The following is a 210,000-nucleotide window of genomic DNA, read 5'->3' as shown; positions in this document are numbered from 1 at the left end:
GCGATCATGTTTTTTACTTATTCAATTTCTTAGACAATAAAAAATGTAACAGTTGACCAAAAAAAGTTATTTATTTTTTGAATCTGAAAACAGCTCTGTTTTATAATTTACTGCATTCTGCAAATGACCGTCCCATAGCATCAGATCAGATTTTTTTGTGAAGGTTGTGTGTTTATATGTATGACGTGTTTGTGTTTCTGAATGCGACGCGTTTGTGTGTGCATGCGTATGCGTAAACGTGTGTAAGTGTGGGTGAGTAGGAGAGACAGAGGGAGTGAGAGAGATTGTGTTAAGATAAAAAAATAGACGAACATAGAGCAAGAAAGAGAATTCTGGAAAAAGAAATGGTTCATTGTATGAACATCATGTTAAAATATCTGTTAACCTATGTTAAAATAAATGTTAAAAAACAAGATTTCCACAGCTCATACCACACACCACTGTAATGTCAACTACGTTACAGAAACATTTGAAATTTTTATTTCTTATCTAACGTCAATTGCTCGTAACGATACTATTGAGTTTTTTAAATAAGCATTTTCCTTGCTTTCCTGTTCATTGAAAAAAATTGTAGTAAATAATTCTGAGCATTTGTTTTCTTGGCATTCTCCGACATTCTCTTTTCAGACATTTTCCGAACCAGAGCACGAGCAGTGGGAGTATATGCGGTCGAAGCTGTCGATTTCTCTGAGCATGAGCCTATAATAGACTTCCTTCAATCGTTCTTGCTCTTTTTTTATTCAAAAAACCATAAAACCAACAAGAAAAACGTTTACATCTTAGTTTTTTTAATGCATTTTTGCTGCAGAAAATGATTGATGAATCCCAGAAGGAAATAGGATACTTCTTTCCAAATTTCAGAAAATGCTATTCCAGTAAACAAAATCTTGGATAAACATGAAAGCAGATTTTTTCGCAAATTGAAATAAGTGTTGCATAGTGGTTCTTTAATCAGCAACATAATTTCCTGAGTCCAATTGTTGGCAAAAATTTACTGATAACCAAACGGAACAATTCAAGTCTTTTGTGTTTTTTTATGTAACAACGCTAGCTCGCGTAAATTTGGTCTCAGAGGGAGTAATTGCAGAAAATTATTTCTTTTGTTAAAAGTTGGGGAATCACTTTTCGTACTTACTTCTTTTCTTAGACTATCAAAAATTCAACAAGAGAACGAAACAAAAGTTATACTATTTATCATTTATATGCATTCTGCAACTGATCGTCTCCCGTAGCTTCAGACCAAACCTATATTAAAAATCTTTGCGGAGATTTTTTGAATTTAGGTTGAATAAGGTTATGTTTATCAAACTGCGGTTTTTGTAAAATCATTTATTATTTTTTGGAGGCTAGTAAGAGGGAAAGGTGGTAAAACCTAAATTTTCTTTGTTTAACTTGGAGTTCAAACTTTTTCCGAAAAATAAAATTGATTGGCACGAGACAATTTCGATTGAACCAATATTTTTTCACTGTTTTTTCTTATTGCTATTGATCTTTTGATAAAGTTCTTATAGAAATGGAAGTAGTCACATTTGATTCGGCCAAATTTTGAAACATTTGAAGCTTTATCACAACAAAATTTGTTTACTGTTCATAAGATTTGAGTTTAATGGCTGCAGAGGTATTGAATTTATTTGCTGAGCACTTAGTTTATTCCGGCAAGTTCAGCAACAAAAATAAAAAAAATATGTATATAAACATATAACAATTTTGATTAATTTTGCTTGAATTTATAAACATTTGAAATGAAAATCCATCATAGTTTACTAACAGGTTAACATAAATCTTAGTCCTGTTTATTAACTTGGTGTCAGTTACAAACTCAAAGTTCAAAACTATTTAACAGTTAACGCATGCCGGATGTCTTTTTCTTTATTTATATGTCTCTCGGCTATCTCATCTTCTTCGACAAAAATGACTAATTTTTTGACCAAATTAATTTTTTTGAACGTACAATAACTCAACACTCAGCAACGAAGACAACCAGCAAGATCGCAATGTGTATATAATTTTTTTTATTAAACGTTCGCTGTTTTATAAAAAAGTAATTGTTCTTGCATATTAATAGTAGTTGTGAAAAACTAATTTGATATATGGTTATTTTTGAATTTTGTGGCTCGATTTTTGATCTGATAATAAAATTACTCTTTCCGTTCATACCGACGCTGAAATATGTACAAATATTTTTAAGATGGTAAGTGTTAGGCAGAAACGGCTGTGCGCATCTATATAACATTGAATAAAATGGATCAATTTGAAAATAAAAAGAAAACTAAGAAAGTATTTTTAGATTTCTCTTTCAGCAGACAAATATTAAATTGGAATTCAATCACACTTAATTGGATAAAGATATAATAAGTTTGTTAAATAAGATTTGATTTTCGAAGCATGCAGAATATTTTAACTTACAGCACGAACTTTTTTAAAACTGGTAAGAATTATTGCAATCTGCTTGGTCTCTATTAAAGTCTTGGTTTATCTTGATCTACAATTTGAATCTTTGCTGATTGCTTCCTATTGCCAATCTTGATTTTTACTCCGACCTTTGATATTTCTTCCTCTCTACCTCAGGCTTTTAACACTCGTTTTTTAATTTCCTCGCGTTAATGAACTGAGCTCAAGTCCCCTCTTGTTGGATGACATTGCTTAAGAAAAGACTCCACTCCCATTGGGCGAGTTCAATAAAAATTCGGGCGTGTTTCTAATTCATCAAGAGATTGATTCAACTCAACACAAGCGTTTAGGAAAAACTATTTCCACGTTGCGGCCCACACAATCGGGATGCTAATCATCAGGCAAGATCAACTAAATGCTGCGCTCTACTACGGAGCTCGCGACAACAGCATAGTAGCTGATCCTCGTATAATGACAACAGAAAGTGACCAAACTGCCCTGTCGAAGGCAATGAAATGTCCCACTGACTGATAATTTTTCCTATCAGCTAACAAAGACATGCGCAGTAAGGCCTTCTTCAGAATCCTCGACAGACCACTCAAAATCTTGGATTGCCAGAGGGAGGAACAAAATTGTTTGTTTAGCACAGTTACTATCCTACGGAGCATATTTTTGATCTTCAGCAGCCTCAATTGCATAGCCAGACTTCTCTTAAGCTTGAGAAATAATGTGCAGTTGCAGAGAAGAAGTTACGGTTATGTCTAGAGGAGCAGATTGGCCAGATTTCCAAGAAAGCAGATAGACGTCTCCTTGGCGTGAATTATTTTCCGCAATGAGATTGCGTTTTTAATTCCTTGAGACAAAATATCTGCAGAACAGGTGGAAGCTATACAATCGCGAATTCTATCGTGCCTTGAAATCGCAACTACCTTCCCATGACAGGCAACTGCATGGTCACCAATTGTGTCCACTGTACCTGACCTGAAATGAGGACATTTTCTTTCTTGATCATAAACTGCGATCCCGAGCCTGTACTTGACACTGACTTGAAATTCCTTAGCCGAAAGGAGTAGACCTATCGAGGGAATTGAAGGCGCAGCAAGCCACGCGGGGATTGGAGTCTTGCCTTTTCCCTGGTTGACGTTATATTTCCTATTAGGACAGCAACTTTATCTTTATCAAGTGCTTCTTGGATCTTCTTTTGCTTGTTCAAAAGTAGATTGAACGGTTCCAGACTCTGGTGTAACTCTTTAAAAGTGTAACTCTTCTTTCTGAGCGACATCTATTTTTTTGTTGGTCAGCTCGTCTGAGGTTATAATTGAGCCCGCAAACGCATTTTTGTATTGCTCTTGTGACTGTCTGACGCCTAGTCACAGCAAATTATAGGTAAGGAAGACTGTTTCCATGGGTCATCACCAATAATTGAGCCAACAATTGGATCGAACACTTTTTATTGACCGTCATCAAAAAATATTAAAAATGCGAGCATCTCGCTTGATGGAGTGTAAGTTCGTAAAAAGTATACTAGTTCCTAAACAAAAACGAAGGATACCTAATGCACACTGAGGATTGTTGAGGTGATGTAAATTGTCCAGCATAGATAAAAAGTTTTGAACTCTCCTCTTCAAACAAGAAGCGGGAAACTCGTTGGAACCCACTGCAGCACCCAGAACATCAAAACCGTTTCCCAAATTCTTTTCTACTATCTGATCAACGGAGGGTAAATCTTTTATTGAACACAGCTCATATTTGTGCTTTCTCAAGATTAGACCTCTCTCAGGGCCTTCTTTCGCTAGACTGTCAAGCATTTTTTTGATCTGCTCTTCAGGTCCAGCAATAAACCCATCTTTTAAGTACCAAGTGTGCTATAACAAACTCGGAACTGAAGTCTTGATCTTCTGTGTGATTGGCCAAAACATCACGTAGAACAATAACGGTCCCAGCGAATGATCCTGCTGAACACCAGGTTCACTTTGAATGATTGCATTGTTATAGAAGAGTGATGTGTGCCGGGAGTAGCAAAAATTAGTGCAGGTGGCATATCCAGGAATAATTTATTAAGTTAATATTATTAAGTGTGAACACTTGACTGAGTTAAAAGCGTTTTGGAAATCAATCTGAAGCACGACTTCGTCCGTCTGAGCACTAACTATGTTATTTTATGTAATTTTTGACGAATGAATGATTGCCGCAGCGCCTCCGCTAAGGCAGACTCCCGATTGCAAACTACGAAACAGTTCGATTGCTTCTCATATGGCTTCACTTGACAAACATTTTGCTATGAGGCGTTGCAACACTTTGCCAACTACTATCAGAAGCACCCCACATTTCTTTTTGAATAAAGCCGTGAGTGAAGCGCAGCAGAGTGCTTTGGAAAAAATAGTCAGGAAATAGTCCCCTGCTACCAAAGTTTAGAAACTTTGTTATCATTTTCAGAGCAAACTCAGACCGATCAGTTGCAGTGCAGTCTACTGCGTGCCGAAGATGTTCTGGAAACATCTTAGATGGTAAGGCTGCAGTGTGCCTGCTGAATGTCTTCATAAACAACATTTTCACTGAATTGGAACTCATTGGATGCAGTGTCGTCAGGTATACTGACACCGGGTAACTTTTCTTTCGGTTGTAACTTTCCAGTGCTTTTAACGTAGCTTTTTTATTGGGTGCGAGATCTTCAGAAGGTAAAACTTTAGAAGCTCGGCCAAATTGGCCTTGTGAGCACAAAGTTTTTGCTCTGCCGATATTTATTCAATGCTGCTAGTTCTCTGTCCTTTTGACTGTTTCATGGGCTTCTGACCAAAAGATTCCATTTTCACCGGCGTTCCAACGGTCAAATCGTTCTGCAAGACATTGGTCTTGATAGCGCCTTTGCTTTTTGCCTCATCGGTTACAAGCACGTAGAACGCATTTGGAAAATGCAAAAAAGTTTTTGCCAATTTGTCTCTTTGTCTGGAGCATCAACACATTCAAGTAGAATACCTGATAGCAATTGAGATCATCTTGCTCTGAATTTGACAAGAACAAAGCAACAGATTGGCACGTAGGTACTCAATATTCTCAACACCTCGGGTAATTTGTTACTTTCTAACTTTATTGAGAGATCAACACGTTCAAAATACGAGTTATTTAACTGACTTTTTTCAATGGAATCACAGGAGACTAATACATTTTCTATTTTATTTGAGAGGTCTGTGTTAATTTTCCGATGGCTGCCCAAATGCTCGTTGTATTTTAGTTACGCCCAAACTGATTTGGAATTGAACTAAGCGTCGTGCTCTGACCCTCAACCAAGATATCTTATTTTGGTGTACTGATAGCAGTTTTCTAGTTCTTGAACTCTGTCGAGATTATCTGCGGTATCCGGCAGAGAAAGAATTGTACCTGGAGCTACGTGAAAAATTCTTTAGCACATACATTTTGCAATTCCTGAGTCGAAGTCGTATGCATGTTGTTGCTGGTTTCAGGATTTTGTGGTTCGCTTTGTGTGCCTACAATCTCTAATTGTGTTGCACCACTCTCGTCGAAAATTGCATTTTTAAGTTGTATTTCATTTTGAAAAAGTCTCAGGTTGGAGGAACTAATTTTTGAAAACTACCCCAACGAACAAAGACTGTTGTATGCTGTAGGACGATTGTCTTTTTAGGCAAACCGCCCCAGCAAACTTGGAGGACAGACGGGGCTGGAGGGGGTATTAGCAAAAATCTCACTGGATATTAGGCACTTGGTCTAGTCTCACAAACAGAATGCAAAAACAGGAAGCTTCTGTAAATTTCTCGAGTTTGTTTGTTGAATTCGCTTAGCAGTTGCTAGATTGTACGCAAACTGTGAAAAATCAAAAAAACAACGTGCATTTTTCAAGTGTTTTCAGACTCTGTTAATGTGAGACTTTTACTTTGCAAAAAATAACCTCTAATTCTAAATTTTCCCTCTCGATAAAGATAAATTGAAAATTGTTCAAAAATTTTGTGCTGGTATTATTCGAACAGAAAATTTTCATTGTTAAAAAAGACTTTGAACGAAGACAACGCAATGTATGCTCAAACAAATTTTACAAAACATTGATTCAAATTTCAGGTAATTGGTTTTCGATTTCTTTTGCACGCAGAAGTAGATTTTTCTATTGTCCGATTTTTATCTATGCTGAGAAGCTTCAGATTTACAAGGGAAAGTTTCCAAGTTGTGTAATCCGTTCTTCAGTGATTAATCAAGCATTTTTTGATTTACCTACTTATTATGTCGACATAACTTTATAGCATTTTTATTGATGTAGTGCAGTTAATATTTTATGCTCCTTCATAATTGTGGCCGCCGATTATTCTTCTAGCTTTATATTGTGGCATGTTTTAGCGAAAAGCATTAGATGCAGGTGCAAGTTTGAATAATAGGTTATGAAGACATAAGTGCCTTTCTGTGCATGGTGTTTGTTTGATGTCGCATTATGTCGCAAGGTTGGTCTATCGTGACTGGAAAGACTCTTTGTTTGTTTGTTTTTTGTTTGTGCTTTCGCGTATTCTAATTTTATGGACTGAGATCATAATGTCGACAGTGTTTCAAAAATTTGATTTCTGCTTCAAACAAATTTACTTTAAGTAGTGATTGAATCTTTATTCTGTTAATAAAATATTATATAAAATCTTTATTCTTCTTCAGCTTATTATATCGTATTTATGGTCTTGGTAATTGTTGGACCAATTTTTAATCTGATAAATAACCATTTTTTTCGAATAGAATTCAAATTCGAAGTCGAAGCTCAGTAAATATGGGATGTAAGGTTTACTGCGGTCGATTGGAAAAACTGGCTTATTTTGGATCCGTTGCAACCATGCTTATTTTAATCGGTACTTTAATGATTGCAACTTACTGCAGTTCGAATGATAATAATTTCTGCACAATCTCCAATCTTTTGTCAAAGGAAGATGAAAACGAGCTTGATGATTCTATCGGTGATAAAAATTCAGTTGATCTTAATATTTTGTTTGTATTCGGAGGCGCATCAGTTATATTGGGATTAATTCTTCTATTGATTTATCTTTGCATCGTACATAGAAATGACAGCTCCGAAATTCAACTTCAAGAAGTTAATGTTTGATTAAATCAGCCAACAAACTTCCCTTTCCATAGAAGCCCAGCTGGCCAAACACTTTCCTTTTACCAATCCTAAAGAAGCAATTTGTTCGCGAAGGGTCATGACAACAACGTTTCGTTCTGGGATGAAGGTTCATCACAACAACATTTTGTTCTGGAGATACTTGCAGGAAAACAAATGATACCATTAAGTTTTGAACTATGTGGTGGTATGTGGCCACCTCAAAACAAAACATATGAAGCATAATATTCCCGGTACGAGTTTTAAGTATTGATCAGTACTTCTCCAGTGAAATACACGTGTTGGGTCGGCTAATCAGCACTGATCACGTCTTATTTCAATTCTTATTTCAAGACGGGCCAAGTCTAAAAAGTGACATGATCAGAGCTGTGATACAGTACTGATTCTATATTTGCAATAAGACTTTCAGTGCTGATTAAGACTTGACGTTCAGTCCGGGTTAATATTCAAAGCCATTAAACTGTTGCGACACCTCATTTTACGCATTGCGTATTTTACGAATTCCACATTCTGCTGTTTATTACGTGAGCCAACGTGCAATTTGGGTAAATTTACTAGACTTTGTCACTCTTATTCAAGATACTTTCTAAACGAGTCTGGACATTTGTAACAGTCAGCAAATTTTTGGAAATGTCCGTCACAATTATCCATGATATGCCTGTTTTTGTGGACAACAGTGACAAAATTTCATTTCTTTTTTCCAAGCCGCATGTGAAACTTGCCTAAAACGTCACTGCTGTCCATTGTTTCTAACTGCGTTAAATAACAACATGTCAATTAGAGAGAAATGGAAAGAAACCAAATTCACGATTACAGAAGGGCTAATTGTGGATCAAGAAGACGTTTGCAGTTTCGTTATTTTCCATAGGTTCATAGGCTAACTGAAAGTTCAAGGTCGTGGACAACTGTTACGTTCATTAATACAAAAGATTAATAAATTCATGCTTTTCCATCACCCTTGTAAACAACTAATGTACATGTTAGTGATAAACAATGATGTTATACGAGAATTTGTGGTGGTACGAAAATTATCACTAATAACCACACAATGAATAGCCAAAACAGCCCAAAAACGTACAAATTCCATGTTTGCTGTGTCATGTGGATTGATCTTAGCAACCTTTTTCGAAAACATTTTTCAATACAAATTACCTAATAATGGCAAATCACCCAATGTGTTCAACAATTTTTTCTGGAAATAAGGATATCATAAGAATCACACCTAAGCTTGATAATTTATATCGTATTTATCACTCGAATGCCTCAGTGGTCCTAGGGACACAATGTAAAACTATCGGAACTAAGAATAAGAAACCAGAAGAGGATGTATTATGCGTAAGATGAAACATACTTGTAAAACAACTAACAGTTATTTTGGAATCGGATCATTGAATGCATAGAAAATGAATTTGAATAAATTTCCTTTTATGAGATTTATTGTCTCAAATGTCATGATTGCCCCAAAGCCTTATATATTGTTAGAATTAGATGGTTTACAAATTTTTCTGCATATGAACAGTGATCAATACCACATGTACCTGACGTTCATAGAGAATCAGTACTGAACCAGAGAATATTCGGAGAAATTTGGTTTTCAGTACTGATTCAGAATGAATTCAGAATTAATTCTGAACTTCTTCGATTCAGACGAAAATTCAGAATCAACTTTCCCTGAAACTTTCCGATATAGTACAGAAAAGTTAGAGTTATAGACTGTATGCTTTATTGAAATCAATTCTCATCTAAATCACTATCGTATTGCAATCCGGGTAACCTGATAATGCTAATTTGAATGGTAGTTTAGCCTAGATTTTATTTTTAGTAACGTAGTCTGTATTGTGCAGTTTTAATGTCTCAATTAGTTTTAAAATGGTGCTTCATAAAATTTTTACTGTCTATGTTTCACATTAAAATAATTATAGCGTAGTTAAATACATTTTAGTCTGATTGACGTTTTTCCAGCGAAGGAAGTTTAAATTAAACAATGGTCTAGTGCGATTATCTGCGCACAATATTTTTCTATAGTGCAAAATAGTTTGGGAATAAAATATCATAGCACGTTTATCATGCAAGAATACAAGAAGTTGCAAGACAGGCAGTATTCTTACAAGATGTCATCATACAAGATTTTAACAAGTCCCATCCGTTTGACCCAGCTCTAATTTGTTCATTATATTTATCATCCCATCTCTTACTGTCCAAAGAGGGCTAAAATTAGTTGTGCAATTTATATAACATGAATTTTGACAGTTGATAATCAACAAAATCTTTTACGAAAGGTCTTTTGGCTGTTTTTATATTCAATTCAAATTTGTAGGCTTTTTCAAAGATTGCCATCAATTTTTATTACAAAAAACTACGCTTTTCTTTAAACTTCCTAGGTTTTTAGAACGTTCAAATTTGTGCTGAGAAAAGTTATAATTCAAACAAACCTTCCATAGAAAGAATTTCTCAAAAGTTAGCTTCACGCGTTTTTTAAAGACAGTCGACCAAATAAAGAAAAATAAAATAATGAAAAACGCATTCAAAACAACGCGCCCCTTAAAGGAATGCTTAAATCGCGGATCAAAATATTTCAATTACTTTTGTTTTTCGAATCCGAAGCAGATTGCTATTTAGAATTAAATTTTTGGACAGCGTCAAATTGAAGATATATCCTTGTGAAACCGTCTACTAATGCCGAAAAAAAATTGCATCCAAAGAAAGTGGCTGACGTTTTCAGGTGCCGACTTCCGTTTAATGCGGAAAGCGCCTAAATTTTGTGAAAGTGGTTTCCACAAAGCAATCAAAAGACTTAAAATGAATAATAAGATCAAATAATGTGATAAGTACTTACGTTCGGCTGTAATGGCATTTGACAAAACTTTGATCTTTTTAATCCTTTCGCAGCTCACTTTACGACTTATTGTTTTAGATTACTAAGATGCGGGATTATTTTGCAATTAATCTGCCGCACAATTCTCTGAGGAACGCGCTTCCGTCAAACATATTTTGCGGTGAAAAGCAGTTTTCACTATTCAACTTCTTGTTTCAAAGTGAAAAACACTGTCTGGATTTTCCATATAGGGTACTGCTTTTTCGTCCGCGAAGTTCGAAAGTATGTTTTACACGCACAATGTCTCAACATAGGAAAAGTGAAATCTGGTCATAAAAATGAGTAAATTTGCTCAAAAGTTTGGTACCGATAGACACCTGTAATGTGGGCAAATTGATACAAAATATGAAATTTATTGCTCCAACATGCTAATATACTATTATCTTAAAGACCTTATATAAGGAAATTAAAAATTTTGGGAGATTAAACACTTTGTGATATATAATGAACCCAAAAACATTAAAAGTTTGCTATTAAAAGCAATGAAGTACTTTGATGGTACTCTCTCAATCCCATTTCAAAATATAACAGTTACAATTGTTCTTTAACACTACTGATATGCAATTATTGAAAAGAAGTTCGAAGTCTACAGATACACCGGCAACCAATTGCGAAGAAGTGCGAGTCTGTTATTAACAAGTGCTCTACTTCATTTGACCCTAAATATTATTGATGTTTACTAATTGTTTGTACTTTGGTTTAGAAAATGGATGCCGAAATCACATAAAACATCAAGGTTTTTATGAAAAATGCGATAAGTTGCGACGAGCAAGTGCCAAAATTATCCTTTTAATTTTTTTACTCCGATCTGTACAAGTCGTTCTTTTACGTTCCCACTTATTTTTTGTGTCATATTGAAAAGAGCAAATTGCTCCCCAATTTTGAAAAAAATATTGTTTCCATCGAATCCGTTTTTAAGGTATCTGAAAAGAGTTGAAAAATGTAAGACTAAAGGTAAAAACTTTTTAAAGGCAAAGGAACAAAAAACGCGAAATTGAATTGTATAGTGTTTGAATGAGTTCAGTGGAGGGGATTTGTGTTAGAAAAAGACATATCGATAAAATTCATCCCAATGCTCAAAAAAAGGGCTACCGTTACAACAGCCCTAATAGATTGCCACAAACACTAACAAGAAATGTTAAGACTATCTGGAGAAAATTTCAATTGTTCGAATTTTCAATCACGCAATATGGCGTGAATCTCATTTGAACCTTAGAAAATGCAATTGCATGACTGATGAGCAGAACAAACCATTATCATTGCTCGAAGCTGGGAACGGAAGCTGTTTTCTACAGGAACGCATTGAAAGCAGGCGATGATAGCTCGCAAGATTCATAGAATTCTACCGTTATTCTTCGTTAATCTTAAACTGGCGATTGCCTAGATCAACATTACCTCGCCAATACTACAAATTCAGCAGAGTCCGCGTTTGCGAGCACGAGTGACATCCCATCTCTTTATTTGTCACCCCATCTCGCGTGGGATAAAAATGGTTAAATTGTGGACAACAGTGGCAAGAAAAATTAAAGACAATTGTTACAAAAATCCGTCATTGATCTCAAGCAATCACGTTTTTATGTTACAAATGTCCGCAATTTGTGATCAGGTGTATCGTCATTAGGGCATTTTGGCTTTTAATTTATACTCAAAACTTTGACGGATTAATATTATAATTACCTCTCACTTCAATTTGATAAGAAGTACGAATTATATCTCACTTTTCTCGTTTAATCATTTTCAGAAGCCTTGAGGGATTAAACAAAGAAATATCTCTCACTTTAAGGTTAACCACTTAAAGTTAAGTTTTGGAACCTTAATTTATGTTCAAAACTTTGATGGAATAAAATTATAATTACCCATCACTGCATTTTGATAAGAAGAACCGATTATACCAAACCTTTTCTCCTTTAATCACTTTTAGAAGCCTTACTCGGAAAGTGTTTACCTTATCGCGGATGTTACTGAAATTTTCGGACAATAGTGGCATAAATCTGTCCATCTTTCTACCGTATTATCTAATTCCGCAATCACGGACAACTGTGTCGAATTCTTTCTATTTTGATCAAAATTGAACTAGTTTCCCTTACTGTCATTGTTGTCCGTGAAAACCTATAAAGCCTATGATAATGGTTTTTAATATAGGCTTTCAAGGGCAATAATGACAGTAAGGGAAACTAGTTCAAATTTGCTTAAAATAGAAAGAAACCGTCACAGATGTCCGTGATTGCGGAATTTGTTAATACGGGAGAATTATCAAAATCCGCAATTAGCAAATAATAAAGCCCATATAAAACCTATAAAGCCTATAAAGCCTATAAAGCTCATTGATGTCCCTGAAAGCCTGTAAAGCCCATAATTAAAAGTTCCTTGCCTGAAATGATTCTGAACAGTTTAAAATTGCATTCTTAGTTTTTTCTGAGCAGTTAAAAAATTAGCCTGTCGATTTTCTGAACAGAAGATTTGCACTGGGGAAACACGATTTTGACGATCAAAGTGTATTGATTCGCTACAAACATGAAAAACGCAATGAATCTTTGAGGTAAGATAAAAACTGTTACTCTGATGCAGAGACGGAGAAAGAGAAAGAAATCGAGACAGCATAGGGCAGTGTTTACTTTTATTAGGCCAAGGTACACCATCTATCTTGTCTAATGGATGCCAATCACTGATTTAGGTTTGATAGAGGAAGTGTGAAAAAATACCAACCACTTATGATCCGACCCGACATTTGTGGGCGGGGGGGGGCATATACTCAACTGGGTTTTATTGTTCAGCCATTTCTCTTCGATCGATAAATTCATTGTAGTAAGTTTTGAGTGGTGTGATTAGAAGCGTGTTAAGCGTCATATATCAATCTAAAAAGAAGTTTCCGAATTTGGGTTTTCCCCAGTAGTTTAAATATTGTGAACACTGGCCTCACTTCCGCTTCTGTGTAATTATTTTCGTAACTTTTGATCAAACTATTATCAGTTTGGTAAAAAGGATGATATAATTGTAAACAAAAGCGATATTGGTTTTAGAATAATACACAAAAGAGATTTGTTGAGTTGTTTGAACCGACACTTTTGGCTAAATTGTTGGCCAATTTTAAAAAAACAGTTCATTAAGTTTTTAATTTTTCAAGAAATTTGGCGCGAAATATGTTTATTTAACCACCTTTGTCCCATTTTACGTGTAGCACACAGAGAAAAACTGCTAAGTTTTTAACAAAGTTTCAAGGAAAGTCTTTAAAAAACAACATTTTGCGTGCCATTAGATAAAAAAAGTAACAGTGATATATAAAAAATATTTGATATGCAATCAATTCGAACAGTTGTAATACCCCAGCAGAGCAATGGGAAGACCAGTTTTGATTTCATTGTGGACCTTTACAATCAAAATGATTCCGATTGAATTGGGACGTCGTCTTTTTAAAGTTTCAATTAGAAAATTGTTTAATCCCAATTACAGATAATACTGATATCATTAGATGGTCAAATAAAAATGGATATCAGATATGTATGAACAGGGCTCAAGAACAAAAATTATGTTTTCAGAGTAAAACTCATGGTTTTTATGTCTCCAACATTGTGTTAATATGGCTCCTAAGTTATTACTAAAATCTTGAGTTTTGCTAGCATTTGTTTTCTTTTTTGGTCTTTTAAATTACTTCCCTAATCTAATTGGCTGTCTGATATTAAAAGAGTGAAACTATCTAATGTTTTCAGTTGACATCAAATGGCTCTTCTGTCTTTGAATATATTACTTCAAAAAGTGTGATTGGACTTTTGATCACAACCACGCTTTAACTTTAATTCCCACAAACTGCAGCTTGTTCAAAACAGATCCAGTTGAACAGTTAAAAAGAAGATTCACATGAATAGCTTAAGGTTTATTGTCATAAAGATTTTCTGTGTTTTCTTTTTTAATTTTTGATTTTCTGCCTGTAAATTACGTTCTTTTCGTAGTTTTATCACATATTTTGGTTAATGACAAGCCTCACTGGTCTTCGCAGTTAAAAAGAGCTTATTGAGTTCCTCCAGTTCGAAGTTGAACTTTTCATGACATTGGATTTATTTGTTTTCAATAATAATAATAAAAGTAGATTTGTTTTTTCCTCTTTTTGTAAACTTGTAGCTTGAAGTGAACTGCGATCTCTATTTGTTTTGAATTCAACCGATGTTTGTATGACTTTGGCATCGGGCTTTTAGACAAAATTGTCAGTTTTTTGTACCGATAAAAATTCGTGGTTCTTCTTGTTGTCTTTTTTTGTGCCCCATTAAAAACCTGCCTTTATGATGTTCAGATGAGGCCCAAGTGAACATATACAATCTTTTCCTTTGATAGCTTTAAATGGCTTCATAACTTTTATTTGTTGCTATGTTGTTGTCCTATGAATTAAAGGTCACTAAAGACAGGTGATCTTGCATTCTCAAGCCCTTACATGTGAAACCATTTAGCAATTTTTATTTGAAAGCTGTTGGTTTTAATGACTTTGAAAGTCAATTGGTTTCACAACATTCAAGTTCCCATCTTGTTTTAAACTAAAGTCAAAATTAATTCGTTTAAAATAGGTTTTATCTGATACCTTTTGATTTTGAAAACCTTTTTTCTTTTGAAATTAAATTGAATTTCGTCCTTAACTACATAACTAGTCTTTTTTTTGCTTTTTTTTGTCTTTTTCTTGCTAAATAAAAATTGCACCTTTAATTTCACCTTCATTTTGTGAATTTTTACCGTTTCGACACCGAAATCTGGTGACGCTCCCCTCTTTTCAATAGTTTCAACGTTGAAGACGTCGTCATTACCTAAATTGTTAAAATTGGCAAAGTTCTTACACTACTTTTCTCTTTAAAAAAATCTAAGATTTAAACTTAAATCAAAGACTAATTTGAATTCAAAAAGGCAAAGCATAACTGTTTAAATTATGCACTTGGCCTCTTATGCTTAAATTAAAAATTTATGCTCGGTTAGTCAAGTTTAGATTTTTTGTACCAGTAGTTTAAGAAAAATAATTTTGTGCTATATTACACGCACGAAACGCCACAGTATTGGCTTAACTCCTACGCATTGAAAGCTGAAAAATACACACAATAACAACATGCGTGTCTATGTATGCTTGTAGATGCAAAAATATCACACAGAGCGTAAGTGGTATAATTTACTGCGTTAGAATTTGAGAACACGCCACATTTGAGCAAATTTGTATATAATACAACCATCACAACCATCAGTTCAAAAGCGTCAGCAAATTTAGCAATTTTTTGCCAAAAGAGGTTTAACCAAAACCAGCAAAAATGAATATCGGACACGATAACGATAATGGAAACAACGATGATAGAAGCTCAGATTCAGGTAACAGCTCGCCTGGTGGAACCCAGTTTGACCTTGAAGATAATGACGGGGAAACGATTTCGTCATCCACTAATTCTCAAAATGAAGGTCATTTCGCAGACGGTTTGTGGGGAACCGTCGAGGTTGATGATGGGCAACACTTGGACACCGAGCAGGTGGTTGGCATTACCTCTCCAATTCTAGTTACCAGAATGAGCCAACATCAGTCTTTTTCAGGTAAGTTTATAAAAATTAAAAAATCAAGTTTTGATCTACATATCTAAAACCCAATTACGTCAGGAGAGGTGCACTTGTGGGAAAAAATAAGCTGTCGTAGAGGAAGCGCTGAAAAAAGCATCAATTTACCGAAAATTTAATTTTCAAATTTCTTTTAAAAAAACTGACGAAACGATATAGAAATCAAATTTTCTCAAGAACCATCACAAAAGATAGTTAGCAATTTGTCTTCTTAATCCGCAATTAGTAATGCGATTGCCTTTTATGAAATTATTTACAAATTAGACTTTCTTTGATTTATGTCTAACTAACACGAGTTTATTCCTCTGAGTATAAATGAACATCAAAACTATAATATTACATAACATCAGAAAGCTTCAAGTTATCATTGGACTACACAGAAAATTGCAAAACTCTCAGAGAGGGCAATTACCGGACCCAACAGGATCACTGGACATTGCCCTGTCAAGAGATGTAAAAATGCAAAAAAAAAAACAAATAAATTGCAAAGAATCATAAGTTAAAAGCCAAAATTCTCAACAAAGTTAAAGGAATTTTCAACTTTTGACCAAATTTTTAACCACTTTAGTAAACTCCGGCCACAGCACGTTAAAGCGTTGTGTAATGGTTTTTTCAATTATTAAAAAATTCAAAATGTGAACATGGGAAATTGATTAAGAGAAAACAGTTTTTGTTAACTGAATATCTGATAAAATGAAGTTATCCCTAATTTTCGCTAATTTTGTGCACCCAATTGACATTCGAAAAACCAGAGAGCTCATCAAAACTCGGTGGTAGAACATTGCTTTCCATTAAAAAGATTAAATAGCTTGGTACCTCTAAATCTCACTGAATTCTGTTCATATTTCATTTACATCTTGGTATCTTTAACAAGCATTCCATTGACTTTATTGTCAAATGGGTTGATCGCGATCCACAGGAGAACAAATCGTTGAGATATGCGTCAGTATGCATTTTATTCTCTGATTTTGTCACAAGTTTTAACAATTCATATACATGCAATTCGTGAGCAGTTAAGATTTTTTGTTTCTCAAAAAGATAGGCGACATTTTCTCTGTGCTTCAGGAACGAAATTAATCTAAGAATTAAATTTCCAACAAATCTAAGGGTTCAAGGGTGCTGTAATTAACACATCCATGTACCAAAATGCCGTCTTGAAAAATTGGTTTAATATTTGATGAATAGTATTGCAATAAAACTCTTTTTGAAATATAATGCCTTAACTTTGACACAACTCCGCTTTGAACAAACAATGTCTTTTTTACCTCGTCAATGTGCGTTTTGCACTTTTTTTAATCTATATGTACTCCAAGATATTTGCAGCTATCTAATTCGGGTAAATTAACAGAAATTAATTTACAATCACAAAGCCTATTGGTATTAGAGACACCGTTACCTATTTTAATACTCATTTGACAACTTTTCTTAGCGTTTAGTGACAGCCTGTTTGCATTGAGCCTTTTTTCCGTATTGACTAAGTGTTTTTCTATTCAATGAAAATCAATATTTCCTGCTATGAGGTTTGCATCGTCTGCAAAGAGAAGAATTTTGCAGAATTGGCATACGTCTGGAAGGTCATTTATGTAAATCAAGAAGAACAGTGGGCCATGAACTGAGCCTTGTGGAGCTCCACAGTTTAATTTCTTCCAATAGGAGTTACAATGATTGACCGAAACACACACGTCTTCGTGATGAAAGTATTTAATCCAATTAAGGCAGACGCCTCTTATGCCATGTAATTCAAGTTTTTTTAAACAGGATTTCGTGATCAATCGTATCAAAGGCTTTTTTAAGTCAACAAAAAAGGTGGCAACTTCCAGACTGCTGTTTTCATGAATGGTTTCGGTCAACTTTGCAATGGCATTAATTGTGCTATGTTTTTTTTGAAAACCAAACTGATTATGGTTGAATAAAACGAATGTTTGTAGTATGTATAAAGTATGTATAAATTCGATTATACATGATACGTTCAAAAATCTTACTCCATACAAGGAGCAGTGAAATTGGTCTGTAGTTGTTTACGTCGTATTTTGCTCCCGCATTATGCAGTGGCTTAATTTTTGCTCGTTTTAATACACTTGAAATATAATGCCTTAACTTTGAAACAACTCCGCTTTGAACAAACAATTTCGTTTTTTAATACACTTGGGAATTTGAAAGAGGTGTTTATAAGATAAACAAGATGCTTGCATATGAGGGATTTTGTTTCCTTAATCAAAATAGTACTGATGTCATCAATTCTTGAAGATGATATCTCTTTAAGGTCCTCAATGAATTTAATGATTTTGTCATAATTAGTTTGATAAAGCCACATTTTCTGTGAGCAATTAACCTGGGGTCTGATAAATACCTCTTTTGGATTTGCATCTTTGAGATTTGGCCCTATATTTACGAAAAAAGTGTTCAGCTCATTTGCAATTGCTAAGTGATCTTCAACTCTTTTAGCATTTTTCGATATTGAATGAATGTTAGTTTTCTTAGAAGTAACGCCCTTGAGCTCATTTATAAGTTTGTAAAATTGCTTTGAGTCTCCGATACATTTTAAGATTTTTGTTCATAGTAATGTTTTTTTGCTTTGATTGTGTTTGTTTTAATTTGCCGCGGTTCTTTTTGTCCTTTTTTCCACAACTTGTGCAAATGAATGCTCTTGCAAATCGAATTATTCAATGTTTTATCAAACCAAATTGACTTTCCAGTCCTATCTCCATTTGGAATTGGATAAGGAGCAACTATTTCAAGTAATTGATTAAATGCAAATTCAAACTTCTCAAAAGCAATGTCAACATTGTCTATTTCTTGGTATTTCATTGTGGCTAGTTACTCGGAGAGAGTTTCAAAAAAAGAGCCAATTTATTTGAGGATTTTAAAAAACTGGTATCACAAAACGAGTTTGCGAGAAATTGATTCCATTCTTTGTTTCAATTTGCAGCATTGTGGGAAGATGATCACATTGACTTTGATTCTCCAATACAAAAGCTTTTTGAATCTTTAAGTTTTTCACGAAAAAATGATCCAAACAAGTCTCAGTATTTTGGCTGATGCGGGTTGGTTTAGGAAAACTTAGTTCAGAACCAATTGATCTTCATGTTGATAGATATGACCACATCAATCGATTACTATCCAGTACGCTTATATTGAAGTCTCCACAGACAATTGTTCTGTCATAACGGTCGCTAAGGTTTTCTAATGTATTATCTAGTTCAAAGATAAACTTTCGCTTGTTTACTCTTGGAGGGTTATACACTACTAACGAAGCGATCTAAAATTCTCCAATTCTTTTTCGATGAGCTAAAAAGCTGTCATCAAATTCACAATTCAGCTCTTCAATCAAGCTTACTTCGTCTCTTATTTGGATCATAATACCACCAACGCTGCCAACCCCTTGATTTTGAAAAGCAAGTATTATAGTTAGTTACATTGAATAAAATTGGATCACCTACCTTTGTTAGCCAAGATTCCGTTAAACAGATTATGGAAGGCGGAGACTCAAATCAAAAGATCAGTGCCTCTAATTCTTCATAATATTTTTAATGGATCTAGTGTTTAAATGTAAAATTTTACAGGAATTTGATGCAGATATATTTTTGGTAGGTTTGATTAGACCATTGGCTGACGTTTTAGCTGACATAGTCTTCGCTGTCCTCTTCAGTCCGAAACGGCTGCTCATTAATGATAACCAGAAAAGTCTCTTTGGCATTAGGTGAATCACTTATGAGACCCATAACAAAGTCCAGCAACTCGTTTTTATTTGCTCTCCTACATTTAGGCTCCTCCAGAATATTTCTGTACTCATTTTATTCAACGGATTTGCGCACACGTTTGAGAGAAGGCATCTTAGTTGACACTGGGGTTCCAGGCGTGAAATTTGGTGGTTTTGATAACTTGGTAACAGGCGTGTTGAAATTATTTGCTTTTATTTGCATTTATTAGCATTGAATTCCTATCTATACGGCTTGCTTGTCTTTGATTTGAGTGGGCATTCATTGACAATTTGTTCAATACTTGATCCATTTTCTTGGCAATCGGCTGTAACCCAGCAATATCTTTGGTCGATTGAAGTTCAAGATAACGAGTCATCCCTTCGGACTGGATTTGAACAAGTGGTGCCGAGTTCTTAGTGATCGATCACTTTCAATTGTTTGGCTTCGGCGTCCTCTTTCAATGCCAGATCGTTTTTGCTGAACTATTCGTGGATATACACAGGTTTTCCATTATTTGGATTTTGGCAATTTCTGAGCAAACACTTCATGGTCCAGATTCTCTCCTTTTGCCAAAAATACAAGAATTTTGAGATTATTGGGGCTGGATTGAACGGCGATCTTCTACCCAGTGGATGGCAAGCTTTAATGTCACTCGGTTCAAAGTTCACATTCAGAACGTTCTGGATTAGGCAATTAAAATCTGATAGATATGCACCATTTGTATTAAATGGAAGAGTTCGAAATAAAAAACAATCTTTGGATTGATATCTCTCAAGTTGATGCACTTTAACTTTCATTTGCGTCACCTCTGATTCTAATTGCGCAATTCGTGCATTTTTTGCGGCATTTTCTGTAATTAAAATTTTCAAATTATCTTTAGATGTTTCGTCAAGACACTCACTCTCATGCAATTTTTCCATCAGATCTCCCACATCTCGCTGGCTGATCTCTAAAACTATTTAATAAGTTTATCACAACAATTAGACTGTGAAATTGTCGAGTAAATTTAGTAGAGCAACCCTGCCAACCGGGTCATAGCGTGCGTTAAAGATCGGACAATGAAAAATGCACAGGGGTGGGTTGATACACGGATGAGCACCCAGACCAACGTCTTTTTAAAGCCTGGTCCATAATACAGAATTTCAGTGCGATCAAAAAGCGAGTCTTTTGGTTTGCATTAGGATAATTCAAGATGTAGAGGGTGAATAACAATAAGATCTTGGAAAGTAATACAAAAGTAGATACCTGTGCGAATATGTACAGCACAGAATGTTCCTTTGAAACAAACACTAGCAATTTTTAAATGCCAGAAATCTGCAGTGCCGATTCTTCTGTATGCAGTGCTTCATTTAAATGCTACATGCATGCAAAGTGTGTGTGTGTGTGTGTGTGTGTCCAAAACTTTCAGTGCTCTGAGAGGACAACATTTTCCTATTCTTAGTAAATAATTTGAAGCATTTGCTTCAGAGCAGGTCTCAAAATATCTCTCAATGACGTACTCAGCGTTAAAACACATAAGTGTAACTTGCACGCACAGGAAAGCAAAGTGACTAAAAATATTTTTCGAAAAATATCAAATTATCAAAGAGAAAACCGTTGATCTCCGTTGAAAAACCGGTGAAAATTTGTCTCACTTGCATGTCCAACCGAAAAAAAACGAAACTATTTTTCAATAAGCTGCGCTCCGTCTTCAATTTAAAATATCCCATAATAGTAAAGCAAATGAAACCAACCAAGGCAAGATATAAAAATACGATAGATTTATTCCGTATCTTCTCGAGAAGTTGTGAAAAGCAATAACATGTAAGACGACTTTTTTCCAGTTTTTTTTTGCCCAGCAAAAGTTTCTGCTTGTTCCTATATCGGATACTTCACGATATAGGTAAATTATCAACAATTTTGGTAAAATGTTTTTAAAACAACTGAATAAATGTTTTTTCACGGCTCTGTTAAAAAAAACCACAGGAACAAAAAAAGAAGGAAAGAATAGGCTGATGGGGAATAAATAAAGAGAATAGTTAATTCAAAGATCTAGGGTTATTCTTTTTTCAAGGAATTGAATGCTGCATTGTTAGATCTTTAACAGTAAAATTGCATTTCGTAATTGAGATGCTAAGAATCGTTTAAAGAAATTACCAGTGCCGGAGAAGAGGATTTTTTGTTTTTTTTAAAAGAAATCAGTGTACAGATATACTTTTGAACCTGAATCAACTCAGTGTTTTTGAAATACAAATCAGTTATAATTCCAATTAAGGCTAGATTTGTTTTTGTTAAGTTTAACATGATAATTTAGTGAATTACAAATTTGGATACAAACGTTTTTCCTTTGACACAAATGAAATTAACTGAGTTGATAAAAATAATGATATTTTTTTCTTCTTTTCTTCTATTAACTTTATTTCCAAAAATTCCTTTCAAATCAAAAGCATCAAAATTTAAAATTATTGAGTTAAAAATTTGAGTTAAAAATAATGTGCAGATTTTGTCGAATTATATTCCCTTAAAATTTAAGATAGTTTTTTTATAAAGCTGAGCTGCCTTCAATAGAAGACAATTCAAATTAATCTGCACCCTGAAAAATGCAAATGGTTTTTCTTGTCAATTTTTTAAGAGGTTAAATAATTTAGATGTTTACAAGATTTTTAAAAAATTTTCCTGATTGAGCCCTAGACTAATGAATTGGAAGTACCATCACGATACTAAAAGTTTCTTACATGTTGCCGCACTTGAAAAACGCTCTACTCCACTGTTTATTAGTCCATTTTAACGGACGCTTAGAATGGAATTTTGAAACCTGATTTGCTTTTTTCTCACTTTTTCAATATTTTCTTTTTCAATCATTTTCACAGTTAATCCATATAAACTCTGTTTTTCAATTGTTTTCTTTGTGGTTAGATGTTCTTACTGCTGGTTGATTTATGATGCGTTCAAGCTCAGAAACTGTAAAAAAACGTTAATTCTTTCTCAGATCAAAACTTTGCTGTTGTGGTTTCTCCCCCTAAGTTAGCGTGCTCGATATATTGCCAAGGTTCATCTTTTTTAATTCTCAAACATGTAAGTTCAAATAACCCCAAGGTTAATGTTAGATGTTGTTAATATATTATAAATCAAACATACTACATCTTTCCTTTGGATAGCTAAATATAACATTAAAAAAAACTAAGGTTCAGTTTCTAGTTTTCGTGAATTAGTTTATAAAAATAAACTTTTAAAGTTTTCAATTTTTTTGTCCATAGGAACTCGTTCGTGTCTTTTTTTGCATGTCTTCCTTTAATTCTTTTTTAAGTTTTTTCTTTGATTTTTGCTTTCTTAGAGCTCCTGGAAGTTTATTTGGTACTTGTGCTTGTACTGTATTTTACTTTTCACAAGCTTCAGTTTATAAAAGTTTAAGCTATTTACAAATAGCTTAAAGTTGCAAGACTTGCGAGAAGGCTGTTAGCTTGCAACACTGGGCTTGCAAGGGTCTTTAAAAATATTTTTAGTTTTCAGGAAAAACAAATATCAGCACAGCTACAACAGGTTTTATCGTTGCCCATATAGAACTGTGTCCGATAGACAAAAACAAGCAACTGTTCTGAAGATGTTTGAAAAGGCAAACTGAGGAGATTCATCGACATGTATCATGAACGAAATAAATAATATAAAAAGAGAAATTGATTGATAAACTAACAAATCAGCTACTAATCAGCAAAAAAATAAAGAGAATAGTTAATTCAAAGACCTAGAGTTATTCTTTTTTCAAGGAATTGAATGCTGCATTGTTAGATTTTTAACAGTAAAATTGAATTTCGGATTTGAGATGCTAAGAATCGTTTAAAGAAATTACCAGTGCCGGAGAGTCAGTGTGTTAAAGAAACGCAGTGTGTTTCAAATACACATCAGTTATAATTCCAATTAAGATAGATGTGTTTTTGTTAAGTTTAACGTGATAATTTAGTGAATTACAAACTTGGATACAAATGTTTTTCCTTGACACAGATTAAATTAACTGAGTTGATAAAAATAATGATTTTCTTCTATTAACTTTTTTTCCAAGAAATTCCTTTCAAATCAAAAGCATCAAAAATTAACGTTATTTGAGCACGTTTTCTTAGCTCTAGATGAATTAGTTAAAAATTTCTTCTGAGTCAGAAAATCTATGAGATATAGACCATAATTGAACGGCAATTCATTTAACCAAATTCTTTTCTATTTTTTTTGTATGAACACAATAAACTGATGTATTGTAGCCTGTCATTTTCGGCAGTTTCTTTTGTAGTTGCTAGTTCTACACGCTTTTATTTGTACAAACTGTTAAAATTGCAAAAGCAGCTTTAAGTTGGTTGGTTCAGTCATGCTTAAAGAAAAAAAGTGTTAAGGAGATCCGAAAATCGGTCTCCATATCATATGTTTCACTCAACGAAAAATGGAGTAAGGCCGTTTTTTGTCAAAAAATGGAGTTTTTTGGGAAAACAATAAGCAGCTCATCGTACTTGTGGAAAAAGTATGATAATGTGCAGATTTTGTCGAATTATATTCCCTTAAAATTTAAGATGTTTACAAGATTTTTAAAAAATTTTCCTGATTGAGCCCTAGACTAATGAAATGGAAGTAACATCACGATACTAAAAGTTTCTTAAAAGTTGCCGCACTTGAAAAACGTTCTACTCCACTGTTTATTAGTCCATTTTAACGGATGCTTAGAATGGAATTTTCAAAACTGATTTGCTTTTTTCTCACTTCTTCAATATTTTCTTTTTCAATCATTTTCACAGTTAATCCATATAAACTCTGTTTTTCAATTGTTTTTTTTTGTGGTTAGATGTTCTCACTGCTGGTTGATTTATGATGCGTTCAAGCTCAGAAACTGTAAAAAAACGTTAATTCTTTCTCAGATCAAAACTTTGCTGTTGTGGTTTCTCCCCCTAAGTTAGCGTGCTCGATATATTGTCTACCTAATTAGACTAATTAGATTCAACAATCGTTCATTGCAGTTTCCGAGATTCCGGAGAGAAGATATAGAAATACAATATTTGACACCTATAATGGAATTTTTGATATTAAAAAACTATTAGGAAAATTTTATCTAGTCAGGTCCCACTGTTCAGCACTAGAGAGGCTGCTGGAACTAGTTTGTTGACCATTGTTTTGTGAAAAAACCTTTGTAGTTACATGTTCATTAAAAAAAATTTCGAGATAATTGCAGACAAATTGAGCAATGCAAAGAAACACATTTATCATCCAAAATCATCAAGCCAAGGTTCATTTTTTAATTCTCAAACATGTAAATTCGAATAACCCCAAGGTTAAAGTTACATGTTGTTAATATATTATAAATCAAATATACTACATTTTTCCTTTGAATAACTAAATATAAAATTAAAAAAAACTAAGGTTCAGTCTCTAGTTTTCGTGAATTAATTTATAAAAATAAACTTTTATAGCTTTCAATTTTTTGTCCATAGGAACTCGTTCGTGTCTTTTTTTGCATCTCTTCCTTTAATTCTTTTTTAAATTTTTTCTTTGATTTTTTTTTCTTAGAGCTCTTGGAAGTTTATTTGGTACTTGTGCTTGTACTGTATTTTACTTTTCACAAGCTTCAGTATATAAAACCTTAAGCTATTTACAAATTGCCTAAACTTTTTGTTTAAGATGAAGGTTCGTTTCCCGGAAGTTCATGGTCTCCAAATGCCCTAACACCTCTCAATAATCAATCACCAATCCAATTTGATAACCCACAACCAGAAAGTAACAGCAATCAACGTCCCACAGCATCTGGTTCAACTTTTCAGCTTGGCTCTCAGACCAAAGTCAAAAACAACAACGACGTTAACAAGAAACAGATTACAGCTGAAACTTTATCAAGTTTGACAGAGGTTTCGGAAAAGTCTTCGAAAAGGCCTGCGAAAGGTAATAGACTGGAAGCTTCAGTATCGTTCAGCGAATCCACAGTAAACCTAATTGAGAGCCAAAATTCGCTACAATCAGACGAAAAATCAACATCGACTTCTCTGCAAGCAAATGACCTAAAATCAGGTCCGAAATATTATATTCGACTGGATGTCAAAAACCCAAAAATATTTCCCCAAACCAACAAAACCGACCAAAATAACGATTCAGATTTATTTCCTGCAAATGTCTTTGCTTTTCTCGTGTCCTGTGTAACTTTAATTTTTGGGTCAGTTCTTTTGTCGTATTCCTACAAAAGCCGAAATTATCAAAAGGTCGATGGGTCCGGTAATTTTGAACCTCAACTTTTATCGCCAGAAAATTCTTCTGAAATTACTGACGAAATTAATCACCTGTTAAAAGATGATCAAAAAGTTATAATCATTAGTGGAACTGTTTTGATATTGCTTTCCTTTGCAATGTTTGCTGTGTTTGTTTGGAAATGCGTTTGGAAACGACTAAACGAAAGGAAAACCCAACATTTACAATGATGGATTGTAATATGGAAACAAATGCAAACAAATGAAATGTTCTCTTCAAATGATGACTCTGCAATGATGACTGGGCATAAGAAAACGCTGATTAGTTTAGTTATCAGAAATGTACTAATAAAATTTTGTTGCTGTTGTAGTTTGTGACCGTAGTCTATCTCAGACCTTTCTTGCAAGACCTTGCGAGAAGACTACTGGCTTACAACACTGTTGCAACAGTCCTTAAAAATAACCTTATTTTTCAGGAAAACAAATATCAGCACAGCTATGACAGGTTCTTTCGTTGCCAATATAGACTTGTGTCAAAGAGACAAAAACGCGCAATCATTCAGAACATATTTGAATGAACACAAAATGAGTAGATTCTCCGGCAGATATCATGACAGAAATAAATGATATAAAAAGAATAAATTATTGATAAACTAACAACTTAGCTACTAAGGTTGAAAATAATAAAAAGTGTTTTTCTATAATTTTAGTCAATCAAAATAACAGTCATTATTGATATAATTGTCCGTTTTTTCGAACATCTATTTCTCCCATCCTTTCAAAGATATATATGGTATAGGAGTAGAGTTGACAAATTGAATCAGGAAGATTCAAGTTACTGAGCCAATAATTGGTATTTTTTTAGTCCCAAATGTCGGAGTTTCCGAGGCGAAAAATGAACAAACCAAACGAAAAGCTAATTTTTATAATATACAATATAATGTTGAGCTCTCATGGTACAGAGGAGAATGTTTCCATACAAGGCTTGGGAACAAAATGAAATTGAACAGGGGATATTGATCTTGGCTGTTTAAATTCAGATGTTTTCTTTAATTGTAAAGACAATAAAAGGTGCTTTCTATTGAGAGAATGGAAGTTAATATGTGTAATCAGCACGGAAGCTAATTCATTGCTTCGAATGTGAAGGCTGATAAAAAGATACTAGATTTTTTCTGCACATAGGAAATCAGCTTTCTAACTTGATGTTGAGACTCAAACTTGTACTTGTCTTGTCCAGACAGTGATATTATCTCTCCTCATTTAATACATAAAAGCTATATGATTCAAAAGCATATTGTATTTTGAGAAATTCTTTACTGGAATACAGCAAGTTTGTACACCATAAAAACAAGTAATTTACAAACTTAACACGCCATTTCAATAATCGTTGTGAAATGAGCTTCCGTTTGTATGCAGAAATTTTCGATTACATCTTATTTTTAATGAATGCTTCCAGCTTTGTTTCAAATTGATTTTTGTCACACAATTTGACAAGTTTGGCTTTTTTCAGAATCGCGTTTTCACTTTACCTGTAATCCAATAGTTGTGATATTTTTGTGTCAAATTTTGCACAGTTAGCAACTTATCGACCAATTCAGTCACAGTTGATTCAAAAATCCTCAATCCGTTTGGGCGTTTTTGATTAATTACTTCATCCAAAAGATTTAGATCAATAAAAATTAATTGAGCGATGATATCTAAATCGTTGACTGTCACATCTGTTTCACAATTTAGCGAATTTGTTTTGCTAGTTTTTTAAAGTTTTATATCTCATTCATTAGTTGGTAGACCAATCGTTTAATAGATATCTAAAAACCCATTCAAATCAATTTTTTTGGAGCAAAGAACAGCACTTCGAACAATTTGTGCTGTATTTAAAGATTGTTTGTTGATCCCTGAGTTTCAGCGTTTTGTCATATGTTGTTTCCAAATCGACAACCAAGGGTTTCAGTTTTACGTCCCACTCTATCTTTCTGGATTGCGAGGAAAAAAGTTGCAAAAAAGTACGCTGTCTTTTTTGAAATTTTTGAAACTTGCTTAAGGTTCTGTCAATTGATTACCAGATTTTCTGCTCAGGAATGTGGAAGGTTAATCAGAAATGTGATTTGTCAAAAGATTCGGGTTTACCAAAGTTTTCAGTTTTTTTCTCCTTTAATTTCTCAATTTTGAGCTCAGATTTCTCTGCATTCATTTCTGTTCAGATTTATTTTTTGAATTTCTTCTGCTTATTTTTGTTTGTCTTCATTATTATGACTAGTCAAAGTCCTCAGCTATAAACCAAAATCATCCAGTAACGCATTTTTGAGCAAACTCCAGACTAATTAATCAAAAACCAAGAAAAACAGATAAGTTTTTTTGCATAAATCTCGATATCACTTTTGTCTTTATTGTTGCCGCATTTATTGAGTTGCTTGAAAGTTTTTGATGTTTCGCTAGTATCGGTTAACAGTCGTAATGAAAAACTCTATCAACATTGAAGCTCAGAAATTCAGTCATCCTGCCAACTTTATTTCCTATTCTTTATTCAAAACTTTTGTTCTGTTTATTTATTAGTCGTTCTTCTATAATCTCAAAAATACGCTTTTAAGTCCAAAACTCATGAATAACAATTAATCGCTGCATAGTTTTGTTTCGGAAACGAAGAGTTATCCCGAGGAGACAAAATGGTCTATCTTAGAAGTGACGTTTTCCTTGCAGAAAAATGTGTTTGCATGATGTTCATGATGAGATTTTATGATGGGATTGCATGATGAGATTCTATTTGTATAAATTCGTGCTCCTGATGGATGCTGTTATAAACTTTGTGTAAAATTGACGACAATGATTTTGGTTCCATCAGTTTGACGCGTAACTGATGTGACAATAAAAAAAGTTTCTTGTGTTGTTTTCGAGTTTTTTCATCAGGAGATGAACAGTTGAGAAGTTTGTTTTTTTTTGGGGTGAGTTGAGTTTTGTTTATGAGTTGGTTTTTTTTTTGGGGGGGGGGGGGGGGGAAGGAGAACATCAGAAATATTGTACGTCTAGATATTTAAAACGCATGCTGGTTTTTCCCTGTCTCTGGAACAAGAGGATAAAAATAGCTCTCTGCAGCAGTCAAAACGCAGCCCGTAAAAATTATCAGAAAAAATTGCTAAATGTGATCTGTTCTTTTGCAAAAGGATTGGTAGCCAATTGTTTCCTTTTTATAGATTATTTCAACTTCTTTTTTGGTTTGATGAATATGCTTCAATTGCATGTAGTCGATTAAGAAGAATTTTAAGAATAAATTTTAAGAATTTTTCTGTGTGTTTATCTCAATTTCTCATCTCTTAGCACAAATGCAAACCACCATATTTTATGAATCATTCGTATTCATACACACTATTTTTTTAGCTTGTCTATGGTTGGTTTTTGAAGAAGAGAATTAACTCATAGACCTCTATTTCTTAAAAAATCAATTGAAAATAATATTTGACAAAAATGAGTCCGTTCACCTCTGTTTAGAAGTCCAGTTTTACTCTTTCCAAAACTCCTTTATATAAGCGGTTGTGCTAGTTGATTTTCTGACTTTTTGGCCGCCATTTCGATCGGGAAGTTCACTAAAATCCAAAATTGCAACATTAGAATCATTCTGGTAAATTTGGACTCAGTTCGCCAGTGTTCTCTCTTGAAAATAGGACCGACGATTTACAAATTTTGTCTGTTGATTCTCACGCAACCTTTTATCTGGAATCGAGTAGGTAGGTTTTATTTTAGTTCAGTTGGTTTCCCGAAGGCTCTTCTCTACATGGTCAGTGTAATCTTTTTTGAAAATAAATTTTGAATTATTATGTAAAATTGATTTTTGCTACTCCAGAGCGATGAGGCATTAAAGATTTCTTTATGTCTGCCGACAAATCCTCGTGTTTCAACAATAATTATTTCTTGCTTGATGATAACTTTATAGGAGTTGAATTGTATCAGAAACGTTGCAAACGAGAGTTTTTGAGGCCAGAACCAACATCTATCATAGGGGGTTGAAATATTACCTAAACCAAAATCTAGTAAACTTTATAAACATATTGATATGATCTTGTTTGAAGAGGGTCTCGGTTTTTCATTGATAAACAGTTTTTCGTACAAATTTGCCATTGTCGGTACAAAAAACACGATGAGAAGTTGTGGACTTCTTATGATAAGAAATCTTCTGGCTTCAAGTGCTTAGTTAATAAACTATCCGGGGAGGCGTAAGTATTTGTGAAACTTATCTTTTTTCTAAATTGATGAGAAAACTTGCAGAGTAAATCTAGAACAAAAAGTAGGAGTTACAGTATTAAAAGAATTTTACAAGTTCCCCGGATGATTGGAAAATGCTCATGCAATTTCAATCTCTCTATTTTATTTGGCGTCTAGATCGCGAACTGGCTAACTGGTTGACTGGATGGGCGGCTGACCTCCTGGATAGTGAGCTAGCTGGCTGATTAGACATCCACTTGTCTGGAGGTTGGTGGCAGAGCAAATCAGGTCTGAATCAGTCTGGAGACATTCTGTTTTTTAGAATGGCGAGTAGTCTGATCATGTCACAATTTACACTGACCAGTCTTGTTTTTTTGAGTAAAATTTATTTCATGAAAAATAAACTGTTCAGCTTAACTCCAGCCAACGGGGTTTGCTTTACATTCGAACTTCTTCCGCATGGTTACTTGTAAATTTTAATTTGCGTAACAAGTCGTAGCTCAATGGGCTTTGTGGTAATTGCTTAAAGACCAGCTTATGTATAAGTAGTCTGTATCGCTTTGAAGATTTGAAGAAAAAGATTAATTTATTTAATTTGCTTTTGTAGTTTCAAACTCCCGGACCGAACTAAAAGTCAATATCACTACAAGGCAAGTCTAAATACAAGTTGTTTTTCGTTTTTCAGTACAGGGCAGGTCTAATCACAAGTCAATTTTTGTTTTTCAGTACTGCGTAAGTTTAAATACAAGCGTTACAAGCCTGGAAAGATTTGGCCAAGACTTGGCTAACAATTGCCAGTTGATTCCCGAGTCAAAAACAACTTTTCAAAAACATTCAATTGAAAATTTTGGATTTCGAGGTTAATTTTCACCCATTTCCCCACATTCCTGAAGGTTGATATCAATCAGAAGTGTAGAACCGCGGAAGATCAAAATGCGTCATTTCAGGTACTTTTGGGCCGCTTGCACACATTTCAGCTAGTTTTTGCCCCAATTAGACAAAAATGGACAAAAATGGACAGAGTCGACTTATTTTAGCGTTTTCTGAAACTATTTTTTGGACAATTTTTTAAATCCTTTTTGTGTTTTCCGGACCTATTTTGACTTTCCAAGACCTAAATTTAGCCTTGCCAAGTCTTTGCCAAGATCTTGATTTAGACCCGCCAAGTCTTGGCCCCGGCTTGGATTTAAACTGCCAAGTGTAAAAAGTGACTTGACCATAGCTCTGAATGAGCAATGAAATAAAACTTGTAATTAGACTTGCCCAGTACTGAAATTGACTTGGCGTTAAGTCTGGGCTTGTAGGGAATTGACCTTGGCTTTGGGAAAATAATATCATAAAAAGATGGCGAAAAGATACTATTATTTTGAATCGTAATGAACAGTCGCTTGCTTTTTTTACTATAACAATTTTTCTGTTTGAGTTACCTAGTTGATCAACTAGTTCGGGGGCCTAGTATACTCAGTTTATGAAATGGTTCCTCATAAATAACTTGATCAGCATGGGATGCCTTAATTTGAAGCTGGACAATAGATTTAACTGAAGAAAAAAATCGTTTTGCAGATTGCTTATATGATTTCATGCTTTTTTTGCCTTTCTGTCTAGATGGCTGACTGGATTCCCATGGTTGTCAGGCTAACTAAGTGGTTATGTGCATGACTGTCTGGCCAGCTGGATAACTTTCTGAAGGGCTGGCAGGCCTGATGGGTGCTTTGTTGGCTAATGAGCTCTCTTTTTTGACCTTGCGGAAATAGAGCCAAAAAAGTTAATATTGGCCAAAAAAGTTTATACTAACGTTTGCAATTTTAAACTCAAAATTCTCTTAATCCATTTAAAGCGTTGAATTTTGCTCAGATCAACGCTAAATAGCGCAAAAAAGCAACAACGTAATATTGAAAATTCTAATTCTAAATTTTTTAAGCCTCTAGACCGCTCTGTGCAAGACTCGAACGACTGAAATCCCTGCTTTGCCATCGAAACAACGTTAATATGTCATTGCATAGCGTTGGAATTTTCTTGAATACTGTGAATTGTAGCAAAATCAGTATCCACTTTAGCCGAAAATCTTCCCCCTCCAACCCTCTACCTTCCCCAAAATAAGTCACCACCCTAACCACGCCCGGTCCCTTATTAACTCATTTTTTAGCGCCATCCTTTCTCAAAAATGGTTAACAGTAATGGGACGACAGATTAAGCAAAAGTTCTGTGTAAGACAAGTGCTAACGTAAACGTTACAAAATATAAGATCTATGCTAGAAAAAACGCTAATTTTTGTAAGATCAAGTGAGATAAACGCACCATTGTGCAAGATCGAAGCATATCTCTCCATCTCTCTGTTTCCTCTCTTTTTTTCGCTCTTCCTCACTCTCTCTTTTCATTTTTTTCTCTCTCACTCTCGCTCTCTCTCTCTCTCTTCTTTCTCTCGCTCTCTCTCTCTCTCTCTCTCTCTCTCTCTCTCGCTCTCTCTCGCTCTTCTTTCTCTCTCTCTCTCTCTCTCCTCTCTCTCTCTCTCTCTCCCTCTCTCTCTCTCTCGCGCTCTCTCTCTCTCTCTTTCCTCTCTCTCTCTCTCCCTCTCTCTCTCTCTCTCTCTCTCTCTCTCTCTCTCTCTCTCTCTCTCTCTCTCTCTCTCTCTCTCTCTCTCTCTTCTCTCTCTCTCTCTCTTTCTCTCTCTCTCTCTCTATCTCTCTCTCTCTGTTCTACTAGATTTTTTCCGATTGTGCCCCCAGTAGTTTGCTCCCCCATTCTAGTAACAGAGCGCGTGCAATTACATAGTAAATCATTATGAAAAATATGCGTCGGGGGTGCACATAACATGCACTCACTAAGCTGGGGCGGGCACAAACTGAAAACATTCTTCTTCATCTTTAAATTATGATGCTACACGCAACAGTTATGATGTAGCACACTTTGTGTGACTGGAAAAAAATAGGAAATCGTGCACCCAACCACCAAACAAAAAAAAATATTTGACTTTTCCTGCTTTTATTGTTTGTTGTCTGTTTGTTAGTTTTAGATTTGGGACAAGCATTATATCCTTTTATATTTTTAAAAAGCCTTTTACAGATCCGACAAACAGCTGCAGATCCGAGAGTTTTTCTACCTCACTTTTTGTCTCAAGATAACTCTTCTGATAATGATGCTGAGGAAGTTCTCCAAATTAACTGGAAGTATTTTGCATTGACAAAGTTGAGATAATTGAATTGAAAATACGTATATTTGTCACAAAGAGTACAACAATACTATATTATGTTTTTTGTTGGTACTGTTGCTGTATGACGTAGCTGAGTTTGGTTGGCAATTTAATCAAGATTACGGTTCAAAGGTTATCAAGATTTTACATGGTTGAAAGTAATACTTGTAATCAGACCAACCTTTAAATTAATATCTTCATTTCATAAATTTAAGGTATGCTTGGTTGGGGAAATCATGGTTGAAATCATTTCTAAGTTCAGTCGATTCTCAGAAAGTTTTCTTGCGATCAGCCTTGTGAATAATACTTGTAATTATACCAGGAAGGACAAATTTCATTCAGAGGAAGTGATATTTCTTCCAATTTATTGTTAAACGGGTTTTTGGCATGGGACGTGATTGATACGGTAAAGGGTTCAAGAATCACACCGTTTTTCTGGCGGTGTGGTGGGATCGCAAGACTTCTTTCCAAATACATCCAGTTATTGGTTTCAGATATTTATTCATTTTAATAGCTTTAACATTGAGTTTTCAGTACTGCATATAGACTTAAGAACTTATGAAACAACATTGGATCGATATTCGTTGAATTACGAAACATAGAATCAATGAGATTCCGGAAAACAAGACAGTCATGGTTAATGGCTCATTAATTTAGTCTCCATTCATCATTTCTATCACTGTATAGTAACTGCATATACTTACTATAATTCTTAAAATCTTCAACAAACTTTTAAAATTGGAAATAAGGTCAATAGTAAACATGAAATCTGCCTAAACTATATTTTTATATTGTTTAGTAAGAAACTGTATTTCACTGATCTTCTGACATTGCTGTCTTTTTTTCATGACATTCACTGTGTCAGATGTGAAACCTTTCCAGCAGAATACTCGATTGTAAAATTTGAGTATCCTTAACTCTTTTCCGTCGTATAGTTCAATTGAATTTGCAGAACTAAAACAAAAAACCTGTCAAAATTCTAATTGTATAACCTCTGTTTCCTCTAAATAACATGATTAGAAACTTTAGTTAATGCTGCCGCATTATTTGAAATGTCATTTTTCTCTAGGTTACATCTAATTAGATGGCTGAGAGACTTTGCATACGTGAAATCAAGAGCGCCAAAATGGTTAAGACAGAAAAAGTGAGAAGATAAAATGCTGGAAATTAGTTGACAAAGAAATGAATTGAAGATTTTAATTAGTAAAATGGCGTAATTAAAAAAAGTTAGACTATTACTTGTGAGAAAAAGAGTGAGACCCACGTTTTGTAATTTACCAACCTTTCTCGAGACGTTCTGGACACAACAATTAGCATATTGATGACATTTCAAAATTACGAGCGTCTACCGGTATCGAAAAAATCAACTTCCAAAGAACGTCGCTGGCGCTTACAGGTGCCCCCTTCCGTTCAGTGCAGATAGTGATTTGCGGAAAATATTGCTAGAGTGATTTCCACAAAACAATTAAGAAATTTGAAAAAAATATGATCAAAGAAATGTGAAAACTTGTTACGTTCGGCTGCAAAGGCAATTCACATGTTCTCAATCCATTTTGAACGGAAGCGATTTAAAGTCAAAATTTATAAGCGTCGCAAAAATTTATAGCAAAAATTTGCCACAGAAAGTGAAATTCGTACTAGATTTTGCATTCTAGCATACATTTTTATACCAACTGGGGAAGTGTTTTCCACTTTTTACGTTATCAATCTTGGTAAACTTGTGAACTCCTCGATAAAAACTACAGATTCAACACGTTCTTAAATCGAAATTTTACCCTCTAAACGAAATACATTTCTTTAGACAACATACAGCAAAAACGAAAACATAATAGGAAAAAAATTGGGAGATATAATTGTAAGAATGAAATAAAGAAATTTAATACTGAAATAAAATTTAACTGCATAAATTCAACTGATAAAACAACATAATTCTGAAAGTTACTTTAGTTCCATGAGGCATCTTCGACAAAAGGGTTGACTGAATACTAAAATTCGAAGGTTTCACTTGCTACTTTAAAGAAAAAAATTGTTTTGGTGGAAATTAGAACACATCAAAAGACTGAACTAAAAATTCTGAAAGCTATTGTGTTTAGAATAGCGATTGAGATTAAGGATTAAATGAAGAATTTTCCTTATTTTTAATAGTCGTCATATAAACTTGTGATTTCAGATGTTAGTTGCAGAATTATCACACAATAATGGCTATTTATTCTTAATTACAGTTTATGTTTAGATGGGTTTCTAAACGGGGGGCAGATATGACTAAAACAGTTTCATCAACTTCAAAATCTAAAAATAGGGATTACGGTGCAATTATTATTATAAGCTTTCATGCTTTGTGGATTGTGCCTCCCTTGTTTGGTTAATTTTTGGTGCTACTTTGTGAAATCTGGTAGTATATTGGGTGTATTTTGGGCCTATTCACCTATAAATGAATGCTGCTTCTTTTAAACGAATTTTTGGTTTGCAGTCCGTAAAAGTGCGAACTGCGGCCCTAAATGAGTGAAATCTAACAACCCCAAGTTTGGCAGTTTGCGCTTCCGTCAAACATATTTTCCAACTTCCAGTTTTTAAGTGAAAAACGCTGACCGGATTTTCCGTAAAGGGCACCGCCTTTTGTCCACGAAATGCGAAATTACGGTTCACACATGCAATGCATTAACATAGAAAAAGTGGAGTCTGCTTAAAAACGAGTACTAGCAAAATTTCGTAACGGTAGACGCTCGAAATGAAAACATTTTTAGCCACTGTTTTCGGTAATAAAGCACAAGCAATAACAAACAAGAATCCACGTAAATATCAGTCCTGGGCAAGTCATAATCCAAGTCTTACACGTATTGCAAGTCTTAAAAAAGACTTGGATAACACAGTTTTTGCAATGTGCCACGTTTTGGAGTTTAATTCCCCCGGGTGTTTAGTAATAGCACCACAGCTGTCCCCAAGATAAACTAGCACCACGTGGGGTCAAAGAGGTCACATAAACAAACTGTGCCCCGAATTTTCAGCCGAATCTATCTCGATAAAGAAAAGAGTGCTATAACCAGGTTGCCCATGATCTCCCTGGGTCCAGCTGGACGAAAACTGTTTGATGGTTACCTCTTTTTTGAACCAAATGTTCAGGCACGATATAACACCCGGAACCAGGACCAGAACGAATCTAGACAAAATAGTCGAAACTCCCTTATTGCTGACCTCAATTAGACTTGTACCAGAACCTTCGTTTTGTTTTGTAAGTGGCATTGTGTTAATGATTCTTGAGGCTCACGCCTACGAGAAAGAAGGATATCCTTATGAAAGCAGTCCAATTAAGCAACGCTCTCTTGCTTGCGATTCATCAACCACATATCAGAAGAAGACCTTCTATTGCTTGTCTAGTTTAATGAACTAATTAGGGAGTTTTTGATGATTCTGAATGTTTCCGGACCTATTTGCGACGTTTTAGACTTACAATTCTAAATTCTTGGCAAAGATTTGGATGCTGGTCCTGCAAGTTTTTAACTTGACTAAAGAAAGTTTTTCGCTTTTATGTACTTTTCAATTATATGAGGAATTATTTGACTTTTTATAATTTTATTCGTTTGTTTTTGTGGGGCTAAATGTTTAATGAGGGGGGGAATTATATACTCAAATGGGTTTTTTTTGTTCAGTCAATTTTGACCGATCGATACATTAATCGTAGAGAATTGTGAGTGGTATCATTAAATTGCCCGTCCAGAGTGGAGTATGGAATTTTGATCTTTGAACTAATAAATTATCTAGGTCTATACCCTTCGAAACAATTGAGTGTTTGTAATGAACAAACAGCAACAGCAGGGCTAGTCTTGGACTAATCTTGGACTGTTACAATCCAAAAATAAATCTGATGTAATCAGTCGGTCTTTTTTAAAAAATAATCGATCCTTTCGTATATTAATTAAAATTCAAATCAAAACTCACTGTTGATAGGTCTAATCGCCTTCCTAAGCAGTTCCAAATAAATATTTCTAGTTACTTTACTTCAATGATTAAGGTCATTTTGACTTTTAAAAATGTTTGATTTTGAAATAAACAATGGCTCATTGAAATTTGCCACAGTTTTTCTCTTCTTTTGGTCAACTTGTAGCCTAGTGTCAGCAATGAAACAATGCTTATTCTTTTTTTTTACTAAAGTAAAATTTAATTGTTTTGATTGGATTGTTTACGCTTTAAGTTATGGTTTTCTGGCTTTAATACTACTAGATTTCAGAAAATTTTTCTGATTTTTATACATTGGCCCATTTTTCACGTTTTCATGTTTTTCTTTTCTCGTTTCGTCACATTATCATGCTAATGACAGTTCACATAATGCATTAGTGGCGTGCAGGACAAGGCACAATTTAACATATAAAATTTTTTAAAGGGATAGATTGTGATTTTAACGGCTTGGCTTGGACAAACCATACTCGAAGAATTTTTTTCAATTTATAATATTTGTCTTTAACTGTTGGTTTTTTAGTCATATGAAATTTCCTTGATGATGACCGATCTGACTAATTTTTCATGGAGGAATAAATGGGTTGATATTATGATTTGAGTACATAGCTGATGGCTTTCATGACCTTGAAAACAATTGTTTTCAAAAGTTGAAAAATTCTTTTACTTCGCATTCTTGTTCTTTTTTTGTCTATTTGTTGCCTAGTCTCGTTATTTACAGCTCACATATGACATTATTGTTGTCGATAGATGGCGCACGTGTAGAAAATCCATCGAAGAATTCCTTGTCAATTTACTGGCTGCGACACGGTTTTTTTGCAAAAAAAAGGAAACTAATTTTTAATTTTTGTCTATATTTGACGTTCTTTTTTTAGACGTAATACTTGTTCTGAAAACAATCCATGTCTCAAACGCTTCCTTTCGACGAATAAACGAACTTAGTTAATTAATTCATTTTGTAGCTAATGGCTTCCATGACTTTTCGAAAAGAACAAGAGTTTTACCTAATTTCGCCCCTTTTTCTCTTTTTTTTTGGCTCTTTTTTAACTATTCTCATTCATGACTGGTTGCACATCTCATCATTGGCGTTCAAGTAAAGTTCAATTGAACATATTTTGTGGGGAAAAATTTGGCTTCAAGGCTTCAACAGCATTTTCTCGCAAATTTTATTGGAATTTTTGTGTGTTGTCTCTATTTGTTGTTCTGTTTGTAACCACATAAAAAATTGAATAATGACAAGTATTAAAGCCCTTTTATAGAGTTGTATATGATCATCAACATGTTGGAAGTAATCATTTGCAATCTAATGGTTTTCCTTACTTGAAATTAATTGTTTTTAAAGATATAAGCAAATTTTTGAAATTTGCTATTTTTGTTTTTTTTGGCCTATTTGATACCGAGCCTCATTATGGTGTGGTCCTATTTTTTAAGTGAATTACAAGTTATTTTGTTCAGTTTCAATTTTATCTGACGCTATTTTGACCTTGTTAATTTTTTTTAAATGGACATAAAGTTTTGGATGCAATTAATGTTTGTTGTTATTGTTGTTTGAAGTTGTTGTTCGTCTTAACTAGCGTTTTTATTAATGGCTGTTATCATCAATCTATTGCGTCAGTTTTCACTTCACTGATTTATTTGAACTAGAGGCGATTTTTTTGTTCATAAACAATTTTTTTTTGAAAAACACTTGATTTTTTGGCGGTTTTCTATCTGTTCCTCATTTGGTAGACATTTATGCCAAAATGTTCATGAGCGGGGTCGGAACTTCATGTGCCAACGTACATTACTGATCCTCCCTGTTTGACTTTAAGTTGCTTTCTTGTTATTTTTTGTGATTTTTTGCGATTGCAAAATTTCTCAGTGTTTACATTTTCATTGCCTGTTACTGATTTCCGCGAGTTTTTTGTATTATGCATTCAGTCTGAAGACGCTTAGTATCAGTATTTATTTAAAGTTTTTCTGATTGTTTTCTCTTATCGCAATTGACCCGCACTTCTTATGTTTTCCACCAGCGAACCCTCGACCCGGATTGCGTCATTCACACGCCAGTACAATCAATAAAATTGGACGCAAAAGTGATTACAGATGAGCTGACCTTTTCGGGTATCTTTACCAATGATCACTGTCATCATCGTCGAAGTAAACGATATCATTAACAACTTCATTGTAAGAGTAATCAAGCAGCAGGTCGTAGTAGTCATTGTAGTCCAAATTGTGTATTGGATCCAAAGTTGTGACGACAGTGTCACCGGTTGAGCTTTGAGGAACACCATTGTTCGAGGCATCATGGTGGTCAGCATTGTCTTCTTTGCTGTTAGCACCTAAATTTTGTTTACAGATATATTTTTTGGAGGGTTGCAATAGAGTATTCTTATTTGGGTCGATAAAATCAGAAGGCAGATGATGACTTCCAAATTAATATGTGAGTTTTCATCGGGTAAGATCTTACATAGTTCTCTTAGAAAATACCTGTAAAGTGATACACCTTTTAAATAAAATTGAGCAGACTATATTCAGATAACAAATGATTAAACTTTGTTTTATTTGATCTTGCTTATCAAAATTTTGCTTTATCAGATCTTACACGAGGAAAATTAGCAAGCTGGTTACCAGATCTTACTGTAAAAAAAACTTCGGAACCAAAGTGGCTAAGACCGTGCAATTGAAAACAAATGAAAGTGATGTTGTTGTTTTAGCCCCACGTAGAGTTTTACATTAACTATTGCGATCGAAGTCGGTCAAACAGATTTTGCTAAATAGATGACCTATTATAATTACACATTTACTAATTTTTGGAGCCCTTCATTACCGTTTCTATTCTGAGAAACTAGACCTCTCTCTTTTTCTTTGAAAAAGTTCTCTAATTTGTCTCCAATTTTCTTCTTATCTTTTCGGCATGGACATTTGTCTTTGAGAAACTTTTTTCCTGGTTTCGTGTCTATTGTTTCGCCGTTCTGTTTTTCAGAGTTATGGTCTGCCACGTGCTCGTATTCAGTATTATCGTTTGCTGGATAATCTTCATAGTTGTTTTGGTCCACTGCATGTTTGTTATCTATGTCACCTTTTGTCTGGCTATGTGCTTCTTCATCTATGTAATAATATAGCAATGGATACTCCTCACCCTGGTTGCCGTATTCCTCGAATTTGACGTCGGAGGTCTCGTAGTCTTCTTTCCAATCATCAAGGTACTCATCTTCAGGGATTTCATCTGATGGATACTCTTCCTCGATGTCTGAATTTTCCTCTCCTGGACCGTTTAACAGATCATTGATCATATTCTCCCCCTGTTCTTTAACCAATTCTCCTCCCTTTTCTTTGGCCTGGTCGAGCAAACCATTCAACCCTCCATTTTCTTCCTCTTGTTCCCCACTTTCAGCACCCTCTCCATTATCACTGTTTGCTTCCTCTGTCACTTTTTTGTGTTCTTGATCATTTGGTGACTTACTGCTGTGTGGTTCATTTACTGGACGTCTCGTAGTCCGACCTAGAAGAACATATCCCATGTTGGCATTGCGTATGAAATCATACATGAAAAGAACCAATTCAGACCACATTTTCCTATGAAAACTCCAAACAGACTGGAACCACCTCCGATCGGAATTTCTGGGAGTTCAAAGTTCGGGCGCCTTCATGAGTTTGTTCGAAATTCTGACAAAGATTACGACCCTAATTTTTTTTTGCATACGAAATTTATGTTTCTGCCATATTTTGCTTTGTTCGAATCTTCTCTATCAGTATATTGACAGCTGTCTTAAAGTTTTAGCAGCAATGTTTTCATAGGCTGTACACTGTAAACTAATTTCTTACGACAAATCAAACTGTTATTTTTGTGGTTTTAAACAGTAGATAGAGCCTCCATTTGTTTTCATTTTTGGCCCATTAGGCGCTTCATTTCAACGCATGCGTTGGTAAAAAACAACGAGAGAAGAGTCTCTGAACCTGAAAAATTGCAACAATTGTTTGGTATAAGAGATCCCTGAAACGCTTTAGGTCGAACTTTTTAACTGTGAAAAGTCTTTGGTCGTCATAAGAAAAGTTTTAGGTCGAGAGTAATTTTTGATCACGTTAAAATTTAAGATCGCGTCAAAATTTCAGATAAAAAACAAACGAGAATATTGTTGTAAATTTTCGATTATAGTTAGGTTATATGTATTTTTGAACATCACGATTAATTCTTTACAGTTTTGAACCCGAAAAAAAAACTATTTTTTAAATTATTTGGCCAAAAATTTAGAAGAAAATCAAATGACATACTTTATTTTGTTTCTCAATTTTTTTTATCCGTCTCTCTGTTTTCTGCTGATTAAAAACTATTGTAGGAACCAATGTTTCTCCGTATCTGATAGATTTTTAGAAACATCGAAGGCTTCAGGCAATTTAGAGCTCTCAAAATGGCAAAAATCAACTTTGAAGACGTAAAACTGAAAACAAAATGTCTATAATAAAAACTTTTAGAGTTGATTTTGCAAACAGATTGTTTATTTCATCAGAATTAACTATTTTAGTTTTTTCAAAATAACGTAAACATCAAATCAACCAATTTCAGAAAAATTTAGAAAAAAAATACTCTTCTCTGTTTTTTAAATCTGCTCTTCGAACTGAAACTATTGAATCTTGGGGCATTTCTGTAAAACAGAAAAATAATTCTTTTATGTGTGAAACTCTTCATTTAAAACAACCAAGAATTTTTGAAAAATGAATTTTTTTTGATTTTAAGTTCAAATAAAATTTCTAAAAGTACTCCTTTAAAAACCTCTGAAGGGCCCAGAAATGGAATTTACTGACAACCAATTTATGACGACCTCTAACAACTGCCTTTAACGTTTTCTTTTATGTTCAAAAGTAGAGGCAGAGTGCAAAGACATTCAGAAATCGTAAATTGGAAAAATTTCCGGTTTTTTGCTGCAAATTGTTGGTATAAATTTGTTCACAACCAAAATTTGCGTTTATTAAGTCTAGATGCAAATCCATTTGCAAGAATTGAGAAATCGAATTGGGCCATTATGCTCATGAAATCTCAATAATGACAAGATATTGGATAAATTAAGAAAAAAAAATCAAATTTTAGTGCCATTTTTGCAATTACCAGTACAATTGCCTCTAGAAGTCCACACTTAGTTTCCTAGATAAAACAACAACACATAAATGAACGGCGCAAACATTGGTTGATAACCCATTCGGGCTTTTGTGTGGTGTGTTTGAGAGCATGTACGTGCGTGCCGTTGTGTGGGTGAATGTATGCGAATGCGTGTATAATTTATCTATGTGGTATTTGTGTAAGAGAGAGAAAAGAAAGTTAGTCTGAGGGAGTTAGTTCCTTTAAATGTTGGAAACATGTAATACATTCAGAAATCATAAAAAAGCAATTGAAAAAATACTTCTTATTTGTTACAAATTGCGGCTTAAATTGTATCTGACACCAAAGTTACATTTTTAAACTCTTTAAATCTCACTGGTAACACTTCGGTGCAATTAATAAACTATTTGTTTCCTTATTTTCAAGAAACGTCGAAAAAGGAACAATTTTCGGAAAAACTTAGAGAGACTGTTTTCGAAGTTTTGTGTCAAAATTACTATTACTGGTAGAACTGCCTCAAAAAATAATCTCCGAGTTATTTAGAGAAAAAACATAAAAGACCTAAACGAACGGTGACAAACCTTGATTAAAGATCAGTTGCGAAAGAGAAAATAAAAAAAATGTGATGAGATTTTTATCAGTGTGCTATGAATGTTTATGTTATGTTATGTGTGTTATGTGTGGTATGTGTGTGAATGTGTTTGTAAGTTTTGTCTGTGCCTGTGTCTTTCAAATTGCACAACACTTATCTTTCTAGGATATGTTAGAGTGTTTTCGTTTTTGTCAGACGGAAAACGAAGTCATATTTTTTGGTTCAAAGACTAAAGTAACTTTCTCCAATGCTCATAGTTTGCATTCGGATACTTCCAACTGTTTCTCTAACAGAAATTAGTTGTTAATTTTGGTAAAGTTGGTACATTCTGTGCTACTCACAGACTTGCCATTTTCTTAACTTTAACAATAGGCCAGCCCCTCGACAAGGGACTTGAGCAGGCAAAATTTTTTGAAGAATATCCGGAAGTCAGAGCACTGATAGGTTAAGCGTGTTCAAACACTCTCAAAAATAGTGAAAGCAGTCAAAGCGATTGTTTTTTGTTAATTGGTTGCACAGAAACCGATTAAGCATTCTGGGTGTAACGCAGCCAGCTGCGTGAACAGTCTAATGTAAGAAGTTCTCAGTTACTTTATAAGAGTCACGTACCTATGCTGAGAGTATTCGAGCGTTCTTTTTACCATTTGGAAAATACCATACGGAACATACCATTTGGAGATGGAGTAGACACCAGCTTGTTGTTTTTGCTCGTAACCTTACGATTGTCATCAGATTTGGCAGTAGTTGGTTTAGGACATACTAAAACATAACCAAAAGGAAACAGTTCATTCGGTATATTTGTTGTTAGTCAAAGAAGTCTATGTTGATTCTCAATCTATGTAAATTGTGTAATGCTTCCCACTTTTTCAACTTCTCATCTATTGACAGATTTTAGAGCTTTCTAGTAATTGCTCTTGTTTAAAATTTACATCAATTAAAAATTATTTCTGTTCTGTTACTAGTATATTACGCCTGTTTCGTTGGATAGTTTTGTACTGAAGACAATCAATATCAGTTAGTTGTATAAGAGGAATTTGTCCAACGTTAGTTTGTCGCTTTTTTCTTTATTCCACAAAAAATACATTGAGAACCGGATATAACCGTTTCGTTCTATTGTAGTTGTTCAAAATTAAAGTAATATAAACAATTTAAAATCATAGCAAACAAGGCGGCTCGGTAATGTGCGTACGCACATAAGGTTCCGACCCCGCTCATCCACATTCTTGAGTTAATTGGCTACCAAATGATGAAGAGTTAGAAAACCTTCAACAACATACATATCATTAAATTAACAACCAATGGAATACAATAATGCCACCCTAGAGGGCCGATGAACATTGTTGTTAATAGGACAACTAGAAAGGACAATAATAAATATCAAACAACAAACACTATTTACGACCAAAAATCGGTGGCTATAAAAAATAAAATCATGACAAAATCAAACTCGCATCAGATAAAACTCACACAAAACAATTTGAAATATACTTCATTAGAAAAGATAGGAGACCTGTCCTCAATGTGACTGTTTAATTAGTCAATCAAAAAGAGCAACGAGGTGCGAAGTTCAAAAATACGTTTCCATTTTTGAAAACAATTATTTTACCATTATTAAGGTTATTAGATATCAACTGAAATTACTAAAATGTTCGTTTATACCTCGATAGGAAGCATATAAGACATGTCATTATCCAATGTTTAATTGCGCGAAATTACAAAGCCAATGGAAACTATGATTAATGTTATAAAATAGAAAGGAACCAAAAATCCTATGAAATATACAAATATAAAAAAATCTCAAATATTTTATGAAATCCCGTAGTAGCAGTAGTAACAAAGACGAGAAACAAGCGTTTAAAGCTAAAACCTTCATGGATTTCAAAATACTGTTCACTGGAAACGTGTTTACAGAGACTGAGCTACAAATCAACCGAAAAACGTTTTAAAAAAATGAAGCTCATAAACCCAAATATATTTTTGAAAACAAATATTTTCAAAAACTATAACAGATTTAAAATTTCAACAGACAGCGTTGAATAGGATTGTGATACTCTGGATGCCAAATTAGCCTGTAAATAATGAGACTAAGTCACGACCCTACAAAATAACAAATAAATAAAAAAGCCAAAACTTCAAACAATTCCACGAGATCACACTATTTGAGGCACTTTATTTATAAGATCATACCTGCAAGAACCGTAAGTTGTCACTTTTTTTTCATGTTAACTTCAATGAGCTTTCCTTATAAAATGACAACAAGAAGATGAAAACAAAAAGAACGCCAAAAATTTAACAGTTTAGAAATCTCGAAAACTTTTTGTGAAATCAATGGTCGGAGTCATATGTCACAACGTATAACCAAGTGCAAAAATATGTATGAATCAACAAAAATAATTGCGGTTTTTTTAGTGAGATTGAGTTACATGGTTACAAAAAATAAAGCGAAAATTAAACAGTTCAAACAAATGTTTTTCTTAATTCATTTTTAATGTCATTAAAACAAACAGCTATAAACTAGAATCTTTAAATAGGTCGAATTATACGTCCTGGGGAAGCAATTAAGACCTATCGTTATCAGGTATGTGGCATACAACAACAAAAAAAGACAAATATTGGCAAAAACAAAAAAGCCATTGAAATTTTGCGAGATAACTGTGTCTCAGCCCAAAAAGCGTAAACTATATAACTAAAACAATTACCATTTCCATATACGCTTTGTTCCCAACGTTGTGCGTTTGCCAATCTTAAGGTAATTTGGCAAGGCAACAAAGCATCAAAAAATATGCCTTTATACTCAGAATTGAAAAAAACTTGAAAACGCGTTATATAAAAAGAGACCCATAATTGAACATAAAACCATTACCAACATTAATTTATGACCAACAAGAAATCGGTTTCTGCTTTTTTTTTTACTGAGTCTGCAACCGAAGAAAAGTGAATTACGATAAAAAATAGTGGCAATGTTCAAAAATTAACCTATATTTTCTTAAAACAATTAAATTCAAACTTAAAACAGACATTAGATAACAACTGAATGATTTGTCTAGGTTCATTTATAACTCCTAAAAGATAATTGGATCTTTGAATGGGGACGCTAAGCTGTTGGACTACAAAAATATAACAAATGAAAGCATAATTCAAGAAAAAAATTAAAAATTTTTTTACGAAAACAATTGGTCAAAACCACTAAAACCAGGAGCTTATTCTGAAACCGTAATATAATCTCGTTGCTCCTTGTTTTTTTTTAAAATAGTATCTTTAATTCATTGAGCCCTGATCTGAATTTCTTGTAAAAAAGGTTTACATAAAAACCTCTTCATATCGGAAATATTTTGAAAAAAAGTCGCGCCCCATTAAATTCTAGAAAAACTTTTCTTGTTAGGATCCATGACGAGATAAAGATCAGCCCAGATGTTAATGCGCAACCTAACAAAACACTCATTTGTTCAAAGGGTTGCGAAACAGATCATTTTTTCAACAACATTTTTCAGGTTGTCAAAAATAAAATTGCATTTTGTGTAATTATCGAGTTTTAATTTGCAAAAAACTGGCGAAATAATAATTCCAGAAGACTCTCAAAGCCAGCGGGTACAGAACTAGTTCGTTTGTTAGCTTATAAAGAACACGGCAGCAGTTTTAAGGTATCTACTCCCAGCAAACTTGAAGTGATTGTGCTAAAAAAGCAAATTTGTTCACGGAAAAACGAAAAAAAAAGTCGAATTTTGACAAATTTAGCAAAAATTCTAGCCAAAAAATTCGGATCGAAGAATTCAGCAACCCTTCTCTATCTTTAGGGAAAAACACTACAGTAAAAAATATTTGAATAGAATTTTGCAAAATTGACGAAAATTTTGTCAAAATTACCGAAAATGGAATAAAAACAGCTGAATTACGTCACATATTCACAAAACTTTAAACCTCGATAACTCCCTTTAAAAACAAAAAATGAAAAAATCTTTTTAATTCCATATTCTACGCTGGACGGGCATTTTAGTGATACCACTCAAAACTCTCTACGATGATTATATCGATCGGCCAAATTTGACTGAACCAAAAAAAACCCATTTGAGTATATAGTTCCTCCCCCACTAAAGTGGGTCGGAACAAAAAAGAATTTTAGGTTTTTAATGGCAATTGACTTCGTATAAAATCGAGTTGCTTTAAGTATTGTTCTATTTGGCGCCGTTTTCCATTTAGCGCAAAAAAATTGTTTTTTTTTCCCACAATCTTTGCAATGCAAGATGTTCAGCTTGGAAGTTCCTCAAAAATGGGCATAAGTGTGAAAATTACCAGTTTGCAAGTAAAATAATTATCAATTTACAGTTTCCTTGAGTAAGTTTTATTTTCTAAATTTTCCACCTTATTTAACTCAGACACAGAAAAAAATTTGTAGTGCAATAAACCATATTGGGAGAAATTATCTTTTTTCAAGATTTCGGGGAATAAATTTTAGTTTTGAATGACACTACCAGAAAATGTTCATAAAAAATTTCTTCGGTAAAATTTTGTTTCTCCCTGGAAAAATTATCTGCGTCACAAGATTCTGCCGGAATCAGTGAAAGTGTGAGACGTTGCAAGATGAACCCTTTGTAAAATATGTTGCAAGAAGAAACATTTTATGAAAAAATTAGTCAGGCAAGATAAGCATTTCTCTGACAAAACTTTCAAGATTTGTTGCGCGAATTAAATCACATTTTTAATGCAAAATAGGCTAGTTTTTCTCTTACTACAATAATATTACAAATAGTTTCTCCGACCACACGGTTGTTGAACAATGCAATAGACAAAAATTTGCATATCCACAATTGCTAAAAGTGGTCAGATTTTGTTATAAACATTTTCTAGTAGTGTTATTACAAACGTTATTATAAACATTTTCTGGTAGTGTCTGGCAAAACAAAATTAAATTTCCTCCCCCAAAATTATGGAAAAGAACTTTTTTCTCCCAATAAGCTCTATCGCACTATAAATTATATATTTCAGCGTCCACGATAAGTAAATTGGCAAATTTGGAAAATAACTTAATAAAGGAAACTGCCAATTGATAATAAGTTTTCTTGCACACTTAGGCAAACGAACCATATTTTTTGAGGAACTTCCAAGATAGATGAACCTCTTGCCTTGCAAAGATTGGGGAAAAAACCATTTTCTTGTGCTAAATTGAAAACGGCGCCAAATAAAACAGCACTTGAGGGAACTGTTTTAAAATATTTCAATTGCCATTACCAACAGAGAATTCTCTCTTTAAAAAAAATTAAATTGTTTATATTACTTCTGGTTTTTCATCAATTTCACTTGAACAAAACGGTTAGATCCTGTTCTCATAGTTTTTTAAACCTTTTTGTGGAATCAACAAACTAGCTTTGGATGAATTGCTCTCAAACAGCCAACTGAGGTTGATTGTCTTCAGAACGAAAACTATCCAACGATATAGGCGTAATAGAATAACAAAAACAATAAAACCTCAAGTTGTCGCAGTCTCTCCACGGCAAAATCGACATAATTGTCTAACCTTTTTTGCCGTTTCTCACCACGCACTTTTGACCAGCTGTAGTTGATTTCCCCCGAACAGGCCTCGATGGGGTTGTAGGGTAAATCTTCTTATTGGGTTTTGAGGGAACTCCCTTGGGGTTCTGAGGTCGCTGTTTCTGGTTGGGAGTTTTGTTAGCGTTGGTTCCACTTGTGGGTTTCTAAAAAAGTGATTTTAACATTTTCGCTTGATAGTGAACAAATTCCAAAAGCACAGAGAGGATCAAAAGTAGAATTTTATTGAAACTCAATTAAAAGTGTTCAAAAATATAAACAAGCCAGAAAATGAGTGAATGAACAAAGAGCTTGCGCAATTATTTTACTCTAATGCGAGTGATTGTCATTTCATATTTTAGAGTACAAATGTTCACTAGATGTGATCATTTTTCGTCTCGTATGTTCCCAAAATACACAACTTATGTTCTTTGAACAGTTACGTCAGTGTTTGTTTAGAATTTGCACATAACAAAAAAGAAATATTGTTTAAAATTGGTGTTTTGAGTCAGTCAATAAGCAGTTGGGTTAAAATATTGCTCACTTCAAGAAGAACTGCTGCAAATGGATTGAAATCCAAAAATTTTCAAACCCATTCCGCTGTTCATTTTTTCTTCAAATCCATTTTTTGTGATTCTACCAATCGTCAAAATGTACGTATTGAGGTCCAACAAGGAGGCTCGTTAATGAGCGTTTTGCACATGATGTTCCGACCCGCGCTCATCTACCTTTTTGACTTAATTGTCAACAAAATGAAGAGATAATCAAAAAAAGATGTTCGAGTGTAAACTACTAATTGAACTACATAATGACCTTCCTTATTAAAGCACTCACGAGATCTACCATTAATAAGACTACGAGAAAAACAAACCAAACAACAAAACAACCAAAAACAAAATATTTTTACGGCAAAAATTCAATGTCTAAATTTAAAAGCACCTAGTAACAATGTCAAATTACAATCAGACAAAAAACTAACTATAATATACTTCTTTTAAATTACAAAGCAGATCAGACAAGTCGACAAAAGAAGAAATAATGCTGCAAAACTTAAAAATAAATCATCAGTTTTTAAAACAAATAACTTCAATCGTCTTAAATACCAGAAGATTATAGCAGAAAAATTCTAGATAACATTACTAAAACGTAATAAGGAAAGAAATAAGACCTGACTTTGGTTAAACTAAGTCATAGAAAATGACTAATGGTACAGAATAATAAAAAAAATACAAATAATTTGCGAAAACACAAAATTTTTAAGTAATTAAAATCATTAGCTATTATCTGAATTTTATGCTTTCATATTTCATTGTTTTCCTATTCCCATTCAATGCAAACTATTCGCTTGGCGCTTGGACTTCATTTGTAGATCATTGGGATATGTTATTATGCAATTTTGCCAGTAGAAGACAAAAAGAAACACAAATGTTGACCACTCACAAAATTTTTATGAAGAGACAAACTGTCTAACAAAGAAGACAAAAGTTACGGAATAATAGTTAAAGTTTGAATTACAGGGAAACGGATAAGACCTCTCAATGATGAGAATAACTTAAAAATTTACAGATAGAACAGCAAAAAATGAATTTTTTTTTAAAATTGAAAACATCTCTCAGAAACTTTAAGACATTTAGCTATATACTGACTGCGTTGAATAAGTTATTTATAGCCTCAATTAAAAGCTTATAAGAACTCTTATCTTTTGGAAACATTTATATGACTACATAAAGAATGAAAAACTGAGAGAGTAATTGAGAGAGTAATTGAGAGAGAGAAAAGTATCGAAGCAATTAAAAAATCAATTGTTCATTAATTTTTTTTAAAAGCTCAACTAATCTTTAACAATGATGACACTGCTTTATGTAACAAATTGACTTAGGAAAACAACCAGTATATTAAAAACCACGAAATTTTTTAGATTACCCGAAGTTTCAAAGCAATTAACTTCAGTAGCTTTGAACGGAATTCAATAAATACGCTAAATTCTGCCTCGATGGGAAAGCTATGATATAAGCTATTCCTAAGTCATCAATAAATCATCACAGCAAATGTTTTTACTATGAAAACGACAACAATAAAAGGCAAGAACAGAAAATTCATTAGAAAATTGCGAGAAGAAAGTGTCGAAGCCACTAAAACAATCAGCTTTTCTCTGAATTTTTGTCTTTGATCAATTGATCTCCTTCTCTAAACCCATGGAAACTGTCAATAATCGGATAGCATGATAAGATTGCAGTATGAACTATAAAAATGAAAAAAAAACAAAAGAAATTATGAAAACTTATTCGTGGCTTTGAAATCATAACCATAGAAGTTAGAAAATAAAATCTGTAGCCAAAAATAAATTTTGGTTGCACTAGAAAAAAATAGCCCTGTCATTTTTGAGACTAACTGACAAAAACAAAAAAAAAGTTCAAGATCCGTAAATATTAGAAAGAACTTTCAAAAAAATGGTTTTTGAAGTCTATACAGCCATTGGCTGTCCACTCAAAGCACTAGATAGGTCCAATTGATGCTAATAAGGGAACTTTTCTTTCGAATTTAGTTAGTGAGACTGTCATAGGATTGCAACAAATTTTAAAATCTCAAACAGAAGATAAATTCATTCAAAACCTACAAAAACGCATAGTAAAAAAGCAGAACGATTCCTTCAAAACAAATTATTTGTTCATTGGGCATCATTTAACTGTAAATTAGGTTTGTTTTTAACAGAAACTTGATATGAAACGCGAATAGTTTCTAAGTGACTCGAAATAAAACGAAAAGGTGAAAGGTTTTTAAAATCACGTGTCAATTAATATTTAATTTTTTAAAAAAGTGGTCTTCCCTATGAGACCACAACTGGTTTTTTATTGCCTTTATTTTATTAGGAACACAAAATTGTATGACTTTGAAACGCAAAGCTTAATTTTTCAATTATATTTCAAAAGAAAAAGTCTTCATTTGAACGAAAATTCCCCTAAAAGGAAACAAAATCATGCCAAATGTCACGTGCTCACACAAAAAACTAAACCTCGATAACTCCTCGGAAAAAAAATCAAATAGTCTTTTTAGTGTCGCAGCTTTCTAACCATACCACTGAGATTTCTCTACGATGGATAGATCAATCGGCCAAAAGTAACTGAACAAAAACACCAGTTGTATATATAGTCCCCTCCACAAGTGGGGTCGGAACATTAATGTTTTACGATATTGGCTGTTATTTTTTGTTTTTGAGCGAATAGCGAGATGAGACTATGCAAAATAGCTGAAACACACCCCTGTTAAAATGTCGACAACGCCGTTCAATAAAAACTTCCGAAAATTTAATTAATCGTTAGCCATCGACGCTTACAAGCTTGCAGTCAATTGAACTGAAATGAGAACTTAACCTCCGTATGTTGAATATTGAAAAAAATGAATTTTGAATTAAAACTCGAAGTAAAACGAATAAAAGTTAAAATTAGAACAAAAAACTCATGCAGATTTTCGAATCTGTATTTTTATTCTTTGCTTTAAAAATGATGCCATTTAAAAATTTATCTCATGACAATGTTTACTTTGATTTGTTGCATTGTCTTATTAATTTCCTTTTAGTTTTGGGACTGAAATGTATGAAGCACAAAAAGTGAGAGAATATTTCACGGACTGCTGCAGCTCAATTCACAAAATTTTAGTTTTGTTCAAAAATCGATAGTAATTCTACATCTCCGCAAGGAGGCTCGTTAATGTGCGTTCGCACATGATGTTCCGACCTGCACTCATCTACATTTTTGACAGAACTGTCTTTTGACTAACATGTTTGACAAAGAGAGAGTCAAAAAGAGATGTTTGAGCTTTAAGCAATCGTTTCACAAGCAAACGTATATTTGAATTAAAAAATGCCATACCTCATTACAACGAGATCGGCCATTAAAATGATTAAGGGAAAAAACAACAACGAAAGCGAAAAAAAAATTTCACAGCAAAAACGCATATCTAATTTTAATTTTTCAAATTACAATCAGACAAAACCCTAACTACACAAATTTACTTTTTCCTAACTACACAGCAGATAAGATTTTTTTTCTAATGAGACCAGGTAACAAGTCGACGAAAAGAAGGAATAAGGAGGCGAATATCAAAAACCAATCAAAATCTTTAAAGAATACATTTTAAAAAGTTTTAAAAATCATTAGCTTTTAAAGAAATTATATTTGATAAATTCACTAAAAGTCATAATGAAACCAATCGGACCTGTCTTTGGTTAGATTAAGCCATAGGAACGGACTAAATATGCAGAAAAACTAAGAAAAATTACGAACAATAGATTACAAACATTGCGCAAACACAAATTACTGAAGCCATTAAATTCATCAGCTATCATCTTAATATGTATTTTAATTTCAGTTTCTATTTATAATAGTTCAGATAGAGTTTTACTGAATGAATAAAAAAGTTAAATTGGGCATTATTTGAAAATATTTGGGATCTGTTATTAAGCGGCTGTGTTTACGCGAAATACACCACTCAAATAACTTTTTATGAAAACCGATAGTGTCTCACAAACAAAACCTTAGTTACTTCTTTTTTATCAAATATCATTTTAATTTTTAAAATACAGGGAATTGTATGGGACCATTCAATGATGAGATTAAAATACAAGTTGGCAAAAAGAACAACAAAAACTGAAAAAATTGAGAAATCCTTAGAAATCGTAAAAATGTCTAATATCATAAATTATAAAACTATTCGCCATATACTGATTTTTTGGATAAAATCATTCATTCTATCCTGAATAACAAGCTTAATGGACCGGTCGGCAATATTACGGCTACCTAAAGAATAAAAGAAACGGGTAAAAAAAGGCAAAACAAAAAAAATGAGCAAGAAAAGTGACGAAAACATTAAAAATAACCTTTTCAGTAAAAAAACTTTCTACTTTCAATTATTTTAGCGTTGGGATTCTGCTGTTAAACATTTTGACTCCAATTAATCAACAAACATGAATAAATACGTTAAAACCAAAAAATTTTTGAGAAAACCATAGCATCAACTCCATTAATTTCAGTAGCTGTAAAATGAAGCTTATAATTACGCTAAGTTATGACTCAATGTGTTGGGAAGGATGTTTTTTGTTCATAACATCAGTAAGACAGTGTAATAAGTCATTAACTACGAAAACAAAAACAAATACAGGCAAAATTAAAAAAAATTATGTTACAAAGTGCGAGAAGAAAATGCCGAAGACAATGAAACCATAAGCTATTGTCTGAATGGTGTATGTATGATCCATTGAACTTCTTCTCTAAGCCAATGCAATTATCAACAATGAAAAATATGCTAAGAATCCAAAAGGAACCACAATCATGAAAAAATAACCAAAAACAAATATAATATTATTAATACTCGTGCATCGAAGTCATAACACCAATTTTCGGCTTGAAAAAAGCGGGGGGTTCAGTCATTACTAAGTTGACTTACAATTCACCAAAACAACTTTAAGGTCGATTAATGTTAAGAAAAGCGTTCTCGAAAAATCATTTTTAAAGTCTTAGCAGCCATGAGGTTCAATAGCTTTCAAAGGAAGTCATTGAATACGCAGTTATGCCTTGATTGGAGGATAAGGAAAGTTTTTATTCACAGGTAACCAATAGGACATCAAGATAAGTCCTATGACTATGGAAACAACAACAAATAAAAACCAAAAACTGTGTAGAAAAGTGAGAGAAAAAATTGTCGAAGCCATTTAAAGCATAAGCATTTCTCTGAAAACTTTATCCATGATCAATTGAACTTCTTCTTTATGCGCATTTGAAATACCGATATCAGGATAATGTGATAAGATTTCAAGAGGAACCAATACGAAAATATCAATAATTTTTATTATTTTTATTAAAACAATTTAAATCTTGTGGCACTGAAGTCATATAACAAATAGTTAGAAGATAAATACGATAACCAGTTTAATTTTTTAATTTTTGTTGCAGTAGAAAAAAACGGGTCGATGTCATTACTGAGACTGACTAACAATTCACAAAATTAGGTTTATGATCAAATAATGTTAAAAAATTTCTCGAAAAATCATTTCTCAAGTTTTAACAGCAATCAGCTGTCCCCTCAAAACTCTAAATAGGTTCTCTTAATGCTCAATGCAAAACCTATTGCACTTTTAGTCAACAAGACTATCCCACAGAATTCCAAAAATATAGAAAAACCTAAAAAAGTGAAAATTTTTTTCCAAACTACGAAAACTCAGATTCGAAGCCAAAGAAAAGACAAGAGCGATTTTTTGAAAACTAATTTTTTGTTCATTGGGCGTCATTAGACTGTAAATCAAATTTGCATTTACGGAACCTTAATAGGAAATGTGACTCGTCTCTAGGGGACTTAAGAAAACAAAGAAATATGAAAAATTTTCTAAGGAAAAAGAGCTCTCAAATAGAATTCGAATTTTTTTATATAGTGAACTTCCTTATGAGACCAGAACTAGTGTTTTTATCGCCTTTCGTCTGTTAGGATTTAAATATTGTTTCATTTTGTGACATGAAAAGTAATTTTAATTTAATATTCTTTATGAAAAAGGTCCTAATTTAAAGAAAAATTACACTGAAACTGAACAGAGCATACCAAATATCCTGTGTTTAGACAAAAATTCAATCCTGGATATTTCCTCGAAAAAAACAAAATTAGTAAAAAAAACTTTTTAGTTTTTAATTCTTTACTGAACGAGATTTTTAATTATACCACTCACATTTCTCTGCGATGAATATATCAATCGAAAAAATGTTGTCTGAACAAAAAAGAGTCATTTGAGTATATTTTTCTTCCCCCCACAAGTGGGGTCGGAACAAAAAGGGAGATTGCCGGACGGATGTCTTGAATTTTAAATTGAATTTAAAAAAGCAAAGAGTAAAGACAGATAAATTGAACACGTCTTACACAGAGGATTCAAGAAATCTATGGGTTAGATTTGTTGTGTAATTTTTGTGACATTTGCACGAAAAAGCAAGTTCTAAACGAAATTAGCTCTCTTATCACCCGTTATAATTAGATGTTTAAGATGAAAAGTTAATCACCTGTGAACCTCAAGCTTAGAGCACTTTCGATGCACAGTTTATAAGCAATATATTTTTCCTCAATTGAAAAACGATTTTAAACGTCAAATTATTTTTTAACTGAGTGCTTGTCAATTTTGAGCGAGAAAAGCTGACAATTTTCTGCACAATTGTCCCAAAAGCTGACATCAAAGAGAGTAACAAATGACGTCACACATACAAATTCATTTTTAAATCTGTAAAAGTCACAAAAAAGAAAGAAATCATATAAACTATATGTCACATTAAGACAAGTCACAAAAAACAAATTCAAAAAAATTTACTACTAAAAAATTTGCTATTAAAAAAACTGGGCCTATAGGTGACTTCAGATGAACTCGGAGAAAAAAATTGGTTAAGGGCTCAAAATAGCCATTAAAAACAAAAGTTATACTGCTTCACATGAATACCCGGACCTTGCTCACAGTGAGTTTCAGCGCTGTACCATCGACTTTCAATTGTAACCAGTACTGTACCAGACAGATAGCAGCATAAATACTTTTGCCAGTCTGCCCAGAGTCAATTAAGAAACATCCCAGTCTGCTGTTCTTCTTCACAGTCTCATTTACATTCTTGGTCAACACTGCACAGAATGTTTCACATTTTTCTCATCATCGGACTGTACATACAAAGAACATAGCATAGAAAATTTAGAATAACTGACATCATGCTTAAAACTTTTAATATGGCGATAACCCCAGCTTAGTGGTCAGATAACCTAGGGCCCCCAATCATGGTAATTATTTCATTTAGTTCGATCTAATTATTTCAGGCGTTCACTCCCCCCCCCCACAGCCGGGTTCGATCATGAAGTGCATGTCGGAAGTTATTCTCTGGATGTCGACACAAGTCTATCAATCTCTGCGACCTTCCGTTCACGTTGATTGACCTACATGAACATTATTCACACCAGCCATCCTGCTGGATATTGATGTCGGGAGAAGAGTTTAGAGTTCGGAGACGGAGGTCGGAGGAGCCGCAATTCAAGGAGCCGCAATTCAAGTAGCCGCAATTCAAGGAGCCGCAATTCAAATGGCCGCAATTCAAATTAATTAGATGCATTCGACAAACTCAAAAACTATAACTCAAAATCCTAGTTATAATCATATATTTATAATCATAGTTTCAGAGCCTATTAATTGAATTCTTACGCAGAACAAGTTCTGCAACTTGATATAAATTCATATATATTGAAAACGCATATATTTTTAATTACGATCAAAACAGATAGCGAGCGAGAGAAAGAGAGAGAGAGAGAGAGAGAGAGAGAGATAGACGCGAGATAATTGGCTCCTGAGCAAATAGAAGCGCAAAAGCGCGGGTAATTATTTACGCTATGCGCATATCAAAACCAGGCGGCATTTTAATATGCCAATAACCCGGGCAGAATTTGTTTATGCCCAGACCGCAAACCGAATTAACAAAATTCATGTTCAGACAAAAATCAGTTGATGACTCATCTTGTCTTACTAAAATCATACTAAACAGTGAAATCTCGGACCTGAACATTGTAATAACCCCTCTTAAAATCATTATGATTTATTTTCTGGTCCAGTACTGAATCTCTCTGACGATGCGCTCCGGGTAAAGAACCATTTAAAAACTATGATGGGATCAGTATTATTCTGGCCATTCCTTGGCGGCTAAAAATACAAACGTTTTTGAAATCAGACACGATTTTAAATAGAATAATGATCCTATTCTCAGTGCAGTCTCTTCCAACTGTCTCTATTTAGACTTAAGATGACCGTTCTCTCAAAAGAAAACAAATATATTGTTTTTTTTTCGAAGTTGCTCAAGATTTTCTCTTTTACCAAATCGAACAAAATTTTTTTTTGGGCGATCGTTCAAACAAAGTGTAATGAACAAACTATTGCTTCAGATAGAGCCAATTGAAATTTGCGCTAAGAAAAAACTGAAGATATTTGAAAGTTTTCCTCATATAAACCGTAGTCATTGCTCGATTGTTCTTAGATGCCGTTATAAATCCGAGATACGCTAAGCAACTGCCCCCAGAGAACTACTTCAAGTACCGTTCTGAAAACATGGCTGTACTTTTAGGATTAGGGAAATGAATATTTTGTGTTTATGAGTCAAAACTGCTTGTTGTTTGATTTGGTTTTGATAGCTTTCGATTTTTTTCAGCTAAATCGGTGTTCAATTTAGAATTGTAGTCAATTTAATCAGTTTTTTACCTTAAAAAAATTCAGAGACTGATGATCGATTTTTCCGATGATTTTTTCATTCAGTTTTCTCTAAAACTGGCGCCAATTTCAATGCTACTGCAAAAGTTTTCATTAAAACGTTTAAAATTCCAAGAGTTACCAAAAGTTGCCAATTTAAAGTAAATTTACATCGAAAAGTGAAAAACAAGTAGGTAAAATAATCCGAAAAACAATTTTGAAAACTTTAAATGCCTCTTTCAAAAATTTTAATTTTTTTTGTGACTCAGGTGATTGATGATAAATTGTTCTTGTGGCGCCAACAAATATTCCCCTTAGGGGGATAGCTTTAACAGGGTGGGTAATTTCTAAGTCTAATGCAGAGACTGAATTTTTGCTTCCAGGTGAAGTAATGCCATCTGTAATAGCGCTTTTAGAATGTTTAAATAAATGTGTAATTTTATTCAACTGTTTGAACCACTACAACCGCATAAACGATAAGTTAGATTGAAGCTTGTTCACTAAGTCTTTTGAGCACCACCCCACAATCTTCCGCCCGTCCGAAAAGTTTATTGGGCATAGTGTGTATAGTCCGCACTATCTAGTGTAAATTCTTGATAATGCAAATCAATTTTCCACTGGAGGAAAGAAAAAATTTCCGAATCATGGATTATCAATACCGAATGCACCACGTGTATCTATGTACCTGGACATAACTTACCTTAGGATGAGAGCTAGGCGGTTTGCCACTCGAGGGGTACGAGTTTCTACTTGATGAGCCTTCAACTGGGCCGGACGGCCTTTCGTTACTGGCCGTAGATTTTGTATTCTTCGGACCCTGAGACGGCGTATGACTCCGTGACGGAGAAGAATTCGTTTTCGAAGAGGCAGTTTTCTTGGTCGAGGTAGATTTTGGCGATGATGAAGGTCGTTTCCCTTTTTGTTTTGAACCTCGTCGTGATATGTCATTTGATGCCATTGAGTCACCGTGGTCGTGAGAATTCTTGTCCGAAAACAGGGAGCGTGCTACAGCCACTTTGTTTGTTCCACTTCCTCCTTGTCAAAATTTTGGCTTAGGATTTGATTTTTTCTGTATAGAAATTGATTATCATAGAGATAAATTTCAAGTTTATAGGGTCAAGTTAAGGCATCTGGGGTGTAGGGGAGCAGTAGGCATTTTAAAAGAATATTATCTTACCGATGAGATCATGCCTCTAGTTTACTCGTTAAAATTTTATTTATTCTTGCGGCGGCGGAGGGGGGGGGGGGGTGAGGAATACTTTCTAAATCTCCTTAATAAGGTTTTGTTTAAAACAAGAAGTTGCGCAATACACTACATGTCGGTTGAATCTAATCTATTTTGACCCAAAACTTACGGAGTAATTAACTTTTACGAGTACGGTGCATGTGATGTTTTAATATAGTAACGTGCCACTTTAATCACACCATTTTAACCGGGCGTTTTAAAAAACACCGGAGGCATTGAAAACACTGGAAACTACCTTGATTCAGTACTGCTTTCCCATTTTCCTATGGCTAAAGGCTAGCTAATTCAACCTTGGAACTAACTGAAACTACTAATTTCGGATCTATTCTGCCCCCCCCCCCCCAATTTAGTGAGCATAAATCTTTTATGACCCCCCAGAATAGATCCAAAATTTCAAAAAAATTTTTAAAGCCAAAAGTTTGTGTTACCTGGCAGACTTTTGGGATGGACTGGGCTCACACTCCACAATGCCATAATATACAGAAGCGACTTACAATTCATTATAGTTCTAATTTTTATTTATTGTTCTAACTTATTTAATTTATTTAATTCCTTTTCAACTTCCCTTAAAAGTAACCAGAGTTTAAAAAGTAACTATTAAAAGGCGCTAGGAGCTACTTGATCAATTTCCTATTCCTAGAGCTATAAAAATTAACAACTTATTAACTTCACTAAGATACTGAACTACACAGAAGCTAGAATTCGAATGATAAATTATGACTCGCTACGGCGCTTGTGAACGAAATAACAGGCGGGATTTTTGAGTTCCTTTTAGAAATCATGCTGACCTTTTCATGATTAAAATGATGTATCTTGAAATTTGCTTGCCATGAGTAGCAATCGAGTTAGTAAATGTGATCTGTATTTCCCAAATGAGATTTCCCGCACATCACCAGCATCATTTGATTTCATGTATGTGTTAACAAACTAATGCACACTCTAAAAAAGTTCAGGTAAATTTATCTGAACCAAGTTCAGGAAACTAGAAGTTCAGGTGAAGTTCAGGTGTAAAAGCACCTGAAATACACCTGAACTGTATTTCCGATAAATTTTCACCCGAATAAGTTCAGGTGTGGTTACCTGAAAATACCTTTTTTGCAATCAGCGGTGAAACAACAAAAATTTAGCAGTAAACTAAAACACAATACAAATACAAACTTTAGTAGAAACATCAACACATTTATTAGGCAGTGTCCAGCTTTTTTTTTAATTTTGCAAAGTTACGGATAAATTTATCATCAAATTTTCCCACTCTTCAGCTTCACTGATGTTTCTAGTTCAATGAAGTATTTTTGGAACCATTAGGGGTTTCTGAAATGAACAACCATAGCGAAGTTTTAAAGTAACGGTTTAAAGAAACTTTAAAATTTTTGAAATCATAACAACAGGAAACGCAGTGGTTTTAAAGTGGATCAACTTGAATCCAATCTCTCTTCCTTATATATTAAATCAAATACTAGTTTTCCTGCATATAATAAACCTCTTGAAAACTGGATTACGCAAATATAGAACAGGTAACGATATATGGTCCTCATTTAGATTCCATTTCTTTAAAGTCTTTCAGAATCAGATTGATATTCTTTTTAATTCGAACTAATTCTATTTTCCTACATAAGCACTGCTTCAAAACCCCGGTCCTTCGAAAACTGAAATCTTTTTGTTAATTTTAGGTACATGTTTCCGAAACAGGGTTCTCTACAAATTATAGGGGACAAAACAAACATTTATGTAACTATTTCTTGCCGTTTATTAAGTTTCGCAAAGTTACGTTTAAGTTTGAAATAAAGGTTTGCCACTCTCCAGCCACTCATCAGCTCTGAAAAACACCTGAAGAAAATTCCTGAACAGTTCAGGCAAAAAACTTTTTTTTCAGGTGTTTTTACCTGAAAAATTTAGGTAAAATTTAGGTAAAAACACCTCTATAAGAATTTTTGCCTGAACTGTTCAGGCATTTTTTTCAGGTGTTTTTCAGGCATGTTCAGGTAAAAGTTCAGCCAGTGATGCCTGAATTTTTCAGGTAAATTTCAGGTAAATTTCAGGTGCTTTCAGGTGTTGTTCAGGTGAGAACAATTTGCCTGAACAATTCAGGTAAATTCAGGTAATTTTACCTGAACTTTTTTTAGTGTGCATCTTTATCCATGACTTAATAAGAATATACCGGATCTTTTCAATTTCCCATCCCCTCCCTCCCCCCCTCCGTTTTATACGAACACACCGTTACCAAGCGCGTGTCATTAATTCGTAAATTATTAGGTGAAAACAAGGTAAGTGCGGGGTTAAACCTGGGTAAAAACATGGTTTGGGGTTGTTAATAATATGGAGGGGTGGGGGGGGGGGGGGGGGGTTGCAAAAACAGATCTGGAATTGCATCCGCTTGGTTCATTGTTTAGCAATGTTTAAAGGTGTTTTAGCGTTGATACCGAAGACCTAGAATGAGTAGCCCCAGAATTTAAAAGACAGTTATTATACCAAAAATTTATCAAAATTTCTCGACGTTTTCATTTTCAAAGTATTTATTCTATTCTTTTCAATTTAGTGTGATTCTATTTATTTTAACCTGTAAAATAAAATTTTAAGTATTATGGAATTACGAATAGGTTCCTTTTTATGCGGATTTCGATAAATCAACACTGACACGTTTTAGGGCCTTTTTTGTAAAATATCAATAGCATTGAGACCAGAGAAAATCATTTAAAAAATGCGTTTGCGAAATGAAGATCAATTTATTTTGATAATCAGTTATAAAAAGCCCGCACAAAAAAGATGTTCTCGTTTATTCGAACAGACATCAAAATAATTTCGGCACCAGAATTGTTGTTATAATGTCCTGGGTGCTCTCGAACCTGTCTTTTGCTCCCAGATTGTCCCCTACATTTTGATGTTTCAATCATATGGTTTCTATATGGTCATAATATGATTTTTTAAATAGTACGATAAATATGAATTTATCCCACGTAATTTTCGAATTTGGCGAACACTATATATGATTTTTTTCCTGGAAATTATTCCCATTTGAGTTATCTTGAACATATTTGAGCTCCTGTAAAAGCATGAGTGTGACTGTTAAAATGGCTGCTCAGTTAAAGACTTATAATTGTACTGAATTTTAAAATCAAATTAGGAACATTTAAACCAGTTTCAGTATAAAATTGTCTAAAATATGTGGTTTGAAATTATTTTTTCTGGTGTCTCCAATTTTAATAATGCTATGACGTTGCTGTTCGTTCGAAAACTTTAAAATTTCTAGCTATGACAAATTGTTTTTAAATAGTTCTTGCTTATTCAGCACAAGATGAAAACAGTAAATGTCAAGATGAAGTGTAAGATTTTGCTTTCAAGTAGAGGAAAAGAGTTTGGCTGATACTAGTGGGTACAACGTAAAGAAAAAAAGCTACTAATTATATCCTTCAAAAAAATTTGTTTCAATTTATTTCAGTTTTTTCCAAAAAAAAACTACAATTAAAAAGTCATTTCAATCTTTACTAATCCTTTCATGGTATCTTGGGAAAAGAAACTGATTTTTATTTGGATTTTATTGCGAAAATTACCGCAAAAATAAGTTTAAAAATTCAAAAATTTCAAAAATTGTGACAAAATTATGAGAGGCACAGTGATTTTAATCCAACCAAATTTCAAGAGTTTCATATACAAGCATTTCAATCAAGTATCGTTGATTGTCGTTAAAAAGGTAAAAAGAGATTCAAGAAAACATTTTTTGTGGTTTTATATTTAGCTTTCAGAGGGTTGTACGACAAATGAAAGTCTTTGAAAATGAAGTCGAAACTTCCATTAATTTTTTTCCAATTATTTTGCCAATTAAGGCATTTGAAGTCACCAAACCAGTTCACTATGTCACAAGAAGTTTTTTACTATTTCAAAGACTGAAGTTATTTAAGGCACTCTTTTCATGAACGAGTTCGCCAAGGAACATTAATTCTTGCAAAATTTCCCTCAGCTATTTTTTTGAAATTTGCGCCTATAATCAATGCCACAATCAAATCCCTGGATGGTAGAAAATTTTTCATAGAAACAAAGTTGTTTTGTGATTGATAAATATGATTTGGAACCAGAAACGTAATAAGAAGCTTTCCTATTAAATTTGCGCAGTTTTATACCCGAATTATTCTTTAACCTGCAACTGAAAACTAAGGACTTTTCTCTCTTCTTTTTTTTCAGATGGGTCTTCACTGAGGGTTTTATATATGAATGCCATAACCACATGAACTCGCCAAAGTTACACTATTATGCGAAGCTCTACAGGTGCTCCAAAATACTACAATAGTGATCTTTTAACAATCAGATCATAATCGACAATCCGACAAAGAGGTTTATATGGTTTGATCTTCGTTCTGCATCTCGATTGCTATACTAATTTCCAATCGCAAGTTTCTGTAAGGACAAAAAGAACTGAAATCCATTATAAAATTTTTTTTGACAGCAAGAAACGAAGTAAAACATTAAAAATAAAACCATTTTTATTTTATTTTTTTTTGTTTTGTAAGCTTACAGCTTTCAGAAAACAAAACAATTTTCATCCAAACAAATCTGCATCTGCATGTTCTTGCGAAGCCTTTAACTTTTTTTTAGTACTGGCATGTTTTTGTTTGGCCAGAAATTGGTATTGGTCTTTAACTACAGGAAAAAATTTGACTCAAAATTTAAAAATTTCTCTCAGCATTGCACTAAAATTTGTATTATTTTTTAGTATTCACCGGTTATGCTTCACAGATATCATAATCTACTGCTCGAACGTCTGTACAAAATTAATTGCTTTCTCAGATTTCGGATAACAAATTGGTCTGAGCAAACTTTATCAACTGATAAAGATGATAATCAATGTCAAAATCAGATCTCTGATTTATTTAAAAAAATCTCATTGGATTAAAGTTGTTTTGTGATTGATGAATAGTATTTGGAACCCAAAATGTAATAGGTAGCTTTTGTTTTGATTTTTCGCAGTTTTATACCTACATTATCCTTTAACCTGCATCTGAAAAAAGGAGTCGTTTTATATTTCCGGACTGGTCTTCACTGAGGTTTTAGCATATGAATGCCATAAACATATGAAATTCGTCAAGGTTTTACTCTGATTCGGAGCTCCATAGCTGCTCCAACATTTTACAATATTGATCTTCTAATATTCAGCTTATAATCGACAATCCGACCAAGAGGTTTATCCGTCTTGATTTCCGTTCTGCAACTCGATTGCTATACTAATTTCAGATTGCATATTTCTGTAAGGACAAAAAGAACTGAAATCCATTCTAAAAATTTTTCGACAGCAAGAAAGGAAGTAAAACATTAAAGATAAAACCAATTATATTTAATTTCTTTTGTTTTGTACGCTTACAGCTTTCAGAAAACAAAACAATTTCCATCCAAACAAATTTGCATCTGTATGTTCTTGCAATGCCTTTGTGATTGAAGAAAAATAAAGCTCTGTCCATTATCAGAGCTACCTTGTCGTTTCAAACTTTTTTCAAAGTTTTCTTTGTATGCCATTTAATTTATTTGAGTGTTTAAAGATGATCTTTTGATTTAAGTGCTAGGCACATTCCGCAATGCTAAGCAGATTTTTTGGTAAAAAATGGAAATTGTTTTTTCCTGAAGTAAATTTTGTATGCTTTTATAGTATTTACCAGTTAAGCTTCAGGGTTATGATATTCTGCTGCTCGGACATCTTTGCAAAATTAGTGGTTTTCTCAGATTTCGCATAAGAAATTGGTCTGAGCAAACTTAATTAACTGACATAAATGGTAATGGAAATCACCCTCGCATACGTTAAATTAGAATACTTTAGAGATGCAATGTATCAGAGTTGAATGATTTTTTTTTTTACTTTTTATATCTGAATATTCAGATCTGGAATTCTTTTGGTGAAGTATCGTGTCAGGCCTTTCAAAGTCAACCTCTTACACGTGGACTAGGGTGTCACCTAAAAAATCAACCTTTTACTCGTGGATTAAGATGTCAGATGAGAAATATGGGATAAGTAATGAAAGCCGCAAATATTTTGTAGGAGATGAGGTTTCCTACTCGAAAAAAGGCAAAGAAACCCCCCCTCCTTGCTAAAACAGTTTTTATAGAAGGAGTTCACCACATTTCTGCAATTATTTCACTGAATTGTTAATTTTTAAAGTTGGAATTTTGTACCGCAGTTAACAGAGTTCTTCACATATAGTATATACGAATTTTTATTTTCTAAGTGTTTTCAAAAATTTATGAGCGTAGTCGCTCGTAGTCGCTGAAAATAATCGCTGAAAATAATGTCGAAGAACTTCATAGTGAAAGACCTCTGACTAAAATTACTTTGTTTATTCTGTTGGCGGTTTAAAATAGTTTAATTGTATATAAAACTAATGGCTGGTTAGCAGAATTCTGAAACTGGCGCCAATATGTCAAAATCAGATCACAATTAACCAAAATAAAATAATGGGAACCTAGATACAGTTTATAAAAACATTCCAGGTAAAATATTAAATGCCTCAATGTCTCCAAAGGAAACATTCCCATAATATTATCGATTGGCTAAGTACACTATGGTCCTAAAAATCTACTTGTAGCAAATTGGTCTGAGCAATCTTATTTAACTGACATAAATGGTAATGGAAATCACCCTCGCATACGTTAAATTGGAATACTTTAGAGATGCAATGTATCAGAGTTGAATGATTTTTTTTACTTTTTATATCTGAATATTCAGATCTGGAATTCTTTTGGTGAAGTATCCTGTCAGGCCTTTCAAAGTCAACCTCTTACACGTGGACTAGGGTGTCACCTAAAAAATCAACCTTTTACTCGTGGATTAAGATGTCAGATGAGAAATATGGGATAAGTAATGAAAGCCGCAAATATTTTGTAGGAGACGAGGTTTCCTACTCGAAAACAGGCAAAGAAACCCCACCTCCTTGCTAAAACAGTATTTATAAAAGGAGTTCTACACATTTCTGCAATTATTTCACTGAATTGTTAATTTATAAAGTTGGAATTTTGTACCGCAGTTAACAGAGTTCTTCACATATAGTATATAAGAATTTTTATTTTCTAAGTGTTTTCAAAAATTTATGAGTGTAGTCGCTCGTAGTCGCTGAAATTAATCGCTGAAAATAATGTCGAAGAACTTCATAGTGAAAGACCTCTGACTAAAATTACTTTGTTTATTCTGTTGGCGGTTTAAAATAGTTTAATTGTATATAAAACTAATGGCTGATTAGCAGAATTCTGAAACTGGCGCCAATATGTCAAAATCAGATCACAATTAACCAAAATAAAATAATGGGAACCTAGATACAGTTTATAAAAACATTCCAGGTAAAATATTAAATGCCTCAATGTCTCCAAAGGAAACACTCCCATAATATTATCGATTGGCTAAATACACTATGGTCCTAAAAATGTACTTGTAGCAAAATCTCTGCTTTTAAGTCATGATTTGTGCTCCATATGCACCAATTGCGTCAAGGCACAAAAAAGTGTGAAAATTAGAACTTTTAAAAGAGATTACCTTCTCCTTGTCTCCGCTGAAACAAAAAAGATAGTTAAACCTCATTGTTGTTCACATTTGCCAAGTTGTTACGCTACGAGATGTCGGATTTATATGGTCGAAAAAAAAACAAATCAGCTTTAAATCAACATCGATTACTCAGTAGGCAGAGAAGTTACCAAAACAAATAACAGCATTGAGGTCAAAAATCTAGCCGAAGATTGCTTCAAAATGTAAAAAAAATATCCGCAAAAAGATAGCGAACGGAGTTTGAAGAGATTCTTAAAATTCAGTGGAGTGACTCATAACGATTTCTCTCATAACGCGCTCAAATTGTGTATCAATATACTGACGAAGCCTCTTTATTTCTAGCAGAATTTTGCTGACTAAAATAGCGTGCGCTTCTAAAGCGACTGAATTGTTCGATTTTTTCTTTAGAAAATGAAAGAGATTTCTTTAAAAAACCCAAAAAATTGAGTTCTGACAAGAGGTCAATTAAGTTTTGGGTTGCAATACGACCAGATAGACGGAAAATGCTTGTTTGGTGTCCAAACAAGCTAAACGATGTCAGCTGATTGGATATTTTGAATAACAACGCAGACAGATTGCATTTTCCGAAGCCTATTTTTCGACAAGATAATGCTCCTGTGCAGATATCAATGACAATCGATAATTGTCGAGCGAAAGAGTGGGAGGTAGTGGAAACGCTGACATATAGTCCTAATCTAGATCCAATTGAAAGTTGATGAGGATTTGGCAGCAGTGATTACGGAAAGAGACAGTTTTGTTGGGAAAAAATAGAATGAAAAAATGTTAGAAGTGTGCAACAAAATTGACGCAGATATCATCAGAAACCTGATGGAAAACTATACAAACCCTCTGCTCGACGTTAAAAAAGCAAAGGGTAAGTTCACGCATTATTAGAAAACAAATTTGAACACAACAGAGTTTTACATTCGATTGACTTAAGATGGCTTTCCGACAAAGTGTTACCATCTTATGCTTATCTTTTCCCCCAGCTCGACCAGCCGCTCCGTGCAGCCAGGAAAAAAAATTTGGACTCAAAGTGTTGTAAGAATCTTGCAAGCAGAATTAAAAATTTTGCAACAACCTCACAAGTTGGATTTTAAACCTTGCAAGAATATTGCGATTTGATTCAAAACTTGCAAGATTCTTTCAAGAATCTCGCAAAAAGTATGTATTTTGAACGCAAGATTTTGAGTTTCTTAATCACCAGTGAGATCACCCTCCAACTAAGTTATGATTCTGCAGTTGGCAGTTAACTTCTGTTGAAGAAAATTTTTAAGATGATGTTTTAACTTTTACTGTTTTCACAATTTTAAATATACAAATGCAAACAGAGCCAAATAAAGTTTTGTTTAATTCAAATGTTTTGTGCTGTATAACCTAGTGCACTTTTTACAAAATATTATTCATAGATAATTAATATTGTTACCACTGTATTTAACATTTGTATTGGATAGGCCCGCCTTCTCACCGCAATATAAATCAGTATAAATCAGTGAAAATATAAATCAGTGCAAGTTCGGGTCAAAGAAATCTCCATCAATGGATCATATTTCGTAGAAATCGATCGATAGATCATACTACGATCCTCCTTACCATTTTAAGGTGTGCCTTAAAATTACAGTGAGCTTTTTATGAATCCACGGCGAAAATCACTGATTAATTCTATGATTATTATTTATATACTGTAATCCTCATGGATCCTGCAGATGACCTGCTTTAAAAGAACTGTTTCCCCTTCCTGCTGTCGTCTATATAGTCCCGTTATTACCTCAATTTGTTGTGTGTACCCCCCCCCCCCTTTGAATTTCATCCAGTGTTCTCTGCTCGAAAAGATTGACAACCTGATTGCTGCACAGCTGTCAATTTCTTTTGAATTGATTTACGTTGAGGAAAAATTGTGCTGCATATTTTTGTGTGTGCACTTTTCTGTTTTATTTAATTAAGATGCTCCGAAAACTACCTGACCTCAACGAACCCTGCGGCCAATTTATAATTTGCAAATTTTCGTAAATTTATTGCTAAAAATATATATTTTATAAATTGTTTGACATCAAATTATAATTTACAAATTTTACAATTAAATCTATACATTAGAACATTTAAAAACCAATTTATTTGTTTACAAGTACTTTTCTAGGTGAGTCTGGAAACCAACGAGACCTATGGCATTCAAGTTGTTGATCTTTCATCTGAATAATAGATGTCTGTAAAACATTAAAATAACGAATAATAAAACTTTTGTAAACAAACTCACATTTTACAAAACTTGATAGAAAACTTTTTATTTACAAATTTGCAGATTTCTGAGTCATAGAACCAATTAAAATGAAGTAATTTAGTTTTTGCTGTTGGTATTCGCTAATTATTTACAAAGTTAAATTCCAAATTTCTGCAAATAATAATTTTTTTAAGACTAGGGTGACAAAAGCTTATGCACGGGATAAAACAGTGCCACTGAAAGTTATGTAATTTTTCGAGTTACCAGATAAGTATAGACTACATGACTGTTTGAAGACAATGAGAATTATGGTGTTTATTGAGACACGCGTTGCATGGTTCGAGATGTTGAGCCAAAATTGCAAAGTGACATGCAGATTCACGTAATCTTGCTTAAAAAAAAATCGAATTGCAGGCTTAAAAATGCCAAAAATTTGAAGTCAATTTCTGCTCATGTGCATAGGAACTTTTGGCATTTTAACTATGGCACTGAAGACTTGATATTTTAAAACTTGCACGAGCTTGCTTTAAAGTACACTAGCAGGCCCGCAAAAGCATCGCAAAAAAATCATTTAAAAGAATAGGTTTAAAATTGAGATTTTTTCGTACCAGCTCGGGTTTTTTTATTATTTTAAAGAAAGGGTTTTTAAAGAAAGGGTATTTTTTTTATTAAAGACTTAATTGGCTGAGATATCTTGCAAATTTAAGTACCGCTCAGACTTGTACAGATAACGAACTTCTACATGTTAGCAGAGCGCAACTCATAAAAAAAATTAATCTATATGTTTAAGGTGCGGTAAAACAGGCAAAGAGCGGATGAGAATTAAATCCTAATTTTTCGAAAAAATCGCATCTTTCGAGATCACATTTTATACTCCCAAATTACCTATAAATTCCAAGTCCAACACCCAAACACGAATGAACGATTCATCTCCCCATACTCAAAAGAGCTGCGGCACTTACAGCTGAAAGCCCCGAGGGGATTACATGTGCTGCAAGTGCCGACCAACTGGGAGCGCGAAAGCTGGAGATGAAAAGTCCAAACGTGTCCGAGTGAAGGACTTGGCCAATCTACCTCCATCATAACTGGAGGTGAACATTAACAATCTATTACAGTAGATGAGGTCGTCACATACGACGTAATCTTAAATTCGTGCTTAAAGAAAGTGAGAAAAGAAAGTGAGAAAAGAAAGTGAGAAGAGAAAGTGAGAAAAAGTGAGAAAAGATAGTGAGAAAAGGAAGCGGGAAAAGAAAGTGAGAAAAAAAAGTGAGAAAAGAAAGTGTGAAAAGAAAGTGAGAAGAGAAAGTGAGGAAAGTGAGAAAAGAAAGTTAGAAAAAAGGGAGGAAAAAAATGAGAAAAGGAAGTGAGAAAGAAAGTGGGAAAAGCAAGTGAGAAATGGAAGTGAGAAAAGAAAGTGAGAAAACGAGAAAAGAAAGTGAGAAAAGAAAGAGAGATGAGAAAGTGAGAAAAGAAAGTGAGAAAAGAAAGTGAGAAAAGAAAGTGAGAAAAGAAAGTGAGAAAAAAAGTGAGAAAAGAAAGTGAGAAAAGAAAGTGAGAAAAGAAAGTGAGAAAAGAAAGTGAGAAAAGAAAGTGAGAAAAGAAAGTGAGAAAAGAAAGTGAGAAAAGAAAGTGAGAAAAGAAAGAGAGATAAGAAAGTGAGATAAGAAAGTGAGATAAGAAAGTGAGATAAAAAATTGAGAAAAGAAAGTAAGAAAAGAAAGTGAGAAAAGAAAAAGAGAAAAGAAAGTGAGAAAAGAAAGTGAGAAAAGAAAGTGAGGAAAGAAAGTGAGAAAAGAAAGTGAGAAAAGAAAATGAGAAAAAAAAGTGAGAAAAGAAAGTGAGAAAAGAAAGTGAGAAAAGAAAGTGAGAAAAGAAAGTGAGAAAAGAAAGTGAGAAAAGAAAGTGAGAAAACAAAGTGAGCAAAAAAAAGTGGGAAAAAGAGAGTGAAAAAAAGTGAAAAAAAGTGAGAAAAGAAAGTGAGAAAAGAAAGTGAGAAAAGAAAGTGAGAAAAGAAAGTGAGAAAAGAAAGTGAGAAAAGAAAGTGAGAAAAGAAAGTGAGAAAAGAAAATGAGAAAAAAAGTGAGAAAAGAAAGTGAGAAAAGAAAGTGAGAAAAGAAAGTGAGAAAAGAAAGTGAGAAAAGAAAGTGAGAAAAGAAAGTGAGAAAAGAAAGTAAGATAAGAAAGTGAGAAAAGAAAGTGAGAAAAGAAAGTGAGAAAACGAGAAAAGAAAGTGAGAAAAGAAAGAGAGATAAGAAAGTGAGAAAAGAAAGTGAGAAAAGAAAGTGAGAAAAGAAAGTGAGAAAAGAAAGTGAGAAAAGAAAGTGAGAAAAGAAAGTGAGAAAAAAAGTGAGAAAAGAAAGTGAGAAAAGAAAGTGAGAAAAGAAAGTGAGAAAAGAAAGTGAGAAAAGAAAGTGAGAAAAGAAAGTGAGAAAAGAAAGTGAGAAAAGAAAGTGAGAAAAGAAAGTGAGATAAGAAAGTGAGATAAGAAAGTGAGATAAGAAAGTGAGATAAAAAAGTGAGAAAAGAAAGTAAGAAAAGAAAGTGAGAAAAGAAAAAGAGAAAAGAAAGTGAGAAAAGAAAGTGAGAAAAGAAAGTGAGGAAAGTAAGTGAGAAAAGAAAATGAGAAAAGAAAAAGAGAAAAGAAAATGAGAAAAGAACGGGAGAAAAGAAAGTGAGAAAAGAAAAAGAGAAAAGAAAGTGAGAAAAGAAAGTGAGAAAACAAAGTGAGCAAAAAAAAGTGGGAAAAAGAGAGTGAAAAAAAAGTGAAAAAAAGTGAGAAAAGAGAGTGAGAAAAGAAAGTGAGAAAAGAAAGTGAGAAAAGAAAGTGAGAAAAGAAAGTGAGAAAAGAAAGTGAGAAAAGAAAGTGAGAAAAGAAAATGAGAAAAAAAAGTGAGAAAAGAAAGTGAGAAAAGAAAGTGAGAAAAGAAAGTGAGAAAAGAAAGTGAGAAAAGAAAGTGAGAAAAGAAAGTGAGAAAAGAAAGTAAGATAAGAAAGTGAGAAAAGAAAGTGAGAAAAGAAAGTGAGAAAAGAAAGTGAGAAAAGAAAGTGAGAAAAAAAAGTGAGAAAAGAAAGTGAGAAAAGAAAGTGAGAAAAGAAAGTGAGAAAAGAAAGTGAGAAAATAAAGTGAGTTAAGAAAGTGAGATAAGAAAGTGAGATAAGAAAGTGAGATAAAAATATGAGAAAAAAAGTGAGAAAAGAAGGTGAGAAAAGAAAGTGAGAAAAGAAAGTGAGAAAAGAAAGTGAGAAAAGAAAGTGAAAAAAGAAAGTGAGGAAAGTAAGTGAGAAAAGAAAATGAGAAAAGAAAGTGAGAAAAAAGGGAGGAAAAAATGAGAAAAGAAAATGCGAAAATAAAGTGAGAAAAGAGGGAAAAGAAAGTGAGAAAAGAGAGAAAAGAAAGTGAGAAAAGAAAGTGAGAAAAGAAAGTGAGAAAAGAAAGTGAGAAAAGAAAGTAAGAAAAGAAAGTAAGAAAAGAAAGTGAGAAAAGAAAGTGAGAAAAGAAAGTGAGAAAAGAAATTGATAAAAGTGAGTGAGAAAAGAAAGTGAGAAAAGAAAGTGAGAAAAGAAAGAAAGAAAGTGAGAGAAGAAAATGAGAAAAGAAAGTGAGAAAAGTGCGAAAAAAAGTGAGAAAAGAAAGTGAGAAAAGAAAGTGAAAAAAGTGAGAAAAAAAGTGAGAAAAAAAGTGAGAAAAGAAAGTGAGAAAAGAAAGTGAGAAAAGAAAGTGAGAAAAAAAGTGAGAAAAGAAAGTGAGAAAAGAAAGTGAGAAAACAAATTGATAAAAGTGAGTGAGAAAAGAAAGTGAGAAAAGAAAGTGAGAAAAGAAAGAAAGAAAGTGAGAGAAGAAAATGAGAAAAGAAAGTGAGAAAAGTGCGAAAAAAAGTGAGAAAAAAAAGTGAGAAAAGAAAGTGAAAAAAGTGAGAAAAAAAGTGAGAAAAAAAGTGAGAAAAGAAAGTGAGAAAAGAAAGTGAGAAAAGAAAGTGAGAAAAAAAGTGAGAAAAGAAAATGAGAAAAGAAAGTGAGAAAAGAGAGATAAGAAAGTGAGATAAAAAAGTGAGGAAAAAAGTGAGAAAAGAAAGTGAGAAAAGAAATTGATAAAAGTGAGTGAGAAAAGAAAGTGAGAAAAGAAAGAAAGAAAGTGAGAGAAGAAAATGAGAAAAGAAAGTGAGAAAAATGCGAAAAAAAGTGAGAAAAGAAAGTGAGAAAAGAAAGTGAAAAAAGTGAGAAAAAAAGTGAGAAAAAAAGTGAGAAAAGAAAGTGAGAAAAGAAAGTGAGAAAAGAAAGTGAGAAAAAAAGTGAGAAAAGAAAATGAGAAAAGAAAGTGAGAAAAGAGAGATAAGAAAGTGAGATAAAAAAGTGAGAAAAAAGTGAGAAAAGAAAGTGAGAAAAGAAAGTGAGAAAAGAAAGTGAGAAAAGAAAGTGAGAAAAGAAAGTGAAAAAAGAAAGTGAAGAAAGTAAGTGAGAAAAGAAAATGAGAAAAGAAAGTGAGAAAAAAGGGAGGAAAAAATGAGAAAAGAAAATGCAAAAATAAAGTGAGAAAAGAGGGAATAGAAAGTGAGAAAAGAGAGAAAAGAAAGTGAGAAAAGAAAGTGAGAAAAGAAAGTGAGAAAAGAAAGTGAGAAAAGAAAGTAAGAAAAGAAAGTAAGAAAAGAAAGTGAGAAAAGAAAGTGAGAAAAGAAAGTGAGAAAAGAAATTGATAAAAGTGAGTGAGAAAAGAAAGTGAGAAAAGAAAGTGAGAAAAGAAAGAAAGAAAGTGAGAGAAGAAAATGAGAAAAGAAAGTGAGAAAAGTGCGAAAAAAAGTGAGAAAAGAAAGTGAGAAAAGAAAGTGAAAAAAGTGAGAAAAAAAGTGAGACAAGAAAATGAGAAAAGAAAGTGAGAAAAGAGAGAAAAGAAAGTGAGAAAAGAAAGTTAGAAAAGAAAGTGAGAAAAGAAAGTGAAAAAAGAAAGTGAGAAAAGAAAGTGATAAAAGAAAGTGAGAAAAAAAAGTGAGAAAAGAAAGTGAGAAAAAAGTGAGAAAAGAAAGTGAGAAAAAAAATGAGAAAAGAAAGTGAGAAAAAAGTGAGAAAAAAAAGTGAGAAAAAAAGTGAGAAAAGAAAGTGAGAAAAGAAAGTGAGAAAAGAAAGTGAGAAAAGAATGTGAGGAAAGTGAGAAAAGAAAGTGAGAAAAGAAAGCTAGGAAAGTAAGAAAAGAAAGTGAGAAAAGAAAGTGAGAAAAGAAAGAGAGAAAAGAAAGAGAGAAAAGAGAGAAAAGAAAGAGAGAAAAGAAAGAGAGAAAAGAAAGAGAGAAAAGAAAGAGAGAAAAGAAAGCGAGAAAAGAAAGTGAGAAAAGAAAGTGAGAAAAGAAAGTGAGAAAAGAAAGTGAGAAAAGAAATTGAGAAAAGAAATTGAGAAAAGAAAGTGAGAAAAGTAAGTGAGAAAGGTAAGTGAGAAAAGAAAATGAGAAAAGAAAGTGAGAACAGAAAGTGAGAAAAGAAAGTGAGAAAAGAAAGTGAGAAAAGAAAATGAGAAAAGAAAGTGAGAAAAGAAAGTGAAAAAAGAAAGTGAGAAAAGAAAGTGATAAAAGAAAGTGAGAAAAAAAAGTGAGAAAAGAAAGTGAGAAAAAAAAGTGAAAAAAGAAAGTGAGAAAAAAAGTGAGAAAAAAAAGTGAGAAAAAAAGTGAGAAAAGAAAGTGAGAAAAGAAATTGAGAAAAGAAAGTGAGAAAAGAAAGTGAGAAAAGAAAGTGAGAAAAGAATGTGAGGAAAGTGAGAAAAGAAAGTGAGAAAAGAAAGCTAGGAAAGTAAGAAAAGAAAGTGAGAAAGGAAAGTGAGAAAAGAAAGAGAGAAAAGAAAGAGAGAAAAGAGAGAAAAGAAAGAGAGAAAAGAAAGAGAGAAAAGAAAGAGAGAAAAGAAAGAGAGAAAAGAAAGTGAGAAAAAAAAGTGAGAAAAGAAAGTGAGAAAAGAAAGTGAGAAAAGAAAGTGAGAAAAGAAATTGAGAAAAAAAATTGAGAAAAGAAAGTGAGAAAAGTAAGTGAGAAAAGTAAATGAGAAAAGAAAATGAGAAAAGAAAGTGAGAAAAGAAAGTGAGACAAGAAAGTTAGAAAAGAAAGTGAGAAAAGAAAGTTAGAAAAGAAAGTGAGAAAAAAAGTGAGAAAAGAAAGTGAGAAAAAAAGTGAGAAAAGAAAGTGAGAAAAAAAGTGAGAAAAAAAGTGAGAAAAAAAGTGAGAAAAGAAAATGAGAAAAGAAAGTGAGAAAAGAAAGTGAGGAAAGTGAGAAAAGAAAGTGAGAAAAGAAAGTGAGGAAAGTGAGAAAAAAAGTGAGAAAAGAAGGTGAGGAAAGTAAGAAAAGAAAGTAAGAAAAGAAAGTGAGAAAATAAAGTGAGAAAAGAAAGTGAGAAAAGACAGAGAGAAAAGAAAGAGAGAAAAGGAAGTGAGAAAAGAAAGTGAGAAAAGAAAGTGAGAAAAGAAAGTGAGAAAAGAAAGTGAGAAAAGAAAGTGAGAAAAGATAGTGAGAAAAGAAAGTGAGAAAAGAAAAAGTAAGTGAGAAAAGAAAGTGGGGAAAGTGAGCAAAAGAAGGTCTTTTTGATAGTTGCTCTCAATTTATCTATTTCGGGGCACTTTCTGAAGGCCCTGCTCAACTTTTTGAGTTTCTTTCTGTCAGACTCTTGGCTTTTCGTTTTATAGACAGAATAATTTAATGCCGTCTGCAACCGCTCAACAGCAACCATAATTTGTTGCTCAAATTTTTCGATCTCAGCTTTAAAGCTTTGCTGCAGTCCTTTTATTAGTAAAGCAGTCATTTCTGAAAGTTATCTTTAACTAAAAAAAGCGAAGAACGGTTTAGCCAAGAGAAGCGAAGAAAAGTTATAGCGAAGAAAAGTCAGGAGAATAACTGAATTGCAGGATAAGAGTCTGAGAAAATGAAAAAAATCTGAGCAAAACCTCACAAACCTTTAGACCAGTTCAGACCTGCCCGCCCTAATTAATTTTGATCACCAATGGATGCTTACCAAATCGTTGGCCATCTGGGATATGCAAAAAGGAATGATAATATGTAAAAAGAACAATCAGTATTGCATTAAAGCAATTCAATGTAACGGTTAACCTCAGTTAAATGTCAACAGTTCAAGGTTTCACACGCGTGCACGCAAACACACATACATACACACACACGCGCGCGCGCGCAAACAGGTTCACACGCAAACGCACAAGGATAAAATTCAGTGGTTGTACTCCAAGCCATGGTTAACGTCAGTTAAAATTTATCAGTTGAAGGTCACAAACACACACACACAAACACAGTCACATAGACGTAAGCGGTCAAGTTAAAAGAACGTTCGAAAACAAATTGAACGTTTGAAAAGCAAGCAAACGTTCGAAAACGAATTGAACGTCCCAAAACCGAAAAGAACAAAATTGTCATTTGAATGCCTACGTGCACACACACGCACACACACACACACACACGCGCGCGTGCGCACACACATACGCATGCATGCTCACGGACACACGCACGCACACACATAAAACCAAGTCACAGAACAGGCTGCATGTTTAAGGACCGTTGAAACATGTGAAGATTGGTGCTTAAACATGGTGGTATAGGATGCATGCATTACGCTAGGCTGCATGTTTAAGGGACGCTAAAACATGTGAAGATAGGCGCTTAAACATGGTGGTATAGCATTCGAGTTAGAATTAATATATAGATTGAAACACTCACGTGCACATTTTAAAATGTCGAAAGTCTGCAGAGCTAGAAGTTAAAATGCTAGAAGTTGCTACTTAGTCAGAAGTTGAATTTCGTTGACTTTCATCATTTTAAAACGTGCGCGTTTCGCGTTTTAAGCATGGTTACATGACTCTGCAGAAGTCACTTCGAAATTCTGACTTAATATCTTGAACCGCTTTGCGGTTCTCGATAAACGCCAGAAGTTCTCAGCGATTTCAAGCAAAGTCACGTAACCATTAATTAAGGCACGCACGTTCGGAAATCCCTTTGGAAGTCTGCACTGGCAGGATTTCTTGTATACAGCGCCAGAAGTTGACTTCAATAAGATCTCGGCATTTGAAAACACTCCGTGTGCGTGTTTTTAGCAATGTCACGTGACTCTGCAGAAGTCACTCCATAATCCTGGCTCAGCTTCATCTCAAACTGCTCGTTAAATGCCAGAAGTTCTCTGTGACTTCAAAAGACTAACTTTTAACATATACAATGTATCAGTTCAAATAGTTTCTTAGATGAAATCGTAGACGAGATTAAGAATTCTGTTTTCATCAGATGTAGTTGATTCAATATCTCCAGTTGGGTTTCAGTAACTCAAGAGCATGATCACAATGAGTACCAGAAGTCCAGTGAATGAAGTGGTCGGCAAGCAGGCGCATCCAAAAGCTAAAATTATCATTTTAATTATTATGAAAAGTGCAATTTACTATGAAACAACAGGTGGAGTAAATGTATCTTTTTTTTAAATTCCACTCTTGATTTATGGTGGTTATGCAGTTATCAAGTTATGGAGAAAATCACAAATGAAGGGGAAGGGTGATGGCAAGATAGATGTCAAAAGAGGATATAAAAATTGCGAAATAGTATGTTCCAATTTTCGATCGTTTAAAAATGCTCTGCTTGGGTCGCGGAGAGAGGGTCCATGTCGATCAGACCGAAAACCGACTTTACTCACACTAGGAAAGACCATACAAATTAAAAACAGACTCTGGACCAGACCAAACGGACTGTGGTCACCCTGCGCCAGACCGAGTTAAAGATTTTTACTAGAAGTACTTTGAGAAACTATACCCGGGTTGAGGTCGTGGAAGTATGAACCAGACGATCCAGACACAAAACACCCATGACTCGACAGTCCAGACAATAATTGGAGTATAAATCGAAACTCCGGGAAACTGTGCGAAATTGTGCGAAATAGCGCGAACAATCAGAAATTGTTCGACAGTGGTTCGACAAACCAGACAGTGCGAAACTGCGCGACAGTCAGTCAATAGACCAGACACTAACAGAATTATTAACACACTTGGACACGCAGACACGCATGACACACCACACACACATAAACAATTCACCCACACACACACACACACACACACACACGCACACACACACACACACACACGTACGCACACGCGCGCACACACACACACACACGCACACACACGTACCCACACGCACACACAGACGCACACACATGCACACTTACACACACACACACACACACACACACACACACACACACACACACACACACACACACACGTACGCACACGCACACACACGTACGCACACGCGCGCACACACACACACACACAGACGCACACACAGACGCACACACATGCACACACGCACACGCGCGCTCACATATACACACAGGCACACACACAGAAACACAAACACACACAAACACAGCACACACACCATATACACACAAAAATGTAGTAGTAGTAGTAGTAGTAGTAGTAGTAGTAGTAGTAGTAGTAGTAGTAGTAGTAGTAGTAGTAGTAGTAGTAGTAGTTGTTGTAGTGTTAGTAGTAGTAGTTGTTGTTGTTAAAGTGTGAAAATTAGAACTTTTAAGAGAGATTTCCTTCTCCTTGTCTCCGCTGAAACAAAAAAGATAGTTAAACCTCATTGTTGTTCACATTTGCCAAGTTGTTACGCTACGAGATGTCGGATTTATATGGTCGAAAAAAAAAACAACTCAGATTTAAATCAACATCCATTACTCAGTAGGCAGAGAAGTTTTTAAAACAAATAACAGCATTGAGGTCAAAATCTAGACGAAGATTGCTTCAAATGTAAAAAAAATATCCGCAAAAAGATAGCGAACGGAGTTTGAAGAGATTCTTAAAATTCAGTGGAGTGACTCATAACGATTTTTCTCATAGCGCGCTCAAATTGTGTATCAATATACTGACGAAGCCTCTTTATTTCTAGCAGAACTTTGCTGACTAAAATAGCGTGCGCTTCTAAAGCTACTGAATTGTTCGATTTTTCAAAGAAAATGAAAGAGAAAAAATTGAGTTCTGACATGAGGTCAATTAGGTTTTGGGGTGCAATACGACCAGATAGACGGAAAATGCTTGTTTGGTGTCCAAACAAGCTAAACGGTGTCAGCTGATTGGATATTTGTAATAACAACGCAGACAGATTGCATTTTCCGAAGCCTATTTTTCGACAAGATAATGCTCCTGTGCAGATATCAATGACAATCGATAACTGTCGAGCGAAAGAGTGGGAGGTAGTGGAAACGCTGACATATAGTCCACATCTAAATCCAATTGAAAGTTGATGAGGATTTGGCAGCAGTGATTACGGAAAGAGACAGTTTTGTTGGGAAAAAATAGAATGAAAAAATGTTAGAAGTGTGCAACAAAATTGACGCAGATATCATCAGAAACCTGATGGAAAACAATATAAACCCTCTGCTCGACGTTAAGAAAGCAAAGGGTAAGTTCACGCATTATTAAAAAACAAATTTGAACACAACAGAGTTTTACAATCGATTGACTTAAGATGGCTTTCCGACAAAGTGTTACCATCTTATGCTTATCTTTTCCCCCAGCTCGACCAGCCGCTCCGTGCAGCCAGGAAAAAAAATTTGGACTCAAAGTGTTGTAAGAATCTTGCAAGAAGAATTAAAAATTTTGCAACAACCTCACAAGTTGGACTTTAAACCTTGCAAGAATATTGCGATTTGATTCAAAACTTGCAAGAGTCTTTCAAGAATCTTGCAAAAAGTATGTATTTTGAATGCAAGATTTTGAGTTTCTTAATAACCAGTGAGATCACCCTCCAACTAAGTTATGATTCTGCAGTTGGCAGTTAACTTCTGTTGAAGAAAATTTTTAAGATGATGTTTTAACTTTTACTGTCTTCACAATTTTAAATATACAAATGCAAACAGACCCAAATAAAGTTTTGTTTAATTCAAATGTTTTGTGCTGTATAACCTAGTGCACTTTTTACAAAATATTATTCATAGATAATTAATATTGTTAACAAGGTATTTAACAAATGCATTGGATAGGCCCGCCTTCTCACCGCAATATAAATCAGTATAAATCAGTGAAAATATAAATCAGAGCAAGTTCGGGTCAAAGAAATCTCCATCAATGGATCATATTTCGTAGAAATCGATCGATAGATCATACTACGATCCTCTTACCATCTTAAGGTGTGCCTTAAAATTCCAGTGAGCTTTTTATGAATCCACGGCGAAAATCACTGATTAATTCTATGATTATTATTTATATACTGTAATCCTCATGGATCCTGCAGATGACCTGCTTTAAAAGAACCATCGTCTGTCTCCCCTTCCTGCTGTCGTCTATATAGTCCCGTTATTACCTCCATTTGTGAGAAAACGAGAAAAGAAAGTGAGAAAAGAAAGAGAGATAAAAAAGTGAGAAAAGAAAGTGAGAAAAGAAAGTGAGAAAAGAAAGTGAGAAAAGAAAGTGAGAAATGAAAGAGAGATAAGAAAGTGAGAAAAGAAAGTGAGAAAAGAAAGTGAGAAAAGAAAGTGAGAAAATAAAGTGAGAAAAGAAAGTGAGAAAAAAAGTGAGAAAAGAAAGTGAGAAAAGAAAGTGAGAAAAGAAAGTGAGAAAAGAAAGTGAGAAAAGAAAGTGAGAAAAGAAAGTGAGAAAAGAAAGTGAGAAAAGAAAGTGAGAAAAGAAAGTGAGATAAGAAAGTGAGATAAGAAAGTGAGATAAGAAAGTGAGATAAAAAAGTGAGAAAAGAAAGTAAGAAAAGAAAGTGAGAAAAGAAAAAGAGAAAAGAAAGTGAGAAAAGAAAGTGAGAAAAGAAAGTGAGGAAAGTAAGTGAGAAAAGAAAATGAGCAAAGAAAAAGAGAAAAGAAAGTGAGAAAAGAACGGGAGAAAAGAAAGTGAGAAAAGAAAAAGAGAAAAGAAAGTGAGAAAAGAAAGTGAGAAAACAAAGTGAGCAAAAAAAGTGGGAAAAAGAGAGTGAAAAAAAAGTGAAAAAAAGTGAGAAAAGAAAGTGAGAAAAGAAAGTGAGAAAAGAAAGTGAGAAAAGAAAGTGAGAAAAGAAAGTGAGAAAAGAAAATGAGAAAAAAAGTGAGAAAAGAAAGTGAGAAAAGAAAGTGAGAAAAGAAAGTGAGAAAAGAAAGTGAGAAAAGAAAGTGAGAAAAGAAAGTGAGAAAAGAAAGTAAGATAAGAAAGTGAGAAAAGAAAGTGAGAAAAGAAAGTGAGAAAAGAAAGTGAGAAAAGGAAGTGAGAAAAGACAGTGAGAAAAAAAAGTGAGAAAAGAAAGTGAGAAAAGAAAGTGAGAAAAGAAAGTGAGAAAAGAAAGTGAGAAAAGAAAGTGAGATAAGAAAGTGAGATAAGAAAGTGAGATAAGAAAGTGAGCTAAAAAAGTGAGAAGAAAATGAGAAAAGAAAGTGAGAAAAGAAAGTGAGAAAAGAAAGTGAGAAAAGAAAGTGAGAAAAGAAAGTGAAAAAAGAAAGTGAGGAAAGTAAGTGAGAAAAGAAAATGAGAAAAGAAAGTGAGAAAAAAGGGAGGAAAAAATGAGAAAAGAAAATGCGATAATAAAGTGAGAAAAGAGGGAAAAGAAAGTGAGAAAAGAGAGAAAAGAAAGTGAGAAAAGAAAGTGAGAAAAGAAAGTGAGAAAAGAAAGTGAGAAAAGAAAGTAAGAAAAGAAAGTAAGAAAAGAAAGTGAGAAAAGAAAGTGAGAAAAGAAAGTGAGAAAAGAAATTGATAAAAGTGAGTGAGAAAAGAAAGTGAGAAAAGAAAGTGAGAAAAGAAAGAAAGAAAGTGAGAGAAGAAAATGAGAAAAGAAAGTGAGAAAAGTGCGAAAAAAAGTGAGAAAAGAAAGTGAGAAAAGAAAGTGAAAAAAGTGAGAAAAAAGTGAGAAAAAAAGTGAGAAAAGAAAGTGAGAAAAGAAAGTGAGAAAAGAAAGTGAGAAAAAAAGTGAGAAAAGAAAATGAGCAAAGAAAGTGAGAAAAGAGAGATAAGAAAGTGAGATAAAAAAGTGAGAAAAAAAGTGAGAAAAGAAAGTGAGAAAAGAAATTGATAAAAGTGAGTGAGAAAAGAAAGTGAGAAAAGAAAGTGAGAAAAGAAAGAAAGAAAGTGAGAGAAGAAAATGAGAAAAGAAAGTGAGAAAAATGCGAAAAAAAATGCGAAAAGAAAGTGAGAAAAGAAAGTGAAAAAGTGAGAAAAAAAGTGAGAAAAAAGTGAGAAAAGAAAGTGAGAAAAGAAAGTGAGAAAAGAAAGTGAGAAAAAAAGTGAGAAAAGAAAATGAGAAAAGAAAGTGAGAAAAGAGAGATAAGAAAGTGAGATAAAAAAGTGAGAAAAAAAGTGAGAAAAGAAAGTGAGAAAAGAAAGTGAGAAAAGAAAGTGAGAAAAGAAAGTGAGAAAAGAAAGTGAAAAAAGAAAGTGAGGAAAGTAAGTGAGAAAAGAAAATGAGAAAAGAAAGTGAGAAAAAAGGGAGGAAAAAATGAGAAAAGAAAATGCGAAAATAAAGTGAGAAAAGAGGGAAAAGAAAGTGAGAAAAGAGAGAAAAGAAACTGAGAAAAGAAAGTGAGAAAAGAAAGTGAGAAAAGAAAGTGAGAAAAGAAAGTAAGAAAAGAAAGTAAGAAAAGAAAGTGAGAAAAGAAAGTGAGAAAAGAAAGTGAGAAAAGAAATTGATAAAAGTGAGTGAGAAAAGAAAGTGAGAAAAGAAAGTGAGAAAAGAAAGAAAGAAAGTGAGAGAAGAAAATGAGAAAAGAAAGTGAGAAAAGTGCGAAAAAAAGTGAGAAAAGAAAGTGAGAAAAGAAAGTGAAAAAAGTGAGAAAAAAAGTGAGAAAAAAAGTGAGAAAAGAAAGTGAGAAAAGAAAGTGAGAAAAGAAAGTGAAAAAAAAAGTGAGAAAAGAAAATGAGAAAAGAAAGTGAGAAAAGAGAGAAAAGAAAGTGAGAAAAGAAAGTTAGAAAAGAAAGTGAGAAAGGAAAGTGATAAAAGAAAGTGAGAAAAAAAAGTGAGAAAAGAAAGTGAGAAAAAAGTGAGAAAAGAAAGTGAGAAAAAAAGTGAGAAAAGAAAGTGAGAAAAAAGTGAGAAAAAAAAGTGAGAAAATAAGTGAGAAAAGAAAGTGAGAAAAGAAAGTGAGAAAAAAAGTGAGAAAAGAAAATGAGAAAAGAAAGTGAGAAAAGAGAGAAAAGAAAGTGAGAAAAGAAAGTTAGAAAAGAAAGTGAGAAAGGAAAGTGATAAAAGAAAGTGAGAAAAAAAAGTGAGAAAAGAAAGTGAGAAAAAAGTGAGAAAAGAAAGTGAGAAAAAAAGTGAGAAAAGAAAGTGAGAAAAAAGTGAGAAAAAAAAGTGAGAAAAAAAGTGAGAAAAGAAAGTGAGAAAAGAAAGTGAGAAAAGAAAGTGATAAAAGAAAGTGAGAAAAAAAAGTGAGAAAAGAAAGTGAGAAAAAAGTGAGAAAAGAAAGTGAGAAAAAAAGTGAGAAAAGAAAGTGAGAAAAAAGTGAGAAAAAAAAGTGAGAAAAAAAGTGAGAAAAGAAAGTGAGAAAAGAAAGTGAGAAAAGAAAGTGAGAAAAGAAAGTGAGGAAAGTGAGAAAAGAAAGTGAGAAAAGAAAGTGAAAAAAGTGAGAAAAAAAGTGAGAAAAAAAGTGAGAAAAGAAAGTGAGAAAAGAAATTGAGAAAAGAAAGTGAGAAAAAAAGTGAGAAAAGAAAATGAGAAAAGAAAGTGAGAAAAGAGAGAAAAGAAAGTGAGAAAAGAAAGTTAGAAAAGAAAGTGAGAAAGGAAAGTGAGAAAAGAAAGTGAGAAAAGAAATTGATAAAAGTGAGTGAGAAAAGAGAGAAAAGAAAGTAAGAAAAGAAAGTAAGAAAAGAAAGTGAGAAAAGAAAGTGAGAAAAGAAAGTGAGAAAAGAAATTGATAAAAGTGAGTGAGAAAAGAAAGTGAGAAAAGAAAGTGAGAAAAGAAAGAAAGAAAGTGAGAGAAGAAAATGAGAAAAGAAAGTGAGAAAAGTGCGAAAAAAAGTGAGAAAAGAAAGTGAGAAAAGAAAGTGAAAAAAGTGAGAAAAAAAGTGAGAAAAAAAGTGAGAAAAGAAAGTGAGAAAAGAAAGTGAGAAAAGAAAGTGAGAAAAAAAGTGAGAAAAGAAAATGAGAAAAGAAAGTGAGAAAAGAGAGAAAAGAAAGTGAGAAAAGAAAGTTAGAAAAGAAAGTGAGAAAGGAAAGTGATAAAAGAAAGTGAGAAAAAAAAGTGAGAAAAGAAAGTGATAAAAGAAAGTGAGAAAAAAAAGTGAGAAAAGAAAGTGAGAAAAAAGTGAGAAAAGAAAGTGAGAAAAAAAGTGAGAAAAGAAAGTGAGAAAAAAGTGAGAAAAAAAAGTGAGAAAAAAAGTGAGAAAAGAAAGTGAGAAAAGAAAGTGAGAAAAGAAAGTGAGAAAAGAAAGTGAGGAAAGTGAGAAAAGAAAGTGAGAAAAGAAAGCTAGGAAAGTAAGAAAAGAAAGTGAGAAAAGAAAGTGAGAAAAGAAAGAGAGAAAAGAAAGAGAGAAAAGAGAGAAAAGAAAGAGAGAAAAGAAAGAGAGAAAAGAAAGAGAGAAAAGAAAGAGAGAAAAGAAAGCGAGAAAAGAAAGTGAGAAAAGAAAGTGAGAAAAGAAAGTGAGAAAAGAAATTGAGAAAAGAAATTGAGAAAAGAAAGTGAGAAAAGTAAGTGAGAAAAGTAAGTGAGAAAAGAAAATGAGAAAAGAAAGTGAGAACAGAAAGTGAGAAAAGAAAGTGAGAAAAGAAAGTGAGAAAAGAAAGTGAGAAAAGAAAGTGAGAAAAGAAATTGAGAAAAGAAAGTGAGAAAAGAAAGTGAGAAAAGTAAATGAGAAAAGAAAATGAGAAAAGAAAGTGAGAAAAGAAAGTGAGAAAAGAAAGTGAGACAAGAAAGTTAGAAAAGAAAGTGAGAAAAGAAAGTTAGAAAAGAAAGTGAGAAAAAAAGTGAGAAAAGAAAGTGAGAAAAAAAGTGAAAAAAGAAAGTGAGAAAAAAAGTGAGAAAAAAAGTGAGAAAAAAAGTGAGAAAAGAAAGTGAGAAAAGAAATTGAGAAAAGAAAGTGAAAAAAGAAAGTGAGAAAAGAAAGTGAGAAAAGAATGTGAGGAAAGTGAGAAAAGAAAGCGAGAAAAGAAAGCTAGGAAAGTAAGAAAAGAAAGTGAGAAAGGAAAGTGAGAAAAGAAAGAGAGAAAAGAAAGAGAGAAAAGAGAGAAAAGAAAGAGAGAAAAGAAAGAGAGAAAAGAAAGAGAGAAAAGAAAGAGAGAAAAGAAAGCGAGAAAAGAAAGTGAGAAAAGAAAGTGAGAAAAGAAAGTGAGAAAAGAAAGTGAGAAAAGAAATTGAGAAAAGAAATTGAGAAAAGAAAGTGAGAAAAGTAAGTGAGAAAAGTAAGTGAGAAAAGAAAATGAGAAAAGAAAGTGAGAACAGAAAGTGAGAAAAGAAAGTGAGAAAAGAAAGTGAGAAAAGAAAGTGAGAAAAGAAAGTGAGAAAAGAAATTGAGAAAAGAAAGTGAGAAAAGAAAGTGAGAAAAGTAAATGAGAAAAGAAAATGAGAAAAGAAAGTGAGAAAAGAAAGTGAGAAAAGAAAGTGAGACAAGAAAGTTAGAAAAGAAAGTGAGAAAAGAAAGTTAGAAAAGAAAGTGAGAAAAAAAGTGAGAAAAGAAAGTGAGAAAAAAAGTGAAAAAAGAAAGTGAGAAAAAAAGTGAGAAAAAAAGTGAGAAAAAAAGTGAGAAAAGAAAGTGAGAAAAGAAATTGAGAAAAGAAAGTGAAAAAAGAAAGTGAGAAAAGAAAGTGAGAAAAGAATGTGAGGAAAGTGAGAAAAGAAAGCGAGAAAAGAAAGCTAGGAAAGTAAGAAAAGAAAGTGAGAAAGGAAAGTGAGAAAAGAAAGAGAGAAAAGAAAGAGAGAAAAGAGAGAAAAGAAAGAGAGAAAAGAAAGAGAGAAAAGAAAGAGAGAAAAGAAAGAGAGAAAAGAAAGTGAGAAAAAAAAGTGAGAAAAGAAAGTGAGAAAAGAAAGTGAGAAAAGAAAGTGAGAAAAGAAATTGAGAAAAAAAATTGAGAAAAGAAAGTGAGAAAAGTAAGTGAGAAAAGTAAATGAGAAAAGAAAATGAGAAAAGAAAGTGAGAAAAGAAAGTGAGAAAAGAAAGTGAGACAAGAAAGTTAGAAAAGAAAGTGAGAAAAGAAAGTTAGAAAAGAAAGTGAGAAAAAAAGTGAGAAAAGAAAGTGAGAAAAAAAGTGAGAAAAGAAAGTGAGAAAAAAAGTGAGAAAAAAAGTGAGAAAAAAAGTGAGAAAAGAAAATGAGAAAAGAAAGTGAGAAAAGAAAGTGAGAAAAGAAAGTGAGGAAAGTGAGAAAAGAAAGTAAGAAAAGAAAGTGAGGAAAGTGAGAAAAAAAGTGAGAAAAGAAGGTGAGGAAAGTAAAAAAAGAAAGTAAGAAAAGAAAGTGAGAAAATAAAGTGAGAAAAGAAAGTGAGAAAAGACAGAGAGAAAAGAAAGAGAGAAAAGGAAGTGAGAAAAGAAAGTGAGAAAAGAAAGTGAGAAAAGAAAGTGAGAAAAGAAAGTGAGAAAAGATAGTGAGAAAAGAAAGTGAGAAAAGAAAAAGTAAGTGAGAAAAGAAAGTGGGGAAAGTGAGCAAAAGAAGGTCTTTTTGATAGTTGCTCTCAATTTATCTATTTCGGGGCACTTTCTGAAGGCCCTGCTCAACTTTTTGAGTTTCTTTCTGTCAGACTCTTGGCTTTTCGTTTTATAGACAGAATAATTTAATGCCGTCTGCAACCGCTCAACAGCAACCATAATTTGTTGCTCAAATTTTTCGATCTCAGCTTTAAAGCTTTGCTGCAGTCCTTTTATTAGTAAAGCAGTCATTTATGAAAGTCATCTTTAACGAAAAAAAGCGAAGAACGTTTTAGCCAAGAGAAGCGAAGAAAAGTTATAGCGAAGAAAAGTCAGGAGAATAACTGAATTGCAGGATAAGAGTCTGAGAAAATGAAAAAAATCTGAGCGAAACCTCACAAACCTTTAGACCAGTTCAGACCTGCCCGCCCTAATTAATTTTGATCACCAATGGATGCTTACCAAATCGTTGGCCATCTGGGATATGCAAAAAGGAATGATAATATGTAAAAAGAACAATCAGTATTGCATTAAAGCAATTCAATGTAACGGTTAACCTCAGTTAAATGTCAACAGTTCAAGGTTTCACACGCGTGCACGCAAACACACATACATACACACACACACGCGCGCGCAAACAGGTTCACACACAAACGCACAAGGATAAAATTCAGTGGTTGTACTCCAAGCCATGGTTAACGTCAGTTAAAATTTATCAGTTGAAGGTCACAAACACACACACACACAAACACAGTCACATAGACGTAAGCGGTCAAGTTAAAAGAACGTTCGAAAACAAATTGAACGTCCCAAAACCGAAAAGAACAAAATTGTCATTTGAATGCCTACGTGCACACACACGCACACACACACACACGCGCGCGTGCGCACACACATACGCATGCATGCTCACGGACACACGCACGCACACACATAAAACCAAGTCACAGAACAGGCTGCATGTTTAAGGACCGTTGAAACATGTGAAGATTGGTGCTTAAACATGGTGGTATAGGATGCATGCATTACGCTAGGCTGCATGTTTAAGGGACGCTAAAACATGTGAAGATAGGCGCTTAAACATGGTGCTATAGCATTCGAGTTAGAATTAATATATAGATTGAAACACTCACGTGCACATTTTAAAATGTCGAAAGTCTGCAGAGCTAGAAGTTAAAATGCTAGAAGTTGCTACTTAGTCAGAAGTTGAATTTCGTTGACTTTCATCATTTTAAAACGTGCGCGTTTCGCGTTTTAAGCATGGTTACATGACTCTGCAGATGTCACTTCGAAATTCTGACTTAATATCTTGAACCGCTTTGCGGTTCTCGATAAACGCCAGAAGTTCTCAGCGATTTCAAGCAAAGTCACGTAACCATTAATTAAGGCACGCACGTTCGGAAATCCCTTTGGAAGTCTGCACTGGCAGGATTTCTTGTATACAGCGCCAGAAGTTGACTTCAATAAGATCTCGGCATTTGAAAACTCTGCAGAAGTCACTCCATAATCCTGGCTCAGCTTCATCTCAAACTGCTCGTTAAATGCCAGAATTTCTCTGTGACTTCAAAAGACTAACTTTTAACATATACAATGTATCAGTTCAAATAGTTTCTTAGATGAAATCGTAGACGAGATTAAGAATTCTGTTTTCATCAGATGTAGTTGATTCAATATCTCCAGTTGGGTTTCAGTAACTCAAGAGCATGATCACAATGAGTACCAGAAGTCCAGTGAATGAAGTGGTCGGCAAGCAGGCGCATCCAAAAGCTAAAATTATCATTTTAATTATTATGAAAAGTGCAATTTACTATGAAACAACAGGTGGAGTAAATGTATCTTTTTTTTAAATTCCACTCTTGATTTATGGTGGTTATGCAGTTATCAAGTTATGGAGAAAATCACAAATGAAGGGGAAGGGTGATGGCAAGATAGATGTCAAAAGAGGATATAAAAATTGCGAAATAGTATGTTCCAATTTTCGATCGTTTAAAAATGCTCTGCTTGGGTCGCGGAGAGAGGGTCCATGTCGATCAGACCGAAAACCGACTTTACTCACACTAGGAAAGACCATACAAATTAAAAACAGACTCTGGACCAGACCAAACGGACTGTGGTCACCCTGCGCCAGACCGAGTTAAAGATTTACTAGAAGTACTTTGAGAAACTAAATTGTAAATTTTGATTTTGGGTCCAAAAGCCAACTTGAACCGTTTCCACTAATTTTAATGAGAAAACGGGTGATTCTAAGAACATCACAATTCTTGGAAATCAAATTAATGCGCTTGTATTACCATCTACCCTATATGGCTATTTGTACAAGATCAGCTGTTGCTAATTTTTATACTTTATGTCAACGATTTCAGTGAAGCTGTATCAACGAATTGTGATGTATTACAGTTTGCCGATGATACAGCAATTCTATGTCATGCAAAGAATGAAGCAAATTTGCAGCTAATAGCTGAAGATACATTAAACAAGACAGATCAATATATGAAACAAAACAGGTTAACTTTGAATGAGAAAAAAACGGAGTTAATGGTGTTCAGGATCGAAAAATTGCCGATCATTGAAACTGTCGATCAAGGGACACCGATTGGAAGCATCTGAAAAATGTAGATATTTAGGTGTAATAATTGATAGGGAACTGACATACCAAAATCAACTAAATAAGGTTATCAGTAAAATGGCTTCAGCAATCAGATCATTATATTTGGTTCGTTATCAGGTACCGCTAAAAACAAGAATAAATCTTTTTAAATCACTAGTTTTGTCTCATTTAGATTTTAGCGCAATTTTTTTTCAAAATTTACCATCTTACTCTATTGACAGAACTAACAAACAGATAAACTGGGGAATAAAAGTTTGCTTTATGAAAACCAAATACGATACTGCCAGAGATCTACTTCTGGAGACTAAAGTTCTTCCAGCAGAGCTCCAAATAACACGGGTGTCTTTAAATAGGTTTTTCAATATTCTCCAACAAACAAGAAATCGCTCTAATAAACATTTCAGATTTTTAGAAAACGTGCCTATTATTGTAAACAAACGAACCCATAACCTTTTCTTAGAACAAAAATGTAAGTCAAAATGGAGTAATGGTTCAATTGTTCGTAACTTTGTTCGAAAATGGAACACACTTCCATTTACAATTAGAAAAGAATCGTCGAAGACCAAACTTAAACAAAAAGTTACAGCGGAAATGCTTAAACGACACGAAAGAGTTCCAATAGACAGAAGGGTTGCAGGATTTAAACATATTTTTTATTAAATTATTTTACGAAAACCGAACCTTAGATTGTTATAAATTAGAAAAAAATAATGTTTGATTAATAAATTTCTAACATGTAACATTAACCAAGTGGTTAGTTTAATTTACATGTTTCCAGATTAAAAAAAATATTTTTTCGCAGATAACAAATTCTTGACCAGAGCGGGAATTCTGGTTCTTGATGAGTTCATATAGTTTGTTCTTACCCTGATCATAGTCAGCTTTTTGATATAACCTCTTCTCAGGAGTTACAAAACACAATAGTTGTTTTTTTGGCCAAAAACCGAAATATGTGGGGCAGACTGGACTCAAATAATAGCCATACAGAACTCAGTCATCTGCCAGACGGAACGGTACAACAGAAAATTCGCCCAGACTAAGAGCTTGATTGCGTGGAACTCTCTGAGATCCAAGTTCTTCTGACCCATCCCTGTCCTTGGATATTGGACCTCATGCCCGATATAGTGCAAAATAAACGCCCTATGGAGATGACGGCTATCTTGTAACACCTTGCAGCTAAAGTCAAGAATAAGATAAAAGTCTAGCTAAAGTCAAGAATAAATCTGAGTCGAGCTAAAATCGAGAATAAATCCGAGTCGAGCTGAAGTCGAGAATAAACCTAAGTCGAGCTAAAATCAAGAATAAATCTGAGTCGAGCTAAAGTCAAGAAAATATCCGAGTCGAGCTAAGTCGAGAAAAATCTGAGTTGAGCTAAAATCAAGAATAAATCTGAGTCGAGCTAACGTCGAGAATAATCCTAAGTCGAGCTAAAGTCGAGAATAAATCCAAGTCGAGCTAAGTCGAGAAAAATCTGAGTCGAGCTAAAGTCTTGAATAAATCCGAACCGAGCTAAAATCGAGAATAAATTTGAGTCGAGCTAAAGTCGAGAATATGTCTGAGCCGAGCTAAAATTGATAATAAATCTGAATTGAGCTAAATTCCAGAATAATTCTGAGTCCAGCTAAAATTGAGAACAAATCTGAGTCGAGCTAAAATGAAAAAAAAAATCTCAGTCGAGCGGAAGTCGAGAATAAATCTGAATCGAGCTAAAGTCAAGAATAATTCTGAACCGAGCTAAAATTGAGAATAAATCTGAGTCCAGCTATAATCGAGAATAAATCTCTGTCCAGCTATAATCGAGAAGAAAGCTGAGTGCAGCTAAAGTCGAGAATAAATCTGAGTCGAGCTAAAGTCAGGAATAAATCTGAACCGAGCTAAAATTGAGAATAAATCTGAGTCCAGCTAAAGTCGAGAATGAATCTGAGTCGAGCTAAAACCAAGAATAAATCTGAGTCGAGCTAAAGTCGAGAATAAATCCGAGTTGAGCTAAAATCAAGAATAAATCTGAGTCGAGCTAAAGTCGAGAAAAAACCTAAGTCAAGCTAAAGTCAAGAATAAATCTGAACCGAGCTAAAATTGAGAATAAATCTGAGTCGAGCTAAAGTCTAGAATAAATCTGAGTCGAGCTAAAATCAAGAATAAATTTGAGTCGAGCTAAAGTAGAGAATTAACCTAAGTCGAGCTAAAATCAAGAATAGATCGGAGCCGAGCTAAAATCGAGAGTAAATCTGAGTCGAGCTAAAGTCGAGAAAAAATCTGAGTCGTGCTAAAATCAGAATAAATCTGAGTCGAGCTAAAGTCGAGAATAAATCCTAGCCGAGCTAAGTCGAGAAAAATCTGAGTTGAGCTAAAATCAAGAACAAATCTTCGTCGAGCTAAAGTCGAGAATAAATCTAAGTCGAGCTAAAGTCGAGAATAAATACGAGTCAAGCTAAGTCGAGAAAATTCTGAGTTGAGCTAAAATCAAGAATAAATCTGAACAGAGCTTAAATCGTGAATATATCTGAGTCGAGCTAAAGTCGAGAAAAAAACTGAGTCCAGCTAAAATCGAGAATAAATCTGAGTTGAGCTAAAATCGAGATTAAATCTGAATCGAGCTAAATACCAGAATAATTCTGCGTCCAGCTAAAATCGAGAATAAATCAAAGTCGAGCTAAAATCAAGAAAAAATCTCAGTCGAGCGAAAATCGAGAATAACTTTGAGTCGAGCAGAAGCCGAAAATCAATATGAACTGAGTTATAATCGAGAATAAATCTGTGTCCAGCTATAATCGAGAATTAATCTGAGTCCAGCTAAAGTTGAGAATAAATCCAAGTCCAGCTAAAATCGAGAACAAATTTGAGTCGAGCTAAAGTAGAGAATTAACCTAAGTCGAGCTAAAGTCAAGAATAGATCGGAGCCGAGCTAAAATCGAGAATAAATCTGAGTCGAGCTAAAGTCGAGAAAAAATCTGAGTCGTGCTAAAATCAGAATAAATCTGAGTCGAGCTAAAGTCGAGAATAAATCCTAGCCGAGCTAAGTCGAGAAAAATCTGAGTTGAGCTAAAATCAAGAACAAATCTTCGTCGAGCTAAAGTCGAGAATAAATCTAAGTCGAGCTAAAGTCGAGAATAAATACGAGTCGAGCTAAGTCGAGAAAATTCTGAGTCGAGCTAAAATCAAGAATAAATCTGAACAGAGCTTAAATCGTGAATATATCTGAGTCGAGCTAAAGTCGAGAAAAAATCTGAGTCCAGCTAAAATCGAGAATAAATCTGAGTTGAGCTAAAGTCGAGAATAAATCTGAATCGAGCTAAATACCAGAATAATTCTGCGTCCAGCTAAAATCGAGAATAAATCAGAGTCGAGCTAAAATCAAGAAAAAATCTCAGTCGAGCGAAAATCGAGAATAACTTTGAGTCGAGCAGAAGCCGAAAATCAATATAAACTGAGTTATAATCGAGAATAAATCTGTGTCCAGCTATAATCGAGAATTAATCTGAGTCCAGCTAAAGTTGAGAATAAATCCAAGTCCAGCTAAAATCGAGAACAAATCTGAGTCAAGCTAAAGTCGAGAAAAAATTTGAGTCCAGCTAAAGTCAAGAATCAATCTGAGTCGAGCTGATGTCGAGAACAAATCTGAGTCCAGGTAAAGTCGAGAATAAATCTGAGTCGAACTTATGTTGAGAATAAATCTGAGTCGAGCTAAAGTTGACAGCAATAATTTCAGTTGAGCTAGAGCTATCAGCTCAGTAATAACTCAGATCGAGCTAAAATACGTTTGTGCGCTAAGGTCGAGCTGAAGTTTTTCAATTGAAAATTTTGAGTCCAGGTCGAGCTGAAGTCTTTCAATGGACAATTTTGAGTCGAACGTAATCTTTTATTACTTATTTTGGGTCAAGCATTGTTTTTTCGTCAGTCGAGGTCTATGCGTGGGAACTCAATGAATGATTAGATATGAAAAATTTGCTATTAGGGGTTTAGCTGCAATAGTTACAATCGTAGCAGTAATGGTCAAAATGAAATACGCGTCTCATAACTTTTTGACCTGCCTGAGGTTCTTGTAATGGTTTTCGGTACCTAATTGTAGTTTTTTCCCATAGTTTATAGGATAAAGAGGCCAGAGTTATTATTCTATGGTGTCCTGAAATTGACCTTTATGTGAACTTATTTTTGTAGTAAAAACATAAATTGGAACTAAACTTTCTTACTAAGATTTTTCTATCATAGTTTAAATTTAGTCAATTTTATTTCGATAATAAAGAACACTGTTTTTTTTATCACGTTCACGACCTTAATGTAACAATATGATATGCGCGATGTCACAAATTGATGTTCAAAAAGAATTAACTGTTTTGGTGTTTTGGTTGTTGTGTTATAAAAGGTCATATATGCCATACTTTTGATTAATAAACAGGTTCCTAAATTGAAATGGTGCAATAATGAAAGAGAAGAGAAAACAAAAATTCTCGTTGGTTCTCTGTAAAATTGCTTTCAAGATAATATGGGATTAAAACTCGTTTATATATATATATATATATATATATATATATATATATATATATATATATATATATATATATATTTAAAATTCTATACTTTTGTGTTCTCTTGGATTTCATTGTCAACTTTTCCCCTAGAATAGTAGATGAAATAATGAAAGTAAATGTATGCAAGAAAAATCATCGCCTTAGTGTTATGTTTGATTTTGATCTGCCATAAATTTTTGATCATAAAGTCCTACTATAATTAAAAAGAGACAATAGTCAAAATTGGCAGGGTTTTATTGTTTAGATTTGATGTTTTTAAGTATTTTGCTCCAGGAATTTGTCCATTAAAAGTCTCAGCTTGCGAACCTGCGTAAAAGATGATATACATAAACACTCGAGTCAAGAACATCCAACAGCAGCGGTCCCTATGGTTTTTGTAAGAAAATCCATGCATTCGAGGAACTTAAAGCTAGAAGTAAACAATAAACGTGCAAACATAATCACAAGTTGCTTCCAACTTTGAAAAATAACACGGGACCATTCTATTATCATTTAAATGACGGTATTTGTTAGTTTTTTATGATGCTCACAAATGTTTTTTCCAACCATCTTCGATATCCAAATCAATACAATCTTTGATTATCTTGTCTTCCTTTTAATGGTCTTCGTCTTTCTCATACATTCATCTGTTTTCTAGCAATCGGTTTGATTTACACTCCATGTTTCGAAAAAAGTTTCAAAACTTGTCAAACTGACCAACAACGTCAGAAGAGTGAATTTATTTTTGTAGTAGATAGATATATTGGTACTAAGCATTATTACTAGGCTTTTTTCTATCATAGTTGAAAATTAGTCACTTTTATCTCGATGATAAAGAATATTTTTGTTTTATCACCTTCACGACAAAATGTCACAATATGATATTCGTGATATCACTAATTGATCTTCAATTAGATTTAACCTTTTTTTGGTTGTTGTCGAACTAAAAAGCATCTCGAAGAAAAAAGTCGTAAAAGAAACCCGAAAATCAAAACAGTGAAGAGAAAATTTTGCATAATAATACCAACAAGTGCACCAAAGTTGCTTCAAATTCCGTTCTGGAACAAAAAAGTAAAAGAAACTCGAAAAATCATAACGGTCAAAAGAAAATTCAGTTAGTTACCGACATCACAAAAATATATGAAAGTGCTACTGGATTTGAATTTGAATAATCGCCGGAGTCTTTAAACCACTAGCTTGATTTTCTAAGCATTAAAAAGTTAATTTAATATTTTGCAGCACGTAGCCTAAATTTTGAAAAGTCTATTTGAATGATTATCAAAAGAGCTCTGATTTTGTTTCCTGCAATATACTTTAACCTTTTGTTGATAGTAATATTTTTCATGAGTTAGACTAACCGAAAAAGATGGCACGAAGAACGTTCTAACAACTGAAGCATCACTAGAATGCCAAGAATGTTTCTATACCTATTTTTCCTTAACACTTTCCTCCAATTATTCTTTGAAAACTAATCACATATAAATCCGGTACCTAGATCAACCCATGAGCAGTCCATCGAAGACAAGTGCAGCCTTTAAACAGATTAATAAAAAAAGCCCTCTGATGAGACTTCCTGGAATGAAAAGGCAAAAATGTTTGCGCGCTCCTCGTGTGTTCAAAACCGTTTATGAACTCACGCTCGGTTACTGGAATTATCGTTCATCATATTTCATCAATTCAATTGGCATGACTTTATTACACCATAGAGCCGGTATCGAATTGCTAAGCTAGAACTTGCCCTAATGTGTAACTAATATTGACACCCAATCCTAATGCATGGGCGAGAACCCCGAACATCAAATTTTAATCGCTTAGATTTTGTTGCAATTTCTAAGCTAGGGTTTGGAGAGAAAAATTTTAAACGGATTTTGCAATGCATAAAATCTCATCTTGTAAGCAGCTCCAAAGAAAATTGTTAATTTTTGTTCGCATGTATTTTTCAAGGCTTTTGTTTTTAATGCTTGAGAATTGTTTCAATTATGCATAAATTTCTTCAATTTTATATAAATATCAACCGCATTTGAGCAAAAATCAATATTTATGAATGTTGTTTCCGAAGGAGTGTTTTTTTAGTGATTTTATGGAGTAATATTTGCCGGCCTCAAAGTTAACGGTTTTGCCCTTCTGTACCGGTGATAAGTTTTTCGCGACCCTAGTCCAGTATTTCCCAATCCATAAATTAATCACAAGCGAATTTTTGTTCATACGTTTTTGCAATATGGAGCTGAACTGTAATCAGACTTTGCCCAAAACCATTTTCAGGATTTTCCTGCAATGTGGCAGCTGTCAACACGCACTAATTGCGAGCGCAAACTTTATAGTAATCTGATAAGGCGTTGCTCTAGATCCTCATACGCACAACAGAATTCAATGTAAATTTACCTGAAAAACAGCCTTAACTTATCTGAAAAGTAAAGGTAATTTTGCCTTACCTTAGCTTACTTGAAATTCAAGGGGGCGCACTGGCTTGACTTTAACCTCAACTGTTAAAATAATCAAAATAAAATTAAGGTAGAGTTTATCTTAACAGTTAAGGTAAAAGTTAAGGTACATTTAAGGTACAATGAGTTAATGTAAAATTTAAGTTACCTCAACTTTATTTACTGTGAGGGTGAACGCTTGACCCTTTAGTATGTACGCTGCTTTCTCTGTGCTTCATAAATTCCTATAATTTAAATATAAATAATTGTATTACCAGGTGGAGCATAAAATAGGACGATGGGTTCCGTTGTTCTGATCACCCCATTTCCACAGTTAGTCTCAATTCCAACAGAGAACTGAAATGTCAAATTGAATACCCGATTGGTTGGCAAGCTGTGAATATGAACTGGAAATAGTGACTGGTCAAAAGTCACTTGTGCCACAAAATGACCAGTGCGGTTGTGTGCAGTCACGGTTCCATTATCAAAGCGGTTGGCATTCGGATGCAGGTCAAGAGTGATTGAAGTGTCGCTGATGATTGTCAACTCAAAATCCTCCAATTTCAAGATCGGCTCTAAAAGTGAGAGTTGTTGAACTACTTATGACAAATTTATTCTGACCAATTACTTGGTTGACCATCATAAATATATCTTGGCAACCATATCTAAGCCATATATGGTGACCAGGAGAACTTGGCAACCATATGCCTGAGTATTCAAAATTTAAAACTCAGTCTGAAAAAGAGTGAAATAAGTGCCTCTGTCATATTTTATTGGTGAAAAGTATCTGCTGAAAATTCAAGTTCATGGTTTCTTGGCAACTAGGTATGTCTCTATTACCATTGGTGCGCACAGATCCGGGAAAATTCAATCAAATACAGCTTATTGTTTTTGAGGTTTCGTAAAACAAGGTAAGTGAAAAATCTATATTCGAAAATAAGGCATTTCTTTTAGGTCAAAAAGTTGTTGATCGTAAACCGAATCAAATCCGTAGCTTTTTAAAACAATGTCGACTGCAATATACAAAAGATTTACGAATGTTTAGCTTGCTTTTATTAATATCGTATTTTTTTAGCTTAAATTTCGTCAAATTATCTTTATGTCTTCAAAGCATCTTTCTGCATTGTTTACCCAATATGTTTAACCGTGTTTCCTTTAATTCTGTGTTTACATATTTTGTTTGACGGTTTGGTTGCACGATGTATGTTTTTTTGATGTTAACTCACAGGTAGCATTGAAATTGTACTTTATGGACCCTTTAGAGACCAGAAGTGGTCTAATCGACCTACTTGATCTCACGTACTTAGCTGATTCTACTAAGAATACAAAATGGCCAAATGATGCTGTCATGGCCACTCATCGTTTTTTCTTGGCTTTCCTGTTTGACATAGATGCTCTTCTGGATGCCATGGAAAAATTCTTGGTTGCCATAGAAAATTTCCTGGATGCCATAAAAGAGCCAAAGAGACAAAGAAGATACTGTTTGTCATGCATCCTGTTTATTTTGTACGTTTATGTCAACCCTTCCATGGAATCGCCGATACGCCAAAGAAAAACTGCATGAAAAATTGGAAAACCATGGTAAGATCATGCAACAGAAATATTGTATGGAGTTTATGGAACCATATATGGTTCTTGATATGGCTGCCAACAAAAACTATCCCTGGTTTCCTATAGGAAGTTATAACGAATCTCTAAGCCCTGATCTAGAGAAAATTGAGGTTGGTAGAAGAGTAAATCAGCGCTGAATTAGTCTAGAGACATTCCGTTTCTGGATGGCCAGTACTACGTTCATTTCAAAATTTACAATGGCTAGATTTTACTATTGTAATCACCAGTTTCAAGGGAAAAAGTACAACTTAATGCTGCTCAGTATTATCTTCGCCTCATGAATAATTGTCAGACAATGCAGGAAAATTTTAGCCTAGGCAAACTATGTGACCACAATATAGTCATAATGAAGAAAAGCAGCACATGAAGAAACTTAAACTATTCTGGAAAGATAATATTTCAGAACTGAGTTTAGAGATACTGGTTTAGCGCTGAAATGCTCTGAAGCTCAAGTCCGGGTATAAAAACTGAAAAATCTTTTAAGCTTGTTTGCTCAATTCCCAGATCGATTAAGGGTTTGCTGTTCGGACAAAAAATGTCACCAGTGGAAACACGAATTTTATTATAGAGTTTACACCCAACTCCATACTCCAATAGTATTTTCACAATCAAATTTTTCATTCAACAATTTTCTCGCAATTTTAAAGGAAATCAAATTTTAAAAGTTCTGTTCAGGCATATTTTCACGATCGCCAATTAGTATTGCGGCAAGGAGCAGGGATAAACAGTTGCTCATCAGATTTCTCTGTAGAAATTACACATAGGAATTATGTGCTTAGTCCATCTACAAAAATCTATTCAAATATAAAGGTTGTAACGCATAAAACAAGGCGCAAGCTATCGTTTGGCGCAAGCGGTCTCTGTTGTCTTTATAAGAGGTAAAGGCCACAGTGTTTTTTGTGTTTTTTTGATAGAAATCTACGGCTAAGACATTCAGTCAGTAATGTAAATAAAAACTGAAGACCAATTGTGAGGGTCAACAGAGGCTCAATCAATTTAGTTATCCAAATCACCCAATGAGAGGGTGTGCTGTTCATATGGAAAGTCTCCAAATGAGAGGGAAGATTTCCTTTGTGAATATTATATAACATGTCTCACCCGATAAACGAAGAGCACAAACAAATTCAACGCAATTAGCAAATTTTGATATGAATTGAAAACTGAAGAAGAAAAAGGAGCGGAGAAAGTTTGAAAGTTCAACTAATTTTGAGACTTGAAGTCTTTGCTATGGTGAAAAGTGATGCCTGCTGAACTAGGATTGTTCATGACTTCCATTTTAGTCTCCACAAACACTACGAATACGTGGCCTCTCCACATATTTCCACCTTTTATCTCAAGCTTTGCTATTTTAATCAAATATTCAAGGTTCAACAAAGTGCTCCTTGTTGTCCGGAGAGTAGGTTGCGTTTTGAGTTTTCTCCATTACTGGAGCTCTCTATGAAGAAATACTGGACGATAATTTTGGACGCATCATATTACTTGTATTTTGTATTTGTGCACATATTTTTGACACATTTGACGAACTCCATTCTGATCCACGGAAAGTCAAGTCAAGAATCTTGTGTATAGTTTTAGTGTTATGATTTTAATATATTTCGATGTAGAAGTTTCATTGGAGCATAAACTAAACAATTTACATTTGAATAGCAAATTGCTAAGACGCCGATTGCCTATATCTTTTGAAAAATAAAAGTATCTGCATAACAAAAAAACCTTGGATTTCCTTGAATAAAAACTGCACTTTTTTCAGACAAGATGTCAAAACTTGTTTATTTGACAAAAAATTTTTATGACAGAAATAGTTTAAAACTGTTTTCTGCTAGAATACACCAAACTAAATGAAAAAAAAATATTAGAAATTTGACAAAAGAGTCTTCTTCTATAGTTATTGTGCAGCGACAAAAAATTCTTCAGGTTAATCTGCTGTACCCTTAATTTGCTTTTCAATTCGTATCTATTTTGTTTTTACTTAAGTGTGCACAGCAATTGAAATTGTTTTGTTGAATTCTATTACTGACTTCTACTGTAATTCAGAAACTGAAGTAAGCTTTGATTAATATCACCTGCCTAATTTCTTCAAACAGTAACTGAGTACACAATATCTTTAACGAAGAATGGATTGATTAAAGTTTTAATTATCAACTATTTTATAACTGTTGTGCCCTGGCATGTTTTCTGAACAACAATTACAAAGCTGAGTTTAAATTTAAACCGTAAGACTAACAAGGCGGCTCGGTAATGTGCGATCGCACATAAGGTTCCGACCCCGCTCATCCACAATTTTGGCATAATTGTCTACCAAATGAGGAACAGATAGAAAAACACAAAAAATTCAAGTATTTTTCAAAAAAAAAAACTGGTGTATGAAGGAAAAGATAGCCTCCAAAGTAAATAACTCAGTGGAGTAAAAAATGAGGCATTAGATTGATGAGATATGCCGATATTAAAAAAGCGAGCGAAGACGAACGGCAAAATCAAACAACAACAATAAACATTAATTGCATCAAAAAAATTTATGTCCGTTTTAAAAAACAAAACTTAATAACAAAGTCAAAATAGCGTCAGAAAAACCTGAAAATAAACAAAATAACTTGTAAATCACCAGAAAAAAATGGTTGTTCAGCAGTTTATAATAAAGCTTGGTAACAATTAGACAAAAAAGAACAGAAACTTTAAAGTTAGAAAATTTGCTGAATTTTAAAAAAAAAAAACAATTAATTTCAAAGTAATGAAAACCATTAGGAATCAACTAAAATATCCCATATGGTTTACAATTACCAATGCTTGTTTACAAGGGAATGAAGATCTCTTGGTATTCAATTTTTTATGCAGTTACAAAAAGAACTACAAATAGATAACAAACCAAAAAACCATTGAATCTTGCCAGAAAATGCTTTGGAAGCCGTAAAGCCATACTTCGGCGCCTAAAATATGTTCGATTGCACCTTCGTCGAAAACCGATAATGCATTATTTGGTCGCTCATTAATGAAACTAGGTAACAACAAGACCAAAAAGAAAAAAAAAGCAGGATTATGTAATACTTGTTTTTATCGAAAAAAATTTATTTCCAAAGACATGAAAGCCACTAATTACAAAATCAAATAATTGAATAGGTTCGCTTATCCTTCCAAAGGAAGCCCTTGAGACCTGCAATTATCCAGAACATGTCTTACGTTACAAAAAGCACGTCAATTATGACAAAAATCAAAAATTAATTAACTTTTTTTTGTGAAAAACCCGTGTCAAAGCCAGTAAATTCATAACGAAGTCTTGAAAAAAATTAGATTTCGTCACACCAATCCCTTTTGACACCATCCCCTGACAAGAATAATGTCAACCTTAACCTTTAATTAACGAGACCAGGTAACAAACAGACAATAAAAGGAACAAAATTGCGAAGTTGAAAATTTTTTTTCATTTTGGAAAACAATTGTTTTCAAAGTCATGAAAGCCATTATCTATCTTCTAATATCAGAAGATCGGCTCATCTACTGTTCCAGGAAAAGCCAGTCAAACCGGGTCATTGTATAGGAAATTAAATACGACTAAAATGACAAAGTGAAAACGACAGTAAAAGACAAAATTAAAAATTTCAATTAATTTCTTCGAGAAAGTATTGTAGAAGCGGTAAAGAGCCAAAATCTATATCTTTAAGGATTTAAATATTTTGAATTGTGCGTTTTTTTAACGTGAAAAATGTGATATATGAACTGACAATAACGTGACAATTTGACAAATTAGAAAATATGAAAAATGGCAAATACCTAAAAACTAAAAAAAAATTGTGAAATCTATTAGTATCAAAGGCAGAACACCATAGCTTAAGGCGTAAAAGCGCAATAAAGACTAAAATTGGTTTCAGCAGAAAGAAGGAGCACTCTTTGGTTGCTGACACTAAGCTACAAGTTGACCAAAGTAAGAGAAAAATGGAGGCAATTTCAATAAGCCATTTTTTATTTAAAAATCAAATATTTTAAAAGTCAAAACGACCATAAGCTTTCAAGCAATCAAATGGATAAATTAATTTCGAGCTAATTAGGAAGCCAATAGGACCTAACACTAGTGAGCTTCGATTTGAAATCTTCTGTTATTTAACTAATATAAAAAAGATCGCATTTTTTAAATAAAAAAACCGACTGATGACAATCTGAAATATTTTTGGATTGTAACCACGGTCCAAGATTGGTACAGAACTAGTGCTGCTAATGTTGATTGTCCTTTAGGGACATTTAATGGTTGGAAAGTCATTGATTTAGATATTTTGTTTGTTAAAAAATCAAAAGTAAATGCTGCGTTTTTGATAATCAACAAAAAAGTTAGCAAAAAACGGCAAAGTTTTAATTACAGAGCACTCTCAACTGAAATTGAAGTGGAATTAGCCCCCTGTTCAGTCTACAAAGATTGTGTTTGTGGTGTTTGGGTGTGCAATTCCTGCAAATTCAATCAGAGTGGACTAAAGAAACTTATTTCGTGCTGTTTTTGATGAAAAAGTCTGATTTTTGTGAAATTTTTAGCCGGAATTGGTGACAAAAAAATTCAATGAAAATAGCCGACAATGTATTTTGTCTTTAAACGTAAAATCAACAACTCTTTCATGAAAAATTTTATTAAATTTTATTTAAATTGGCAAAATTTTAGTCAAAAACTGCGAAAAAAGGTGAATGAAATCAACGGAATTCACTCTATTTTCTCGAAAGTTTAAACCTCGATATCTCCCTGTCAAAAACGAAAATCAAAAAAATCTTTTTAATTCCATATTCTACGCTGGACAAGCTTTCTAATGATACCAGTCTCAACTCTCTACGATGAATATATCGATCGGCCAAGATTGACTGAACAAAAAAAACCCAGTTGAGTATATAGTTCCTTCCCCCTCAAGAGGGGTCGGAACAAAAATCAGTGGAACGATTGAAACCCTGGAAGAGTTGTTTTCTTAACTTCAAGCTCTAGAAGACTATCGAAAAGTTACAATACCTTCAATTACAGATGGATTTGAAATGAGTGTGCTGTTATTGTGCAGAGAGTAAAATTTTTTGACACAATAAGCAGATTATTATTTGCTTTTAATAAAACGTCAAAAATGTGGAATTTGGGAAATCCTACTTTTCTCGCAAAATGTCGCAATGAAAATGGATACAACTTGAAATTCAAAAATCGGTCCGCAACAAGTGATCAGCATGTATATTGGCTTGCATTTGAACACCATTTGGTGAACCGAATGTAAGTGGGACAAATAAACCTGAATCGAATTGAGTAGGTAAAATGTTTATTTTCTCAGTGGGTTATCTTTATAAACATTGGCTATCTCCGTCTATTTGTCGTAGCGTGCTCTAACATAGTAGGGTGTTAGTACATACCGTGGGGCAACTTACATCGCTGTCATTTCTGGGGAATTTGTTTTTATAGATACCTTGGGGGGACTTTAAACTTCCAAATAAGGTTTAAATTCTTGAGTTCATAGTTTGACTGATTGATTAATTGGTAGCGTCATAAGTATGATATTGATTTTGTTTTACTTTGAATTGCTTGAGTAGAAGTCAGCAATGTATATAGAAGGCGTTCAGGTCATTCAATTGTTCATTTGAAGTCATAACAAACTTTATGTAAGAAAGGCATAACTAACGTGGACCATAATGCGAACTGAGCCGCTTCTTTTATTTTCATCTGTCTTTTACGGTGTTGCTTGATATGTTACTAAGGAGTAGAACCAAAACATTACCAAAACAGTACCATAGCAGAGCTGTAGCTTAGCAGTTGATCGGTGGAGAGGTTGTGATAACAAAAACATTGTTGAGAGAGTTCAACTGACTGGATAATTTCAGAACACTGGTTTGCTTGATTGGAAATCAGAACACCAAAGAACACCGGAGAACTGCAGATAGATCAAGCAGCTTAATTGAGAGCTGGTAGATTTGAAAGAATAGTGGCTCCTTAGTTTTGAATTTGGCTACAAAGCAAAAGTTGAGAAAAAATTTGATTACGTGAATTAATTCATTATTCCAACTAGAGCTTCGTACGGCAGACAAGAGCAGCGTGGGGACAAAAAACTTCTATAGAAGTCCGAGAGCCATCAAAACACCTTACAAATTGTTAGGGTTTTGGGTGCTTGTCGGTCCCCAGCTAGTCAGCCTAAGCAAAGTACAAGATTCTACAGTGGCGCTCCTGGGTTGGCTGTCTTGAGACTTCAGGATAGTTGGAGGGGCTGGATGGTTGTCGTTGTTGCAGTTGAACAAAAGTTGACTTTGCTAGTGTAAATGCCGAGAGAGGAGAATCGACTTGTGCGACGACGATTGAAGAAGAATGAGAAACCCGTGGACAGAGTCAAGTTGGAGCTTGAAGAAGAGGAAGAGAGAGAGAGAGAGAGAGAGAGAGAGAGAGAGAGAGAGAGACATAGAGAGAGATAGATAGAGAGAGAGAGAGAGAGAGAGAGATAGAGAGAGAGAGCGAGTGTGCAGAGTAGTTTTCGATTGAGTTGGAGTTCGAGTGTGGGTATTGTTATAATTTAGCTTTTCTTGAGATTAGAAGAGAGTGTGTTTTGACTGAGCCAAGAACGTAAGTTGCGTGACATTGAGTTAGTGCAGAGAATTGAGTAGAGTATCGGCTTTCCTGTTGTTACAGTGAAGTTTGTTAAAGGGTTTTGGCCAATATCAAGAGATCTCTGAGGCAAGGTAGGAGAGTTCTAGAGTTCAAGGTAGTCTAAAGAGGGAAAGGCGGAGTGACAGCAAGTTATTTAAAACTGTCAATGTTAGTAATTGGCTTCCTTGAGAGGAAGAGGGCCAGTTCAGAGATTCGAAAATTTGAAACCGGAAGTTGTTAAGCTGGTATTAGGCAAATGACATCGTGATTTGAAGGTTTAAGAGCATAGAGTAGGGTAGAGTATAGAGAGTGTAAAGTTGAGAGAGAAAGAGAGGTTTTCCGCGCGGTTTTTGATTTCTTTTCAAACTGAAAGAACACCAGTCGAAGAGTTTAACTCTAAGGCAGAGAGCAAGGTGAAGTTTGCAAAATAGGCCAGTGGTGGTTCAGCAGCAGCAGCAGCAGCAGGACGCTAGTATAGAGTGCCAAAGCACAATAAGTCAGGTTAGAGGTACAGTAGTTACTGATGGGAGTGGAGGAACTGGGCTAAGCACAAGTGAGAAGCTAAGGGAACTTTTGAGACAGAGAAGACTGTTAGACAGACTAGAAAGAGTCAGAGCTGAGACAAATAACGAGTAAGTAGACGAAAAAAAGATACATAATTATGTAATAAAAATGGATTGGAGTGCGTTCCCGTTTGTAGAGTATTTTCCGTCGGAAGGGTTTCCGAATTGGAGGACTGGAGGTTGTACAACCTTGACGTTGTAGACGTGTTAAAAATGAGCGAAGATCAAGCTATGGCGTGAATGTTTTGAGAGGATGGGCGATGCAAGTGGTTTCAAATTTGCCTTTCAGATTCTGGATGACGGAAAATGGTGAAGAAGTAATGTCGTTAGGACAATACTTCGACGTCATTGAGAAGAGGCTAACTTTAAGTAGAGGAGAAAACAGTGTTTATACGGACAGCATCAGAAGTAGAGGAAGAAAAGTAATGGAAGAGAAAGCGAAGAGTGATATTGGTCAGGGTTTAAAACTTCTTAAGCAAAAGCTCAGTGGAACAGTTTGAGCTGAGTGAAGTTGATTCGGAATAAGTGAGAACAGGATGCAGTAACCAAGATGAATCAATGAAGAACTTCCACAACGTGGTATATTTGCTACAATTGAGTGAGGAGCAAGCAGAACAATTAGCTTTGACTATGGTGGGAGAAATAAAAAGGGTAGAGCAAGTATTTATTAAGTGTGCTCAAGAGACAAGCCTTAAGGATGTAAATCTCATGGCACCTGAGGTTCCGTCTCTAGTAGAAGGCGGTGATATTGATATGAGAGAGATAGAGTCCATTCATAGAACGTTTGCAGAATGTCTAGCCGAGGACAATCTTAGTGCTCTTAATTTGATTGAAGAGATTGGCAATGTAATTGAATAAGTTCAATGCATAGCTGAGTAATGGGGTTGCGTATCTAATAGAGATCAAGAAGAGTATTTTCGAAACAAAATAAAGTCGGAAAAGAAAGTAATGGTTCCGATGGTCTCGCGAGCGTAAGTTCTGGATCGTGGCAATGTACATACTCACAAATAAATAGGATTGGAGAAACTTGTATATATTTTGAGTAGAGTGGCAACCCGGTTGACTTAAAAGGGAAACGGACAAAACTGTGTGCAGTTAATAATCCACAAGGGCTACACCTGTTCAGGAGTTTGAAGCAGAGTTAGAAACTAGCAAACGGGCAGTTGTGGACTTTCAACACGATAGGAGCGTATCACAGAGTCCCAACAATTTGAATAAACGTGATAAGAATCACGTTTATCGAAGGTTTGTGAAATAGACTTCTGCTGGGAAACATTAGGGGTTCTTGAAATTAGTGAATCAAGCAAGTCTCAAGCTGACTGCGTTCAATACCCTGATCACTGCGCTTTAGTGGTTTCAGCGGTACAGCCAGGGAACAGTACAGGTTAATGCAGATTACAAGTGATGTCCTTAGCTAGAGTCGCTGAGTTCGAATGGGAAAACTCATCAGAGATTCCTATCGAGGGTTTATGTGTAGCAATTTTCACCAGAGCGTTTCACCGAAGTGTTAGAAGGATTTCACATTTGTTCCGTTAATGACACGATGAAAACAGGTGTTCACAATAAGGGAGTGATGGAGGCCTAGAGGTCTGTTTCTGAGGACTCTCAAGAGTGACAGAGGAGCTATAATCGTATATTGTGTCTTGAGAACGTGACAGATTTGCTACAATTGAGTGAGCAGCAAGCAGAACAATTGGTCTGAATATGTTGGGAGAAATAAACAGGGCATAGCAAGTAATTATTAAATATCGGTACGATCAAAGAACCGGTCAGGAAAAAATGTGATCCCTAGTGAATGGCTCGAAACAAATATTGCTTCTGCAGAGTTCGAAAAGGAATCATCTGAAAGTTTGCATGAAGAATCGTGTAAGGGAAAACTAAAATGTTTGTAATAGTGTTGAAAAATGCAAAGAGCTTGATGAAGAAAAAGAATTGGGTGATAAAGAGTTACAACCTCAAAATGAAGAGAAAGAAAAGGAAAGGCAGCGCCGTGAGAAGCTGACGCAGGTTGATATAGAGAGCAAGAAACAGAGAAGACTACAGTAGATGAGTAGGGAAAAATTCTTTTAAAAGTTGGAGAAAGTGGTCGCACCTGAGGGATTCGAGTACTATGTAGACCGTTCATCAGCGAACGACGATAGAGATGGCTGTCTCTTCATGAGTGATTTAGACTATGAAGGTAATGGTTCCGTTGGTCTCGCGAACGTCAGTTCTGGATCCTGGCAAAGTACAGACTTACAAATAAATAGGACTGGAGAAATTCGTAGATTTGTTTTGTGGAGTGGCAACCCGGTTGACTTAAAAGGAAAACGGCCAAAGCTGTGTGCAGTTAATAATCCACAAGGGGATACAGCAGTTCAGGAGTTTGAAGCAGAGTTAGAAATTAGTACACGGGCAAGTGTGGACTTTCGAAATGATACGAGCGTAGTCCAGAGTCCCAAACTTTGATTAGACGAGATAGCATTCAAGTTCTGTCGAAGGGTTGTGAAGTATACTTCTGCTGGGAATCAACTGGGGTTATTGAATTTAGTGAATCAAGCACGTCTAAAGCTGACTGTGTTCAACTCCCTTATAACCGCAATTCAGTAGTTTCGGTGGTGCATCCAGGGAAGAGTTCAGGTGAATGCAGATTACAATTGCTATCTTCAGCTAGAGACGCTGAGTTCGAATGGGAAGACTCATCAGAGATTCCTAACGAGGGTTTATTTTTAGTGATTTCCACCAGAGAGCGGGTTCGACTCTCCAGTTTCAGTGAGATAATAGAAGGGTTCGAGGATTTTTCAGTTAATGACACAATGAAAACAATTGTTCACAACAAGGGAGTGAGAGAGGCCTACAGGCCTGATTCGGAGTGATGTCAAGAATAACAGAGGAGCAATAATCGTACATTGGGTCTTGAGATCCAGTCGTGCTTAAGTATTTCCGAGCTGCGGTCCAGACTGGAAAAGAATTTGTCTAGGGGGGACAGTCCCCGTGCGAGAGAGTGATAATGAGCGCAATTCGGTCGCCCAATTAAAAAGATTTTCATGACTATCCCAATTTTAAGACAAAACCTGAGTGTCCTAACTTGTCATCACAACTGGAGAACACCTGAAGTTTCTTTGGTTGAGAAAATTTTGAGAGTTTTGGAGCAGTTCTTTATAAAAAGCCCAATAGGCTTGAGAGAAGAGTTTTGTTTTCAATGGTCAAATCAAGTGCAAATTGTAGGAAATCGAAGAACGGCTATGAGGAAAAGGGTTGGTTTTGGAAGTCAGTACACAGAATTCTGTAAGAAGCGAAAAGAAACTTTGACAGCGGTGTCAGAAAACGATATCTGAGAGGGAGGAAAGGCAGTATGGAGGCCGATTCAAGTCGCAGTGAACAATCAGCAGAATCATGTAATGAGGACTTTTTATCCAGGAGTTGTGGTCAGGTGTTAGCCGAAGCGAGTGAGTCGTGCAGTTCACCGAAGGACTTTGAAACTGATGAGCGAAGAAACTGGAAAGTAAGTCAAATTAGAAGTTTGAGCCGTCAGCTGATTCAGGGTACTAAGGTGACAGAGAAGATGATCGAGCAGAGAGTTGCAGAGAGGCTCCGGTTAAGATCGAGCCTTGAAGTGGATCACGGGGTAGTTTTAGCACTCAAGAAAACCCTTCTGCTAAAAATGTCCTTAGGAATAAAAAGATGTTTGAAGTTCAGTAAACGGCGAAGTGCAAGTTTTGGTGGAAGGTATACAAAAAGGTACTTGAGGAAGTTTGAAAAGTTGAATAAAACAAGTAAAAAGCGGGTTGAAATAGGCAAATATAAGGAACTCTCCAGTGCTGACGAGTCAATCGACGATAGAGATGTAGAGGAGGCGCAACCAGACTTGACAACTGTGATGACAACTGAAGAGTTGGACTTTTGGTCTAATTATGACAGTGAAGCTGGAGCTTCCTTGGACCAATCAGAAACTATTAATGGCCTGAAATCAGATAGAGTGGCGGACAGATATGCGGACCCCCCCGTTGAATACATGAGTCCCAAAAACAGAGGAATTTCAGAGAATTAATGAGGGAGATATAAGGCACAGCAACGTGTGGATGGATGCATGAGAATCCGATGACCTGTGGTTCTAAATGGGAACGGTATTTAACAGTGTAAATTAGGGCTACGGCCCTCAAAAGGAAAGTTATCCCTTTTGTTTGGGATATTCGAACGACTTTGAAAGCAGAAGCGAGGAAGTCGATGGAATTCCTATTGTGTTGTCACCACATGTTGATAGCACAAATGATGTAGTCTACCACAGAAGAGGGGGAGTCTCCGACAGAAGGCGAAATGCAATAGAAGTTGATGGGATTGAAGGGCCATGTCCACAGCAGAGTCCTGTCAGAGAGGATTCTGTTGTCCAGATTCGATGTCACGAGGGACAATGTGGCTTCAGACAATTCAGGAGAAGAGATGGAGCAGACTTAAGCTGATAAAGAGGTGGTGCTGGAGGAGGAGACCTCCAGATGTAAGGTTTCGGTCCAGTGGGGAGATGGGAGGACATCGCTTCAAGCAGCGAAGCAAGAAAGGTTTATGTGGAAGTACAGTCGGTTTCGTAATCTTCAGCACGATAGCTTCTTCTTATTTTAGTATCTAATCTCGTGTTTCAAATTAGTTTCTGCGTCTAATCATTGATCGTTAAAGTGCTAAACTTTGTCCGCGATATTGATTAATCGTGTTAAGTTTGTTTGTATGGCGAATTAATTGCTTGATATTGTTATCCAATCTGTAACTGGCAGAGGCTGCATGGAGTGTCAGTGGTTAAACAAAGAAACTTGGTTTTTGAATATTAGGCAGAGCAAGCCAGTTGCATATAGCTGACCCCGAAATAGTATTAGATAGGTGAGTTGAACCAATTTAATTGGGTTGATGGTTACTAAATTGTTTGAAGCAGAACTTTTGGTGAGATGGCCGGGGTAATTAATGAAACGATTCGATGGTTCAAGTAACCAGTTATTGTGTAAATTAGACGTAACAGAAAATAGTATTGAATTGCCTCTTCATTAGTTGTTATATCTATAGACAGACACAAGTTTTTAATTTGTGTAATGCTTCTTGTATTTTTAGCCATATTTGTTGATTTGTATTCAATTGCTGTAAATTTGATAAAAGTTCTAGAGCAATACGTTGATGTATTGTTAATGCTCATTTGTGGATATCGATGGTTCAGAAATTGGTGTACTAGGCCTAGCCTAAATGAAAAATTCTGTTTTGGTATTTTTTTGAAATAATAAAGAAAACGTAAGGTATGCATGAAGTAAAAGCTACTGATTAGGGAGGCTATCAGCAAGACAAACAGAACATTTTTAAGATTAAGGCTGGTAAAAAATTAGTTCAAATTGAAGTCTTGGTGATTATTCGGAGAATAATAGTCTAAATGCTGGGAGTGTAGAAATTGTGAAATCCTACTTTTCTTGAAAAATGTCGCAATAAGAAAGTATACAACTTGAAATTCAAAAATCGATCCGCAGTAAACTGTTAGCATTTATATTGGCTTGCATTTGAACAGTATTTGGTTAACCAAATGTTAGTGGGGCAAATCAATATGGGTCTAAAAGTTAAATAGGTAATTTAAATATTTTTTCAGGGTTTTTTTAAATAAACATTGGCTGTCTCCGTGTATTTGTCATAGCGTGTTCCAACGTAGTACTAAGTTATTGCTGCAATGGGAAACTTTTTTTGTGGCCGTTTTTGGGAATCTGTTTTATAGATACCGTGGGGGGACATTAAACTTCCAAAGAAGACTTAAATTCTTGAGTTCATGGTTTGACCGATTGATTAATTGGTAGCGTCATAAGTCTGATACTGCTATTGTTCTAGTTTGAATAGCTTGAATAGAAGTCAGTAAGTTATAAAGAAGGCCTCAGGTCATTCAATTGTTCATTTGAAGTCCAATGTGGTCCAAAATGCGAAGTGAACAAATTCTTTGGTTTTGATCACTATTTTACTTTGTTGCTTGATCAGTTACGAAAGAGTAGAACCACAACAGTACCAAATCAGTACCATAAAACAGCAGAGATGTTTTGATACCACAAAGATTGTTGAGAGAGTTGAATTGACTTCTGAGTTGATAAGTTCAGAACACCGGTTTAAACGATTGGAAATCAGAACACCAAAAAACACAGGACAACCGCAGTTAGATCAAGCTGCTTAAAGGAGAGCTGGTAGAATTGAAAGAATAGTAGCTCTTTAGTTTTTAATTTGGTCACAAAGCTATAGTTGTGAACCATCTTTTATTATAAAAAGCTGGTTGGGTTTTGAATTGTTTTTGTGATCTCTTACATTTCCTGTTCCTTCATTCGATGTTATTTGATTACTTGAATCAATTCATTATTCCAACTAGAGTTTCCTACAGCCGAAAAGAGCGGCGTGGGGACAACATAACCATACAATAGAAGTCTGAGAGTCATCAGAGTTTTGGGCGCTAGTCGGTCCCCAGCTAGTCAGTCTAAGCAAAGTACAAAATTCTACAGTGGCGCTTCTGGGTGGTATACCTCGAGACTCCTTGACAGTTGGAATAGACTGACGGTTGTGGTGGTTGTAGTTGGACGTTGGACTTTGCAATTGCGAACAGCAAGAGAGTTGAGGAGAATTGAATTTTGCGACAACGAGTGAAGAAGAAAGAACACTTGGACGGTTTCAAATTGAGCTTGACGGAGAGGCAGAGAGAGAGAGAGAGAGAGAGAGAGAGAGAGAGATATAGTGCCAGTGTGCAGAGCAGTATTCAGTTGAGTTGGAGTTCGATTGTCGGTATTGTAAACATTTAGCATTTCCTGAGATTAGAGGAGAGTGAGATTTGACTTAGTCAGGAGAGTTAGTTGAGTGAGGCTGAGTATCGGCTTTCTTAGTGAAGGTTTTTACAGGGCCTTGGCCGAGATCAAAGATTTGCGAGGTATGGTAGAGAGAAGTGAGAAATAGAGGTAGTCTAAACTAAGAGAAGCTGAGTGAGAGCAAGTTCAGTAAAACTGTTTTTGTTAGTAATTGGTTGTTCTTGAGGTAAATAGGCCAATTCAGAGTATCGAGAGCATGATACAGTAAGCTGATAAGCTGTTATTTGGCAAGTGACAGTTTTTAGTATAGAGTAGAGGAAGAGAGGGAGACAGACAGAGAGTGAGAGAAAGAGAGAGAGAGAGAGAGAGAGAGAGAGAGAGAAATAGAGATAGAGAGAGGGAGAGAGAGAGAAAGAAGGCGATAGATTTTTCACATTTTTTATGTTTTTTTCTTTTCATACATTAGGAACACGGTTCAGAGAGTTTAACTCTGAGGCAGAGAGCAAGGAGAAGTTTGCAAAGTAGTCTAGTGGTAGTTCAACAGCTGCGGAGTTTTAGTGCAGAGTGGCAAAGCAGATTAAGTCAGTTTAGAGGTACAGTAGTTACTGATAATAGAGGAACGGGGCTTAGCAGAAGTGAGAGGCCAAGGGATCTTCTGAGACAGAGAAGACTGTTAGCCAGAGTAGAAAGAGGTAGAATTGAGGGACACAACGAATAAGTAGAGGAAAAAAGAGAGACATAACTATTTGAAGTGCGTTCCCGTTTGTGGAGTATTATCCGTCGAAAGATTTTCGAATTGGGAAGACTGAAAATTGTAGCACCGTGACGTTGTAGACGTGTTAAAAATGAACGAAGATCAAGCTATGGCGCCAATGCTTTGTCTACTGAGAGGGTGGGAGTTGCAAGCAGTTTCGGATTTGCCTTTCAGATTCTGGATTTCGGAAACTGGCAAAGTGGTAATGTACTTAGGACAATACTTTGACATCATTGGGGAGAGGCTATCTATAAGCTGGCAAGAAAACTGTGACCGTATGGACAGTATTAGATGTAGGGGAAGAAGTGTAATTGAAGAAAAAGCGGAGAGTGAGAATGGTCGAGCAGAAGGCAGGATAAAAGACTCCTTAAGCGAGAACTCAGAGCTTAGTGAGCTTAGTGAAGTTGATTCCGAATTGGTGAGAACAGGATGCAGTAACCAAGATGAGGCAATGAAGAACTTCCAGGATGTGATAGATTTGCTGAAAGTGAGTGAGGCGCAAGTAGAACAATTTGGTCTGAGTATGTTGGGAGAAGTAAGCAGGGAAGAGGATGTAGGTATTAAGTATCGGAACGATCAAAAAACCGGACAAAAAATAACAGTAATACCTAGTGAATGGCTCGAGACAAATATTGCTTCTACAGAGTTCGAAAAGGAGTCATTTGAAAGTTTTGATGAAGAAGCTTGTCGAGGAAAATAAAATATTTGCAATAGAGTTGAACAATGTAAAAGGTTTGATGATTAAAAAGTATTGGCGCACAGAGAGTTATAGCCAAAAGTTGAAAAGGAAGAGGAGGAAAGGCAGCACCGTGAGACAATGACGCAGGTTGATATAGAGAGTAAGAAACAGAAGACTGCAGGAGGAGAAAAGGGAAAATTTTTTGTAGTAGTTTGAGAAAGTAGTCACACCTGAGGGATTCGAGTACTATGTAGACCGTTCATCAGCGAACGATGATGGAGATGACTCTCTCCTCATGAGTGATTTGGACTATGAGGACAGTGAGAGTGAGTAAATTGAGCTTCCTCCTGAGATCTTTGGATGTACTCAAGAGGCAAGCCTTAGGGATGTACACCTCAAGGTAGCTGAGTTTTCGTATTCAGTAGGAGGCGTTGAAAGTGATATGAGAGAGACAGAGTCCAATCATCGTATTTTTGGAGAATTTCTAGCCGAGGAAAATCTTAGAGCTAATTTGATTGAAGAGACAACCACTGAATGAGATTAGCAATTACATGCATAGCCGAGAAACGGGGTTGTGTATCCAGTAGAGATGAAGAAGAGTCCTTTCGAAACGAAAACAAGTTCAGAGTGAAAAGTAGTAGATCCGTTTGTCCCGCGAGCGTCAGTTCTGGATCCTGGCAATGTACAATCTCTCAAAAAAATAGGATTACAGAAATTTGTAGATATGTTGATTGGAGAGGCAACCCGGATGACTTAAAAAGGAAACGGCCAAAACTGTGTGCAGTTAATAATCCACAAGGGGATACAGCGGTTCAGGAGTTTGAGGCAGAGTTAGAAACTAGTACACGGGAAAGCGTGGACTTTCAAAATGGTAGGAGGGTAGTCCAGAGTAGTCCATTTGAATAGAAGAGATAGGATTCAAGTTCTGTCAAAGGGTTGTGAAGTAGACTTCTGCTGGGAAACAACAGCCGTTCTTGAATTTAGTAAATCAAGCACGTCTAAACCTGACTGTGTTCATTTCCCTTATAACCGCAATTCAGTAGTTGCGGTGGTGCATCCAGGGAAGAGTTCAGGTGAATGCAGATTACAAGTGCTATCTTCAGCTAGAGACGCTGAGTTCGATTGCGAAAACTCATCAAAGATTCCTAACGAGGGTTTATTTGTATTGATTTCCACCAGAGAGCGGGGCCGACACTCCAGTTTCACTGAGGTAATAGAAGGACTTGAGGTTTGTTCAGTTAATGACACGATGAAAGAAGTGTTCACAATAGGGGAGTGATAGAGGCCTACAGGCCTGATTTGGAGGGATGTCAAGAACTACAGAGGAGCTATAATCGTACATTTTGTCTTGAGATCCAGTCGTGCTGAAGTATTTCCGACCTGCGGTCCAAACTGGAAAAGAACTTGTCTACAGTTGAAGACGCATGGTCAGAAGATGAGGATGGAGGGGGGGACTATCCCCGTGCGGGAGAGTGATAAAGAGCGCAAATCGATCGCCCAATTAGAAAAAACATTTTCTTGGTTACCCCAATTCTTGGTTTCCCTCAAAGAGAAAACCTGAGAACAACTGGAGAACACCTGAAGTTCCTCTGGTTGAGAAAATTTTGGAGAGCTTTGGAGCAGTTTTTTATGACAAAATTTTATAGCCTTAAGAGAAATTTTTTCTTTTCAAGGGTCAAATCAAGGATCAAAATGTAGGACATCGAAGAACGGCTAGGAGGAAGAGGGTTGGTTTTGGAAGTCAATACACAAAGTTTTGTGAGAAAGAAGCGGCACGGAAACTTCAGCAGTGGTGTCAGAGGACGATATCTGAGAGGGAGGAAACTCAGAATGCAGGCCGACTCAAGTCGCAGTGAGCAATCAGCAGAATCACGTGGCGCAGATAGCAAGGAATTCGGATCCAGGAGTTATGGTCAGGTGTTAGCCGAAGCGAGTGAGTCTTGCAGTTCACCGGAGGACTTAGCAAATGATGAACGAAGAAATTGTCAATTTAGTAGGTCAATTTAGAAATTTGAGCCATCAGCTGATTCAGAGTACTAAGGTGACAGAGAAGATGATCGAGCAGAGAGTTGCATTAGGATTTCTAAATTGATGTAAAAATTCGGAGCACGACCTCGTCTTATTGTCGAGGGATGTCGATCGGAACAGAGGGGTAGAGCTCCATTCGTCGGTTGATTTACAGTACCTGTTGATCGTTATGACGCGTTTGGTAAACAGCAGTTTGCGAGGTAGTAATCAGAGGCTTTGGTTTAGATTGAGTCTTGAAGTGGATCACGGGGTAGTTTTAGCAATCAGGAAAATCGCACTGCTAAACATATGCTTAGGAATAAAAAGTTGTTTGAAGTTCAGAAAACGGCGAAGTGCGAGTTTTGTTGGAAAGTATACAAAGAGGTACTTGAGGAGATTTGAAAAGTTGAATGAAACAAGTAGAACGCGGGTTGAAATAGGCAAAGGCAAGGAACTCTCCAGTACTGACGAAACGATCGATACAGATGTAGAGGAGGCGCAACCAGGCTTGAGAACTGGTGTGTTGTGTGTGATGACAACCGACTTTCTGTTTATTCGTGACAGTGATGCTGAAGCTTCCTTGAAACAATCAGAAATCTTTAACTGTATGAAATCAGATAGAGTGGAGGACGGACATGCGGACCCCCCATTGAATACAGGAGTCAGGGGAATAGAGAAATTTCAGAGAATTAATGAAGGAGATATAAGGCACAGCATTGTGTGGATGGTTGCATGAGACTCCGATAACCTGTGGTTCCGAATGGGAGCGGCGTTTAACTGTGTAAGTAAGGCCTACGGCCCTCAAAAGGAAAGTTATCCCTTTTGTTTGGGATATTCGAACGACTTTGAAAGCAGAAGCGAGAAAGTCCATGGAATGCCTATTGTGTGATCCCCACCTGTTGATAGCACAAGTGATATAGTCCACCACAGAAGAGGGGAGTCTCAGTTGCATTATGAGTTGATGGGATTGATGGGCGATGTCCACAGCAGAAGGGAGGAGTTCTGTCAGAGAGGATTCCGTTTCTATGGTTGTCGAGACTCGATGTCACGAGGGACAATGTGGCTTCAGACTATACGGAAGGAGAGTTGAGTTGGAACGAGCTGAAGCTGATGAGGAGACGGTGCTGGAGGAGGAGACCTCCAGATGTGAGGTAGTGGTACAGTGAGATGGGAGGACATCCCTGCAAGCATCGAAGGAAGAAATGTTTATGTGGAAGTACAGTCGGTTTCGTAATCTTCAGCACCATAGCTTCTTCTTATTTTAGTATCTAATCTCGTGTTTCAAATTAGTTTCTGCGTCTAATCATTGATCGTTAAAGTGCTAAACTTTGTCCGCGATATTGATTAATCGTGTTAAGTTTGTTTGTATGGCGAATTAATTGCTTGATATTGTTATCCAATCTGTAACTGGCAGAGGCTGCATGGAGTGTCAGTGGTTAAACAAAGAAACTTGGTTTTTGAATATTAGTCAGAGCAAGCCAGTTGCATATAACAAACCCCGAAATAGTATTAGATAGGTGAGTTGAAACAATTTAATTGGGTCGATGGTTACTAAATTGTTTGAAGCAGAACTTTTGGTGAGATGGCCTGGGTAATTAATGAAACGATTCGATAGTTCAAGTAACCAGTTATTATGTAAATTAGGCGTAACAGAAAATAGTATTGAGTTACCTCTTCTTTAGTTATCTATAAACAGAGACATATTTTTAATTTGTGTAATACTTCTTGTGTAATATTTTAGCCATATTTGTTCATTTGAAGTCAATTGCTGTAAATTTGGAAAAGGCTCTAGAGCAACACTTTGATGTACTGTTAGTGCTCATTCGTATATAGCGATGGTTCACAAATTAGTGTACTTGGCCTAGCCTAAATGAAAATTTCTGTTTTGGTATTTTATTGAAATAATAAAGAAAACGTGAGGTTTGCATGAAGTAAAAGCTACTGATTAGGGAGGCTATCAGCAAGACAAACAGAACATTTTTAAGATTAAGGCTGGTAAAAAATTAGGTCAAATTGAAGTCTTGGTGATTATTCGGAGAATAATAGTCTAGAAGCGGGGGTGTAGAATTTGGGAAATCCTACTTTTCTTGCAAAATCTCGCAATAAAAATGGATATAACTTGAAATTCAATATCGATCTGCAACAATTTGTTAGCATGTATATTGGCTTGCATTTGATCAGCATTTGGTGATCCACATTTTAGTGGAACAAATCAATATCTGTTTAAAAATTGATTAGGTAATATAATTATTTTCTCAGGGTTTTTTTAAAATAATAACCTAAAATAATAAAATGGTGTTCCAACATAGTAGGTAGTTAGTGCCAACGTGGGGAAAATTTCTTTGTTGTTGCTTTTGGGAATCTGTTTTATAGATACCGTGGGAGGACATTAAACTTCCAAAGAAGACTTAAATTCTTGATTTCATGGTTTGACGGAATGATTAATTGGTAGCGTCATAAGACTGATACTGCTACTGTTCTAGTTTGAATAGCTTGAATAGTTGTGAGTCATGTATAAAGAAGGCGTTCAGGTCAATCAATTGTTCATTTGAAGTCATAACTAAACTGACGTAAGAAAGGCATAACTAATGTGGTCCAAAATGCGAAGTGAACAAATTCTTTTGTTTTGATCACTATTGTATGTTGTTGCTTGATTAGTTACTAAAAATTAGAACCACAATAGTAACAAAACAGTACCATAACACAGCTTAGGAGTTGACATGTAGAGAAGTTGTGATACCAAAAACATTGTTGAGAGAGTTGAATTGATTTGATAAGTTCAGAACACCAGTTTAAGCGATTGGAAATCAGAACACCATAAAATACAGGACAACCGCAGTTAGATCAAGTTGCTTAAATGAGAGCTGGTAGATTTGAAAGAGTAGTAGCTCTTTAGTTTTTAATTTGGTTACCAAACCAAAGTTTTGAAACATCTTTTATAATAAAACTCTGGTTGAGTTTTGAATTTTTTTTTGTGATCTCTTACATTTCCTCTTCCTTCATTCGATGTTATTTGATTACTTGAAACAATTCATTATTCCAACTAGAGTTTCCTACAGTGGCGCTCCTGGGTGGTATATCTCGAGACTTCTTGACAGTTGGAGTAGACTGACGGTTGTGGTGGTTGTAGTTGGACGTTGGACTTTTCAAGTTCGAACAACAAGAGAGTGGAGGAGAATTGAATTTTGCGACAACGAGTGAAGAAGAAAGAACACGTGGACGGACTCAAATTGAGCTTGAAGGAGAGGGAGAACGAGTGCGAGTGTGCAGAGCAGTTTTCAGTTGAGTTGGTGTTCGATTGTCGGTATTGTAAACTTTTAGCATTTTCTGAGATTAGAGGAGAGTGAGATTTGACGTAGTCAAGAGAGTTAGTTGAGTGAGGCTGAGTATCGGCTTTCTGAGCAAAGGTTGTTACAGGGCTTAGCCGAGATCAAAGATTTTTGAGGCGTTGTAGAGAAAAATGAAAAATAGAGGTAGACTAAACTAAGAGAGGCTGAGTGAGACAAAATTCAGTAAAATTGTCTTTGTTAGTAAATGGTTGTTCTTGAGGTAAGTAGGCCCGTTCAGAGTATCGAGAGCTTGATGCAGTAAGTTGGTAAGCTGTTATTTGGCAAGTGACAGTTTTCAGTATAGAGTAGAGGAAGAAAGGGAGACAGACAGAGAGAAAGAGAGAGAGAGAGAGAGAGAGAGAGAGAGAGAGGGAGAGAGAGAGAGAGAGAGAGATAGAGAAAGCGAGAGAGAGAGAGAGAGAGAGAGAGAGAGAGGGAGAGAGGGAGGGTGAGAGAGAGAGAGGGAGAAAGAAAGAGAGAACGAGAGAGAGAGAGAGAGAGAGAGAGAGAGAGAGAGAAAGAGAGAGAGAGGGTGAGAGGGAGGGTGAGAGAGAGAGGGGGGGAGAGAGAGAGAGAGAGAGAGAGAGAAGGCGATAGACTTTCCAAATGGTTTATGTTTTCGTTTCATACAGGAGGATCAAGGGTCAGAGAGTTTAACTCTGAGGCAGAGAGCAAGAAGAAGTTTGCAAAGTAGGCCAGTGTCGGTTCAACAGCAGCAGAATTTTAGTGCAGAGTGGCAAAGCAGATTACGTCAGGTTAGAGGTACAGTAGTTACTGATAATAGAGGAACGGGGCTTAGCAGAAGTAAGTGAGAGGCTAAGGGATCTTCTGAGACAGAGAAGACTGTTAGATAAAGTAGAAAGAGTTGGAGCTGAGAAACACAATGAATAAGTTGAGGAAAAAAGAGAGACATAATTATTTGGAGTGCGTTCCCGTTTGTTGAGTATTTTCCGTCGAAAGGTTTTTGAAATGGGAAGACTGGCAATTGTACAACATTGATGTTGTAGACGTGTTAAAAATGAACGAAGATCAAGCTATGGCGTCAATGTTTTGTCTGCTGAGAGGGTGGGCGTTGCAAGCGGTTCCGGATTTGCCTTTCGGATTCTGGTTGTCGGAAACTGGTGAAGTGGTAATGTCGTTAGGACAATACTTTGACATCATTGGGAAGATGCTATCTATAAGCAGGGAAGAAAACTAAGACCGTGCGGACAGTATTAGATGTAGGGGAAGAAGTGTAATTGAAGAAAAAGCGTAGAGTGAGACTGGTTGGGCAGAAGGCAGGATAAAATTCTCCTTAAGCAAAAACTCAGAAGAAAATTGTGAGCTTGATGAAGTTGGTTCGGAACTGGTGAGAATAGGATGCAGTAACCATGATGAACCGATAAAGAACTTCTAGAACGTGGTATACTTGCTACAATTGAGTGAGGAGCTAGCAGAACAGTTACGTCTGAGTATGTTGGGAGAAGAAAACAGGGAAGAGGATGTAGGTATTAAGTATCGGAACGATCAAAGAACCGGACAGAAAATAATAGTAATACCTAGTGAATGGCTCGAGACAAATATTGCTTCTACCGAGTTCGAAAAGGAGTCATTTGAAAGTTTTGATGAAGAAGCTTGTCGAGGAAAATAAAATATTTGCAATAGAGTTGAACAATGTAAAAGGTTTGATGAAGAAAAAATATTGGCGCACAGAGAGGTACAGTCACAAATTGAAAAGGAAGAGGAGAAAAGTTGGAGAAAGTAGTCACACCTGAAAGATTCGAGTACTATGTAGACCGTTCATCAGCAAACGATGATGGAGATGGCTGTTTCTTCATGATTTATTTAGACTATGAAGGTAGTGGGGATGAGGAAACTGAGCTTCCTCCTGAGATCTTTGGATGTGCTCAAGAGACAAGGCTTAAGGATGTACCTCTCATGGCACCTGAGTTTCCGTCTCTAGTTGAAGGCGGTGATGTTGATATGAGAGAGATAGAGTCCATTCATAGAACTTCTGCAGGATGTCTAGCCGAGGACAATCTTAGATGGCAATGTAATTGAAGAAGTTCTATGCATAGCTGCGAAACGGGGTTGTGTATCTAATAGAGATGAAGAATAGTATTTTCGAAACAAAAATAAAGTCAGTAAGGAAAGTAATGGTTCCGTTGGTCTCGCGAGCGTCAGTTCTGGATCCTGGCAATGTACAGACTCACAAATAAATAGGACTGGAGAAATTCGTAGATATGTTTTGTGGAGTGGCAACCCGTTTGATTTAAAAGAGAAACAGCCAAAACTGTGTGCAGTTAATAATCCACAAGGGGATACAGCATTTCAGGAGTTTGAATCAGAGTTAGAAACTAGTACACGGGCAAGTGTGGACTTTCGAAGTGATACGAGCGTAGTCCAGAGTCCCAAACTTTGATTAGACGAGATAGCATTCAAGTTCTGTCGAAGGGTTGTGAAGTAGGGGTGTTTGGAGTAGGGGTTGTAAACAACAGTGGTTATTGAATTTAGTGAATCAAGCACGTCTAAAGCTGACTGTGTTCAACTCCCTTATAACCCGCAATTCAGTAGTTTCAGTGGTGCATCCAGGGAACAGTTCCGGTGAATGCAGATTACAAGTGCCATCCTCAGCTAGAGTCGCTGAGTTCGAATGGGAAAACTCATCAGAGATTCCTATCGAGCGGTTATTTGTAGCGATTTCCACCAGAGAGCGGGGCCAGCTCTCCAATTTCACTGAGGTAAGAGAAGGATTTGGGGTTAATGACACGATGGAAACAATTGTTCATAAAAAGGGAGTGATAGAGGCCTACAAGCTTGATTCCGAGGCATGTCTAGAATTACAGAGGACCTATAATCGTACATTGGGTCTTGAGATCCAGTCGTGCTTACGTATTTTCGAGCTGCGGTCCAGATTGGAAAAAAAGTTGTCTTGAATTGAAAACGAGTGGCCAGAAGATGAGGATGGAGTGGGGACTGTCACGGTGCGGAGAATAATAATGAGCGCAAATTGGACGCCCAATTAAAAAAAGATTTTCTTGACTACCCCAATTTTAAGACAAAACCTGAGTGTCCTAACTTGTCATCACAACTGGAGAACTCCTGAAGTTCCTTTGTTTGAGATATTTTTGAGAGCTTTGGAGCAGTTCTTTATGAAAAGCCAAATAGCCTTAAGAGAAAAATTTTTACTTCAATGGTCAAATTCAGGACAAAATCTAGGACATTGAAGAACGTCTAGGAGAAACAGGGTTGGTTTTGGAAGTCAGTACACAAAATTCTGTCAGAAGCGGCACGGAAATTTCGGCAGCAGTGTCAGAAGACGATATCTGAGAGGTCTGAAAGGCAGAATGGAGGCCGACTCAAGTCGCAGTGAGCAATCAGCAGAATCATGTGTTAGCCGAAGCCAGTGAGTCTTGCAGTTCACCGGAAGACTTAGAAACTGATGAGTGAAGAAACTGGAAAGTAAGTCAAATTAGAAGTTTGAGCCATCAGCTGCTTCAGAATACTAAGGTGTCAGAGAAGATGATCAAGCCGATAGTTGCATAACGAATTCTGAATACCTGTAAGAATTCGGAACACGACCTCGTCTTATTGTCGAGGGATGACGATCGGAACAGAGGGGTGGAAATCCATTCGTTGGTTGATTTACAGTACCTGTTGATCAATACGATGCTTTTGGTACACAGCAGTTTGGGAGGTAGTAATCAGAGGCATCGGTTAAGATTGAGTCTTAAAGTGGATCACGGGGTAGTTTCAGCAATCAAGAAAATCCCTCTGCTAAAAATGTCCTTAGGAATAAAAAGAAGTTTGAAGTTTGAAGAAGTTTGAAGTTCAGTAAACGGCGAAATGAGAGTTTTGGTGGAAAGTATACAAAGAGGTACTTGAGGAAGTTTTAAAAGCTGAAGAAAACAAGTAGAAAGCGGGTTGAAATAGGCAAAGGCAAGGAACTCTCCAGTACTGACGAATTGATCGACGATACAGTTGTAGAGGAGGCGCAACCAGACTTGACGACTGGTGTGTTGTGTTTGATGACAACCGAAGAGTTGTACTTTCGGTCTACTTATGACAGTGAAGCTGGAGCTTCCTTGGAACAATCAGAAACTTTTAATGGCATGAAATCAGATTGAGTGGAGGAGAGATATGCGCACTGCCCATTGGAAACAGCAGTCGCGGGATCAGAGGAATTTCGGAGAATTAATGAAGGAGATATAAGGCACAGCAATTTGTGGATGGTTGTATGAGACTCCGTTGACCTGTCGTTCCGAATGAGAGCGGCGTTTAACTGTGTAACTCAGGGCTACGGCCCTCGAAATGAAAGCTATCCCTTTTGTTTGGGATAATCGAACGACTTTGGAAGCAGAAGCGAGGAAGTCCATGGAATGCCTATTGTGTGATCCCCACTTGTTGATAGCACAAGTGATGTAGTCTACCACAGAAGAGGGAAGTCTCAGTCAGTAGTCGAATTGCATTATGAGTTGATGGGATTGATGGGCGATGACCACTGCAGAAGGTAAGAGTTCTGTCAGAGATGCCTCTGTTTCAATGCTTGTCGAGACTCGATGTCACGAAGGACAATGTGGCATCAGACAGTTCGGAAGGCGAGATGGAGCAAGCTTAAGCTGATGAGGAGATGGTGCCGGAGGAGGAGACCTCCAGATGTGAGGTGGCGGTCCAGTGTGGAGATGGGAGGACATCCCTTCAAGCATCGAAGGAAGAAATGTCAATGAGGAAGTAAAGTCGGTTTCGTAATCTTCAGCACGATAGCTTCTTCTTATTTTAGTATCTAATCTCGTGTTTCAAATTAGTTTGTGTGTCTAATCATTGAGCGTTGAGTGCTATAGTTAGTCCGCCATATTGATTAATCGTGTTAAGTTTGTTTATATGGCAAAATAATTGCTTGATATTGTTATCCGATCTGTAAATGGCAGATGGTGCATGGAGTGCCAGTGGTTACACACAGAAACCTCGTTTGTGAATATTAGGTAGAGCAAGCTAATTGCATATAACTAACCCTGAAATGGTATTGGATAGGTGAGTTGAACCAATTTAAATGGGTTGATGGCTACTAAATTGTTTGAAGCAGAGTTTTTCGTGAGATGGCCGGGGTAATTGATGAAACGATTCGATGGTTCAACTAACCAGTTTATGAGTAGATAAGACGTAACAGAAAATAGTATTGAGTTCCCTTTTCATTAGTCGTTATATCTATAGACAGACACAAGTTCTTAATTTGTGTAATCCTTCTTGTAATTTTAGCAATTTTAGCTATATTTGTTCATTTGAATTCAATTGCTGTAAATTTGGTAAAAGCTCTAGAGCAAAACGTTGATGTACTGCTAATGCACATTTGTTGATAGCGATGGTTAACAAATAGATGTACTGGGCCTAGCTTAGATGAATAAGTCTTTTTGGTATTTTATGGAAATAGTAAAGAAAAAGTAAGGTATGCATGAAGCAAAACCCACTGATAAAGGAGGCTATCAAATAGACAAACAGAACATTTTTAAGATTAAGGCTGGTAAAAATTTAGGTCAAATTGAGTTCTCGGTGATTAATCGGGAGAATAATAGTCTAGAAGCGGGGAGTGTAGAATTTGGGAAATCTTACTTTTCTTGCAATAATGTCGCAATAAAAATAAAAACAATTCTAAATTCAAAAATTGATCCGCAACAAATTTTTAGCATGTATATTGGCTTGCATTTGAACAGCATTTGGTGAACCAAATGTTAGTGGGACAAATCAATATGGGTCTAAAATTGAGTAGGTAAAATAATAGTTTTCTCAGGGGGTTATTTTTAGGAACGTTGGCTATCTCCGTGTATTTGTCGTCGATTTTTCCAACATAGTAGGTAAGTAGCGCTAGCGTGGGGCAAATTTCTTTGTTATCGTTTGTGTGAATCTGTTTAATAGATACCGTGGGGGACTTTAAACTTCCAAAGAAGACTTAAATTCTTTAGTTCATGGCTTGACCGATTGATTAATTGGTAGCGTCATAAGTCTGATACTGCTATTGCTCAAGTTCTTATAGCTTGAATAGGTGTCAGTAAAGTATAGAGAAGGCGTTCAGGTCATTCAATTGTTCGTTTGAAGTCATTACAAAATTTATGTAAGAAAGGCAAAACTAATGCGGTCAAAAATGCGAAGTGAACAAATTCTTTTGTTTTTTATCACTATTGTACGTTGTTGCTTGATTAGTTACTAAAGAGTAGAACCACAACAATATCAAATCAGTACAAAAACAAAGCTGTAGCTTAAGCGTTGACCTGTAAAGAAGAAGTTGTGATACCAAAAACATTGTTGAGAGAGTTGAATTGACTTGATAAATTCAGAACACAGGTTTGCCCGATTGGAAATCAGAACACCCGAGAACAGCAGTTAGATCAAGCTGCTTAAATGAGTGCTTGTAGAATTGAAAGAATAGTAGCTCTTTAATTTTTAATTTGGTTACAAAGCTAAAGTTGTGAACCATCTTCATAATAAAACTAATTATTTTTGAGATCTTTTACATTTCTTGTTCGTTCATTTGATGTTATTTGATTACTTGAATTAATTCATTATTCCAAATAGAGTATCCTACAACCGACAAGAGCAGCGTGGCGACTACATAATCCTCCAATAGAAGTCTGAGAGCCATCAAAACACTCCTTTCAATTTGTTAATGTTTTGGGCGCCAGTCGGTCCCCGCCTAGTCAGCCTAAGCAAAGTACAAAGTTCTACAGAAATAAAAAAGAAGAAAAGACCGAGGTCGAGACGGATAATTATTATGAGAAGACCCAGACCGACCAATAGTCCATAAAAAGAGGGGAGGTGAACCCATAAAGGTATGAAAATGCAGTGCCTTGACCTCTGAAAACTTATAATGACCGTCATTGGGTTTTAAAAGAACGTTATACACGTATAGAAAGAGTTTTAACCGACGTTGTTAATATCCTCGATCATGTTATTTGTTTGAGATTTTCCCCATTCCTTGAGTTTATATTTTTCCAAAAAAATCAAACTCGGCTAGGGTAATATTTGCTTTGATGTTTTTGGTTAATAAACCACCATCGTACCGTGTCACCTCATTTTGATATAACTGTCATTGGCAAAAATTGCAAATCCCCGTTCGAGACATTTTCTGAAAACTATGTCAGAAAGCCGCTGAAATGCTCTGATTTTTCATGAATCGCAGTTTGTTCGTTGTCATTTTTTTCTCGCGTTGTCTGTGTCTTGAACTCGGCTCTACTGTTTGTCAGTCATCACCAAATCAAATGCATTGTTGTATAATATCTTAATAATTTGATTTCGACGCTTCTGAGAGGTTACCACGAGGTTCTTAGACGCTTCTTAGAGGTGTACCACGCTTCTTAGACGCTTCCTATAGGTGTACCACAAGGAATAGTACTTGGCACGCTTTTATTTAATTGTGTTTTAAATATATGGCAAAACGAGTTGACAAAGAAACTAAACTTTTACAATATGGTGACGATACTGTTATTTTAACTTTAGCATCCATTGACGAAAGCATGGCCAAGTTAGAACAAAAAGCTAACAAACTAATTCAACATCTTCATGAACTCCAAATGACATTAAACACCTCAAAAACTGAATTCATGATAATTGGTAAGAGCAAAAAGGAAAATCTTTAAAGAACACATCATTATAAATCCAATTCCAAAAGACGAGAAACCTAAAGAAAAATTTTTAGGGGTTCATATAGACAGAAAATTAATTTTTCAAGGGGGAAGTGAAACATATCTTACGAAAAATGGCCCAAGGAATGAAAACAATTTACGCTATTAGAAAATCTATCCCACAAAAACTATTGAGACTCGTCTTTAATGCACTGGTAATAAGCCATTTGCACTACTCAGCAGTTGTCATTCAAGCAATTGAGCAGATCCTAATAGTTTCCCCTGGAAACACAGTTAAACTGGGCGTTAAGAGAAACATATTTTAGACAAACATTTGAATCTGTTCAAGATATTAAGCGCCGTCGGAACCTACTCCCCATTATACTATTTTTACGAACAAAAAGATTACATTTTTTTGGAAATTGAAAAAGCAATTACCACCAACTGGATGTCCATTAGTCACTTGGAGTTTTCATGAGTCTAACAGGACAAAAAAATTGTTCTGGAACCTAAATTTGTTTCCAGCAAAATGCAGAATTCATTTGTATGATTGGCAATACTAGATTGGAATGAACTACTCAGTGAAACTAAAATCAAACAAGACATAAAAAATATCCGAGCTGCTTAGAATCTTCCTCTGCTCAGTTTTTAACTTGAACCCTTGTTTGTGGAATGTTACTTGTTCAGCATGGTGTGACTTTAAATGAGGAAATATGAACTAAACTTACTGTTGTTGGGTTGACGTGGGCATGCCACAAAAATGCAATTCCTTTTCTGTTGCTCTTTCAATTCACAATGCTGTTCATTTTCTGATGTAATGTTAAAGTAATCTGTAATTTGTAAATGTTAAAAGTAATTTGTAAATATTTACACTGCCGGGCTAACATCAGTTGTATACTCCTTGACATAGTTCGGAATTCTGTGTTCTTTTTTTATTTTTGAACCATTTTGTAATAAATAAGCTGAAAGGTGCTGAAATGCGCTAAAATTATGTAAAAATGCGCTATAAGATATTCAGCGCGTTTCTTACTTTATTTCAACGCATTTCAGCGTTGTTCGCTAAAAAATATTATTTCAAAAATGTTAATATTCTTGATTCTCAATGTAATCAAATTAAGTGGAAAGAATTACGGGTCAAAAAACTGCATAACAGTACGCCGAAATTCGCTTAAACTGTATAAGACAGGCGCTTATTTCGCGAGACGCACGCACTTAAACTTTGTTAAGAAGCCACCTTAATTTATGCAGGAAATGTGCTGAATATATGTAGGAAATACGTTGAAGTTTCGCTGAAATTTAAAAATTTCAGCTTATTCTCAAAATTTCAGCACAATTCAGCGCATTCAGCGCATTTCTTGATGAGCGCATTTCTTGATTTCAAAAATGAGCTGAAACGGCGCGCTGACATGTGTAGGAAGTAATTAAATTGGCCAAAAAAAATTTTGGTAGTTAAAAAGTTTATCAAAACTTGTATAAAAATAACCTGTACAAAATATTGTTGAGCTAAAATGCAACGTGTTTGGGACTCCACTATAGTTGGATTTGTTCACGGTGATCTCGTATGAAACTCCAGCTCTTAAGTTGATCACATTCACCCACGCATTCACTGTTGCGATCGAATTCTCCTGGTAGTCAAAATTGTTGCATCCGTCATTGTCATCGGATTGGCAAGAAACTACGATGTCATTCATAGTCGCCACTCCACTCGGATCCATGACACTCAAGTTGGCACTGTTTGAAGAGACTGAAATTAAAGTTACGTTCACTGATGTCGGTGAGTCATCATTGATTCCTGAAGTTGTCATCGCAGGTCCAGCTGTAGATACAGCCGGTGTTGAGGGTACAGCTGTATATGCAGCAGGTGTTGAGGGTCCAGCGGTAGATGCAGCAGGTGTTGAGGGTCCAGCTGTAGATGCAGCAGGTGTTGAGGTTCCAGCTGTAGATGCAGCAGGTGTGGAGGGTACAGCTGTAGATGCAGCAGGTGTTGAGGGTCCAGCCGTAGATGCAGCAGGTGTTGAGGGTCCAGCTGTAGATGCAGCAGGTGTTGAGGGTCCAGCTGTAGATGCAGCAGGTGCTGAGGGTCCAGCTGTAGATGCAGCAGGTGTTGAGGGTCCAGCGGTAGATGCAGCAGGTGTTGAGGGTCCAGCCGTAGATGCAGCAGGTGTTGAAGGTCCAGCTGTAGATGCAGCAGGTGTTGAGGGTCCAGCTGTAGATGCAGCAGGTGTTGAGGGTCCAGCTGTAGATGCAGCAGGTGTTGAGGGTCCAGCTGTAGATGCAGCAGGTGTTGAGGGTCCAGCTGTAGATGCAGCAGGTGTTGAGGGTCCAGCTGTAGATGCAGCAGGTGTTGAAGGTCCAGCTGTAGATGCAGCAGGTGTTGAGGGTCCAGCGGTAGATGCAGCAGGTGTTGAGGGTCCAGCTGTAGATGCAGCAGGTGTTGAAGGTCCAGCTGTAGATGCAGCAGGTGTTGAGGGTCCAGCTGTAGATGCAGCAGGTGTTGAGGGTCCAGCTGTAGATGCAGCAGTTGTTGAGGGTCCAGCTGTAGATGCAGCAGTTGTTGAGGGTCCAGCTGTAGATGCAGCAGGTGTTGAAGGTCCAGCTGTAGATTCTGTAGCAGAACCATCAAAGGATTCCAATAATTCTCCGCCGACATCTTGTAATACTTCATAAACCCAAATTCCTGTTACGTTTATATTGGAGAAGTTCACAAGGTTGCCCACAGTTGCTGCGTTCCCTGATCCTGGCAACTCAAAGGGTACTGAAATAATAAGATATTTTTGACTTTTTTGCAGAAAGTTTTGCATAGACTCTGAATCAAAATAATTCCCGGGTTGAGGAGTCACCGCTAAAAATCGCTAAAATATGTAAGACTTGCGGTGAATTTCAGTAAAAAGTGTAAGATTTGCGCTCAATGCGATGAATGCGTTAAAAATTTCTTTAAGCGGTGAAAATTTTTTTTTCACCGCATAAGCTGTGAAGGAAAATTATTCACCGCTACCAGCAGAATGCGGTGAAAAAAAATTTCACCGCTACTAGCAGAATGCGGTGAAAAAAATTTTCACCATTAAAATCGCAAATCTTAAATTAAGTTAACTTAAATTCACAGGAAATATAAGTTAAGTAAGTGACAGATGGAGCAGTGTAGTAAGAAGGTGTTGACATGGCGGAGGTGAGTGGTTCGATCCCGTGTACGGCAGTTTCTTTTTTGTAAGAAATCCGGTGAATGCGGTGAAACAAAATTTTTCACAGCAAAATTCAACTCAAATCTTACAAAATTTCACCGCTTTCATGGCATTCAACGCCAAAAGATGCGGGCGCTTTGCGGTGAAAAAAGTTTTTTTTCACCGCTATTCACCGCTAATCTTACATTTTTTTGATAAAACTTCGACCCGGGTTAGAAATTCATTTGTTAAAAGAGCCAATCCTAGAATTTAGGGGGCAATTTTTCTATTCCCTTCCGGAGTCCACGCTAAGAGTAAATCAGTACCGAATCATAGTATTTCAAGTCTGAATCGTAGTATTTCAAGTCTGAATCGTAGTATTTCAAGTCTGAATCATAGTATTTCAAGTCTGAATCATAGTATTTCAAGTCTGGATCATAGTATTTCAAGTCTGAATCATAGTATTTCAAGTCTGAATCATAGTATTTCAAGTCTGAATCATAGTATTTCAAGTCTGCATCGTAGTATTTCAAGTCTGAATCGTAGTATTTCAAGTCTGAATCATAGTATTTCAAGTCTGAATCGTAGTATTTCAAGTCTGAATCATAGTATTTCAAGTCTGAATCATAGTATTTCAAGTCTGAATCATAGTATTTCAAGTCTGAATCATAGTATTTCAAGTCTGAATCATAGTATTTCAAGTCTGAATCATAGTATTTCAAGTCTGAATCGTAGTATTTCAAATCATAGTATTTCTACAGCGTTTCTTTTTCTGGCCATAATCATGTCACTTTTTACCCTGCGCAGACAAAGAAAGAGAACAAAAAGTCGACCTCTTAATTTACTCTGAACAGTTTAAAAACAAGTCTTTGGATCCTATGATCAGACAGAGAGTACATTCTGTTATTAGGAAGGTCAGCGTAAATCACAGACTGCGAGAATTATGAACCAGTGTGGGAAAAAGCAAAAGCGGGCACCTGAACTCGCCTTCAAAAAAGGAAAGAATCCTATTTTGACGGCCTAGACTTTATTGCAAAATTCGTCAGGGATACTATGCATCGGAGGTAACATTCTTATTTTTCTCTTATCGCTAAATTTGCGTTTCTCCTGCATAACAAAACATTAGAACCCGCGCTTCCTTAAAAACCCTGGTTTACCGCCAAATATACTTAATTATAGTATAACTGAGTACAAATGTAAGACCTTTTTCAAATGAAATTATCTGCGAAATAAGTTTTTGATTGCACAAAATTAATCAACAACTCTTACCGCAAATTATCAATGAAACACACACGCACACACACACACACACACACACACATATATATATATATATATATATATATATATATATATATATATAACATCGTAGCACTATCCAAATTCAATATCAGATGATTGAAGATAAAAATTTTCAAAAATTAGGGGTGTCCATAAATTAGACAAGGAGGCTCGTTAATGTGCATTTGCACATGATGTTCCGGCCCGCGTTTATCTACATTTTTGAATTAACTGTCTTTTGACTTCCATTCTTGACAAAGAGATAATCAAAAATAGATTTTAGAAAAACCGATTAACAAACAAACTAATAGTTGAATTAAATAATGCCATGCCTCATTACAAGGAGATCTGCCATTATAAAGACTACGAAAAAAAACAGCAAAAACAAAAAAGGCAAAAACAAAACCGTCACGGCAAAAAATCAATATTTAAATTTAGAAGCACCTAGTAGCAACGTCAAAATACAATCAGACGAAACCCTGACTGCACAAAATTACTTTTTCCTGACTACACAGCAGATGGAATTTCTCCTTAATGAGTACACAGCAGATGGAATTTCTCCTTAATGAGACTTGGTAACAAGTCGACAAAAAGAAGAAATAATGAGGCGAAATTCAAAATTCAATCAACATTTTAAACCAAAAAATTTCAAAAGTCTTAAAAATCAATAGCTTTCAGCAAAATAATTCTTAATAAATTTACTAAAAAGTCATCATGAAACCAATAGGAACTGTCTTTGGTTTGATTAAGCCATAGGAAGGGACCAAAGATGCAGAAAAACTCAAAAAATTACTAACAACCAGTTACAAACATTGCGAAAACACAAAATAGCGAAGCCTTTAAAATAATTAGCTATTATCTGAATATGATGTATTTTCATTTCAATTTATAATTATACTAATTCAGCTAATTCATATAAAATAATATTTAAGTAGATAATTTTAATGGGGCCACAATTGAAAATCATTGGGAACTGTAGTTACGCGATTGTGCTAAAGGAAGAGAAAAAGAAACACAAATACACCAGTCACATAACTTATTACGAAAACGCATATTGTCCAACAAAGAAAACATCAACTGAGTCATAATATCAATAAAAGCTTATTGAAAGCAAATAATTTTATGGGACCTCTCAATGATGAGAATAAATTGCAAAATGACGAAGAGAACAAAAACAGAAAAAATTTGAAAAATTCATAAAAACCTCCAAAATATGTATTATCATAAATTTGAGATTAATCGCTATAAACTGACTGTTTTGGGTAACATCAATCGTTCAATCCCCAAGTCCACGCTTATTAGACAGGCAGCATTTTACGGCTACCTAAAGAATAAGCAAAATAAAAAAAATTGAGTGAAAAAAGTGTCGAAGACGTTAAAAGATGAACTTTTCAGTAAAAACATTTCTACATTTCTACTTTCAAGTAATTTTATAAAAGAAACATACGATTCTTTTTAAAACAAACTGACTCCAATAAATCAACAAACATGAACAAATAAATTGAAACATTTGAGAAATCCCGCAGTATAAACGCCATTAAATTCAATAGCTTTCATCGGGAGCTAATAAATACGCGAAATTATGCCTCGATGAGACAGCAAGAATAATTGTCGTTCATAAGTTATCAACAAGACAATACAATAAGTCATTGACTACGAAAACCAACAAATACAGTCAAAATCCAAAATTAAAAAGAAAAGTGTGAGAAGAATGGTCGAAGCCATTTAAAACGTGAGCTTTCTCTGAAGGCTTTATGTATGATCCAATGAACGTCTTCTCTAAGCCAATACAACAATAAATTTTAAAATAATGTGTTAGGATTCCAAAAAGAACCAAAATTACGAAAAAAATCCAAAAGTTTTTAAAAAAAAATGAAAACTCGCGCATCGAAGTCATAACAACAGTTAGATAATAAAACCGCTAACTAGATAAACTTTGGTTAAAGTCAAAAAGAATGGCGTCTAGTTATCACTGACACTGACTTACAAATCACGTTAATAGGTTTATGACCGGTTAATACTAAAAAATTTGTAGAAAAATCATTGTTAAAGCCTTAACAGCCAATAAATTCAATAGCTTTCAACGGAAGACAATAAATAAGCTTCGTTATGCCTCGATTGGAGTACAAGGATACTTTTCATTCATAGGTAATCAATAAGGCATCACAATAAGTCTTATAACTATGGAAACAACAACAAATACAGACAAAAACCAAAAATTCAGTAGAAAAGTGCGTGAAGGAAATGTCAAAGGCATTTAAACCACAAGTTTTTTTTGAAAATTTTATCCAAGATCCGTTTAACTTCCTCTCTAAGCCATTGGGAGATATCAATATCAGGATAATGTGATAAGATTTCAAGAGGAATCAATAATATGAAATTTTCCTAAAACTCTTTTTTAAAATTTTGAAATCTTGTGGCATTGAAGTCATATTACAAATAGCTGGAAGATAAAACCGCTAACCAGATTAGATTTGGTTGCAATAAAAATGACTGGGGTCCTGTCATTATGAGGTTAACTTACACTTCGCGAAAATACGTTTATGATTGGTTAATGTCAAAAAAAATTCTCGAAAAATAATTTTTAAAGTCATAACAGCCAATAGCTGTCTTCTCAAAGCTCTAGATTGGTTCACTTAATTAACATTGCGAAATCTAATACACTTTTAGTCAACGAGTTTATGCTATATGACTCCAAAAATTTAGTAAAAACTCAAAAAGGAAACCAAAATTTCATTTAGAAATTCACAAAAAAAATACGAGCGATTCCTTGAAAACTAGTTCTTTTCTTCATTGGGCTTCATTAGGCCGTAAATCAGATTTTCAATTATTGGAGCCTCTATAAAAAAAATGACTAGTGACATAGGAAAACAAAGAAACATGAAAAGTTTTTTAAAAAAAGGCTCTCAAATAGAAATCGATTTGTTCTATGGTAAACTTCCCTATGAGATCAGAACTAGTCTTTTTATCCCCTTTCGTCTATTAGGATTTCCAAATTGACTCATTTTTTGGCGTGAAGTATGATTTTGAATTAACATTTTTTATTTAAAGAAAGGTCTTAATTTGAAGAAAAAATACACTAAAAGTGAACAAAACCATGCCAAATGTCCCGTTCCAAACTTCAATCCTCGATAACTCCTCGAAAAAAAAACGAAATTCAAAAAATCTTTTTAGTTCCAAATTCTGTTGTGGACGAGCTTTTTAATTATACCACTCACATTTCTCCGCGATGAATATATCGATCGGCCAAAATTGTCTGATCAAAAAGCCATTTGAGTATATATTTCCTCCCCCCACAAGTGGGATCGGAACAAAGAGTTTGAGAAATTAGAAGAGTTTTTGATATTTGCTCACTACCCATTGTTTCAACAATCAGATAAAATAGTTTAACTTTTATTGGCCCGCTCAAATCAAGCTTTTGTGGGTTTTATTTGTTGGTTTCATTGATAGACCTGTTGAAAAATTCATTCAGTCCTGTTTTCGAAAAGGCATGTTTGCATGGTTACTTCGAACCAGTGTGTTTGCCTTTCTCCTACATTTGAAACCGAACAGCTGTTTGTGTCGGTTGCATTGGGCATTCAGGCATTTCTTTAGGTTTCAAAAATTTCGATGACTATTCAATATAATCTTAGAAGAGTAAAGCTTTCATTTTGTTCTGTTGATACCTAGGAATGTCTAATATCTCAAACTTGGCCACGTGTACAGCTCTTCCCCGGCATGTGGGTTACCTTGTGTCTGGGCAGTAAAATCTTCATTTCTGATGGGGATCAGAGTAACAATGAGCAATCTGCAGGTCAATAGTATTTTTGCTGATCAATTCTATTTTTTGTTAAAAAGACTATTTCATTGTCGTTGCCTTTTTCTTTTCACAACCATGGCATCGATTTAGCTCCAAACGAGTATTCAATCGGGATTTTTTTCAGAGCTTCCTCAGTCGAGCAGAATTTTTTACTGGGGTAAAATTTAAAGCATTTTACAGACAAAATTTGTGCTTTTTTGATTGAAAAATTAAACAATTTGTCATTGTTTCAACAAAAATTAAACAAATTGTCACGGTTTAAGATTTAAAGAGTCCATAATTGATCTCATCTATCACGACCAGTGTGTCTAATCGCCCTAACTACAGTTTTATGAAACTTTCGGATATTTTTTTGCCAAACTTGGTTTAACGGCACTTAAAAAGGTCAAACGAGTGAAACTAACTCAATCCGGGTCCAGTAGCTCCAGCTCGCATCAATTGTCCATCCTGTTCAAAGAATCCTATCTCAAAATAGTCAAACATGGCAGCACACTTTTCGGCCACTGCTGCATTATCTGCTTGAACCTGACATCCAATTGCTAGCTGGAAGGTGTTGTGATGATCTATGATCTCCGGAGGCTGGCCCACTTTGTACCACGTGAAGCAGTAGCCCCAATCAGGGGTAAAATTTTCGTCACCTGTCAGTGATCCGAGAGTTGAGAGCTGTTGGGGGCTCAGTTGACGCATCACCACATTGTTGACAAGCTCAGGGACAAAGTTCTCATCTGTGTCGTTGGGTCCAGAAAAGAGTGAAGACTTTATTTCTCCATATACGCCGTAATTATCTGTGAAAAATGAAGCATAGTTTATTTGGTTGCCTCCATCTGCAATCCATTGTTGAACGATACCTGCTTTGTCTGCTTGCGAGCCATATGAAGGTCGTATAACGTAATTATACCCAGAGATCTGTTGTAAAGGGTAACCAAAATAATGTGATAAGGAAGCTGCATAATGAGCTGCCTTGCACAGTGTAGAAGGTTTTGGATTGGAAGTATAAATATTTGCGTACAAAATGCAATCGAGATCAAACATTTCATCGTCTCTGTCGATTTCAATCAGACCCACAGCAAGCACAGGTGTTTGCGGGTTGTCGAAATCATCACCATTAACCATTGCTGGTGCAGTCTCAGGCGTTCCAGACACTCCAGGGATAATATATCCGTTTGCACACACCGTTATCTGGCTGTAAGACATGCCTCCGAATTTGAATGTAGAGTTGGTTGAACTAACAAAAATCCGACAAACGTCCTTATCGCGATCCAAAATATCGTAGCTATATTGGTAGTTGGCCATGCTGAATTTCATAGGGCCACCAACATTGATACGGACTATTGCCCGTACGAAATTCTTATTCGGGTGTATCATTGCGGCACAGACAAACAGAAGGACATAATACACACTTTCCATTGCGCTAGTGGTTTCTAAAAGACAACATGTTTGATTAAAAAATTGAACCACTTTTAAAATAGGGAAAAAGTATACTCTTTGGAGATTTCATTACGAGTCCGCACCCCAACTAAGGTCGATAGGCCAATGGTCCCTTTCTGCAACTCATTTCCCACAAAATTGTCTTAATAATTGCAAACTAGACTTGCGCTGAGATGTCACATTGTCGCCGATTCTACAGAATAACTAATTGTCCTTACCGAATGCGGCGGAAATCATTTTGTTTTCGATTCCACAACGCAAATACCAATTCGACAAGTACGGGGTCTGTATTCCATCACTATATTTTGCACACAATTAATTATACTGATTAACCAATAATTAAATCATTCGATTTTTTAAAATGCTATTGAGCATATAAATTAACCCCCAGCTCTGTTTTGCTTACGAATGTCAACTAATCCAATTGTTTCAGAATGCCTGAGCAAAATAATGACAGCGTGTGTTGCTTCTAAAAGACATGAGCTCGTTGCATAAATCTACAAAGGGGCGTAGGATATTAGGCGAAATCTCGATTAGGCTAAGCTAATTTTCGTATATCATTTTGTAGAAGTCAGGCGAAAACCAATAAAAACAAATAGAGATGGTACTTCAAAATCCAGTTGACGCTATAATGTACGCAAGTGTCCTTTAGAATTGTCTTTACATGAATCTGAGTAAATGAAGGGCTTGTAAAATGTACTGTTATTTCAAACTATTCCTTTTTTCTACACACTTAATAAAAAAATACATGGAAAAAAATAGTGGAGAACATTAAAACAATTTGTTTCTTTATTCTAAAAATTTGAGAGCTGTGGGATGCAAAATTGCTCGAAAATAAGTTTGCATAATTGGGAGATAAACTTTAACAAAAAAGTTGCAGTTTCTCAATATTTATAAAACTCTCAACCGTGTTTTTATAAGCTATAATCATGTAATGACAATCTAATACGTAAAAATTGAGTACTTCATTGCGTCAAGGGGAGTTTGAATTACCAGAGTGTTTCAATTGGGTTATCCCTAACTTCCACAAAATGTTAAGAAAAAATTTTCGCCTAATGACTCCGAAATTTACCTTTCGCGTTATCGCATCTAATACAGTGTAATGTCACGTAATCGCAATCTAGTACGCGACAATTGAGTACTTCATTGCGTCAAGTGGAGTTTGAATTACCATCGTGCTTTAGTTGGGTTATCCCTAACTTCCACAAAACGTTAAGAGAAAATTTTTGCCTTTTGACTCCGAAAATTAGCTTTCGCGTTATCTCATCCATCTAATACAGTGTAATGTCACGTAATGACAATCTAATACGTGACAATTGAGTACTTCATTTCGTCGAGTGGAGTTTGAATTACCATAGTTTTTTAATTGGGTTATCCCTAACTTCCACAAAACGTTAAGAAAAAATTTTTGCCTATTGACTCCGAAAATTAGCTTTCGCGTTATCTCATCTAATACAGTGTAATGTCACGTAATGACAATCTAATACGTGACAATTGAGTACTTCATTTCGTCAAGTGGAGTTTGAAATACCATAGTTTTTTAATTGGGTTATCCCTAACTTCCACAAAACGTTAAGAAAAAATTTTTGCCTATTGACTCCGAAAATTAGCTTTCGCGTTATCTCATCTAATACAATGTAATGTCACGTAATGACAATCTAATACATGACAATTGAGTACTTCATTTCGTCAAGTGGAGTTTGAATTACCATAGTTTTTTAATTGGATTATCCCTAACTTCCACAAAACGTTAAAAAAAATTTTTGCGTAATGACTCCGAAAAATAGCTTTCGCGTTATCTCATCTAAAACAGTGTAATGTCACGTAATGACAATCTAATACGTGACAGTTGAGTACTTCATTTCGTCAAGTGGAGTTTGAATTACCATAGTTTTTTAATTAGATTATCCCTAACTTCCGCAAAACGTTAAGAAAAAATTTTTGCGTAATGACTCCGAAAAATAGCTTTCGCGTTATCTCATCTAAAACAGTGTAATGTCACGTAATGACAATCTAATACGTGACAGTTGGGTACTTCATTTCGTCAAGTGGAGTTTGAATTACCATAGTTTTTTAATTGGGTTATCCCTAACTTCCACAAAACGTTAAGAAAAAAATTTTGTCTATTGACTCCGAAAATTAGCTTTCGCGTTATCTCATCTAATACAATGTAATGTCAAGTAATGACAATCTAATACATGACAATTGAGTACTTCATTTGGTCAAGTGGAGTTTGAATTACCATAGTTTTTTAATTGGGTTATCCCTAACTTCCACAAAACGTTAAGAAAAAATTTTTGCCTATTGACTTCGAAAATTAGCTTTTGCGTTATCTCATCTAATACAATGTAATGTCAAGTAATGACAATCTAATACATGACAATTGAGTACTTGATTTCGTCAAGTGGAGTTTGAATTACCATAGTTTTTTAATTGGGTTATCCCCTAACTTCCACAAAACGTTAAGAAAAAAATTTTGCCTATTGACTCCGAAAATTAGCTTTCGCGTTATCTCATCTAATACAATGTAATGTCACGTAATGACAATCTAATACGTGACAATTGAGTACTTCATTTCGTGCAGTGGAGTTTGAAATACCATAGTTTTTTCAATTGGGTTATCCCTAACTTCCACAAAACGTTAAGAAAAAATTTTTGCCTATTGACTCCGAAAATTAGCTTTCGCGTTATCTCATCTAATACAATGTAATGTCAAGTAATGACAATCTAATACATGACAATTGAGTACTTCATTTCGTCAAGTGGAGTTTGAATTACCATAGTTTTTTAATTGGATTATCCCTATCTTCCACAAAACGTTAAGAAAAAATTTTTGCGTAATGACTCCGAAAAATAGCTTTCGCGTTATCTCATCTAAAACAGTGTAATGTCACGTAATGACAATCTAATACATGACAATTGAGTACTTGATTTCGTCAAGTGGAGTTTGAATTACCATAGTTTTTTAATTGGGTTATCCCCTAACTTCCACAAAACGTTAAGAAAAAAATTTTGCCTATTGACTCAGAAAATTAGCTTTCGCGTTATCTCAACTAATACAATGTAATGTCACCTAATGACAATCTAATACGTGAAAATTGAGTATTTCATTTCGTCAAGTGCAGTTTGAATTACCATAGTTTTTTAATTGGGTTATCCCTAACTTCCACAAAACGTTAAGAAAAAATTTTTGCCTAATGATTCCGAAAATATCCACGCTTTCGCGTTATCTCATCATCTTTTACAAAATAAGCGCAGAAATTTTAAATACGGTTCAATGTAGTACCCTCAAGGAGCAAAAGAATGAAGAATTGAAGGAATAAAGGAATGATTGTTTTACTTCCACAAAACGTTAAGAAAAATTTTTGCCTAATGCCTCCGAAAAATAGCTTTCGCGTTATCTCATCTAAAACAGTGTAATGTCACGTAATGACAATCTAATACGTGACAGTTGAGTACTTCATTTTGTCAAGAGGAGTTTGAATTACCATAGTTTTTTAATTGGGTTATCCCTAACTTCCACAAAACGTTAAGAAAAAATTTTGCCTATTGACTCCGAAAATTAGCTTTCGCGTTATCTCATCTAACACAATGTAATGTCACGTAATGACAATCTAATACGTGACAATTGAGTACTTCATTTCGTCAAGTGGAGTTTGAATTACCATAGTTTTTTAATTGGGTTATCCCTAACTTCCACAAAACGTTAAGAAAAATTTTTTGCCTAATGACTCCGAAAATATTCAAGCTTTCGCGTTATCTCATCATCTTTTACAAAATAAGCGCAGAATTTTTTAAATACGGTTCAATGTAGTACCCTCAAGGAGCAAAGGAACGAAGAATTGAAGGAATAAAGGAATGATTGTTTTACTTCACGAGTCGAGGTTTCACCATTAATTCACCCATAATTATCTGGGATTAGGTGTTATGAGTTTTCCACTCCTATATATCCGAGAAAAGAGTGTAAGAGTGTAATTTTAGGAAATTACACTGTTTTTACACTCTTTCCTCAACTATTTTTTACACTCTTTTCAAAGAGTGTAATTTAGAGTGAATTGACATGAACTAACGGTGTAACAAACTTTTTTTTAATCTTTACACTCTTTCCCATATTATTTTTTGGGGAAAATCCACGGCCGGGGTTGATATTTCATTTCAATAAAAAATTTGATCAAAACTTCTGATTTACATGAAGAATGGCGACTAAGAGGGAACTTGATGGCCTTGACAGGAAACACACTTAACCATGCATAATCTCGTCAAGATCCTGCCATGATGTTACACGGCAAGATAATATCAGGATATGTATGATCGTGAAAGTTTCCGTATGGTTGTCAAGAAATTTGGAAAGAATTTCAAGAAAAATTAACCATGTCCTGACAATACAAATGAAGTTTTAAAAATTCAATAGCACTCGTAACCCCACTGGTAAAATGATTAGAGATTAAGAAACTACCGTTGTTAAATATCAAACATCAATAGATTTTTGACATTTTTTTGAGACGAAAAGAAAAATTTTATTTTACCGGATGCAGCAAAACCAAAACTCCACCTCAGAGCTCGGATTCTTTGTATCATGCAAGTCTTATCAACTTGTATCATGTTCCGATTCACAGGGAACAGTAAAGGTAAAACATTAGAGGTTTTTTTAAATCCATATGAAAGCTAGGTATTTTATCAGCTATCATTATGAATATAAAGACAAGGCTCTGAAAAAGAAAAACTTAATTGCGACCTATTTTTTTCCGTGGCATTTTAAAAGTACGGAAAGCTGAGGGACTACTCAGATGATAAAAACCCTGAATATAGTCATCTTCCTGATGAAGTTTTCAGATTTGACAAAGAATTCAAAGACATAGCAGGGCAATTCCTGAAAAACAATCCAAAGCATTAAAGGAAAAACAAAGCAGTCAACCTTCTGAAAAAGCAGTCAACGTCTCGCAGACTTGAGTTCAGGAAAAATGAAAATGACAAAATTCCAAAAAACTTTTGAAAAACCATAATATAATGGCAAATTTGTCTCAGCCGTGCAAGAACAATTCTCCAGCAGAAATCGGAATGCACATAAAAGAGACAGAGGAAGAAACAACAAAAATGCCTTAACAGATGACTAAAATAAAGTCAATGTCCTTAAAGTACCTAATCTATATCACTAAAATCAATCTAATAACACAGGAACAAGGGAAAAAGCTGGGAACTGGTTTCATTGGAGCCTAAAGACTGACAGAGTCGCAAAAGACAAGAAACTTTACAAACTTGAAAAAATGTCATTTTAAAGAAAAATTGCAAAAAAAAAAGAAGAAATTGACATTTTTTAGTAAAAGTTTGCCGAAATTCCTCAGTTTAATAACTTCAAAACTATATTTGTGTCACAAGAAATCTACCCATCAAACATATTCAAAACCATGAAAAGCTTCATCGGCCCCCAAGGACCAAATTATTCAAAAATAACAAAGTTTTTAAAAAAAACATGAAAAACTGGCAAATTATTAAAAACAATTGCAAAGATTTCTCAGACTCATATCTTCAAAATTAAATAGTAACCACAAAAATTTATCTAGTGTCCCCTCTTCAAGCCCATGAAAACCTTCATTGGCCTCTGTATAAAAAAAACAACAAAATTGACAATAACATTTCAGAAACAAGAAAGAAAAACAAGATTTAATAGAAGTATCGCCAAAATACCTCATATTGTAACCCATCCTCAAGATCTGACAAAGTTTTTTTGGGCCTCTAAGATAAAAAAACAAGAAAAAAGCCAAAAGATTCCGAAAAAACTTGAATAAAAATGCAACAATCACAACAAACTTTTATAATTAAATGTGGATTAGCAAAACACATACAACTAGAAAGATTGCTAAAAAGCATATCTAGCTGGCAAAAGACTATTATGAGCTTTAGCCAATGTCAATTGGATGCTCATTCAGGAAAAAACTAAAAAATATGAACAATGCATGAAAAACCGGACAATTTTTTTGTCAAAAACCCCGAAAAAGGTACTTTTTCACCTTGAAATCAGCCTATGCAAGGAACTTCAGTATATTAAAATCTTAAAAGGCTGTCAAATTCCACTGAGGAAAAAAACGTCGTTCGAAATCTGAACACTTCTAGATTAATCATGTTAAATATCGTTTTTTACCAAATTGCTGCAGATTCACTTCACCTTTCAGATGTCAACTTCTTCAAAACCAAAGTGGTAAAATTTTTAGTCTGCGCATGAAACAACACCAGCAAAACTCTTTATTGACAACCTGAGTTGAAGATATTTAAAATGACAAAGATCCAAAAAGCTTCAGGAAAACTATCATATGATTGCGAAATTGTCTTCTAATAATAACAAAAATTTCATATGTTTGTCATAAAGACCAAATCATCCTAACAAAAGTTATTCGGTTGAGATTGATAAAAGACAAAGTTCCATTAAAAATGTCGAACAAACGTTTTGACTTGCGATAACATAACGTTTTTCACTGATTCAAAGTGTACCTGGCGAAAATCGTAAATGCTCAACTATCTCAATCTTCTAATCCGTTCTAAACTCAATTTAGAGCAGAACGACACGACAACGGAATTTTGCACCAGTTTAAAATTGGGTCAAAAATTTATTTGCCTTCAAATAATTTTTCCCTCGGACCTTCACGGAAAGTTTCATATAAACTTTGCCGTCGATAGAATATATGAAAAACTCTTTTCCAGAAATATAGTTCCATGATCATTTCAATAGTTTATTCTGTTCAAACCAAGCGTGAATGACGTCGTTAGCACTAAAAAAAGTCATACAAAAGCATCCAGTACGTTCCAGCTGATGATAAATAATGATTTAATCGAATTTTTCCTCTGTAAATGAGACATTCCTTCGTGTCCATTAACTTTTAACCATTATCATGTTGCAAATACCGCAAAAAAACAATTTTCAATATTATTTTGAGACTGATAAAAAACAAAGTTCAATTAAAAAAAGTCAATCGAACGTTTTGACTTGCAATGACATAACATTTTTCATTGGTTCAAGGTGTACCTGGCAAAAATCCTAAATGCTCAAATATCTGACTATTTTAATCCGTTCTAAACTCAACTTATAGCAGAACGGCACTACCACATATGTTTGCACCAGTTTAAAAACAGAAAGTGGGGTCCAAAATTTATTTGCCTTAAAATTATTTTTCTCTCGGACCTTCACAGAAACTTTCATATAAACTTTGCCGTCGATGAAAAATATGAAAAACTCGTTTCCAGAAATATAGTACAATGATCATTTCAATAGTCTATTCTGTTCAAACCAAGCGTGAATGACGTCGTAAGCAATAAAAAAGGTCATACAAAAGCATCCAGTACGTTCCAGCTTTTGATGTATAATGATTTAATCAATTTTTTCTCTGTAATGAAGACTTTTCTGTGAGACCATTCACTCTGAACAATTATTATGTTGCATGCACCGCAAAAAACATTTTACGCGATAACATACGCGATAACATAACATTCTTTTTTCTTATTCAAGGTACACCTGGCAAAAATCGTAAATGGTCAAACATCCCAATCTTCAAATCCGTTCTAAACCCAACCTATAACAGAACGGCTCACCCCCATTACTTTGCACCAGTTTAAAAACAGAAAATGGGGTCTAAAGTTTGTCTCCCTTAAAATAATTTTTCTCTCGTGCCTTTACGGAAAGTTTGATATAAGGTTTGCCGTCAAGAACATATTTGAAATACTTGTTTCCAGAAATATAATTCCATGATCAATTCAATAGCTTATTATGTTCACACCAAGCGTTAATGACGCACTAAAAAGTCATAAAAAGCATCCAGTACGTTCCAGCTGATGATATATAATGATTTAATCGAATTTTTTCTTTGTAAATGGGATTTTTCTTCGAATCCATTCACTTTGAATCATTATCATTTTGCAAGTACCGCGGAAAAAAACAGTTTTCTTTATTATATTGAGACTGATAAAAGACAAAGTTCCATTAAAAAATGTCGATCAAACGTTTTGATTTGGGATAACATAACATTTTTCAATGATTCCAGGTGTACCTGGTGAAAGTCGTAAATGGTCAAATATCTCACCCTTCCAATCCGTTCTAAACTCAACTTATAGCAGAAGGGCACTCCCACTGAAGGTTTCACACAGTTCAATGACAAAAAATGGGGCCCAAAGTTGAGTTGCCTTAAAGTAATTTTTCTCTCGGTCATTTACGGAAAGTTTCTTTTAAACTTTGCCGTCGATAACGTATTTGAAATACTCGTTTCCACAAAAATATTTCAATGACCATTTCGATGATTTACTGTGTTCACACCAAGCGTGAATGACGTAGCAAGAACCAAAAAAAGGTCATACAAAAGCATCCAGTACGTTCCAGCTTATGATATATAATGATTTAATCGAATTTTTTCTCTGTAAATGGGACTTTTCTTCAAGTCCATTAACTTTGAATCATTATCATTCTGCAAGTACCGCCAAAAAAACAGTTTTTGTTTTTATATTGAGACTGATAAAAGACAAATTCCATTAAAAATGCCGATCAAACGTTTTGACTTGCGATAAGATAACATTTTTCACTGATTCAAGTGTACCTGGTGAAAATCATAAATGTTCAAAAATTGCACCATTCTAAACCGTTCTAAACTCAAGCTATAGCAGAACTGCACTCCCACTGAATACTTCACACAGTTTAAAGACAAAAATTGGGGTTCAAAATTGTTTTGCCTTACAATAATTCTTCTCTCGGGCCATTACGGAAAGTTTCTTATAAACTTTGCCGTCGATAACGTATTTGAAAAACTTTTTTCCTCAAATATTGATCAATGATGAATTCATTAGTATAGTTTGTTTAAAAATTACTTGAAGGACGTGGTCATCACTAAAAAGGTCTTACAAAAGCATCCAGTACGTTCCAGCTTCTGATATATAATGAATTAATCGAATTTTTTCTCTGTAAATGAGACTTTTCTTCCATTCACTTTGAATCATTTTAATCGCGCAAACACCGCAAAAAAACAATTTTCAATATTATATTGAGACTGATAAAAGACAAAGTTCTATCAAAAAATGTCGATCAAAGGTTTTGACTTGCGATAACATAACATTTTTCAATCATTCAAGTTGTACCTGGTGAAAATTGTAAATGGTCAAAAATCTGGCTCTTCTAATTCGTTCTATACTCAAACTATAACAGAACGTCACTCCAACTAAAGTTTTCACACAGTTTAAGGACAAAAATTGGGATCCAAATTTGTTTTGCCTAAAATTAATTTTTCTCTCGGGCCTTTACGGAAAGTTTCATATAAAGTTTGCCGTCAATAAAGTATTTGAAATATTCGTTTCCACAATTTTAGTTCAATGATCATTTCAAAAGTATAATCTGTTCACACTAACGTGGATGACGTGGCAGGCACTAAAAATGCCATACAAAAGCATCCAGTACCTTCCAGCTTCTGCTACATAATGATTTAGTCGAATTTAGTCGGACTTTTCTGTAAATCCATTCACTTGGATTCATTTTTATGTTAAACGTACCGCATAAAAACAATTTTCAATATTAGATTGATTCTGATAATTGACAAATTTTCAGTAGAAAATGTCGATCAAACGTTTTGTCTTTCGCTAACATAATATTTTTCAATGACTCAAAGTGTTCCTGTCGAAAGTCGTAAATGGTCAAATACCTTACCCTTCTAATCTGTTCTGAACTCAACCTATGGCAAAACGGCACTCCTACTGAAATTTGCACACAGTTTAAAGACAAAAAGGGGCAAAAATTGTTTTGCCTTAAATTAAACTTTCTCTCGGTCCTTTACGGAAAGTTTCATATAAACTTTGCCGTCGATAAAGTATTTGAGATACATTTTTCCACAAATATAGTTCCATGATCATTTCAATGGTTTATTCTCTTCACACCAAGCTTTAAAGACGTGGTCAGCACCAAAAAAGGTCATTCAAAAGCATCCAGTACATTCCAGCTTTTGTTATATAATAATTTAGTCGAATTTTTTTCTCAATAAACGAGACTTTTCTGTGAATCAATTCACTTTGAATCTTTATTATGGTGCAAGTACAGCAAAAAAAACAATTTTCAATATTATAGTGAGACTGATAAAACACAAAGTTTCATCAAAAATGTCGATCAAACGTTTTGACTTGCGATAACATAACTTTTTTCAATGATTCAAGGTGTACCTGTCGAAAGTCGTTAGTGGTCAAATATCTCACCCTTTTTATAAATTCTGAACTCAACCTATTGCGGAAAAGCGCTCCCATTCACACAATTTAGAGACAAAAAATGGGGTTCAAACTTGTTTTGCCTTAAAATTTTTTTTTTCTCGGGCCTTTACGGAAAGCTTCTTATAAACTTTGCCGTCGATAACGTATTTGAAATACTCGTTTCCACAAAAATAGTTCAATGACCATTTCGATGATTTACTTTGTTCACACCAAGCGTGAATGACGTGGTAAGAACCAAAAAAAGGTCATACAAAAGCATCCAGTACGTTCCAGCTTATGATTTATAATGATTTAACCGAAATTTTTCTCTGTAAATGACACCTTACTTCGAGTCCATTCACTTTGAATCATTATCATGTTGCAAGTACCGCAGAAAAACAGTTTTCATTATTATTTTGAGACTGATAAAAAACAAATTCCATTAAAAATGTCGATCAAACGTTTTGACTTGCGATAAGATAACATTTTTCACTGATTCAAGTGTACCTGGTGAAAATCGTAAATGTTCAAATATCTCACCGTTCTAATCCGTTCTAAACTCAGGCTATAGCAGAAGGGCACTCCCACTGAACAACTCACACAGTTTAAAGACAAAAAATGGGGTTCAAAATTGTTTTGCCTTATAATAATTCTTCTCTCGGGCCATTACGGAAAGTTTCCTTTAAACTTTGCCGTCGATAACGTATTTGAAAAACTTTTTCCACAAATATTGATCAATGATGAATGCATTAGTTAATTAGGTGTTTCTGTCGGAAGTCGTAAGTGGTCAAATATCTCACCCTTCTTATAAGTTCTGAACTCAACCTATTGCGGAAAAGCGCTCCCATTGAAATTTTCACACAGTTTAAAGACAAAAAATGGGGTTCAAACTTGTTTTGCCGTAAAATATTTTTTTCTCGGGCCTTTACGGAAAGCTTCTTATAAACTTTGCCGTCGATAACGTATTTGAAATACTCGTTTCCACAAAAATAGTTCAATGACCATTTCGATGATTTACTTTGTTCACACCAAGCGTGAATGACGTGGTAAGAACCAAAAAAAGGTCATACAAAAGCATCCAGTACATTCCAGTTTATGATATATAATGATTTAACCGAAATTTTTCTCTGTAAATGACACCTTACTTCAAGTCCATTCACTTTGAATCATTATCATGTTGCAAGTACCGCAGAAAAACAGTTTTCATTATTTTTGTGAGACTGATAAAAGACAAATTCCATTAAAAATGTCGATCAAACGTTTTGACTTGCGATAAGATAACATTTTTCACTGATTCAAGTGTACCTGATGAAAATCGTTAATGTTCAAATATCTCACCGTTCTAATCCGTTCTAAACTCAGGCTATAGCAGAAGGGCACTCCCACTGAATAACTCACACAGTTTAAAGACAAAAAATGGGGTTCAAAATTGTTTTGCCTTATAATAATTCTTCTCTCGGGCCATTACGGAAAGTTTCTTATAAACTTTGCCGTCGATAACGTATTTGAAAAACTTTTTCCACAAATATTGATCAATGATGAATTCATTAGTTAATTAGGTGTACCTGTCGAAAGTCGTAAGTGGTCAAATATCTCACCCTTCTTATAAGTTCTGAACTCAACCTATTGCGGAAAAGCGCTCCCATTGAAATTTTCACACAGTTTAAAGACAAAAAATGGGGTTCAAACTTGTTTTGCCGTAAAATATTTTTTTCTCGGGCCTTTACGGAAAGCTTCTTATAAACTTTGCCGTCGATAACGTATTTGAAATACTCGTTTCCACAAAAATAGTTCAGTGACCATTTCGTTGATTTACTTTGTTTACACCAAGCGTGAATGACGTGGTAAGAACCAAAAAAAGGTCATACAAAAGCATCCAGTACATTCCAGCTTATGATATATAATGATTTAACCGAAATTTGTCTCTGTAAATGACACCTTACTTCGAGTCCATTCACTTTGAATCATTATCATGTTGCAAGTACCGCAGAAAAACAGTTTTCATTATTTTTGTGAGACTGATAAAAGACAAATTCCATTAAAAATGTCGATCAAACGTTTTGACTTGCGATAAGATAACATTTTTCACTGATTCAAGTGTACCTGATGAAAATCGTAAATGTTCAAATATCGCACCGTTCTAAACTCAGGCTATAGCAGAAGGGCACTCCCACTGAATAACTCACACAGTTTAAAGACAAAAAATGGGGTTCAAAATTGTTTTGCCTTATAAATTCTTCTCTCGGGCCATTACGGAAAGTTTCTTATAAACTTTGCCGTCGATAACGTATTTGAAAATTTTTTCCTCAAATATTGATCAATGATGAATTCATTAGTTAATTAGGTGTACCTGAATTATTTGAACCTTACCTGAACATTTTTCCTCAAATATTGATCAAAGATGAATTCATTAGTTAATTAGGTGTACCTGTCGAAAGTCGTAAGTGGTCAAATATCTCACCCTTCTTATAAGTTCTGAACTCAACCTATTGCGGAAAAGCGCTCCCATTGAAATTTTCACACAGTTTAAAGACAAAAATTGGGGTTCAAACTTGTTTTGCAGTAAAATATTTTTTTCTCGGGCCTTTACGGAAAGCTTCTTATAAACTTTGCCGTCGATAACGTATTCGAAATACTCGTTTCCACAAAAATAGTTCAATGACCATTTCGATGATTTACTTTGTTCACACCAAGCGTGAATGATGTGGTAAGAACCAAAAAAAGGTCATACAAAAGCATCCAGTACATTCCAGTTTATGATATATAATAATTTAACCGAAATTTTTCTCTGTAAATGACACCTTTCTTCGAGTCCATTTACTTTGAATCATTATCATGTTGCAAGTACCGCAAAAAAACAGTTTTCATTATTATTTTAAGACTGATAAAAGACAAATTCCATTAAAAATGTCGATCAAACCTTTTGACTTGCGATAAGATAACAATTTTCACTGATTCAAGTGTACCTGGTGAAAATCGTAAATGTTCAAATATCCCACCGTTCTAATCCGTTCTAAACTCAGGCTATAGCAGAAGGGCACTCCCACTGAATACTTCACACAGTTTAAAGACAAAAAATGGGGTTCAAAATTGTTTTGCCTTATAATAATTCTTCTCTCGGGCCATTACGGAAAGTTTCTTATAAACTTTGCCGTCGATAACGTATTTGAAAAACTTTTCCCACAAATATTGATCAATGATGAGTTCATTAGTTAATTAGGTGTACCTGAATTATTTGAACCTTACCTGAACCTTTTTCCTCAAATACTGATCAATGATGAATTCATTAGTTAATTAGGTGTACCTGTCGAAAGTCGTAAGTGGTCAAATATCTCACCCTTCTTATCAGTTCTGAACTCAACCTATAGCGGAAAAAGCGCTCCCATTGAAATTTTCACACAGTTTAAAGACAAAAATGGGGTTCAAACTTGTTTTGCCTTAAAATATTTTTTTTCTCGGGCTTTTACGGAAAGGTTCTAATAAACTTTGCGTCGATAACGTATTTGAAATACTCGTTTCCACAAAAATAATTCAATGACCATTTCGACGATTTACTTTGTTCACACCAAGCGTGAATGACGTGGTAAGAACCAAAAAAAGGTCATACAAAAGCATCCAGTACGTTCCAGCTTATGATATAAAATGATTTAACCGAAATTTTTCTCTGTAAATGACACCTTTCTTCGAAACTATTCACTTTGAATCATTATCATGTTGCAAGTACCGCAAAAAAACAGTTTTCATTATTATATTGAGACTGATAAAAGACAAATTCCATTAAAAATTGCGTTCAAACCTTTTGACTTGCGATAAGATAACATTTTTCACTGATTCAAGTGTACCTGGTGAAAATCGTAAATGTTCAAATATCTCACCGTTCTAATCCGTTCTAAACTCAGGCTATAGCAGAAGGGCACTCCCACTGAATACTTCACACAGTTTAAAGACAAAAAAATGGGTTCAAAATTGTTTTGCCTTATAATAATTCTTCTCTCGGCCATTACGGAAAGTTTCTTATAGACTTTGCCGTCGATAACGTATTTGAAAAACATTTTCCACAAATATTGATCAATGATGAATTCATTAGTTAATTAGGTGTACCTGAATTATTTGAACCTTACCTGAACCTATTTCCTCAAATATTGATCAATGATGAATTCATTAGTTAATTAGGTGTACCTGTCGAAAGTCGTAAGTGGTCAAATATCTCACCCTTCCTATCAGTTCTGAACTCAACCTATAGCGGAAAAGCACTCCCATTGAAATTTTCACACAGTTTAAAGACAAAAAATGGGGTTCAAACTTGTTTTGACTTATAATAATTCTTCTCTCGGGCCATTACGGAAAGTTTCTTATAAACTTTGCCGTCGATAACGTATTTGAAAAACTTTTTCCACAAATATTGATCAATGATGAATTCATTAGTTAATTAGGTGTACCTGTCGAAAGTCGTAAGTGGTCAAATATCTCACCCTTCTTATAAGTTCTGAACTCAACCTATTGCGGAAAAGCGCTCCCATTGAAATTTTCACACAGTTTAAAGACAAAAAATGGGGTTCAAACTTTTTTTGCCTTAAAATATTTTTTTTCTCGGGCCTTTACGGAAAGCTTCTTATAAACTTTGCCGTCGATAACGTATTTGAAATACTCATTTCCGCAAAATTAATTCAATGACCATTTCGATGACTTACTTTGTTCACACCAAGCGTGAATGACATGGTTAGAACCAAAAAAAGGTCACACAAAAGCATCCAGTACGTTCCAGCTTATGATATATAATGATTTAACCGAAATTTTTCTCTGTAAATGACACCTTTCTTCGAGTCCACTCACTTTGAATCATTATCATGTTGCAAGTACCGCAAAAAACAGTTTTCACTATTATATTGAGACTGATAAAAGACAAATTCCATTGAAAATGTCGATCAAACGTTTTGACTTGCGATCAGATAACATTTTTCACTGATTCAAGTGTACCTGTTGAAAATCGTAAATGTTCAAATATCTCACCGTTCTAATCTGTTCTAATCTCAGGCTTTAGCAGAAGGGCACTCCCACTGAATACTTCACACAGTTTAAGGACAAAAAATGGGGTTCAAAATTGTTTTGCCTTATAATAATTATACTCTCGGGCCATTACGGAAAATTTGTTATAAACTTTGCCGTCGATAACGTGTTTGAAAAACTTTTTTCTCAAATATTGATCAATGATGAATTCATTACTTAATTAGGTGTAGCTGAATTATTTGAACCTTACCTGAACCTTTTTCCTCAAATATTGATCAATGATGAATTCATTAGTTAATTAGGTGTACCTGTCGAAAGTCGTAAGTGGTCAAATATCTCACCCTTCTTATCAGTTCTGAACTCAACCTATAGCGGAAAAGCGCTCCCATTGAAATTTTCACACAGTTTAAAGACAAAAAATGGGGTTCAAACTTGTTTTGCCTCAAAATATTTTTTTCTCGGGCCTTTACGGAAAGCTTCTTATAAACTTTGCCGTCGATAACGTATTTGAAATACTCGTTTCCACAAAAATAATTCAATGACCATTTCGATGAGTTACTTTGTTCACACCAAGCGCGAATGGCGTGATAAGAACCAAAAAAAGGTCATACAAAATCGTCTAGTAGGTTCCGTCGATAACTTTGCCGTCGATAACGTATTTGAAAAACTTTTTCCTCAAATATTGATCAATGAATAATTCATTAGTTTATTCTGTTCAGAAATTACTTGAGGGACGTGGTCAGCACTAAAAAGGTCTTACAAAAGCATCCAGTACGTTCCAGCTTATGATATATAATGGTTTAATCGAATTTTTTCTCTGTAAATGAGATTTTTCTTCGAGTCCATTCATTTTGAATCATTATCATCGTGTAAGCACCGCAAAAAAAACAATTTTCAATATTTTATTGAGACTGATAAAAGACAAAGTTCAATCAAAAAATGTCGATCAAACGTTTTGACTTGCGATAACATAAAATTTTACACTGATTCAAGGTGTGCCTGGTGAAAATTGTAAATGGTCAAAAATCTGGCTCATCTAATTCGTTACAAAATCGAACTATTACAGAACGTCACTCCAACTAAAGTTTTCACACAGTTTAAGGACAAAAAATGGTGTCCAAATTTCTTTTGCCGAAAATTAATTTTTCTCTCGGGCCTTTACGAAAAGTTTCGTATAAAATTTGCCGTCAAAAAAGTTTTTGAAATATTCGTTTCAACAAATATAGTTCAAGGATCATTTCAAAAGTTTATACTGTTCACACCAACGTGGATGACGTGGTAAGCACTAAAAATGCCATACAAAAGCATTCCAGCTTCTGCTACATAATGATTTAGTCGAATTTTTTCTCGGTAAATCGGACTTTTCTGTAAATCCATTAGCTTGGATTCATTTTTATGTTGAACGTACCGCAAAAAAAAACAATTTTCAATATTATTTTGAGACTGAGAAATGACAAAGTTTCAGTAAAAATGTCGATCAAACGTTTTGTCTTTCGATGACATAATATTTTTCAATGACTCGAGGTGTTCCTGTCGAAAGTCGTAAATGGTCAAATATCTTACCCTTCTAGTCTGTTCTGAACTCAACCTATAGCAAAACGGCACTCCTACTAAAATTTGCACACAGTTTAAAGACAAAAAAGTGGCCAAAATTGTTTTGCCTTAAATTAAATTTTCTCTCGATCCTTTACAGAAAGTTTCATATAAACTTTGCCGTCGAGAAAGTATTTGAGATACTTCTTTCCACAAATATAGTTCCATGATCATTTCAATGGTTTACTCTGTTCATACCAAGCTTGAATGACGTGGTAAGCACTAAAAAAGGTCATTAAAAAGAGTCCAGTACATTCCACCTTTTGTTATATAATAATTTAGTCGAGTTTTTTCTCAATAAACGAAACTTTTCTGTGAATCAATTCACTTTGATTCATTTTTATGTTGCAAGTATTGCAAAAAAACAATTTTCAATATTATTTTGAGACTGATAAATGACAAACTTTCAGTAAAAATGTCGATCAGACGTTTTGTCTTTCGATAACATAATATTTTTCAATGACTCAAGGTGTACCTGTCGAAAGTCGTAAATGGTCAAATATCTCACCCTTCTAATCTGTTCTGAACTCAACCTATAGCAAAACGGCACTCCTACAGAAATTTGCACACAGTTTAAAGACAAAAAAGTTGCCAAAATTGTTTTGCCTTAAATTAATTTTTCTCTCGGTCCTTTACGGAAAGTTTCATATAAAGTTTGCCGTCAATAAAGTATTTGAAATATTCGTTTCCACAAATATAGTTCAAGGATCATTTCAAAAGTTTATTCTGTTAATACCAACGTGGATGACGTGGTAAGCACTAAAAATGCCATACAAAAGCATTCCAGCTTCTGCTACATAATCATTTAGTCGAATTTTTTCTCGGTAAATCGGACTTTTCTGTAAATCCATTAACTTGGATTCATTTTTATGTTGAACGTACCTCAAAAAAAACAATTTTCAATATTATATTGAGACTGATAAATGACAAAGTTCCAGTAGAAAATGTCGATCAAACGTTTTGTCTTTCGATAACATAATATTTTTCAATGACTCAAGGTGTACCTGTCGAAAGTCGTAAATGGTCAAAAATCTTACCCTTCTAATCTGTTCTGAACTCAACGTATAGCAAAACGGCACTCCTACTAAAATTTGCACACAGTTGAAAGACAAAAAAGGGTCCAAAATTGTTTTGCCTTAAAATTAATTTTCTCTCGGGCTCCACGGAAAGTTTCATATAAACTTTGCCGTTGAGAAAGTATTTGAGATACTTCTTTCCACAAATATAGTTCCATGATCATTTCAATGGTTTACTCTGTTCACACCAAGCTTGAATGACTTGGTAAGCACTAAAAAGGTCATTCAAAAGAATCCAGTACATTCCAGCTTTTGTTATATAATAATTTAGTCGAATTTTTTCTCAATAAACGAGACTTTTCTGTGATTCAATTCACTTTGATTCATTTTTATGTTGCAAGTATCGCAAAAAAACAATTTTCGTTATTTTTTTGAGACTGATAAATGACAAAGTTTTAGTAAAAATATCGATCAAACGTTTTGTCTTTCGATAACATAATATTTTTCAATGACTCAAGGTGTAGCTGTCGAAAGTCGTAAGTGGTCAAATATCTCACCCTTCTTATCAGTTCTGAACTCAACCTATAGCGTAAGAGCGCTCCTATTGAAACTTTCACACAGTTTAGAGACACAAAATGGGGTTCAAACTTGTTTTGCCTTAAAATATTTTTTTTCCTCTGGCCATTACGGAAAGCTTCTTATAAACTTTGCCGTCGATAACGTATTTGAAATACTCGTTTCCACAAAAATAATTCAATGACCATTTCGATGATTTACTTTGTTCACACCAAAGGTGAATGACGTGGTAAGAACCAAAAAAAGGTCATACAAAAGCATCCAGTACGTTCCAGCTTATGATATAAAATGATTTAACCGAATTTTTTCTCTGTAAATGACACCTTTCTTCGAGTCCATTCTCTATGAACCATTATCATATTGTTTGTACCGCCAAAAAAAACAATTTTCAATACTATATTGAGACTGAAAAAAGACAAAGTTCCATTAAAAAATTGTCGATCAAACGTTTTGACTTGCGATAACATAACATTTTTCACTGATTCAAGGTGTACCTGGTGAAATTCGTAAATGGTCAAATATCTCACCCTTCTAATCTGTTCTGAACTCAACCTCTAGCAAAAGGGCAATCTCGCTAAAATTTTCACACAGTTTAAAGACAAAAAAAAGGGTCCAAATTTGTTTTGCCTAAAATTAATTTTTCTCTCGGGCTGTGGTACTGTTGTACCATAATCTGTAAATTTGTACTTAATTTATTTAAGTTGTCCTCGTCTTATTCGAAAGTCACTCAAAAATATATTTCAAATCAGTAAAATTTACAGCCGACTATGAAGTCAGGTTTTCAGTTTTGATCATACTTTCACATTTGTTAATTTTCATTCGCTTAACTTAATTCTTAAAATTCAGTTGTTCTCAATCTACTCAGTTTTACCGTCAGAGTATTTCTAAATAGAATCGAGTTAGAATTCCACCTCATCGTAATAGAGCTGCAATTGTAGCACTATTGCAGAATAAGAAAACAAGCGGTATTTCGACGATTAGTAAATTCATTTGATTCGCACCTCGAATACAATGTTAATAATCTATAACGTACCAGTGACTCATTGGCGTACCTCCGAAGTATGAGGTATCACATGGCGCAGTCAGCAGTCAAAGAACGTGCCCTTCTTGGAATAGCAAAAGTATGTAGAAAGCCTAAACAACATCTAAAGCCAAAGCCCAGAGTAAACAAGATTGATGATACTATCTCCGAGGCAGCGACGGTGGGTACTTCAGCATGTGTTGGAGAACAGGCCAATCATAAAACACAGTTTTTACGATGCAAACTACCTTTCTGACTATGATGACTTTGATGACAATTGTGTTGCAACAATCTCCATTAATGACAGCATTAGAGAAGTAGAGCCAGTGAATATAAACATTTGCATCGGTAATACCAGTACAAAAGCTTTAGTGGCTTCGGGAAACTATCATTAACAAAAGTCTTGCGAAAGAAGTAGTGTTGGATTGTAAAGAGAGCTTTTGGGGACAATCACCAGAGATACACGAACTCAAAACTTTCTCAAATGACTTAATCAAAACTCTCGGATTAATCAAGACTTCAGTCAAATGTAACGATTTGTCAAATCAAACAAGTCTCAAATGTTGATCAAAATCAATGTTTAATCAAGAAACAGATAGCATTTGACTTTCCAGGTCCAATCTCAGGAATTGGTAAATCGTTAATACATTCAGTTAAATCTATGTTCTATAAAGAATTTACACCTACACACCAAAAAAGACGTAGGATCCCAATTAATCTACAATCTTTAGTTAATGAAGAACTTAAAAACTCCTACCTGAAAAACACATCATTAAGTTAAATAGTTGTTCTGATAAAAAAATCATATCACCAATAGTTATCACGGTAAAAAGAGATAAAACAAATAAACTAGCCCTAGATTCAAAAACTTTAAATGAATCTATTCATAAAAATAAATATCAGATGCCAAATATAGACAACTTAATTGACACAATACAACAAAATCTAAATACAAACACATCACACGAAACAGCATACTTTTCAACACTGGATTTGAAGTACGCATACAGTCAACTTAACTTAGACCCGGAAACGGCTAGGATATGCAACTTTAATATCGTTAGTTGCGAGGGTACTGGTACATACCGCTTCATTACAGGATTTTATGAGTTAGCTGACATGCCAGCAGCATTCCAAAAAATAATGGATTATACACTAGTCGGACTAGATAATACCCATTGTTTTCTATATAATATTATAATTGTCAGCCGCGGCTCTAAAGAAGATCATCTAAAGTTAGTTTATAAGTGTCTGAAAAACTAGACAACGATAATTTGAGAATAAATTTACCTAAATGCAACTTCGCTAAAACCAAAATAGAATGGTTAGGCCATAATTTTACTCAATCTGAAATTGCACCACTTGAAACTAAAACAGCGGCAATTTCAATTTTAACAGCATCTAAAAATTTATAACAATAACGATCATTCTTAGGTTCTGTTCATTATCTCAGTAATTTCATCCCTAATCCTTCTCAATTATGTCATCCCCTGAGACCCTTGCTTAAGAAGAATACAAAATTTGTTTGGAATGATGAACTTGAAACTCATTTCCAGTCGATTAAAAATGAAGATGCAAATGCGACAGAAAAGACACATTATAAACCACGCTTGGAAACACGGATCAAATGCGATGCATCTAGAGCTGGATTAGGAGCAGCATTAGCACAGCGTTCACCAACAGGTTGGCATACAGTAGCATTCACGTCTCGTTTCCTGAATTCAAACGAGGAACGTTACAGTATCAATGAATTAGAGTTATTAGGGGTTGTGTGGTCTGTACAGTATTTTAAATATTTTTTATTCGGAAAAACATTCACAATTACTACAGATCATCGAGCACTACTTTCAATAATGAAAGAACACCGGTCTAACAAATCCTATAATAGTCGTTAAACCCTTTGAGTGGATCGACTCTCGTTTACCCTTAGATTTTAACATTGAACACATACCAGGCGCAAAAATGGGGCTGGTATATTATATTTCCCGCCAACCAAACCAACAAGCAAAAGTTACAAACAAATATTATGAGGAATTCGCGGTAGCAACAATCACCCGCATTCGTGACGCGATTGTAGCAATTTACGTAAATACCAAACCACAAAACTGCCAAATACAGCACTTTAACAGCGTCAATCACACACATTGCACACGCGCCTCAAATCCTTGCTCAACAAATCATTCCAAATTGCTTTCTGCCTTAAATCGCCATACAAACCAGTTGCCTCTTGATAATACTGCAAACGCAATACAATTCCACTTGAATAACAATTCCAACATGAGTAACCCAATGAAAAATACTCAAACCCCACCAGAGCCTGCACCCAGCAGAGTAACTTTCCAATCAACGCCGAATTCGGCAGTCAATTCAACCCGCTCCACCAATGACGGACAAACTCTCCGAGTCTTGAACTCTCAAATGAAGAAGTCTTTGAGAATAATTTAACCCAATTATCCACTAAAGGCTCCCTGGCAGCGCTGACAAGCAAGGATGCAGTTATAAAGGAGGTGAAGGACAGCATTCTTCAGTTGTATGTCCAGAGATGCAAGGAAGTAAACCCCGACCTCTACTCATATTGGAGGGAAGTGCTTGTTCGATCAGGATATGTCTGCGACGACGGACGCTTAGCTATTCCCCACCCAATACAAGACGCAGTACTTCAGTCTCTCCACTTCAAACATCCCGGAAGTTGGGTTTTGATTAACTTCGGACAATATGCATTCTGGCCTTTCATGCATAGAGAGATTCCGAATAAGGTTGCACAGTGCACGCCTTGCACTGGTATTGGTAAGAATCTAAAACCCGTCGTTCCAGTGTCAAAATGGCAACCTTTTTTAAATTGTTCCGAACCTACCGAATATTTACAGATTGATTTCGGAGGTCCGATTACAAATGAAAAAGATCAAAATATAATTTTCCTCGCATGTATTGACCGTTTTTCTAAATACCCTACAGTAGAATTTTTTGATAAAGCTAATGGACCCAATGTGATTAAACATATATTCAAATACACAGTGTTCCCCGAAACATTAGATTAGATCAAGCACGTTGTTTAATTGGATATAAAGTAAAGAATTTCTGTAACCAATATAAAACTAACAATATCACTGCTCCTGATAACGACAATAGAGCTATTGGATTAGTGGAGCGTTTGATACAAACAATTAAAAGGCGTCCAAGCGGCATGAAATTAGATAATACATTCACAATTAAAGAAGCAAAAAAGTCAATAGTATATCAATTACGCATATGTAAACAAAAGACAACAAACTTAACACATTTCCAAGCACATTTTGGAAGAAAGCCAACACACCACTAAGTAATATTAGCACAACACCAAAGTCATCGAATTTCTCATTTGGAAATATTCTCCATCACTATTTAGACGCTGATACAGTCCCAGTGGAAGACTTTCTGGACGATAATGGCTTGTTGACTGGTGACCGCAGCGACATTCTCATTAAGGAGGCTATGACAAAAACCCGAGTAGATGCAGGCAGGAGGTACAATGGAGATAAAAACAAATCCATTTCTCGATTCATCATTCTTCCTAAACTGAAGAACCCCATACCGCGAACAGAACAATCTCTCGAGCTCAAGTTAGCCCAAAAGGTTTCCAAACGATCTAAGAAGTATCTGAGAGGGCTCTGGGAGACTTTGGCTCCAGGTAGCACAGTTGTGAGGACGTCACTAACAACCACCGTTATCAAGGAAGCTGGCGTCCCTGAAGTCACAGTCCGTAATAGCGACATTGCTAAATTCGGGACCCCAGCAGAACGCAACACCAAACTTTGGCTGAGGATAAGATCGCTAAGCACTCTAGAGATTTAAAGAAGAAGTATCGGGGAGACATCAAGATTCGACACCGCCCTGCACAGACTGATGTCGATTCTGGCATCTCCTCTGCAAATAGCAAAAGTTCTAAAGCCATGTCTTCCCGAAAGCCTAAGAAACCCCAAGGAAAAATCGCTCACGTCAATCTTCGGTAACCTTCAACACCTCCAATGCCTCGTCAGTTGCTGCGTCATCAGTCACCTCCTCAACCGCTTCTCCAACAAATTCTAAGTCGTAACGGACCAGAAAAGCTCCCGATTATTTCCGTTTCGTTATGTTTCGGATTAGTTCAGTATGGTCCGTCAGCGATAAAGATTCCGTTCGGGTGCCAAAACGACACAAAACCACTAATCCAGTAATCGAGACGGTAATTCAGGAAGAAGCACTACAACCACCCGCACCTGATAGGTCGTTCGAATTGCCAGTAGTTAGTCCCCCAGCACCTCCACCAATTGGTACTTGGTATCCAGAGGAATATGATTACGAAGATAATGCAAAAGAATTAAGCATGAGCGTCTTTGACGCTGAAAACCAAATTTGAACATTGCAAAACTCATGTTTCTTTCAAAAAACAGAAGAATTTCACGCAATTATTTAATTTTTCATTTCCATTTGTTTCATGTCATGACAATATATATTGTCTCTTGTTAAGTTTAATCTATTTAATTTATTCAATAATTGAATTGTGCCACAAATGAGCAATTTTTACTGCTTTATGTTGGAGCTTATCTGTAAACTGAACTGGTTCACACTTCATTATAATGAATTCGGATACTTATTACTGTGCATTTGTTTCATTTAAATTTGGTTGGATTTGCCCCACAATTGCGCAATATTTGATGTTTCACGTCTAACGTTCAGTGCAAACATAGCAGATTTCCATTGACTTTCATTCAACTGCATAGTCTTTACGATTACTGTGACCTAAAATTGTTTGGATTGTTATTGTTCAGGGGTGTCTTATAGAATACTATTTATAGTAACCAGTACATTTGTTATTAATATTATAAATTTTTACACTTCTGCAGTCTAAAATTTGTCGAAGTCGTGGATATGTGGTGCGCTTGTACCATAATCTGTAATCTTGTACTTAATTTATTTAAGTTGTCCTTGTCTTAGTTAAAAGTCACCCTTATTTATATTTCACATCAGTAAATTTTACGGCCGACTAAAAAGTCAGGTTTTCAGTTTTGATCATACTTTCATACATTTGTTAATATTCATTCGCTTAACTTAATTCTTAAAATTCAGTTGTTCTCAATCTACTCCGTTTTACCGCCAGAATATTTCTAACTGGAATCGAGTTAGAATTCCACGTCATCGTAATAGAGCTTCATTTGTAGCACTATTGCAGAAAAAAATGCCAGCGTTATTTCGACTATCAGTAAAAACAGTGGATTCGCACCTCGAATCCGATGTTAATAATCTATAGCGTACCCGCGACTCAATTGCATACCTCCGAAGTAAGAGGAATCACACGGGCCTTTACGGAAAGTTTCACGTAAAGTTTGCCGTCGATAATGTATTTGAAATACTCGTTTCCACAAATATAGTTTAACGATCGATACTTAAAAAAGAATTTTCAGTTTTATATTGAGACTGATAAAGAAACAAAGTTCCATTTAAAAATATCCATCAAACGTTTTGACTTTCGATAATATAACATTTTTCAATGACTCAAGGTGTTTCTGTCGAAAATCGCAAATGGACAAATATCTCAATTTTCTAATCCGTTTTAAACTCAACCTATAGCAGACAGGCACTCCCGATAAAAGTTTCACACATTTAGAGACAAAAATGGCTTTCAAAATTGTTTTGCTTTAAGCTAATTTTTCTCTAGGGACTTTTTACTGAAAGTTTCTTGTAAACTTTGCCGTCGATAACGTATTTTAAATAATCTTTTACACAAACATAGTTCAATTACTGTTTCAATGATATAATCTGTTCACAGCAAGCGTAAATGACGTGGTAAGCACTAAAAAAAGTCATACAAAAGCATCCAGTACCTTCCAGCTTATGATATATTATGATTTATTCGATTTTTTTCTCCGTAAATGAGATTTTCTTCGATTCCGTTCACTTTGGATCATTATCATGTTGCAAGTACCGCCAGAAAAAAATTTTCAATATTATATTGAGACTGATAAAAGACAAAGTTCCATTAAAAAATGTCGATCAAACGTTTTGACTTGCGATAACATAACATTTTTCACTGATTCAAGTTGTACCTGTCGAAAATCGTAAATGGTCAAATATCTGACCCTTCTAATCCGTTCTGAAGTCTACCTAGAGCAGAACGGCACTCCGAATGAAGTTTTCACACAGTTTAAAGGTTAAAAATGGGGTTCAAAGTTGTTTTGCCTCAAAATAATTTATCTCTCGGGCCTTTACAGAAAGTTTCATATGAACTTTGCCGTCGATAACGTAATTGAAATACTCGTTTCCACAAATATAGTTGAATGATCATTTCAATGGTTTACTCTGCTCACACCAAGTGGGAATGACGTGGTAAAAACTAAAAAAGGTCATTTAAAAGCATCCAGTACGTTCCAGCTTATGATATTTAATGATTTAATCAATTTTTTCTCTGTAATGAAGACTTTTCTGTGAGACCATTCACTCTGAACAATTATTATGTTGCAAGTACCGCAAAAAACATTTTACGCGATAACATACGCGATAACATAACATTCTTTTTTCTTATTCAAGGTACACCTGGCAAAAATCGTAAATGGTCAAACATCCCAATCTTCAAATCCGTTCTAAACCGACTTAATCGAAATATTTCTCTGTAATTTAGACTTTTCTTCGAGTCCATTCATTTTGAATCTTTATCATGTCGCAAGTACCGCAAAAAACAATTTTCAATATTATATTGAGACTGATAAAAATAAAGTCCATCAAAAAACGTCGATCAAACGTTTTGACCTGCGATAGCATATCATTTTTCACTGATTCAAGGTGTACCTGTCGAAAATTGTAAATGGTCAAATATCTCACTCTTCTAATCTGTTTTGAAATCAACGTATAGCAGAAAAGCACAACCACTGAATTTTTGCACACAGTTTAAAGGCAAAAAATGGGGTTCAAAATTGTTTTTCCAAAAAAAGTTTTTCTCTCGCGCCTTTACGGAAAGTTTCATATAAACTTTGCCGTCGACAACGTAATTGAAATACTCGTTTCCACAAATATAGTTCAATGATCATTTCAATGGTTTACTCTGTTCACACCAAGTGGGAATGACGTGGTAAACACTAAAAAAAGGTCATTTAAAAGCATCCAGTACGTTCCAGCTTATGATATTTAATGATTTAATCAATTTTTTCTCTGTAATGAAGACTTTTCTGTGAGACCATTCATTCTGAACAATTATTAGGTTGCAAGTACCGCAAAAAACATTTTACGCGATAACATACGCCATAACATAACATTCTTTTTTCTTATTCAAGGTACACCTGGCAAAAATCGTAAATGGTCAAACATCCCAATCTTCAAATCCGTTCTAAACCGACTTAATCGAAATGTTTCTCTGTAAATTAGACTTTTCTTCGAGTCTATTCGCTTTGAATCTTTATCATGTCGCAAGTACCGCAAAAAACAATTTTCAATATTATATTGAGACTGATAAAAACAAAGTTCCATCAAAAAACGTCGATCAAACGTTTTGACCTGCGATAACATATCATTTTTCACTGATTCAAGGTGTACCTGTCGAAAATCGAAAATGGTCAAATATCTCACCCTTCTAATCTGTTTTGAAATCAACGTATAGCAGAAAAGCACAACCACTGAATTTTTGCACACAGTTTAAAGGCAAAGAATGGGGTTCAAAATTGTTTTTCCAAAAAATGTTTTTCTCTCGGGCCTTTACGGAAAGTTTCATATAAACTTTGCCGTCGATAACGTATTTGAAATACTCTTTACCACAAATATGGTTCAATGATCATTTCAATAATTTAATCTGTTCACGTCATGCGTGAATGATGTGGCAAACAATCATAAAGGTCGTGCAAAAGCATTCAGTACATTTCAGCTTATGATTAATAATGATTTAATCGAACTTTTTCTCTGCAAATGAGAGTTTTCTTCGAGTCCATTCACTTTGAAGCCTTATTATGTCGCAAGTACAGCAAAAAACAATGTTCAATTTTATATTGAGACTGATAAAAGACAAAGTTCCAGTAAAAAATGTCCATCAAACTTTTTGACTTGCGATAACTTAACATTTTTCACTGATTCAAGGTGTAACTGGCGAAAATCCCAAATGGTCGAATATCTCAGCCTCTTATCCGTTGTAAACTCATCCTATAGCAGAAGGGCAATCCCACTGCAGTTTTCACACAGTTTAAAGACAAAAAAGGGGTCCGATAATTTGTATTAAATTAAAGCTTCTCTCGTTCCTTTACGGAAAGCTTCATATAAACTTTGCCGTCGATTGCGTATTTGAAAAACTTTTTTCCGCAAAAACTGTTCACTGATCATTTCAAAATTTTTTTCTGTTCACAAAAAAACTTGAATGACGTGGTCACTAAAAAGGTCTTACAAAAGCATCCAGTACGTTCCAGTTTATGATAAATATTGATTTAATCGAATTTTTTCTCTGCAAATGAGACTTTTCTTCGAGTCAATTCACTTTGAATCCTTATTATGTTGCAAGTACAGCAAAAAAATTCGATATTTTTTTTTGAGACTGATAAAAGACAAATTTCCAGAACAAAATGTCCATCAAACGTTTTGACTTGCGATAACATAACATTTTTCACTGATTCAGTGTTTACCTGGAGAAAATCGTAAATGGTCAAATATCCCACACTTCTAATCCGTTCTAAACTCAACCTATTGCAGAACGGCACTCCCACTGAAATTTTCACGCAGTTTAAAGACAAAAAATGGGGTCCAAAACTGTTTTGCCTTAAAATAATTTTTCTCTCGTGCCTTTACGGAATGCTTCATATAAACTTTGCCGTCGATATTGTGTTTGAAATACTCGTTTTCACAAGTATAGTTCAATGATCATTTCTATGGTTTTTGGGTCACAACAACCGTGCACGACGTAGTTAACACTAAAAAGGTCATACAAAAGCGTCCAGTACGTTCCAGCTTATGATAAATAATGATTTTATCGAATTTTTTCTCTGCAAATGAGACTTTTCTGAGAATCCATTCACTTTGAATCATTATTATGTTGCAAGTACCACAAAAAACAATTTTCAATTTTGTTCTAGTACAAAATGTCGATCGAACGTTTTGACTTGCGATAACATAACATTTTCCACTGATTCAAGATGTACCTTGTGAAAATCTTAAATGGACAAATATCTCACCATTTCAAATTCAACCTATAGCAGAACGGTACTGGCACTGACATTTTAACACAGTTTAAAGACAAAAAATGGGGTCCAAAACCTTTTTGCCTTAAAAAAATTTTTCTCTCGGGTCTTTACGGAAAGTTTCATATGAACTTTGCAGTCGATAACGTATTTGGAATACTCCTTACCACAAATATAGTTCAATGATCATTTAAAGGATTTATTCGGTTCACAACAAGCGTGGATGATGTGGTAATCAGTAAAAAGGTCATACAAAAGCATCCAGTAGGTTCCAGCTTATGATATATAAAGATTTAATCGAAATTGTTCTCTGTAAAAGAGTCTTTTCTTCGAGTCCATTAACACTAAATTGTTATCATGTTGCGAGCACCGCAAAAACAACAATTTTCAATAATATTTTGAGACTGATAAAAAAACAAAGTTCCGGTAAAAATGTCGATCAAACGATTTGACTTGCGATAACATATTATTTTTCCCTGATTCAAGTTGTACCTGTCGAAAAACGTAAATGGTCAAATATCTCACCCATTAAATCCGTTCTAAACTCAACCTATAGCAGAACGGCACTGTCACTGAAGTTTTCACACTTTTAAAGACAAAAAATGGGGTCCAAAGTTTTTTGCCTTAAAATAATTTTTCTCTCGGGCCCTTACGGAAAGTGCCATATAAACTTTGCCGTCGATAACGTAATTGAAATACTTGTTTCTACAACTATAGTCCAATGATCATTTCAATAATTTATTCAGTTCAAGTCATGCGTGAATGATGTGGCAAACACTAATAAAGATCTTACAAATCATCCAGTACGTTTCAGCTCATGATTTATAATGATTTAATCGAACTTTTTCTCTGCAAATGAGATTTTTCTGTGAATCCATTCACTTTGAAACGTTATTATGTTGAAAGTGCCAAAAAAAAATTTCAATGTTCTATTGAGAATGATAAAAGACAAAGTTCCAGAACAAAATGTCGATCAAACGTTTTGAATTGCGATACCATAGCGTTTTTCACTGATTCAAGTTGTACCTGTCGAAAATCGTAAATGGTCAAATATCTCACCCATATGATCCGTTCTAAATTCAACCTATAGCAGAACGGCACTGGCACTGACCTTTTCACACAATTGAAAGATAAAAAAATGGGGTCCAAAATTTTTTTGCCTTAAAAAAATTTTTCTCTCGGGCCCTTACGGAAAGTTTCATATAAACTTTGCAGTCGATAACGTATTTGAAATACTCGTTTCCACAAATATAGTTCAATGATCATTTCAAGGGTTTATTCTGTTCACAAAAAGCGTGAATGACGTGGTAAGCCCTAAAAAAGTTTATACAAAAGCATCCAGTATGATTCAGTTTATGATACATAATGATTTAATCGAATTTTTTCTCTGCAATTGAGATTTTTCTGTGAATCCATTCACTTCGAATCAATATTATTTTGCACGTACCACTAAAAACAATTTTCAATTTTATATTGAGACTGATAAAAGAGAAAGTTCCAGTACAAATATCGATCAAACGTTTTGACTTGCGATAACATAACACTTTCCATTGATTCAAGATGTACCTGGTGAAAATCGTAAATGGTCAAATATCTCACCCTTTTAATCTATTTTAAACTCAACCTGTAACAGATCGACATTCTCATTGAGCTTTTCACACAGTTTAAAGACACAAAATTGGGTCTACAATTTTTTTGCCCTGAAATAATTTTTCTCTCGGGCCTTTACGGAAAGTTGCTTTTAAACTTTGCCGTCGATAACGTAATTGAAATAATTGTTTCTACAAATATAGTGCAATGATCAAATCAATAGTTTAATATTTTCAAAACAAGCGTGCACGTCGTGGTAAGCACTAAAAAGATTATACAAAAGCGTCCAGTACGTTCCAGCTTATGACATATAATGATTTAAACGAACTTTCTTTGCAAATTAGGTTTTCTGTGAATCCATTCACTTTGAATCATAATTATACTGCAAGTAACACAAAAAAAACTATAATTTCATTTTGAGACTGATAAAAGACAAAGTTCCAGTACAAAATGTCGATCAAACCTTTTGACTTGCGATAACATACTATTTTCCACTGATTCAAAATCTACCTGGTGAAAATCCGTTTTAAACTCAACCTATAGCAGAACGGCCCTCGCACTGACCTTTTCACACAGTTTAAAGACAAAAAATGGGGTTCACAATTTTTTTACCTTAAAATAATTTTCTCTCTGGACTTTACGGAAAGTTTCATATAAACGTTGCCTTCGATAACGTATTTGAAATACTCGCTTTCACATATATAGTTCAATGATCAATTCAATGGTTTTTTCTGGCCACAACAAGCGTGAACGACGTGGTAAGCACTAAAAATGTCATCCAAAAGCATCCAGTAAGTTCCAATTTATGCTACATAATGATTGAAGGAAATTTTTTTCTCTGTAAATGAGATTTTTCTTGTAATCCATTCACTTTGAATCATTATTATATTGCAAGTACCACAAAAAACAATCTTCAATATCATATTGAGACTGATAAAAGACAAAGTTCAAGTAAAAAATGTCGGTCAAACCTTTTGAAGGTGGATAACATAACATTTTCTACTGATTCAAAATGTAGCTGGTGAAAATCGTAAATAGTCAAGTATCTCACCCTTCTAAACCGTTCTAAACTCAACCTACAGCAGAACGGCACTCCCATTGAAGTTTTCACACATTTTAAAGACAAAAAATGGGTTCCGAAATTTATTTGCCTTAAAATAATTTTCTCTCTGGCCTTTACGGAAAGTTTCATATAAATGTTGCTTTCGATAACGTATTTGAAATACTCGTTTTCACAAATATAGTTCAATGATCATTTCAATGGTTTTTCTGGTCACAACAAGCGTGAATGACGTGGTAAGCACTAAACAAGGTCATACAAAAGCATCCAGTATGTTTCAGCATATTATATATAATGATTTAATCTATTTTTTCTCTGTAAATGAGATTTTCTTCGGGTCCATTGCATTTGAATCACTATTATATTGCAAGTACAGCAAAAACAATTTTCAATATCATATTGACACTGACTAAAGACAAAGTTTATGTTGAAAATGTTGATCAAACGTTTTGACGTGTGATAACATAACATTTTTCACACAGTTTAAAGACAAAAAATGAGCTCCAAAACTGTTTTGCCTGAAAATAACCTTTCTCTCGGGCCTTAACGGAAAGCTTCATATAAACTTTTCCGACGATAACGTATTTGAAATACTTGTTTCCACAAATATTGCTCAATGATCTTTTCAATTGTCTTCTCTGTTCACAACAAGCGTGAACGACGTGTTAAGTACTAAAAAGGTCATACAAAAGAATCCAGTACGGTCCAGCTTATGAGATATAATGATTTAATCGAGCTTTTTTTTCTGTAAAGGAGACTTTTCTGTGAATCCATTCACTTCGAATCATTATTATGCTGCTAGTACAGCAAAAAACAATTTTCAATATTATATTGAGACTGATAAAAGACAAAGTTCCAGTGAAAAAAGTCGATCAAACTTTTTGACTTGCGTTAACATAACAGTTTCCACTGATTCAAGATGTTCCTGGTGAAAATCGTAAATGGTCAAATACTTCACCCTTCTAATCCGTTCTAAACTCGAGCTACAGCTGGACGCACTCCCACTGAATATTTAGCACAGTTTAAAGACAAAAAAAGGGGTCCAAAAATTTTTGCCGTAAAATAATTTTTCTCTCAGGCCTTGTTATAGCTTAGAACTTAGCTATTTGAATTGTATTCGCGATTGGAATTCGTTGCTTATTTTAAACAGTGGAATTGCGGTTATGATTAGTATAATATAAGTAGTGTGAACAATATATGAAACATAGTAGTAGACTAGCTGAAATAGATATATGGGTGAATAATAAAAAGTCGTCATATCCTTTGTTACAGAATGGATGATATAAGTATTGAAATAGAGGGCAATCAAAATTTAGTACAAATATGAATTTTGATACCTAGTTATATATCCATAGGTATCACATTTCACTCATGATAGGAAAAATGGAAATATATTTACAATTTTTCAGTGATCAACACAAACAAGTTAGAGTGTGCAATTTAATACAAATTATTTGATTGAGTGAAAGAGTTTGATTTAGATTAACATAAACGTGACATGGAGAAGCACCGCGAATGACAAAATGAATAATTGAATTGTCTTAAATTATATGGAATTGTAGTGCAAATACACATTGTTAATTTTAAAGACGAAAGCATCAGATATGGGTACTGATAATTTGGACTGAATTAATAGGCAAATACAACAATTAAATTATGAAAATCAAGAGAGAAATGGATTCGCGGAGCGAATACCTGAATAAATTAAGTTAAGCAATCAATGAAAATTTGCAAATATTTAATAGTTTTTGAATCATTAAATCTCATTTTCAGCATCCCATACTGACATTTTTCTCTCCTATTCACATTCATAGTAGCGAATTCAGCAACCAGGAGGTGACACCTGTCCGGGGTTCCGGAATTTATTTGCCTTAAAATAATTTTCTCTCTGGCCTTTACGGAAAGTTTCATATAAACGTTGCTTTCGATAACGTATTTGAAATACTCGTTTTCACAAATATAGTTCAATGATCATTTCAATGGTTTTTCTGGTCACAACAAGCGTGAATGACGTGGTAAGCACTAAACAAGGTCATACAAAAGCATCCAGTATGTTTCAGCATATTATATATATTGATTTAATCTATTTTTTCTCTGTAAATGAGATTTTCTTCGGGTCCATTGCATTTGAATCACTATTATATTGCAAGTACAGCAAAAACAATTTTCAATATCATATTGACACTGACTAAAGACAAAGTTTCAGTTGAAAATGTTGATCAAACGTTTTGACGTGTGATAACATAACATTTTTCACACAGTTTAAAGACAAAAAATGAGCTCCAAAACTGTTTTGCCTGAAAATAACCTTTCTCTCGGGCCTTAACGGAAAGCTTCATATAAACTTTTCCGACGATAACGTATTTGAAATACTTGTTTCCACAAATATAGCTCAATGATCTTTTCAATTGTCTTCTCTGTTCACAACAAGCGTGAACGACGTGTTAGGTACTAAAAAGGTCATACAAAAGAATCCAGTACGGTCCAGCTTATGAGATATAGTGATTTAATCGAGCTTTTTTCTGTAAAGGAGACTTTTCTGTGAATCCATTCACTTCGAATCATTATTATGCTGCAAGTACAGCAAAAAACAATTTTCAATATTATATTGAGACTGATAAAAGACAAAGTTCCAGTGAAAAAAGTCGATCAAACTTTTTGACTTGCGTTAACATAACAGTTTCCACTGATTCAAGATGTTCCTGGTGAAAATCGTAAATGGTCAAATACTTCACCCTTCTAATCCGTTCTAAACTCGAGCTACAGCTGGACGCACTCCCACTGAATATTTAGCACAGTTTAAAGACAAAAAAAGGGGTCCAAAAATTTTTGCCGTAAAATAATTTTTCTCTCAGGCCTTGTTATAGCTTAGAACTTAGCTATTTGAATTGTATTCGCGATTGGAATTCGTTGCTTATTTTAAACAGTGGAATTGCGGTTATGATTAGTATAATATAAGTAGTGTGAACAATATATGAAACATAGTAGTAGACTAGCTGAAATAGATATATGGGTGAATAATAAAAAGTCATCATATCCTTTGTTACAGAATGGATGATATAAGTATTGAAATAGAGGGCAATCATAATTTAGTACAAATATGAATTTTGACACCTAGTTATATATCCATAGGTATCACATTTCACTCATGATAGGAAAAATGGAAACATATTTACAATTTTTCAGTGATCAACACAAACAAGTTAGAGTGTGCAAATTAATACAAATTAATTGATTGAGTGAAAGAGTTTGATTTAGATTAAAATAAACGTGACATGGAGAAGCACCGCGAATGACAAAATGAATAATTGAATTGTCTTAAATTATATGGAATTGTAGTGCAAATACACATTGTTAATTTTAAAGACGAAAGCATCAGATATGGGTACTGATAATTTGGACTGAATTAATAGGCAAATACAACAATTAAATTATGAAAATCAAGAGAGAACTGGATTCGCGGGGCGAATACCTGAATAAATTAAGTTAAGCAATCAATGAAAATTTGCAAAGATTTAATAGTTTTTGAATCATTAAATCTCATTTTCAGCATCCCATACTGACATTTTTCTTTCCTATTCACATTCATAGTAGCGAATTCAGCGACCAGGAGGTGACACCTGTCCGATTCGAATATCTGGTCGTGGTGGAGAAGTTATGCGGTCTTCCTCTGCGTGTTGGATTAGTGCGACCACAGACTCTCCAGTTGTTAAAGTTTTAGAAGCTGTCTTTTCGGCCTTTCTTTTCTTTGCCTTGGAAGAGCTGAATGATGCGAACGAACTTGTTGGTGAAATGTCAGCTTCTGAAAAACCGTAAAACTGCGGTCGTTTACGTTTCCTACCTTTGTATTGTATCTGCTGAGCGGGTGCTGCTGAAGAGCCAGGCTCTTCTTGCGGCGCCTGTTCGCTAGGCGCATTCAAGCAGGATGTGGTTCAACGGCCTTTGGGTTGTGGTTTGTCCGGTTTTGAACGGTTTTCTAACTGTTAGTGCTCGTGTCACATTGGAGTTTACTGAAGAAACTACTGAGGTTTTGTCACGTTGTCTATGGCGAATTATAGTCTGCCCCCGCTTATGTGTCTTCAGATCATTGCTATGTTTCGCAATCTTGGTCTCAGTAATTTGTTCCAATGGGGCTGGTCGACGTTGTGCTTAAGTCCACAAGTTTGTTGCCCTCTCTTCTTTAGTCCCGAATTTCGCAATGTCGCTATCTCTCAATTTAGCTGGTGATCGTCCGGGCTCGTTGGTCATTGTTGTTGTTGGCAAAGATTTAGTGACGAATGCCCGGGCTTGAGAACTTCATATAATCCAGCCAGTTGTTTCTTGGCCCACTTTTTGTGTGGTATTTTGCGGGCTAATTTTACGTTTAGAGATGCTTCTGTCCTGGGGATGGGGTTGGTCAATTTTTGATGGATTATGAAGCGGGACTCCTTGTGGGTTGAATCACGTCATCAACGGCCTGCATCTTGTTGGGCTTTGCTCATCGTCTGCAAAAACAATTTATATTTTATCGAGACCGATGAAAAACAAAGAGAATTTTCTTATAATCCATTCACTTTGAATCATTATTATATTGCAAGTACCACAAAAAACAATCTTCAATATCATATTGAGATTGATAAAAGACAAAGTTCAAGTAAAAAATGTCCATCAAACCTTTTGAATGTGGATAACTTAACATTTTCCACTGATTCAAAATGTACCTGGTGAAAATCGTAAATAGTCAAATATCTCACTCTTCTAAACCGTTCTAAACTCAACCTATAGCAGAACGGCACTCCCATTGAAGTTTTCACACATTTTAAAGACAAAAAATGGGTTCCGAAATTTATTTGCCTTAAAATAAATTTCTCTCTGGCCTTTACGGAAAGTTTCATATAAACGTTGCCTTCGATAACGTATTTGAAATACTCGTTTCCACAAATATGGTTCAATGATCATTTCAATGGTTTTTCTGGTCACAACAATCGTGAAAGACGTGTTAAGCACTAAAAAAGGTCCTACAAAAGCATCCAGTAAGTTCCAATTTATGCTACATAATGATTGAAGGAAATTTTTTTCTCGGTAAATGAGAATTTTCTTGTAATCCATTCACTTTGAATCATTATTATATTGCAAGTACCACAAAAAACCATCTTCAATATCATATTGAGACTGATAAAAGACAAAGTTCAAGTGAAAAATGCCGATCAAACCATTTGAAGGTGGATAGCATAACATTTTCTACTGATTCAAAATGTAGCTGGTGAAAATCGTAAATAGTCAAGTATCTCACCCTTCTAAACCGTTCTAAACTCAACCTACAGCAGAACGGCACTCCCATTGAAGTTTTCACACATTTTAAAGACAAAAAATGGGTTCCGAAATTTATTTGGCTTAAAATAATTTTCTCTCTGGCCTTTAGGGAAAGTTTCATATAAACGTTGCTTTCGATAACGTTTTTGAAATACTCGTTTTCACAAATATAGTTCAAGGATCATTTCAATGGTTTTTTCTGGTCACAACAAGCGTGAATGACGTGGTAAGCACTAAATAAGGTCATACAAAAGCATCCAGTATGTTTCAGCTTATTATATATATTGATTTAATCTATTTTTTCTCTGTGAATGAGATTTTCTGCGAGTCCATTGCATTTGAATCACTATTATATTGCAAGTACAGCGAAAACAATTTTCAATATCATATTGACACTGACTAAAGACAAAGTTTCAGTTGAAAATGTTGATCAAACGTTTTGACGTGCGATAACATAACTTTTTTCACACAGTTTAAAGACAAAAAATGAGCTCCAAAACTGTTTTGCCTGAAAATAACCTTTCTCTCGGGCCTTAACGGAAAGCTTCATATAAACTTTTCCAACGATAACGTATTTGAAATACTTGTTTCCACAAATATAGCTCAATGATCTTTTCAATTGTCTTCTCTGTTCACAACAAGTGTGAACGACGTGTTAAGTACTAAAAAGGTCATACAAAAGAATCCAGTACGGTCCAGCTTATGAGATATAAGGATTTAATCGAGCTTTTTTTCTGTAAAGGAGACTTTTCTGTGAATCCATTCACTTCGAATCATTATTATGCTGCAAGTACAGCAAAAAACAATTTTCAATATTATATTGAGACTGATAAAAGACAAAGTTCCAGTATGAAAAGTCGATCAAACTTTTTGACTTGCGTTAACATAACAGTTTCCACTGATTCAAGATGTTCCTGGTGAAAATCGTAAATGGTCAAATACTTCACCCTTCTAATCCGTTCTAAACTCGACCTACAGCTGGACGCACTCCCACTGAATATTTAGCACAGTTTAAAGACAAAAAAAGGGGTCCAAAAATTTTTGCCATGAAAAAATTTTTCTCTCAGGCCTGGTTATAGCTTAGAACTTAGCTATTTGAATTGTATTTGCGATTGGAATTCGTTGCTTATTTTAAACAGTGGAATTGCGGTTATGATTAGTATAATATAAGTAGTGTGAACAATATATGAAACATAGTAGAAGACTAGCTGAAATAGATATATGGGTGAATAATAAAAAGTCATCATATCCTTTGTTACAGAATGGATGATATAAGTATTGAAATAGAGGGCAATCATAATTTTGTACAAATATGAATTTTGATACCTAGTTATATATCCATAGGTATCACATTTCACTCATGATAGGAAAAAATGGAAATATATTTACAATTTTTCAGTGATCAACACAAACAAGTTAGAGTGTGCAAATTAATACAAATTAATTGATTGAGTGAAAGAGTTTGATTTAGATTAACATAAACGTGACATGGAGAAGCAGCGCGAATGACAAAATGAATAATTGAATTGTCTTAAATTATATGGTATTGTAGTGCAAATACACATTGTTAATTTTAAAGACAAAAGCATCAGATATGGGTACTGATAATTTGGACTGAATTAATAGGCAAATACAACAATTAAATTATGAAAATCAAGAGAGAAATGGATTCGCTTAGCGAATACCTGAATAAATTAAGTTAAGCAATCAATGAAAATTTGCAAAGACTTAATAGTTTTTGAATCATTAAATCTCATTTTCAGCAACCCATACTGACATTTTTCTTTCCTATTCACATTCATAGTAGCGAATTCAGCGACAAGGAGGTGACACCTGTCCGATTCGAATATCTGGTCGTTGTGGAGAAGTCATGCGGTCTTGCTTTGCGTGTTGGATTAGTGCGACCACAGACTCTCCGGTTGTTAAAGTTTTAGAAGCTGTCTTCTCGGCCTTTCTTTTCTTTGCCTTGGAAGAGCTTAATGATGCGAACGAACTTGTTGGTGAAATGTCAGCATCTGAAAAACCGTAAAACTGCGGTCGTTTACGTTTCCTACCTTTGCATTGTATCTGCTGAGCGGGTGCTGCTGAAGAGCCAGGCTCTTCTTGCGGCGCCTGTTCGCTAGGCGCATTCAAGCAGGATGTGGTTCAACGGCCTTTGGGTTGTGGTTTGACCGGTTTTGAACGTTTTTCTAACTGTTAGTGCTCGTGTCACATTGGAGTTTACTGAAGAAACTACTGAGGTTTTGTCACGTTGTCTATGGCAAATTGTAGTCTGCCCCCGCTTATGTTTCTTCAGATCATTGCTATGTTTCGCAATTTGGTCTCTGTAATTTGTTCCAATGGGGCTGGTCGACGTTGTGCTTAAGTCCACAAGTTTGTTGCCCTCTCTTCTTTAGTCCCGAATTTCGCAATGTCGCTATCTCTCAATTTAGCTGATGATCGTCCGGGCTCGTTGGTCATTGTTGTTGTTGGCAAAGATTTAGTGACGAATGCCCGGGCTTGAGAACTTCATATAATCCAGCCAGTTGTTTCTTGGCCCACTTTTTGTGTGGTAGTTTTCGGGCTAGTTTTACGTTTAGAGATGCTTCTGTCCTGGGGATGGGGTTGGTCAATTTTTGATGGATTATGAAGCGGGATTCCTTGTTGGTTGAATCACGTCATCAACGGCCTGCATCTTGTTGGGCTTTGCTCATCGTCTTCAAAAATAATTTATATTTTATCGAGACCGATGAAAAACAAAGTTCCAGAAAAAAATGTCGATCAAACATTTTGCCTTGCGATAACATAACATTTTTCACTGATTCAAGGTGTACCTGGTGAAAATTGTAAATGGTCAAATATCTCGCTCTTCTAATTCGTTCTAAACTCAACCTGTAACAGAACGACATTCTCATTGAGCTTTTCACACAGTTTAAAGACACAAAATTGGGTCTAAAATTTTTTTGCCCTGAAATAATTTTTCTCTCGGGCCTTTACGGAAAGTTTCTTTTAAACTTTGCCGTCGATAACGTAATTGAAATAAATGTTTCTACAAATATAGTCCAATGATCAAATCAATAGTTTAATATTTTCACAACAAGCCAACAAGCATGCACGACGTGGTAGGCACTAAAAAGATCATACAAAAGCTTCCAGTACGTTCCAGCTTATGACATATAATGATTTATTCGAATTTTCTTTGCAAATTAGGTTTTCTGTGAATCCATTCACTTTGAATTATTATTTTGCGGCAAGTACCACGAAAAAAACAGTTTTAAATAATGGGGTCCAAAATTGTTTTGCCTAAAGTTAATTTTACTCTCGGGCCTTTACGGAAAGTTCCATATAAAGTTTGCCGTCGATAAAGCATTTTAAATGCTCGTTTCCGCAAATAAAGTTCTATGATCAATTCATTGGTTTATTCTGTTCACTCTAAGCCGGAATGACGGGGTAAGCACGAAAAAGGTCATACAAAAGCATCCAGTACGTTCCAGCTTATGATATAAAATGATTTAATCGAATTTTTTCTCTGTAATTGAGATTTTTCTTCAAGTCCATTCACTTTGAATCATTATCATGTTGCAAGTACCCCAAAAAAACAGTGTCTTTATTATATTGAGACTGATAAAAGACAAAGTTCCATTAAAAATGTCGATCAAACGTTTTGATTTGGGATAACATAACATTTTTCACTGATTCAAGATTTACCTGATGAAAATCGTAAATGGTCAAATATTTCACCTTTCTAATCCGTTCTAAACTCAACCTATAGCAGAACGGCACTCCACTGAAATTTCACACAGTTGAAAGACAAAAAAGGGGTCCAAAATGTTTTGCCTGAAAATAATTTATCTCTCGGGCCTTTACGGAAAATTTCATATAAACTTTGCCGTCTGTCGTACACAATCAAAATCGTGTACATGATCTTGGACTGCGTATCACGTCGGTGTTTCTGTTTTGCCTACTTGTGCGGCGAGTGCACCTAACACAATTCTATAATTGAATTCGCTTAGCGAATCGCTTGTCAATCACTTGTCTGTTATACTCAGCTAATGATTATAACTGACAAGAAATAAATTAAATTGGGCAACTGTACTCGAGGTGCAAAACTAAGAGAATGAAACTGAGTACAAAATGGGTTTTCAGAAGTCACAACAAGCATGAACAATAATTTCCCGATGAGGGAATTAGGGTAACAGATAAACACGTGAAATAATAAATGAACTAAACTTGACATTAACACATGCCCTTCAATATTAAGTGCAATCAATAAATAAGTACATCATAAAATACTTTTACTGCACCAAATAAAAGATTATGTGCAACATTTCTTCCTTTTTGGTGAAAATTAAAATTGCATAACATGAAATGTTAAAAACAATATTGATGATAAATTAATACTTATTCACCTGTTAAATATTTATCAACAATATATTTACTGGTTATTATAGCTAGTCATAAGTGATAAGACACCGAGTTTTGAAACATTCAGCGTTTTGATCACAAATTTTCCTCATTAAGTATTTGATCATGAGAAGAATTCTGATCTGCTGGCCGAATGCGGGGGTCAGTTGGAGGGGAATGCGAAGGGAATGGATAGGGAATGGGTTCCACTCGAGTTGTAGTATCCACAATCGTCTGAACGACTGACGGTTGTACAGAAGCTACATCACCTGTACGTCGCTTTCTGTGGGATGGTAGAAAATTTTGTGGGCGGGAATTAGTCGACTCGCCAGCGAAATCTTTCTTGTCATACCCGTAACATTTCGGGCTCTTGCGCTTCCTTTTGGTTGCCCGTGACGGATCTTGTTGCAAAATTTCGACCGGTGCTGCAGTAGAAGGTGTCGTTAACTCCAATCGTTGCCTTGTTGGCGGAGCTGCAATTATTACCTCGGATGTAATGATGTAATAATTTATGGCTCAGGAGTAACTTCTGAATGAGAGGGCGTCACTGGCGGTGCAAGGTTTTCCGTTACTTTGGGCATACGAACGCGCAATGCACGAGCAATACTTGATCTATTTAAAAAGACTCCGCTTACCGTCTCACGTTTGCGATGTTTCATTTTTCGATCGCGTTTCTGAATGCGCGTTGACTCTTTTATATGGCTCAAAATTTTAGCCTATGTTGTTTTCTCGTGCACACGTGGACCTCTACGATTCAAATAGTCCAATAATTTTGTTTTTCGCTCATCGCGTGTGCCAAATTTTGCGTTGTCACTGTTCCTTACTGTTACTTCGAGCTTCCCAGGCTCACGGATCACAGACTTATATTAGTCAGTTTTCTGCATTACTGACCCTGGGGCTAACAGGTTTTTTTTCGAGCGTCTATGGGGGTTTTTCTTCCGAGCAATATTGATTTGCACTGCGTGTTCCTTGAGGGGTATCGGACGATGTGCTTGTGTTGTGCTCAAGAAACGTGATTCATTGTCATCTGCAAGTCGCTCGCGAGTGGAAGCGTCCCTTACCGCCTTGCACATATTCTTTTCGACCTCATCGTCGCTACGAGAGTTCCCCCAATGTTCTTCTGGTAACAACTCATTGGGTGTGACCGTCTCTTCGTCTAAATAATGATTTAATTTTTTTAAATAATTAAATCAGAAGAATGTGGCCTAGTACTTGCTAAGCGGGGTATTTGCTTGTCGCCCAAAGTGTGATTTGAATGGCGAAAGCTTAGTAGTTTTATGTTAGCATATGCGGAGCTGGTATATGATTGATTTTGATGCTACTTTAATGGTGAACGAATTTAATTCTTTGTTTGCATCTTTTATACATGCCAAGCGTTGTTTAATTGTACTAATTAATCTTTCTACTAAAACTATTGCTCGATGATCGTTTGCGGGAGCTGGTATTAGAGTGATGTTAATTTTTGTGCAAAATTTTTTTTACTTGATTACCTATAAAGCAAAGAGCTTGATCTATCCGTAATGAACGAGGAACTCCGTGGATATGTTTATAATTATCTAAGAAACTTATAACATTTGAAGCATTTGCATTATCAAAGTTTTCAGCAGAAGGATATATAGAAAATCTATCAAAACATGTTAAAATGTAAATTTCATGGTCTTTCTCATTATTTATAGGTCCTGCAAAATCTATTTGTATTTCTTGATTTGGAACTATACATGGTTTATGAGCTTGGAATTGCTTTGCAGGGATGATTGATTTTTAAATTTTTACCGATGGCGTTGCAAGATTTGCACTCTCTTGCTCGGACCAAGAGGTAGCGGTTCGGGAAATGCGCATCGTTTGATTTGGACAACCGCATCCTTTAGAGCGTTGGGGATGGCCACCTTCTAGTCCATGCACACACAACCACTGCTTACACGGAGATCCTGCCAGTAGCTGTGCAGGTAGGGGTTTAGGGCTTTCAAGTGCTCTTCATCGGAGCGGATTATGCAGTCCCTGGCTTGTTTAAGCACTGCGTCTTTGCTCGTTAAGGATGCGATGAGTCATTTATTAAAGACTTTGCCAACAACTTTGCCAAAGGAGAGATCATGTGATATTAGAGTGCGATGAGGATTGGCGCGGCGTGTTCGGAGTTAGGTTGTCCATGAAAACGCGAGGCGAAGTTCGGTTGGATCGATTTGTGGCTGATTTGCTTTTCATTGACGACACTTGTTGACTCATTTTAGATGAGGTTTTTGGATTTTCAATTAAATTAACTGAGAAAAGAGAAGACAACTGAATTTCAGATTGAATTTGGGCAAAAAGCGACTTTTTATTATTTATCAATTGGGCAAGTGAATTATTTAAAGTATGTGCCTTTTGAGTGCTAACTAAGGAAGAAATTTGAGGCTTATTCGTGATTTAAAAGTTAAAGTGGATTAAGTCAGTGAATAGATGTTGATTTTGTTAAGCGAGTGGCGCCTTTCTGGGATTTGGTGTCTCAAATAGTGCTATTTGAAGCTCAATTTGTAGTGGTGTATTTATAGTATTTGTACTATGCGATGCGATTTTAGATTTATTTTGGTGATTATCAGCGTGAGTTGCAGATGAGGCATTTGTGTTATGTAAAATATATAGCTGGTTAAATAAAAGGGGATTATGCCCAGCGAGTGTTAATTTATTTTGAATAAAGCGCACTCGCGAAGCGAAATTATGATCAGAAAGAGTATAATTGGGAATATTTAATTTCAAAAAATGAAATGGTTGGACAGGTGCTAATTGATTTTGAGTTAACTGTACTTGCGGAGCATGTGTGCTATTAAATTTTGCACAATTAATGTGGTTGGAACTTTGATTAAGCCTTTGTTTGGCGAGTGATGCATTATTTTGAGTTAAACATACGCGCAGTGCGTGTTCACTATCCGAATTATTAGTTTTGAAAGAAGGCAGAGTAGAACGATACATTCGCGTAGTGAGTGCTGTAATATTAGTTGTTAAGCGTACGCGCTTTGCTGGATCACTAACAAAATTGCAATTTTTTAAGGGTGATTTTGAACTGTGACTTTGCAGAGCGAGTGAAATATTATCTTTTGTTAGTAATAAAGGCTCAGCGAAATCTATATTCAATACTTGTTCAGTATGTTGCTTGCTGGAATTTTGTACTTCAAATTTATTTTCGTGATAAAGTTTATTAAGTGTATTAGCAAAAATATTGTGTTTTTGTTGGAGTAACTTTGCATCAGTGTGTAAACGCGAAAAATTCCTCATCCTATTTAGAAATACTTTTTGCCGGTCGATAAGGGTTGCGCGATATATAATCAACAAGTCCCATTTTTGCGCCTGGCAAATGATCTATTTTAAGGTGATAAGGTAAAAGTCGACCATCCCTTTGTGATAAACGACTGGTATAGTTTTTGTTTGATCTGTGTTCTTTTAAAATTAAAAAGCTCTCGATGATCAGTTATGATAGAAAATTCTTTGCCATAAGGGTAATTTTTAAAATTTTCTATAGACCAAACCACTCCAAGAAGTTCAAAATCATTAATACTATAACGCTCTTAATTACTATTTAAAAATCTACATGCAAAAGAAATCGGTTTCCAACCGTTGACTGTCAATTGTCCTAATGCTGCTGCAAGATCGCAGCGAGAGGCACCACATTTTATACGTGTTTCGAGTTGTGGATTATAATAAATGTTTTCTGTGTGATTCGCAATTCGCATTTTTATAGCTTTAAAATGTTTAGTGCGTTCGTCAGTCCAGATGTATTTTGCAGATTTACGAAGGAGGGGTCTGAGAGGATGACAAAGTTGAGCTAGGTTGGGGATAGATTAACTAATATAATGAACCGAACCTTAGAATGAGCGTAATCTTTTAAGTGTATTATGTGGATGTAGTGAAAGAATTGCCGAGGTTTTGGTTTCTAGTGGTGATGTCCCTGATTGGGTAAGATTGTATCCCAACCAGGAAACTTCTTGCTTCGCAAAATGACATTTTGGAAGATTTATCGGAAGGTTATTCGCATCCAGTTTCTTAAGACAATCTAGTACGAGTTTAAAATTATCTTCTTCTGAACATTTACTTACAATCAATATGTCGTCCGAGAAACAAAATGTTTTTTAAGGCGGATTAACGTATATTCCATCGCCTTCTGAAACTCGGCAGGCTTGTCAGTAAGTCCACAAACCCTGTTTCAAAGTGGTATGTTCCTGTCATATCGCCAATCACAAAATATAAAATTACAATATTTAGCTGTCTCAGGATGAAGCTTCGGTTGACTATACGCGTACTTAAGATCTATAGTAGAGAAAAAGATTTTATCCGCTGGTTCTGCTTTATAATTTGTTATTATTTGTGATATAGAGTCCATAAGTGTTTCAATATTTGGCATTTGATACTTATTTTTATGTATAGATTTATTAAAGATTTTAGAATCCAATGCTAATTTTTGTATGGTCCTTTTTAACTGTAATAACTATAAGGGAAATGAAATATTGATCAGAGCAATTATTAAGTTTTTCTATGTGTCCTTCTTCAAGAAGTTTTTCAATTTCGGTCTTGGATTTCACTATTAACTCGGTCTTTTAAATTAATGGGTACTCTTCTGCCTTTTTGATGTATGCGTTGAAAATTTTTTGTGAAACTTAGATTTGACAATGTGGATTTATGATCTGCCAATACGTAAAATATGTTGAGGAAATTGATTTGCTATTCGACTTTTGAATGGGCATTGAGTTGTGATTGTGTTGACCATACTACCTTCATTTGAATAAAGAATTTGGGTGATTGAAATTCCAAGATCTTCAAATAAGTAACTGCCAACCAGTGGTTTCAGTCCGTCTTTCACCACCACAAATTCGACATCTTCGATCCGCCACCCATTACTTTCTATCGGCGCTTGCATCATTCCAATAACAGGTATTGGTTCATTAGCAAATGTCTTAAGTTCTTGGGCGGGTGCTGTCGACAGCCATCGTGCAAGAATAGAGTTGTTGACTACTTCCGTAGCGAGAGATTCATTCAAAATACTGCACGCACTGCCGGAGTCAATGAGAAGTCCTACTTGAGTATTTCTGATCTGTAAAGTTGTATTCTTGGGTTCGATTTGGATGGCGTTACTAGCAATGCTAGCTACCATAATATCATCTGAACTAAGATAGTCAGATTTGCATTGAGTGTTGTAATCAGCGTTTTGAATCGCATTCACGGACTGGTCAATTGTAGCTCCCTCAATTGAGTTAACATTAGAACGAGTGGGCTTATTGGAGGAAGACTTCGGCTTGCGGCATATTCATGAGAAATGATTCTGTAAACCACAGTTATTGCACGTCTTGCTTTTCGCAATACATTTATCCGTGTGATTTGCTGACCAAGTCAGGCCACAATTACGGCATAATTGGTTCGACTGTCGAGTAGGGGTTGAAGTAGTTGGCCGTTGATTTGGTTGGCGAAAAGGTCGTTGTGGAATTATAGCATTGACATGCGATGCGGATTGTGTATTAGAAATCTGTAGTTGATTCCGTTGTCCGAGTTCCATGTTTATGGCCAAGCGTAAGGCTTGGGGTGTTTCAAGAGTTTCTCTAAGTAACTCCCTCTGAATTCTGGATCTTGCATATTTGCAATAAAAAGATCTCTGATCTGTGTATCCTCTTGATTTACAAGGTTAAAATTCTCGGACAATTCCTTCAATTTGCCAAACAAGTGTTCAATACATTCTCTTTTCGACTGTTTGGTAGTGAGTAGCATGTACCTATCAAAGGTAATGTTTCGATGATGAATGAGAGTAGGTTCCATAATATTCCAAGGCTCTACCGTTGTCAATATGTCCATCTTGAGATGCGGTTTTCTGCTACATTTGATCCGTCTTCCTTCGGTGACCAAACTGAGGTATGGCATTGAAACTGTTTTTCGGTCCGCCTGTGCCCATGGCTTGTCTCCACAAAGGATCCCTATGTCCATTTGTTTCTGGCATCAATTTTCCCAGTTCATTTTCAGTAGCGCGTTTCTTGCTAACCTTTCTCGTTCCGACTGAGCTGAGGAACCTGTTATTGTGTTCCTGTAAATTGGTTCTAACTGTAGTTGAACATTTTTGGGCTTGGGTTCAAGCAAAATGTCTAATGCAATGATTTCCTTCGCAAGAAGGGCCAATTTTGACTGCATTGGCCATTTCTCCCACTTCAATGGAGGATCTGCACTCGGTTTTTCCAAGAAAAGCTCAATGCCTAGTGGTGTTCACTTTTGCGTCGCTGACTGCGCCATGTCGTACACAATCAATATTGTGTACTTGATCTTGGACTGCGAATCACGTCGGTATTTCTGTTTTGCTTACTTGTGCGACGAGTGCACTTAAAACAGTTCTATAATAGAATTCGCTTAGCAAATCGCTTGTCAATTACATGTCTATTTTACTCAGCTAGTGAATACAACTGACAATGAATAAATTAAATTGGGCAACTGTACTCGAGGTGCAAAACTAAGAGAATGAAACTGAGTACAGAGTGGGTTCTCAGAAGTCACAACAAGCATGAACAATAGTTTCCCGATGAGGGAATTAGGGTAACAGACAAACACATGAAATAATAATTGAACTTTAAGTACAATCAATAAATAAGTACATCATATAATAATTTTATTGCATCAAATAAATGATTATGTACAACACCGTCGAAAAAGTAATTGAATTTTTTTCCACAAATATAGTTCATTGATCATTTCAAAGGTTTATTTTGTTCACAACAAGCGTGAACGACGTGGTAAGCACTAAAAGGTCATACAAAAGCACCCAGTAAGTTCCAGCTTATGCTACATAATGATTGAAGGAAACCTTTTCTCTGTAAATGAGAATTTTCTTGTTATCCATTCACTTTGAATCATTATTATATTGCAAGTACCACAAAAAACAATCTTTAATATTATATTGAGATTGATAAAAGACAACGTTCGAGTATTAAATTTCGATCAAACGTTTTGACTTACGATAATATAACATTTTTCACTGATTCAAGGTGTACCTATCGAAAATCGTAAATGGTCAAATTTCTCACCCTTCTAATCCGTTTTAAACTCAACCTATAGCAGAACGGCACTTCCACAGAAGATTTGACACATTTAAAGACAGAAATGGGGTCAAAGGTTCTTTTGCTTGAAATTAATTTTTCTCTCGGGTCTTTTTGGAAAGATTCATATAAACTTTGCCGTCGATAACGTATTGGAAAAAAGGGTTTCCACAAACAATTTTCAATGATAATTTCAATGGTTTAATCTGTTCACTATTATAGTCAAATATCTCACCCTTCCATTTCGTTTTAAACTCAACCTATACCAGAACGGCTTTCTCACTGAAGTTTCCACACATTTTAAAGTAAAAAAGGTGCAAAATTTTTTTGCTTTAAAATAATTTTTCTCTCTGGCCTTGGGATACCTATGGATACATAATTATCTATCGAATCTCATATGTGTACTAAATTACAAATTACCCTCTATTTCTAATATGTATATCATACATTTTATAACTCAGGATATGATGACTTTTTATTATTCACATATATAGATATTCCCGCTAGTCTACTAAATTATTTCATATATTGTTCGCACTACTTATATTTTTCTAATCATAATCTTTCTTAATCTACTGAATTCAAGTTGTCTTTGTAAGCGCACTTCAGATTCAAAATTCAGCCTGGATTTGCTTAGCGATTCCATTCAGTAAATTTAGCAAAGTTCACTTAAAAACGGAATTGCACCGCAATTCCACTGTATAAAATAATTAACGTATTCGCAGCGCAGATACAAATCAAATAGCTAAGCTCTCAGCTACAATATGGCGCAGTCAGCACTAAAAGACAGCGGCAAATCTCCACTCAGAATTCAAGCCTTTTGGGAGAAAGCAACTCTAGAGCCCTCTCTTCGATGGAAAACTGGAGGACAGAATTCAAATTGGCGATTCTTGCTCGCTAAGGGATTTTGGTGGATCTCCTCCTTGCCGACCCTCTGGAGCATGTTGTTCTATCTCCCGAACCCGCCTCTGAAGAAGTTGTTGACAATCCTACAGCCCAGTTGGAACGAGAAGGACGCTTTCGAAATGAACAAGCAAAGACGGCATGAAAGAATCACTGCTTACGTCTTCAAACTCTAGGCGTATTATGCGTAGACAAACCTTGGAAAGTTTTTGATCTAAAAGCATCATCTTTGATGTTTTTGAGCCTAAAAACAGAAGGATCACGAATCTTCCATTAAAAAAATTTGGCTGTCAATTTAGATAAAATTTCAACAAAAAATCTCTGGAATATCTTAAACAAAACTTTTATCCGAATTCACAATATAACATTCGATCGATATCTCTTCTTCACGCGAAACCAACAAAAAAGTGAACCAACTGAAAAATTCTATGGTCATTTTAAAGAACTTTCCGAAAACTGTGATCGGGGAGAAAAAGGAGATACCATCATCAGAGATATCTTTATTGCAAACATGCAAAATGAAGATATTCAAAAAGAGCTCCTAAAAGAGACGGTGTAACCCGATAAAGCTTTGACAATCACAATAACCATTGAAATGGGCACTCTTAATCAACTTAAAATGAACGCGATTAATTCCGAACTCAATTCCACAGTCACTCAAGTACAACGGATGTGCATTGCAAATGCTACTCCCTACTCAAACATGAATTCCACTGCCCGGATAAAGCCTATAACAAGCCATTATTGTGGACTTAGTTGGACTTCAGATCATCGTAACAAATGTCTTGCATATGGAAAGATGCAATAATTGTGGTATCGAAAATCACTTCGCGAAGGTTTGTCGAAAACCTAAGGATCCCAATTCCTACCCAAAACCTGAACCGATTGTCAATATCGATGAAAAAGAAGATAGCCAAACTGATGATGTTAATCAAACTTTGGCCAAATTTGACCCCAACCTAGATTCTAACTACTCATCGGATGAAGACAACCGTTTTGCATCAGTATCTTCAGCGGATTCTACAACTCCAATAGAATCAATTAACCGTCCTGTGGTATTTGGAAAAACAGCAACAAATGTTTTAGCCGATTCGGGCAGCGTTTGCACGATCATAAAGGAAACCCTGGCAAACCCTATCATTTCCCAAGACCCAAATTCAAAATGGATACGCGAGGCGGCTCCCAAGCAAATGAAGACTTTCTCCAACGAACTCATTCAAACGCTTGGCATACTCCAAATATCAATCCGAAGTAAAAAAAATTGGTACGCGAAACCAATTGAAATTCAAGTAGTGACGGACGGTCATCGTTCATTGTTGGGTAGAGATTTGTTCCCTGCCCTCGGATTTTCAATTCAACGATCTAATAGTCCATACATTTCGTTCAAAATTCCATAAAAACTTTACACCAACACATCAAAAAAAGGTCGTCAAAGTATCTGATGATTTGAAGAAACTATCAGATGAAGGACATATTGAAAAGATAAACAAATGCTCAGACAAAAATTTTATTTCTCCGATCGTCATCACGGTTAAGAAAGACAAATCTGTTAAACTAGCTCTTGATTGAAAAGTTTTGAATGAAGCAATTCATAAAAATAAGTATCAAATGCCGAATATAGATAGTTTTATTAGTTCTATTTTACGATACATCAACGATTTCAATCAACGATTTCAAACTCAAGGAGATAAGGTTTATTTTTCGACGATTGACGTAAAGTATGCGTATAGCCAACTAAAGTTACATCCGGATACTTCTCGTCATTGTAACTTTATTATAATTTGCGGTGAATCTACTGGTACGTACCGTATTAAAACTCGTTTTTACGGCCTTACAGATATGCCACCGGAGTTTCAAAAAGCCATGGATTGCAAATTAGTTGGTTTAACCAATACATATTGTTTTCTTGACGAAATAATTGTAGTAAGTAAAGGTAGCAAGGAATTGCACCTGAGCAAATGTCACTTTGCAAAATATCAGATAAATGGGCTTGGTTTTACATTCCCCCAAAGTGGTGTTAAGCCCATAGAATCAAAAACAGCCGCTATCGCTCAAATCAGGGCACCAAAAACACTGAAAAAACTACTGTCATTTCTAGGTAGTGTTCATCAATTAAGCAAATTTATTCCCAATCTGGCAAAAATTTTTCATCCTCTTCGACCCTTGTTAAAGAAAAATGGAAAATTGTTTTGGATTAAAAATCATCAAACTCATTTTGAACATATTAAAACTACAATTGCAAATGCTACGGAAAACACTCATTTTAAACCAACAATGGAAAACTGCGGCTTTTGCATCTCGTTTTCTTAATAGCAACGAAGAACGCTACAGCATTAATGAATTAGGATTACTTGGTGTGATTTGGGCCATTGAATATTTTAAACATTAGAGTTTTGGAAAAGATTTTACAGTTTTGACAGATCACTGAGCACTTCTCACAATTTTGAATTCTCATCTTTCAAATAAATCATATAATAGTCGATTAACAAGGTGGATTGATCGTTTGTTTTTTTTTTATTTTAATATACAACATATCCCTGGCACCTGTATGGGACTAGTTGATTATATTTTGGGCCAAACAAATCAGAAGCAAAAAGCATCACTCAATATGATGAGGAATTTATGGTAGCTACAATTTCCCGCATTCGCGACGCAATTACCACTTTTTTTAACTCAGTCCAAATTCCATTTCAAAAGCAGCATAATAACTCCAAATGCAAATTACTTGTAATCAAGACGCCAGTCCACTCTCACAAATTCACCGAACACGACGCACATATTCCAAATTACTCAAATATTTCATTCACTACTAAAGCAAGAGTAAATAATAATAACTCAAATTTCATTTCAAGCCTCAATTGTCACGAAATCACTTGCTCAAAATTAATACTGCATCCGCTCCGCGAATCCAGATCACAAACTCTAAATTGAATTCAGTAAACAATTCTGATAACAAAATTAATCTCATCACGATGTCAGCAAATGACCCTCAAACCAACCCTTTAACACCACCTCAAACTCCCCGAGTGACATTCCAAACCCATCCAACACCGAATACGTATACGAGTGTCAGCAACACCCGGACTTCCTCATCGCCGGAAAATAGGGACATTGAGCTTTCCCGGGAAGAAATCTTCAAAAATAGTAAAAATCAGCTATTCACGAAGTCCTTTCTCGCGGCCCTTACAAGCAAGGACGCAGTCCTCAAAGAAATCCGGGACTGTGTGCTACAAGACGATGAGGCCAGATGAAAGGAAGTCAGCCAGTACATTCATTCTTTCTGAAAGGATCTCCATGTGAAATCAGGTTGTCTTTGTTTTGACGAAGGCGTCGCGATTCCTAATTCAAATAAAGACGCCGTATTCGAATCAATTCACACACCCTGGTAGTTGGGGGATGATCTCGTTTTCCACATATGCATGGTGGCCGTACATGCACAGTAAAATTCTAGCTAAATCAACTGATTGTGTTCTATGTAAAGAAATCGGTAAGAATCTCAAACCTGATATGCCTAAATCCAAATGGCATCCACTTAAAGTATGTCTGGAACTTAATGAGGAGATTCAAATTGACTTTGGGGGTCCGATACTGAATGAAAAAGATAAGGAAAATTATTTTCTCCCATATATTGACCGTTATTCAAAGTATCCTACAGCTGAAATTTTCTAAAATGCTAATGGTGCTAATGTAGTTAAATTTCTGCGTGAATATGCTTATGATCATGGGATTCCAAGAACGATACGCTTATACCAAGCAACCTGTCGAGTAGGAAAGCCAGACACAAATTTTTGCAATGAAAACAATATTAGCATTCTTGACTCTCCTGTAGGCGATCATAGAGCTATTGGATTAGTGGAGCGACTGATACAAACAGTAAAAAGGCGGTTATCTTTTATGCAAGTTGAACACAAGGGAACGTTTTCTACTTCGGCTGCGATTCCCTTAATTATTTCAGACCTACGTTTAAAAAAACAGAAAACTGCAAAGATAACTCCACTAGAAGCTCACTTTGGTTGTCCTGCAAATACTCTTATAAGGAATATTAGTACTGCTACCTCAAGTTTAAATTTAACTTATGAAAAAAGTATAACTACTATTTAGACGCTGATACTGTTCCTGCGGAAGACTTCCTTGATGATGCCGGGTGGATCAGGAAGTTGAAAAGATCATGTGCCAGGCACAACAAGATTCAGGCCGTCGTTATCTCGATTCTACTGACAAGGAATTGCGCTTCATTATCCACGCGAAACTAACTAATCCCATCCCCAGGACTGAGGCATCCCTGAAATTCAAACTTGATCCAAAACTTCCTCATAAGAAAAGGGCCAAGAAACTAGTGGCTGGATTTTATGAAGTCCTCAAACCCGGGTCAATCGTCACTAAATCCTTGCCGACATCAACAATAATTAATGATCCTGGACGATCCTGGACGTCGGCCAGCCCCTTATGAGCAATCCACGGAGACAAAATTAGCGAAACATAGTAATGGCTTAAAAAAGCATAAGCGGGGTTAAACCAACATTCGCCGTCGACAACGCGATACAACGTCAGTAGTTTCCTCCGTAAACTCGAATGTAACTCGAGCTCTGACAGTTTGAAAACCCTCCAAGCCTCAGCCTAAACGCTGCCGAATTACAGCCTCTCTAAATGAAAAAGAACAAGCACCACAAAAAATAGCCTGGCTATTCAACAGCACCCGCCCTACAAACACAAAGCGAAGATCGAAAACGCAAGCGGCCTCAATTTATTGTTTTTCGGAGGCGGACATTTCCCCAACAAGCTCATTGGCATCTACAAGTTCCTGAAGAACAAGGAAACGAAAAGCCAAAAAGCCAAAATCAAAAAATTCGGCAAACGGAGAATCAATGGTGGAATTAAACCAGAATGCAGAACAAGTTCGCATCCCATCTCCACCACGACCAGATACACAGATCGGAAATGTATCACCACCTGACCCTCGAATCCGCTATTATTTGTATGAACAAGAAAGGGAAATGTCAGTGTGGGATGCTGAACATGAAATTCAGTGCTAAAAACAATTAAAACTTTGCAAACTGTCAGTAAATGTTTAGTTTCAATTCATTCATGTATTCGCCCTGCGAATCCAGTTTTAGTTTGTGTTTCATAATTTTTTTGTTGTATTCTTTTCTCATTTCCAGTTTACATCATCCATATGCATATCTGACGTCTTTGTTTTTAATTTTATCAATATGCAATCGCGCTGCAAATCCATAAAATTATACAATTTTACTTGTGCATTTCAACATTCGCGGTGCTTTTCCACCCTACGTTTATGTTATTTTCAATTTTCGTTCTATCGTTAACTAATTTGCATCAATATGCATACATTTAACTTATTTGTGTTGTTCTTTTAAGAAATTGTAAATACATTAAATGTTCTTTTCCTCTCATTGAGGAAATGCGATACCTATGGATACATAACTATATATCGAAACTCATATGTGTACTAAATCAAAAATTACCCTCTATTTTTAATATTTATATCATACGTTTTATGATACATATTATACGAAGGATATGATGACTTTTTATTATTCACATATATAGATATTCCCGCTAGTCTGCTAAATTTTTTCATAGATTGTTCACACTAATTATGTTTTACTAATCATAATCCTTCTTAATCTACTGAATTGAAGTTGTCTTTGTAAACGCTCTCCAAAATCAAAAGCTAAAGTTAGCCTGGATTCGCTTAGCGATTCCAAACAGTAAATTTAGCAAAATTCACCTAAAAACGGATTCGCCCCGCGATTCCACTGTATAAAATAGTTAACGTATTTGCAGTGCGGATACAATTCAAATAGCTAAGCTCTCAGCTACAACAGGCCTTTTCGGAAAGTTTCATAAAAACTTTGCCGTCGATAACGTATTTGAAATACTTGTTTCCACGATTATAGTCCAATGATCATTTCAATGGTTTATTCTGTTCACACCAAGCCTGAATGACGTAGTAAGCACTAAAAAAGGTCATACAAAAGCATCAAGTACGTTCCAGCTTATGATATATAATGTTTTAACCGAATATTTTGTCTGTAAATGAGACTTTTCTGTGAATCAATTCACTTTGAATCATTATTATGGTGCAAGTACAGCAAAAAAAATTTAATATTATATTGAGACTGATAAAAGACAAAGTTCCAGTAATAAATGTCGATCAAACGTTTTGACTTGCGATAATAAAACATTTTTCACTTATTCAAGGTGTACCTGTCGAAAATCGTAAATGGTCAACTTTCTCACCCTTCTAATCCGTTTTAAACTCAACCCATAGCAGAACGGCACTTCCACTGAAATTTTGACACATTTAAAGACAAAAAATGTCCAAAGTTCTTTTGCCTGAAAATAATTTTTCTCTCGGGCCTTTTTGGAAAGTTTCATAAAAACTTTGCCGTCGATAACCTATTTGTAGTTCAATGATCATTTCAATGGTTTATTCTATTCACACTGAGCGTGAATGACGCGGTAAGCACTAAAAAGATCATACAAAACCTTGCAGTACGTTCCAGCTTAAAATGATATAAACTAATTTTTTCTCATTTTTCTCTGTAAATGAGATTTTTCTTCGAGTCCATTCACTTTGAGTCATAATTTTGTTGCAAGTACCACAAAAAAAACAATTTTCAATATTATATTGAGACTGATAAAAAGACAAAGATCCATTGAATTATGTCGATCAAACGTTTTGACTTGCGATAGCATACCATTTTCCACTGAATCAGGGTTTACCTGGTGAAAATCGTAAATCGTCAAATATCTCACCTTTCTATTCCGTTTTGAACTCAAATTATAAGGGCACTCCCACTGAAGTTTTCACACAGTTTAAAGACGAAAAACGTGGTCCAAAATTGGTTTGCTTTAAAATGATGTTTCTCTCGAGCCTATACAGAAAGTTTCATATAAACTTTACCGTCGATAACGTATTTGAAATACCCGTTTCCACAAATATAGTTCAATGATCATTTCAATGGTTCATTCTGTTCACACCAATAGTGAATAACCTGGTAAAAACCAAAAGAGGTCATACAAAAGCAACCAGTACGTTCCAGATTATGATATATAATGATTTAACCGAATTTTTTCTCTGTAAATGAGACAATTCTGTGAATCAATTCACTTTGAATCTTTATTATGGTGCAAGTACAGCAAAAAAACAATTTTCAGTATTATAGTGAGACTGATAAAAGACAAAGTTTCATCAAAAATGTCGATCAAACGTTTTGACTTGCGATAACATAACTTTTTTCACTGATTCAAGGTGTACCTGGTGAAAATCGTAAATGGTCAAATATCTCATCCTTCTATTCCGTTTTGAACTCAACTTATAGCAGAAAAGCACTCCCACTGAAATTTTCACACAGTTTAAAGACGAAAAACGTGGTCCAAAAATGTTTTGCTTTAAAATGATGTTTCTCTCGAGCCTTTACGGAAAGTTTCATATAAACTTTGCCGTCGATAGCGTATTTGAAATACTCGTTTCCACAATTATATTTCAATGATCATTTCAATGGTTTATTGTGTTCACACCAATAGTGAATGACCTGGTAAGTACCAAAAGAGGTCATACAAAAGCATCCAGTACGCTCCAGCTTATGATATATAATGACTTAACCGATATTTTTCTCTGTGAATAAGACTTTTCTGTGATTCCATTCTTTTTGGATCATCATTATGCTGCAAGTACCGCAAAAAACAGTTTTCAATATTATATTGAGACTGATTAAAAAAGACAAAGATCCATTGAATAATGTCGATCAAACGTTTTGACTTGCGACTACATAACATTTTTCACTGAGTCAGGGTGTACCTGGTGAAAATCGTAAATTGTCAAATATATCACCCTTCCATTCCGTTTTGAACTCAACTTATAGCAGAAGGGCACTCCCACTGAAGAGTTTACACAGTTTAAAGACGAAAAACATGGTCCAAAATAGGTTTGCGTTAAAATGATGTTTCTCTCGAGCCTTTACAGAAAGTTTCATATAAACTTTGCCGTCGATAACGTATTTGAAATACTCGTTTCCACAAATATAGTTCAACGACCTTTTCAACGGTTTATTCTGTTCACACCATTAGTGAATAACCTGGTAAGTACCAAAAGAGGTCATACAAAAGCATCCAGTACGTTCCAGATTATGATATATAATGATTTAACCGAATTTTTTACCTGTAAATGAGCCTTTTCTGTGAATCAATTCACTTTGAAACATTATTATGGTGCAAGTACAGCAAAAAACAATTTTTAATATTACATTGAGATTGATAGAAGACAAGGTTCCAGTAATAAATTTCGATCAAACGTTTTGAATTGCGATAATATAACATTTTTCAATGATTCAATGTGTACCTGTCGAAAATCGTAAATGGTCAAACTTCTCACCCTTCTTATCCGTTTTAAACTCAACCTCTAGCAGAACGGCACTTGCACTTAAAATTTGACACATTTAAAGACAAAAAATGGGGTCCAAAGTTCTTTTGCCTGAAAATAATTTTTCTCTCGGGCCTTTTTGGAAAGTTTCATATAAATTTTGCCGTCGATAACGTATTTGAAAAAAGCGTTCACACAAACATAGTTCAATGATCATTTCAATGGTTTATTTTGTTCACAATGAGCGTGAATGAGGCGGTAAGCACTAAAAATGTCATACAAAATCATGCAGTACGTTCCAGCTTTTGATATAAAATGATATAATCGAATTTTTTCTCATTTTTCTCTGTAAATGAGACTTTTCTGTGAATCCATTCACTTTGAATTATTATTTTGTTGCAGGTAACACAAGACAAAAACAATTTTCAATATTATATTGAGACTAATAAAAAGACAAAGATCCATTAAATAATGTCGATCGAACGTTTTGACTTGCGATAACATAACATTTTTTCACTGAATCAGGGTGTACCTGGTGAAAATCGTAAATGGTCAAATATCTCATCCTTCTATTCCGTTTTGAACTCAACTTATAGCAGAAGGGCACTCCCACTGAAATTTTCACACAGTTTAAAGACGAAAAACGTGGTCCAAAATTGTTTTGCTTTAAAATGATGTTTCTCTCGAGCCTTTACGGAAAGTTTCATTTAAACTTTGCCGTCGATAGCGTATTTGAAATACTCGTTTCCACAATTATAGTTCAATGATCATTTCAATGGTTTATTGTTTTCACACCAATAGTGAATGACCTGGTAAGTACCAAAAGAGGTCATACAAAAGCATCCAGTACGCTCCAGCTTATGATATATAATGACTTAACCGATATTTTTCTCTGTAAATAAAACTTTTCTGTGATTCCATTCTTTTTGGATCATCATTATGCTTCAAGTACCGCAAAAAAAAAATTTTCAATATTATATTGCGACTGATAAAGAGACAAAGATCCATTGAATAATGTCGATCAAACGTTTTGACTTGCGATAACATAACATTTTTTACTGAATCAGGGTGTATCTGGTGAAAATCGTAAATGGTCAAATATCTCACCCTTCCATTCCGTTTTGAACTCAACTTATAGCAGAAGGGCACTCCCACTGAAGTTTTCACACAGTTTAAAGACGAAAAACGTGGTCCAAAATTGGTTTGCTTTAAAATGATGTTTCTCTCGAGCCTATACAGAAAGTTTCAAATAAACTTTACCGTCGATAACGTATTTGAAATACTCGTTTCCACAAATATAGTTCAATGATCATTTCAATGGTTTATTCTGTTCACACCGAGCGTGAATGACGCGGTAAGAACCAAAAAAAGGTCTTACAAAAGCATCCAGTACGCTCCAGCTTATGATATATAATGACTTAACCGATATTTTTCTCTGTAAATAAGACTTTTCTGTGATTCCATTCTTTTTGGATCATCATTATGCTGCAAGTACCGCAAAAAACAATTTTCAATATTATATTGAGGCTGATAAAGAGACAAAGATCCATTGAATAATGTCGATCAAACGTTTTGACTTGCGATAACATAACATTTTTCACTGAATCAGGGTGTACCTGGTGAAAATCGTAAATGATCAAATACCTCACCCTTCTATTCCGTTTTGAACTCAACTTATAGCAGAAGGGCACTCCCACTGAAGTTTTCACACAGTTTAAAGACAAAAAACGTGGTCCAAAATTGGTTTGCTTTAAAATGATGTTTCTCTCGAGCCTATACAGAAAGTTTCATATAAACTTTACCGTCGATAACGTATTTGAAATACTCGTTTCCACAAATATAGTTCAATGATCATTTCAATGGTTTATTCTGTTCACACCGAGCGTGAATGACGCGGTAAGAACCAAAAAAAGGTCTTACAAAAGCATCCAGTACGCTCCAGCTTATGATATATAATGACTTAACCGATATTTTTCTCTGTAAATAAGACTTTTCTGTGATTCCATTCTTTTTGGATCATCATTATGCTGCAAGTACCGCAAAAAACAATTTTCAATATTATATTGAGGCTGATAAAGAGACAAAGATCCATTGAATAATGTCGATCAAACGTTTTGACTTGCGATAACATAACATTTTTCACTGAATCAGGGTGTACCTGGTGAAAATCGTAAATGATCAAATACCTCACCCTTCTATTCCGTTTTGAACTCAACTTATAGCAGAAGGGCACTCCCACTGAAGTTTTCACACAGTTTAAAGACAAAAAACGTGGTCCAAAATTGGTTTGCTTTAAAATGATGTTTCTCTCGAGCCTATACAGAAAGTTTCATATAAACTTTACCGTCGATAACGTATTTGAAATACTCGTTTCCACAAATATAGTTCAATGATCATTTCAATGGTTTATTCTGTTCACACCGAGCGTGAATGACGCGGTAAGAACCAAAAAAAGGTCATACAAAAGCATCCAGTACGCTCCAGCTTATGATATATAATGACTTAACCGATATTTTTCACTGTAAATAAGACTTTTCTGTGATTCCATTCTTTTTGGATCATCATTATGCTGCAAGTACCGCAAAAAACAATTTTCAATATTATATTGAGACTGATAAAGAGACAAAGATCCATTGAATAATGTCGATCAAACGTTTTGACTTGCGATAACATAACATTTTTCACTGAATCAGGGTGTACCTGGTGAAAATCGTAAATGATCAAATACCCCACCCTTCTATTCCGTTTTGAACTCAACTTATAGCAGAAAGGCACTCCCACTGAAATTTTCACACAGTTTAAAGACGAAAACGTGGTCCAAAATTGTTTTGCTTTAAAATGATATTTCTCTCGAGCCTTTACGAAAAGTTTCATATAAACTTTGCCGTCGATAGCGTATTTGAAATACTCTTTTCCACAATTATAGTTCAATGATCATTTCAATGGTTTATTCTGTTCACAACAATAGTGAATTAACTGGTAAGTACAAAAAGAGGTCATTCAAAAGCATCCAGTACTTTCTAGCTTTTGATATATAATTGTTTAACCGATATTTTTCTCTGTAAATGAGACTTTTCTGTGAATCCATTCTTTTTGGATCAATATTATGCTGCAAAACCGCAAAAAACAAATTTCAATATTAGATTGAGACTGATAAAAAGACAAAGATCCATTGAACAATGGTGATCAAGCGTTTTGACTTGTGATAACATAACATTTTTCACTGAATCAGGGTGTACCTGGTGAAAATCGTAAATGATCAAATACCTCACCCTTCTATTCCGTTCTGAACTCAACTTATAGCAGAAGGGCACTCCCATTGAAATTTTCACACAGTTTTAAAGACGAAAAACGTGGTCCAAAATTGTTTTGCTTTAAAATGATGTTTCTCTCGAGCCTTTACGGAAAGTTTCATATGAACTTTGCCGTCGATAGCGTATTTGAAATACTCGTTTCCACAATTATAGTTCAATGATCATTTCAATGATTTATTGTGTTCACACCAATAGTGAATGACCTGGTAAGTACCAAAAGAGGTCATACAAAAGCATCCAGTACGCCCCAGCTCATGATATATAATGACTTAACCGATATTTTTCTCTGTAAATAAGACTTTTCTGTGATTCCATTCTTCTTGGATCATCATTATGCTGTAAGTACCGCAAAAAACAATTTTTAATATTATATTTAGACTGATAAAGAGACAAAGATCCATTGAATAATGTCGATCACACGTTTTGACTTGCGATAACATAACATTTTTCACTGAATCAGGGTGTACCTGGTGAAAATCGTAAATGGTCAAATATCTCAACCTTCCATTCCGTTTTGAACTCAACTTATAGCAGAAGGGCACTCCCACTGAGGTTTTCACACAGTTTAAAGACAAAAAACGTGGTCCAAAATTGGTTTGCTTTAAAATGATGTTTCTCTCGAGCGTATACAGAAAGTTGCATATAAACTTTGCCGTCGATAACGTATTTGAAATACTCGTTTCCATAAATATAGTTCAACGATCATTTCAATGATTTATTCTGTTCACAACAAAAGTGAATGACCTGGTAAGTACAAAAAGAGGTCATACAAAAGCATCCAGTACGTTATAGCTTTTGATATATAATTGTTTAACCGATATTTTTCTCTGTAAATGAGACTTTTCTGTGAATCCATTCTTTTTGGATCAATATTATGCTGCAAAACAGCAAAAAACAAATTTCAATATTAGATTGAGACTGATAAAAAGACAAAGATCCATTGAATAATGTTGATCAAGCGTTTTGACTTGTGATAACATAACATTTTTCAATGAATCAGGGTGTACCTGGTGAAAATCGTAAATGATCAAATACCTCACCCTTCTATTCCGTTTTGAACTCAACTTATAGCAGAAGGGCACTCCCACTGAAATTTTCACACAGTTTAAAGACGAAAAACGTGGTCCAAATTTGTTTTCCTTTAAAAAGATGTTTCTCTCGAGCCTTTACGGAAGGTTTCATATAAACTTTATCGTCGATAACGTATTTGAAATACTCGTTTCCACAAATATAGTTCAAAAATCATTTCAATGGTTTATTGTGTTCACACTAATAGTGAATGATCTGGTAAGTACCAAAAGAAGTCATACAAAAGCATCCAGTACGCTCCAGCTTATGATATATAATGATTTAACCGAAATTTTTCTCTGTAAATGTGACTTTTCTGTGAATCCATTCTTTCTGGATCATTATTATGCTGCAAGTACCGAAAAAAACAGTTCTTAATATTATAATGAGACTGATAAAAAAGAATGATCCATTGAACAATGTCGATCAAACGTTTTGACTTGTGATAACATAACATTTTTCACTGAATCAGGGTGTACCTGGTGAAAATCGTAAATGGTCAAATACCTCACCCTTCTGTTCCGTTTTGAACTCAACTTATAGCAGAAGGGCACTCCCGCTGTAATTTTAACACAGCATAAAGACAAGAAACGGGGTCCAAAATTATTTTGCCTTAAAAAAATTTTTCTCGAGCTTTTACGGAAAGTTTCATTTAAACTTTGCCATCGATAACGTATTTGAAATACTCGTTTCCACAAATATAGTTCAATAATCATTTCAATGGTTTATTGTGTTCACACCATAAGTGAATGACTTGGTAAGTACCAGAAGAGGTCATACAATAGCATCCAGTACGCTCCAGCTTTTGATATATAATGATTTAACCAATACTTTTCTCTGTAAATGAGATTTTTCTGTGAATCCATTCTTTTTGGATCATTATTATGCTGCAAGTACCGCAAAAAAACAATTTTCAATAATTTATTGAAATGACAAAAGAGAAAGTTCCATTATAAAATGTTTATCAAACGTTTTGACTTACGATAACGTAACATTTTTCACTGATTCGAGGAGTACCTGGTGAAAGCCGTAAATGGTCAAATATCTCACCCTTCTAATCCGTTCTAAACTCAACTTATAGCAGAAGGGCTCTGCTACTGACATTTTAACACAGTTTAAAGACAAGAAACGGGGTCCAAAGTTGTTTTGCCTTAAAATGATTTTTCTCTCGAGCTTTTACGGATAGTTTCATTTAAAGTTTGCCATCGATAACGTATTTGAAATACTCGTTTCCACAAGAATAGTTCAATGATCTTTTCAATGGTTCATTCTGTTCAAATCAAGCGCGAATAACGTGGTAAGCACCAAAAAAGGTCAAACAAAAGCATCCAGTACGTTCCAGCATATTATATATAATGGTTTAACCGAGTTTTTTCTCTGTAATTGAGACTTTTTTGTGAATCAATTCACTTCGAATCATTATTATGTTGCAAGTACCACAAAAAACAAATTTCCTTATTATATTAAGACTGATAAAAGAGAAAATTCCAGTAAAAATGCCTGTCAAACGTTTTCACTTGCGATAACATAACATTTTTCACTGATTCAGGGTGTACCTGTCGAAAATGGTAAATGGTCAAACATCTCACCCTTCTAATCCGTTGTAAACTCAACCTATAGCTGAACGGCACTCAAACTGAAATTTTCACACTGTTTAAAGACAAAAGACGGTACAAAATGTTTTTGCCTTAAAATAATTTTTCGCTCGTGCCTTTACGGAGAGATTCATTTAAACTTTGCCGTCGATAAAGTATTTGAAATACTCGTTTCCACAAATAAAACTCAATGACCCTTTGAATGGTTTATTCTGTTCACAGCAAGAGTTAAGGACCGGTAAGTACCAAAAGAGGTCATACGAAGGCATCCAGTACGTTCCAGCTTATGATATATAACGATTTAACATACATTTTTCTCTGTAAATGAGACATTTCTGTGAATCCATTCGCTTTCAATCATTATTTTGCTGCAAGTACCGCAAAAAACAGTTTTCAATAATTTATTCAGACTGATAAAAGACAAAGTTCTATCAAAAAAAGTTGATCAAACGTTTTTACTTCCGATAACATAACATTTTTCACTGATTCAAGGTGTACCTGGTGAAAGTCGTAAATGGTCAAATATCTCACCCTTCTAATCCGTTTTAAACTCAACTTATAGCAGAAGGGCTCTCCCAATGACATTTTAACATAGTTTAAAGACAAGAAAGGGGTCCAAAATTGGTTTGCCTTAAAATAATTTTTCTCTCGTGCCTTTACGGAAAATTTCATTTAAACTTTGCCATCGATAACGTATTTGAAATACTCGTTTCGACAAGAATAGTTCAATGACCTTTTCAATGGTTTATTCTGTTCAAATCAAGCGCGAATGACGTGGTAAGCACCAAAAAAGTCATACAAAAGCTTCCAATACGATCCAGCTTATGATATATAATGGTTTAACCGAATTTTTTCTCTGTAAAGGAGACTTTTTTGTGAATTCGTTCACTTTGAATCATTATTATGTTGCAAGTACCGCAAAAAACAAACTTCAATATTATGTTGAGACTGATAAAAGACAAAGTTCCAGTAAAAAATGTCGATCAAACTTTTTGACTTGCGATAACATAACATTCTTCACTGATTCATGATGTACCTGTCGAAAATCGTAAATGGTCAAATATCTCACCCTTCTATTCCGTTGTAAACTCAACCTATAGCAGAACGGCACTCAAACTGAAATTTTCACACAGTTGAAAGACAAAAAGGGTACAAAATTTTTTCCCCTTAAAATAATTTTTCTCTCGGGCCTTTACGGAAAGGTTCATATAAACTTTGCCGTCGATAACGTATTTGAAATACTCGTTTCCACAAATATAACTCAATGATCCTTCGAATGGTTTATTCTGTTTACACCAAATGTGATTGACGTGGCAAATGCTAAAAAAGTTCATACAAAAGCATCCAGTACGTTCCAGCTAATGATAGGGAATGAATGATTCGAATATTTTCTCTGTAAATGAGACTTTTCTGTGAATCCATTCACTTTGAATTATTATCATCGTGCAAGCACCGCAAAAAAACAATTTTCAATATTATAGTGAGACTGATAAAAGACAAAGTTCATCAAAAAATGTCGATCAAACGTTTTGACTTGCGATAACATAACTTTTTTCACTGATTCAAGGTGTACCTGGTGAAAGTCGTAAATGGTCAAATATCTCACCCTTCTAACTCGTTCTAAACTCAACACATAGCAGAAGGGCTCTCCCGCTAAAATTTTAACAAAGTTTAAAGACAAGAAACGGGGTCCAAAATTGTTTTGCTTTAAAATAATGCTTCTCTCGATCCTTTACGGAAAGTTTCATGTAAACTTTGCCGTCGATAAGGTATTTGAAATACTCTTTTCCACAAATACAGTTCAATGATCTTTTCAATGGTTTATTCTGTTCACACCAATAGTGAATGACCTGGTAAGTACCAAAATAGGTCATACAAAAGCATCCAGTACGCTCCAGCTTATGATATATAATGATTTAACCGATTTTTTTATCTGTAAATGAGACTTTTCTGTGAATCCATTCATTTTGAATCATTATTATGCTGCAAGTACAGCCACAAAACAATTTGCAATAACCTATTGACACTGATAAAAGACAGTGTTCCTTTAAAAATGTCGATCAAGCGCTCTGACTTGCCATAACATAACATTTTTCACTGATTCAAGGTGTACCTGGTGAAAGTCGTAAACGGTCAAATATCTCACCCTTCTAATACGTTCTAAACTCAACATATAGCAGAAGGGCTCTCCCGCTGAAATTTTAACAAAGTTTAAAGACAAGAAACGGGGTCCAAAATTGTTTTGCTTTAAAATAATGCTTCTCTCGATCCTTTACGAAAAGTTTCATGTAAACTTTGCCGTCGATAAGGTATTTGAAATACTCTTTTCCACAAATACAGTTCAATGATCTTTTCAATGGTTTATTCTGTTCACACCAATAGTGAATGACCTGGTAAGAACCAAAAGAAGTCATACAAAAGCATCCAGTACGCTCCAGCTTATGATATATAATGATTTAACCGATATTTTTCTCTGTAAATGAGATTTTTCTGTTAATCCATTCACTTCGAATCATTATTATGCTGCAAGTACCACAAAAATCAATCTTCAATAATTTATTGAGACTGATAATAGACAATGTTCTATTAACAAATGTTGATCAAACGTTTTTGACATGCGATAACATAACATTTTTCACTGATTCAAGGTGTACCTGTCGAAAATCGTAAATGGTCAAATTTCTCACCCTTCTAATCCGCAGTAAACTCAACTTATAGCAGAACGGCACTCAAACTGAAATTTTCACACAGTTTAAAGACAAAAAAGGTGCAAAATTTTTTGCCTTAAAATAATTTTTCTCTCGGGCCTTTACGGAAAGATTCGTATAAACTTTGCCGTCGATAACGTATTTGAAATACTCGTTTCCACAAATATAACTCAATGGTCCTTTGAATAGTTTATTCTGTTCACACCAATAGTGAATGACCTGGTAAGTACCAAAAGAGGTCATACGAAAGCATCCAGTACGTTCCAGCTTATGATATATAAAATGATTTAACCAATATTTTTCTCTGTAAATGAAACTTTTCTTTGAATCCATTCACTTTGAATCTTTATTATGCTGCAAGTACAGCGAAAAAACAATTCTCAATAACCTATTGTGACTGATAAAAGACAAAGTTCCATCAAAAATGTCGATCAAACGTTTTGACTTACGATAACATAACATTTTTCAATGATTCAAGGTGTACCTGGTGAAAGTCGTAAATGGTCAAGTATCTCACCCTTCTAATCCGTTCTAAACTCAACTTATAGCAGAAGGGCTCTCCCACTGACATTTTAACACAGTTTAAAGACAAGAAACGGGGTCCAAAATTGTTATGCCTTAAAATAATTTTTCTCTCGAGCTTTTACGGAAAGTTTCATGTAAACTTTGCCATCGATACCGTATTTGAAACACTCGTTTCCACAAGAGTAGTTCAATGATCTTTTCAATGTTTTATTCTGTTCAAATCAAGCGTGAATGACGTGGTAAGCACCAAAAAAAAGTCATACAAAAGCATCCAGGACGTTCCAGCTTAAGATATATATAATGGTTTAACCGAGTTTTTTTCTCTTTAAATGAGACTTTTTGTGAATCCATTAATTTTGAATCCGTTTTATGTTGCAAGTACCGCAAAAAACAAGTTTCAATATTCTTTTGAGACTGATAAAAGACAAAATTCCAGTAAAAAATGTCGATCAAACGTTTTGACTTACGATAACATAACATTTTTTACTGATTCAAGGTGTACCTATCGAAAATCGTAAATGGTCAAATATCTCACCCTTTTGATCTGTTCTAAACTCAACCTAAAGGAGAACCGCACTTCCATTGAAAATTTCACACAATTTAAAGACAAAAAAACGGGGTACAAAATTTTTTGCCTAAAAATAATTTTTCTCTCGGGCCTTTACGAAAAGTTTCATATAAAGTTTGCCGTCCATAACGTATTTGAGGTACTCGTTTCCACAAGAGTAGTTCAATGTTCATTTCAATGGTTTATTCTGTTCAAATCAAGCGTGAATTACGTGGTAAGCACCAAAAAATGGTCATACAAAAGCATCCAGGACGTTCCAGCATATGATATATTTAATAGTTTAACCGAATTTTTTCTCTGTAAATGAGACTTTTTGTGAATCAATTGACTTTGAATCATTATTATGTTGCAAGTACCGCAAAAAACAAATTTCAATATTATAGTAAAACTGATAAAAGAGAAAATTCCAGTAAAAAATGCCGGTCAAACGTTTTGACTTGCGATAACATAACATTTTCCATTGATTCAAGATGTACCTGGTGAAAATCGTAAATGGTCAAATATCTCACCCTCTTAATCCGTTTTAAACTCAACCTGTAATAGAACGACATTCTCATTGAGCTTTTCACACAGTTTAAAGACACAAAATTGGGTCTACAATTTTTTTGCCCTGAAATAATTTTTCTCTCGGGCCTTTACGGAAAGTTTCTTTTAAACTTTGCCGTCGATAACGTAATTAAAATAAATGTTTCTACAAATATAGTGCAATGATCAAATCAATAGTTTAATATTATCACAACAAGCGTGCACGACGTGGTAAGCACTAAAAAGATCATACAAAAGCGTCCAGTACGTTCCAGCTTATAACATATAATGATTTAATCGAATTTTCTTTGCAAATTAGGTTTTCTGTGAATCCATTCACTTTGAATTATTATTTTGCTGCAAGTACCACAAAAAAACAGTTTTAAATATTATATTGAGACTGATAAAAGACAAAGGTCCAGAAAGAATATCGATTAGATTTTTTGACTTGCGATAACATAACATTTTTCACTGACTCGAGTTGTACCTGTCGAAAATCCTAAATGGTCAGATATCTCACCCTTTTAATCCGTTCTAAACTCAACCTATAGCAGAACCGCATTCCTACTGAAAATTTCACTCAGTTTAGAGACAAAAAAATGAGGTCCACATTTTTTTTTGCCTAAAAACGATTTTTCTTTCCGGCCTTTACGGAAAGTTTCATATAAGGTTTGTCGTCAATAACGTATTTGAAATACTCGTTTCCACTAATATAGCTCAATGATCATTTCAATGGTTTATTATGTTCACATCAGGCGGCAAAGACGTGGTAGGTACTAAAAATGTCATATAAAAGCATCCAGTACGTTCCAGCTTCTGATATATAATGATTTAATCAAATGTTTTCTATGTAAAAGAGACTTTTCCGTGAATCGATTCACATTGAATGATCATTTTGTTGCAAGTACCGCTAAAAACGATCTCCGGTCATGTTTTGAGACTGATAAAAGACATAGTTTTAGTACTAAAAACTCAATCAAAAGTAAAGGACGTGCACTGTCAACCTAATTTGGGCGAAATATTTTTTCCGTGTTTGTTAAATTTCTGTTCGAATTATTGCATTTTTATCATTTATTTTTCAAAGGCTTGAAAATGAGAAGTGTTCTTTTGTCGTCGTTTCACAACTCTTTTGAGCCAAACTTTGGATTCGGCGCAACTTTGGATTCGGCGGATTATTTTTTACCGCATTCACCACTTGATTTTTGTAACTTCACCGCATTTATCGCTTATCTTACAAAATTTTCCACGTTCACCGCCTATCTTACATAATTTTGCGATGAATGGCGGTGACGCCTTGACCCGGGCACAAAACCGACAAAGCCGACGCTTCTCACCACCAAAACTGATGAGACCAACAAAACTGACAGAAACTGACAAAAACCGTCAAAAACCAATACTCATTATACGTAAAACCGATGAAACCGACAAATGTCAGCAAAAAATGACGCTTCTTACATCGTTTTCGTCGGTCTTCCTCAACACGGGTTAGCAGATACTCAAAACCAATCTGATCTAGAGAGCTCCGATTTTCTTAAATGTGCCAATCCGACCCTAGTAGCGTTACGTAATGATGTCCAGAAAACATATATCTGGGAGTGTGAGTTGGTTGTGAGTTGGATGTGTCAAGTAGTTCAACGAATCAAAGAGAATCTCAAATACAGCGAAGGGATATTTAAGTAAATTGGACTTAGATGAACAATTAAATAGACTTTGCATGATTTAAACTCTGCTTTCCCATGACAGGAAATGAATACCAAAGGTGAACGTATTGTCGTATAGACAGAATAGGTAAACTTTAAACGAACATGTATGCTCAAATATTGGCTAGCCGAAAATTTGTATTGCTGCGATTAATGCTTGATTAAATAACTATTTATTTAAATATAAATTCGTCGCAAGCAGTACAGACCAAATTTATTAGCTCTAGAGGATTTAAAAATAATTAAAGCATATAAATATGCTTTTGCAAGCTCAATAATAAAAATATGTGATGCCTTAACAAAACTTTAATTTTACCACGTTGCAAACCGACGTTTTTTCTTATATAAAGTCTGCAAAGTATAAAATGTTGTTCATATCAGCATTACAATGATGATGTTATCAGCAATACAACCAAAACTTTGGGTTTTATGCATAATTAGAAAATAATCTTGAACTTATGCATAAAATTTTGTTGCATGTTTCTTAGAAGTGAGCAATTATAAGCATTTTTTATAAGTGTGCATTTATATCTGGCATCAAAGAATACCATAACTTTAGACATACGTATGGACTTACTTTTTCATGTAGCACACAAGTTTGCGAGAAACACTTGACTTTTAGCGGCGCCTTTTAAAAAATCACAGTGATGCCTGAGAATCACAGATCTGATCCCTTTCGATAAAAAACTAAAAAGTAAAAAAGGAAAAAGAGGATCATACATGATTTCTTTGTGTTCATACCAGGATCGTATTAAGAAATCGATCATTGACAGTAAGAAATCATTTATGACACTTGCATGAACTCCACAAAATTTCATTCCGGGAATTGAATAAAATGGGAGCAGTGTATAATAAGTGCTATTCAAACACTAAATAAAAATTTTCGAAAAAAGCTCTTTTTACGGCCTTTTTATAAAAAAGTCAATTCCAAAAAACCGCCTATTCGGCGTATTTATTGGAATAATTTTTTTTCTTAAATCTTGATGCATACAACAACTATTTCAAAAAACCTCGATTAGTGATTATGAAAAACACCTATTAAACACTACTCGAACAAAAAATTTAAAAATTAATAAAACATTAACAAAAAAACGCTGAAATCACACAAATTAATATTTTACTATTATATTAAGCAAAAACACTAAAATCAATCAAGTGCCTAATTTTGAACAAAGGACGATTATTAAATAAAATCATAATATTAAATCAAAGCACTAATTTTAACCAAAAACTATAATCTTACTATAATATTAAGCTAAACAGTAATATTAACCAAAACCATAAAATTAACTAAAATCCTTATCCTACTATGTTTATCTTTAATACTAAATTCAAAATGTTCTATTCTATTGTTTGTGACTTTTTGAAATAAAATTTTTAACCTGGCGATTCAGTTACCTGGCGATTCAGTTAACCATAATAACCTGGCGATTCAGTTAAATTAAATCTATACCATAAATCAGAGCTATTAGCAATATCTGTAATACCAGATATAAAGTGAATATTAATTGTATATCAACAATTCTAGTGGCTATATAATTACCCGAATGATATACTTAAGTTTTAATTACTATTAATGCTATTGAACTCTCTAGACCAAAAATGAGAACACCCCGTATTACAATCATCTTAAATATCCGTGTATTCTGAATCTTTGTAACATTACCATATAATTCTCGTTTTATGATATTTGCTATTTCAGACAATTCATAAGATCCAATTGTTATTTCTAAGATCGTACCACCATCAAGTGAAATGTCACCAGCTGAATCTACATTCGAAGAATTAATTTCATTCTCTGCTTTATATGCATTTTTTAATTCTTTTCAGTTATATTAAATACTGAATTATAAACAGATAATCTAATTAAAACTCTGTTGTATTAAAAACACGTTCATTAAAACAAAATCTTCCAATTGGTCTTGTCATTTTAAAGTTAAGTGCATGTTCGTCTTTAGTTTTCGTTAAGGCATCATATGTCTTTTGTAAATCTCATAGGATTAAGCTGTCAGGCAATTTTTTTAAATTCAAATACTGCATATTATAATACTCAATGTATTAACCGTTTTATTAAACAGTGTAAAAACTTGTAATTAACATTTTGTACCGTAAAAATGGAAGTTAGAATAGATGCAGCTTACGATTATAATAATGATATACACAAGACTATATTATAAAATATAGACCTAATAATCAAGCACTAATGAACACAGCTGATGCTAGTATTATCATTCTCAATAGAAAAGAAAACCAGGTGTTTTGGAAATCCTGTTAGTATCAGATTCGTTAATTATGGTACACTACCACTATTTGAATCAATTTAACTTGAAACAAGTGATAGAAATATAGAATATATAGATCAATGTCCTCCTAATCTCCTAATGTATAAATTACTCACATCTACTTATGATAAAACGGACACAAAAGTTTCTAAATACAGTTTCAAAAAATGCGAATTTCAAAACAAAGGGGCATTAAAGCTGACCTAATCCAAATAGAGCCAAAAACAAAAAAATCTATTTGATTACCAAAAACTCTTATGTAAAATAAAGACAAAATATCAGGTGAGGTATTTTGACTTGACTGGAAATTCGGCTGTAATAGTTTTATATCAAGTCCCATGAGCCACTGACGCATGGCTGACGTGGGCCGCCAAAATCAAAATATAATTAACTGTTTTATTTATTTATCACATATTTATTTTGCCGGTAAATAATAAATATAATTTTTAATATACTTCGCTATAATTAGTTGAAGGTTTTCTAGTCTCATATCGCAAGTTAAGTTTAATTAGCTTGGCAAATTGATTATATAACTTTATATTTCAGTTCTTCTTGATATCGCCTCTTTTTAAATTCAGATATTTTGAAAGGAGTTGCGTACAACTATGCCGACGTAGTAATATTTGGACTTTTCAAAGTGCCAAAACTGGAACTGGTTTTGAAAGTGACGAAATTGCCAATACCAAATAATTAACAATTAAATTTGGCGCAATTCGTCTTCAAAGCAATTAGGGCACACTGATCAGACCTTCGGTTGTGGAGATTCATATTAAGTCCTACGGGCCGCCGAAGTTTGGCCATGGTTTGCAATTATCATTGTTTACTTCAACTTTTTTGCTCTAATTATCTTGTCAAAAAATTTACCGCGTCATTGTGATTGGATCAGAAATTTTATGCCCATTTGAGTTGATTGGATCTGATTGGACTTTAAGTTTATCGGTTAAAAAATTGAATAAATTTTGACTCTCTTATAATCTGTACCGCTATACGTCGGCATTGCTCTACATCACTTTCTATAAGTCACCCAACTAGGAATATATTAACAAATTACGAACAAATTTTTTATATATATCGTCATGTTCGATTGTAACAACTGGGAATTTTGGTCGTTTATATATGCATTGAGGTAGTTAGAAGATACTTAAAACCATTCTGATCTAGAGAGCTCCGATTTTCTTAAATGTGCCAATCTGACCCTGGTAGGGTTACGTAATCATGTCCAGAAAATAGAATTGTGAGAGTGTGAGTTGGCTATAGAGAAAATGTGCAAAGAAGTAGTTCGACGAGTTGAAAAGAAACTTGAACAAAAGCGAAGTGATATTTAACTAAAATGGACTTAGATGAACCAATAAAGAGACTGTGCATGTTTTAAACCCATGACAGGAAATGACTACCAAAGGTGAAGGTATTATCAAACAGACAGAATAGGTAAATTTTAAACGAATATGTATGCTCAAATATTGGCTAGCTAAAAATTTGTATTGCTGCGACGAATATTTGATTATATTACGACGCAGAGGTACACCCCAAAATTTTCGCCTTAGTAAAATTGGCTCGAAAATTAGATACATAAAATAAACGAAATTAGAAGACTTCCTTTGTATCTTAGTTTTCCCAAATGTGGTTCCGCCAATTTTGCGAAATAAAAGAACATTGGGTGCGAAAAGTAGGTAACAAATCTCGTAGCACGTTTCCGCTCAATTTAGGTAATTATTATTAGCGCGCAATTTGAGCATGCAATAAGCACTTGAATAAAGATTTATTTGAAGCTTTCAAAGCTTTAAAGTTCTTTAAATACATGCAACCACAAAAACTGATTTTTTCCGAAAAATCCCTCGCACATCAAAGGTTTCGTATATCAATCTGGGACTGGCCGCTTTTAATAAGTAGTAATAAATCGTACCAATAAGAAAAAATAAAGTAGTAAAAGTAGTAATAAAGTACTACTAATAGTCATAAGTTAGTCTTAAATAAATATGTAGTAATTAAGTAGGGCTTAATTGCGGTTTATATGCGAAATCGAGCTACATTGCGTGCGAAAAATTGATACATCACCAATGGAGCGGATGCGTGATACAATCCGTGCAAAAAATAGGTTATAAAATTTGTACTTGTATTTTTCGGCTAAGATTAGGACACTTTTGCGAACACGGGATACGCTATTCCCTTCCATTTTGCCGGTTTCTGCTAAAGTAGCTATTTTCTGCACTATTGTTCCACTTTCGATGTATTAGCATAGTAAAAACGAACACGAGATAAACACATCGGGCATATCTGCCCCTGACGACTTGGGTATACCTCAGCGTCATAATGTAAGATATAGGTAAATTTTAAACGGACATGTATGCTCAAATATTGACTATCCAAAAAATTGTATTGCTGCAACGAATGTTTGGTTAAGTAACTATGTATTTAAATATACAATCGTCGCAAAAGGACAGTCCAAATTGACATCAGCTCTAAAGGATACAAAATAAATTAAAGCGTCTAAATGTGCTTTTGAAAGCTCATTATTACCAATATGTGATGCCCTAACAATACGTTGTTTTTACCACGTATTGCAAACCGACGTTTTTTCTTAAATAAAGCCTGCAATGTATAAAAATGTTGTTCATATCAACATTATAATGGTGATGTTATCAACAGTACAACCAAAACTTTGGGATTTATGCATAATTAGAGAAAAAATTTAGAACATATGCATAAAATTTTGTTGCAGGTTTCTTAGAAGGGAGCATTTATAAGCATTTCCTTTAAGTGAGCATTTATATATGGCATCAAAAAAAAAACCATAATTTTAGACATGCATATCATATCGACTTACTTTTTCATGTAGCACGCAATTTTGCGAGAAACACTGACTTTTAGCGGCGCCTTTTGGAGAATCACAGTGATGCCTGGGAATCACAGAACTGATCCCTATCAATAAAAAACTAAAACGTAAAAAAGGGGAAAAGGAGATCCTTGATTCTTGGTAGTCATAAAAGGATCATATATGATTTCTTTGTGTTCATTCCAGGATCGTATCAAGAAAGCGATCATTGACAGTAAGAAATCTTTTATGGTCATCACTACAAAAAAATCATTACTCTAACAAAAATTTAAAAAATAATAAAACATTAACAAAAAGAACACTGAAATCACACAAAATGATTTTTTACTATTATATTAAGTTAAACATTAATATTAACCAAAACCATAATATTAACTAAAATCATCGTCCTACTATGTTCATCTTTATTACTAAATTCAATATATTCTATACTATCTTTTGTGAC

General features: G+C 34.8%; 3 protein-coding genes and 1 long non-coding RNA gene across 10 annotated transcripts; 1 reads left to right on the top strand and 3 right to left on the bottom strand.

Moving 5' to 3' along the window:
- The first annotated feature begins 15,299 nt into the window (after positions 1-15,299).
- LOC142337156 (uncharacterized) lies at positions 15,300-26,293 on the top strand. The gene is made up of 2 exons (XM_075386262.1): positions 15,300-15,920; positions 25,274-26,293. The coding sequence occupies exons 1-2, from the start codon at positions 15,647-15,649 to the stop codon at positions 26,059-26,061; spliced, it is 1,062 nt and encodes a 353-aa protein (XP_075242377.1). The 5' UTR covers positions 15,300-15,646; the 3' UTR covers positions 26,062-26,293.
- Positions 26,294-33,620: 7,327 nt separating this feature from the next.
- Positions 33,621-59,558, bottom strand: LOC142336302 (uncharacterized). Of its 5 annotated transcripts, XM_075385022.1 has the most exons (8): positions 59,270-59,558; positions 58,296-58,630; positions 48,347-48,524; positions 43,504-43,593; positions 39,975-40,649; positions 39,261-39,486; positions 34,497-34,511; positions 33,623-34,168 (listed from the first exon to the last, which is right to left on the bottom strand). In XM_075385022.1, exons 1-6 carry the CDS (start codon positions 59,340-59,342, stop codon positions 39,275-39,277), a joined length of 1,563 nt encoding a protein of 520 aa, XP_075241137.1. In that variant the 5' UTR covers positions 59,343-59,558; the 3' UTR covers positions 33,623-34,168; positions 34,497-34,511; positions 39,261-39,274. The 5 variants fall into 5 exon arrangements, with proteins under 5 accessions (XP_075241141.1, XP_075241137.1, XP_075241138.1 ...); XM_075385026.1 differs by lacking the exon at positions 34,497-34,511 and having other exon boundaries at positions 33,621-34,168; positions 40,287-40,649; XM_075385023.1 differs by lacking the exon at positions 34,497-34,511 and having other exon boundaries at positions 58,296-58,627.
- Positions 59,559-68,353: 8,795 nt separating this feature from the next.
- Positions 68,354-77,300, bottom strand: LOC142336301 (uncharacterized). Its single transcript, XR_012758897.1, has 2 exons — positions 76,743-77,300; positions 68,354-68,858 (listed from the first exon to the last, which is right to left on the bottom strand). It is a non-coding gene; the product is annotated as an uncharacterized LOC142336301 (long non-coding RNA).
- A 10,347-nt stretch (positions 77,301-87,647) lies between these two features.
- On the bottom strand, positions 87,648-205,869 carry LOC142336300 (uncharacterized). 3 transcript variants are annotated; one of them, XM_075385020.1, is made up of 6 exons: positions 135,425-135,865; positions 134,627-135,199; positions 134,183-134,563; positions 127,024-128,295; positions 95,928-96,227; positions 87,648-87,883 (listed from the first exon to the last, which is right to left on the bottom strand). In XM_075385020.1, exons 1-6 carry the CDS (start codon positions 135,441-135,443, stop codon positions 87,804-87,806), a joined length of 2,625 nt encoding a protein of 874 aa, XP_075241135.1. In that variant the 5' UTR covers positions 135,444-135,865; the 3' UTR covers positions 87,648-87,803. The 3 variants fall into 3 exon arrangements, with proteins under 3 accessions (XP_075241135.1, XP_075241134.1, XP_075241133.1); XM_075385019.1 differs by lacking the exon at positions 135,425-135,865 and adding an exon at positions 205,823-205,869 and having other exon boundaries at positions 134,183-135,199; XM_075385018.1 differs by having other exon boundaries at positions 134,183-135,199.
- Between the last annotated feature and the right edge of the window lie 4,131 nt (positions 205,870-210,000).

This window comes from Convolutriloba macropyga, chromosome 3 (genome assembly GCF_964194025.1).
Source record: "Convolutriloba macropyga chromosome 3, txConMacr16.3, whole genome shotgun sequence".
Taxonomy (NCBI): Eukaryota; Metazoa; Xenacoelomorpha; order Acoela; family Convolutidae; genus Convolutriloba; species Convolutriloba macropyga.
The sequence above is the reverse complement of the archived record's forward strand: the minus strand, read 5'-3'. Positions and strand labels throughout refer to the sequence as shown.

What these genes read in the sequence shown, in the direction of transcription:
- LOC142337156 (XM_075386262.1), top strand. Translation starts at nt 15,647, where the DNA reads ATGAATATCGGACACGATAACGATAATGGAAACAACGATGATAGAAGC. An exon ending in CCAACATCAGTCTTTTTCAG is followed by an intron (nt 15,921 to 25,273) that starts GTAAGTTTATAA and finishes TTTTTGTTTAAG; the next exon opens with ATGAAGGTTCGTTTCCCGGA.
- LOC142336300 (XM_075385018.1), bottom strand. An exon ending in CTCAACAATATTTTGTACAG is followed by an intron (nt 96,228 to 127,023) that starts GTTATTTTTATA and finishes TCTCACTTTTAG; the next exon opens with AGCCGATCTTGAAATTGGAG. An exon ending in CCTATTTTATGCTCCACCTG is followed by an intron (nt 87,884 to 95,927) that starts GTAATACAATTA and finishes TGATAATTTTAG; the next exon opens with CTTTTGGATGCGCCTGCTTG.
- LOC142336302 (XM_075385022.1), bottom strand. Translation starts at nt 59,342, where the DNA reads ATGAATTGTAAGTCGCTTCTGTATATTATGGCATTGTGGAGTGTGAGC. An exon ending in CCATCCCAAAAGTCTGCCAG is followed by an intron (nt 58,631 to 59,269) that starts GTAACACAAACT and finishes AATTTTGACAAG; the next exon opens with GAGGAAGTGGAACAAACAAA. An exon ending in CGCCTAGCTCTCATCCTAAG is followed by an intron (nt 48,525 to 58,295) that starts GTAAGTTATGTC and finishes TCACTTTTTTAG; the next exon opens with AAACCCACAAGTGGAACCAA.